The following is a 260,016-nucleotide window of genomic DNA, read 5'->3' on the forward strand; positions in this document are numbered from 1 at the left end:
CTGTAACATACACTCCTGGAAATGGAAAAAAGAACACATTGACACCGGTGTGTCAGACCCACCATACTTGCTCCGGACACTGCGAGAGGGCTGTACAAGCAATGAACACACGCACGGCACAGCGGACACACCAGGAACTGCGGTGTTGGCCGTCGAATGGCGCTAGCTGCGCAGCATTTGTGCACCGCCGCCGTCAGTGTCAGCCAGTTTGCGTGGCATACGGAGCTCCATCGCAGTCTTTAACACTGGTAGCATGCCGCGACAGCGTGGACGTGAACCGTATGTGCAGTTGACGGACTTTGAGCGAGGTCGTATAGTGGGCATGCGGGAGGCCGGGTGGACGTACTGCCGAATTGCTCAACACGTGGGGCGTGAGGTCTCCACAGTACATCGATGTTGTCGCCAGTGGTCGGCGGAAGGTGCACGTGCCCGTCGACCTGGGACCGGACCGCAGCGACGCACGGATGCACGCCAAGACCGTAGGATCCTACGCAGTGCCGTAGGGGACCGCACCGCCACTTCCCAGCAAATTAGGGACACTGTTGCTCCTGGGGTATCGGCGAGGACCATTCGCAACTGTCTCCATGAAGCTGGGCTACGGTCCCGCACACCGTTAGGCCGTCTTCCGTTCACGCCCCAACATCGTGCAGCCCGCCTCCAGTGGTGTCGCGACAGGCGTGAATGGAGGGACGAATGGAGACGTGTCGTCTTCAGCGATGAGAGTCGCTTCTGCCTTGGTGCCAATGATGGTCGTATGCGTGTTTTGCGCCGTGCAGGTGAGCGCCACAATCAGGACTGCATACGACCGAGGCACACAGGGCCAACACCCGGCATCATGGTGTGGGGAGGGATCTCCTACACTGGCCGTACACCTCTGGTGATCGTCGAGGGGACACTGAATAGTGCACGGTACATCCAAACCGTCATCGAACCCAACGTTCTACCATTCCTAGACCGGCAAGGGAACTTGCTGTTCCAACAGGGCAATGCACGTCCGCATGTAACCCGTGCCACCCAACGTGCTCTAGAAGGTGTAAGTCAACTACCCTGGCCAGCAAGATCTCCGGATCTGTCCCCCATTGAGCATGTTTGGGACTGGATGAAGCGTCGTCTCACGCGGTCTGCACGTCCAGCACGAACGCTGGTCCAACTGAGGCGCCAGGTGGAAATGGCATGGCAAGCCGTTCCACAGGACTACATCCAGCATCTCTACGATCGTCTCCATGGGAGAATAGCAGCCTGCATTGCTGCGAAAGATGGATATACACTGTACTAGTGCCGACATTGTGCATGCTCTGTTGCCTGTGCTATGTGCCTGTGGTTCTGTCAGTGTGATCATGTGATGTATCTGACCCCAGGAATGTGTCAATAAAGTTTCCCCTTCCTGGGACAATGAATTCACGGTGCTCTTATTTCAATTTCCAGGAGTGTATTTAGAAAAACTTTTTTTATTGTACAGACTTCTTATTTTCGTGAATGCTCTTTTCACTTTTTATGTTTATATTTTCACCAAGAAATTTAAAGTTTTATTTTGTTGATGTTGCCATACTTCGTTTTTAAAGCTTCTGGTGAATTACCTTGAATGGTCATTTATTTTGTGTTTTCAAAAGATGTATGTAGACCTGCCTGTTCAGCTGTCTCCTTCAGAAGCTCTAGTTTTCTCTTTGTATTCTCTAGGGTTTCATCTACGATTACGAGATCATCTGGAAAGGCCGAACAATTTATTTCCTTCCTCTAGTTTCCATTCTATTATAACTTTTCCCAACACACATTTGAATAATAGTGGTGACAATCCGTCTCTCGTACAATTTGGAAGAGTCTAGAAGTTTTTCCAAGAAATTTAAATTTAGATAGTTTGTTTTAAGAATTGCCTTACTATTCTCGGAATTTCTACGGAGCAGTCGCTACACTAGAATTTAATTACTGCCGTAAACAACCAGCCCAATAATTTGGATCTGAAATTATTGACCTACAAAGACGCAGCAGTAAGTACGGACTCGCATGTAGCAGTCTTTAATAGAGACGCTCCTATGCCAATTCCCTAAATCGAAACATTATTGCTCAGTCAGCCGCGATCTCGTAAATCGGATAGAGGCACTCAATAATACACGTCTCGATGTCATACAGATTTTAACTTCAAGAAGCATAGAGAGCCAATGTAAATCAGTGAAGGGCTTACGTCAGCAGGAGCATTTGCAAAATAAGCTTCTACTATTCACTACCGTAAAAACTAAGAACTAGATTGTACGGTGGAGAACTGTACAATCCTTTAGTTTTGTGTGTTATATTTGGGGCACACTTTTAGCAAAGACAGAATTTTACTTATGTTACGCCATGCGGAAGCAATAAATAAATGTCCTCTGTTCACAAACTAATACAGGAAAAAACTGCATGCTGTCCTCGGAAAGGCAAAAAACTAGTTCAATCACATTCTTTCGTTGCCCAATCTATACATTCTATAATCTAAGAAAGTAGGATAGGAATCCCATTTCCTTTGGCCAAGAAATGCGAGTACTCCTTCGACAAGACTTTTGGTGCAGTCCAGAATCGGCAAAGCTCCCGTTCATAAAAATGCATGTAGCTTGCAAGGCAGTTTAAATTTCAGGGCGAGGCTGTTTCGCTCCTCTGTTAACGATTTTGTAACCTATCTCAGGCAAACGAAAACAGTTACACCATTGAGCACAGTTTCTATATTTATCAAGCTTTGTGACGTAGATCGTCATATTACTGCTATTAAATGAGTAAATCTCCATTCCTTCCAGAAATGATGTCCATCAGTATAAGATGTCACCCATACAGGAACGAATACACTCTTGTATTCGTTATAGTATGGAATCAGTCTCCGGATTTCTTGCCGCTTCTGAAACACATCCCATGACATTTTATGAAGACTTGTCTATATACCTCGGTACATGCTCTTATCTTTCTGTTGTACTCTCACCAAACGCACTCGAGATGAGCGATGTAGGCAGTAAACATGTTGAACGACTCTCGTAAGAATCCCTGTTCTACGAATTTATCCAACACGCTTTCCCGAGGACAATGTCGCCTTTCTTCCAAAGATTTGCATCGAAGCTGATACAGCATTGCTCTTTTACTTTCCTATAGGCTATATTGACCTGTTACAATTGTAACAGTGAGTCTCTGAATTTGTCCGATGTCTGTTGTTCTCCATACACTGATGCAGTATTCCACAGTCACAGTTGCGTCTTGTATGCGGGTTTCTTTACTGATGCACTGCACTTTCCCAGATATCTTCCAATAAATCTGTAGGGGTGCACAGCAGAGATACCTCTATGGTGTTGAGGAAACTATACAGCGTCTTTCAGCGATAATAAAACATGATCAGCAAGTTAACATTTATTCGTTCAGATTTACAGTTCCGTGACTTCTCGTCAGCCTCGGCTGATGTCTCATGCCGGTGACACGAGGGAATTCCACTGTCTCCTGTTATCAGCTTGGCTGGCTGTCATAGAGGTTGCTGCTCCAAGAATTTAGCCGAAGGCTTGGCTCCCGCCATTTGGCAGTCTGCAGGCGAAGCTGTAGCTTGAGAATATGCCCCACACTGTGTTAGAGCGTCCTCAGTCCCAGACAGGAAGACGACGATGACCTACAGCGACCCATCGCGATGTACGTCGCTGTCGGAAATCATATAGTTGGCTGATCCTGGCGTCAGCTGATGGTTACACCCTTGTCACCTGGAAGTGCCTACAACGGCGATTAGCAACAGAGGCACCAGATGGTTCTCTTACCCAGCGGTGACGACGATGTTAGTGCTATAATCACTGTGAGATGTCTGGTGTTGGAGGACCCTAGCCTTCAGCGATGTGGTTGACAGTGGCCAGTGCGAAGTTCCACAAGTCTAACATGCTGATGTCGCTGCACTGTAATAATCACTGAACCGAGCGCTTTGGTATGAATGCTATCAGTCCTAATGACCAACTGAATTCAGAGCTGGAGAACTGCGGTATTTATGGAGACGAGCAGGCAGTAATGATGTGCTTCTTTGGCGGTGGTCAACAGGACAAATTCTGCTGTGTTTGCCTAACAGTTTGTTACGGGCTCTTAACTGTAGTGTCAAGTGTCTGAAACGTGTTACAGCGTCCAAGGTAAAACTTGTTATTTCACGTAACAAGAGCTAACGGATATATCTCTGTGTGTCTTTCTCTTGCAATGGACATTTCGCTGAATGTGTAACTTGTGCTTGGAAACTGGCATCGATGTAGCAATGTGTGATCGATTATGTAGACGGCTTAGAGTGTTGATTGTTTCCTTCTGCTGTCTAGCTATGTCACCACCTCTGCCTCGTGTCGATTGTGGGTGTGCTAACATGAACTTATGAAAAATTTTAATTTCTGCATTTTTTAACTCTGTAATGTAACAAATCTACGTCACCCCTTCAAGTCACCCCTATAACTTTCACTTGTTCATTTGCCGTCTCTCGGCCAAGGGTGTGTGTATTGCCCTCAGGATAATTTAGGTTAAGTACTGTGTCAGCGTAGGGACTGATGACATTAGCAGTTAAGTCCCATAAGATTTCACACACATCTGAACATTTTGAACATTCAGAAATCGCATTTGAATGTTGTTTGTTTGTGAGAAGATCGTGTTATGCCTCGTGTAAGATGGAGTGCCACGTACGAGCATGTCTCGGAAAACAACAAAACTATACATTGTGATGTAATTCATCATGTTATGGGTATTAAATCAGTAAACTTCCTTTCAGAACTGATGTCGATCAGTGTAAAATGTCACCCATGCTCATGTTAGTCGAGATCGCATGACTGTCATTTGAATATTGAATCAACGGTTTTAGGAGCGCCATAATCAATGCCATACAGCCTCTTAAAGACCCAAACGTGCCTAGCGCCTGAGAGGATACACATATTTTTCACTTGATCATGCAGGATTGTACAGTCACGTTACTTACCTTAAATCAGGATATGAGATCGTATACAGTGAGACAATTGTACCCATATGGACTGTGTGACCATGCCTTCAGTACCACAGACTATCAGAATGCGATCATTTCTTGTGGCTTCTCATAAAGCCACAGCAGAGAGATATGCGCCAACAATGATGGACCCACCTACAACACACATGAGTCCCAGTTCTGATTACAGCATAGCGCCGGATGTATACAGGTACATGTGTGGAGAGTACGACGAAAGCGGAAGTTACTGGATTGAATTATTCATCATCAAAAGACCACTGCAGCAGGCGTGACTGTATTTGGTGCAGATAGTACTATTACCTCTAACGCGCGTAGCCAGTAATTTGGACAGTGTCGGTTATATTTTTGTTAAGCGCAGTGGCTGTCTACTTTCTTCCACGTCTCTCTGAGGTTGTCTTTCCACAAAACGCAAGATCACATGTTGCCCCTGCTGTCTTGACTTACAGTTCTGTTCTATGTCCAGCCAGTTTAGAGCCATTTCTGGTGCTAGCAATGAAAGCTCTTTGTGGTAAATTTCGCACTCCATATTCCCTCAAATTACAAACAAATTTAATCATGTATTCTTCCTTCTACGCTGTGTATGTATGCAAGGTGTTAGAGGTATAAATACACATACTGTGATCATTAGTACCTTAATATGTACCCACTTCACTGTGTTAGTTGTTTTTAGCAATCTTCCTACAAGTATGTCTCATAATTTAATACCTGATGTTTACTGCCGTTAACTGCCGTTAACTGCACCATGAAGTGAACTACCCCTCTCTGTATAAATGAACGGTTTTGCGTCCATATGTTCACATCTCAACACCTGACCTGCTACCCAGGGGAAAATAAGCTTTATAGGATTGCTCTTGCCACATGTACTTGAAGGTACTAATCAATCTAAAGACATACTGCTCTCAATAACTATTAGCCTGCAAATGAAATAAATACTGATGAAATGTTGTTAAGTACATTGTCCTGTCACCAATAATATTATCTGCACATATACCACTAATACCTTGTACATACAACAAGTAAAATTTCGTAAATCTCGCTACTCCGTAGCCACAGTGCAGCAACCACGATACATTTTCAGCAGGAAAAAATAGTCTAGGTTGCAGTGACAGCAGAAGCTTTACTGTCGCATTTCGCCTTTTTGAGGCATCTTCAGAATTTCTACATGGGAAACATACACAAATATTTAAAATTCTTCTACTTTCGCATACTACTGGGTGACGATTAGTGAACTATGTGAAATAAAAGCGTCATAACTTCTGAACAGCTTGCGTTAGGGCGTTTAAACTGTATGTTGGCCGCAGATCATGATGGAAATTAGTATGGTTTGTTTTAGCGACGAAGCCCACTTTCATTTGGATGGGTTCATCAACAAGCAAAATTGGCGACTGAGAATCCGCATTTCGCAACTGAGAAGTCTCTTTACCCTCAACAGGTGACTCTGGGGTGTCACGGAATAATCGGTGCGATATTTCTTTATGGCACGGTAACTACCACGCGACACGTCAGTTTTTTGGAAGGTGATTTCATCTCCGTTATTCAAAGTGACCCAAATTTCGACAAGATGTGATTCATGCAAGACGGAGGTCGACTCCATCGAAGCAGGAGAGTGTTTGATGTCCTGGAGGAGCACTCTGGAAGCCACCAGTGACCTCTGGGGCACCCTGGCGTGCGCCTCGATTAGCCACCATGTTCTCCGGATCTCAAGACATGCAACTTCGTTTTGAGAGGCTGAGCCATTCGGGAGGCCATCGACAGCATCGATGCTCCGACACTTCAGTGGGTCAAGCAGAATTTGGCTATTCGTCTGCTCCACATCATCGCCAATGATGGCAGGCATTCCTAACATATCGTTAACCTAAATCCGAATATCTTTAGTGACGTTTAAATGTTGAATAAAGTGGATACACGCCCTAGTTTGCAACTAATTTACGTTTTTTCATGTAGTCCAATAATTGTCATCCTGTCGGTGCTCACCAAAAATTTTGGCTACTTACGACTAATGTGTTACCTGCAGTTCCTGTTCCTAAACGTAAGTCCCCCTTCACTCTTGTGTTTTTGTGGTATTTTAAAAAGTGTTACCATGCTAGATAGGACCATATCCCTAAACTGTTGCCGGCCGCGGTGGCCGAGCGGTTCTAGGCGCGCAGTCCGGAACCGCGCGACTGCTACGGTCGCAGGTTCGAATCCTGCCTCGGACATGGATGTGTGTGATGTCGTTAGGTTACTTAGGTTTAAGTAGTTCTAAGTTCTAGGGGACTGATGATCACAGCTGTTAAGTCCCATAGTGCTCAGGGCCATTTTTGAAACTAAACTGTTTCTACGTATTTTTCCCATGTATAAATTCTGCCGATGCCTCAAAAAGGCGCAACGCGTCAATAAAGCTTCTACTGTCACTGCAACCTAGACTGTTTTTCTCCTGCTGAAAGTAAATTCCGTTATTTTATGCCTTTCCTGGTGTCGCAATTTGAATGTCATCAGTGTAGTAAGCGTAAGTATTTACACGATATGACCGATTCTAGAAGTTCACCGCTATTTTTATAATTGGATACTATCAATGTATTCCTTTTGTTATGAGCTTTGTCTTGTTATTAATAGAAAATCTGTGATAACCCAGTGTCTTGATTTCTATGAGATGTCTCTGGACAGTCAGTTACATTCGCATCAAAAACGTTTCTGGTAGTATGAAAGAATTACGCGCAAATCGAGATTGAGACTTTCTAACTTGCGCATTCAGTAAAGGAATTTCACGTGTTTCTTTTCCGGTGCAACTTACACTTCATTACGGTTCACAAATTGTTTGTACCACCTGCGCAATGAACCTGTCGATGATTACAACGTTATATATTGTTTCTCGTCCTGCACCACTCCTTGTAATTCATGTTTCCCAATATTTCCAAGAAATAAGCAGTCAAACATCTAGACAGGCCATTTAGTGGAGTTCCAGTCTATTCCATTCACCTTCGAAGCTGAATTCGTATCTCATCGCCGCTAATCTTTTAACAAGGCTTTAATCAACCGTAGGGCACAGCACGGTCTAAATTTGTAATTAGTTCATTTTATAATGACATGGGATTAAGAAAATCTATGTTACAATTCGAGAAATCAATATACAGCGGGGGCTAAAAGCAAAATAAAACATGTAATCAGTGCAAGATTTTAAGATTTTCCGAGAGAATTATTTCAGCTGTTCCAACAGTGATTGATGGGCTCAGATAAACACAGACAACGGGCCGCGACTGAACCGGATGATAAATTGATTGTGCGAGTGCAAACAGTATGAGCAGATAACACGAACGAGTATCTCACAAAAATAACATCCTAAAACTGGCAGTTATCTGTACAAGCCGTTTGTGTTGAGGTGCATACTTTGACGGTGTGATGCTCATACCTCATTCTAAACATTCTTTGGATAGCGAAATGTTTGGGGAAAAGGGTATAGTGATCGAGAATCTAACACCAACTTGACATACGATGTTCACAAAATTGAAGGAACGATGAATCAAAGGACTTATATTGTTCGCCAATGATGTCAATTGGAGGTCTAAATGAAACTCTTGAATTAAGTTCTTACTCAAAAACCATCACCAGCTTAGTGTCAGCAACTTTTGTCACAGATACTACAGTGCAACCATTTTATTCTCCTTATTTGATATAGCATTTTTAAATTTAAAAAGTCAATTTGTGTCATTTTTATTTGCAGCGGAGGTATTTATACGTCTCTGATTTAGTAAGGTTGCCTGTCATCGTGAAGCTGAGTTCCGACGCAGTATAAAAGAAACATATAAAGTCAACACAAAATTAGCAGAATTATAGTACTTTATGCACATCTTCCAATGATTTCCGTCGTGGATGATATACTTACTGTGATATAACATTAGTTATCGTATACTTTCATTGTTTTATTTGGGTCTACGACGTTCAAGGGTACCGTTACTAGTATCCTTAATAAAATTGTAGTAGACGAATACGGATACAGCATTTTATGTTGAAAGAAGAGTAACTTGTAATCTCAGTAAACCCACAAATTTTCTCGCATTTGCAGAGTCACGTTCGATCATGCACAAACTACAATTGGGAACAACGTTTGCATGTAATAATATAACAAAAGCTAAAATAACAACTCAAGAGGGTGAGTCTAGCTGATCATGATATGAGTCGGTCACCTACACTAAGCATTAAAATATTCTCCATGCTAAGTTAGAAAGTACACAATGGTTTCACAAAACCTCAAAAGTCGTGCCACATTCGTCTTGTCGTCAGTGGAAATAGAGGGCACATCAAATGGCAAACTAGTCTGGTTTGAATATCAAATATAATTGTTGCTGTTTTGAAACCTGGATAGACAGTGCACAATAGACGTTTTCTCGCCGGAGCAAATCTCATGCACTCTCTACTGCCTGATCAACAGTATCCAGATGCCTGTTGGCGGGCGTTAACAGCGTGTCCACCTTTAGCCTTCACGGCTTGAACCCTGCTGGGGCCACTTTCACTGAGGCTTTTGTATAAGAATGTTTGTAGAAGATGGTGGTTAGGACGACGGCAGGTCAATCTGAAGTAAAGAGAAACACGCATTCAACCGTAAGTGTTGAACTCTTTCGATAGCGATAGCTTAGTAAAGAGTTCAAAATTTGCTGCTGAAGGTGTACTGCTGTTTACTTCTTTTAATGAGATGTCTGATTTTCTGTGGAGTTCATTCTTCCTCAAGATCCGAAACCAGAGGAAGTAGTGACGTTAGAGCCTGGGGTTTGGAGCCAAGTCGAGTTCTGACTAATCCTAAGTGGTTCCAAAGTATTCCAGTCGGGACTGTGGACAGGCGGGAATTAACAATGGCAGTTGGCGCTGACGGTCGGGTTTGAGTGTGGCGCAGACCCAGCGAAACCACGGGCCCAAGTTGTCAAAAAGGCACTGTGCAAGCTGTTCGTGGCGCTATAATGGTGTGAGCTGCGTTTACATGGAACAGACTGGGTGCTCTGCTCCAACTAAACCGATCATTGATTGGAAATGGTTATTTTCGGCTACTTGGAGAGCATCTGGAACCACTGATGGACTTCATGTTCCCAAACAACGATGGATTTTTTATTGGTAACAATGCGGCATGTCATTGGGTCACAAATGTTCGCGATTGGTTTGAAGAACGTTCTCAATAATTCGAGCGAATGGTCTGATCACTCTTCGAACATTTCTGGGACATAATCGAGAGGTCAATTCGCGCACGAAATCCTGCACTGGCAACGCGATTATGGAAGGCTGTAGAGGCAACATGGCTCAACATTTCTGCAGGTGACTACCAATGACTTGTGGAGTTCCTGCCATGTCGAGTTGCTGCAGTATGCCAGAAAAAAAGAGGTCCAATGCGTTGTTAGGAGGTAACCGAAGACTTTTGTCATCTCGGAGTAAGATCCTTCAGAATGGCTTACAAAGATTAAACATTTCCCAACACGAATGTCTCATGTGTTGCAAAAGCCTCCAGATTGCTACGCGTAAAGTAATGATAATTCCTGTCCATGGATTCTTACATCATCACTTACCAAAGCAATTTTACATTTATCCGTACAAACACAACTGTGTATGTTCTTCGCTATTAATTCATTGCGTGAACCTATTTTCGTATTACAAATTCGTCTTCAGACAGTAACTAGCTATCGCACCAAAGAGAATAGAATACTGTTTATCAACTTCAAACAGCAATAACATGAGGGCAATATCATGTACAAAAAGAGTAAAAGTAATTTTTGACACTGTAATTACAATATACGAAGGTTGGAACTTTGATAGTGGCAAATATTTATTTACAGCTTGTGCAAAATAGATAGGTGTTTCAAAGTTTTACTGCATATACGAGCATTGTGTATAACCAGTTGCCAGCGATGTGGAAGTCGTAAGATACTCTCAGCAGTGCCAGTTGTGTTGACATGACTGGGTGTTGTGTGATGTCCTTAGTTTAGTTAGGTTTAAGTAGTTCTAAGTTCTAGGGGACTGATGACCATACATGTTAAGTCCCATAGTGCTCAGAGCCATTTTCTTTTAGTTGTGTTGACAGTTCGAGCGGCACGGTCCATTGCCCGACGAATTTGTAGCAGTTCTGAAGCGAATGACGTGAAGTGTTTCCTTCAGCTTCGAAATCGAGTTGAACTTACGAGGGCTTAATTCAGGGGAGTACAGTAGATGGTATAGCACTTAGCAGCCCCATCAGTCAAAGAAATCAGTAATAGCTTGCACTGAACGTGCTTGAGCATTGTCCTGCAAAATGGTGGTCAGGTCCTGCAGAAAGTGTCATCACTTCTGTCTCTAGAGACAGAAGTGATGACACTTTCTGCAGGACCTAACCGTCAGTTTGCAGGACAATGGCCGAGCGGGATTAGCCGAGCGGTCTTGGGCGCTGCAGTCATAGACTATGCGGCTGGTCTCGGAGGAGGTTCGAGTCCTCCCTCGGGCATTGGTGTGTGTGTTTGTTCTTAGGATAATTTAAATTAAGTAGTGTGTAAGCTTAGGGACTGATGACCTTAGCATTTAAGTCCCATAAGATTTCACACTCATTCGAACTTTTTTGCAGGACAATGCTCAAGCACGTACAGTGCAAGCTGTTACTGATTTGTTTGACTGATGGACCCGCTAAGTGCTATACTCCCCTGACTTAAGCCCTCGTGAGTTCAACTCGATTTCTAAACTGAAGGAAACACTTCAAGGCATTCGCTTCAGGACTGCTACAAATTCGTCGGGCAATAGACCGCGCCGCTCGAACTGTCAACACAAGTGGCACTGCTAAGAGTCTCCTACGTCTTTCACAGCGCTGGCAACGGGAAATACACAATGCTGGTGACTACTTTGAAGGTCTGTAAAACTTTGAGACACGTATCTATTTTGCACAAGCTGTAAATAAATAGTTGCTATTATTAAAGTACCAACCCTCGTAGTTTACAATAAATCAGCCAAAAAGCAAATAAAAGTAAACGTAACCTAACATGCGCGCACCTTCGAAGTGGTCAGTGCGTCTGACGGCTATGTGAAGGACCCTGTTTCAATTGCCGGTAGTGCCAGGGGTTTTTCCTTTATGGAGGACTTGACGGGGATGCACTCGCTCTCGTGATGCCAATTGAGGGGCTAGCTGAGTGAGAAGTAGCGGCTCCGAGGTCTCGGAAACTGACAACGAGCGGGGCAGCGGTGTGCTGACAACATGCACCTTCTGTGTATCTTAAAACTACGTGTAACAATCTATGAGCAGGAGAGAGCTTAGATGTGTGACATACAGAAGTTCGGGTAGGTCCGGCGAGCGTCTTCGTACAGCCCAAGTGGAAAGGAGAGCGCCCACGATAAGCGGGAAATCCGGTTTCGAGTCCCAATCCGCCACAAATTTACATATTTCGCTATAGGTAGTACATCTACATCTATTACAGTTAAGTCGAATTTCAGGAACAAATTTCAGTACGTGTAAAGCGTTCTTAACGGCAGAGATTGTGTTGCTACGTATTACCAAAACTGTGAACCCACGAACCGTTATCCAACTTAAACTCGTATGCTAACCTTTGACTAAATAGAACCTAATTTGAATTCAAGTGTAACTGGCCTGAATACAAATTGTCTCTATATTAAATAGACAAATGAAGTAAAATAATTATCTGGTCCTAATCACAATTTCCACTTACCTCGCGTCCTAACATCATTGTTGCAGATTTCTCGGAAGCACAATAGCAAACAGGCAACGGCTAGGCTAGATTTCTATTTTTAAATAAAGTTTCGAAACAATACTCAAACTGTTACGTACCATATCGTGCAATGTGGTAATTCATAATGATAAACCTTTAAATAGTAGGATAGGGGAGCGACCATTGCTATACTCCAAGACAACAATTTTAGAATGAAATCTTTGTTCAAAAAGCTAGAGTAAAACTTCGCGTGATGTTCACACATAACATTGGTCTGAACAATAGTGTGCTTAACAAGGTGAACAATAATTTTAAAACGGCACAATGTTAACACCGAACTTCTATAAAAACCAAATAACTTAATCAGTTAATATGTTAATCCATGACTCGGAGAAGTGAGGTGATATTTCTTTCAGCTCTGTGTAAGTAAATAAAGTTAACTAGCTGACAACAATCACTTCTACAAATTAGAAACTCAGTGCTGCAGTCTTACCTCAAACTTGTCCGCCCACGGTAGCTGAGTGGTTCGCAGGCACGGTAGCTCAGCGTGTTCGGTCAGAGGGTAAGCTGCCCTTTGCAATAAAAAAACTGAGTTCATGGACCAACGACGCACTTGAACAAATGTCAAGGGACACGCCGCCCTGAACAAATACAACGAACATTAACGAACAAAATGAGATTTTTAAAAAAAAAGTGGTCAGCGTAACAGAATGTCAATCCTAAGGGCCCGGGTTCGATTCCCGGCTGGGTCGGAGATTTTCATCGCTCAGGGACTGGGTGTTGTGTTGTCCTAATCATCATCATTTCATCCCCATCGACGAGCAAGTCGCCGAAGTGGAGTGAAAACGAAAGACTTGCACTCGGCGAACGGTCTACCCGACGTGAGACCCTAGTCACACGACATTTACCTCAAACTTCTTCTCTAAAATTTATATTCCTTTCGCCTTTCAATATACACCTCGTATTCATCCTTGCTGTCCCTTACAAGAAATCTTTCTTCGTCTAACAGACACAATCACAAGTCAACACAGCACTACTAAAGACGCCCATCACCTACTACAGTTCAACTGAGAATGTATCTGACTGCATAGAGGCAAAGACTGAGCCGCAACAATAACAAATATTGTTTAACAGTAACATAACTTGCTCTCTCTCTCTCTCTCTCTCTCTCTCTCTCTCTCTCTCTCTCTGACATACACATCGATAACTTACAAAAGTCAAAACGACATGCCCACCTTACAGTGTTTTTCGCGAGTACCACAAGATGATGTTCAATGATATATATATAATGGGTAGGCCAGAATATGGTGGATTTTATGTCCTTTTTTTCCTTATTTATTTCTTTCAATATGAAATATTTTCTCTGCAACTTCACTCTCTTTCGACTAGTACTGGCTATCTCATTTCGAATCTTCATCGGCTCACCTCTAACAGATGTTTTCCGTAGTAAGGAGAACCATCTTTGAAACCCGAGATCCACTGCGCATAAGAACTAGAAATTGTCTATTATACTTCAAAGCCAACTAAAGTAATGTTTTGGAAGTCTAGTTCTGTAACCTCAGCGTGTTCCAGCCAATTATAAACCCATTATATCAATTTTAACTCCTTTTTCCAGTGTTTATATTGCACGTTTGCTGCATTCATTGTGAGCGGCCACAGTAGTTCATTCTAGTTGCCCCAAAAGCATTTTAGCCAACTTAAAGTCCCGTTCTTCATATTATGTTATATAAAAAGTTCACCTTTTCCTTTATACTAAGCTTCCTTCGCACTACGTTGTATACCACCAGACTGGTGTTAATATCGACTGAGCCGCGCTTTGTTTCATACATGTTAGTCAATATTTGCACCAAATTTTAGAAAGCCTGTATACTGCTAAATGGTCTCAAGCCCTTAGCGCATATTTCCACAAATTTGCCAGCAACTGAGTCTCTGCGTTCTTTCAAGACATTAATGGAGTGAGGAAGTCAAAAAAATAGTTCAAATGGCACAGAGCACTATGGGACTTAACTTCTGAGGTCATCGGTCCCCTAGAACGTAGAACTACTTAAACCTAACTAACCTAAGGACATCACACACATCCACGCCAGAGGCAGGATTCGAACCTGCGGCCGTATCGGTCGCGAGCTTCCACACTGTAGCACCTAGAACCGCTCGGCTACCCCGGCCGGTGAGGAAGTCGCTGGTCAAATATACAAACATGTCGTAAGACACTCGAGATTCTTGAATGAATGTTTAGTAAATTTTTACACAGTTTGCATCGCAACATACCTACCGATTTATTGAAGCTGCCTCATAAACACACGACATCTTTCCCCTGCTGGGCCTGGGCTCTGTTTCGTGGCTGGTATGAATTTCCCAATTCTTAATTTCTCTTCAGTCTCCTTTAAGGTTGGTTTCTTCATTTTGCTAATCCAAGTGTTATGATAAATGAGCTGAAGTAACACTAGCTATGCAAACATATACCTGGCTCGTCACTTTGGACTGATATCGCAACTTGTTGTCAGGTTCCTCGTAAAACGGAGTGGTTTAGTGCTGACTTTTAATTCATTTTGTCACTCTCAGCCAAGAGAGTAGCCCCGTTCAGATGATGTGGTGGCTCTGGAATGATGAATGAGAGATATGGTGATTCATATTACAAGTCTAGGATCAATTCCATTGGTTCAGAAGATGGAACTACGGAATACAAGGCTCTTGACCCTCTAAATATCAAGTACAGCCACATCCAAGGGAACAAGTAAGTGAGTCCACTCTCTGGTCAGAACATGATATTAAGTCACCAGCACAGGAGACATTAGTCACTTCATCTGCACCTTCATGTCTTCGTGGTTGCCTACAATATCGTCTTGATGTTTGGAATTGTTTACTCCCTGTACTTGTATGGTTTATTCTCATGGAAGGAAGTTTCTTGACGATCACTGCTTGTGGTGTCCCTGGAACTGAGTGTGGACATGTTTTCGGACTTGATTGTTCTCTGACGACAATGGTGTTGCTTACTTGATACTTGTAAACTGAGTGGCTAAAAGCCAATGGAGTGTTTCGCCCATTTAAAGGTCAGCAGTGACTGGTATGGATCTTAAATATCGTAGAGACCACAATACTTTTGGCCATTCACTTTATATTCGTGAAAATTAGTGTTGTAATAAATTGATTTCTTGCAACATACACATAATACCCAGCCCTTGACGACAAAAAAATGTTGACCGCGTGAATAGCATCGTATCGGTTCCGCTGAGAGACTTCATTTCGGGAACTGCACCGTCCAGTTGATCGATCCAAAGTAAGCAGGGGAGGCTTAATGTCTCGTGAAGGTGAAAGTCATTAAAGACTGACAAGGCAGGGTGTAGGCCACATCCGTGTTAAAGGAGTTAGAAGAATAACTGATGATGGTCGAAGTAGAGAGGATATGAAATACAGACTGGGTATCGCAAGGAAAGCGGTTCTGAAGAAGATAAATTTAACGTCTCGCAAGGAAAGCGGTTCTGAAGAAGATAAATTTAACGTCGAGTATAGATTTAAGTATCGAAGCAAAACATGGACGATAAGTAGCCTAGACAAGAAGAGAATAGAAGCTTTCGAAACGTGGTGCTACAGGAGAATGCTGAAGATTAGATGGATAGATCACGTAATTAATGATGAGGTACTGAATAGAATTGGGGAGAAGAAGATTTTGTGGCACAACTTGAATAGAAGAAGGGATCGGTTGGTAGGACACGTTCTGAGGCATCAAGGAATCACCAATTTAGTTCAGATTTCTCTGAACACTGTAGGACTTAACATCAGAGGTCATCAGTCCCCTACCAATTTAGTATTGGAGAGAAACGTGAACGGTAAAAATCGTAGTGGGAGACCAAGAGATGAATACACTAATCAGATTCGTAAGGATGTAGCTTGCAGTAGTTACTCCGAGACGAAGAGGCTTGTACAGGACAGAGTAGCATGGAGATCTGCATCAAACCAGTCTCTGGACTGAAGACCACAATAAAGACAATCCTGGCATTCGCCTCAACTTCCTTAGGTATTTTTGGATGGTCAAGAGCAGAAAGGATGAGACTCGTTGCGCTGGAATGCTGTGCAATGATTAAACGAAATGGTAGTGGATATTGCTCATCTTGTACAACATCTCACCGTTACGGATTATCACGGAATATCATCAGAATGTGCCATTGTGACGACGCCTGGTAAGCAGTTTTTGAAAGTGGGTAACACTTTGCCGAAGCATTCCGGAGTGCATTTTACGAGCTATTCTCTGAAATTTCATAGCCATGATGCTCTCTTCCTCCACACTAATTTTCACTCTATTTATCAATCAGTAAACGCAGCATACTGGGGTATTTCGATAAAATATCACTGTTGAATGCAGCATAAAGGCTAGTTGTTCTGATTGCTACTTGGAGACATTTTGTTATAGTGGAAACCCAGACCGTTTTTGAAAGAATTTTTTTTAAATGTTTGTCTATTGGCTCCACCACAGTGTTTTTCACATAGAAAAATCGCTTCCGCCATCAGACACCTTTAAATCATGATACGAAGCAGTAGAAAGCTTCAGTATTGCGTATAGTAAGCAACATTCGCGTTCGCAGACTGTAGCAGCCGTGAATCTTGATTAGGGACATAGCTTCCGAAATATTTCATGTGGATATCATTCCCTTCCCATTCTCGTCCCCATTTCACTCCTTACGTGAATACAGCAATTCCTCAACAAACCTTTTTGAATTTAATGTATTGTTGCAAAGAGGAATAAAGGCGTTTGCTAATACAGACAAGCTAACATTTCAACTTTTTTTACTTCAAACAAATCTAAAATTTGATTTTTAGATTTTACTTTGGACAGAAGTATCAATCATGAAGGACCATGGAAAAGGTTTGTATATTTAATAGTGAAAATTGCATCAAAGAGCAGTTATGGCATCAGGAACTTGAGTGCTGAATGAAATAGTATACATTTGTTGATTTCAAAACTGAACCAGTAATGTCTTACATATACATCTGTAAATTGCTGGCAAACTAGTTTGTAGTCACAAATGGTCATCCAGTGCAAATACTTCGTGCCTCAAACCACGAGTACGAAATGAAAAGAAGTAGCTACGTCTCTTTCAAAACTGCGCTGTCTTATGTGTTTATTTGTAAAATGGAGTTCCGCAAACAGCTATATCCCTGTCGATGCTAGAAAGACGATGATAACGTTAGAACTTAATTTTTTCCAGTTTTTTTTTTTCTAGGCAGTAAGTTTATTTCTTGCTGCGTGTACGACGACCGAATTAACAGTGTCTTACAAATGGTTTTAATTTCCGGAATTCACGCTCTCTGAAATCAGATAAGAAATATCTGCAGTCTTGAGGGAAACAACTGACGTGGCACAGAATATTCTTTTGGTGCTGGAGATATCTACCACAGATCTGTTTGCTGTCAGCCACAAAGTAAACATGACAGCCCCAGGGACAAATTTGCCAATGTTATTCTTTAATTGATGTATTACCTGATACGTACGTAACTGCCTCAAAACTATTGGTCTTGGTAATCGAAGGCAAGGTTACATCAGAAACGGAACTGCTTTACCATATGTTTTAAAACAAGTGGAAATCACCAAAACACATGGCAAAAATGCTCAATTAAACTCCGAAACTTTTTACTCGAAAGATATGTATTTATCATTTGCCAGAACATTTGCCGACCGCTGTGGCCGAGCGGTTCTAGGCGTTTCAGTCCGGAACCGCGCGACTGCTACGGTCGCAGGTTCGAATCCTGCCTCGGGCATGGTTGTGTGTAATGCCCTTAGGTTAGTTAGGTTTAAGTAGTTCTAAGTTATAGGGAACTGATGACCTCAGATGTTAAGTCCCATAGTTCTCAGAGCCATTTGAACTATTTCAACCAGAACATTAATAGAGATAAGTGTAAACTCACAGACTTAATATTTCAAAGAAAGTTCTGAAATTTCATCCAAGAAAGTAAGTTTGCTCCACATTTCTTTGTAGAGAGGCCCAGTCACATACATGATGGAAATATATGTATAAATCTCCAATCTCTGCGTCTCCATAGAACCGACAAAGAAGTTTCGAGAGTCTGTGGTTGCTCATCCTTCCTCAATGTAGCATGGCGGCTAGGTTGCATCCTAGACCCGTGGTCTAGTGATAGCATATTTGATAAGTAATGAAAACGTCATCGGTCCAGGGTTCGAAACCCACCACCACTCAAACTTTGATTAATAACCATCATTGGCAGGGTAAGACTTCCAGTGTAAGAAGCCACTCTCACTCTGCAAAAAAAGAAAAAAAAATAAGGCGGAGAAGGTTCAGGGCACTCCCTTTTTTTTTGGGGAGGGAAGCTGTCCATAAAGGCGGAAGAATCAGCAATCACCAACGATTTAAGGATGCTGTGCATTAAAGACACATAACGTGTATCCACGGGAATTTGGCCTGAATTGAAAAAGTATCATGATGATCTCTCAGCAAAAGACATCCGATTAGTCTCCCGTTCGGATCTCCAGGAGGCGACAGTCAAAGGGGAGTTGACCTTGAGAAAAAGACAAAATAACCAAAGCAAGGATAACCTTCTACGATCCGGGGCGTGGAATGTCAGAAACTTGAACTTAGTAGGGAAGCCAGAAAATCTGAAAAGGGAATTGCAAAGGCTCAATTTACATATACACTACTGGCTATTAAAATTGCTACACGAAGAAGAAATGCTGATGATAAACGGGTATTCATTGGACAAATATATTATACTAGAACTGACATGTGATTACATTTTCACGCAATTTAGGTGCATAGATCCTGAGAAATCAGTATCCAGAACAATCACCTCTTGCCATAATAACGGCCTTGATACGCCTGGGCATTGAGTCAAACAGAGCTTGGATGGCGTGTACAGGTACAGCTGCTCATGCAGCTTCGACATGATACCACAGTTCATCAAGAGTAGTGACTGGCGTATTGTGACGAGCCAGATGCTCGGCCAACATTGAGCAGATGCTTTCAGTTGGTGAGAGATCTGGGGAATGTGCTGGCCAGGGCAGCAGTCGAACATTTTCTGTATCCAGAAAGGCCTGTACAGGAGCTGCAACATGCGGTCGTGCATTATCCTACTGAAATGTAGGGTTTCGCAGGGATCGAATGAAGGGTAGAGCCACGGGTCGTAACACGTCAGAAATGTAACATCCACTGTTCAAAGTGCAGTCATTGAGAACAAGAAGTGACCGAGACGTGTCTACCATGACGCTGGGTGATAAGCCAGTATGGCGATGACGAATACACGTTTCCCATGTGCGTTCACCGCGATGTCGCCAAACACGGATGCGACCATCATGATGCTGTAAACAGAACCTGGATTCATCCGAAAAATGACGTTTTGCCATTCGTGCACCCAGGTTCGTCGTTGAGTACACCATCGCAGGCGGTCCTGACTGTGATTCAGCGTCAAGGATAACCGCAGCCATGGTCTCCGAGTTGATAGTCCATGCTGCTGCAAACGTCGAACTGTTCGTGCAGATGGTTGTTGTCTTGTAAATGTCCCCATCTGTTGACTCAGGGATCGAGACGTGGCTACACGATCCGTTACAGCCATGCGGATAAGATGCCTGTCATCTCGACTGCTAGTGATACGAGGCCGTTGGGATCCACCACGGCATTCCGTATTACCCTCCTGAACCTACCGATTCCATATTCTTCTAACAGTCATTGGATATCGACCAACGCGAGCAGCAATGTCGCGATACGATAAACCACAATCGCGAGAGCCTACAATCCGACCTTCATCAAAGTGGGAAACGTGATGGTACGCATTTCTCCTCCTGAACACGAGGCATCACAACAACGTTTCACCAGGAAACGCCGGTCAGCTGCTGTTTGTGTATGAGAAATCGGTTGGAAACTTTCCTCATGCCAGCACGTTGTAGTTGTCGCCACCGCTGCCAACTTTGTGTGAATGCTCTGAAAAGCTAATCATTTGCATATCACAGCATCTTATTCCTATCGGTTAAATTTCGCGTCTGTAGCACGTCATCTTTGTGATGTAGCAATTTTAATGGCCAGTAGTGTAGTAGGTGTTAGTGAAGTGAAATGGACAGAAAACAGGGATTTCTGGTCAGATGAATATGGGATAATATCAACAGCAGCAGAAAATGGTACAACGGGAGTAGGATTCGTTACGAATAGAAAGGTAGGGCATAGAGTCTTTTATTGTGAACAGTCCAATGATAGGGTTGTTCTTATCAGAGTCGACAGCAAACCAACACCGACAACGATGGTTCAGTTATACATGCCGACGTTTCAAGTTGTAGATGAAGAGATAGAAAAAGTATATCAGGATTTTGAAAGGGTAATACTACCCGTAAAGGGAGTTGAAAATCTAATAGTCATGGGCGACAGGAATGCGGTTGTAGGGAAATACGTAGAAGAAAATGTTACAGGGGAATATGGGCTTGGGACAAGGAATGAGGGAGGAGAAAGACTAATTGAATTCTGTATTAAACTTCAGCTAGTAATACCGAATACTCTGTTCAAGAATCACAAGAGGAGGAGGTACACTTGGAAAAGGCCGAGTGATATAGGAAGTCTTCAGTTAGATTACATCATGGTGAGACAGAGATTCCGAATCAGATACTGGATTTTAAGGTCTACCGAGGAGCAAATATAGACCCATATCACAATGTTGTAGTGATGAAGAGTACGCTGAAGGTTAATAAATTATGCAGGAAGAATCAATACGCGAAGAAGTGGGATACGGAACTACTAAGCAATGACGAGATATGCTTGACGTTCCGTAAGGTCGTACATACAGAAATAGAGAACAGCTCAGTAGGCAGTACAGTTGTAGAGGAATGGAAATCTCAATTAAGGACAATCACAGAAGTTGGAAAGAAAGACATAGGTACAAAAAAGTAACTGCGAAAATAGTATGGGTAACAGAAGAAATGCTGGAGTTGGTTGATGAAAGAAGGAAGTACAAAAATTTGCAGGGAAATTTTTGAATACAGAACTGCAAGTCACTGATTAATTAAATAAATAGGAAGTGCAGGAGTGCTAAGGTGAAATGGCTGCATGAAAAATGTGAAGAGATCGAAGAATGAATTATTTTCGGAGGGACTGACTCACCTTATAGGAAAGTCAAAACAACCTTCTGTGATATTAAAAACAAGGGAGTTAACATTGGGAGTGGAACGGGAATTCCACACTTAAATGCACAGAAGAGAGAGGATAGGTGGAAAGAGTACACTGAAGGCCTTTACTAGGGGAAGATTTGTCTGTGGGGATTTTGAGAGAGCTTCGGAGGACTCTAAGATCAAATAAGGCAATAGGGGTAGATAGCTTTCCATCAGAATTTCTAAAATTATTGGGGGAAGTGGCAAAAACGACTATTCACGTTGGTGGGTAGAATGTATGAGTGTGGAAAGATACCAGCTGACTTTCGAAAAAATATCGTCTACAGAATTCCGAAGACTGCAGGAGCTTATAAGTGCGAGAATTATCGCACAGTCAGCTTAACAGCTCATGCATCCACGTTACTGACTAGAGTAATACACAGAAGAATGGAAAAGAAAATTGAGGATGTGCTAAATGGCGATTAGTTTGGCTTTAGAAAAGATAGAGCCATGAGAGTGGAAATTCTGACGTTGCGGTTGACAAGGGAAGCACGACTAAAGAAAAATCAAGACTCATAGGATTTGTCGACCCGGAAACAGCGTTCGACAATGTAAAATGGAGAAAGGTATTCGACATTATGATAAAAATAAGTGTAAGATATGAGAGACGGGTAATACACAATATGGACAAGAGCCAAAAGGAAATAAAAAGAGTGGACGACCAAGAACGAAGTGGTTGGATTAAAAAGGGTGTAAGACAGGGATGCAGTCTTTCGCCCCTGCTGTTCAATCTGTATATCGAAGAAGCAATGATGGAAATAAAAGAAGGGTTCAGGAATGGAATTAAAATTCAAGATGAAAGAATATGAATGATACGATTCGCTAATGACATTGCTATCCTGAGTGAAAGTGAAGAAGAATTAACTGATCTGCTGAGTGGAGTACTAAATGAGTACAGAATATGGATTGAGAGCAAATCGAAGAAAGACGAAAGTAATGAGAAGTAGCACAAATGAGAACAGCAAGAAGCTTAACATCGGGATTGATGGTCACGAAGCAGATGAAGTTGAATTCTGCTACCTAGGCAGCAAAATAAGCAATGGCGGATGGAGCAAGGAGGACATCAAAAGCAGACTAGCAAATGCAAAAGTACATTCCTGACGAAGAGAAGTGCACTGGTATCATACATATGCCTTAATTAGAGGAAGAAATTTCTGAGAATTCTTCTTCTTTTGCTACTGCCTTTGTCCCGTATCGTGCGAAGGGTCGGCAGGGTTAAGTACGGATTTTGCATGGTTAATTTTAAGGGGTGGCCAGATGGCCTTCCTGCCGCCACCTCATACCCCCCGGAATGGGAATAGTGTACCCCTGCTGTCTACGTCTAAGGGCAATCATGAAATAGTGCGAACGTGTTTCAAATGTCTGCAAGTCGTGTAACTGACGCGGGACATAGGGACCAGCCGGGTATTCACCTAGTGGGATGTGGAAAACCGCCTAAAAACCACATCCAGGTTGGCTGGCACAGCGGACCTCGTCGTTAATCCGCTGGGCGCCTACCCGAGTCCAGGAAGCAGTGCATTAGCGCTCTCGGCTAACCTGGCAGGTAAAATTCTGAGAATGTACGATTGGAAAAATCTGGAAATCTGTGGTAAGATCTTATGGGACCAAACTGCTGAGGTGATCGGTCCCTAAGCTTTCGCACTACTTAATACAACTTAAACTAACTTACGCTAGGGACAACACACACATGCATGCCCGAGGGAGGACTCGAACCTCCGACGGGTGCAGTCGCGCGAACCGTGACAAGGAACAAGACCGCGCGGCTACTCCGAGCGGCATTGTATGGTAATGAAACATGGAGTGTGGGAACGCCGGAACAGAAGAGAATCGAAGCATTTGAGGTGTTGTGCTACTGACCAATGTTGAAAACTAGGTGGAGTGCTAAGGTAATGAATTAGGGGGTTCTGTGCAGAGTCGGAGAGGAAACGAATACTTGGAAAACATTGACAAGAAGAAGGGACATCTGTTAAGACATCAGGGAATGACTTCCATGATACTACAGGGAGCTGTAGAGGGCAAAAAGTGTAAAGGGAGACAGAGCCTGGAATACATTCAGCAAATAATTGAGGACGTAGGTTACAAGTGCTGTTCTGAGATAAAGAGGTTGGCAGAGGAGAGGAATTCGTGGCGGGATGTATCAAACCAGTCAGAAGACTGATGACTCAAAAAAAAAAGGTGTTATATCATTTTTACCTTCTTTACCACTTTCGTATTAATCACTACAGAGACAGCAAGTTGCAGAGTAATATTGTTATAATTTTGATAACTGCGTGGCGGCCGCTGTGGACGAACGGTTCTAGGCGCTTCAGTCCAGAACTGCGCTGCTGCTACGGTCGCAGGTTCGAATCCTGCCTCGGGCATGGATGTGTGTGATGTCCTTAGGTGAACTAGTTTTAAGTAGTTCTAAGTCTAGGCCACTGATGACCTCAGATGTTAAATCCCGTAGTGCTTAGAGCCATTTGAACCATTTTTTCATAACTGCGTTCTCCTATGTTAGTCTTAATACAGCTTGCCATTTTAACAACAAGCAAATCAAATCAATACTTCACAATCCGAAAACAAGTTCATAGAATGTTGAGAAAATTACGGATTTCAAAATTGGCAGCATTGTCTCTTTTCAACCAAAGTTTTTGATGCAACATCGACAAGAGCTATTTTTAAGGCTCAATGCATAATAGTTACAACGAAAAATGATTCTGTAAGGAAATTACATGCTCTGTTAAGCAAAACAAGAAACTTTTTTTCTCTGAACTAAGCGAATGAGAAGGTTAAATACATTTTTAAGTTAACAAAAATCATCTGCCTCAAGTGGGAAGCAAAACCATCGATAAATACCAGTCAACACGCAACAGCGCTGAAAACTCTCAAGAGACATTGCTGAATGCCTTCAGTGTGCGATACAAACGGTGGCGGCGCTATTAGTTTGTTCAAAAAAAGAGAGCAAATTTGTTTTGAAAAAGCGGTAAAGCTGTTTCAGATGGCAAAGTTGTCCCAGTTACATACTGTCAGCTCTGAGGCGACGGCTGGGCGGTGGAAGCGCGGTACAGATCATTTCTCACCACGCCAGTAGAGCGCGTTGCTTTCCACAGCCCTCAGGAGTCGAGGGTCATGCGGCGACGGCGGCGGCGACAGCGGCAGCGGGAGACGCCAGCGAAGGACGCGCATGCGCCCTAGCGCCGATAGCGACGGTCAACTGAAGCGTCGGCCCTTCGAAGGCACTCAGTTGCGTTATCCGCACCAGGCATGCAGCATCTTACTGTCAGTGCAGGTAAGCTAGTGCCAGCCGCACTCTAGAATACTGTCGGTGACTCTGTTCGCGATACTGTGCTGGGATAAAGGCAAACGCTCGATTCGTTCATTCATTCGTTGAGTCATACACCGTGTTCCGTCTTCAGGAATACGGAAAGAGTCAAGTTACACATTAAAAGGCAAAAGCAGCCACTGCCGGCTACTTCTGTATACTAACAAATTATTACTAGATCTGATCCAGCCACAGTACCTCCACATCTACACCTACACTCCGCAAACAATCCGATGTTGTGTGGCAGGGGTACTTTGTGTATCATTATCACTCTCCTTTCATGTTTCAGTGGCGAGTGTTCCGCGGGAAGAAAGTTGTGAGACTATGATATTTGTGGCAATTAATTCTAGACCACTCTATACATGTATACACATTTTAGGAGAAAAAGAACAACTTTATCTACTGAAGCAACAGTAAAGTCTACCTTGGTCCCCACGCTCATTACCTCATCACATCCTTATTTTCAACCAGATGTTCCTCGTTTCACAATATTCTTAACTGGTGTAGTCTACCTAATTTTTTTTTCCCTCAGAACTCTCTACGTGAAAAAATAGCCTTTGTATACCCACAAGTCAATTTTGTATCTGCCAATACCACTATTATTACTGTTCGTCTAGTTGTTATTGTAGGTGCAGCAGAAGAAGGAGCAATAGTAGTACCGTTAGACTTAGTTATTAGTTCTTTTCAATGCTATTTATTCACATGCTTCCTACATACTTTCAGATCATCTTTAATTGCATTAATACCATGTTATTAGTAATTGTCATATTAAAATTATCGGTTTTCTTAGGTAACTGTGATGAAAAACTGTACCGCGTGTGTGAAACCCTGGTCCGATGTGAGAGAGGGCCTGAAGTCTGTAATCTGATCAGGTTAAATAAGTAAATACTTCCAAGGAAAACGCACGCTGCTCCACCTCCTACATTGCTCCGCTGCTGTTTCCTTGCCGGCCGGAGTGGCCGAGCGGTTCTAGGCGCTACAGTCTGGAACCGCGCGACCGCTACGGTCGCAGGTTCGAATCCTGCTTCGGGCATGGATCTGTGTGGTGTCGTTAGGTTAGTTAGGTTTAAGTAGTTCTAAGTTCTAGGGGACTGATGACCTCAGAAGTTAAGTCCCATAGTGCTCAGAGCCATTTGAACCATTTGCCGTTTCCTTAATACTTCAAACCACACATTTCTACAGGGTGGTCGCAGACAATCTGTAAATCTTGTAAGAGTGTTGCAGGGTAGGCTACACCGAGAAATAATTGATAAGAAAAAAATTCGATACGTTACATTAAAATTATCCAATTATGTCGGTGCGCGCCCAAAACGCGCCCTAAGTCATCAGACACACCAGACATAATATTAGTGTCTGTTGTTATCGTAGCGTAGATGACGACGCACCATAGCTCAGCCTTTGGCTCGGGTTCGATCCTTATTACCGCACAATGTCCATTTTTTTATCTCTCTCTTGTTCGGTTTTACGAAACGAAACGAAGAACACATTTGGTGATGTCATATTTGGCGGACAACCTGAATTTCCACGCGCTACGGTCTGACATGCTAACACCAATGCTAATTAACTTGGAAACAGCGCAACGCAACTAACTTTTTTCTTAAAAATTATTTTTGCACAACCTTCCCTCCAACATTTTTACGAACTATTCAGACTGTTTCTGACAACCCTGCATATTTTTTCACACAGCATTAGCTGTCTACGTACTGTATATACACGCGAAGTCAACGACTGTTTAATACAAACATAGGAGTTATAAAGGATTTGTCTCCTTGAGTCTCAGTGATCAGAAAAAATGCAGAAGGAGTAGTTATTGAGCCATTCTTTTACATCGCACATGGATAGTAATGACTTTTCCACACGAGTTATGTTGATGAAAATATATGGCTCATAATCTGTGAAACGTCGCCTTAGAAAAATTATGAATGACTGTGGTAGTAAACTTCTACGTTCTTTCATACAAAGACAGCTGAGTGAAACTGAACGTACTCAGATAGTTCTCTCTTTACCAATTCTGATCATCACTAAACTGACACACTCTGACTTTCAATAACCCCTACAAAAGAATGGTCGTGACTAACAATAACCTATACCTTTCATGAATCACTTACTTCACAAAAATCTTGGTAACTCGAACTACTGCAATACAGAGAGCGCCAATACTGCCAGTTCAATTCATGACATCTATCTTTACAAATTTCCTTTTTTTGGCGGACACACGTCCAGATCGTCCGCTTATAGCAATCTCTCAGAACTCTGGCATCTCTCTCTCCACATCCACCACTGCTGGCGGCTCACCTCCAACGCTACGTGCTGTTCACATCCAACTGCGCAACACTACACAAGCGAATGTTCCAACAATGAGTCCAACCAGCCACAGACTGCACACAGCACAGTCAGTGATTTTCATATGGAGCGCTACGTGGCGTTGCCAACATAAAAACCTAAACAGCCTACTTACAGCTGTTGGAAATTTTCATGTGTTGTTTTACGTGTACTGTATTTTAAAGAATATATGAAAGTCTCAACAAGAGGCTCCATGAAGGGATCTTGTAATAGCCACTGGTGTGTAAAACTTAATGACGAAAGTAACTTCTGCATGGTGTGGCTCTGCCAAGAAACATAGTTCGATGAAATTTGGACCATGAAAGAAAGAATACTGGTCACAGTGTAGTACAGAAAACAGCTGAAGGAATGTGCAGTAAGAAGAACGGAAATGACTTATTCGAAAACAATAACTACATGGTTTCACCGCGATTTATGATGATCCCTTGGACATTTCAAATAGCGGGACATGTTTACTCGGCACGGGATACTTGTAGCAGGGTATTTCATTCCTCTGTCAGAGCTCTTAGCCAGCGCTGGATGGTCGTTTGTGCGTGTAGATGTGCTGCATGCAATACGTCTCCATAACGCATCCCACACGTGCTCGATGGGATTTAAATGGCGGGGGGGTGGGTGGGGGGGGGGGGGGGACGTGCAGGCCAGTCGATTTGTCGAATGTTCTCTTAGTCCAAGAACTCCTCCACATACGCTATTTGATGTGGGCTCGCGTTGTCATCAATAAAAATGAAATCAGGGCTCAATGCAGGCCTGAAAAAAACACGTGGAGAAGAACTACAGCGTCACAATAACGGTTCAAAGACTTACAGAGTTCAGTAAGCTCATGCAACATTATTTCTCCCACCTGTATCACCCTAGCGATCATAATCGATACTGTTCCTCGGTGCATTACGTGTTCCAGCCTCTTGCCATATGAGATTGCGTCTAGGATCACTACTCATATTGACTCTGCTCTCATCCGATAAGTGCACGCGACCCAGATATTCCTTGATCGAGTCTCTACGCTATAGAACATAGCGTAGTGGTCTTCGGGTAAAGAAACCATCCCATCGACCGTCGTGCCATGGTGGAGCGTGGCATTGGTGTCTTACACTCTTGTTTGTATTTGTAATTGTATCCGATATTTGACGTTGGACGCTTCTTGCCTGTTGCACAATGCAGCGGGTCGGGCATCACTGGCACGGGTTCGGAACGATCCCCATGCTAGTGAAATACTTCTGTGATCAGTAATAAACTTCTGGGTTACACGCGTTACACTTCGTCCTTCTTCCAGTGTCCCGACGTTTACTTTCCCATGAAAAGTCACCCAGATGTGATCTCCGGGCAACATTGTGATGAAGAACACCACCACAGTGCACCGTAACTGCTCACTGATCGACAGACTCGTATCACTTCCCGTTCCTTCAACCGCCTCGTGGAGCGGTGTCAGCCTTAATTGGCACTGTAGTTACGCTGACCTCACCCTATGTAACCTCCCTCTCACTTATCGACCTTAATGACAGTAAAAACAAAACCGCGAGTACCTAATGGAAATTTGGGAAAAGCAATAGTCACTGAAGTTAATCTGTCGGTAAAGAGGGAGGAAAGGGTTACATCTGAATGAAAGGAAAAATGCAAATGAAACTGGTGTAAATTAATTTTGGAAAGGGGTAAAGTTAACAAAGAAAGCAAATGTGTGATCGTTACGTTAACAATTAACTGGCGTTAATTAGATATTTGAGATTTGGGGAAAATTATGGTCGCCAGTCCTATGGACAACTACTATAATAACTGAAAATGAAAGGTTATTGCACAATAATTAGCACTAAAAGCGTGGCAACTGCAGGTTGACACGTGCTGTGTGAAAACTGAATGTTTGTCAGAAGCGATAAATTTCGCTACACTCTGACTTAATTTAGCAAAAGAATTAATAAAACTGGAAAATTGAAAGTTAATTTAGTGACTGAAATTAATAGTGAACTTTGTTTCTGAAGCACTTCGAAGGTCAATAAAATAAGGTTAGTCTTGAGCTACCTCAACAATCATTTCAAAAGCTGCTTGAATCTACACACTTTATAAATAAGAGATTTAAATTTGAACTTGAATTAAATGATTCTGAATAATTAACAAGAGTAAAATTTAGTACGTACCAAGCTGAGCTGCAGTCACAGGTAAGCTAAAATATGGTAACGAAACTTGCACTCTTAATTTGTGCTTGTGTAATCTAAATATTGTAGCCAGCTAAGAAATACATTAACTGAACTTTGAAATTAAAGCATTGAAATAGAATGATATTACTTTAATGCTGGCGTTTGAATTTCAACGACACTCGAGTTCATATCGGAAAAGGAAGGGACCCTGCTTGGTAATGCAATTGGGACAATGAGCAACAAATGTTCATGCTAAGTTGCTGAATTTTAGGATGCTAATGGAACAGTTTGAAAAGCTGAGGTCTGCCATACAGTTCTAAAATAAAACTTTACGTGATTTCAGTCTTCCTTGTTGGTTGATTGAAGGTTTGAAGTCGTCGATCGAGTAGGTGGCGACAATCACTCATTGTCGGCCGTAGCTGTTGCAGAAGCTGGATGTTGGCGCGCCTTCTTCTCGACACAGTCACCAAGCGAAACGGGCTCTTGATGTGTGCCAGCTAATGTTTCCCGTCCGCGACACCGTACCAGAAACTATCATAGCAAGTCGAGTGCAATTACATGCTGCCAAACCCCGGAAGCGCGGCAACTAGCGCGAGCGTCACTCAACACACCTGCTCCGCTGACCTACTCCGCTCTCCACACGACCTATCGATGTAATCGTTCGATAGTATAGTTTTCCCTAGGCAAGACCCAGCGTAAAAATACAAATAATATTTACAAAACAAACCAATTATATATATATATATATATATATATATATATATATATATATATATATATATATAATTTTCCTGGAAATGGAAAAAAGAACATATTGACACCGGTGTGTCAGACCCACCATACTTGCTCCGGACACTGCGAGAGGGCTGTACAAGCTATGATCACACGCACGGCACAGCGGACACACCAGGAACCGCGGTGTTGGCCGTCGAATGGCGCTAGCTGCGCAGCATTTGTGCACCGCCGCCGTCAGTGTCAGCCAGTTTGCCGTGGCATACGGAGCTCCATCGCAATCTTTAACACTGGTAGCATGCCGCGACAGCGTGGACGTGAACCGTATGTGCAGTTGACGGACTTTGAGCGAGGGCATATAATGGGCATGTGGGAGGCCGGGTGGACGTACAGCCGAATTGCTCAACACGTGGGGCGTGAGGTCTCCACAGTACATCGATGTTGTCGCCAGTGGACGGCGGAAGGTGCATGTGCCCGTCGACCTGGGACCGGACCGCAGCGACGCACGGATGCACGCCAAGACCGTGGGATCCTACGCAGTGCCATAGGGGACCGCACCGCCACTTCCCAGCAAATTAGGGACACTGTTGCTCCTGGGGTATCGGCGAGGACCATTCGCAACCGTCTCCATGAAGCTGGGCTACGGTCCCGCACACCGTTAGGCCGTCTTTCGCTCACGCCCAAACATCGTGCAGCCCGCCTCCAGTGGTGTCGCGACAGGCGTGAATGGAGGGACGAATGGAGACGTGTCGTCTTCAGCGATGAGAGTCGCTTCTGCCTTGGTGCCAATGATGATCGTATGCGTGTTTGGCGCCGTGCAGGTGAGCGCCACAATCAAGACTGCATACGACCGAGGCACACAGGGCCAACACCCGGCATCATGGTGTGGGGAGCGATCTCCTACACTGGCCGTACACATCTGGTGATCGTCGAGGGGACACTGAATAGTGCATGGTACATCCAAACCGTCATCGAACCCATCGTTCTACCATTCCTAGACCGGCAAGGGAACTTGCTGTTCCAACAGGACAATGCACGTCCGCATGTATCCCGTGCCACCCAACGTGCTCTAGAAGGTGTAAGTCAACTACCCTGGCCAGCAAGATCTCCGGATCTGTCCCCCATTGAGCATGTTTGGGACTGGATGAAGCGCCGTCTCACGCGGTCTGCACGTCCAGCACGAATGCTGGTCCAACTGAGGCGCCAGGTGGAAATGGCATTGCAAGCCGTTCCACAGGACTACATCCAGCATCTCTACGATCGTCTCCATGGGAGAATAGCAGCCTGCATTGCTGCGAAAGGTGGATATACACTGTACTAGTGCCGACATTGTCACATTGTGCATGCTCTGTTGCCTGTGTGTGTGTGTGTGTGTGTGTGTGTGTGTGTGTGTGTGTGTGTGTGTGTGTGTAGTAAAACAATTACAACATATAAAGACACAGAAATGTCATATCTTCAGGTAACAAAATAAGGAAAAAATTTATAGTACAATAGATGGAAATAGGAGGATATGCATTTCCAACGTTACACCTGTCACGTCCAGCTTCCTGTGTAAGAGTGGGCGAGCTCTGGCATCATACTCCTGCACTTTCATTCATTTCCACCGAGTTGTTAATACATTATGTTACTTGCTCTATCTCAATCTTAAGTTTTCAGGAGCAGTGTAGTTGGTCTTAATTTGTGCATTCTTTGTTTCGTCCGAAAGAACTGATACCACCTTCATATCTATATATATATATAGATAAGTCTCACCGCCCATTTGACCATCTTCTGTGCGGATGCAAAAATAGTGCCCGAACTCTTATGCAACTAAGGGTATTCATTTCATTGTAATTTCATTACTTTATTTCTCACTCATCACTCACTTCTTCCTGCGAAGTAGTGGCAAGCCCAGGAACTATTAGACAGCGACCACGCACCATTCACTTCAATATAGACCACAAAAGTTCAGCAATATTGAGATCTCGTAATTGTGATTGCTATGGGAGATGTGACAATTCAGCTCTGTGCTCAGAAAAGCCAGTCCTGAACATTGTGAGTTGTGTGTGTGTGTGTCTGCAGGACCCCTTTCGTCTTGGAACACAGCCTCAGCGTTGGCCAACAAACATTACATCGTTGAATGGTCCTCATCAGCAAAAGTGATCACACAATCCTTGGCACTAATGCGATTTTCCAGTATCGCTCATGGAATACCGTGATACGGCTGCGCAAATCTCACCGAACCCCAGCCATGTTTCACTCCCGGGACGTTAACTTGGCCGGAAACCGGAAACAGTGTGAACCAAGACTTATCAAACCAAATAACTTTCTTCCATTACTCCACAGTACAGCTTTTATGGCTTCGGTACTACGTTTTTCTGTTATAGGCATTTGCATCACTGATGAATAGGTTTTGAATTCTAGCGCGCCCTGAAATTCCCTGTTTCTAGAGCTCCCTTCGTGTTCAGTACAACGAAAAACCAGTCCAAGTTTCAAATTTTCACTTTTTATTCATTCGATGACTAGTTTCGGGCTGAGACCGATTTTCAAATCATCATAACAAAGTCGAAATAGCATTTCCGAAGATGTCAAAAATGTTCAGTGAACATTTAAAATGCGTATGGATAACTGACAGGGTTCTCGGGTGTGGCATTCAGTTCCTCAGTGACTTCTGCACCTCTCGTCCACTTACATTTCCTCACAATCCTCTTCAATCACAGTCTGTCACGAAAACTCAGCACACACTTTCGTCTTCGCTGTGACTTAGCGGACGCTCTTATTCCGCTTTCCCTGAATGCGGTGTAAATTTTCGAGGCGGAGCCTCTCGAATCACGAAATACGAGGGTAACCCCAAAAGTAAGGTCTACTATTCTTTTATATTTACATAACTCTGTTTGTTTGGCAGTTGGTCACACTTTTATGAAGAATGCTTCACGCGTTGTGTGTAAACATGCTCACGCCGCGCTGAGACGCTCGGTCTTGGCTTGCCAGCCGTTGAGAGTGGAGCTCCCGTTGGATGTTGCCGCCAAGTGCGAATTGCAAGCAGTTATTCGGTTTTAGAACGCAGAGGGCACTGCGCCACCGCCAGTTGACAGAAGTGTATGGTGAGTCATGCGTGGATGTCAAAAATGTTCGCCGGCCACGGTGGTCTCGCGGTTCTAAGAGCGCAGTCCGGAACTGTGCGACTGCTACGGTCGCAGGTTCGAATCCTGCCTCGGTCATGGATGTGTGTGACGTCCTTACGTTAGTTAGGTTTAAGTAGTTCTAAGTTCTAGGGGTCTAATGACCACAGCAGTTGAGTCTTATAGTGCTCAGAGCTATTGGAACCATTTTTTTTTTTTTTCAATAATGTTCGTAAGTGGGTTACAGAGTTTGCAGCTGGTCGGACCGAAATTCACGACGAACAAAGAAGCGGGAGACCGTTTGTTTCTGAGAAGACAGTGTTGAAGCTTGAGCAAAGCATGCGTGAAAATTGGCGGTTCACCCTGGATGATCTCTGGACGATGGTTCCTGAGGTTTCCCGAAGCACCGCTCACTGAACTTTAACGGAAACATTGAACTTCCGGAAGGTGTGCGCGAAATGGGTGCCACGCATTCTGACTGAGGACCACATGCGGCAACGAGTTGATGTTTCCCGCGCATTTCTTCAGCGCCTTGCAGCCGAACAGGAGAACTTCCTGGACTCAATTGTCACGGGTGACGAAACGAGGGCATACCACTTTACACCTGAGACCAAGCAACAATCACGCTAGTGGCGGCATCCTTCTTCGCCAAAGCCGCGGAAATTCAAACAAAAAAGTCATGACAACCGTTTTTTGGGATCGCAAAGGGGTATTGTTGGTCGACTTCATGCCCACTAGGACAACAATTAACGCTGACAGGTACTGTGAGACTCTGAAAAAACTCAAACGGGTAATTCAGAACCCAAGAACAGGAATGTTGTGCAAGGTCTTACACATTCTCCATGACGACGATCGCCCACACATCGCTCGGCAAACTGTTGCTCTCCTGCAGCAGTTCTGCATCTGCATCTACATCCATACTCCGCAAGCCACCTGACAGTGTGTGGCGGAGGGCACCCTGAGTACCTCTATCGGTTCTCCTTTCTATTCCAGTCTCGTATTGTTCGTGGAAAGAAGGATTGTCGGTATGCTTCTGTGTGGGCTCTAATCTTTCTGATTTTATCCTCATGGTCTCTTCTCGAGATATACGTAGGAGGGAGCAATATACTGCTTGACTCTTCGGTGAAGGTATGTTCTCGAAACTTTAACAAAAGCCCGTACCGAGCTACTGAGTGTCTCTCCTGTAGAGTCTCCCACTGGAGTTTATCTGTCATCTCCGTAACGCTTTCGCGATTACTAAATGATCCTGTAACGAAGCGCGCTGCTCTCCGTTGGATCTCCTCCATCTCTTCTATCAACCCTATCTGGTACGGATTCCAGTTTCAGTGGAACATAATCGCCCACCCACCCTATAGTCCTGACTTGGCGCCCAGTGACTATCACCTGTTCCCTATGTTAAAATAACATTTGGCCGGAAAGCGATTCAGCTCCGACGACGAGGTGAAAGGAGAGGTTCACAACTTTCTGAACAACATGGCGGCGAACTGGTTTGACATGGGCATAAAAAACCGCCACAGCGTCTACAAAAATGCATCGACAGAAATGGTGATTATGTCGAAAAATAGCTAAATGTTCAAGCTGTAAACTGATGTAAACCACTGTAGAAATAAACGGGTCTATGTACTTATAAAAAAATAGGAGACCTTACTTTTGGGTTTACCCTCGTACTTCGGCTTCCTTTGTTACGTAAGCACCCAGCAAAAGAGCGCCATTTAAACTCTAAATAATGCACTCACAATTACAAAGAAGACAGTTCCTACCACAACTGTCTCTCGCAAAGTGTTGAGTGCAACTGCACAGAGGCCGTTCATGGTCAAATACGACAGCCCAACATACAGGCTTGGCTAGCATATGAATATATGTTCAAACATCCATCTCTCGCGGTGTTTCTTAATCCCGTACTTTCATGTAGTTATCCATTCAGAGTCTGAGGCGTTTCTCCGTTACGAGCGGCACGTGCTCCTCTCGGCATACTTCGCCACCTGTCGTTACAGCGTTTACGCTGTCGGCCTGAACGCTATCTCGAAATACACCGTCACTGGCAGCGCGTCCTTTACGAGACTTTTTAATAAACCACTTGCACTGAAGGAGACTTGTTCCAGTGTAAAAGCCTTTAATATAGATGTCTGGGGAAGAAAGTGTTAGTTCTGACCGAAACGTCACAATTCCACGTGCAAGTTTATTCGAACGACCCACCGTTGTGGCCAAGAATTAATACAGATTGTTTTCGATGAGCTCAAAAATGCTTCAAATGGCTCTAAGCACTATGGGACTTGACATCTGAGGTCATCAGTCTCCTAGACGTAGAACTACGAAACATAACTAACCTAAGGACACCATACACATCCAGGCCCGAGACGGCATTCGAACCTGCGACCGTAGCAGCCGGACTGAAGCGCCTAGAACCGCTCGGTCACAGCGGCCGGCCTCGGTGAGCTGTAAAAACAAAATTTCATCTTCACAAACAAAAACTCATTCCCACGAGGCCCCAGCTGTATGAAAACAAATCTACATGAGGTTGACGAATAGTGTCTTGTCTACGAATACGACGAATGATGTGTGTCAACTGTCATAAAATTGTTAGCAATGAATGTCTAACACAGTCTGCTCAGGGAAATGTACATGCACATTTCAGTATGATCTTATTAGCTGGATCCGTGTCTATTTGTTAGTCTTGTTAGTGCCGTTAAACTTCGATTTGTGTCACGCTTTCCTTCATGTTCTGTTTGTAACAATTTATTCGTGTTTGAATACCCGCACACAATAGATTCTGCAACATATTCCAGAGAAATCTGTCCCCTAGAATTTTCTGCTCTGATGCTTCTCTAATTGTCATATTAATTATTAAAGTTATGCTGCCAGAAATCACAGTAATAGAAAGAAGGACAGAAGATTAAGGTTTAGCGGTCAGTGAGGTTGTTAGACACGAAGCACAATTTCGGATTGGAATAAGGCGAAGAAACAGACCATCCGTGCATTCGCAGTAAGTGGTTTAAGCATGGCATGGAAAACAAGCTGTAACGCCAGAAGATGATTTGAGCACAGGCCAAGTTTAGTGTGATAACCACTGTGCCGAATCGCTAAATGCCGCTAACAGGATTACCCGGATGTAGTTTTTGAGATGACAACATTCTGTTTCGTTTTAAACCCGGAAAATTATCAGGTAATATTTGTTTGTCCACTAAATTAACACAAGCCCACGATGGATACTGCGGTTTCGGCTGACTGTCGCACGGTCACCTCAACATGGCGCTTTTCCGTATAAACGATGGGAACAAATAGTCTATCCACATAACCTCAATTGCTAAGTGATGTCACATAGTAATTGACTCGCATGTGCAAGACTTACCATCTTGATTTACTCATATGTTTCCCGCTGTTCATGTATATACACTCCTGGAAATGGAAAAAAGAACACATTGACACCAGTGTGTCAGACCCACCATACTTGCTCCGGACACTGCGAGAGGGCTGTACAAGCAATGATCACACGCACGGCACAGCGGACACACCTGGAACCGCGATGTTGGCCGTCGAATGGCGCTAGCTGCGCAGCATTTGTGCACCGCCGCCGTCAGTGTCAGCCAGTTTGCCGTGGCATACGGAGCTCCATCGCAGTCTTTAACACTGGTAGCATGCCGCGACAGCGTGGACGTGAACCGTATGTGCAGTTGACGGACTTTGAGCGAGGGCGTATAGTGGGCATGCGGGAGGCTAGGTGGACGTACCGCCGAATTGCTCAACACGTGGGGCGTGAGGTCTCCACAGTACATCGATGTTGTCGCCAGTGGTCGGCGGAAGATGCACGTGCCCGCCGACCTGGGACCGGACCGCAGCGACGCACGGATGCACGCCAAGACCGTAGGATCCTACGCAGTGCCGTAGGGGACCGCACCGCCACTTTCCAGCAAATTAGGGACACTGTTGCTCCTGGGGTATCGGCGAGGACCATTCGCAATCGTCTCCATGAAGCTGGGCTACGGTCCCGCACACCGTTAGGCCGTCTTCCGCTCACGCCCCAACATCGTGCAGCCCGCCTCCAGTGGTGTCGCGACAGGCGTGAATGGAGGGACGAATGGAGACGTGTCGTCTTCAGCGATGAGAGTCGCTTCTGCCTTGGTGCCAATGATGGTCGTATGCGTGTTTGGCGCCGTGCAGGTGAGCGCCACAATCAGGACTGCATACGACCGAGGCACACAGGGCCAACACCCGGCATCATGGTGTGGGGATCGATCTCCTACACTGGCCGTACACCTCTGGTGATCGTCGAGGGGACACTGAATAGTGCACGGTACATCCAAACCGTCATCGAACCCATCGTTCTACCATTCCTAGACCGGCAAGGGAACTTGCTGTTCCAACAGGACAATGCACGTCCGCAAGTATCCCGTGCCACCCAACGTGCTCTAGAAGGTGTAAGTCAACTACCCTGGCCAGCAAGATCTCCGGAACTGTCCCCCATTGATCATGTTTGGGACTGGATGAAGCGTCGTCTCACGCGGTCTGCACGTCCAGCACGAACGCTGGTCCAACTGAGGCGCCAGGTGGAAATGGCATGGCAAACCGTTCCACAGGACTACATCCAGCATCTCTACGATCGTCTCCATGGGAGAATAGCAGCCTGCATTGCTGCGAAAGGTGGATATACACTGTACTAGTGCCGACATTGTGCATGCTCTGTTGCCTGTGTCTATGTGCCTGTGGTTCTGTCAGTGTGATGATGTGATGTATCTGACCCCAGGAATGTGTCAATAAAGTTTCCCCTTCCTGGGACAATGAATTCACGGTGTTCTTATTTCAATTTCCAGGAGTGTATTTTAAGAGGAATGCAGATATATTCAAGGCCGATTTCATTTTCAGCCCTTCTCCAACTTACTGCAGTGGCTCTAATGGACTTAACGTAGACGGGACTTTAAACTGTATGATTCCTTCTTCACTTCTTTAATTTCGCAAATAATACACACAAAAGATTTTTAATATGACTGATTAACGACTAGTGCAGTTTGGTTCTTGCGGTTTCTTGACTGATTTCAGAATATTTGTAGAGCTCCACAATGGCGATCTCAATGATTATGTGGTCATTATCTCGCATAGATCCACAAGAAAACCACGAAAATCTTATTTCATGCAGTCAAAGGGTATGGATGTTAAAGTCCACAGTCGTGAGCAAGTTGAGACTCGACCACACGAACCTTTGATGAGGACATAATGGTATAACTAGCTCAGCTAAGCGTTACATGATAATTCTAAGTTAACATCTGGCAGCGGCAGACTTCTTTCTGCTCGTAGAGTACAACTGTCTTCATGTATCAAAGTCTGTCCTTCATGCACCTCTCTGTGATCTCGCTTCTACATACTCTTGCTCTAACTCAGCTTCATCCTCAGCACTTTCAATATTTAGATATGATTCCGATGTAGTGTAATATTTAGAATCGCAGCCATCTACTGAGTTAGTTACGATTACTTTCTTTGTACCCTACAAGCAGTCTTCTAGCATGACAGTGAACCGACCTTGTAATGCTAACTACTCGTACGAGGGCTTACGGGAAAAAGTAATGCCTCCGAATGTTTTATTCTGCTCTCAGTATTTGTTGAGGTATTGCTCGTTCTGCATGTTATGCGATGGACTTCCCGCTTCTCTCACCCAATCTGCATCCCTCTGCCGTGGGAGGCCTCGAATTGTAACGTGTAACACGGCGGTGTGCAACTCAACTACAGAGTCATAATTACTGAACTATACTCACGCTCATAAATTAAGGACAATTGCAGAACGTGGTGTCACACAACGTGGCACTACACAAAACTGGTGCTAATAGCATAGGCACATAGGGAACACACACGACACAGATCTGTAAGTCCTCAGTACTGGTGATAAGTTGACAAAACCGTCCCGAAACACATGTGCTACAAAACGCCACTGTTTGCTGCGCATGTACCCGACATCAATATGGGATATGATCACCATGCACACGTACACAGGCCGCACAAAGGGTTGGCATACTCTGTATTAGGTGGTCGAGCAGCTGCTGGGTTATAGCCTCCCATTCTTGCACCAGTGCCAGTCGGAGCTCTTGAAGTGTCGTAGAGGTTTGAAGACACGCAACGATACATAGACTGAGAGCATCCCAGACGTCCTCGATCGGGTTTAGGTCTGGAGAACAGGCAGGCCACTCCATTCGCCTAATGTCTTCTGTTTCAATGTATCTTCTCCACGATGGTTTCTCGGTGGAGCCGTGCATTATCTCCCATCAGGAGGAAGGTAGGGCCCACTGCAACCCTCAAGAGGAGGACATATTGGTGCAAAATGACGTCCCGATACACCTGACCTGTTACAGTTCCTCTGTCAAAGGCATTCGAGAGTGTACATGCACCAATCATAATCCCACCCCACATCATCAAACCACGACCTCCATACAGGTCCCTTCCAAGGACATTAAGCGATTGGTATCTGGTTCCTGGTTCATGCTAGATGAGAAACACTGTTCAGACTATACCTGGACTCGTCCGTGAACATAAATTGGGACCACTGTTCCATTGACCGTGTACTGTGTTCTTGAGACCAGGCAGTACGGACTCTCCTGTGACCAGGTATCACTGGAATGTACCTTGCAGATCTCCGGACTTAAAACCCATATCTGTTCAGTCCTCTGTTGACTGTGTGTCTGGAGACAACTGTTCCAGTGACTGCAGTAAGGTCCCGAGCAAGGCTACCTGCAGTACTCCCTGACCGTCTGCGGGCCCTGATGGTGAGATATCGGTCTTATTGTTGTGTTGTACACTGTGGACGTCATTTACTGTAGCCGCTGGACATGTCTCCCGTCTGCTGGAATTGTTATCATAATCTTGAGATCACACTTTTGTGGCACACAGTGGGCCCATGCTACGACCTGCTGTGTGTGACCAGCCTCCAGTCGCCCTAGTATTCTACCCTTCATAACGTCATCAATGTGTGTTCTTTGAACCATTTTCAACACACAGTCACCATTAGCACGCCTTGAAACGTACGAACACTTACTCGGTGCACCGTACTCTGACATACACCGACACACCTCTAGGTATGTGGACTGCTTCCAACGCTACCGTCCGACGACCGCAGGTCAGATGCACCGCATGGTCATACCCCAAGGTGACGTAAACTGCAAACCGCCCACCAGAGCGTTGTTTCACCATGTATTACCCTTAATTTATGAACATGAGTGCATATCAAATAAAATCGTCTTGGCTTCTGAACGGTTTGCGCTAGGACGTTCAAACTGCACGGTTGGCCACGCGACATGATAGGCATTCGTAAGTGCATGCGGGAGTGCATTGTTGTTGTCGGCCATTTGTACGTGAAAAAGCCACAAATTGACTCTGAATCCGCATTTCGCGATCGAGAAGTCTCTTCACACTCAACGGGGGACTGTGTGGTGTGCAACGTCCAGTCACGGAATAATCGGTGTGATATTCCTTGCTGCCACTGTGACTAACGAACGGTACGTGAAAGATTTCGAAGATACCTTCACCCCCATTATACAAAGAGATCCTGATTTCGACAAGATGTGGTTCATGCAAGACGGAGATCGACCCCATCGAAGCAGGAGGGTCTTTGATGTCCTTGGAGGAACACTTTGGGGATCGCATTCTGGCTCTGGGGTACCCAGAGTCCACTGGCATGTGCCTCGATTGGGCGGCATATTTGCCGGATGTGAACACATGGGACTCCTTTTTGTGGGGCTATATTACAGACAAGGTGTACAGCATCAACCACAAAACCACTGCTGAGCTGAAAACAGCTGTCCATTAGGTCATCGACAGCATCGATGTTCCGACAGTTTAGCGGGTCATGCAGAATTTCGCTAATCGTCTGCGCCTCATCATCGACAATGATGGGAGGCATATCGAACGTGTCATAACCTAAATCCCAATATCTGCAGTGACGTTTACATGTTGAATCAAGTGTGTGCACGACGTAGTTTGTAACAAATCTACGTTTTTTTCATGTTGTGTTGTTGTGGTCTTCAGTCCTGAGACTGGTTTGATGCAGCTCTCCATGCTACTCTATCCTGTGCAAGTTGCTTCATCTAGCAGTACCTACTGCAGCCTACATCCTTCTGAATCTGCTTAGTGTATTCATCTCTTGGTCTCCCTCTACGATTTTTACCCTCCACGGTGCCCTCCAATATTAAATTGGTGGTCCCTTGATGCCTCAGAACATGTCCTAGCAACCGATCCCTTCTTCTTGTCAAGTTGTGCCAAAAACTTCTCTTCTCCCCAGTCCTATTCAATACTTCCTCATTAGTTATGCGATCTACCCATCTAATCTTCAGCATTCTTCTGTAGCACCACGTTTCGAAAGCTTCTACTCTTTTCTTGTCCAAACTATTTATCGTCCATGTTTCACTTCCATACATGGCTACACTCCATACAAATACTTTCAGAAAAGACTTCCTGGCACTTACATCTATGTTCGATGTTAACAAACTTCTCTTCTTCAAAAACGCTTTCCTTGCCATTGCCAGTCTACATTTTATATCCTCTCTACTTCGACCATCATCAGTTATTTTTCTCCCCAAATAGCAAAACTCCTTTACTACTTTAAGTGTCTCATTTCCTAATCTAATTCCCTCAGCATCACCCGACTTAATTCGACTACATTCCATTATCCTCGTTTTGCTTTTGTTGATGTTCATCTTATATACTCCTCTCAAGACACTGTCCATTCCATTCAACTGCTCTTCCAAGTCCCTTGCTGTCTCTGACAGAATGACAATGTCATCGCAAACCTCAAAGTTTTTTATTTCTTCTCCATGGATTTTAATACCTACTCCGAATTTTTCTTTTGTTTCCTTTACTGCTTGCTCAATATACAGATTGAATAACATCGGGGAGAGGCTAAAACTCTGTCTTACTCCCTTCCCAAACACTGCTACCCTTTCATGTCCCTCGACTCTTATAACTGCCATCTGGTTTCTATACAAAATGTTAATAGCCTTTCGCTCCCTGTATTTTACCCCTGCCACCTTTAGAATTTGGAAGAGAGTGTTCCAGTCAACATTGTCAAAAGCTTTCTCTAAGTCTACAAATGCTAGAAACGTAGGTTTGCCTTTCCTTAATCTTTCTTCTAACATAAGTCGTAAGGTCAGTATTGCCTCACGTGTTTCAGTATTTCTACGTAATCCAAACTGATCTTCCCCGAGGTCGGCTTCTACTAGTTTTTCCAATCGTCTGTAAAGAATTCGTGTTAGTATTTTGTAGCTATGGCTTATTAAACTGATTGTTCGGTAATTTTCACATCTGTCAACACCTGCTTTCTTTGCGATTGGAATTATTATATTCTTCTTGAAGTCTGAGGGTATTTCGCCTGTTTCATACATCTTGCTCACCAGATGGTAGAGTTTTGCCAGGACTGGCTCTCCCAAGGCCGTCAGTAGTTCCGATGGAATGTTGTCTATTCCGGGGGCCTTGTTTCGACTCAGGTCTTTCAGTGCCCTGTCAAACTCTTCACGCAGTATCGTATCTCCCATTTCATCTTCATCTACATCCTCTTCCATTTCCATAATATTGTCCTCAAGTACATCGCCCTTGTATAGACCCTCTGTATACTACTTTCACCTTTCTGCTTTCCCTTCTTTGCTTAGAACTGGGTTTCCATATGAGCTCTTGATGTTCATACAAGTGGTACTCTTATCTCCAAAGGTCTGTTTAATTTTCCTGTAGGCAGTATCTATCTTACCCCTAGTGAGATAAGCTTCTACATCCTTACATTTGTCCTGTAGCCATCCCTGCTTAGCCATTTTGCACTTCCTGTCGATCTCATTTTTGAGACGTTTGTATTCCTTTTTGCCTGCTTCATTTATTGCATTTTTATATTTTCTCCTTTCATCAATTAAATGCAGTATTTCTTCTGTTACCCAAGGATTTCTACTAGCCCTCGTTTTTTTACCTACTTGATCCTCTGCTGCCTTCACTGCCTCATTCCTCAAAGCTACCCATTCTTCTTCTACTGTATTTATTTCCTCCATTACCCCCATTTTCATATAGTTAAATAATTATCACCCCGTATGTCGGTAAACCATCCGGACCACTATGCGCTGTTCCCAGTTTTCGGGCTGCACTCAGCCTCGTGATGCCAATTGAGGAGCTACTCGACCGAATAGAAGCGCCTCCGGTCAAAGAACACCATCGTTACGACCGGGAGAGCGATGTGCCGACCACACGCCCCTCCTATCCACATTCTTAGCTGAGGCTGTCGGATGGTACCGATGGGCCACTTGTGGCCTGTAGACGGAGTGAAAGAAACGGTGGTACTAACCGCAGAGTGTGTGACAAAGCGCGGAATGGACGACCTCGTACGGCAACCGACGAGACTCATCGGAATCGAGTTGATGAGCTGGTCGGATAACTCATGCCACACTTACCTGAGAGCTGTGTCTATCACGAGCGTGTGTACAGGGTATCATTGCAGAACTGCGGTACAGAAAACTATGTGGACGGTAGGTCCTCGAATTCTCACTCCTGAAGTGAAACAGACGAGATTGGAAGTCTACATCTACACCTACATGGAGACTCTGCAAATCGCATTTACGTTTCTGGCAGAGGATTCATCGAACCACATTCACAAATCCCTATTATTCTAATCTCGTACATCGCGCGGAAAGAACGAACACCTATGTCTTTACGTAAGAGGTCTGATTTCCCTTATTTTATCGTGGTGATTGCTCCGCCCTATGTAGGTCGGCGTCAAGAAAATATCTTTGCATTCGGAAGAGAAAGTTGGTGATTGGAATTTCGTGAGAAGATTCCGTCGCAACGAAAAACGCCTTTCTTGTAATGATGTCCATCCCAAATCCTGTATCATTTCTGTGACACACTCTCTCCTATATTTCGCTATAATACAAAACGTGCTGCCCTTCTTTGAACTTTTTCGATATTTTCCGTCAGTCCTATCTGGTAAGGATCCCACACGGCGCAGCGATATTCAAAAAGAGGACGGACAAGGGTAGTGTAGGCAGTCTCCTTGTAGGTCTGTTGCATTTTCTAAGTGTCCTGTGAATAAAACGCAGTCTTCGGTTAGCCTTCCTCACGAAATTTTCTATGTATTCCTTCCAATTTAAGTTGTTCGTAATTGTATTACCTAGGTATTTAGTTGAATTTAGGGCCTCTAGATTAGACTGATTTATCGTGTAGCCGACGTTTAACGGATTCCTTTTAACATTCATGTGGACACCTCACACTTTTCGTTTTTTAGGGTCAACTGACAATTTTCGCACCATTCATATATCTTTTCTAAATAGTCTTGCAATTTGTTTTGGTCTTCTGATGGCTTTATTAGTCGATAAACGATAGCGTCATCTGCAAACAACCGAAGAAGGCTGCTCAAATTGTCTCCCAAATTGTTTATATAGATAAGGAACAGCAAAGGGCCTGTAACACTACCTTATGGAACGCCATAAATCACTTCTGTTTTACTCGATGACTTTTCGTCAATTACTACGAACTGTGACCTCTCTGACAGGAAACCACAAATCCAGACACATAACTGAGACGATATTCCATAAGCACGCAATTTCACTACGAGCCACTTGTGTGGTACAGTGTCAAAAGCCTTCCGGAAATCCAGAAATATGGAATCGATCTGAAATCTCTTCCCAATAGTACTCAACGCTTCATGTGAATAAAGAGCTTGTTGCGTTTCACCCAACGATGTTTTCTAAACCCATGTTGACTGTCTGTCAATAGACAGTTTTCTTCGAGGTAATTCATAATGTTCGAACACAATATATGTTCCAGAATCCTGCTGCATATCGACGTTAACGATATGGGCCTGTAATTAAGTGGATTACTCCTACTACCTTTCTTGAATATTGGTGTGACCTGTGCAACTTTCCAGTCTTTGGGTACGGATGTTTCGTCGAGCGAACGTTTGTATACGATTGTTAAGTATGGAGCTAATGCATCAGCATATTCCGAAAGGAACCTAATTGGTATACAGTCTGGACCAGAAGACTGGGTGTTATTAAGTGATTTAAGCTGCTTCACTACTCCGAGAATATTTACTTCTACGTTACTCACGTTGGCAGCTGTTCTCGATTCGAATTCTGGAATATTTACTTCGTCTTCTTTTGTGAAGGCATTTCGAATGGCTGTATTTAGTAACTCTGCACTGTATTCGATAGTATCTTCATTGCTATCACGTAGAGAAGGCATTGATTGTTTCTTGCCATTAACATACTTTACATATGACGAGAATCTCTTTGGATTTTCTGCAAGGCTTCGAGACAAAGTTTCGTTGTGAAAACTGTTATAAGCATCTCGCATTGAAGTCCGCGCTAAATTTCGAGCTTTTGAAAAGATCGCCAATCTTGGGGATTTTGCGTCTGTTTGAATTTGGCATGTTTGTATCGTTGTTTTTGCAACAGTGTTCTGATCCGTTTAGTGTACCAGGAAGGATCAGCTCCGTCGTTTGTTAATTTATTTGGTATAAATCTCTCAATTGCTGCCGATGCTATTTCTTTGCATTTAAGCCACATCTGGTCTACACTTATATTATTAATTTGGAATGAGTGGATATTGTCTCTCAGGAAGGCGTCAAGTGAATTTTTATCTGCTTTTTGGAATAGGTATATTTTTCGCTTATTTTTGGCTGATTTGGCGGCTACAATATTCAATCTCGCTACGACAACCCTGTGTTCACTAATCCCTGTATCGCTTTTGACGCTCGTTATTACTATTCGTGTGCGCTCGAAATAATTTTCAGAGCATGCGCTTAGCACATCTCCCAACAATTGCTGTTGCGTTTTGAGCGTGAGGGTGACTGTTTTCGTAACAACGTCGTGACATGTAATGAACTGTGGGTTCACCATTTTGACCCCGAAAACGTCAAAGGAGTTCTGTTACAGAGGGTCACCGACGGGAAGAAAGTTCACTTCATTGCCATCAGCGGACAAATTGATAATCACAATGTTCTTCGATGTTCAAGGTGACGTTCATTTGGAATTCATGTGTTAAGACACCACCATAAACTCTGTTAGGTATTGCAAGATCCTGAGAAAACTGAAAGCACCAACTGAACACTTCGTTTGGAGCACCCTCTTCTTCAGGATGACCTCCCAAAACACACACAAGCGCTGCGACATCTGCTACGATTTGACGCCTTGAGTTCACTGACATTGACCAGCCGCCATTCAGTCCCGACATGGCCCATTCGATTTCATCTCTTAAAGAACACCTTCGAGGACTTCGCTTTGATACTGATGAAACAGTGCGAACAGACGTAAGGTTGTGGCTCCGTCAAAACAAAATTACACATTCTACAGTAACGGTATCGACAAATTCGCCTCTCGTTGGGAGCAATGTGTTAGTCGTCAGGCTGTTAATGTTAAGAAATATATATACAGAGGGGTCCAAAAAAATGTATGCACTGTTCAAAAGTCCATAACTTGCAAACTAATTGACGGAGTCGTCTCATTTTTGGTGAAAGAGCAGCTTAAAGTCCAACTTAAATATATCACTGTAGGTGTTCGAAATGGTCACCAACAACATCCACACACAAACGATGCCGCCGAACTGCAGCGCGAACTGCTGACTGCAACGTGTTCAGTTGGATATTTGCACATGAATGTACGATGGATTCTCGAATTTCATCCAATGTGCGTGGCTTTTGTCGATAAACGACGTCCTTTAGTGTTCCCCTTAGGTAAAAGTCCAGAGGAGTTAGGTCTGGAAAACGTGGTGGACACTCCACAGCACCTCTACGACCTATTCATCTTCCTGGTAGATTTTCGTCGAGATACGCCCCAACACGATTTTGATAGTGGGCTGGGGCACCATCGTGTTGAAAGTAAACCCTTCCGTCTCCACACAAGTCTCGGATGGCAGGTAAAATGGGTATTTGAAGCTTCTGAAGGTACACCTCACCGGTAACTGTGCCGTCAAAGAAGAATGGCCCAATCAAGCCCCGGTAAGACAACCCACACCACAAATTTATTCCTGGCAAATTCACAGCTTTGTTTACATAGACGTTCGGATATTCGGCGGCCCAGTAGATGCAATTGTGGCGATTTACTGTACCATTGAGTTTCAACTGTGCCTCATCAAGCTACACAATCATCTCTGCAAACTCTTCATCGTCGAGCACCATATTAGTAAACCACTCACAGTACTCCATTCTACGATCTGGGTCGTCCTCGTTCATTGCGTGTAGCAATCGTGGGTTGTAGCACTTCCACTTCGCTGTCTTCAAAACACTAAAGGATGTCGTTTATCAACGAAAGCCACGCACATCGGATGAACTTCGAGAACCCATCGCACATTCATGTGCAAATATCCAACTGAACACGTTGCAGTCAGTAGTTCGTGCTACATTTCGGCGGCATAGTTTGTGTGTGGATGTTAATGGTGATTATTTCGAACACCTACAGTGATATCTTTAAGTTGGACTTCAAGCTACACTTTCACCAAAAAGGAGACAGCTCCGTCAATTACTTTGCAAGTTATGAACTTTTAAACAGTGGATACATTTTTTTGGGCCCCTCTGTATAGACATCGAGAACAAAGACGTAGAATGTTAATAACATTTGCTTGATTTAAAAAGCCTAACGAGTTCTCAGAAAAAAAATCAGAGGCATTACTTTTCAGCATGCCCTCGCATTGCGACACCCCACAGGTCACTACAGCATCTGCAACTACCTTAACTGTAAAGTACATAAAATATTTAGAAAAAAGTTGAAGAAAATAATATAATCACTGTTGAAGGCCTTTGAAACAGTACTGCTCAGGAATTTGAATATGCTGGAGGAATGTCATTTTTTATCTATAAGGGGAGTCAAATGACACGAGACAGATGAAAGAAAGTAAGTAAACTGTTTATTATTACAAAAGTAATCGTCGTAACTGTTGATACATTTATTCCGTCCGAAGCAAGTCGACGGCCATGAACGTCTTTCGCCAGGGCTCCAAAACTTGGGAAATCGGATGGGGAGAGATCACGACATTACGGAGGATCCCGTAAGGGCTTCCCAGCGAAACTTCTGCAACGTAGTCAAAACAGGCACGTCAGCTGCGGGAAGGTCATGACGAACCTTGTCCTTACTGCAAGGGCCCGCTGCTCTATGGCTATCCGCAATGCGGTGTCACTATTGTAGCACATCGGTACGTGGCAAAAACTGAAGCGCGTCATCAAGTCATCAGGTCCAGGAACGTTGACGGACAACATCACTCTGTTGTAGAATAATGCCAGTCCATATGTTACCTCCCCCCCAAGCGAGTTCCATATTTTCGGAGCGCTGAATGAAGACATTCGTGACCGTCTGTTTGCTTCGGACGAAGAGGTGCACGCCTGGGTATAGTCACGGTTCCGCAGGAAAAGGCAAACAATTTTCTATGAAGGCACTGATCGTCTTATCTCATAGTCGGACAAACGTATTAATACAGGGTGTTTCAAAAATGATCGGTATAATTGAAACGGCAATAAAAACTAAACGAGCAGCGATAGAAATACACCGTTTGTTGCAATATGCTTGGAACAACAGTACATTTTCAGGCGGACAAACTTTCGATATTACAGTAGTTACAATTTTCAACAACAGATGGCGCTGCAAGTGATGTGAAAGATATAGAAGACAACGCAGTCTGTGGGTGCGCCATTCTGTACGTCGTCTTTCTGCTGTAAGCGTGTGCTGTTCACAACGTGCAAGTGTGCTGTGGACAACATGGTTTATTCCTTAGAACAGAGGATTTTTCTGGTGTTGGAATTCCACCCCCTAGAACACAGTGTTGTTGCAACAAGAAGAAGTTTTCAACGGAGGTTTAATGTAACCAAAGGACCGAAAAGCGATACAATAAAGGATCTGTTTGAAAAATTTTAACGGACTGGGAACGTGACGGATGAACGTGCTGGAAAGGTAGGGCGACCGCGTACGGCAACCACAGTGGGCAACGCGCAGCTAGTGAAGCAGGTGATCCAACAGCGGCCTCGGGTTTCCGTTCGCCGTGTTGCAACTGCGGTCCAAATGACGCCAACGTCCACGTATCGTCTCATGCGCCAGAGTTTACACCTCTATCCATACAAAATTCAAACGTGGCAACCCCTCAGCGCCGCTACCCTTGCTGCACGAGAGACATTCGCTAACGATATAGTGCACAGGATTGATGAGGGCGATATGCATGTGGCAGCATTTGGTTTACTGACGAAGCTTATTTTTACCTGGACGGCTTCGTCAATAAACAGAACTGGCGCATATGCGGAACCTAAAAGCCCCATGTTGCAGTCCCATCGTCCCTGCATCCTCAAAAAGTACTGGTCTGGGCCGCCATTTCTTCCAAAGGAATCATTGGCCCATTTTTCAGATCCGAAACGATTACTGCATCAAGCTATCTGGACATTCTTCATGAATTTGTGGCGGTACAAACTGCCTTAGACGACACTGCGAACACCTCGTGGTTTATGCAAGATGGTGCCCGGCCACATCGCACGGCCGATGTCTTTAATTTCCTGAATGAATATTTCGATGATCGTGTGATTGCTTTGGGCTATCCGAAACATACAGGAGGCGGCGTGGATTGGCCTCCTATTCGACAGACATGAACCCCTGTGACTTCTTTCTGTGGGGACACTTGAAAGACCAGGTGTACCGCCAGAATCCAGAAACAATTGAACAGCTGAAGCAGTACATCTCATCTGCATGTGAAGCCATTCCGCCAGACACGTTGTCAAAGGTTTCGGGTAATTTCATTCAGAGACTACGCCATATTATTGCTACGCATGGTGGATATGTGGAAAATTTCGTACTATAGAGTTTCCCAGACCGCAGCGCCATCTGTTGTTGACAATTGTAACTACTGTAATTTCGAAAGTTTGTCTGCCTGAAAATGTACTGTTGTCCCAAGCATATTGCAACAAACGGTGTATTTCTATCGCTGCTCGTTTAGTTTGTATTGCCGTTTCAAATATACCGGTCATTTTTGAAACACCCTGTAGTTATGGAGATTACTTTCGAAATAATGAGCAGTTTATTCTTATTCGCCTGCCCTTTATAATATTATCGACTGAAGCTGCGTGTAACACCAATGGCCTTAACGCAGTGATAACACCGGTTTCCGTCAGATCACCATAGTGCTGTCGGGCGTGGCTGTCACTTGGATGGGTGACGGTCCGGGTCTGCTGTTGGCAGACGGGGTTCACACAGTCCTATTGAGACCAAGAGAGTAGTTACTTGAATATGAAGTAGAGGCTCCAGTAACGAAAGCGGACAACGGAATGGAGAACGGTGTACGACCACATACCCCTCCCTATCAGCATCCAGTGACGCTTAAGGGCTAAAGAGGACACGGCGGTCGATCGGTACGTTGGGCCTTCCGAAGCCTGTTCAGAGAGATATTGAGAGAGAAGCTGCGTAATATGAAAATTTATTTACAGCCTTGCCGAACTGGATCTGTTTCAAATGGCTCAAATGGCTCTGAGCACTATGCGACTTAACTTCTGAGGTCATCAGTCGCCGCCTAGAACTTAGAACTAATTAAATCTAACTAACAAAGGACATCACACACATCCATGTCCGAGGCAGGATTCGAAACTGCGACCGTAGCGGTCAATCGTCTCCAGACTGTAGCGCCTAGAACCGCACGGCCAGCGACCTACATCTGAACTTGTAATCCATCTTCAGCGGGAAAACTAAAAATGTTGACACGTCTTTACGTGGATCACAAGTACGTACTTTTTTATTTTATTTGTTGTTATGCTTTCCAGTCCAAAGAATGGTTTCATGCTGCTGTCTTTAACAGTCTATACTGAGTATATCTCTTTATATCTGCATACCTACTGTATCTGCATCCACTCGAATGTGCTTACTGTATTTAAGCCCTGATCTTCCTGTGCAATTTTTAGACCCCGTGCATCCGTCCATTGTCTAATTAACTATTTCTTATAGGGTCGGGATGCATATTATCAAGACATCCCCTCTTTTCTTTTGATCAAGTTGTGCCATAAACCATGAAGTACTTGCTGTCCCGTTCGAGTCAGTATCTACTTGTTATTTTTCGCATCTGTCCATCTAATCTTCAGCATTTCACTGTAGCACCACATTTGAAAAGCGTCTTGTTTGAGCTGCTTGTCATTCATGTTTCGCCTCCATGCTAGGCTACACACCATACAAATGCATTCATAAAGAATTTGCTAACACTTAAATCTGTCTTAAATCTAAACAAGTTTCATGATTTAAGAAACGCTTTCCCAGCTATTACCAGTTTGCAATTTGTATTCTAGGTCCAGCCATAGAGGACCAGCGACCAGCATCAGCAATAGTTGTTTGTATTAATACTCGGCGTTTAATTTAGTGCTTTGCTGGCGGGCTCCTGTTAAAACGTGAATATTATCTGAAGTTTTGTCTGGGTTCAACAGTATTTATTTACATTTTCCAAGAGCTCGCTTTGAGTGTGTGTGTGTGTGTGTGTGTGTGTGTGTGTGTGTGTGTGTGTGTGTGTGCACTAGCCTTTGAGCGAGTTGACTTCCCAGCGGAAAATAACTAAAAAATGGTTCAACTGGTTCTGAGCACTATGGGACTCAACATCTGAGGTCATCAGTCCCCTAGAATTTCGAACTACTTAAACCTAACTAACCTAACGACACTACACACATCCATGCCCGAGGCAGGATTCGAACCTGCGACCGTAGCGGTCGCGCGGTTCCAGACTGAACCGCCTAGAACCGCTCGGTCACACAGGCCGGCGGAAAGTAACTGTTGATACATCTGTTTTCAGTAGTCTGATTTATTTTTGTTTTAAGAACTTACAGATTTTGTGATTTTAGTGAAGAGTGACAGCTTATTTTAGTTTTTTGTTCGTCTCGTTCGTATTTTATGTTCATCTCAACTTCAGTAGCGCAACAGTCGGATAATTTTATTTATTGCTGAGGTCTGGTTGTTATTTTTCAATTAGTCCAAACTGCTTTTTTAGTCAGTTTATTTTGGATAAATGACAGCACCGGTCGAAAATATTGAAAGCCTTTACTTTACAGATCAGTTATCTTGTACTTTACGTCAGAAGGCGTAAAATTATTGTATTTTGTATTATGCCTGTACTGCGTTTTTAAAGTTTCGCTATGACTTCTGATGATGAAAAATCATGTGGTCTTAAAGGTTATTTATTACGCAAGCTTTGGTTGCTGTTGATGGTATTTGTTGTATTTTGTGTCGCCGTGTTGCACGCTTTTGGATACAGAGGGCTCTATAGTGCTTGCTTTTGCAATACTGTCTTAGCAAGTTGGCTGTGTATGTAAGTTCAGTGTACGATGGATCGGCAACTACTAAGATTAACTGCTAAAGTTACAAGATAGATTCCTCTGTGATTTTAAAAATTATTGTATGCACTAAACGTAAAGATATCTGTTAGTAGTAATCCACACAATATTGTTACACCACACAGAAAATGTTGTGCTGTTATGGTTTGGGTCTACGTTCGAATAGTTTTCTATGTACGAGAATCTGTGTAAGTAGAGCGTCTATTAACCGAACGTCGGTCAACCGAACGACCGCTTAACCTAAGTGTGTACTCACTCGCACCTATTACTCTCCCACCCTACCGTCCATCATTCCTATCACTCCCAAACCAAGCAATAGATTGCCACGAATGTGATGAAGAAGACGTTCATGAATGGATGAATATCGATGATGCAGATTCAGGACACCAAATCATGCTGGACAGCGAGATTGCAAACTGATAAAGATGACGCCGCCAGCATCTCATCAATCAGTGCTCCAGAAAGTGAAGATGAAAGTATACCAACAGCTTCTGAGGCGTTGACTTGTTTAGATACTGCCTTGCGATGGTTTGAAGCCCAAGATGAAAGTGACCAGTTTCAGGTATCTGTAATGAAGAAAGTACGTGACTTAGCTGATCGTAAGCGTGTAGGCTTGCTTAGACAGACCAAAATAAAGGATTTTTTTAAACGTTAATTTTGTATACTGTGTGTATTGTTCATGCGAAATGCGTATGTAATAAGTATATATTTTTGTGCCACATACTATATATTCCTACTGAAGTTGCCTTTGCATGTTACTTTGTAACACTAAAAGAGATGCCTGTTTTTATGAATAAATTTACTGTACAGTACTTCCTTTTGGCAAATAAACATGTACAGTTCGATTATCCGAACAAACCAGTATTCCGAACACCCATGTCCCCCCATTACTTTGGATAATCGACGCTCTACTGTATTTGTATTTTTTGAGGGTGGCTATAAATAAGGTCACATTTGTGTTAAGATCCTCATGTCTTATGGTTGTTACGTACTTTTAGTACTGAAACTGCTTATACAGTGACTGAAATTGATCTGTAAAATAAAGGATTTCAATATTTACGTCCGGTGCTGCCATCTATCCAAAATGTGTTGACAGAAATACGGTTGTCGTGCACGTGGTTCCCAATGGAATTAGACATCAAGATGCTTTTTTTAGCATTTCGTGATTCTTTTACACATTCGGATATAAATAAGTACTGTGCTTATGGTATGCTGTTGCTGTTGTTGTTGTTGTTGTTGTGGCCTTCAGTCCTGAGACTGGTTTGATGCAGCTCTCCATGCTACTCTAACGTGTGCAAGCTTCTACGTCTCCCAGTACCTTCTGCAACCTACATCCTTCTGAATCTGTGTAGTGTATTCTTCTCTTGGTCTCCCTCCTACGATTTTTACCCTTCACGCTGCCCTTCAGTTCTAAACTGGTGATCCCTTTATGCCTCAGAATATGTCCTACCAAGCGATCTCGTCTTCTAGTCAAGTTGTCATACAAATTTTTTTCTCCCCAATTATATTCAACACCTCCTCATTAGTTATGTGATCTACCCATCTAATCTTCAGCATTCTTCTGTAGCATCACATTTTGAAAGCTTCTATTCTGTATACTGGTATGAGGAGAATTTTCCGCTGTCCTAGAACAGCTGGGAGCTGCGTTGGCCACAGTCGACAGACTTCGGGCTACTGCTCAAAGTTGCAGCGCCAGAGGGGCGCCGGTGACGAGACCTGCGACATCTTTTCGACCGTTGGAATTCCTTAGTGACTTGGCTGTCACTGTGTCTTCAGTTGCGCAGCATCTGGCCGGTTCGTCTTCCCTCGAGAGCCAGAGGTGAACAGAGGTGGTTCGCGTGTTACTGGGCAGAAGGCGAAAGATGGAACGGGCTGCACGGCTGTTCCTATGCCCTTAGCAACATGTACGAAGTCTTATCCGATGTTGATATCGTTTTGACCAGAAAACAAGCCGCATTTTTTATCGAGGTTTTACTCTCGAAAAATCAGGGTGCGGTTCATATTCGCTACGTTGTCTTTTTTTTTTTAAAAAAAAACTCATTTACAGAATAAAATTTTCACTCTGCAGCGGAGTGTGCGCTGATATGAAACTTCCTGGCAGATTAAAACTGTGTGCCGCACCGAGCACTTGTCCGCGAAAGGCAAAGGTCCCGAGTTCGAGTTTTGGTCCGGCACACAGTTTTAATCTGCCAGGAAGTTTCATGGTCATTTACAACAATACAACTAGCGTCTTTAGTAGCAACTAGCCACAAGGCATTTTATTACTCAACAATGCAAACTTTTTCCGGTGTTTTATTAGCGTTAACATTTCGTATTTCTACTAGTATTGCTGCGTTGGCTTACAATTCAGTATCAGTTGGATACTGGTAAAAAAACTCTGATTTACGACGATGTGAACAAATATTTAGAGCGAAAAACATCATCAAGACAAGGAATTCCGTGCCGTTACGATGCAGGCTCCAAACGTACTAGACGAGTCTAATGAACGGCATTGGGCTGCTTTAGAAGAAAAAGGGAAGAAGGCAGTTTCAACGAGAATATCTTCCAGGGGATCGAAATGTGGCAAGTATCTGGAACTTGAAGCTAAGATTCTTTCCTATGTGCAAGAAAAATGGAAGATTGGATGCCTATCTCACGAGAAATTATTAATCTGAAGACCTTGGAAATCGCAAAAGTCTTGAACAACGAGAATTTGGAGTGAGTATTGGTTCGCGTCGCCGGTTTTTGCGGAGAAATAGCCTTGCTCTTCAAGGTTGTACTACAGTATCACAAATATTGCCAGCAGATTTCGGGAAGCTGGTCAGCTCCCAGCCCTACGTCATCCATTCATAAGATGCCGCTCATACCTTTTTCATCAGACTAGCAATGCTGGCGAATTGCCAGTATTTTTGTCATGCCATGCAATACCACAGTATACATGAAAGGGGCAAAAATACCTCATTAGGAGGAACTGACAATGAAAAGACAGAGTAACTACGATGGTAGTTGTTACAGCCGATGGTGAAAAGTTACCTCCTTACACCATTCTGAAGAGAAAAACCACTCCCTAATTAAACTTTCCTATAGGCTTTGTGATTCGCTACCATGAAAAGGGCTGGATGACAATGCAGTTGATGGCTGACTGGAATCGCATACCTGGGGCACGGCTGGCTAAGCGAGCCACGCTAGTTTTGGACGCTGTTAAGGGACATCTAACTGCTGAAGTAAAAGATGAACTTGCTGCACAAAAGACAGATAATGCGTGGAGGGATGACTTCCAGACTACAGGTATTGGATGTGGCAATAAACAAACCGTTCAAGGACAACCTCTGAAACATGTATCAGATGGGCTGCTGGAAGAAGACCATGTCCTTACACAGTCTAGCAAGATTAAGAAGCCACAATCACCATTTTGTGCGAGTGGAGTCTTGATTCATAGTGTCAGTATCATCAGATTCCACCATCAAGGGGTTCAAGAAATGCTGCACATCGAATGCACATGGCGGCAGTGAGGATGGCGTACTGTAGGAAGAGAATGATGAAAATAATAGGAGGGAAAGTAAGAGTGATGAAATGAATAAGTTACTGATAGTGATGAGAGTTAATAAGTCAAAACATGTTGCCATTGTGTGGTAACAAATACCAGGAAAAATATTTAGGTACTTACATCTTACATGTAAGTGCAAATAAATTTTGGTGATTTTTCTCCTCTCAATCAATGTGCGCCTCATTTTCGAGCAAAATCTTTTTTCTTAATTTCTTCCTCGAAATTTAGGCGTGTGGCTTATATGGGGCTGGCGTCTTATTTCGGGCCAATGCGGTAATACATCTGAAGCAGCACGGAATGTCTTTCCTGCTGGCCCAGTGGCCGATTTTACTCTCAAGTCCTAACAAGCACAAAGGGCACACTCGGACCCACCAAGTGTTGAGGCGCAGTGGTTGGGACCCTGGACTCGCATTCAGGAGGACGACGGTTCAAATCCCAGACCGGTCATCGACATTTAAGTCGAAACTTCCTCGCAGATTAAAACTTTGTGCCGGACCGAGACTCGAACTCGGGACCTTTGCCTTTCGCGAGCAAGCGCTCTACCAACTGAGCTACCCAAGCACAACTCACGCCCCGTCCTCACAGCTTTACTCCCGTCTCCGTCTTCCGTCTCCGCAATATCCTTTCTTTCAGGAGTGCTAGTCCTGCATGGTTCGCAGGACAGCTTCTGTAAAGTTTGGAAGGTAGGAGACGAGGTACTGGCGGATGTAAAGCTGTGAGGACAGGGCGTGAGTCGTGCTTGGGTAGCTCAGTTGGTCTAGGGCTTGCCCGCGAAAGACAAAGGTCCCGAGTTCGAGTCTCTGTCCGGCACACAGTTTTAATCTGCCAGGAAGTTTCATATCAGCGCACACTCCGCTGCAGAGTGAAAATCTCATTCTGGACATTTAAGTTTTCCTTGATATCCCAAATTGACAACCAATTTCTGAGATGCCTCCTTTCAAAAGGATCCGGCAAATTCCTTCTCCATCCTTTCGTAATCCGAGCTTATGCTCAGTCTGTAATGACGGCACTGTCGACGGGACGTTAAACTTGAATCTTGATTTCTTTCTTCACTGGGAGCTCCAACGTTAGAAGGGAAATGAAGCCTTTCAGGTAAATAACTGGCAGGTCAGGAAAGGATGCCAGCGTGCACTTGGCATGCCGCCGGGGTGTCTCGTTCGATACATGGAGCAGGCCCTGCGGGCGGCTATGGAGTGCACTGGATGGAACCGCCTGCAAACCGTGGAGTGTGTCAGCTCCAATGGCGCCTGCTGCTTGGGTTCCGAGTCGGTCTTCGATTCCTTGGTGATAGCAGTTAGCATCACTATTTACAACTCCGTACCCAGCGTCGACCGCAGTTCTCTGGTTTGAAGCAGAGTGGAAGGTCTGACCCAAAGGCTCAGATTGTTCCGTAATGGTAAGGGATGCGAAATTCTCGACCATTGATGAACTGCCTGCCGAAATCGAAGCCAGATCAGCGACATTATTCTCAGAGAACGTTCGTCCTCACTGATCGGCAACAGGAAAGATTAATACACTCCTGGAAATTGAAATAAGAACACCGTGAATTCATTGTCCCAGGAAGGGGAAACTTTATTGACACATTCCTGGGGTCAGATACATCACATGATCACACTGACAGAACCACAGGCACATAGACACAGGCAACAGAGCATGCACAATGTCGGCACTAGTACAGTGTATATCCACCTTTCGCAGCAATGCAGGCTGCTATTCTCCCATGGAGACGATCGTAGAGATGCTGGATGTAGTCCTGTGGAACGGCTTGCCATGCCATTTCCACCTGGCGCCTCAGTTGGACCAGCGTTCGTGCTGGACGTGCAGACCGCGTGAGACGACGCTTCATCCAGTCCCAAACATGCTCAATGGGGGACAGATTCAGAGATCTTGCTGGCCAGGGTAGTTGACTTACACCTTCTAGAGCCCGTTGGGTGGCACGGGATACATGCGGACGTGCATTATCCTGTTGGAACAGCAAGTTCCCTTGCCGGTCTAGGAATGGTAGAACGATGGGTTCGATGACGGTTTGGATGTACCGTGCACTATTCAGTGCCCCTCGACGATCACCAGAGGTGTACGGCCAGTGTAGGAGATCGCTCCCCACACCATGATGCCGGGTGTTGGCCCTGTGTGCCTCGGTCGTATGCAGTCCTGATTGTGGCGCTCACCTGCACGGCGCCAAACACGCATACGACCATCATTGGCACCAAGGCAGAAGCGACTCTCATCGCTGAAGACGACACGTCTCCATTCGTCCCTCCATTCACGCCTGTCGCGACACCACTGGAGGCGGGCTGCACGATGTTGGGGCGTGAGCGGAAGACGGCCTAACGGTGTGCGGGACCGTAGTCCAGCTTCATGGAGACGGTTGCGAATTGTCCTCGCCGATACCCCAGGAGCAACAGTGTCCCTAATTTGCTGGGAAGTGGCGGTGCGGTCCCCTACGGCACTGCGTAGGATCCTACGGTCTTGGCGTGCATCCGTGCGTCGCTGCGGTCCGGTCCCAGGTCGACGGGTACGTGCACTTTCCGCCGACCACTGGCGACAACATCGATGTACTGTGGAGACCTCACGCCCCACGTGTTGAGCAATTCGGCGGTACGTCCACCAGGAATCCCGCATGCCCACTATACGCCCTCGCTCAAAGTCCGTCAACTGCACATACGGTTCACGTCCACGCTGTCGCGGCATGCTACCAGTGTTAAAGATTGCTATGGAGGTCCGTATGCCATGGTAAATTGGCTGACACTGACGGCGGCGGTGCACAAATGCTGCGCAGCTAGCGCCATTCGACGGCCAACACCGCGGTTCCTGGTGTGTCCGCTGTGCCGTGTGTGTGATTATTGCTTGTACAGCCCTCTCGCAGTGTCCAGAGCAAGTATGGTGGGTCTGACACACCGGTGTCAATGTTTTCTTTTTTCCATTTCCAGGAGTGTATGATAATGGCAAACTGCAGAAGCATCCAATATTGTCCAGATAGTATTAGAGATAGAAAATTGGCTGAAGCTGGAAGTGAATAGCAATGAAATCATAACTACAAATTGGGATACACATAACAGGAATAGATTAGCCGCTAGTGGTGGCGGCGTATCGATAATGTCTAGTGAGGCTATAACGGATTCCAATAGCGAAATTATCTGGATGAAGTTAAGCAGCAAATGGTAATCGGATTCTTTAATAGACTGCCTGCGTCAGGAACTATAGCATCAGAATTCTTCAGAGAGTACCTTCAGAATTTTTTTGCTAACTTTCCTGATAATACTGTTGTAATGGGGTGGGGGGTCAGGCGGCCAGAGTTTTCCCGCTATAGAATGGGAGAGTCATGCGATCAAAACTCGTCCAAAGACAGTGATTCCTGTGAAAGTAGTCTAATGTTTCGCCCTAAAATTATTTCCTATAGATGGAAAACTAACTCTTTACAGAAACGCCGTAGACCTCCTAGCAACAAAGAGAGCTGAACTTTTCGAATCATTTAACGTAAGGAGGGCATTACTGGACACTATGCTGTGATAATATCAATGATTACGGGCGTTATAATGACTCTTATGAAAATATTTTTGCTTAGCAAGAGTGACAGGATGCAAATTGTAGGGTATCTGAGAAGTCAACATTAAATATTCAGTGCCGAGGACGAAGACGTAGAGCAAAAGTGCATAAAATTCAACAACATTGTTTCAACACACCTTAGATAACTGTGTTCTGGGCAAGGATTTAAGGGATGGGAAAAGACACATCGTGGTTTAAAAGCTGTGTTAGCTGGCTGCTACGTAAACAAAGAGACTTTCATCACAAATTTAATAGAAGTCAAAACCAAGTTGAAAAGCAGAAGCTAGAAAAGGCGAAGAGGAGATTAAGGAGAGCAATGAGAGTAGCTTTCAGTGACTCTGACAGTAAAACTTTGCCAACTGACGTCTCTAAGAACCCTAAAGTTTAGGTGTTACGTAAAAACAATAAGCGGATCAAAACCACCTATTCAGTCAGTCGGTTACCATAGAGGGCCGTAACGGAAGATGACAGAGACAAATACTGAATTCGGTTTTACAAAACTGTTTCACCGCCGAAGATCGCAATACGGTCCCTTACCAGCCATCGCACGACCGCCAAAGTGGCAGATACTGAGATAACCGATCGCGGAATGGGAAAGCCACCACAATCGCTTAATAGTGGCAAGGCATCTGTATCAGATGAGATAGCTTAAGATTTTCCAGAGATTATGCGAAATAACTTGATCCCCTTCTAGCAGCAGTTTATCGCATATCGCTGGGTATAATATAATAAAATGATAATATAATAGGATAGGGAATGAATGATAATAAAATGTTGGAATGTGTGGCTTTTTTAAAATGGATGAATGAAAGAGATTAATTCTTTGGCATGAAGGACAAGCACAATAAGGTAGGCATTGCCTGTAACGGGAAAGGAATCATTTTAGTTTATATTTATATAAATAAATCGTCTTCATAGTATTTTATGCGTACCAATTATTAATATTATGTCCGATCGCCGTCTCCTTGACTGTGGCCGTGTTGTTATATTCGGATCTTCGTAAATTTTCCGAAGTACACAGGTGGGCTTCCGTTCTTCTTATTGCATTACTACTTGAGATAACTATTCTGTTAATAAAACACTACTATATTTATGTTCGATGCACATAGAAAATACACACAATGGCGGTCTGCAATTACTCGCTAAAAAATGGCGGTTCTCACTCGTTCACTCACTGAGCGAAACCTTCCTCCCAACAACTCGTACAAAAACAAAAACTCCTCTTTTTAACATCTGAAAGTCAAAAATACCTGACGGTAGGCACAGGCTCTACGCTGGGCTACTACCACCTCATCTTTTCTCTTTGCTTTTAAAGAGGATGAAAACATAAAAGTAAGAAATGCAAAAGGTATATCACACGGGGCAATAAAGGATACCTAGCGACTGGAAATGAGTGGAGGTCATTCTCTTCCTGAAGAAGGGTCGTAGAACGTATACAGGAATTAACAGACTTCGAACGCGGAATGGTTGTTTGAGCTAGACGCATGGGACATTCCATTTCGGAAATCATTAGGGAGTTCAAAATTCCGAGATGCACAGAGTCAAGAGTGTGCCGAGAATACCAAATGTCAGGCATTACCTCTCACCGCGGACAACTTCACTTAACGGAGTGTAGCGACTTACGTGTACATTCAACCTATGTTGGTCCATTATGGCCAGGGGATATCGGCCGGTTAAGTAATTGTCAGTTCACGATATCCAGTGATTTATGGCGCTATACGACAATTTTGTTTGGATAGAAGCGTTTGGGGCCTGAAGATGGCATAATGAAATTCCGAAACTGGTAGCCTTCAGAATAAAACTAAAATAATATCTTGAAGTACACGGATGTTGGTGAATTCTATTGACATCGACAATTATGCGTAGGTTAGTCGGTGCTAGCAGACAAGCAATACTGCGTGAAATAACCGCAGAAATCAATGTGAGACGTACGACGAAGGTATACATTAGACAGTGCGGCGAAATTTGACGTTCATAGGCTATGGTAAGAGTCGACCGACGTGAGTGCCTTTGCTAACAGCACATCGTCTGCAGCGCGTCTCTTGGGCTCTTGACCATAATGGTTGGACCCTGTAGAGGGCTGGAAAACCCTGGCGTGCTCATATCATTTGCTTAGAGCTGGTGGTAAGGTTCGAGTATGGCGCAGACCACACGAAGCCATGGAACCAAGCTGTCAACATTGCGTAAGCTGGTGGTGGCTCCATAATGGTGTGGGATGTGTTTACACGGCATGAACTGGGTCCTCTGGTCCAACTGAATCGATCATTTACCGGAAACGGTTACTAGATCATCTGAAAGCATTCATGGACTTCATGTACCCAAACAACGATGGAATTTTTATGAATGACGATGCGCCATGTCACTGGGCTCAGCTGTTCGCTGTTGATTTGAAGAATATCGTAGACACTTTGAGTGAATGATTTGACCAGCCAGATCACCCGACGTGAATCCCAACGAACATTTTTGGAACATAATCGAGGGATCAGTTCGTGCAAAACATACTGCACCGGTAACACTTTCGCAACTATGGATGTCTATAGAGGCAGCATGGTTCGATATTTCTGTAGGGGACTTCCAACGACTTGTTAACTCAGTGCCACGTCGAGTTCCTACACGACGCCGGACAAAAGAAGATCTGACACGTTATTAGGAGGTATCCCACGACTTCTGTGACCTCAGTGTACTGTGAATGTGCAAATTATCAGTATTTAAAGATTATATTATTAGCCTGGAAAAAGGATATATAAGAACTTCCATAAAATCATTATACAGGGTGATTCAAAAAGAATACCGCAACTATAAAAATGTGTATTTAATGAAAGAAACACAATATAACCTTCTGTTATACATCATTACAAAGAGTATTTAAAAAGGTTTGTTTTCACTCAAAAACAAGTTCAGAGATGTTCAATATGGCCCCCTCCAGACACTCGAGCAATATCAACCCGATACTCCAACTCGTTCCACACTCTCTGTAGCATATCAGGCGTAAAAGTTTGGATAGCTGCTGTTATTTCTCGTTTCAAATCATCAATGGTGGCTGGGAGAGGTGGCCGAAACACCATATCCTTAACATACCCCCATAAGAAAAAATCGCAGGGGGTAAGATCAGGGCTTCTTGGAGGCCAGTGATGAAGTGCTCTGTCACGGGCTGCCTGGCGGCCGATCCATCGCCTCTGGTAGTTGACGTTCAGACGATAAGGTTTCATAACTAACCTTTTTCGTAGGACTCTCCATACAGCTGATTGTGGAATTTGCAGCTCTCTGCTAGCTCTGCGAGTCGATTTTCCTGGGTTGCGAACAAATGCTTGCTGGATGCGTGCTACATTTTCATCACTCGTTCTCGGCCGTTCTCAACTTTTCCCTTTGCACAAACACCCATACTCGGTAAACTGTTTATACCAACGTTTAATACACCACCTATCAGGAGGTTTAACACCATACTTCGTTCGAAATGCACGCTGAACAACTGTCGTCGATTCACTTCTGCCGTACCCAATAACACAAAAAGCTTTCTGTGGAGTGGTCGCCATCTTAGCATCAACTGACGCTGACGCCTAGTCAACAGCGCCTCAAGCGAACAAATGTACAACTAAATGAAACTTTATAGCTCCCTTAATTCGCCGACAGATAGTGCTTAGCTCTGCCTTTTGTCGTTGCAGAGTTTTAAATTCCTAAAGTTGTGGTATTCTTTTTGAATCACCCCCTATTTAGATCTTTAGATGCTGAACTACGCCCGGCAGAAGCAGGTCCGATGTCTGATACCAATAGACTTCTTTCAGCCAGAAATGCTCTCTCTGACTGTGCTAGTTTGTTTTTTATGTTCTTAGCATCTTTAACTTCTTGTTATGTTTGTCATGACGTAGGGGTACTGTTAAAAATATGAAAAACACGGGGGCCTCACACCACCACCTCCGAATAGTGGCTTTCAATTCCCCTGTGGAAGCCTCAGAACACATTTTCAACCTCGACAGAATAAAATCTTCAATAGGTTGAAAGTGCCTTATTTTAACCAGTTATGTGATACGTCACAACTGTCATGCAAGTAATGTATGATATACACTACAAAATAGCCGATATCGAAGTAAGCGACCGAGGGATAGGAAAGGAGCTGACATTGCTCAACAGAGGAAAGGTCGCTGGACCTGATGGGATACCAGTTCGATTCTACACAAAGCGAAAGAACTTGTCCGTCATACAGCAGTAGTGTACCCTAGGTCTCTCGAAGAGAGAAGCGTTCCCAATGATTGGCAAAAGTACAAGTAATTTCCGTTTTCAAGAAGGGTCGCAAACAGACGTTCAAAACTGTATCCAATACCTCTGTATTTGGTCTGTTGTAAAATTTTGGAAGATGTTACACGCTTGGGTATTATGACAGTCTGGAAGACCGAAAACTTCCTCTGCAGGGACCAAGACAGGTTCCGAAAATAAATATCGTGTAAAACCCAACTCACTCTGTTCGCCCACTACACACAGAAAGTAGTGGATACAGGCGCCCAGGTAGATATTGTGTTCCGAAAGTCATTCGTACTGTTCTGTACGGCCGCCTAGTGAACAAAATGCGAAATTATGGAATATCAGTAACAGTGAAACTGGACTGAAGGATTCCTAGCAAAAAGAACGCAGCATGTCATTTGGAAAAGAGAGAAGTCTTCGGACGTAAAAGTGAATTCGGGCGTGCCCCAGGGTAGCGTTACACGATTATTACCTTTCATACTGTATACATTGAAGAGCCAAAGAAACTGGCACACCTGCCTAATTACGTGTAGGGTACTCACGAACACGTAGAAGTGCCGCAACACGAACGTGGCATGGACTTGACTAATGTATGGAGTAGTGCTGGAGGTATTTGACACCATGAATCCTGCGGGGCTGTCGTAATCTGTAAGAGTACGAGAGGATGGAGATCTCTCCTGAACAGCACGTTGCAAGCCATCCCAGATATGCTCAATAATGTCTGGGATGTTTGCTGGCCAGGAGAAGTGTTTAAACACAGAAGAGTGTTTCTGGAGGCACTCCGTAGCAATTCTGGACGAGTGTGGTGTCGCACTGGCCTGCTGCAGTTGCCCAAGTCCGTCGAAATGCACAATGGACATTAATGGATGCAGGCGATCACACCTGTCAGAGTCGTATCTACACGTATCAGGTGTCCCATGTCACTCCAACTGCAAATGCCTCACTCCATTACAGAGCCTCCACCAATTTGAACAGTCCCCTGTTGACATGCAGGGTCCATGGGTTCATGGGGTTGTCTCCATACCCGTACACGTCCACCCGCTCGATACAATTTGAGACGAGACTCGTCCGACCAGCAACATGTTTCCAGTCATCAACAGTCCAATGTCGGTGTTGACAGGCCCAGGCGAGGCGTAAATCTTTGGGTCGTGCAGTCATCTAGGGTACACGAGTGGACCATCGGCTCCGAAGACTCATATCGATGATGTTTCGTTGATGGTTCGCACGCTGACACTTCTTGATGGCCCAACATTGAAATACGCAGCAATTTGCGGAAGAGTTGCACTTCTCTCACGTTGAACAATTCTCGTTGGTCCCGTTCTTGCAGCATCTTTTCCCGGCCGCAGCGATATCGGAGGTTTGAAATTTCACCGGATTCCTGATATTAACAGCACAATCGTGAAATGGTGGTACGGGAAAATCCACACTTTATCGCTATCTAGGAGATACTGTGTCTCATCACTCGTGCGCTGCCTATAACACTACGTTCAAATTGACTCAGATCTTGATAAGCTGCCATTGTAGCAGCAGTAACCGATCTAACAATTGCGCAAGACGCTTGTTGTTTTATATAGGCGTTGCCGACCGCAGCGCCGTATTCTGCCTGTTTACATATCTCAGTATTTGAATATGCATGCCTATACCAGTTTCTTTGGTGCTTCAGTGTATAAATGAACTAGCAGATAACGTAGCCAACGACCTTGCCGGTAGTGGTAACAATGGTATCCTTCAGATCACCTAAGTAAAGCTCTGTCGTGCTTGACTAGTATTTCGATGGTTGACTGTCCGAGCGCTGTTGGCAAGAAGCGTACACTCAGCCCTTGCGAAGCTAATTGAGTAGCTACTTGAATGAGATGTAGCGGCTCCGATTACGAATACTGACAACGGCCAGTAGGACGGTGTGCTGATCGCGTGCTCCTCCATATCCATATCCAGTGACGCCTACCGCTGACGATGACGCGACGGCCGGTACAGTTGGACCTTCCGAGGTCTGTTAGGATGGAGGAGATAATGTCCGAAGTTAATCGGGCTTTTTGCCGATGATGCTGTTGTGTACAGAGAAACCGGACGCTAGAAAATTGTAGCGAAATGCAGAAGACCTGCAGACGGTCGACGATTGGAACATGGGGTGGCAACTGACCCTCCACATCAACAAATGTAACAAGCTGCGAATAAATGGACAGAAATAGCCTTTACTGTTTGATTACAAAATTGCAGAACAATCATTGGAAGCTGTTACTTCCATACAATATCTAGGAGGGTGAGGACGGAGCGATTTGAAATGGAACGACCACATAAAAGTAATAACGAGTAAGGCGGATGCCAGATTGACTTTGGTTGGGAGAATCAACAAAGGAAATAGCTTACAAAATGCTCGTCGACCAATACTTGAATATCATTCACCACCCAGATAGGACTGATAGAGCAAACAGAGAAGAGCCAAAGAAGACAGCACGTTTCGTTACAGGTTCATTTAGTTAGAGTGAAAGCGTCACGGAGATTGTCAGCCAACTCCAGTGGCAGGCGCTGCAAGAGAGGCGTTCTTCGTCACGTTATGACCTACTGTTAAAATTTGGAGAGAGTACTATCCTAAACTAAAGAGCCAAAGAAACTGGTACACCTGCCTAATATCGTGTAGGGCCCGCGCGAGCGCTCAGAAGTGCCGCAACACAACGTGGCATGGACTCGACTAATGTCTGAAGTAGTGCTGTAGGAATCCTGCAGGGCTGTCCATAAATTCGTAAAAGTACGAGGTGGTGGAGATCTCTCCTGAACAGCACATTGCAAGGCATCCCAGATCTGCTCAATAATGTTCATGTCTGGGGAATCTGGCGGCTAGTGGAAGGGGTTTAAACTCAGAAGAGTGTCCCTGGAGCCACTGTGTAGCAATTCTGGATGTGTGAGGTGCCACATTGTCCTGCTGGAATTTCCCAAGTCCGTCGGAATGCACTATGGACGTGAATGGATCCAGGTGAACAGACAGGGTGCTTACCTACGTGTCACCTATCAGAGTCGTATCTATACAAATCGAGGGTCCAATATCACTCCAACTACACACACCCCATGCGATTACAGAGTCTCCATCAGATTGACTGTCCCTGTTGACATGCAGGTTGTCTCCATGCCCGTACACGTCCATCCGCACAATACAATTTGAAACGAGACGCGTCCGACCACGCAACATGTTTCCAGACATCAACAGACCAATGTCGGTGTTGACGGGCCCAGGTGTAGCATAATGCTGTGTGTAGTGCAGTCTTCAAGGTAACAGCAGTGGGCCTTTGGCACCGATGATGTTTCGTTGAATGGTTCGCACGCTGACACTTGTTGATGGTCCAACATTGAAATCTGCAGCAATTAGCGGAAGGGTTTCACTTTTGTCATGATGAACGATTCTCTTCAGTCGTCGCTGGCCCCGTTCTTGCAGGATCTTTATCCGGCCGCAGTGCTGTCAGACTTTGATGTTTTACCGGATTCCTTATATCCACGGTACATTCAAGTGGTTGTACGGGAAAATACGCACTTCATCGCTACCTCGGAGATGCTGCGTCCCATCGCTCGTGCGCTCACTGTAACACCACGTTCAAACTCACTTAAATCTTGATAGCCTGCCATTGTAGCAGCAGTGACCGATCTAACAACTGCGACAGACACTTGTTGCCTTATTTAGGCGTTGACGACTGCAGTGACGTATTCTGCCAGTGTACATATCTCCTACACTGGCCGTACACCTCTGGTGATCGTCGAGGGGACACTGAATAGTGCACGGTACATCCAAACCGTCATCGAACCCATCGTTCTACCGTTCATAGACCGGCAAGGGAACTTGCTGATCCAACAGGACAATGCACGTCCGCATGTATCCCGTGCCACCCAACGTGCTCTAGAAGGTGTAAGTCAACTACCCTGGCCAGCAAGATCTCCGGATATGTCCCCCATTGAGCATGTTTGGGACTGGATGAAGCGTCGTCTCACGCGGTCTGCACGTCCAGCACGAACGTTGGTCCAACTGAGGCGCCAGGTGGAAATGGCATGGCAAGCCGTTCCACAGGACTACATCCAGCATCTCTACGATCGTCTCCATGGGAGAATAGCAGCCTGCATTGCTGCGAAAGGTGGATATACACTGTACTAGTGCCGACATTGTGCATGCTCTGCTGCCTGTGTCTATGTGCCTGTGGTTCTGTCAGTGTGATCATGTGATGTATCTGACCCCAGGAATGTGTCAATAAAGTTTCCCCTTCCTGGGACAATGAATTCACGGTGTTCTTATTTCAATTTCCAGGAGTGTATATTGGTGTAATCACCCCAACAAGAATACGATGGTTCGACATACACATTTGGAAGGCGTCTTCTCACAATATTTGGGGAGCGGCGTCGATCGCCAGTCGCATTGTTTTGTACTTTTTCTTCACTGTTTACCCGCAGACACAAACGGAGGAGCGGCGGGCAGCGAGCCTGCGGTGAGTGGCAACCAGCCGTCGGCGAACCTGGCTGTCTGCGAGCCGCGTCACCGCAAGGTGAGCATCGCGTCGGAGCCGGCGTCTGTGGCGGGCAGCGCCGGTGGCGGCGGAGGCGGCGAGGGCAGGCGGCCCCTGCGCGCCAGCACCGCGTCCGAGCCGCGGGAGCACCGCAAGTCCATCCTGGTCAACGCCGACGGCCACCTCCACCAGGCCAACGGCCGCGCCGGCGCCGGCGCCGCAGCCGACGGTGAGGCGCTCCGTAAAAAGCATCTGCTGTGCTCATGTTACTTTCGTAGAATCCGACGTGTTCTTGTTGTGGTCTTCAGTCCAGAGACAGAGATGCAGCTCTCCATGCTACTCTATACTCTGCAAGCTTCTTCATCTCCCAGTACCTACTGCAACCTAAATCCTTCTGAATCTGTTTAGTGTATTCATCTCTTGGTCTCCCTCTACGATTTTTACCCTCCACGCTGCCCTCCAGTATTAATTGGTGATCCCTTGATGCCTCAGAACAAGGCCTAGCATCCGATCCCTTCTTCTAGTCAAGTTGAGCCACAAATTTCTCTTCTCTCCAATTCTGTTCAATACCTCCTCATTAGTTATGTGATCTACCCATCTAATCTTCAGCATTCTTCTGTAGCACCACATTTCGAAAGCTTCTATTCTATTGTTGTCCAAACTATTATCGTCCACGTTTCACTTCCATACATGGCTACACTCCATGCAAATACTTTCAGAAACGACTTCCTGACAAATCTATACTCGAAGTAATCAACTTTCTCTTCTTCAGAAATGCTTTCCTTGCCATTGCCAGTCCACATTTTATATCCTCTCTACTTCGACCATCATCACTTATTTTGCTCCCCAAATAGCAAAACTCATTTACTTCATCAAGCGTCTCATTTCCTAATTTAATTCCCTCAGCATCACCCGACTTAATTCGACTACATGCCATTATTCTCGTTTTGATTTTATTGCTGTTCATCTTATATCCTCCTTCCAAGACACTGTTCATTCCGTTCAGTTGCTCTTCCAAGTCCTTTGCTGTTTGTGACAGAGTTACAATGGCATCGGCGAACCTCAAAATTTTCCTTTCTTCTCCATGGATTTTAATTCCTACTCCGAATGTTTCTTTTGTTTCCTTTACTGCTAGCTCAATATACAGATTGAATAACATCGGGGAGAGGCTACAACCCTGTCTCACTCCCTACCCAACCACTGATTCCCTTCCGTACCACTCGACTCTTACAACTGCCATCTGGTTTCTGTACAATTTGTAAATAGCCTTTCGCTCCCTGTATTTTACCCCTACCACCTTCAGAATTTGAAAGAGAGTATTCCAGTCAACATTGTCAAAAGCTTTCTCTAAGTCTACAAATGCTAGAAACGTAGGTTTGCCTTTCCTTAATCTAGCTTCTAAGATACGCCGTAGGGTCAGTATTGTCTCACCTGTTCCAATATTTCTACGGAATCCAAACTGATCTTCCCCAAGGTCGGCTTCTACTAGTTTTTCCATTCGTCTGTAAACAATTCGTGTCAGTATTTTGCAGCTGTAGCTTATTAAACTGATAGTTCAGTAATTTTCACATCTGTCAACAGCTGCTTTTTTTGGAACTGAAATTATTATAGTTTTCTTAAAGTCTGAGGGTATTTCGCCTGTCTCATACATCTTGATCACCAGATGGTAGAGTTTTGTCAGGACTGGCTCTCCGAAGGCCGTCAGTAGTTCCAAAGGAATGTTGTCCACTCCCGTGGCATTGTTTTGACTCAGGGCTTTCAGTGCTCTGTCAAACTCTCCACGCAGTATCATATCTCCCGTTTCATCTTCATCTACATTCTCTTCCATTTCTATAATATTGTCCTCAAGAACATCGGTCTTGTATAGACCGTCTATATACTCCTTCCACCTTTCTGCTTTCCATTCTTTGCTTAGAACTAGACCTAGGAAGAACTAAAGTCACTAATTTTCCACAAATATAGTCTATTGGAAAAAATTGGTCTCTCTGCTGCTCCGACGGACCAATCACAATTACCGCTCTAAAATGACTGACAGGCTGTAGACCTTTGTTCAACATCTCAGAGTCCCGTCCTTGGTCGAGTTTTCCACAAACCAATAATTACGAAGTTCTACTGCTGCACACGGAAACCCAGCTCCACAAGAGTTTAATTTTAGTACGTGCACTGTGATGCAGATCGTTGGAGGAACAGAACACGGTCAGTGTTCTACCAGAGTTTAAGTACCAGCGACGCCGTAGTGGAGCGGATGTCAGTCTGTACCTCTGACTCGACATGAACTCACTGTGCACGGCGGTGCTCGGGCATAAATACTGTCATGAGGCAGGATATCACAGGAACTACTTTAGGTGACATCGGCCAGCCCCCCCTCCCCTCCCCAGTCCACGACCACTGATGGCGCTGCTAGGGTCGCCGAGTTAGTGTTGTGTAGAAGTTTTAAGTAGAATAATGCGTCAGTGCTGTGCTTCTGGCTCTTCGTTTCGAGGCTAAAAGGGAGGAAAACTGTAAAGAATTCCTTATGATGGGAGAGATGCAAAAAGAAGGAGAATATGGCTGATGCAAATCAGCAGAGCCGTAGGCCTGCTATATCGCAGTCCTAGTTTTATTCGAACTTATTTTTAAAATATTGTATTCTTTTGTACAAGGTGTACAAATTTTCTTCCGCCTATTTTTCCCCAACATTTGAGGCTTTAATGAAATAAATTGGTTACACATGTACCATTCAAAGTAGTTTCGATCGCTGGCCATTACTTTCACCCATCTTTCGGGCAGTGTACGAATCCCGTGTCAATACATGAATTGAAAAATTGAACCCATGTAGGGGGCCAACCATAGCGCCATCTGGTTTCCCCCTTCAAGCCAGACAAGTTCCGTTCTTCGTAGTTTTTTCATTTGACACTTATTTCGTGAGATATTTGGTCCGGTCACGATCAATGGACCACCCTGTATATTTGAATCCAATGCTTGATTTCACATAACCAAAGGGACATTGGGAGAATTTTCGTATTACCGAGTAGCAGGGACAAGATATAAGTCGATATAGAGCTTTAAATTAGCGATGGTTTTTTCCTTGCCCTTGCGAACTAATATTTATTCTCATTTGTCCTGCTGACTATTGGATGGGACCAATTTAAAGCAAATTACGGAAACAGGTGTTCAAACTCGATGCTGCAACAAGAACTGCGAACTCTGCTTTAGCTGTTAATAAAGGATAGGAGGGAAAAACTGTTTCATGCTTTCCACAACAAATGCTTTTCGACTTATTTAGCTTAAATTTGTAAAAAAATTTATGTTTAAATATCCGAGATGTTCCGTGTGAAGCCACTGATCAGTTTTAACAGTGCATTAGCCGGTTGAGTGCACTTCTTTAACATACATACCTAAATATGCTGCAGAAGTCAATGTGTCACAAGCGGCGCAGTACCCCCAAAATGGCGGTCTCTGACAAGTTGGCCGTACTTTCCCTATACGGCATTTTACGCCTAGTGGAACTGCTGCAGCACTGCTTTCTGGTGCAGAGCGGTTGCGTGGCATGTAAGCAACCCGTGACGTTGGTGCGTCATATGGGTTGCCGGCCGTACAGGCGGAAAGCCGCAACATGCCAGTCTACGCCGATAATTTTTGTTACAAAGAACGTGAATGACGTTCAGCGATAACAAGGGAAAGAGTTCAGGCACGGACAATCCATTCGGTTCATGTTTGGTCTGTTCCTTGTGTCTCACTTGGCGCCGTTAATATTCTGGGCGATTCAGCTGCCCCTACCGATGTTGTTTAATGCAGCCCGCTGTGTTATATCTGGCCTTCAAACACCACGCGCGTGATTTTCATAATCTCTCACTCACTGTGCACGAACTATAAGTCCTATAGAAAAAATGAACAGAAGCTTCTTGTACTTATGTACAGGGATACGTTTTCGCTAGACACCTAGATTTAGAGTTATTCAAGGAAAACGTGAGTCTCAGACGCTTCCCCACACCCACACTCAGTCCCCGCTGGTCAGAATGTGTAGTATACTTTTCAAGGCACTCCTTCTTACCACTGTATAAAAATTTGCGACTGCACGAATTATTCCGCACATTAGACCTATTTACATCTTCGTTGACCAGAATTATTACGCCACCGGCTCAATAGAGCACTCACAAATTGAAAATTGACGTTTATGTAAATTTTACCTAACAATTTTATGAACTTTAACAGCATAAATTAAACATTTACATCGTTGTATTCGTCAGGGCTTCTCACCAACAGACTATTGAGGCTGTAAAGGTTAAGCATGAATCAAATTGCCAACGTAATTAGTTTTATTTTAAAGTTTAAAAAAGTCGTTTTCCTTTTATTAGATTTAAATGAATAATGTTAACGAAGTAGCCGACTATGCTGGTGGCTTCAAAGCCGAGTCAATAAAGACCAAAGGAATAGTTCATGCACTCGGAAATTTTTGTACAGTGGCAGGAGGGAATTCCACGAACAACATACTAGAATACTGACAGATGAGGGATGAGTGTGAGGGGTGAAGGCACGTTTGAAGATCATTTTTGTACATTTTTCTTCAATAACTCGAAAACCCTGGCGTCCAGCGAAAACGTGCCCCAGTAAAAAATTGAACAACTTTAAATTGCCTACAAAAAGCTCCAGTTAATTTTTTGTGTAGGATTGATAGTTTGCGAGTAGCGAGAGAGACAATTTTAAAATCTCACGCATGGTTTTGAAGGCCAGGTATAACATTGTGGGTTGCATAAGACGATGTCGGTAGGAACAGCTGAATCGTCCTGTATTTGCTTCGAATGTTTTTAACTTTCATCCGTCTAGTTGTCCAGCTGAATGTATCATAATTGAAATGTGCTCGATATCGCTCTCCTGGATCAGGGTCGAAATGAAATGTACGTGACGTTTGGTTCTGTCTGCTGTACGTAGTATGCTATCCGTCTTTAACTACATCATCAAAACTGTGCTAACCATGCGAGGGCAGTTCTCCTTATACATCAGTTAAATAACAGATGACAATATCTGCGTATAAGCTGAGTGATCAGAAGGTTTGCACACTGTATTGCAAATGGAACACCGTCAAAATAAGAAAACACACTAGAAATGCAGATAAACTGGATATATTTATTTTTGAGGGTCACCCAAGCAGTAAAAGTTGTAGGTCAATATTGTGGTTCTGAGATTCAAATGAAGTCTCAGTTTAATAAGTTATTTATTTATTCTAATGTCTCAACACATACCTCATTAAAATACCAGAGAATAAGTTTCCAACCGAGTGAAAATAAAGTCCCGTAAAATAGACTGAGAAAATAGAGATGGGGCCCCTCCACGCCCGCACCCACGTGATGATCAGACCAAAAGTTCTACTGTCACCTCCGTCAACATGTTAGTTATCTAGTATGTGGATCACAGGATGCTGGGCTGTAATGTTATCCGTGCGTCTGGGTAAGAGTATGCATTAACACGGTCCATCAGATGATAAGACAGTGTGCGAAACGTGAATGAGGGTAGCAATTTGAAGAGCAGAGGGCAAAAAGTGCCAAGGCTCGTGCCTTGGAAAAAAAAAACCTCTGCGACAGTGGGATGGGTAGTAGGAGCAGTATTGGCTTACTAGCTGCGATAGTTCATGCAAGGTTGGGTTTGTTAGTGTGGGTATCATGCATCATTACCGTGGCAAGCGATGGCGATGTGTCCCAGTTGCTGCATTCCTGGAACAATCAAGATTGTTATATAGTAGTGGGAGATCGGCCATAGATCATTTCACTGTGTGTGTGTGGGGGGGGGGGGGGGGTTGTGTGTGGAGCTTGCCTGCATGCATTGTACGGTACGGCTTCCCTGTGTGGTGCCAGTTATTCGGCAGTGTGTTCCAGCTGGATAGCCAGTAATGGCGTCTGATTAACAGGGGCTCACTTGTACCGTTGTGTTTGCGTGTGCTTGGCGATAGATGTCAGGTCCTTACAAGTATGTCTTTTGGTCTTTTACGTTTCCATCTATGGCTGTGGTCGTAGTTTCCCAGATTCAGAATAAACAGGTTTTGCGAATGTCTGGAGTTTTGATATAGTCTTGGGGTGAGTTTGTGGATTACCTCCGTGAGAGTCTCAAGTCGGTATTCCGGGTGAAGGTCCGCGATGCATGTGTATCGTGGAGAATTGCTTATGATTTTGAGTACTTTGTTTTGTATGAGCTCCAGACGGCGCAGGCATGTGGGCGCATCGTATCCCCAGACAGGAGTTGCGTACGTCATCAGGGGTCCAATAAGTGTCATGTACATGGACCTCGACACCCTTCTGGTCAGTGTGCTACGCCTGTTGAGCATATGAAAGAGCTGTTTGAGCCTCGCGCGTGCTCGGTTGGTCATGTGTTATATGTGCCCCCCCACCCACCCCACCCCCACCCGAGTAATTTGCGGTCCAGCTGGACACAGAGGTATTTGACTTTCTCACGGAAACGTATTGGGCGTGCATGTAGAGTTATTGGTTTGCAGTAGCGGTGTTTGCGCAGTTGCGTCGGTCTTCTAGTGAACAGAACGGCTTCGCACTTGCGACGTTTACTCTAACACGCCATTTCTCCAATCAAGGCACAGCCACTCTGAGTGCAGTCTGTAAGAGTGACCTAATGTTTGATGGTTTCCAATCTTGCAAGAGGATAGCTGTGTCATCCGCGTAGATTGCCATCATTGTGTTGTGTGTGGTTGGGAGATCGTTTATGTAGAGGTTAAATAGTAGGGGCCCTAGGATGCTTCCGTGGGGTACTCCCGCGTGTATACCGTGTCGTGTTGATTGTTTTCCCTGCACGTCAGTGCTGAAACTCCTGTCTGTGAGGAATGAGTGTATTAGACGCACCAGCCCGTCGGGAAATCCCGCGTGGCTGAGTTTGCGAATGAGGCCGTTGTGCCGTAGACGGTCGAAAGCCTTTTCGATGTCCAGGAACACCGCCCCTGTTGCTTTGTTTGTGCTCAAGCCATGTGTTACATGTTCAACGACCCGTAAGAGTTGTTGTGTTGTTGAGTGGTGATTCCTGAAGCCGAATTGCTCGGGTCTCAGGATGCCATTTGTTATGCAGCGCCTAGTGATGCGTTTGAGAATCACCTTCTCAACAATCTTACTGAGCGAGCTCAGAAGGCTGATGGGTCGGTAATTTTGTGGGAGGCTGTGGTCTTTCCCCGGCCTCCTGAACGTCAGGACCTTGGCCGTCTTCCAAAAGGCGGAGAAGTATTGGTGTTTTAGTATGGCATTCGTTATGTGTGTTAGGTATTCAGTGGCTTTACCCCGTGAACTCCTGGAGGACAAGGTTTTGAATGCCATCATGACCAGGGGCTTTCCTAGCAGCGGAATGCATTATAGCCCAGGAGACTTCGGCTGTGCTATCGTGTCGAATGTCGTCGCGCGATGGTTGGGCTAAAATGCGTGAAACCTCCTGGTCAGTAGCAAGTGTGAACACTCACTGGATCTGATGGTACCAGGTTCGGTGTGAATGACGCTGCGAGTGTGCGGGCCATTAGTTCTGCTTTCTCCTCCGCTGAGTATGCAGGTCCGTCAGACCCTGGAAGCATTGAGGTGTACATTTTCTCCTTGGTGAAGTGTCGGGCTAGCTGCCGCAAGCCAGGTCGCGCGGTGTCCAGCCCTTCGAGTTTTTGGTTCCACTGTTGTGTTCTATGTGTCTGTATTTTATCGTGTGTGATGCCCTGTAGCCCGTTAATGTGCCGTTTGAAGTACTGACGCCTGGTGCGCCGCCATTGTCTCCTAAGGCGATTCCTAATTGAGATTAAAACACGAAGCTCTCTAGAATCTTGGTTTCAACAAGAATGTCAGGCTAACACTGTAAGGAAGTACCTTATTTATGTGAAAGATTTCTCTGGAAACGCTACAAGCTTTGGTGACTGTAGTTCGCAAGAGCAAAGTAAACGAGTCCAAGAGCCACGAAACAATATAATTAATCCTTCAACACAAGTTGCATTGCAAATCCTACAAATTATGAGCTGCTCAGGAAGTAGGTACAGCTAATGCAAAATGCAAAAAACCGGGTAAACGTGCGCGAGACCCCGCCGATCGCCACTTGATAAAGGTCTTCGCAATTGGCGGCAACAAGAGTGCGCCCCGATCGGCGCCAGAACCAGAATTCTTCCTTCCTCCGTAACAGAGGCGCAAATGGATGTAGTTAAACAAATTCACGATTGCCGGGCCTAATTGAAGCAGAAACGCGAGTTGTCCGATCTAACGAAAGGGATTGATCAGCCACTGTAGAGTTATGAATTGTTTTAACTGTGTACTTCTTTTTGATTGTTCTTTACCAAACCCCATTCAATTTTGAGTGTCTTCATTGTGTATTGTAGCGCAACTGATATCTCTGGCCACAACTGTATTTAATTTTTTTGTATTTTTACGACCCCTTGACACGGTCATCAACCATCTTACCATTAAAGAACCTGATAATAGATAGGAAACTCGCTTCACAGTTGTGAAAACCCAGTATCTATATTTCACCCTCCTGTACGTAATTTTGATAACATTGCTATGCCATGAAGCCATACTCAGCATAAAAATAAATTTTAATAACGAAATACTTTTTTTTTTTTTTTTTTTTTTTTTTTTTTGCTAACATATAGTTGCGCCTGAACCCTTACACCAGTGTCTGTTAGCCATAACGTTTCCGTTAAGGGAGTGGAACACTGCATATGTGCGATGGTATCTTTCTACTTTGCAGGCCGTAGTTCAACACCAAATTCCCAAAACACTCACAGAGCGTCCTTGTGCAACTGTGGGAGGAATATAGGTGAGAACCAGTCCCACACGTGTTAGACGGTATCCTTTCGTTGATTATTCAGTCTTTTTCTCATGATTACCTCCCACATGGCAGTTTCATACCGAAGATCCGAATGGGGGCTATTCCGGTATCTTTTGCCAGTGAAGAGATCATCATGACATCTTTTCAATTACGGGCCACATGTCCTGTGGATACACGCTATGTGTCTTTCATGTAGTGATTTCCATTGCCTTCTGCATAGTCATGTCGTTTATCATTGCTGATTCTTACGCTCTTAGGGGCAGTTTCCCACCCCAAGGAAAAGACAGGGCCCTTCGTTTCTATTCGCTCCACAGGTCCTGTATGACAAGGCCGGTTTGCTGAATGCGGAGTGACTTCTTATGCCGGAAGTCTTAGATAACCACTTCTGATGACTATCATTCAAGGTCTAAACGAAGGAGGAGTACGAACCCGCGACTGAGTATGTTTAGATTACTAATCAAAGACGCTACCGCTTCCCCATGGCTGAAACTGTTGTTAAGAGTTATCTTACAACCCTTCTTCAAGTCATATATTCCGTTCCACTGATCTAGATTCTTCGACGTCTCTGACAGAATTAGAAAGTCATCGGTGCACTCAAAGTTTTTATGAAACCTTGACATGATGTCAAGTGAAAATACAAGCCACATATACAGGGTGGTCCACAGATCGTGACCGGGCCAAATATCTCGCGAAATTAGCGTCAAACGGAACACTACAAAGAACGAAACTTGTCTAGCTTGAAGGGGGAAATCAGATGGCGCTATGGTTGGCCCGCTAGATGGCGCTGCCATAGATCGAACGGATATCAGCTGCGTTTTTTTTTTTTTTTTTAATAGGAACCCCATGTTTTACTACATATTCGTGTAGTGCGTAAAGAAATATGAATGTTTTAGTTGGACCACGTTTTGCGCTTTATGACAGATGGCGCAGTAATAGTCACAAACAGATGGCTCACAATTTTAGACGAACAGTTGGTAACAGGTAGGTTTTTTAAATTAAAATACAGAACATAGGTACGTTTGAACATTTTATTTCGGTTGTTCCAATGTGATACATGTACCTTTATGAACTCATCATTTCTGAGACCGCATACTGTTACAGCGTGATCACCTGTAAATACCACATTAATGCAGTAAATGCTCAAAATGAAGTCCGTCAACCTCAATGCATTTAGCAACACGTGTAACAACAATTCTCTCCCGTAATGTTCGCAAGTACATTGACAATGCGCTGACGCATGTTGTCAGTCGTTGTCGGTGGATCACGATAGCAAATATCCTTCAACTTTCCCCACAGAAAGAAATCCGGGGACGTCAGATCCGGTGAACATGCGGGCCATGGTATGGCGCTTCGATGACCAATCCACGTGTCATGAAATACCGCTTCAGCCACACGCGAGCTATGTGCCGGACATCCATCATGTTGGATGTAGTGAAACATCTTGTAGAAACATCGGTAGAACATTACGTAGGAAATCATCATACATTGCACCATTTAGATTGCCATCGATAAAATGAGGGCCAATTATCCTTCCTCCCATAATGCCACACCATACATTAACCCGCCAAGGTCGCTAATGTTCCACTTGTCGCAGCCATCGTGGATTTTCCGTTGCCCAATAGTGCATATTATGCCGGTTTACGTTACCGCTGTTGGTGAATGACGCTTCGTCGCTAAATAGAACGCGTGCAAAAAAAACTGTCATCGTCCCGTACTTTCTCTTTTGCCCAGTGGCAGAACTGTACACTACGTTCAAAGTCATCGCCATCCAATTCCTGGTGCATAGAAATATGGTACGGGTGCAATCGATGTTGATGTAGCATCCTCAACACCGATGTTTTTGAGATTCCCGATTCTCGCGCAGTTTGTCTGCTACTGATGTGCGGATTAGCCGCGACAGCAGCTAAAACACCTACTTGGGCATCATCATTTGTTGCAGGTCGTGGTTGACGTTTCACATGTGGCTGAATACTTCCTGTTTCCTTAACTAACGTAACTATCTGGCGAACGGTCCGGACACTTGGACGATGTCGTCCAGGATACCTAGCAGCATACATAGCACACGACCGCTGGGCATTTTGATCACAAACCGCAAAAAGTGGTCCAACTAAAACATTCATATTTCTTTACGCACTACACGAATATGTAATAAAAAATGGGGGTTCCTGTTTAAAAAAAACAGTTGATGTCCGTTTGGCCTATGGCAGCGCCATCTAGCGGACCAACAATAGCGCCATCTGGTTTCCCCCTTCAAGCTGGACGAGTTTCATTCTTTGTAGGTTTTTCGTTTGACGCTTATTTCGTGAGATATTTGGCCCGGTTACTATCAATGGACCACCCTGTATATACAGGGTGTTTCAAAAATGACCGGTATATTTGAAACGGCAATACAAACTAAACGAGCAGCGATAGAAATACACCGTTTGTTGCAATATGCTTGGGACAACAGTACACTTTCAGGCAGACAAACTTTCGAAATTACAGTAGTTACAATTGTCAACAACAGATGGCGCTGCGGTCTGGGAAACTCTATAGTACGATATTTTCCACATATCCACCGTGCGTGGAAATTACCCGAAACCAATGACAACGTGTCTGGCGGAATGGCTTCACATGCAGATGAGATGTACTGCTTCAGCTGTTCAATTGTTTCTGGATTCTGGCGGTACACCTGGTCTTTCAAGTGTCCCCACAGAAAGAAGTCACAGGGGTTCATGTCTGGCGAATAGGGAGGCCAATCCACGCCGCCACCTGTATGTTTCGGATAGCCCAAAGCAATCACACGATCATCGAAATATTCATTCAGGAAATTAAAGACGTCGGCCTTGCGATGTGGCCGGGCACCATCTTTCATAAACCACGAGGTGTTCGCAGTGTCGTCTAAGGCAGTTTGTACCGCCACAAATTCACGAAGAATGTCCAGATAGCGTGATGCAGTAATCGTTTCGGATCTGAAAAATGGGCCACTGATCCCTTTGGAAGAAATGGCGGCACAGACCAGTACTTTTTGAGGACGCAGGGACGATGGGACTGCAACATGGGGCTTTTCGGTTCCCCATATGCGCCAGTTCTGTTTATTGACGAAGCCGTCCAGGTAAAAATAAGCTTCGTCAGTAAACCAAATGCTGCCACATGCATATCGCCGTCATCAATCCTGTGCACTATATCGTTAGCGAATGTCTCTCATGCAGCAATGGTAGCGGCGCTGAGGGGTTGCCACGTTTGAATTTTGTATGGATAGAGGTGTAAACTCTGGTGCATGAGACGATACGTGGACGTTGGCGTCATTTGGACCGCAGCTGCAACACGGCGAACGGAAACCCGAGGCCGCTGTTGGATCACCTGCTGCACTAGCTGCGCGTTGCCCTCTGTGGTTGCCGTACGCGGTCGCCCTACCTTTCCAGCACGTTCATCCATCACGTTCCCAGTCCGTTGAAATTTTTCAAACAGATCCTTTATTGTATCGCTTTTCGGTCCTTTGGTTACATTAAACCTCCGTTGAGAACTTCGTCTTGTTGCAACAACACTGTGTTCTAGGCGGTGGAATTCCAACACCAGAAAAATCCTCTGTTCTAAGGAATAAACCATGTTGTCCACAGCACACTTGCACGTTCTGAACAGCACACGCTTACAGCAGAAAGACGACGTACAGAATGGCGCACCCACTGACTGCGTTATCTTCTACATCTTTCACATCACTTGCAGCGCCATCTGTTGTTGAAAATTGTAACTATTGTAATTTCGAAAGTATGTCCGCCTGAAAATGTACTGTTGTCCCAAGCATATTGCAACAAACAGTGTATTTCTATCACTGCTCGTTTAGTTTTTATTGCCGTTTCAAATATACCGGTCACTTTTGAAACACCCTGTATGTAGCACATTGCAGTGAATCGAAGGACATGAAAGGGAAGGAGAAGTTAACAGTCTGTATTTTGAGCAAGCAACAAAGGAAAATAGTGGCATATACAGGTGCAGCACATATATCTGACGGGTTGCTATGCAACTACAACGTATCCGAATACACACACACACGCACACACACACACACCACGAAGGAATCATCTGAACTGGACGTAAATCGGTAGATGTGACATTTAAATGTACAGACAAACACATGATTACAATTTCGAAATAAAATAGATAATTAATTCCCGAGAAAGAGCTTCACAAATTAAGCAAGTGAATAACGCGCTGGTCCACCTATGGCCTCATTTAAAAAGTTATTCGTTTTGGAATTGATTGACAGATTTGGTGTATATCCTCTTGGGGGCTATCGTGCCAAATTTTGTCCAATTGGTGCGCTATATCGTCAAAATACGGAGCTGGTTGGAGGGCCCTACCCACAATGCTCCAAATGTTCTCAACTGGGGAGAGATCCGGGGAGCTTGCTGGCCAAGGTGGGTTTTGCAAAGCGCGAAGACAAGCAGTAGAACCTCTATCATGTGCGAGTGGGCATTACCTTGCTGCAATGTAAGACCGGGATGGCTTGCCATGAAAGAAGACAAAACGGAGTGTAGAGTATCGTCGATATAGGGCTCCACTGTAATGGTGCCAGTTATGACGACAAAAGGTCAAAAATGGCTTTGAGCACTATGGGACTTAACATCTGAGGTCATCAGTCCCCTAGAATGTAGAACTACTTAAACCTAACTAACCTAAGGACATCACACACATCCATGCCCGAGGCAGGATTCGAACCTGCGACTGTAGCAGTCCCGCGGTTCCGTACTGAAGCGCCTAGAACCGCACGGCCACTGCTGCCGGCCCGTATGGCGGGATACAGTCAGGTTGGTATCCCACCACTGCCTGGGGCGTCTCCAGTCACGGCTTGGCTATTCATCGGGACTCAGTTGGACGCCGGACTTATCACTGTACACAATTACACTCCAGTCAGTGAGATTCCAGGCCCAGTGACCAGCAAAGACGTGTCTGGAGAGGCGCCACTCATGTGATCCGACAACCAGGACTAATGGACTGGTGTCTGTTCTGTTGCCCTTCATGGCAAGCCATCCTGGGCTTACATTCCAGCAAGATAATGTCTGCCAGCACACGACGAGGGTTTCTCCTGCTTGTCGTCGCGCTTACCAAACCCTACCTTGGCCAGCAATATCGCCAGACCTCTCCCCAGCTGAAAATGTTGCGAGCTTTATGGGCAGGACCCTGCAAACATCTCAAGATTTTGATGGACTAACGCGCCAGTCGGACTGAATTTGGCTCTAAATACCTCAGGAGGACACAGAACAACTCTGACAATCAATGCTAAGCTAAATAATTGCTTGTATGTAGGCCTGAGATTGAGCAACCGTTATTGACTTGTCCATTTGTGAATCTCTTTCTCTTGAATAAATCAGTCAATTCTCCTGAGATTGTTATAATTTGCTTGTCTGCACATCTACCGACTACCGTCCCATTTGGATAATTCCTTCGTGCTGCGTCATCTCTTTTCTTTTTTTTTTTTCTTGTCTAGGATTGTATATTCTAAAACCGAACGAAATCGGTAATCGTCATAAGCACAAATGCGACTACAGGCCAGAAAAAGTATTAAAACTCGAAGATTTCAACTCTTCGCCCCTATCTTTAATAATCGTTCCAGATTCCTCCTTGGTTTCTTTTGCGCTTTCTTATCATACAGACTGTGTAATATCTGGAACGAGCTACACCCTTCTCTCAGTCCCTCGTTAAATTCTGCTACCCTTTCACATCCTTCGACTCGTAAAACCATTCCGGTTTGTGTACAAGTTGTGTGATGTCCTTAGGTTAGTTAGGTTTAAGTAGTTCTAAGTTCTGGGGGATTGATGACCATAGATGTTAAGTCCCATAGTGCTCAGAGCCATTTGAACCATTTGGTGTACAAGTTGCACATGATCTTTTAGTCACTGTGTCTTATACCTACAACCATTAGTATTTCAAAAAGTGTATTCCAGTCGGCAGTGTACATAAGTCGTTCGAAATGTGGGGACTGAACCTCTCAGGTGGATTTTGAATATGAAATCTTAAAAGAGACAGCTTTGTCATTATGTTCTGCTTCTTTTCTATCCCTATCGGTCTTGCTTCCAACTAGGCAAAATATTGCCAATAACAAAGGATACATAAGGTAACACATTCTAAGAAAGCCTAATATAAAGCATGTTACGGTATTTCTTTGCGTAATTTATACTCTGCTTTGAACTGAAATAATAAAAAATTGCTCGCTTGCAACAAATATTGAATGGCGTTGCTTGAGACTTCAGTTGTTGTGCCTTGTAACACTGCTCCACCTCCAGCTGCACAGTATGGTCCTTGCGTCAGTAAGATCTTCAAAAGAAAAATTAAAACATGCAAAAAATACCATAATCATATAATAGCATCTACACTCCTGGAAATGGAAAAAAGAACACATTCACACCGGTGTGTCAGACCCACCATACTTGCTCCGGACACTGCGAGAGGGATGTACAAGCAATGATCACACGCACGGCACAGCGGACACACCAGGAACCGCGGTGTTGGCCGTCGAATGGCGCTAGCTGCGCAGCATTTGTGCACCGCCGCCGTCATTGTCAGCCAGTTTGCCGTGGCATACGGAGCTCCATCGCAGTCTTTAACACTGGTAGCATGCCGCGACAGCGTGGACGTGAACCGTTTGTGCAGTTGACGGACTTCGAGCGAGGGCGTATAGTGGGCATGCGGGAGGACGGGTGGACGTACCGCCGAATTGCTCAACACGTGGGGCGTGAGGTCTCCACAGTACATCGATGTTGTCGCCAGTGGTCGGCGGAAGGTGCACGTGCCCGTCGACCTGGGACCGGACCGCAGCGACGCACGGATGCACGCCAAGACCGTAGGATCCTACGTAGTGCCGTAGGGGACCGCACCGCCACTTCCCAGCAAATTAGGGACACTGTTGCTCCTGGGGTATCGGCGAGGACCATTCGCAACTGTCTCCATGAAGCTGGACTACGGTCCCGCACAACGTTAGGCCGTCTTCCGCTCACGCCCCAACATCGTGCAGCCCGCCTCCAGTGGTGTCGCGACAGGCGTGAATGGAGGGACGAATGGAGACGTGTCGTCTTCAGCGATGAGAGTCGCTTCTGCCTTGGTGCCAATGATGGTCGTATGCGTGTTTGGCGACGTGCAGGTGAGCGCCAGAATCAGGACTGCATACGACCGAGGCACACCGGGCCAACACCCGGCATCATGGTGTGGGGAGCGATCTCCTACACTGGCCGTACACCTCTGGTGATCGTCGAGGGGACACTGAATAGTGCACGGTACATCCAAACCGTCATCGAACCCATCGTTCTACCATTCCTAGACCGGCAAGGGAACTTGCTGTTCCAACAGGACAATGCACGTCCGCATGTATCCCGTGCCACCCAACGTGCTCTAGAAGGTGTAAGTCAACTACCCTGGCCAGCAAGATCTCCGGATCTGTCCCCCATTGAGCATGTTTGGGACTGGATGAAGCGTCGTCTCACGCGGTCTGCACGTCCAGCACGAACGCTGGTCCAACTGAGGCGCCAGGTGGAAATGGCATGGCAAGCCGTTCCACAGAACTACATCCAGCATCTCTACGATCGTCTCCATGGGAGAATAGCAGCCTGCATTGCTGCGAAAGGTGGATATACACTGTACTAGTGCCGACATTGTGCATGCTCTGTTGCCTGTGTCTATGTGCCTGTGGTTCTGTCAGTGTGACCATGTGATGCATCTGACCCCAGGAATGTGTCAATAAAGTTTCCCCTTCCTGGGACAATGAATTCACGGTGTTCTTATTTCAATTTCCAGGAGTGTAGTTTCTTGCGAAATCTATACCCATGTCTTCAATGCCAAATAGCTGACTGCTCTACAATTGCTACTTTCTGTTCACCCTGGCCGGCCGCGGTGGTCTCGCGGTTGAAGGCGCGCAGTCCGGAACCGTGCAACTGCTATGGTCGCAGGTTCGAATCCTGCCTCGGGCATGGATGTGTGTGATGTCCTTAGGTTAGTTAGGTTTAAGTAGTTCTAAATTCTAGGGGACTAATGACCACAGCAGTTGAGTCCCATAGTGCTCAGAGCCATTTGAACCATTTTTTGTTCACCCTGACAGTTAACACAAGGGTAAACACTATGATTTTGTATCCCGGAGAAACAGGATTTCAATTCTCGTTCAACAATCATAACTGAAACTTTGTGGCATGCTTAAATCACTTGAAACAAATTCCAGAATGGTTCCGCCACTAAAATCGCTGCGGTTTTTCGCTCCGTCCTCGCCTAACCGAGCCACAGCGCAGTCACTACTGACCTTGATGTCGACGAGACCCGGAAACGTTAACCTCCCTCGGCCACAGGATGAGCGCGTGCGCAGCGAGACCTATCAGTGTCACACGCATCTACGAAAACATGTTTGTTCCCAATGAACAGCGTTTCATCATTTCCGACCTGTTCAGTCTTGGTACATTATTTAGCGGAGTCACGTCCGTGTTTACAAACAGCTGACGTGTCCGCAGAACCATCTGAAAACGTGGATCACAGAGAGTTACCGATCTGATTACTAAATGCACACACTGAGAAAGGGAAAAAAGTATTTTAGTTACGATGGGGTCCACAGCAGGATTACATTTTTTTAATGACAGAACTATGTCATACTGATTTTCGTAATTTACATTAAAATATCCTTTTATTCTGCAGTCTTCACTACTGTGCAGTTGCGACTGAGTAAAATTAAAAAAATTAAAGACAAGTTATGCTGTACGTAGTAGACCGTCAAAAAAGCATATTTCGCTTACAACCGAATCTTACGTTGGTCGTACATATCACTACGTTCAAAATAAACAACATAGTTTGTACCGTAAATGAGAATAAACGGAGACTGCATCTTATTTGTCTTGCACGTGTTATAGCATAGCTCAAATCAAAAATGGTTCAAGTGGTCCTAAGCATTATGGGACTCAACTGCAATGGTCATCAGTCCCATAGACTTAGAACTACTTAAACCTAACTAACCTAAGGACATCACACACATCCATGCCCGAGGCAGCATTCGAACCTGCGACCGAAGAAGCCGCGTGGTTTCGGACTGAAGCCCCTAGAACCGCTCGGTCACAGCGGCCGGCTGCAGCATACCATGTAAAATAATAATGTGATGTTAAAATGCTACATTTTATTAATACTGTTCAGTATTGAATCCAAATGTTTCATCATTGTTGGTAATTGTGAGGAGGAAGATGGAAAGCTGTGTACGAGCTTGTCTTCATTGTTATACTGACTTAAGTAAAACAAATTATCAAATAAATTTAATCAGATTTTACTAATATAATAGCAGAGATACTCATCTTTCTTTCCCTTCTCTCCGTTCAGTCGTGTATATGAACAAATATTACTTATATTTATGTTACAAATAGAGTATATCCTACCCCTCAGGTATGACCAGGTGGCCACGAGATGTTATCTTTATGTTCCATGTAGCATTTGTAAGATTAATCCAAATGATGTGGGAGGAGTCATTTTACATCGATATTACACATTCATATGAAAATATGGCAACGTCTTTATTTTTTAATATAGGTGTGAATTAGTAATGCCTGTCAACAAACGTATATATGGATAACAGAAATTCTACTTTCAGTTTGTTTCCAAATGTAATTTAACTTTCGCCAGACATTTTGTACTTTGAAGTTAATGATTGAAAATGTTGGTAGCAGCAGTGTGCACCCCTTTTTTGTGCTAAACACAATCATAACGTGAACTAATGGATATGGTTTTTTCTTCTGGTATTGTAATTATGTACATAATTGTTCCTTTTGAATTGTAGAAGGATTATTTACAACAAACTCATGAGGGAATGAATATTCTATGAAGCAGTTGTCAAAATGCCTAACTTCATAAGCAGATATCTACAAGGGGATTGGGGGTGAGAACCACTTATTATTCTTACAGCACAGTTTTGAGCAATGAAATCTTTCTGTCTTAAAGATGAGCTACCTCAGACTATTATTCCATACAGCATTATTGAAAGAAAATAGGCAGAATATGTCAACTTACTGCTTTGTCCCTTCGCAAGATTTTCAATGATCTGAAGTGCAAATCTGACTGAAGTGAGTTGCTTTGGTAGTTTTAGTTTACATCTACATCTACGTGATTACTCTGCTACTCAAAATAAAGTGCCTGGCAGAGGGTTCAATGAACCACCTTCAAGCTGTCTCTCTACCGTTCCACTCTCGAACGGCACTCGGGAAAAACGAGCACCTAAATTGCCACTTAACATTTTTAAAGTTTCCACCTTTTCTATTATTTCCTCGCCGTGTGTCACATTTATCACTGTCGTAGTGCTTCTAGGTGTGCAGTACTGTACTGAACATGTTTTGTCTTTTTAAGACAGAGTGAGAGCATCTGCCGAAAGTTACTCAATAATATTTTAAGAATATTATTTACCATTTCTTCCCTTGTGTATATATGTTTGGACTGATTACAATGCTAGTATCACCTGCTGGAAGAACTACTTTTACTTGTTATATATCTGTTGGAAGGTCGTTTATACATCTGAGAAAATCTAAGACTGTGCCTTGTACAACCTTATAAGTGATCTCTCTCCAATCAGAAGAATCTTCCCTACTTACGTTGGTTTCAATGTTAAGTACAACTTTCAGCATTATTTTGGTTAGATATGACGTCTGTTGGTTGACTGTACCATCACTTCCGAAAAGTTGGTTGGTTGGTTGGTTGGTTGTTTTGGGGAAGGAGACCAGACAGCGAGGTCATCGGTCTCATCGGATTAGGGAAGGACAGGAAAGGAGGTCGGCCGTGCCCTTTGAAAGGAACCATCCCGGCATTTGCCTGGAGCGATTCAGGGAAATCACGGAAAACCTAAATCAGGATGGCCAGACGCGGGATTGAACCGTCGTCCTCCCGAATGCGAGTCCAGTGTCTAACCACTGCGCCACCTCGCTCGGTATTTCCGAAAAGTCTGAATTTATCTGAGAGGATATTTTGATTCGACATACGAATGCCTAAGAGAGGGTACAGAAAACGTCGGCAGACGCTATTTTCTCAACTAATAAAATAATCCGGGCTATTATGCCGTGGTCTAAGGGATTTCACTTCGAAACCCGAAGTTTCGTTCCATCTGCGGAGGACATTTTCAAGGGGGACCGTGGCTTTGTTGAACGTCCGATTCACACCCTAGCTCGCTACTGACTACAGCAAGCTTCTGCGCAGTGGCGCGACATCACATGTTTTGAATACGAGAGCGCAACTGGCCGTTGTCGTCTGCCGTCATTCGCTGTTATCATCATCTTACGGTGGAAGTCTGGTACGCATCTTTTTCAGCATCAGAATACAAATTTCATTCAGTTTCACGCCCTCCTTCTTCCTATTAAAATTCCTGGGGTGTTTCACAATCTCTATTGCCTCCCTGTACAGCGATTCGTTGTATGTGTTAGTGGCTGCCAGTACCTGAGTCCGGTCTAAATGAATATGATGGTCTCCTGGCTGTAAAGCACATTCCGCAACAGCTGATCTGTCAATCTCCCCTCTTCTTCTCAGTGTCCTGTGCTCTTCATTTTTTTTTTTTTACCGTACCCACGTACACCTCGCCCCAGTCGCACGGAATCTTATAAATTGCAGTTTTTTTTTCCAGACGTTAGCATCCTCTTGCGTTAACTTATTTGAAGATAACACCACAGAAACCTCGAAAATTCGTTCGAGCCGGCCGTGCGGGATTAGCCGAGCGGTCTTAGGCGTTGCAGTCGTGGACAGTGCGGCTGGTCCAGGCATGAGGTTCGAGTCCTCCCTCGGGTATGGGTGTGTGTCTTTGTGCTTCGGATAATTTAGGTTAAGTAGTGTGTAAGCTTAAGGACTGATGACCTTAGCAGTCAAGTCCCATGAGACTTCACACACATTTGAACATTTGAACAATTCGCTCTAGCCGTCGGCCTAAAGCTTGCTGTCAAATTACCGGCTACGCGTTCCAGAGGTGCCTATGTACCCAATGACACCACATAACATCTCCCCAGTATCAGGGCCCGATGACGATGACGTTCCGTTCACACGTGGTCTACAGGTAACATCTTTGACGTAACCAAGACGTCCTGGGTCCCGTATTAGAATCCAGCCAATGGTTAAATTTGAATAAAAATCATCAGCAATGGCTGCTGAGGACTTCCGGCTTAAGAAGTCACCCTCGCTCTGCCAACGTCCTTGCCAAAGAGGGCGGAGGAACTGACGGAGATTCAGGGTACTATCTTGCCCTTGTGATGGAAAACTGCGCCTAAAGGCGGAAACATCAACAATAGTTAGTATGGCGATGCAGAAGGCTACGGAAACCTTTGCATTGAAGCAGGGCCGGCCAAACGTTGCACAGTGTACAGACGTGCTGCACATGTGCGCACGTGTGCGACAGCGACATCTGCTGTTAGACATGTGTCCTAAATGAACGGCGGCGGCTCCTCTTCCCCGTTTATGTGGTACAAGTAAGAGCGCAACATACCCAGTCTCGTTTACCCCTGGTGACCGTAACCTGAACAGAGAAGTACTGAGAAATGACAGGTAATGTGAAAAAGCAAAGGACGGCAGATCTATGTTCTCGGTCGTTTCGATCAAGCATCAGTGATGAAAATCTCCCGCAATTGCTTGCGCTTGCCAATGAGCCGTGCTTTTGTGCCCGATATTAACTATATCATTTCGCATGACCAGTGATAAACGTGTTTGGATTTATTCCTTTCATAATTAAAAATTAGTGTTTGCCAACTGTTCATTATTGCCTCATTCTGCTCCATGCTACATTATTATCAGGAAAATTGGTCATTAAACCGATTGTTGTATACTTACATTTAGTTTTTTTTAATGTGTGAAGGGCTACGCTCAGTTGAAGTCGATAAAACGTAACATTCATCTAATTGTCGGTTATTACGCAGATTTCAGGCGGAACTGATGAAAGATATAGCAGTAATGGTACAGGTGATCATCGAGAGGTCTGCGGTTGTCTTTCTGTTCAGAGGTCAGTGAGACAGAAATTATGTGGGTGTAACTGACGGCACCGAGAATTAGTTATGGGAAACCTTGCATTGGGTTAATGTTATTTGAAATCATGACTAAGGTTCGTTGGAAGTCGCTAAGTGTTCTCTTTCTTAAATACTAGATCAAAAACATTACGCGTATTTACGTGCCGTCAGTCAAGCTGCCTTAATAAAAACCCACGGTTGTTAACTGTACTACATGTCTTACTGGGTTAAACTGTTAACATAACAGTAGACGTCTCAATGAGTATACTGTGACAGTATTTTAAATGTTTAATACGCGAAATACCTTCCCATGGTTGGCTTGCAAGCTGCGGAAAGAGCACTAGAATGCGCCTGTACAGAGTATCTCAGCAAGTGGATAGAGCGACATCTGTGCGTGGAAACAATGCACTGTGTGAACGCTGACGGCTGCGGCGTGCACGCTGTGACCCGGAAGTTGCACATGTGCAGGAGCACCGCACGCGTGCAGAATTTCTGGCCGGCCATGCATTAAAGATACCCAATGTGTTTCCACAGGACATGTGGCCTGTAATTGAAAAAGCGTCTTGATGATCTCTTCATTGGCAAAAGGTTTTGAATTAATCTCCCATTCGGATCTCCGTGAGGGGACTGACGAAGGAAAAGTGGCAATGAGGAAAAGATGGAATGGCGAATAACGGGATGACGTTCTACCAGTCGGAGCTTGGAATGTCAGACGTTTGAACATAATAGGAAAACTACACTCCTGGAAATAGAAATAAGAACACCGTGAATTCATTGCCCCAGGAAGGGGAAACTTTATTGATACATTCCTGGGGTCAGATACATCACATGATCACACTGACAGAACCACAGGCACATAGACACAGGCAACAGAGCATGCACAATGTCGGCACTAGTACAGTGTATATCCACCTTTCGCAGCAATGCAGGCTGCTTTTTTCCCATGGAGACGATCGTAGAGATGCTGGATGTAGTCCTGTGGAACGGCTTGCTATGCCATTTCCAACTGGCGCCTCAGTTGGACCAGCGTTCGTGCTGGACATGCAGACCGCGTGAGACGACGCTTCATCCAGTCCCAAACATGCTCAATGGGTGACAGATCCGGAGATCTTGCTGGCCAGGGTAGTTGACTTACACCTTCTAGAGTACGTTGGGTGGCACGTGATACATGCGGACGTGCATTGTCCTGTTGGAACAGCAAGTTCCCTTGCCGGTCTAGGAATGGTAGAACGTTGGGTTCGATGACGGTTTGGATGTACCGTGCACTATTCAGTGTCCCCTCGACGATCACCAGAGGTGTACGGCCAGTGTAGGAGATCGCTCCCCACACCATGATGCCGGGTGTTGGCCCTGTGTGCCTCGGTCGTATGCAGTTCTGATTGTGGCGCTTACCTGCACGTCGCCAAACACGCATACGACCATCATTGGCACCAAGGCAGAAGCGACTCTCATCGCTGAAGACGATACGTCTCCATTCGTCCCTCCATTCACACCTGTCGCGACACCACTGGAGGCGGGCTGCACTATGTTGGGGCGTGAGCGGAAGACGGCCTAACGGTGTGCGGGACCGTAGCCCAGCTTCATGGAGACGGTTGCGAATGGTCCTCGCCGATACCCCAGCAGCAACAGTGTCCCTAATTTGCTGGGAAGTGACGGTGCGGTCCCCTACGGCACTGCGTAGGATCCTACGGTCTTGGCGTGCATCCGTGCGTCGCTGCGGTCCGGTCCCAGGTCGACGGGCACGTGCACGTGCACCTTCCGCCGACCACTGGCGACAACATCGATGTTCTGTGGAGACCTCACGCCCCACGTGTTGAGCAATTCGGCGGTACGTCCACCCGTCCTCCCGCATGCCCACTATACGCCCTCGCTCAAAGTCCGTCAACTGCACATACGGTTCACGTCCACGCTGTCGCGGCATGCTACCAGTGTTAAAGACAGCGATGGAGCTCCGTATGCCACGGCAAACTGGCTGACACTGACGGCGGCGGTGCACAAATGCTGCGCAGCTAGCGCCATTCGACGTCCAACACCGCGGTTCCTGGTGTGTCCGCTGTGCCGTGCATGTGATCATTGCTTGTACAGCCCTCTCGCAGTGTCCGGAGCAAGTATGGTGGGTCTGACACACCGGTGTCAATGTGTTCTTTTTTCCATTTCCAGGAGTGTAGAATATCTGTAAAAGGATATACAAAGGCTGAATCTAGATACAGTGGAGGTCAGTGAAGTGAAATGGAAATAAGACAAGGATTTCTGGTCAGATGAGTACAGGGTAATACCAACAGCACTAAAAAACAGTATAACGCGAGTAGGTTTCGTTATGAATAGGAAGGTAGGGCAGAGAGTGAGTTACTGTCAACAGTTCAGTGATAGGGTTGTTCTCATCAGAATCGAAAGCAAACCAACATCGATAACGATTGTTCAGGTATAATGCCACCGCCGAAAGACGAAGGTGAAGAGATGGAGAAAGTATCTAAGGATGTTGAACTGGTAATTCAGTATGTAAAAGACTATGAAAATCTAATAGTCATGGGGAATTCGAATGCGGTTGTATGGGAAGGAATAGCAGAAAGGGTTACGCGAGAATATGGTCTTGCTACTAGGAATAAAAAAGGAAAAAGACTAACTGATTTCTGCAATAAATTTCAGCTAGTAATAGCGAATGCTCTATCCAAGAACTGCAAAAGCAGGAGATATACTTGGAAAAGGCCGGGAGATAACGGGGAGATTTCAGATAGATTACGTCATGGTCAGGAAGAGATTCCGAAATCAGATATTGGACTGTAAGATATAGACAAATGGTTCTGAGCAGTATGGGACTTAACATCTGTGGTCATCAGTCCCGTAGAACTTAGAACTACTTAAACCTAACTAACCTAAGGACATCACACACATCCATGCCCGAGGCAGGATTCGAACCTGCGACCGTAGCGGTCGCGCGGTTCCAGACTGAAGCGCCTAGAACCGCACGGCAACACCGGCCGGCGCTATAGACTCGTATTACAATTTAGTAATGAAGAGTACACTGGAAACGAGAACTTCCCGGAAAAATCGGTGTAGTAGGAGGTGGGTTACTGAAGTACTGAGGAATGATGAGACGCGTTTGAAGCTCGCTAAGGATGTGAATAGTGCGACAAGGAACACCAAAGTAGACAGTCCAGCTGAAGACAAATCGACATCTCTAAAAAGGGCCGTCACAGTTGTTAGACACTCATAGATAGGTACAACATTACCTCAATTGGTCGTCGAAAGAAGGAGGCAGCAAAATGTTCACGGAAAGACAATAAATCAGCAACATAAATCCATTAGTTATGAGATTAATAGCAAGTGCGGCCAAGGCAAGGCTAGATGTGTGCAGGGAGGATGTGAAGAAACGAAAAAGAAATTCTCGTCGCAAGGACTGACTCAGCATATAGAAATGTTAAAATAACCTTCGGTAAAATTAAAACCAAGGATGGTAACATTAACTATGTGATCAGTGAAAGCAGAGGAGAGAGCGGATAGGTCGCAAAAGGACATTGAAGACGTCTATGTGGAGGAGGACTTGTCCAATGAAGTGACAGAAAAAACAGGAGTCGATATGAAAGACATAGAGGATTCAGTATTAGAGTCAGAATTTAAAAGTGCTCTGGAAGACTTGAGACCAAATAAGGCAGAAGGGATACACAATATTCCATCGGAATTTCTAAAATCGTTGAGAGAAGTGGCAACAAAACGGCTGTTGAAGCTGATATGTAGAATCTATGAGACTGGCGACGTACTATCAGACTTTCGGAAAAAATATCATCCACACAACTTCCTAGATAGCAAGAGCAGATAAGTGAAAGAACTATCGTACAATGAGTTTATCATCTCATGCATCCAGGCTGCTGACAAGGATAATATTCAGAAGAATAGAAAAGAAACTGAGTATGTGTTGGAGGACGATCAGTGTGGCTTTATGAAAGCTAAAGGCACCAGAGAGGAAATTCTGACGTTGCAGTAGATAATAGAAGCAAGACTGAAGAAAAATCAAGACACTTTCATTGGCTATTTCGACCTACAAAAAGCGTTCGACAGTATAAAATAATGCAAGATGTTCGAAATTCTGAGAAAAATAGAATTAAGCTATAGGGCAATACGGGTAATATACAATATGTTGAACAACCAAGAGGGAGCAATAAGAATGAAAGGCCAAAAACAAAGTGTTCGGATTAAAAAGGGTGTAAGAAAGGTATGATGACTTTCACTATTAAATCTGTACATCAAGGAAGAAATGATGGAAATAGAAGAAAGGTTCAAGAGTGGGATTAAAATTCAGGGTGAAAGGATACCCAGGATAAGATTTTCTGATGAAAGTAAAGAAGAATTACAGGATATGCTGAATGGAATGAAAAGCCTAATGAGTACGGTATATGGATTGAGAGTAAATCGAAGCAAGTCCAAAGTAATGAGAAGTTGCAGAAATGAGAACGGCGAGAAACTTAACATCAGGTTTGGTGATCACTAAGTAGATGAAGTTAAGGAACCCTGTTACCTCGCTGCAAAATAACCGAGACGGAAGAAGCAAGGAGAACGTAAAAAGCATAGTGAAAAGGACATTCCTGGCCAAGATAAGTCTCCTAGTATCAAACACAGGCCTTAATTTGAGGAAGAAATTTCTGAGAATGTACGTTGAGAGCCCACAATTCTATGGTAGTGAAACATGGGCTGGGGGAAAACCAGAACAGAAGAGAATCGAAGCATTTGAGATGTGGTGCTACAGAAGAATGTTGAAAATTAGGTGGACTGGTAAAGTAAGGAATAAGGAGGTCTGCGGAGAATCGGTGAAGAAAGGAATATATGGAAATCATTGACAAGAAGAGACAGGATGGCAGGACATCCTTTGCGATACCAGGGAATGGTTTCCGCAGTACTAGACTGAGCTGTAGAGCGTAAAACCTGTAGGAGAAAACAGAGATTGGAATACACGCAACAAGTAATTGGGGACAGAGGGTGGCAGGCACGGATGAAGAATTCAGGGCACGACAGCAATTCGTGGCGGGCTGCATCAAGCCAGTCACAAGACTATCGACTGAATAAATAAATAAATAAGAATCGTTACGAATGAAATCCAACAACGTTTGTTCTCCTCAGAGTCTGCACACAGAGGTATGTCCATCTTGATGCAGTATGCAGTACCGGGGAGAAGACGATGTGGTGCCATTCGTGTTACCTTTAGAACACCACTGTCGACGCACGTCTCTCTGATGCCACGTCAGAAGAATCTACAACAATTGTCGCCACGGTGAGGGTACTCTACGCTTCGGACGCCGTCCCGCTGTCCGTGTGGATACTTATCTTACTTCAAACAAACCCGTTTATTGACTCAAGGTATATGGGGTGGCTGTACAATCGAGCAGTCAAGACGGGCATGTGTGTGCTCTTGGGCGCATGTCACGTTTGCCGTTGAGGTCGTGGTTGTTGATGTGGGAAGAAGGGGAGGGGGCGGAAGGCTCCTGACTCGATACATTCGTATCCGCATGACAGTCGTGGAAGCCCACCAACGTGGGCAGCAATATCGAGGAGCGACAAATCGCAGTGTCAATAGGATACGATCCTACCTCTGCTGAATCATGACACGTAGAGGCACAGGTTTCTCCCTAAGCGAGACATGACACGACCTATTCACAAACAATCAACGTTGAAACGAGATTTCTGAGTGAGAAACCTGGAGCGTTGTCTTTCATTACTTATTGAATATAGATGGTGTTACTTAAATCCATTTTGTGCGCTGAGAACCTACACTACTGGCCATTAAAATTGCTACACCAAGAAGAAATTCAGATGATAAACGGGTATTCATTGAACAAATATATTATACTCCAACTGACATATGATTACATTTTCACGCTCTTTGGGTGCATAGTGTAGTGTAACGACGTAAGTTTTGTATAAATGATTTTCTTGTGACATATGACTATGTGCAGACTTCGTCACCAACGTCAGTCACAAAACACTTCAGAATTATTTAAACTCTTTTTATAAGTGGTCGCTGAATGGTTCTTGAACGAAACTGTAATTAAAACATCATTATTTGAGTCGTATTTGCAGAATTACGTCACTCAGTCCAATTGGTTTGCGCAATTTTTTTTCAATTTAGATGTCATTTGTTTTTTCTCATACATTATATTAACGCAAGAATCTGCTTTAATAAATATTAAAACCACATTGAATAAACATTTAAGACTCAAACTCGCGATGAACGTTGTCAAAATTAATAATCTTGTCAAATAAATCAATAATTCTTCATAAATAAATTCTCAGAACACCTCTTTAAACTTTTGTAGTATACACTAGTTTATTCTCTTCCTATATACTACATATAGACGTGAACCTGAGCCTTGACAAGATAGGACTGAACATTTACAACATGATTAAACTTTCTATGAAGTCATTATTGTAGAAACATCACAAATTCTCATTTTTTCAGGTTTTAGAAGCACGACGCAACAACTCGGTTTCAGGATCTTCTGTTGCTGTTTGGCTGTCGACCCGCGACGTATAGTGGCCACCAATTTTCTCTCTGGTCCGGCAGCGAAGATGCTGTCTCCGTTCGTTGCGCCGCCCTCTCCGTATATGAAACATAAAAATAAATACAAAACTTTAGATAATTCACAACAATTATAAATATTACAAAATACCTAAACAAAACACTAAATTAAACTTCCATTCACCTGCAAACTGGGCTGACACTGGTGCATGGGTGACGCTTCGATTTCACGCCCCACCACAATAGCACCTGAGAAATCAGTACCCAGAACAATAACCTCTGGCTGTAATAACGGCCTTGATACGCTTGGGCATTAAGTCAAACAGAGCTTGGATGGCATCTACAGGTACAGCGGACCATGCAGGTTCAACACGATACAACAGTTCATCAAGAGCAGTGACTGGCGTATTGTGACGAGCCAGTTGCTCGGCCACCATTGACCAAACGTTTTCAATTGGTGAGAGATCTGAAAAATGTGCTGGCCAGGGCAGCAGTCGAACATTTTCTATATCCAGAAAGGCCCGCATAATACCTGTAACAAGCGGTCGTGCATTCCCCTGCTGAAATGTAGGGTTTCGCAGAGATCGAATGACGGGTAGAGCCACGTGTCGTAACACATCTGAAATGTAAAGTCCACTGTTCAAAGTGCCGTCAATGCGAATAAGAGGTGACCGAGACGTGTAACCAATGACACCCCATACCATCACGCCAGGTGATATGCCAGTATGGCGATGACGAATACACGCTTCCAATGCGTGTGCGCCGCGATGTCGCCAAACACGGGTGCGACCATCATGATGCTGTAAACAGAACCTGGATTCGTCCAAAAAAATGACGTTTTGCCATTCGTGCGCCCAGGTTCGTCGTTGAGTACACCAACGCAGGCGCTCCTGTCTGTGATGCACCGTCAAGGGTAACCGCAGCCATGGTCTCCGAGCTGATAGTCCACGCTGCTGCAAACGTCGTCGAACTGTTCGTGCAGATGGTTGGTGTCTTGCAAACGTCCCGATCTGTTGACTCAGGGATCGAGACGTGGCTGCACGATCCGTTACAGCCATGCGGATAAGATGCCTGTCATCTCGGCTGCTAGTGATACGAGGCCGTTGGGATCCAGCACGGCGTTCCGTATTACCCTCCTGAACCCACCGATTCCATATTCTGCTAACAGTCATCGGATCTCGACCAACGCGGACAGTAATGTCACGATACGATAAACCGCAATCGCGATAGGCTACAATCCGACCTCTATCAAAGTCGGAACGTGATGGTATGACTTTCTCGTCCTTACACGAGGCATCACAACAACGTTTCACCAGGGAACGCCTGTCAACTGCTCGCTGTGTATGAGAAATCGGTTGGAAACTTTTCTCATGTCAGCACGTTGTAGGTGTCGCCACTGGCGCTAACCTTGTGTGAATGCTCTGAAAAGCTAATCATTTGCATATCACAGCATCTTCTTCCTATCGGTTAAATTTCGCGTCTGTAGCACGTCATCTTTGTGATGTAGCAATTTTAATGGCAAGTAGTGCGTGTACTTATTTCCATACAAAAGCATGCAGTACATTAACTTCTACTGTTTCTTAAATGCAACAGAAGTACTCTTTCGTGAATGTTCAACCTTTTAATCATGCGCAAGTACTGCCAACTTTGGGCATCACTATGAAAATATTAGCACGTCAACGAAGCGGCGTGCAGCTGCCCGTGGCCAACAAAATACACCTCCGTGGTTGGTTTGCTATATTCCCCTATATAATTGAATACTGTTATTGTTATTTTGCATGAGCCAACTGTCTTACAACAGTGTTACATCTAGATCTACATTTACATTTATACACCGCAAGCCACCCAACGGTGTGTGGCGGAGACACTTCACATGCCACTGTCATTACCTCCCTTTCCTGTTCCAGTCGTGTATGATTCGCGGGAAGAACGACTGCCGGAAAGCCTCCGTGCGTGCTCGAATCTCTCTAATTTTACATTAGTGATCTCCTCGGGAGGTATAAGTAGGGGGAAGCAATATATTCGATACCTCATCCAGAAACGCACCCTCTCGAAACCTGGCGAGCAAGCTACACCGCGATGCAGAGCGCCTCTCTTGCAGAGTCTGCCACTTAAGTTTGCTAAATATCTCCGTAACGCTATCATGCTTAGCAAATAACCGTGTGACGAAACGCGCCGCTCTTCTTTGGATCTTATCTAACTCCTCCGTCAACCCGACCTGGCACGGATCCCACACTGATGAGCAATACTCAAGTATAGGTCGAACGAGTGTTTTGTAAGCCACCTCCTTTGTTGATGGACTACATTTTCTAAGGACTCTCCCAATGAATCTCAACCACGCACCCGACTTACCAACAATTAATTTAAATGATCATTCCCCTTCAAATCCTTCTGTACGCATACTCCCAGATATTTTACAGAAGTAGCTGCTACCAGTCTTTGATCTGCTATCATATAATCATACAATAAAGGATCCTTCTTTCTATGTATTCGTAATACATTACATTTGTCTATGTTAAGGTTCAGTTGCCACTCCCTGCACAAAGTGCCTATCTGCTGCAGATCTTCCAGCATTTCACTGCAATTTTCTAATGCTGCAACTTCTCTGTATACTACAGCATCATCCGCGAAAAGCCGCAAGAAACTTCCGACACTATCTACTAAGTCATTAATAACTCCGGTTCCCGTCAGATCACCAGAGTTAAGCGCTGTTGGGCTGGGCTAGCATTTGGAAAGTTTACCGTTATGGTCTGCCGAGTGCTGTTGGCAGGCGGGGTGCACAAAACGCTTGTGAGGCCAACTTAGGAACTATATGACTGAGAAATAGCGGCACCGGCCACGAAAACTGACAACGGCTGGAAGAGCGGTGTGCTGACCACTTGCCTCTCCGGTTCCACATCCGGTGACTCCTAAGCTATGAGGATGACACGGCGGCCGGTCTGTACCGTTGAGTTTTCAAGGTCTGGCCGAACGGCGTTTGTTTTTGTTATTTTCCATGATCATTACGAAATGATCATTTTACTATTTATTACAACAGAGAGTATTTCGTAATTGATTATTTTAGTCCATAAAATGAAGCCAAGTGTACAAAGTATGTTTTGAAAACGGGCAGATATTTTTGTGTAAATCTTGCATCTAAAATCATTATTAAAAAAGTACCTAAAAGCATTACTACACAAAGAAAAACTTTCTTCAGTCTAGAAGAGATTCAGGACAAAAAATCTTAACGCCAGTGTGACCTTAGTTGTGTGCCGCCCTCATGGTGTAGCAGTTTAAATACCAGTGGTGTATTCGTCATACGCCGTGGCAAGAATCCTAAAACAAACTTCTTACCTTTCAGCAGACGGAGAAAAGCAGATCTACGTTCCCAGCTATGCTGTACCCACGCCTACGAAGAAATATTCAACGACAACGTCGTGCTCTATCCCGGAGAAGGCGGACTACTTATTCGAGGATCTCGAGAAGTGAGTACAGCGCTATTCTCTGCAGCGGCGATCATTATTCACGAAGGTCACATTTTCAGTACTGGGCTAGTAAAACTAATTAAATTTTCTTTTTCCGAGCGCATAAGATATTCTTAGAGTTTTAGTCATTTCAGTCATATTTCGTATGATGCATGTAGTTCTAATATAACTGTGTAAATAAAAGCACCGTGTGACAACTTATCGAATCACTCTACGTTCTTAAGTTACGAGATCTTCCATAAGGATAATCATTACATTATTTTAACACTTTGAGGAGTATACTGTGGCAGGGAAACGCGAGAACACAGGACGCCATGTCTGTTCCTTCAAGAAGCGTTGTGGGCAGAGGTTTCCGTTAGGCGTTTCTGACTTTGTCCGGCTCACAATTTGATAGTTGTAGGGGATCAGTATGGTTCAGCGGACCATGTCATGACACTGCCGGGTGCTGTTTGTCGTCGGGATTCGACGTGCCAATATTACGTGGCGATTGACCATCGGCAGTTTAGAGGCCGCCCACAGCTAGGACGAGGCTCACCAATAATGTCCTCTGACAGCTGTAGAGGACAGAGAAACATTTCACCAGCGTTGTGGGCAAGATTGGCCACTTGCAACGACCCAGACGCAGTACCATCATATTGCTTAAATGACTGGAGAGATCCAACGGTCACATCATCTGCTCTGCGCTCTAGACGGCACATCTCCTGTGAGACTCTTCATCGTCGGCTTTGCGATGCTGCTCTATATGCTCGCTGACGTGCCAGATGCCTACACGTTACACAAAAGCACCTTGTAACTCGGTAAATCAGGTGTCTTACCCGCCGTAATTCGACATAGGAACCGCAGTGTAGAACGAGTCGCCTATTTACACTACTGGCCATTAAAATTGCTACACCAAGAAGAAATGCAGATGATAAACGGGTATTCATTGGACAAATATATTATACTAGAACTGACATGAGATTACATTTTCACGAAATTTGGGTGCATACATCCTGAGAAATCAGTACCCAGAACAACCACCTCTGGCCGTAATAATGCCTGGGCATTGAGTCAAACACAGTTTGGATGCTGTGTACAGGTACAGCTGCCCATGCAGCTTCAACAACATACCACAGTTCACCAAGAGTAGTGACTGGCGTATTGTAACGAGCCAGTTGCTCGGCCACCATTGACCAGACGTTTTCAATTGGTGAGAGATGTGCAGAATGTCCTGCCAGGGCAGCAGTCCAACATTTTCTGTATCCAGAAAGGCCCGTACAGACCCTGCAAAATGGGGTCGTGCATTGTCCTGCTGAAATTTGAAATATAGGGTTCCGCAGGGATCGAATGAAGGGTAGAGCCACGGGTCGTAACACATCTGAAATGTAACGTCCACTAGTCATAGTACCGTCATTGCGAACAATAGGTGACTGAGATGTGTAACCAGTGGCATCCCATATCATCGCTCCGGGTGATATGCCAGTATGGTGATGATGGATACACGCTTCCAATGTGCGTTCACGACGATGTCGCCAAACACGGATCCGACCATCATGATATGCTGTAAACAGAACCAGGATTCATCCAAAAAAAAAATGACGTTTTGCCATTCGTGCACCCAGGTTCGTCTTTGAGTAAACCATGGCAGGCGCTCCTGTCTGTGATGCAGCGTCAAGGGTAACCGCAGCCATGGTCTCCGAGTTGATAGTCCGTGCTGCTGCAAACGTCGTCGAACTGTTCGTCAGATGATTGTTGTCTTGCAAACGTCCCCACCTGCTGACTCAGGGATTGAGACGTGGCTGCACAATCCGTTACAGCCACGCGGATAAGATGCCTGTCATCTCGACTGCTAGTGATACGAGGCCGTTGGGATCCAGCACGGTGTTCCGTATTATTCTTCTGATCCCATCGATTCCATATTCTGCTAACAGTCATTGGATCTCGACCAACGCAAGCACCAATGTCGCGATACGATAAACCGCGATTGCGGTAGGCAAAAATCCGACCTTTATCAAAGTGGGAAACGTGTTGGTACGCATTTATCCTCCTTTCACGAGGCATCACAACAACGTTTCACCAGGCAACGTCGGTCAACTGCTGTTAGTGTATGAGAAATCGGTTGGAAACTTTCCTCACGTCAGCACGTTGTAGGTGTCGCCACCGGCGCCAACCTTGTATGAATGCTCTGAAAACCTAATCATTTGTATATCACAGCATCTTCTTCCTGTCGGTTAAATTTCGCGTCTGTAGCACGTCATCTTCGTGGTGCAGCAATTTTAATGGCAAGTAGTGTATATGCCGGATACTCAGGCACATTAGAATCCTATCGATAACGCTTAAATGGGTCAATGTAGCAGCATCGCTGTTCTCTGGGGTAACGGGCGGAGGGAGGCATCATGCCAGAAGCAAGCATGGCAATGTATGTGTTTCCTTCGAGTGCTACAGTGCTTGGCAGTTGCTAATAACAGAGACGTTGTTGGACAGGAACAATCAGAGGCAATGATGGAGGACATGAAACACAGTACGCACGTCAGAGAAGTATATTTATAACGAAAAACTGTACAGAATGCACCACAGGGGAAAGCAGGATAACGTTCATATTTGACGCAGTCACACTCCAAACATAAAATTCGATATCGGACTCTCAGTAAGGAACATGCCCTCCTCGGGCGCTAATATACATTTTGCACCTCTTAGTCATGCTTTTCCACCTTAAGCTGCTTTTTTTAAATTGCGAGATAGTTTTGGTGATACCCACTACTGTGGCCACAGTCGCGACAATCTAACCGGCTTCGAGCCATCCAGATGCTCGTCCACGTTCGTTGACACTCAAACTATGTCTTGCAGACATGTTGCCGTACAACACGGAATGTCGTAATAATCGGTTCCACAACCATCTTCGTCAAACACCGTACTGCATGATCTGTCGAATGCATACAGTGCGTTGGTGCATAGTCATCACTACAGTTAACATTTTGCCAAGTAAGAGTGACAACAGAAATCTAACGCATTCAGAGACGTATCGTTAGGACAGGTACCGGTCGATGCAGCCCATACAAAAGTGTAACAGAAATGCTTAGGGAACGTAGTGAGAATCCGTGGAAAAAAGACAAGTTGGTTCTCACGAAAGTTTGCTGGGTAAAATTAGAGAACGTGTGAACCGTAAAATTACTACTGGTTCACCCAAAGGTTATTAATCTCAGTCAGTACACAAAATGTAAAGTGAAAGTAGGTGCCAAGGAATAACTGTTGAAATTGCACGCAATTTTCAACAACACTCTTTATTCAAATTTGGTGCAAGACTTAACGATATTTAAAAAAACCATCAATCATTTAACAAATAGGTCACAATTTACGATAGGAAAGCACTTTTAAATTATTAAATTATTATAAAAAATTTCACGACAGCAAATGGCAAGTACAGGCAAGCAATTTAACGTTTTCAACGCGACGTTGTATAATGTTTCAAGCTCAGCTAAATTAAAGGTGAATTTCACTCAATTCATTAAATGGCGCAGAATCTAACATGTCTGCAACATATAAAGACAATCCGGTTTACAAAAGTTCTCAAAATAGAAAAAACCAAAAAGCATGAGTCATGCACACGGGGGACATTCACAGTTAATAACATTAATATTTCCAAAATATATAAAAAACAAATTTTACAAATTTCTGCCAGTTAACTTACGGCAAACACACACACTCACCAGGTTGGACTTGCGAACTTTTACAACATTCTTCTTTCAAGACAACAATTTCTACCTGTAATGAAATGGCAAACTTCTGCATGGCAAGAAAACACACTAATAACCAACTACCTGTAAATAACACATAAGCACATTGAGTAAAAACCTTAAAAGGTATTGAATTGGAAAAACACACAAGAGATTTTGCTAACTAGAAACAATATAAAAAATCCACTACGGCGTACATTAACATTGCTTGATTATATCCAAATATTCATAAACAAAAATTTACGTAAGTTACAGCTTCCAGATGAGCAGGAATTCGTTATGCAATCGACTAGTTCTTAAACGAGGCAGAAGGAATTTTTCTTCTTTCTTAGAGTGCCTCTTACACGTGAGTCTAGTAATATTAGTTTGGGAGGCGAGAGAGTGGATCAGGTCTTAGTGCACTTTAAACAATGCAGTCATTGGTGCCTTAGACTTTCACAGACATGGTAGAGGCTAACAGTTGAATAAACCAGTAGATAAGCTGGGAGGGGAAAGAAGCAATCCGAACCAGAGATTTAATCTGACTCCCCCCGCCCCCCCTTTCGTCCTAAAAAGGGGACAAACGGACCACCCTTTCTAATATTACCACTTTCCCGCGAGTAGGGCAGACGAGAATAAATGGCGGGAACTCCCCCCCCCCCAAAAAAATACGGCTGGTATAACGAACAAGAATAAGTATATTGAATTCAATTGAACTTCATAAAATCAGTTAACAATCAATACTCAACGTCTAGTGCTTTACGACTCTCAGGACTGGACCAACGAAACACCTTGAAATGCTCTGCCAAGCCGCCTGCAGCCAGCCGTTTCAACGGACGCAGGAAGGCGCGCCTATTTCCAGAACCTCCTCGCCGGTCGACAGCATACGGCCGAGCTGCACATTAGACCCCTTGCGGATCCACGCTCAGGAAGATTCCTTTCGCGACGAGCAGTTAACGCCTCATACCACGGAGCCGCTGCTCGCGTCGCTTACGCTGATGCCGCGGTCTGCGTGCTGTCCCTCTAGCACCGGCAGAGAAGTCGCATCTTGATGCCCCGACTGCCAACTCTCCACCAGAGCCCACACAGCCACTTCTTGAACCCACGCGAACAGCTCACTTTTTCCCTTTCCCGCTAGAGAGACACACCGAAGCTTTCAATTGCGACAACGGCGCCACCGCCAGAAAACGGAGGGCGACTGCTTCACGCTACGCACTGCGGCGCGCTTTTCAAAACTAACTTTACTACAGCTCAACTTGCACTCTAAGAAGACTGCGTGCCCTCATGCTGCCACCATCATATATCTCGTGCAGGTATTACAACAATAAAATAAGAACGGTTAGGGCACATACAAAGGCATACAGGCAGTCATTTTCCTCCTCTCAGTACGTGAATACAAAAGGAAACAAGGTTGATGGTACTGGTGCTGCGTACACTCCTCCTGGCACTGTAGAGTGGCTTATGGAGTCTGTATGTACATGTGGAAGTGTGTGTACGTGCCTCTAAGTATGTTCATGTGTGCATGTGAGCCATGTACATGAGGAGTATTACATGAAGGCGCATAAGAACCTAGTATTCACTTGAAACTTCCAGGCAGATTGAAAAAGTGCGACGGGCTGGTATTCGAACATGGAACCTTTTTCTGTCGCGGACAACTGCTCTAACAAGAGAGCCATCCAAGCACGTCTCATGATCTTCCCTAAATGTTCTACTTCCGTTGGTATATCTCCTATCTCATAGGTTAGAGTTGCAGCCCGGCACACAGTTTTAACCTTCCAGGAAGTTTCAGATCAGAGATCAGCTCACACTCAGCCGCAGAGTGAAAGTACGTTCTGGAGGCAACCACTTACACTACTGGCCATTAAAATTGCTACACCAAGAAGAAATGCTGATAATCGGGTTTTCATTGGAGATTATATATATATATATATATATATATATATATATATATATATATATATATATATTACTAGAACTGACATGTGATTACAGTTTCACGCAAGTTGGGTGCCGAGAACATCCACCTCTGGTGTACTAATGGCCTTGATACGAATGGGAATTGAGTCAAACATAGTTTGGATGGCGTGTACAGGTACAGCTGCCCATGCAGCTTCAACAAGATACCACAGTTCATCAAGGGTAGTGACTGGCATATTGTGATGGGCCAGTTGCTCGGACACCATTGACAGACGTTTTAGATTGGTGAGAGATCTGGAGAATGTGCTGGCCAGGGCAGCAGTCGAACATTTTCTGTATCCAGAAAGGCCCGTACAGGACCTGCAACATGAAGTGGTGCATTATCCTGCTGAAATGTAGGTTTTTGCAGGGATCGAATGAAGGGTAGAGCCACGGCTCGTAACACATCTGAAATGTAACGTCCACTGTTCAAAGTGTCGTCAATGTGAACAAGACGTGATCGAGACGTGTAACCAATGGCACCCCTTACCATCACGCCGGGTGATATGCCAGTATGGCAATGACGAATACACGCTTCCAATATGCGTTCACCGCGATGTCGCCAAACACGGTTGCGACCATCATGATGCTGTAAACAGAACCGGGATTCATCCGAAAAAATGACGTTTTGCCATTCGTGCACCCAGGTTCGTCGTTGAGTACACCATCGCAGGCGCTCCTGCAGGGTAACCGCAGTTATGGTTTCCGAGCTCATAGTCCATGCTGCTGCTAACGTCGTCAAACTGTTCGTGCAGACGGTTGTTGTCTTGCAAACGTCCCCATCTGTTGAGTCAGAGATCGAGACATGGCTGCACGATCCGTTATAGCCATACGGATAAGATGCCTGTCATCTTGACTGCTAGTGATACGAGGTCGTTGGGATCCAGCACGGCGTTCCATACCACCCTCCTGAATCCATATTCTCCATATTCTGTTAACAGTCATTGTAAGACTGACCTTCATTGCTTACATATTCCGCCCTCACAATCATATTCCGCACATCAAGACGCTTCATTCGAACCTGAACTCGATAAGATAAAGTCAATGCTGTATAAATTCATGTAAACGATATGCAAATAAAAAGTGCGCACTAGGGTTGAAATACTCGAGGCTGGCGTACACACATACATTCCAGACACGACGATCACAGGAGCTTTTAGTTCACGAGAGGCAGACCACACACCGGGAGGCCAGTCCCTTCAGAGGACGAGTCAATCTTCGCCGTCCGAGGAGCAGACAGTGTGTGCCCGAGTGAAAGGGGGATCGACCCCGCATTTGCCTTAAAAGCAAATCCAGTTACATTGTGTGGTAGCTTCCAACCTACACATTCTTTAGATATAGCACGCAGTTTCAGAGATTTTCACAGGGAGACAGCAAACGCCAAAAGCTGATACTACAGATTTCCGGATTGGTCGCCTTAAACGAAACGTCATTCTCCCGTTTTAGAAGAGCAATGCTGATTGGCAGACGATATTTCTGACGCGTTGAGCTGAAGGAGTAATGAAAGAGACCGAAAGATATACCCCTTCATGTCTGGCGTGGAGAGGTGCCATTCCGTTGTCGCTCTTGGAGCGAGAACACTTAACGAGAGCGTGCGCGCTCGTACGTGTACTCAGAGCGAGGAACAAGTTTCTCCTCAGTACTTCATTGGGAGACCACCTCTGTCGAGAGCGAATCGAAGTGCGACTCTATATTGAGTCCTTGCGATTAAGCTTTGTTCACTGGATTGGCCTACACACTTATTGTGCGGTGTGAACGGACACAGTTATAGTTTAACGCCTGTGAGCGAATTTTTGAGTGGCATCACGGTGGACTGGTTATCTGACCAGTGTACCACGCCAGTAGTTAGACTAGGGGCGAATAGGAATCCTTGACTTCATCAAGGCATAGGGAGAGTTTGATTGGCGAAGGTCAATCCAGATAGAACGAGAGTTATCTTATTTGTCAGCAGCGAGCGGCGCAGACAGCAGTCATCGCAGCTTACGCTATTGTGCGCTACAGCTATTGCGAGCCCCATATTTCGTGCACAACAGTACACTTCACTGCATTTCGCTCGCAATAGCCTCGACCGTACCTAGCAGCATTCTAAAGGATAATTATTCACATTGAGTAGGCGCGCCTCTCAGCCATTCTGCCAAGTCAGTAACAATCTTAAACTTTGTATGGAAATTTCATTAGCGAATCCTATCCTTGAGAGGTAACTTCACATTCCGAAAATAACCAGTATATAAATTGTTCAATTCATAACTAAAAGTTCCATTGTGATTTCTCAGAATTTTGCAAAATAAATAATAATTTTCGTTATTTTCGTGTTTTTCTTACACTAAGTAGCACTACTCCAGTACCCAAGTATCTCACTAGTTGCGTAAGAAATTTTGTGAATTTTTGTGTCATTTCCTTACAGCGGACGACTCCAGAAGATATTTATTGCTGAAATTATTTCAGGCATTTCTCTTTAGAACGTTAGGAGCGTCTGTCTGACTTCTGTAGTAGTGTGGGTGTGGAAATTGCATCTTGCAGGAGCCACAGGGTAAAGAGTACATCTGAGATTAATCCGTTGCGCAGAATAACAGAATAGCAGATCAAACCCATGCTCACATCATTGGATCTCGACCAATGCGACCAGCAATGTCGCGATACGATAAACCGCAGTCGCGATAGGCTACAATCCGACCTTTATCGAAGTCGGAAACGTGATGGTGCGCATTTCTCCTCCTTACAAGAGCCATCACAACAACGTTTCACCAGGCAACGCCGGTCAACTGCTGTTTGTGTATGAGAAAACGGTTGGAAACTTTCCTCATGCCAGCACGTTGTAGGTGTCACCACCTTGTGTGAATGCTCTGAAAATCTAATAATTTGTATATCACAGCATCTGCTTCCTGTTGGTTAAATTTCGCGTGTGTTGCACGCCGTCTGGGTGGTGTAGCAATTTGAATGGTCTGTAGTGCAGTTGTGAGACCCGCACCGGAGTTGTCCCCTTCGTGGAGGCTGGCGCACGCTCGGGCTTGCCGCAGGTCGTGGTGGCTGTCGCTGCTGCGCCGCTGCCACCAGCCCGAGGCGCCGCCGTCGTGGCAGCCCGGCTTCTGGCCCCGCCTCTGCCCGCCGCCGCTGTGCCCCTCCTACCGGAGGGTGGCGCGCCTGCTCGCTCTCGCCATCATCCTGCTACTCTGCTGGGCCGTCGCCTTCACCGTCATAGGCCGCGACGCCGCTCCAGGTAACCCCCTACTCGTTGGGGCGTAATATTTTCTGGCACTGCACTGCGTACAAGACTACAACATACAATTAACGTCGCTCTTCCTACAAGCTTGAAACCTCCTCTTACAAGGGAACCTCCCCATCGCACCCCTCCCCCCCCCCCCCCCCCTCAGATTTAGTTATAAGTTGGCACGGTGGGTAGGCCTTTAAAATCTGAACACAGACAGATCAGTCGAGTCCGCTGCTCGTGGTCGTTCGTTCTCGCTTCCCACGCCCGGGTTCCCGGGTTCGATTCCCGGCGGGGTCAGGGATTTACTCTGCCTCGTGATGACTGGGTGTTGTGTGATGTCTTTAGGTTGGTTAGGTTTAAGTAGTTCTAAGTTCTAGGGGACTGATGACCATAGATGTTAAAACCCATAGTGATCAGAGCCATTTGAGCCAGATCAGTCGAGAAAACAGGAAGAAGTTGTGTGTAATTATGAAAAAAATAACCAAAATATACAAACTGAGTAGTCCATGCGCAAGATAGGCAACATAAAGGATAATTTGAGCTCAGAAACGCCGTGGTCCCGTGGTTAGCGTGAGCAGCTGCGGACCGAAAGGTCCTTAGTTCAAGTCTTCCCTCGCGTGAAAAGTTTACTTCCTTCGTTTTCGCAAAGTTATGATCTGTCCGTTCGTTCATTGACGTCTCTGTTCCCTGTAATAAGTTTCGTGTCTGTGTTTTGCGACCGCACCGCAATACCGTGCGATTAGTAGACGAAAGGACGTGCCTCTCCAATGGGAACCGAAAGCGTTTGATCGCAAGGTCATAGGTCAACCGATTCCTCCACAGCAAAACACGTTTGATATATTCTACACGACACTGGTGACGGCATGTGCGTCACATGACAGGAATATGTTGTCAACCCACCTAACTTGTACACTTGGCGAATGGGTAAAAAGATTCTTCTACCTTGCCCGATTTAGGTTTTCTTGTGGATGTGATAATCACTCCCAAAACATAAGAGTTTGTCACATAAACTGCAACAAATGAATGCAACAGTTTCACAGTCGCACAATTTCGCTGTGCTCTGTCAAAACATATGTTTTTAACGTTTTCAAATTTTTCCGTGTGTAGACCGCCAGATCCTGCATATGTCCTAGCAAATCTGAACATATCCTGGAATTTTGGACAGCGAAGTTGATTATGCGTGAGTGCTTGAACTTTGATAATTGTCTGAAAATAAAAAATTAAACTTTTCACTTGATGGAAGATTTGAACCAAGGACATCTCATTCCGCAGCTGCTCACGCTAACCACGGGACCACGGCGCTCCTGAGCTCGCACTCTCCTTGATGTTGCCTAATTTGCGCGTGGACTACTCAGTTTGTATATTTTGCTTATTTTTTTCATGGTTCCACACAACTTCTTCCTGTTTTCTTGATTGATCTGTGTCAGTTTTTCAAAGCCTTTGCACTGTGCCAACTTATAACTAAATCTGAGGGGGGTGCGATGGGGAGGTTCCCTTGTTAGAAAAATTTATGAATTACTCTGCTGGTAAACCCCTTACGTTATTTGATTTTCAAACAGCTGAGCAAAACTGAACGTGCTCAGACATTTCCTCTTTACTTATTCTGATCATCAATAAACCGACACACGATATTTTTAGCGCAACGCAATCTGACTTTCAATAATGCCTACAAAATAATGGCCCTGACTAACAATAACCTATACCTTTCATGAATCACTTACCTTACAAAAATCTTCGTTACTCGAACTACTACAATACAGCGAGCGCCAATAATGCCAGCTAAATAAAAGATTCTAACTACTGAAGGCCCTAACTACTGATAGGGATAGTTAGCATATGAAAGATTCTGATAGAGAAAAGAACGCCTCCTTTCTTACAGAGCCTCCCACCCGATTTCCTGAAGCATTTCCATAACACTCGCGTGATGATCAAACCTACCAGTAACAAATCTAGCAGCCCGCCTCTGAATTGCTTCTATGTCCTCCCTCAATCCGACCTGATAGGGATCCCAAACGCTCGAGCAGTACTCAAGAATAGGTCGTATTAGTGTTTTATAAGCGGTCTCCTTTACAGATGAACCATATCTTCCCAAAATTCGACCAATGAGCATAAGACGACTATCTGCCTTCCCCACAACTGCCATTACATACTTGTCCCACTTCACATCGCTCTGCAATGTTACGCCCAAATATTTAATAGACGTGACTGTGTCAAGCGCTACACTACTAATGGAGTATTCAAACATTGCGGGATTCTTTTTCCTATTCATCTGCAATAATTTACATTTATCTATATTTAGAGTTAGCTGCCATTCTTTACACTAATCACAAATCCTGTCCAAGTCATCTTGTATCCTTCTACAGTCACTCAACGGTGACACCTTCCTGTGCACCACAGCATCTTCAGCAAACAGCCGCACATTGCTATCCACCCTACCCAAAAGATCATTTATGTAGATAGAAAACAACAGTGGACCTACCACACTTCCCTGGGGCACTCCAAATGATACCCTCACCTCCGATGAACACTCACCATCAAGGACAACGTACTGGGTTCTATTACTTAAGAAGTCTTCGAGCCACTTACATATTTGGGAACCAATCCCATATGCTCGTACCTTAGTTAGGAGTGTCACCGAGTTAAACGCTTTCCGGAAGTCAAGGAATATGGCATGGAATAAAATGTAATTTATGAATAAAATTTTCAAAAATCGGTTGCTAACGAGAATCAAACCAGTGACTTCGCAAATAAGCTACACATCCAGCTACTAAGGATTCTTTTAAAACGGTGCAAGAGCTTTGTACTTGACTGTCCGCGAAAATATTTTTAAAGGCTATTTTTTTCGAGTTAGAATTGTGTCGTACCGTATTAAGAAAATACTCGCTGCTCTTCAAATCCTACAGGCATGAAAAAAATAGAAAATGACACTCCGTAAGGTCCGCTCGTTAGACGTATACCCACAATCCCACGTTCTTTTACGGGGAAGTTTTATGAGAACATCGCTCGCAGCCTCTTAAATTCTGAGCTAAATGGTGTAATAACCAGTAAAAATACACTGTAGTCTGATTTAAATTATTTGGTACCTGCAGTTGAAGCTCTAAAGTGGCGACGTTGTCAGCAGACAGCTGCCACAGTGCTCTGCTATCCGTGGCGATATGAAATTTCTTCATAACCTCAATCTCCTACATAAAACACGTATTACAGCTGAAATTCACGTACTGTGCAGATAAACATAGTGCCTCTAAGGATGTGAAAAATCTGTTCTTAATTTTAATTAAGGGTGAAGCTTCTTTTTTCCCCTTGAAACAGACGAATTTCTCGCGCCCAGGAAATGTCGTTTCATACTTGAGAATTGGTAGGCCTAATTATTTGCGCAGCGGAATGGCAACAAAGTAGGAAGCGACATTCACAGTTTCCTATTGGTGAAATGCAGTGCATTTTGGGACTTTGGGCAACAGGGTATAACTTTTTGATACTATTCGTGTTAGCTTTTCGTTGTTGCGGATCGCGGGAATGGTAATTACGAGTCAGGTCTAGCTTAAATTTTTCTATTATTTTATTATTGTTATTTTGTACTGATCACGGTTTAGGCAAGACTGCTTGTTTCAACATCTGTCCTCTTCTGGCCCAACCTCTACCTGTACAGACTGTGACTTGGCTTCTACCTCCGCTCACTAAAACATTTCAAAAAATCTTTACCAGAATTAACTCTGTAAGTGTCTCAGATTGATGTGGGAAGCGGCACAAAGCAGGAGGACGAAATTTAGAAAACGAAAATTGCATACTGCGATTTGATAACCGCTCTATGCTGTATACGCTTGGTTAAAAAAATCTCGGACTTATTCTGCGAATGACTACAGGTTCAGGTCGTACGATATGCAAAAATGAACATTTTAAATTAGCAATGAAATCACGCCAACGGCGAAACAGTGCCACATCGAAGTGTTGAGTCTTACTCGCGAGAAAATCTGACAGATAGAACTTTTAACACAATAACTTTTTATACAAATATGTGATCTGATGGATGAATAAAGATACAACAAGTTGGTAACTCAAAATCGGTTACTTATATTAGAAATCATTAATAGCCACGGCTCACGATGCTTGCATCTTGACGACTGGAACAAGAAAGACAAAAGCGAACAGCCAGACTTCTCCTAGCTGCTCTAAAAATTTAAAAAAATAAAAATTGAAGGTCGCGCATTGTTTTATTACACAAGTATTTTCACATGAAATCTCTGACTCTTAATTGACACATCAAATTTTTACACACACAAAAATTCACTGGAAGGAAGGCCTATGAGACGCTTGACTGACACTTCATCGTGGTTTTTGTTAATCTACAGATACTCGTGAATTTGATATGACAGCCTCGTTCTCATTTATAGCGTGTTCTTGTCTTGTGCAGCTCTTAACTTATCACAGGAACAGTATTTTTAGTTGCTACATTTTATTTCGTCTTTCCTCTCAGACGAGTACTCCTCAGATGCATATGGCAGTATTATAACTTCCAATTCTCTATACCGTTTTAACCTTGTATCTTTACCTGATCTTAGTTGTACGTTTGTATTTTTAGACTTCGTCGTCATCATCATCATCCTCAACGTCATCATCAAAATCATCATCACCATTATCAATATCATCATCATCGTTGTCAGTAACAGTAACAAACTGATATCCACAACTGGACAATGGCCTCCTGTAGACTCTTCCATAAATTATGTTTCTAATACTACTGTAGTCTATTCACGAACAGAGTGTTTCGAAAAGAATGACTTGATTTCAAAACTGCATATTTATTGATAAAATATACTACAAACATAAGATAAATTGTAAAATACTCACAAAATCTTATAGTTTTAGTTATGCTTTTGCAAATACTCTGTGTCCACCAACAGCAGCATGAACAACAACATCTAGACGATAGTTAATTCATCATAAACGTTTTACAATAAATCTACTTTTACAGAAGTTATGACGTCTGTTATTCAATTCTTCATTTCTTCTATGTCACGAGGTAAAAGGGAGATGAACACACTTACCTTCACCTATCCCCACAAGAAAAAATCGCATTGGGTCATGTCTGGCGACGTTGGAAGCCAAGATTGCAGGGCAGTGTCTCGGGGTCCTGTGCACTTCATGGCGCTATGCAGCGTTGAGGCAGAGGGGCATGATGATGATGATGGTGATGTTTGGTTTGTGGGGCATTCAACTGCACGATCATCAGCGCCCATACAAATTCCTAATTTTTACACAGTCCAATTTTTTTCACAGTCCAATTCAGCCACTTGTTACGAATGATGATGAAATGATGATGACAACACAAACACCCAGTGCCTGGGCAGAGAAAATTCTCAACCCGGCTGAGAATCGAAACCAGGACTCCGTGATCCAGAGGCAGCAATGCTAACCACTATATCAAGAGCTGCGGACCTTGTGGCAGAGGGTTACCGAGAAACGCCGTTGTGCCAGTGTGATGGAGCTCCATCCTGTTGGAAAATGAAGTCATCAGAAACGGCCTGAAGTTGTGGAAAGAGCCAATGCATTTGAAGGCAGCACATTCCAGTCACTGTGTTTTCCTAAAACAAAGGGATCATACACTTTTCACAAGAAATGGCACAGAAAATATTCACTTTAAGTTAGTCTCTTTCGTGTTCAATAATGCCGTGAGGATTCTGGTGCCCGCCATATGCACACTGACTCAGTCTTTTCAAACTGCAGCACACAAAATCCCTTGGGTTGAGCGGAAACCATTTTATTTCTGACTGACTGCAAATTTAGAAGACTCTCTGACTGAAATTTAACGGCGATTTTCTGAAACTGTAGGCCACGCCCATTCAAACAACGCAAATTTCTTTGCCGGCACGTTCTATGTTTCGTAATTGATACAGTTCAAGATCAGGTAATTCTCTTCCAAACACCCTGACTAATGAACCGTTAGTGTGTCATCAGTGTTTCTCATCAAATTAGACTACCGGACATTAAAATTGCTGCACCACGAAGATGACGTGCTACAGACGCGAAATTTAACCGATAGGTAGAAGATCATGTGATATGCAAATGATTCGCTTTTCAGAGCATTCACACAAGGTTTGCGCCGGTGGCGACATCTGCTACGTGCTGACACGACGAAAGTTTCCGACCGATTTCTCATACACAAACAGCAGTTGACCGGCGTTGCCAGGTCAAACGTTGTTGTGATGCCTCGTGTAAGGAAGAGAAATGCGTACCATCACGTTTCCGACTTTGATAAAGGTCGGATTGTAGCCTATCGCGATAGCGGTTTATTGTATCGTGACACTGCTGCTCGCGTTGGTCGAGATCCAATGACTGTTAGCAGAATATGGAATCGGTGGGTTCAGGAATGTAATACGAAACGCGGTGCTCGATCCCAGCGGCCTCGTATCACCAGCAGTCGAGATGACAGGCATCTTATCCGCATGGCTGTAACGGATCGTGCAGCCACGTCTGGATTCCTGAGTCAACAGATGAGAACGTTTGCAAGACAACAACCATCTGCAAGTTCAGTTCGACGACGTTTGCAGCAGCATGGACTATCTACTCGGAGACCATGGCCTCGGACGCCCTTGACGCTACATCAAGGACAGGAGCGCCTGCGATGGTGTACTCAACGACGAACCTGGGTGCACGAATGGCAAAACGTCATTTTTTTGGATGAATCCAAGTTCTGTTTACAGCATCATGATGATAGCATCCGTGTTTGGCGACATCACGGTGAACGCACATTGGAAGCGTGTATTCGTCACTGTCATAGTGGCGTATCACCCAGCGTGATGGTATGGGATGCCATTGATTACACGTCTCGGTCACCTCTGGTTCGCATAGACGGCACTTTGAACAGTGGACGTTACATTTCAGGTGTTACTACCAGTGGCTCTTCCCTTCATTCGGTCCCTGCGAAACCCTACATTTCGGTAGGATAATGCACGACCGCACGTTGCAGGTCCTGTACGGGCCTTGCTGGATACAGAAAATGTTCGACTGCTGCCCTGGCCAGCGCATTCTCCAGATCTCTCACCAATTGAAAACGTCTGGTAAATGGTGGCCGAGCTACTGGCTCGTCACAATACGCCACTCCTGATGAACTGTGGTATCGTGTTGAAGCCGCATGAGCTGCTGTACCTGTACACGCCATCCAAGCTCTGTTTGACTCACTGCCCAGGCGTATCAAGGCCGTTATTACGGCCAGAGGTGGTTGTTTCGCGTACTGGTTTCTCAGGATCTATGCACCCAAATTGCATGAAAATATAATCACATGTCAGTTCTAGTATAATATATCTGTCCAATGAATCTGCATTTCTTCTTGGTTTAGCAATTTTAATGGCCAGTAGTGTAACAAGCTTTCGCCAATCACGACATTGCGACCAAAAACACTTGATGTGCTAGTATTATAGTCTTTGAAATCGATCAACAAGCGCTACGCGGGACAGGTGCACCTCGTAACAGAAGAGCCTGTTCCTGCCGCAGGGGGCCAGCTGTTCCAGTTGGCGGTGCTGGCGCTGGCGGCGCACGTGGGCGGCTGGCTGGCGGCGCTTGTGCGCCTGCCCGCGCTCGTCGGCATGTTGGTGGTGGGCATCGCCTGCCAGAACCTCGGCCTCTTCCACCTCGAGGACGCCTACGAGGAGGTCTGCTCCGTGCTCAGGTGAGCGCCCGCGCGCAACAGCGAGCCGACACACACCTGCGCCTACCTGTCACACGTCACGTGTGTAGGTTTCAATGGGGGACGCAGTCGAATAATTCGACGAGGTTCGGACGCAATATTTCGTGACCGCAATGCGGGGCTATCGTGAAAGCCAGAGCCAGTTGCCTCTGTGTCCGAGCGGTTCTAGGCGCTTGAGTCCGGAACCGCGCGACCGCTACGGTCGCAGGTTCGAATTTTGCCTCGGGCATGGATGTCTGATGTCCTTATGTTTAAGTAGTTCTTAGTCTAGGGGACTGGTGGCCTCAGATGTTAGGTCCCACAGTGCTTAGAGCCATTTAAACCATTTGAACAGAGCCAGTTTCTGATACCTAGGGGAAGGAGGCTATTGTCCATCTTGGAGACATCCTAAACGGGTTGTGATCTCGGCATAGTAGTGTGGCCTAAGTACTTGCAACGGCAGGAGATTTCTACCTTCTGAAAACTTGTGGAATGTTATTAGAAACAGGATGTGGCGAATGAAATTACGTGCTTCCTGCTGACAGATCTCGACGTGGAACATTTTCACAGAACGGTTTTAGAGCTCGTGAAATGGGGATTCGTCCGACGGCCATCGCAGGCTGTAAGGGGCAAGTTTTATGCCCTGTGAAACAGGGGTGGTAATTATAAGAGTAATTCTGAGGTAGGGGGGAAGCCCTCAGGGGTGCAGGAATCATGCCGTAGACTCTGTGGTGTGCAGGTGATGTTTCAAGATCATTCAGTGGATCGAGCAGAGAGCGACTGATCGTCATCGGTCATTTAAGGTGTTCTGCTTGAGTGAAGAGCTACAAATGATCTCGCTAGACAAGTTCCGTGCTTGTGTGTCGAAAGTGGCTTGGTCAGTTACTGATTTTCTAGGCATGTTGCAGTTTAGTGGGGGTACATGCATTAGTTAGAAAGAAGCCGCATAGCACATAGCCACTGTCAGCCAAAATTCCTAGCCTGTTTGTAAAATGCAACGTCACAACCGTGTGCCAACCACCGTCTAACGCAAAAAAGTTCCTTGGCTCTGCGAAAGATCCACCAAAACTTAACGGATCAGGTATATACCGTACAGAAGTTATAGTCAACCTGATGCTTACCACGGACAAGTGGGCGGTCGGTATGAATCATACAAACTCTTTCATTAGGTTTTCATAAAATTTTGAAATGTTCAAATGTGTGTGAAATCTTATGGGACTTAACTACTAAGGTCATCAGTCCCTAAGCTTACACACTACTTAACCTAAATTATCCTAACGACAAACACACACACCCATGTCCGAGGGAGGACTAAACCTCCGCCGGGACCAGCCGCACAGTCCATGACTGCAGCGCGTCAGACCGCTCGGCTAATCCTGCGCGTCTAAAATCTTGACATGAAGTATTTGATAAGTATTTATTACTATTGGCTTTAACTTACGGTAACTCTGTTGCATCAGTTTTATACAGCAAAATTAATTGTCAACTTTATAAGTTACCATTACTTTGGAACCGGTGGGCAGTTACAAAATTTTGTTACTAACAGAGATACAAAAGTGGGTGGTAGGTAAAAAACATGGACTACACCTGCTGTACAGAATCACAGTGAATGTGGCCGGCAATAAATGGGCAAAAGGCACCGCTATATGTCGATTTGTTTCCAGGAAAACATAAGGTTTACAACTGAGACTCTATAGAAAAATCAGCAGGCAGAGAGCATAACGTAAACGAAGATCACACTTTTGAAAATACGAAGTTCCTCCGCCGAGCAACCACTAATTCGCACAGCAATATAGAGGAATCCATAGAAATACAGATCCACGAGAACCTTGGTAATAGGAACGAAGGTTAGCAACGTAGTTCGGCATGGCATGCCACGTCAGCGGTAATATGACTGAAGCATGCACAGCACCATTCAGCAAGCAAGACTTATCCAGAATTAAGACACAAAGGAATTACAGACATTGGCTGCGAGTGATCATTGATTGAAATCAATGGGGAACGTTTAGAATTTCTGCCAGACCTGGATTCGAACCCGGGTCTCATGCTTCCTAGGCAGATACTCTGGCCACTGAACCATCCGGACACATTAGGCATCGCAACCACACTGACTCCCCTAGCACCCACACACTACGAATGTAGTTGCCCTTTGTCCTCATTACTCGCGGCATTCCGTCGATTCCTGTAAGAGTTCGAGCCTGGTGTGTCTTAATTCATAGCGGTTGCTGCATCAAAATGGTGTCTGTTCTTTCGGACATACATATACGTATCCAGAATGCCCGTGCAGAGAGTCGTCTGCAGTCTCGGGCCTACGTGCCGCTCCTACCACCGCGCTCTCACCACCCAGGACCCAGCTGCCCGCAGTCAGATGGAGGGGGCACACCGCTAGAATGAATGCGGCGACATCTGCGATATCTCGCTAATTCACCAGAAGATGACGAGTATGATATTCATAAAAAGTGTTACAGTATCTTAACACTTCATTTCACCTAGAACCCCGAGAGCTTTTCATCAGTACTGGGCTATATGCCAGGAAAGTCTCTCCTCAAATTTACTTTTATAGGTCCTTCTGATGTTGCTTCTCTATTGGGGTTGATTATGATGCTGCATCATCTGCAAAGAATACTATTACTGATTTTTGTGCTTAAAATGTAAAGTCGGTTGCATACAAGAAGAAGAGGCATAGTTCCAACATTGAAACCAGTGGAATACCGTTAGTAACTTGCAGAGTCAGAACAAGATTCGTCACTAAAACACTAAGAGCTACCTTAAGACAGCAACCAGCCAGTACTGATAACGCTATTTATTTACGTAAACGGCGTCGTAACTGGTTTAGAACAGACAGGCTCATTTTCAGATGGCTGTACACATCTAGATGGGCATTTACTGTAGTTTACTTAAATTTTTGGCTCTTTATTTCCCCATCTGGTGAAAGATTCTTTGGATGGTGATGCTCTACAGTAAAAAAACCACGATAGAAACAACCTACTTAAACGTAACTATCCTTCATAACGGTCGAATACAATGCAAATAATATTTAAGACTGAGCACTCGATGAGAAACAACATGCAAACAGTAACCCAATATAAGCACCACAGCCGGCCGTGGTGGTTTAGCGGTTCTAGGCGCTTCAGTCCGCGACTGCTACGGTCGCAGGTTCGAGTCCTACCTCGGGCATGCATGTGTGTGGTGTTAGGTTTAAGTAGTTATACGCGACGGATAACCTCAGATGTTAAGTCCCATAGTGCTAAGAGCCATTTTTAAGCACCACACTAATGACAGAAGTCTGTTCAGTCACACAGTAACAGAACTTTTAAATTAATTTAAACTTTTAGCTAGCCATCGTACATCAATATAATTTCAATTCTCGTAATGTTTATTTCTCAACACTTATTTTGTTCTCTGTGTATTTACATAATATCATTTAAGTAACACTTTCTAACAAACTGGTTGCTACATCTGTTGACATTATTTGTAATTAATGGTCATTGAATGTTAAACGCATACAATGCAACGTTTGTGCATCTTCATATTTTCGCGGTGCAAAGACTGATCCTTGTGTTCTGGCGCCTTGTGTATCTGTGTCCGCATGTGCAGTGGTACGGTCCACGGGCTTAAAAGGACGGAGCAAGTGCTGGGGCGTCAGTAACCTTGGCTCACTCTGATGATGGATGGACGGTTCTCAGCCGAAATATTAGAAGAAGTCGAATTTATCTACTGTATTTCTTTCCCCCATTCCTGTCAATTGTTCCCTTATGTTCTCCCTGAAACTCTGTACAACCTCTGGTTCTTTCAGTTTATCCAGGTCCCATCTCCTTAAGTTCCCTTCTTTTTGCAGTTTCTTCAGTTTTAATCTACAGGTCATAACCAATAGATTGTGGTCAGAGGCCACATCTGCCCCTGGAAATGTCTTACAATTTAAAACCTGGTTCCTAAATCTCTGTCTTACCATTACATAATCTGTCTGATACCTTTTAGTATCTCCAGGGTTCTTCCATGTATACAACCTTCTTTCATGATTCTTAAACCAAGTGTTAGCTATGATTAAACTGTGCTCTGTGCAAAATTCTACCAGGCGGCTTCCTCTTTCATTTCTTAGCCCCAGTCCATATTCACCTACTACGTTTCCTTCTTTCCATTTTCCTACTACCGAATTCCAGTCACCCATGACTATTAAATTTTCGTCACCCTTCACTATCTGAATAATTTCTTTTATTTCATCATACATTTCTTCAATTTCTTCGTCATCTGCAGAACTAGTTGGTATATAAACTTCACTAATTCCCACTATATCTAACTTTAACCTATCCATCTCCGTTTTTAAATTTTCTAACCTACCTACCCGATTAAGTGATCTGACATTCCACGCTCCGATCCGTATAATGCCAGTTTTCTTTCTCCTGATAACGACATCCTCTTGAGTAGTCCCCGCCAGGAGATCCGAATGGGGAACTATTTTACCTCCAGAATATTTTACCCAAGAGGACGCCATCATCATTTAATCATACAGCAAAGCTGCATGCCCTCGGGAAAAATTACGGCCGTAGTTTCAGCCGTTCGCAGTACCAGCACAGCAAGGCAGTTTTGGTTATTGTTACAAGGCCAGATCAGTCAATCATCCAGACTGTTGCCCTTGAAACTACTGAAAAGGCTGCTGCCCGTCTTCAGAAACCACGCGTTTGTCTGGCCTCTCAACAGATACTCCTCCGTTGTGGTTGTACCTACGGTACGGCTATCTGAATCGCTGAGGCACGCAAGCCTCCCCACCAATGGCAAGGTCCATGGTTCATGGGGGGAGGTGTATGTCGATACAGCCTGAAAACATTTAAAGATCGCAGCGGAATATGAATAAAAAGTAGTCGTGGCTAAGTGCCGCTAAAACTATATTCTGCTTTGGCGCTCCTTGAGTCACAACAACTTAAGAAAAAATGAAATCAGCGATTATTAAAGGCCCCCAACAAACATTAGCCCTATCCAGCAAATATAGGCAATAGATCATCACTCACAACAACATTTAAATAATATACATGGACACAAGGTAAGATATTAGCAGTAGCTAGCAGAAAAAATTTCAGTGCCAGTTTTTGGCTGAGATCCGAAGCAATGACAGTAACATGTTTAACGTAAGATTTCACCTAATTATTTTCCTCTACGACTGTCCTGGAGTAATGGATTCATAGCCTTCGATGACGTGCGTGAGACTTAATCCACTCAAGCTAACTTCCTTCTCAAGGCGTTTCACCAAGTTCGCACACGGACCTGCAGGAAATGCACTCGATGTGCGAGAGCGTGTTGAAAAGTAATGGCTCCGACATTTTTTCTGGGAAAACTCTTAAAATTTTTCTTAAAATAAAACACACTTTGTTAACACTCCTTAACACATTTATCCCGACGAGATCAGTTTGTCGATACCGTCGCCGTAGATTGTTTGACGACGTCACTACAGTTTGGACCGCTTCTATGCTATCAAAATTAAGTCCTCGAAGATGTTCTTTAAGTTTTGGAAACAGATGAAAATAGGATGCGGCGAAGTCGGGATAGTATTGGAGAATGATCGATGACAGTGAACCCAAGGTGTCGGACCGACATACTTACATTACAAACCTTCATATTACACGCTACAATTTGTAGCCCTCTTGCGTCATTGAAGCGGGAAAGCCGATCGAGTAGCATCAACGACATGTAATATCTCAACCGCCATTGAGAAGAGAATAAAACGTTCGGAGGCATTACTTTTCATAACGAGCCAAGAAGAACTTTCCCACTCGGCCACAACATAGAAAAATATGGCAATGTATCACGCCTATCCCATCACTCCAGGATACAACTCCTCCAGTATGGTCGGCCGGTCCGCTTATGTCGGCCTGTTAAGGGAGCAGAAAGTCACTGAATACTGATTCATAAAAAGAATCCCACTCAATCACACAGTAACGGCAGGGTTGCATGAAGCAGCATAATAGGAGCGCAGAAGTTCTAAATAAACGTAAGTATTGGTAAAACAAGATGAGCATCTGATGACCTCAACCCATAGGAACAATAATTATCAAAATCTGAACTGTGAAGTCATCCAAAACTCTAGTTGGTAAACCACACTCTTTGTTATACTTCTCAATTGGTCACGATCCCACTTTGTTTATGAACTGAAAACTCTAAGATTCAAGAGAAATTGCTTTGAAATTAACATGAACCGAAAAAGTTGTGTATATATTCTCCGAAACTTCAAAGACATCTAAGACAATATCTAAAAGGAAATAGAAAAAATGACAAAATTTCGTGAATCACACACAATACTGTTAACAATCGCATAAACACTGGGGGGTTTCACCATACATCTACCTACTTTTGAGTATAACCAGTGTCTCTTTATCCTACGACTCGTGGCAATACAATATCAAAAACTTTTATTACTGGGTAAACAGTTACTACGTGATTTGACAGCTGATATTTATAATTCCCGATCACGTCAGGAAAAGCACCAATAGGGGAATAGCAGCTTCTACGTTATTGGTCAGAACGCAAGCAATTATGGCGGTCGCCGTAATTTTCGCTCGAAGCCATATTTCGCGACAAAATACTCTTATAGTCACTGTCATATATCTAGTCTCATAACAATACATAAAACTACATAAAATAACTACAATAATTTTGACATGCAAGGAGAATTAGTCCTAATTAGAGGAAGAAATTTAAATTTACTGGTGTTTCAACAATGACTACCAGGCAACTTTTAATTCACTGATTGTAATTTTATTTTCGTTAGCAGAAGGCAAACAAACTAAACAAAGAATGTAATTAAACAGAGTCTGTAATTCTTATACTTTAATGGAGAAAGAAAGTTTGTAGGTCAGGAGATAGCGTTCGGCGAAATCCCTTAAATGTTTGTTGCATACGAAGCGTTGCGTTAGGCAGCACGATGTCGGCGGGTTACGATGATGAGAGCAGGATACAGGCAGTTCCGCTGGTTAATCTTCTCCGGCGAAACGCAAATAAAGTGCCGTCACAGCTGTATCATTAACCACAAGATGCCAGTACACGAACGTTGTTGACAAGTCCTCTCTTTCAAAGTACATGACGTAGACATCGCTCGTTTTTACACTTTACGCACTGTCCGTGACGCTATCGTCCATAATTACACGGTTCGTCACATCATATAGTCTTAGCCACAAATACACAGTTCATAGAACTGTTCTTGTGTGTGAAGCACACCGTAAACAATGTCCACTCTGTTCTCACATTTCAAACTTCGACAACGTCACTGAAAGCCATTTATTTTGCACAGTTAATTAGTCTTCACATTCGCGGCTTCATAGAATGTGATATACAACAGTTCCACCAACCAAAACCAATACCAGCAAAGTTCATTCGCATAAAAGCACAGTTCGTGTCGCCCATAACAAAGTAATGTTAGCGGCACTTTCACAGTCCGGTTTATTTCCTCTTTAAGTTCGCTGGCGATGGCATTACATACCGCAGTGGTAAAGAGAATTAACAATCTGATAGTTCGGTATCACTGCCCATACAATTACGTATGCTTTTCATGAAACACTGTACTATTTTTCCCGCGCACGCTTCACAGACACGCCATCCACCATCCCCTCTACTACGCAACAACCTTTCGACTCTCGATATCACTATCGCTGTCCCTTGTCTATAGATGTTATATCGTTATCGTAAATTATATAAACCTTTATAAATGTTATTGACTGCATTTTTAAAAATTTAATAATATTCCAAAACAGAAATTTACAAACTTTACCACAGGTACAAAGCAAGAAACATATTTATCCATTGGCAAACGAAATAATCGCAATTACATCTTTACATTTAAAAACCACAGTATAATGTTACATAGTCACAATTAGAAATGCCCATATGAACAAAAGAAAAAGAATAGAAATATAAAGAAAATCACGAAAAAAATTTTATATGCGTAATTAGCAATGCCTTCACATATGCCCCCCATTTTATCATGAGATGTTCCCAGGAACCTCTCAAGATAAAATGTCATTGACTCATGTCAGACATCCAACATCATAAAGCTAGGTCGTGTCATGGGTATATATATTGCCCTAAAGTATTCTAACTTCTATTCAGACTATTTGACGTGAATAATTGGATACATCATATAACAGTACAAATAAACTTAACAACAATGAAACAGCATTTTACACAATTCTTTGAGAATGCTGGCGCAAAGCAAGCAAATCAAATTAACAAATTAATATTTCATGTAGTAAAGACTAAAACTAAGACAGGTGTTAGTTACAGCACAAACAGAATTCTAGGATGAACCAATAATTACAGTAAACCTATACAATGCTGCTGCAGACAAATCTTGCTAGATTCTTGACAATTGCACATACTACATATCATCACACACTCGGGAGTGTCTTTGGAAGATTTTGTAAGTAAAGCCACAGTCTACTATAACTACTCACATTTCATTGCTTGAATCTGATAAGTACTTGATTCTTCACATCATCAAACACATAAAAAGAAAACTATCTGGTTTCAAATAGAAATTTATAAAATGGTATACAAGAAATTATTCTTAAACCACTTCTTATATAGATCATAATCAAATCTTTACACTGTTTACACTGAAATTTATTTCCTCTGAAAACTGCAAGTGGGCAAATGTCTTAGTGTGTTGTTCTTGCGTTATATGGTTTTAAATCCACCACATTCTTAAGGGCAAATTTCTTCTTGAACTTGGGATAAATCACATAGAATGCATTCGGGTGGGGTATACCAGCCACCTCAAATGGTCCTTTGCATACATAAAAAAATTTAGAAATCTCACTATTTATCTCTTTTGACTTCTCATATGTCTTGACCAAAACCAAATCTCCTATCCTTATATCAGTACCCTTCACCTTATCATCATATCTTTTTTTTCTTTCCAATAGCTTCTCCTCTACCAGTTCTCTTACCCTTTTCTTCTTTTCACCCCAACTCAATTCCTCCTTGGCAGGGAAAGATAAATTTTCCTCCACCAGACTTTTTTGTGTCTCACCTTTCATAATCTCCTGAGGAGTAAACCCCCTTACCTCATGAACAACAGTATTCATTACATCCTCAATGTCTCCTATTATGTCTCCCCATGAACTGTGATTATTGCTACAAAAAGTACGACAGAATCTGCTAATCTCCCTCATATAACGTTCTACTGGATTCCCTTGTGGATGATACGTTGATGTGTAAATTACTGTAACTCCTTGATTGGTAAGGCTTTCTTTCCACTTCTTACATGCAAACTGTGACCCATTGTCGGATAATATGGCCTTAGGTTTCCCAAACTTCACAAAATAATCATCTTCCAATTTACTCAAAACGGCTTTCTAGTAGCTCTACGTAGCGGATAAAGTTTTATAAATTTAGAAAACACCTCCAAAACTACAAAAATGTATGCAAAACCTCCCTTGGTTTTTGGTAACTTACCATAAAGATCCACCGATAACAGTTCCACTACATCATTTGGTTTAATATTTTGCATAGGGAGCCTACATATTTGGTTAGTAACTTTGGCTCTTTGACATTTGTCACGTCTTAATACGGTTATTCACTCTCTTTACCATAGTGTCAAAAGATACACATTTCCTTAATTTCTGTATACACTTCTTAGCACGGACATGTGCAAAACTCAAATGAATGTAGTCTATTATGTCATCTATATATCCATGGGGCCAACATACTTGCCAATCTTCTGAATTTTCATCAGTTCGTCTAAACAACACTCCATCATGAATTTTGTAATACTTTGGCAACTTATTGTTACTATCTTTCCTTTCCATTTCATGCTTCACCATTTTCCACACTTCATCCTGATTCTGATACCTTCTCATGTTTTTGCAAATACCTTCAATTTTCTTCTCTCCTTGAAGACCTTTTATATAAAACAACTTTACATGCTCTTCATCAACATCATACCCTGTATCATTACCTTCACTCAATGGTAACCTAAATAAAGCATCTGCTACTTTGTTCTGTGTACCTTTAATATACTTTACCTCAAAAGGAAACTGTTGTAAGAACAAAGTCCATCTTGTGAACCGTCTATGTAGTAGCCGAAACTTTTTGAAAAATATAACGGTTCTGTGATAAGTATATATGATAGTTTTATTCCCCCATAGGTAATCTCTGAACTTTTGAAATCACCAAACTATTGCCAATGCCTCACACTCAGTCACAGCATAATTTCTCTCATACCTGGTCAATGACCTACTTGCAAAGATTATGGTCCTATGATCTTCATTTTCCTTATCCCCAAAATTTTGAAACAATTCCACTCCAATACTGTACCCACTCGAATCAGTCCCCAAACAGAATGGTTTACTAAGATCCGGACGGATGGTGTAAAATCTTTTCCTCTTTCAAAGCTCTCTTAAGTTCATTAAAGGCTCTCTGACACTCCTCTGTCCAAACATAGTTCACTTTAGGACTCAATAATTTGTTCAGACATGGGACATTAAAAGCTTGCCCTGGCAGAAAATTCCGGTAAAAATTACACATACCCAAAAATGATTTCAACTCTTTTCTATTTCTTGGGAATGGACATTCTTTGATTGCTTTCATTTTGTCTGGATCCATCTTAATACCAGTAGTTGACAAATCCTACTCAAACACTTTATCTCTTTGCAAACAAATTCACACTTTTTGAGTCTCAGCGTCATGCCCCCTTTTCTTAAGGCTTGAAAAAATTCATTTAATAAACAACAATGTTCTTCCCATAACTCAGTGGCAACTAATAGGTCATCCACATAAATTGTCAGTTTTGAACTTAGCTCTGGTCCTAATACTTAATCAAGGGCTCGTATAAAAATAGACACACTAATATTCCGCCCCGAATGGGACAACAGTGTATTGATAACAGTTCTCGTTTACCAAAACTGCTGTATACTTCCTATATTCCTTAGCAAGTGGCACCTGTCAGTATCCGCAGGTCAGATCGAGACTACTAAGATAGCTTACTTTGTGATACCTCTGTAACATCCCCTCCATACTCTCTGGCCTATCAGTTTCTCTCCTTACCACTTCGTTTAACATCCTGGCATCAATAACTAGTCTCACACTACCATCTTTGTTGCCCACAATGACCAGAGGTGAATTATATGCACTCTTCCCTCGCTCATAACACCACAATTCAACATCCTCTCAATTTCTTTATTTACCGTCTTTCTCTGGGTAAATGGTATGGAATAAGGTTTTTTCGAAAAAGGTTCATGCTGTTTGATATCCAGCTTACATTCATAATTCTTTACTCTTCCTGGCCTGTCAGAAAAAAAACTTCCCTATTCATCCACAAAACTTCTCTCAGTTCTTCTATCTGGCATTCATTTAACCCTTCAACTTTAGACATTTGGTTCTTCAATTCGTCCATAAGGCCACTTGCATCCTCCTCACTCCTATACCCCAAGTTCAGCTTATCATCACCCAAATTTGTTACTACAGGCATCATTTTCACTGTTAAATATCATGACAATCGGTACTTATCTATCACCAGTCCATCAAACTTCACACTGATCCTTGACCCATCACCCTCAAAATTAACAAAACTCTCTCCACAATTTATCTCTGCCTTGCACTCTGTCAACCAATCCATGTCCAATATAATATTCACTGTTAACCCAGGTACTACAAAAAAATTATGCACTAAACCTATGCCCCCAATCTCAAATTCCAAAATTATTTGGTGTTTAATTACCTTGCTTAATTTCCCTGTAGCACCCACTATCTTCAAACCTACTACTGGTACATGCATCACTTCATTATGCTCCTTTATGTAACTAAACAAACTTCCAGCAATTTCACTACCTGTATCCAAAAGAGCTTTTTCTTCCCTACCATACATTCCAATTCTCATAAAAGGTTGCTTAATCCTATCACCATCATCACTACTTTCTTCACATAACAAATCCTGCTCAATTTCATTATGAGCCCAATCATCACAATTCAACTTTGAACTTTCCTTTCCTTCTAAACATTTTTGAAGAGCACAAACACCTACTTCCTTGTCATCATCAGCTGCTATTCCTACATCGCTGTGAATAATAAAAACATTGACATCTTCTTCATTACTTACTTTCTCTTTATGGTTCAAGGCATACGTACTCATCACCCTTCCATTGACCTCAGAAATTGACTTTTCTCTTGGCTTAGCATCTTTCCTTGAATCCTCACACGCATGGAAAGCACCCCATTCACTACTTTCTTTCTCTCCTCCAATACTGCAACCATTACTCATACTCTCCGTTTCATTATTACCACTTGCATTTTGAAATAATTTCTTTTCATTTATCACTCCCTTTGGCTGCCTTTCATATTCTTTGACTCCCTCATACATCAGGGAAAATCTCTCCATACATGAGTCTCCTAATTCCTTACCACCTTCACCATTAATCTCAGGCCAATTACTTCCTTCACCAGACCATAATCATTACTAGTACTATTACCCATCACTGTATCCCTTACATTACCATGGTGATTTGAAAATTCAATAGGCCCTAACCTTTGATCCAACCCAGCACAGGTCATCAGGGTCCCGTTTCTCTCTCATGATTCCCCTACTGTCTGATAACCTTGGCTATTTCCTCTAAAACCTCCTCGGCCTCTTCCCCTACCTCTAACATTTACTTGGTTCATTCTTCCTACTCTATCCTGATTATCATAATGACCATCCACATGTCTATTTTCATTAAATGAACTGCCCACTTTCACCTATCCACATCCCTCACTCTGTTCAGAAAGTCTTTGATAGTACTAAAATTTCCTATCAACCCACACCTTCTATTAGGAGGCAACTTCCCTAACAATACTTCTATAGTATCCTTGTCACTCCATGGGCTGTCCAAATGTTTTAGTTTACTTATCCATTTCTCACAATATTCTCTCATATTCTTCCTACTACTCCTACCACACCATGGGGCCTTCTTAAAAGCTTCTATGACATCACTTTGCTTTTCTTTCGACCAGTATTCTTTCAAAAACGCTGACACAAAATCCTCAAATGTTTAATATTTTTCTGGTGCATCAGCTCCCCAATCTAAACCTTCTCCTTTTAAACAATTACTTGCCCTCCTTAGTTTGTCCTTTTCTGTCCAATCTGTAGTAAACTGACTTCTCAAACTATTCACAAAAGACATGGGATGTACATCTCCACTAGGATCAAAAACTATATTATTGAAACTACTACCATCCCTTATCTGCACTATTACTGGTGATGCAGTAAACTACTTACCCTGTACTGTCTTTTCTAAACTCCCTACCCTTTTCTCGATCTTAGCAGTGGTCTCTCTAATATCTTCCACTCCTGTCTTAGTCTCTTGTCTATATTCACGGAACATTTCTTTGCATTAATCTTTAATTTCATGCTTCCCCTTCATACATTCAGTAGCTTCAGTTTTAATGTTTTAATCCAAGCATTCTAAGCTTTCCTTTATGATGTTTCCAAACTTCTCTTGCTTCTTATTTAACTCATACTCTGTCTATTTAAAAGTCTCTTTAACGTCATCTTTGAACTTCTCAAAATCTTTATCAACCTCTGACTTAAAGCACAAGATTTTCTTTTCCAACCCATCTTCTGGTCGAGCTAACGTCCCAAGAGTGAAACGTGACCAGGGTTCGGTGATGATCTGGGCAGCTGTGTCGTGGTATTCCACAGGTCCCATGGTTACTCTGCAAGGCCGCACTACTGACAAGGATCATATGACCACTCTGGCTGAGCCGGCCGCTGTGGTCAAGCGGTTCTAGGCGCTTCAGTCCGGAACCACGAGGCTGCTATGGTCGCAGGTTCGAGTCCTGCCTCGGGCATGGATGTGTGTGATGTCCTTAGGTTAGTTAGGTTTAAGTAGTTCTAAGTCTAGGGGACTGATGACCTCAGATGTTAAGTCCCATAGTGCTTAGAGCCATTCGAACCATTCTGGCTGCGCAGGTCCAACCCATGGTACAATGTCTGTTGGGCCGGCCGGTGTGGCCGTGCGGTTCTAGGCGCTTCAGTCTGGAACCGCGTGACCGCTACGGTTGCAGGTTCGAATCCTGCCTCGGGCATGGATGTGTGTGATGTCCTTAGGTTAGTTAGGTTTAAGTAGTTCTAAGTTCTAGAGGACTGATGACCACATATGTTAAGTCCCATAGTGCTCAGAGCCATTTTATTATGTTTGTTCTCCAATAGTAACGTTTTATTCGAAGACGACAGGGCCACCGTTCACACAGCTCACATCGTCCAGGTTTCGTGAGCACGAGGATGAATTGTCACACTTCCCCTAGTAACCACAGTCACCAGCTCTCAATATTATTGAGCCTGTGAAGAGCAGGGTCCCTGGTCACTACCCATCCCCATCATCTGTACCTGAACTTCCCACTATTTTGCATGAAGAGTGGTATAAGATAATCTTGAAAACCGTACAGGACCTGTGTCTATCCTTTCCGACACGAATGGAAGCTGTTTTGAATACCAACCATTTAGCCATACCACATTAGCATGACCATGTATTGCGTTTTTGGCGTTCCATACTTTTGTCCACCCCCTGCAAATGATGGTGTAGACGCAGATGTGTGCGCCACATGCCGGAAGCTTGTTTTGTCTTTTTTTTAATCTTTATATTACAAACCATAATAATTATACAATATTAACCTTATCTGATTAGTGGGTCATAATAATTATACAACTGGTACTTATATTGCAGCTAGTTACAATTTTCAGGTGAGCTACAGTTAGTATTACATACAATGAGCATTTCATGTCTAGTACCTAGGACTTATATCTATTTCTTATAACTAATCCCTATCGCCTGCAGCGTCACATGCGTGCCAGTGAGAGGTATAAACCTACTTTGATAGCCTTGCGCATCGAGCTAAACCCTAAGAGCTTGCCCCTGGCACTGGGAAGGCCACGATGTTAATTCGCTGCAGTTCCTTAGTATAATTTCCTTAAACTAAGTCCTATAGACTAACTTATCCTACGTCATTTCCGGTGCATGTTCTTATTGGTAGCATTGACCCCCCAATCCCCCTAATCCTACACGTGGCGAATTTCAACTATGGTAGAAAGTCAGCCAGTCCACGCACAGGCGGTATGGGAATAGGGCTCTGGAGGCAATCAGTTAGTCAGTTCATGTCCTTCAAGTACTGTGTTAAAACTTTCCGTGATACCTCGTTGGCCAATGTATTTAGCAATTGGAAAGTGTCCTCACGTCTAAGCAGTTTATATGTGTCGTGGTTTGGAACTCTGTCTTGAAGAGGGGGCACTCGTAAACTACATGGTCGGGAGTACCCTCTGACACGCGACAGTCACACGTGGGTGTAGCGCTCTTCCCAAATCGACATAAGTATGTCGGGTAGGGTCCATGGCCAGTGATAAAGTGGATCAGTCCTCCTGTTGGCTCAAAATATTTCAAGTTCAAGCACTTGCTCACATCTGATATGAACAGGAAAGTTCTACGTCCAGTTTCTTCTACGTCCCAAGACTCCAGCCATAGTTCCTCCCCTCTTTCCCTTATTTTCCTTTTGTCCTCCACCCTTACACCAATGATGTCTACAATTTTCTCATAATTTCCCTTTTTTTCTCAGTACCAAGCCGCTTGTTCCCTTATTTTGATGTCCAGAGGACAGAGCCCCATTATGACTAATAGGGCTCCCCATGGAGATGTTCTGTAGGCCACCACAGATCTCAATATCATGCTTCTCTGGACCCTTCTCACTGTCATGGCGGGCACAACCCTCGTGATCCTGTGCGCCCAGACTCTCGAGCCGTAACCCACTATTGAGATTAGGATGCTGTTATGGTAAAGTTTAATAAGGTGTCGGGGGAGATGGAATTTTTTGTGGCCTATCGAGATGAGATTGTTTAATATCTCGATAGCTTTCTGGGTTACGGTGTCAATGTGTTTCCCGAAGTTCCACCTCTCATCAATGATGACTCCTAGGTAGCGTGTCTCACGTCGCCGGAGAACTGGTGAGCAGTTAATTCTGACAGTGGGATTTCTAATCAGATGTCCTTTTAACAGCAGGTATGTGGATTTGCTGGGCGAGATTGTCATTTTAGTCATGTGGTACCATTTTTGGAGTTTCTCTATGGCTCTCTCAATTTTCGGTTCTATGTCTTCCCGGCTACGGCCGCCGACCAACAGGAGGAGCTCATCTGCGTAGACTACCACCTCTAGCACTTCTTCGCTTTGTTGTAAACTGTGTAGTAGTGGCTCCGTGTGGATGTCCCAGAAGATGGGTCCTAAAACGGATCCTTGGGGGCATTCTCTAGTTATTGCTTTTCCAACTCTCTCGCTACGAGATGATAGCCAGACCTCCCGATCCTTACAATAGCTCCTCAGGCAGCCGTATAGCGGCCCCGGACACTTTTTCTCCCGCAAGCAGGAGAAAAGCGAAGGCTACCACAGGTTGTCGAAGGCGCCACTGATATCCACCATGATGCCAACCACGTACTCATGCGGGGTCGAGCCACAGACCTCGGCCGCCAGGGCGATTGCATCAGATGCCGACCGCCCCGGCCTGAAGCCGAACTGTCTGCTGCTCATCCCGCACAACACTCGGTGTGCTGCCAGTCTGTCAGCTAGGAATTTCTGCAGAATCTTTCCAAACAGATGACAAGCAAATCGGCCTGTATGACTTTACTTCTGCAGGGTCCTTGCCCGGTCCTTTCTTTGTTATGAGTACATTTGCTGCTTTCCATTTCCTCGGAAGCTTCCTTCGCCTTAGGCATTCATTGTGGAGAGGAGTAAGTGGCAGACTGTCTGCACGTAGCGGGATGCCGGCAGGCACGTGGCGCTGGTGATAATCCTGACGCGCGCGGGCCTCGACCTCGACCCTCCATCGCTGCGGCGGCTGGCGGTGCACGTGCTCAAGCTGGGGCTGCTGCCCTGGCTGGCCGAGTGCGCCGTCGTCACCGTCGCCACCGCCCTGCTGCTCGGCCTGCCCTGGGTCTGGGCCTTCCTGCTCGGGTGAGTCAACGGGGGCGCCCTGCTGCTTGCAGTCGTAGCCGCCTGGCCAGCAGGCGAGCGCAAAAAGCTGGCTCACAAGCATCATCAGCATCTAAAAGAAGATAACTCACTATATGCACTTAATAGCACACAGAAACATAACGTAATATAGCTGTAGCTTCGTGGTGGTGAGTTACACTACTGGCCCTTAAAACTGCTACACCAAGAAGAAATGCAGATGATAAACGGGCATTCATTGCGCAAATATATTATACTAGAACTGACATGTGATTACCTTTTTGAAGCAATTTGGGCGCATACATCCTGAGGAATCAGTACCCAGAACAACCACCTCTGGCCGCAACAACGGCCTTGATACGCCTGGGCATTGAGTCAAGCAGAGCTTGGGTGGCGTGTACAGGTACAGCTGACCATGCATCTTCAACACGATACCATAGTTCATCAAGAGTACTGATTGGATTATTGTGACGACACAGTTGCTCGGCCACCATTAACTACACGTTTTCAGTTAGTGAGAGATCTGGAGAATGTGCTGGCCAGGGCAGCAGTCGAACATTTTCTGTATCCAGAAAGGCCCGTTCAAGACCTGTAACATGCGGTTGTGCATTATCCTGCTGAAATGTAGGGTTTCGCGGGGATCAAATGAAGGGTTGAACCACAGGTCTTAACACATCTGAAATGTAACGTCTACTGTTCCAAGTGCCGTCAATGCGAACAAGAGTTGATCGAGACGTGTAACCAATGGCACTCCATACCATCACGCCGGGTGATACGCCAGTATGGCGATGACGAATACACGCTTCCAATGTGCGTTCACCGCGATGTCGCCAAACACGGACGTGACCATCATGATGCTGTAAACTGAACCTGGATCATCCGAAAAAATAACGTTTTGCCATTCGTGCACCCAAGTTCGTCGTTGAGTACACCATCGCAGGAGCTCCTGTCTGTGATACAGCGTCAAGGGTAACCGCAGCCATGGTCTCCAAGCTGATAGTCCATGCTGCTGCAAACGTCGTGGAGCTGTCCCTGCAGATGGTTGTTGTCTTGCAAACGTCCCCATCTGTTGACTCGGGGACCGAAACGTGGCTGCACGATCCGTTACAGCCATGCGGACGAGATGCCTGTCATCTCGACTGCTACTGATGCGAGGCCGTTGGGATCCAGCACGGCGTTCCGTATTACCCTCCTGAACCCACCGATTCCGTATTCTGCTAACAGCCATTGGATCTCGACCAACGCGAGCAGCAATGTCGCGCTACGATAAACCGCAATCGCGATAGTCTACAATCCGACCTTTATCAAAGTCGGTAACGTGATGGTACGCATTTCTGCTCCTTACACGAGGCATCACAACAACGTTTGACCAAGCAACGCCGGTCAACTCCTATTTGTGTATGAGAAATCGGTTGGAAACTTTCCTAATGTCAGCACGTTGTAGGTGTCGCCACCGGCGCCAACCTTGTGTGAATGCTCTGAAAAGCGAATCGTTTGTATACCAAAGCATCTTCTTCGTGTCGGTTAAATTTCGCGTCTGTAGCACGTCATCTTCGTGGTGTAGCAATTTTAATGGCCTGTAGTGTATATGCAATGAGAGTAGTGTCCTCGATAGACACAAATACTCTTCACCGCTGATGCGTTTTGATAGTCTCTGAATGTTAGCAATGTCAGTAGCGTCATGCTATCTTGATTTGTTGTCTTCCGTACCTGTGTTGATCAAGTGTATAAATGTACTGAATCTGATGCGAAGCTCTGAGTACGGCTGCAGAAAAGATGTGCTGGTCAGTGAGTCACAAGCTGTGATGTCGTGTGAATTTAGCATCTTCTGGTGGCGTGAATGTGTGGCACTCCCCATCAGAGACAGCGAGTGATGAAAGAGCGAGCTCGCCCGGCAGCACGCTGGTGTGAGGTTTAAAAGTGTTGTCTCGCTTGTGAGCAGCGCACGGTCCGCCTGGTGATGTGGAGAAAGAGGCCTTCGACACCAACTTCGACGAAATCAAGCTGAAACCGTGAACTGTGGCGATGGATTTACTCGTTCTTCATACATAGATCCTTAAGTGTGACAGATTTTTCCCAACGATAGATGGCTTGACTGAGGCTTTGGTTCTAGAAGTCACCATTTTGGCTGTTTGGGAACGTTCAAACTCGAAGGTCGCTTCGCCGTCTTTCTGGAAGTGCCTGACACACAACGGCTTCTTCATATGAGGAAAGAAGAAGTCACTGGGTGCAATGTAAAGAGAATACAGGGGGCAGATCAACATTTCGTAGTCCAAAGAAGCAGCAGGTGTGGCTGTTGCCTATATAAAATACGCTGGAATGTCAAGAATGAAGGACAAACAACCAGTTGAAAAAACTGGTGGTTTTCAAATAACCTCGACCACGGTTACGATGGATCTAAACCCGTCTTCCTCAGAACAACAGACAAACTTCACATTAACAATTCACCCAGTAAAAGGTGTCTCCATATGACATTAATTGGCAACGGTCTATATGTCCATCTGTAAAAATTAAGGCCCCTAGAATCAAGGACCTTTAGCATCAGGGGCCTTAATTTTGCCATATTGACCGTTGCCGATAAATGTCATATGGAGACTGCTTTTACTGAGTGAACTGTTAATGTGAAGTTTGTCTGTCGTCATGAAGAAGACGGTTTTAGATCCGTCGAAACCGTGGTCAAGATTATTTGAAAACCACCATTTGTTCGGAACTGGTTGGCTGGCCTTTATTCCTGACGTTGTTGTAGTGCAGCCTTGAGTGAAAATATTGACACTGGAATTTTCTCGTGGAGAAAAGACATTCCTATGGATTGCCTGCCGCTATGCTTCGTCTTGACAGCCTTCTATAACCTTGTCAAGATATTACAGTCGAATCGTATTACAATAGTTTGCACTTTACCAGCGGATACATCTTGCCCGTCCCTAAAAGCACTCAGGATCACTTTGACCGCTAATGGTTGCGTTTTCGCCTTATTTGATGGAGGTTCACACTGTTTGCTTTGCTTCTTTGTCTCGCGGTCATAACGATGCAACCAGCTTTCGTCCGTGAGAATTACGTAGCTATGGACTGACCTGACACCGCTTCATCTCGGCTGTTGCCTCGATTCGACGGCCGTTTTGAATCTGTGTGATTGGTCGCGCTACCCAGCTTGTTCAAAATGTCATACAAACTGTTGAAAATTGCTCCATGACTCATCCCCACTTTTCCCATATCGCCTCGATCGTATGATGTATCGCTGTTGTGCAATTTCAGAAAATCAACACGAATTAATGTTCTCCTTAAAATACAGAAAATTAATTGCCGCACGGTGCTCCATTTTCTCGCCCTCCTCCGTAGACGACATCGCTAACCCACGCCGGTGCTGTGTCATTCAACTCGGAGGAAAGCCAGTTCGAATTATGGGAGTGAATGAAATTTTCACTGTCAGTATTTCGCAGGAGAGGAGAGGAGATGTGACGCCGTAAAGTTTCCAATTACCAGTCATTATACCAATAAATATCCTGGATTAAACTGCCCTCTTCACAGTGCCTCATGAAGTGAGGCCATTGGGACATCAATGGAAGAAAGTGCCTGTGCGCTTTCACAACACGAATGGCGAAGTCCTAGCACGTAACATCACCCGTCTCAGTGTGAGTGTGGTACGTATACGAGGGTTGGCAGTTCAGGCTGTAGCGTCCGCGCCTACTGAGATGCCCGCTAATTGCATACTTCAGAATGGCACTCGACGGTTCGCTGATGGTAGTAGCAGAGCCGACAAAAGTCGCAAGTCGGTGGACGTTTTAGATGTCTTCGTTGTGTCGAGTTTTCTTTCCTCAGACGTTATCTCGGCGTGCAACGTCTTCTTTCATATACAAAGACAGATGACGCGCTAAGCTCACAGCTGCGTGCTAACGAAGTGAGTCTAGGGTTGAAGCGACGGAAAGCTGTCAGAGCCGGTCGAGTATCTTCGATTTGTAGCGGTATAGCTAGACCCCACCACCTAACATCACAAGTGTCTTCAAGAAGTGCGAGAATAGTAGAAGCTGCTGCAACGTCTCCTAGCGCACGTGTAATAGTTACAATTGTGTCAAATTAGTGATGATCACGGTGCAGATTTTCCGCAGGCCGAGCTTTCGTGCCTTTTCAGTTGTATTGTGGTTAGACAGGGAACGAGGGCGGCGTCGCTTCTTCGGATCCCAGAGGGATACTGTTTGATACACCAGAAATACTAATGATATATTTTGCATTGACGGATAGTCACGCTGGCCTCATAACACAGTGAACAGCGTGCTTTCGTAAACAATTAACCACCAAGACGCAAATCTTAATTTCGTTTTTTGAAATCAAATGATGCAGTCTTTTCGTTCCACAGCAGTAGTTCTACGAGGTGCATTCAAGTTCTAAGGCCTCCGATTTTTTTTCTAATTAACTACTCACCCGAAATTGATGAAACTGGCGTTACGTCTCGACGTAATCGCCCTGCAGACGTACACATTTTTCACAACGCTGACGCCATGATTCCATGGCAGCGGCGAAGGCTTCTTTAGGAGCCTGTTTTGACCACTGGAAAATCGCTGAGGCAATAGCAGCACGGCTGGTGAATGTGCGGCCACGGAGAGTGTCTTTCATTTTTGGAAAAAGCCAAAAGTCACTAGGAGCCAGGTCAGGTGAGTAGGTAGCATAAGGAACCACTTCAAAGTGGTTATCACGAAGAAACTGTTGCGTAACGTTAGCTCGATGTGCGGGTGCGTTGTCTTGGTGAAACAGCACACGCGCAGACCTTCCCGGATGTTTTTGTTGCAGTGCAGGAAGGAATTTGTTCTTCAAAACATTTTCGTAGAATGCACCTGTTACCGTAGTGCCCTTTGGAACGCAATGGGTCAGGATTACGATCTCGCATTTTTTCAGCACTGGCGGTTACCCGAAATTTTTTTGGTGGCGATGAATCTGTGTGCTTCCATTGAGCTGACTGGCGCTTTTTTTCTGGATCGAAAAATGGCATCCACGTCTCATCCATTGTCACAACCGACGAAAAGAAAGTCCCATTCGTGCTGTCGTTGTGCGTCAACACTGCTTGGCAACATGCCACACGGGCAGCCGTGTGGTCGTCCGTCAACATTCGTGGCACCCACCTGCATGATACTTTTCGCATTTTCAGGTCGTCATGCAGGATTGTGTGCACAGAACCCATAGAAATGCCAACTCTGGAGGCGATCTGTTCAACAGTCATTCGGCGATCCCCCAAAACAATTCTCTCCACTTTCTCGATCGTGTCGTCAGACCGCCATTTTAAGTATTTAAAACAGTTATTATCGCCGCTGGCGGTAAAATTCCATCTGCCGTACGGTGCTGCCATCTCTAGGACGTATTGACAATGAAAGCGGCCTCATTTTGAAACAATGTGCATGTTTCTATCTCTTTCCAGTCCGGAGAAAAAAAATCGGAGGCCTTAGAACTTGAATGCACCTCGTACATGAATTCGGCGTCCTTTCATGCTTGACTCATAAAGAAGTACATTGTCAGTGAACTTTTCACCAATAAAAAAATATCGTAGATCTAAAAAGAATGTTTTAGGAGCAGCATAAATTTAAAGCACACCAGGAAGAAAGAAAGAAGATTAGAGTTTAACGTCCCGTCGACATGGAGGTCATTAGAGACGGAAAGAACATCATATGTCTCAAAACACCTTGAGAACTTCAGGAAAAAACTAATTTTAAACATTTATACTATCTAATTTTTCCCTAAATCGACAAAGGTGATGTGTTCAGCAAGGCAACATCATACAGGATCTCGAGGCCCACATGCGACTATTGTCTGAGTGACATATTGTTCACTCGATTCATCAAGACAGTACAGCAACAATACGTATGAGATGTGATCAAAAAAACTGTGAATAATTTTGTTAGAAACGAAGTAATAAGATTACAAGAAATTTGCTGTAATCTCCTTAAAAGTACTGTCCTTAGCTAACAGTGCACTTATCTCTTCCAACGTTGAATCCATGGCTGGAAGCATTCCTGGAAGGCTCCTTTTGGAACAACGTTCAGCTGCTATGTCGTGGCCCTCTCAGTGTCAGGAATGGTGTCAACATTTTTTTCTTTAAGCACGGTTTTAATTTTTGGGAAGAGCCAGAAGTCGCACGGTGTCTAATCTGGTGAGTAGGACACATGTGCTAGACAGGGACACTTTTTCCGCTCAAAATCTCGCGAATCAAAAGTGAGGTGTGGCACGGCACGTTGTTGTGATGAAGAAGGAAGCCACTGGCCCATTTTTGTGGCCTCTTTCTTCGAACATCGTTTCCCAATAATTGCAGTTCGCCCTTGTAAAATTCGGTATTTACAGTTGTTCCACTTCGGCACTCTGAATTTTCGTTACAGGTTCATATCCACAGATCCAACTTCCATCTCCAGCTACAAATTTTGACATGAAGTCCGGATCTGAATGAAGACGAATTCTTCAACACCGGGCTGACTAACTCCAGTATTCGTCTTCTATACTACACTCAAAAATATGGGAACAAATTTGGCACTGACTCGTCTCGTACGCAAGTTATCAGTTAAAACGCTTTGAATGGACCTATATGAGATGTTAAGTTCTCCGGTAAGCTCTCGAATAGATACTCGCCTGTTTGAACGATCAGTTTTTACCTCTTCTTGCCTCTTCTTGCACTTTTTTCTCTGTGCTGGAGGTTAACGGACGTCCCGAAAGCTGTTCGTCTTCTACAGCCTTACTTCTGCTTTAAAAATCGCTCTTACACTTGTAAACTGTCTTCAGAGTTACAGTATTATCGCTATATACCAATTTTGGCATTCCATGAGTGTCTTTGACGCTTTTTTGCCACTTGGAACAGAATGTCCACTCGTTGTTCGAAATCCATGATGCGCGACAGACACGGTGAACACAGCCTCTCTCTAGCGTCGCTGGTTGGACAGACAGTTCAAAACGTGTTCCAACTTGACGCTGCTTGTATCAGCAGATCAGGCTGTGGGGCAACTGCTACTACAGAAATTCATTTACTGTATTTTTTTTATCACACCTCGTATCTTGAGTAAGTAAACGCGCTAGTTTGAAGCAAGACAAGTATTCATACAGACTTTGTGTATATCGATGGTCTATCACCTAGCTGACTGAATGTGCCAGTACTTGCGCATACGAGGACACACATACACATTTTTGTTGTTATTTAATAGAGTACCTAACATATCGTTATCCGCCGGCCGATGGCCATTACGGCAGTGTCTATTTCGCTGCACTTGTTTTTTCCAAGAACTAGCTATAAATTATTTCTAATTGATTGTTTGGTTAAAAATACCCATAAATTACTATGCGCTTAATATTATAAAAAACTAATAATAATAATGAGAGAGAACTAGTAGCAAAGAGGAATGAAAGAGAAGTAATAGAAAGAGGAATAAACACGAGAAGGGATGCAAGAAATACTTTACAAAAATTCGTATGTGGAGGAGGCGACAAGTGCTATAATAGTTTCGGAGTTATGTTAAGTAGTTTCAGTGGGTAACGTAATCTATATCAAGTTTTGTTTTTACGCCATCAATAGGAGTCTCGTGGATCCGAAAGCTAGTCGACAATGTACTGGAGTATTTCCCATTTCACCACCTGCATTGTTGCTTAGATTCTGGAAATCCAGTCTTTATTTCATACTTCACTTGTGATATGAAGACAGCTCGCTTCAGAAACAACGACAGTTTGTCAGTCTGCCGAAGCTTGTTTCTCCATTCCTGTCGTGGCAGTGAGCCATAACTCTCCTCCATGGCATGTCACATCCTTCTGTACTGGGCATGCAGCACTTGGGCTTCACGCTCTCTTCTGGCTGTCTTTGAGAAGATATCCGTATCTGTCATCCTAGCTCAGTTCGACACGATGCCTAGCCAGGCTAGAGCCATTGTTTTTAGCTGGACCTAATAGCTCTGTATACCAAACTTCACGACCCGTAAACCCCCATTTCATCTACAAATTTTATCGTGCATTTTTCTAGTACACTGTAAAGCACATTAAGTAAATTTTCGTTATTTGACGCCATGTTGTGTTTCTAATTACTAGCAAAGTGTGTGTGTGTGTGTGTGTGTGTGTGTGTGTGTGTGTGTGTTTGTGTGTGTGTTTGTAAAACACATCCTAATGAAGGACACTACCAATAGTGCCGAAACTTTGATACATTTCACAATATGAGGCTGTCTACAAGCCATAATTTCTTCGACTCTGCTTCGAAGTTGGCAAATGTTGTGCTTCTTTTATCTGCTTACCTGTTGGAATCATCCATAAAAATGTTTGGTTCCAAAAGCGTATATTCAAGTATAAGATGATGATCAATAATATAGTAAGTTATTGTAAAATGTATGACAACAGCTTCTGTAATATAGCAAAGAAGAAAAAGATAAAAGCAAGACCTTGTAGGAAGAATTACACGGAACTAAAGGGCTGTCTATTCGTATAAAAAGAAACAAGGTGCTAACGTCCAAAAATATAGACCTTGATACAATAAGCGCACCCACGAAAAAAAAATTTTTGCAGCACAGTTCTGTATGTGTGAGAAACATGGACAATACGGAAGAAAGAAATATAGCGAAGCCTTTGACATGTGATGTTACAGGATATTGTTGTTGAATATCAATTAGTGTGACAGGATAACAAATTAAGACACCCCAGAACGAACTATCGAAAGAGATTACTTCATAAAGAACAAAATGATTCGCAAAGATAGAATGGTTGTACACAGTCTAAGTTATAAGCCGTTGGTGAAACATGTAGTTTAAGGGATGGTGGAAGGAAAGAATGACATGGACAGACGGTTTACATGGCTTATACAATGTATAAGGCATATCATGACAAAGAAGTGTTTAATCAATATTGTTGCACCGGATGAAGAAACACTCGTCGACACTGTGAAAGTTCTGAGATTTACGTCTGAAGGAGACAGAGATGATACTACAAGGGACACTAAATATTATATGACTTTATTACAACTAGAACAAGATGAAATACTGAATTCTGTAATAATCCGTGTCCACAGGAATGTCATGTATATTTGCCACTGTCACTGGACACTGACTTATCACTTGATACAATACAGAGAAAATAGTCTCTTCCCTGAGAGTACAACTGACTATCAACTTTTCTTTATAATTTTGTCTAATATAACTCTGGCGCTGCTGGCTCTGTAGTGAGTTTATGCTGTACTCTTCAGCGGTGATTGCTGAGCGGTACTCCGCTGTGACCTAAGTAAGCATTGTAAAGGCCGCGGCGCGTACGTTAAAGAGGTGAGGCCTCAGCTCGCTCGGTTGCTCGGCTCAGCAGAGAAAATGCCTTTTTAAACCTGCTAACTTCTAAACGGGTGTTTGTATAGTAGCGAGAAATACATCTTCTATCAGCAGTGTTATAGAGTCTTACTAATTATTTGTAGCACAATAAAATCACAAATTCGCAGTATGCCGTAATTTACGATCTACACTGGACATAAGAGTAATAACGGCTTGTTTATGGCATTTAGTCTCTTTTCTTTAACAGTCCTCGTTTCATAGAAGATAATCATTATGGAATGATTTTAATTTTATTGTGCCCAGTACAGTCGTAATAAGTTATTTGTAGGCCAATGGACTTCCGATCGGTTTAGTACTACTAATCAGTGAGACTTCATATTAGTGGATTTCCGTAGAAAATGTAGTTCTCTGTTGTACGTAAATACCCGGTTACTAGTTAACAGCCGCGCAGGGTAGCCATGCGGGCTAGGCGCTTGCCACGGTTCAAGCGGCTCCCCCCGTCGGAGGTTCGAGTCCTCCCTCGGGAGTGTGTGTGTGTGTGTGTGTGTGTGTGTGTGTGTGTGTGTGTGTGTTAGTTTAAGTTAGATTAAGTAGTGTGTAAGCCTAGGGACCGATGACCTCAGAAGTTTGATCCCATAGGAACTTACCACAAATTTCCACCGTTAGTTAGCAGGTACAGAAACGCAGTTTGCCTGCTGAGCTGAGCGAGAGAGCGATCTTAGGCCTATCTTCGCGACGTTCATGCCGCGGGCTGTCTTTCTCGTGGGCGTCGGCTTTCTGCAGCGCTGGCGTGTGGAACTCTTGAGGGCGTGTCTGCGCCGACGTATCTCATTCGTCGCTGCATATGGCAGCGACTGACCTTACTCCCAAAAGTAAGGTCTCCTATTTTTTTAAAAGTACATAGACCTGTTTATTTCTACAATGGTTTCTACATCAGTTTACAGCTTGAACATTTAGCTATTTTTCGACATAATAACCATTCCTGTCGATGCATTTTTGTAGACACTGTGGCAGTTTTCGTATTCCCATGTCATACCAGCTCGCCACCATGCTGTTCAGAAAGTTATGAACCTCTTCTTTCACCTCGTCGTCGCAGCTGAATTGCTTTCCGGCCAAATGTTCTTTTAACCTAGGGAACAGGTGGTACTCAGTGGGTGCCAAGTCAGGACTATAGGGTGAGTAGGTGATTATGTTCCACTGAAACTGCTGAAGGAGAGCAACGGTTTGCAGAGCGATGTGTGGGCGAGCGCTGCCATGGAGAATGTGTACGCCCTGGCTCAACATTCCAGTTCTCCGGTTCTGAAATGCCCGTTTGAGTTTTTTCAGAGTCTCTCAGTACCTGCCAGCGTTAATTATTGTCCCAGTGGGCATGAAGTCGACCAACAATACCCCTTTCCGATCCCAAAAAACGGTTGTCATGACTTTACCGGCAGACTGTATTTGTTTTAATTTCCGTGGCTTTCGAGAAGAAGATGCTGCCGCTGACGTGACTGTTGCTTGGTCTACGGTGTAAAGTGGTACGCCCAGGTTTCGTCATCCGTGAGAATTGAGTCTAGAAAGTTGTCCTGTTCGGCTGCAAGGCGGTGAAGAAATGGGCGGGAAGCATCAAATCGTTGCCGCATGTGATCCTCAGTCAGAATGCGTGGCACCCATCATGCCCACACCTTCCGATAATTCAATGTTTCCGTTAAAATTCTGTGAGCGGTGCTTCGGGAAACCTCAGGAACCAACGTGCAGAGATCATCTAGGGTGATCCGCGGATCTTCACGCATACTTTGGTCAACCTTCAACACTGTCTCCTCAGAAATTGACGGTCTCCCGTTCCTTTGTTCGTCGTGAATTTCTGTCCGACCAGCTGCAAACTCTACACCGCTTACGAACTTTTTTGACATCCATGCACGACTCACCATACACTTCCGTCAATTGGCGATGGATTTCAATCGGCTCAGTGCCCTTTGCCTTCAAAAACCGAATGTTGTTGTTGTTGTTGTCTTCAGTCCTGAGACTGGTTTGATGCAGCTCTCCATGCTACTCTATCCTGTGCAAGCTGCTTCATCTCCCAGTACCTACTGCAACCTACATCCTTATGAATCTGCTTAGTGTACTCATCTCTCGGTCTCCCTCTACGATTTTTACCCTCCACGCTGCCCTCCAATGCTAAATTTGTGATCCCTTGATGCCTCAAAACATGTCCTACCAACCGATCCCTTCTTCTAGTCAAGTTGTGCCACAAACTTCTCTTCTCCCCAATCCTATTCAATACCTCCTCATTAGTTACGTGATCTATCCACCTTATCTTCAGTATTCTTCTGTAGCACCACATTTCGAAAGCTTCTATTCTCTTCTTGTCCAAACTAGTTATCGTCCATGTTTCACTTCCATACATGGCTACACTCCAAACAAATACTTTCAGAAACGACTTCCTGATACATAAGTCTATATTCGATGTTAACAAATTTCTCTTCTTCAGAAACGCTTTCCTTGCCATTGCCAGTCTACATTTTATATCCTCTCTACTTCGACCATCATCAGTTATTTTACTTCCTAAATAGCAAAACTCCTTTACTACTTTAAGTGTCTCATTTCCTAATCTAATTCCCTCAGCATCACCCGATTTAATTTGACTACATTCCATTATCCTCGTTTTGCTTTTGTTAATGTTCATCTTATATCCTCCTTTCAAGACACTGTCCATTCCGTTCAACTGCTCTTCCAAGTCCTTTGCCGTCTCTGACAGAATTACAATGTCATCGGCGAATCTCAAAGTTTTTACTTCGTCTCCATGAATTTTAATACCTACTCCAAATTTTTCTTTTGTTTCCTTTACTGCTTGCTCAATATACAGATTGAATAACATCGGGGAGAGGCTACAACCCTGTCTCACTCCTTTCCCAACCACTGCTTCCCTTTCATGCCCCTCGACTCTTATAACTGCCATCTGGTTTCTGTACAAATTGTAAATAGCCTTTCGCTCCTTGTATTTTACCCCTGCCACCTTTAGAATTTGAAAAAGAGTATTCCAGTCAACATTGTCAAAAGCTTTCTCTAAGTCTACAAATGCTAGAAACGTAGGTTTGCCTTTTCTTAATCTTTCTTCTAAGATAAGTCGTAAGGTCAGTATTGCCTCACGTGTTCCAACATTTCGACGGAATCCAAACTGATCCTCCCCGAGGTCTGCATCAACCAGTTTTTCCATTCGTCTGTAAAGAATTCGCGTTAGTATTTTGCAGCCGTGGCTTATTAAACTGATAGTTCGGTAATTTTCACATCTGTCAGCACCTGCTTTCTTTGGGATTGGAATTATTATATTCTTCTTGAAGTCTGAGGGTATTTCGCCTGTCTCATACATCTTGCTCACCAGCTGGTAGAGTTTTCTCAGGACTGGTTGTCCCAAGGCCGTCAGTAGTTCTAATGGAATGTTGTCTACTCCGGGGGCCTTGTTTCGACTCAGGTCTTTCAGTGCTCTGTCAAACTCTTCACGCAGTATCGTATCTCCCATTTCGTCTTCACCTACATCCTCTTCCATTTCCATAATATTGTCCTCAAGTACATCGCCCTTGTATAAACCTTCTATATACTCCTTCCACCTTTCTGCCTTCCCTTCTTTGCTTAGAACTGGGCTGCCATCTGAGCTCTTGATATTCATACACGTGGTTCTCTTCTCTCCAAAGGTCTCTTTAATTTTCCTGTAGGCAGTATCTATCTTACCCCTAGTGAGATAAGCTTCTACATCCTTACATTTGTCCTCTAGCCATCCCTGTTTAGCCATTTTGCACTTCCTGTCGATCTCATTTTTGAGACGTTTGTATTCCTTTTTGCCTGCTTCATTTACTGCATTTTTATATTTTCTCCTTTCATCAATTAAATCAATATTTCTTCTGTTACCCAAGGATTTCTAGCAGCCCTCGTCTTTGTACCTACTTTATCCTCTGCTGCCTTCACTACTACATCCCTCAGAGCTACCCATTCTTCTTCTACTGTATTTCTTTCCCCTATTCCTGTCAATTGTTCCCTTATGCTCTCTCTGAAACTCTGTACAACCTCTGGTTCTTTCAGTTTATCCAGGTCCCATCTCCTTAATTTCTCACATTTTTGCAGTTTCTTCAGTTTTAATCTACAGGTCATAACCAATAGATTGTGGTCAGAGTCCACATCTGCCCCTAACTTGGTTCCTAAATCTCTGTCTTACCATTATATAATCTATCTGATACCTTTTAGTATCTCCAGGGTTCTTCCACGTATACAACCTTCTTTCATGATTCTTAAACCAAGTGTTAGCTATGATTAAGTTGTGCTCTGTGCAAAATTCTACTAGGCGGCTTCCTCTTTCATTTCTTAGCCCCAATCCATATTCACCTACTATGTTTCCTTCTCTCCCTTTTCCTACAGTCGAATTCCAGTCACCCATTACTATTAAATTTTCGTCTCCCTTCACTATCTGAATAATTTCTTTTATTTCATCGTACATTTCTTCAATTTCTTCCTCATCTGCAGAGCTAGTTTGCATATAAACTTGTACTACTGTAGTAGGTGTGGGCTTCGTATCTATCTTGGCCACAATAATGCGTTCACTATACTGTTTGTAGTAGCTTACCCGCATTCCTATTTTCCTATTCATTATTAAACCTACTCCTGCATTACCCCTATTTGATTTTGTGTTTATAACCCTGTAGTCACCTGACCAGAAGTCTTGTTCCTCCTGCCACCGAACTTCACTAATTCCCACTATATCTAACTTTAACCTATCCATTTCCCTTTTTAAATTTTCTAACCTACCTGCCCGATTAAGGGATCTGACATTCCACGCTCCGATCCGTAAAACGCCAGTTTTCTTTCTCCTGATAACGACATCCTCCTGAGTAGTCCCCGCCCGGAGATCCGAATGGGGGACTATTTTACCTCCGGAATATTTTACCCAAGAGGATGCCATCATCATTTAATCATACAGTAAAGCTGCATGTCCTCGGGAAAAATTACGGCTGTAGTTTCCCCTTGCTTTCAGCCGTTCGCAGTACCAGCACAGCAAGGCTGTTTTGGTTAATGTTGCAAGGCCAGATCAGTCAATCATCCAGACTGTTGCCCCTGCAACTACTGAAAAGGCTGCTGCCCCTCTTCAGGAACCACACGTTTGTCTAGCCTCTCAACAGATACCCCTCCGTTGTGGTTGCACATACGGTACGGCCATCTGTATCGCTGAGGCACGCAAGCCTCCCCACCAACGGCAAGGTCCATGGTTCATGGGGGAATAGCTGCGCGCAATTCACACTGGGCGGTAACAACCAACGGAAGCTCCATTCTTTACGGCTGTCAAGCCAAGACTGAGCGCCTCTGCGCGGTGTGCGCATATTTACACACAGCGCGTGAAGCACTCTGCATAACAATGTGACCAACTGCCACACAAACAAAGTTCTGTACTTATAAAAAAATAGGAGTCCGTACTTTTGGGATTACCCTCGTGAAATGGAACATCAACAGCCGTCCATATGATGTTATTTATTGTATGGCTTCCAATTTCGGTGCTTCAGTACACCATCTACAAGCTTTAATTATCCCTGAGGGGATTAACTCTAATCGTATACACGATTCTATCAGTGGCTAGCGTCGATGAACCGGTTTTATTGCAGACTACCTGTAAGAACGATGTTCTGTCGCCAACCAATATTGATGGTTGGAGACACAACAACGTTTCCACAGGTAGTCTGGCCACTGACAGAATCATTTAAGGCCTGAAGATGGTGTACTGAAGCACCGAAACCATATAATAAATAACATCGTAAGGACGGCTAAATATGTTCCATTTTATTACATAAGTGAACGACTGAAGTCCCTCACACCTCCGATTAGACGGATGAACATATAAAAGAGCTTATTTGTAGTTCTCTCACGAGGTACCAACCTCACCATGCGACCTGGTTCTTCGGATGACACCACAAATGTGCAGACAGGCAGACGAATAATCTTTTAACACCTCTTCAAAACTCAGAAGTTTATCACGGAACGCTTTTCCTTGCTGTGCATGTCTAAAATGGGAATGGGCAATGCCTTCAGTGGGAAACCATCTATTTTTCTGACATTCGGTCATTGAAAACTGGTAGTAAGGCGGATAGCAACCGAGGACGACGTCACTTCCTTTTGACGAGCTGCTTTCAGGGTCCCGACTCGGGGCAGGACAAGGCAGCAGACTGAGTGCAGTCACGGGCGCTGACGGTTCCTCGCTCGTGTCTTCCGCCAGGTCTGTGGTGGCGGCGGTTTCGCCAGCGGTGGTGGTCCCCTGCCTCTTCAGGCTGCGGGTGAAGGGCTACGGCGTGGCCAAGGGCATCCCCACACTCATCATCGCCATCTCCGGAATTGACGACGCCGCATCCGTGGCAGTCTTTGGGGTCGTGCTCAGCGTCATGTTTTCCCAAGGTAAGCAACTGCACGTAAAACAAGGAGAAATAAGGGTAAGTCGGTATTAGGCGAAATAAGAAACTAGTTTTTCGAAAGGTAACATTCTTCCTAGAGTAAGGAGTCGACTGACGACTTATTTCTAAATCTTGGCATTGCAAGTTTGCAAAGCTGAGTGATCCTCACACTTTTTTACTTCCTGATGTACTTAATATTCCACTTATATTCCGCGACGTCCCACGCAGCGACGTGTCCCGTTGATGCGGCCAGGTTATCTCAAAAATAAAAGGTGAACCCCAACTCCACTGGCAAAATTTCGGAGGTTCTTCAAAAATACTTCCTGACTATTTTAGTAAATGGAGCCTGTGGTCTTCGGTGTTTGCAATTCTTAATGAATGTTGTAGCATGGTGGTGGCCGGATGCCCTTCTTGTCGCCACCCAATAATCCCCCGGGACAGAAAACGTTTACCGCAACTGTCTACGTTTAGTGCTATTTATGTGAAAGTGAAAGAAAGTTCTCAAAATTTTTGTGAATCGTGGAACGAAGGCAGGCTTGTGTAGCAGCCCAGTATTAGCCTAGGAGGAGACGCCCTAAGAACCACATCCACGTGGACTGGCACTCCGGCCCTCGTCTTTAATCCACCAGGCGGATTCGATCTGGGACTGGTAATGATGTTTGTGAGGCACTCAACTGTGCGGTCATCAGCGCCCGTACAAAGTCCCAATTTTTACACAATCCATTTTTTTTTCAAAATCCAATCCAGGCACTGTCACGAATGATGATGATGCTGCTGCTGATTATGATGATGATGATTATTATTAGTACAACACAAACGTCCAGTCTCGTCAGAGAAAATCCCCAACCCGATCGGGAATCGAACCCGGAATTCCGTGATCCAGAGGCAGCTCCGGGGCCGGTGTTTCTCCCCCTCCTGGAATCAGCGCTTTAACACGCACGGGTATCCGGACGGATAAAAGACTAACTGGCCATACAGTTGTATTAATACTTCGGTGACAGATCTGAAAGGCTAATCCGCGAAGTGCACATATCTTACACAATGAGCGATGAAAAGGCTTCAAAATAGCCGTGGTCAGATTTACACTTGACTGATAGCCTGTACTTCTGAAGCACTTAAATGCTACGCAGAAATCGTGGTATTTCCTCGATGTGACTTCGGCATTTCGCCGAATGAGGTCACGCGGCTGGAAAACATGCAATTCACTTTTGGGAGGGATGCGTCACAAATCCACGTCGACCAAATGATATATTACACCTACGTTTTCCCTACGTCACTTCAGCCGATATCGTAATTAGATCTTTCAAGCAATATAAGAGCTGTGATCCATCAGGTTTTCTCGTCCTGGTGGTTGGCTTACAAGGTTTATGATGGGCAGCCGAGTTGTCATTCTTAGCAATGTGAGGACTGTTTCTGTCAATCATCGTTGTTCAGATGAAACTACATTTCTCTTCTCATGTACTCTGTACCCACAATTCAACATTTTAATCCGTAAAACCAATTATCTACAGAAGAACTGAATAATTTGTATAAGCCGACCAGGCAAGAATATCAGTTTGGGTTCAGAGAAATTTAAAAATATGGTAGGCACTATCGACCCTACGTCTTACCTTAGATGGAAGACTGAACAAAGACAAACGAGCACTTAGAGCTTTTGCGAATTTATACAATATTTGTACAGTTCTGACTGAAAGCTCTGAAGGTTTCAGGAGTAAAATACAGAGAGCGAATGCACAAAAACCAGACAGCACTTATGAGAGTCAAAGAACACAACACGGAAGCAGCAACGAAGAGTGAGTCAGAGTTGAGAACTGTGCCCAATATTACTCAATTCGTGCATTGAGGAACCAGTAAAGGAAGTTAAGGAGAGATTTGGAAAGGGGTAAAAGTTCAAAGAGTATAAATATAAACTCTGCGGTTTGCCAATGACATTGCGCGTGTGTCAGACAAGGCAAAGGGTTTGGAAGATTATTTTGAACGGAATGCATAGTGTATTGAAAAGAGCTGATAAGATGAATATCAAGAAAAGTAAAGCAAGGGTAATGGAAAGCCAACACATTAAATCAGGCGATGGAGGGGAGCGGGAGGTGGAAATATACTGGGAAATGGTACACTTAAAATAGAAGAGGAGCAAAATAACTGAATGTGTCACAAGCAAAGAAGGTATAAAATTCGGCCCGTTTATAACAGTAAAAGCTTTTCTGAAAAGATAAACACGTTAACATTCAACATAAGTGTTGCGAAGTACTTGTATGGAATATAACGTATCGAAGTGAAATCAAAACGAGCATAGAAACTTTTGCAATCTGGTATTACAGAAAAAAGCTGAACTTAGGACAGGCGGATCGGGTAGTTAATAATGAGCTACTGAATCGAGTCCGAGAGAAAAGATCTTTGTGACGTAATGTGACTTAAAGAGAAATATGTTGATAGGATCCGTCTTGAGTTATTAAGTTATAATTAATGTCGTATTAGACGGAAATGTGGGATTTAAGATGGCGAAATATGGGGAAGGAACTATCCGGCAAATCACCTTAAGCGGTTTATGGAAATAATGGAAAAACTAAATCTGAATGTCCAAATGGGTTTTAACCACCATCCTCCCGAATACGTGTCTAGTGCCTTCTCAGAGTGCCATATCGCTCGGCTGTATTTTTGTCAGTGTAATGTTACCTGTGATGGTTACATTCCTGAGAAGTAGTTTCTAGTAACGCAGTCTTCTTTTCGTTGTGAAATTTCAACTCTTATACTTTTGTGTGAGTAGAGAGAGTTAGAGGGGAGAATAGATTCAAGTATTAGTGGCGATGATAGAGGAAAAACATTTCTAAGCCTCTAACTTTGTTCACTGATTCTGCCATCGAGGCAGAGACTCAGTTCACCGCAGACAGTGCATCACGATATTGATGAACTGGCAGCTCACTTGCCATCAAAAGGGCAAGGATGAACCCTTGGTGGTTTTCGCTATCGTGTGAGTCATGCTTACTGTATATTTCTTATTTAGCATACACTGAAGAACCTCAGAAACCACGCAGAAGTGCCGCAACACGATGTTGCAACGACTCGACTAATGTCTGAGGTAGTGCTGGAGGGAACTCACACCATGAATGCTGCAGGGCTGTCCATAAATCCGTAAGAGTGCGACGGGTCGGAGATCTCTTCTGAACAGCATGTTGCAAGGCATGCCAGATATGCTTAATAATGTTGATGCCTGGGGTGTTTGGTGTCCAGCGGAAGTGTTCAAACTTAGAGGAGTGTTCCTGGAGCCACTCTGTAGCAATTCTAGACGTGTAGGGTGTCGCATTGTCGTGCTAGAATTGCCAAAGTTCGTCGGAGTGCCCAATGGACACGAATGGATGCAGGTGATTAGACAGGATCCTTACGTATTAGTCTCTTTTAAGAGTCGTATGTAGACGGATCAGTGGTCCCATATCACTTCAACTGCACACGCCCCACTCAATTACTGAGCCTCTACCAGCTTGAACAGTCCCTTGCTGTGTCCACGGATTCATGAGGTTGTCTCCATACCCGTACAGGTCCATTCGCTCGATATAATTTGCAAAGAGAGTCGCCCGACCAGGCAACATGTTTTCAGTCACCAACAGCCCAATGACGGAGTTGACGGGCCCAGGTGAGGCGTAAAGTTTTGTGTTGTGCGGTCATCAAGGGTACACGAGTGAACCTTCGACTCCGAAAGCCCATATCGATGATGTTTCGTTAATGATTCGCACGCTGACACTTGTTGACGGTCCAGCACTGAGATCTGCGGCAATCTGCAGAAAAGTTGCACTTCTGTCACATCGAACCATTCTCTTCAGTCGTCGTTGGTTCTGTACTTGCAGGATCCTTTTTACGTCCACAGCGGTGCCGGAGTTCTGATGTTCTACCGGATTCATGATATGCACGGTACATTCGTGAAATGATCGCACGGGAAATCCCCACTTCATCACTACATCGTAAATGCTGTGTTCCATCGCTCGTGTGCCGACTACAACACCACATTCAGACTTACGTAACTGTTGATAACCTTCGATTGTAAGAGCAGCAACCGACCTAACACGTGTACCAGACACTTTCCGATCGCAGCGCCGTATTCTGCCTGTTCAAATATCTGTGCATTTGAATACGAATGCCTATACTATTTTCTTTGGCACTTCAGTGTACACCGTGAATGAAAATGTTGCACGGTAATTCACCGATCAGAATTCAGTACATTTTCCATTTATGCACATGGCCTGTCCATATTCGTTAAAGATTAAATATTATTATTTCAGTCTGTTTTCCTGAATTGGGAAAGAACTATCACGCCAGTTATTAACTGCGACTGAGATATCTTTTCCATCAAATTTTACTTTTTATGTCACATCCCTGTTGTATGTCTATATACGATTGTTGTTGACCCTTTTAAAGCAATTACAAAGTTTTTTCTTCTTCGTCTCATTTAATATATTGCTCAGTTCCTGTCACGAAAATCACAGGAGGAAGTTTAACAATAAATTTTACTGTAATCATGCGAAGCAAATTTCTTGCGTTGTTGCGATTGCTTTATTAATCTGTTTTATAAGACAGACTCAATGTTTGTGCAAAGATGCAGCAACTTTTTGAAAGTTATAGCTGATTAATTATTTCAGTCATGGTTGCGATTTAAAAACAGGTGATTATACGTTTCGACCGTTATTGATCATCTTCAGGTCTACAAAAATTAGAAATATGAAGAAAGAACCAAGCTGTCCTTCTATTTCATAAATAGACAGTAGTTTAAAGCATTTGTATATGTACATATGTTTTAAACTATTTTTAGATATCACATTTTCTGAGTGGTTTCTTTAACCGTTCTTGTTACCCTTCATGAAAAAACGTGCCTCAATGCAACATACACAAGCGAAAGGCAACTTCATGCGCATACCCCTCTCAATTGTTCCCTCACCGCTCTCAACTATCCGTCTACACTCCACTGAGATGCCAGGTACCTTTCTGAATGTTTACCACAAGTATTTTAGAGTGCGGCACCCATGTATGGCAACGAAATTGACACGTTATACTATAACAAAGCTGAAAAATTATGGTTAACTGTATCTAAGTAAATGATTCCAATCAGGCAAAATCGCCATGAGCATTGAGACCATCGTCCCACCGATGCACCAGGTTGAAAATACCCCTTTGGTAAAACATTGTGTCCTGCTGCGTGAAGAAGTCCGTAACTACCTGCTGCACAATCTCGTCCAATAGGAATCATTGACCCTTCAAGTCCTTTTTTAAAGGACCGAAGTCATGGTAGCCACATGGGGAGAAATCACGACTATGGGGCGAGTGCTCGAGGTTCTCCCACTTGCGATGGCGTAACTTCAGCGCTGCAACATTTGCAATGTGGGACGTGCGTTATCATGTAGTAGTATCATCCCTTGGCACATCATTCCACTACGGTGGTTTTCGACAGACCTGCTGCCCCACCAACATTCTTCATTCTCTGATGTATGTCTACTGGTGTTCGTCCTACGGCAGCCAAGAAAAGAATAACAGCACGTTCATCCTGTTTGGACATATTTGTTAATAACGTCGCCGTAGTGCACGGTTCCTCATTTATCAAACGCACGTCGGAAGTACGAATACCACACTAATCCCTTGCCTTCTTGTCGGTACTTATGCAACCAGCATCTTCGCATCGTAGTCGCGATACGTCACATACACGTTGCGACAACGCCCTTAAACGGAAAAGTTTTGATCGCCTCTCATACGCTACTAGCCATTAAAATTGCTACACCAAGAAGAAATGCAGATGATAAACGGGTATTCATTGGACAAATATATTATACTAGAACTGACATGTGATTACATTTTCACGCAGTTTGGGTGCATAGATCATGAGAAATCAGTACCCCCAACAACCAACTCTGGTCGTAATAACGGCCTTGATACGCCTGGGCATTGAGTCAAACAGAGCTTGGATGGCGTGTACAGGTACAGCTGCCCATGCAGCTTCAACACGATACCACAGTTCGTTAAGAGTGGTGACTGGCGTATTGTGACGAGCCAGTTGCTCGGCCACCATTCACCAGACGTTTTCAATTGGTGAGAGATCTGGAGAATGTGCTGGTCAGGGCAGCACTCGAACATTTTCTGTATCCACAAAGGCCTGTACAGGACCTATAACATGCAGTCGTGCATTATCCTGCTGAAATGTAGGGTTTCGCAGGGATCGAATGAAGGTTAGAGCCACGAGCCGTAACACATCTGAAATGTAACGTCCACTGTTCAAAGTGCCGTCAATGCGAACAAGAGGTGACCAACACGCATAACCAATGGCACCCCATACCATCATGCCGGGTGATACGCCTGTATGGCGATGACGAATACACGCTTCCAATGTGCGTTCATGGGTGCGACCTTCATGATGCTGCAAACAGAACCTGGATTCATCCGAAAAAAATGACGTTTAGCCATTCGTGCACCCAGGTTCGTCGTTGAGTACACCATCGCAGGCACTCCTGCGACAAGGGCAACCGCAGCAATGGTCTCCGAGCTGATAGCGCGTGCTGCTGCAAACGTCGTCGAACTGTTCGTGCAGATGGTTTTTATCTTGCAAATGTCCCCATCTTTTGAATCAGGGATCGAGACGTGCCTGCACGATCCGGTACAGCCATGCGGATAAGATGCCTGTCATCTCGACTGCTAGTGATACGAGGCCGTTGGGTTCCAGCCCGGCTTTCCGCATTACCCTCCTGAACCCACCGATTCCATATTCTGCTAACAGTCATTGGATCTCGATCAACGCGAGCAGCAATGTCTCGATACGATAAACCGCAATCGCGATAGGCTACAATCCGACCTTTATCATAGTCGGAAACGTGATGGTACGCATTTATCCTACTTAAACGAGGCATCATAACAACGTTTCACCAGGCAACGCCGGTCAACCGCTGTTTGTGTATGAGAAATCTGTTCGAAACTTTCCTCATGTCAGCACGTTGTAGGTGTCACCACCGGAGCCAACCTTGTGTGAAAGCTCTGAAAAGCTAATCATTTGCATATCACAGCATCTTCTTCCCGTCGGTTAAATTTCGCATCTGTAGCACGTCATGTTCGTGGTGTAGCGATTTTAATGGCCAGTAGTGTAGATTTAAAGGCAGTCGATACTGGCTGAAAATACTAATCGCCTCTATTATATCGCAGTTATGACTTTAACATATAATCAGCTTTAATAAAGGGTGTGTGTAAAACAATCATCTTATTTTAAAAAATCATAACTATTACGTTATTTGAAAGATATGGTTGAACGAGGTACTGTTGGAAACAGCAAACTCTCGAGTTTTACATGGTTGCCGCTAGATAGTAGCAGTGTGCGCCCACTTATGTCTAGTAAAAATGGCGTCGGAACAACAGAAACCGTTGTGTGTTCTACGTTTTGAGTGGGTAGTGCGGGTCAGTGATAACTCTTCAGGGTGACTTTTGTACTAGGTATGGAGTAGATCCTGCTACAGCACAGATCATTAGACGACAGCACGTCCGAGAAACAGGTTGTTTGTGTAAAGGTAAAGTGCTGGGTCGTCCCCGAGTGTCCGACACAGACGTTGCACGTATCCGCCATAGTTTCTTAAGAAGTCCGCAGAAATCCGTTCGCCGTGCAGCTCGACAGCTCAACATGCCCTCGATGTCCGTCTGGCGTGTGTTGCGTCGACGTTTACACACGAAACCATACAAAATTCCCTGCAAGTTCTTCGTGAAGGAGACAAACACAACGAGTGGAGTTCTGCAACTTCGTTCTTGGCAAAATGGAGGATGACAGTTTTCTTCCACGCTTAGTGTTTAGTGACGGTCACCTTTCCATTTAAATGGAAAGGTGACCGTCATAATATGAGAATATGGGGTACAGAACAACCACATCAAGTTATACTACATGAGAGGAACTCTCTAAAATTTAATGTGTTTTGTGCAGTTTCACGGGAAAAGGTGTATGGTCCATTTTTCTTTGCCAAGAACACAGTTACAAGAAGCGCATATCTCGATATGCTTGACAGCTTTCTTTTCCCACAGTTGGAGACCGATTGGAAAGACTTCATTTACCAACAGGACGGGGCACCACCACACTGGCATCTGAAAGTGCAGGAATTTTTAGACCAAACGATTACTGAACGATGGATCCGTCGCACGGGACCAAATGATTCAGCCTTACATTTCTGACCTCACAGGTCACCGGACCTGACTGTATGTGTTTATTCCTTGTGCGAGTTTATAAAAGACTCTGTTTATGTGCCTCCGCTACTAACAACAATGAATGAACTGAGATATCGCATAAGAGAAGCTGTGGAAGCTGCAACTCAAAACTTGCTCGCTACAGTGTGGGAATAATTTCAATACCGCATTAACATGTGTCGTCTATCTCAAATGGGGGCGTATTTAGCAGCTACGAAAAGGTATAAAATAACTTTTTGAGTTCCCCATTTATAAAAAAAAACAAAATTATTTGCATATGTTTATTGGTTTCAAAAATATAAACGTGCCACATCGGATGTTTCTTTTTGATACACCTGTATTTTTGTGATTTTATGTTTTGAGTCTGTGTGATATTCCATATTGCTTCTACCCTACTTACTAGTAGTCATTTCAAGTTTATTTTTGAATTGTGGCGTTTCAAAAAAGGGTTGCATGAAAACTCATTTTGAGGGGACAGCAAAGTCGATCAGACGCTGCGACTGTTCCTGTCACACGGCATAACACCAGCTCGCGCTCTTCCTTTCCCAGGCAGCTTGGCGTACCAGATCGCTCAGTGCCCCGTCTCCGTCATCGGTGGCATCGGCTATGGCATCGCTTGGGGCTTCCTCGCCAAGTACATCCCCGAGAAGGCCGACGTGAGTATGCAAAGAGATTTACTTCGATATGATGTTTAATGATACTGCTTTTTTCAATTATCCTTTTCTTAATGTACTTACTGCTGTCGCACCCCATAAAAAACAACGTTGTAAGAATAACCAAACAGCACAAAAGCACATAAGTCTACGGCCTTTCTGCATTACGCAGGTAGCATTTCCAACAGGATCGGTCGCATTCTACGGAAACACGGGATGAAGTGCCTTTTTTCTTTCACCATCTTAGATTAGGGCCTTTTTTAGGGTCTGTAGACTATGAACTTGTTTTTGTGACATATCGTACATTGGTCAGACCATTAGGACCGCGAAAGACCGCTATAATGAGGATAAGAGCACACACGATAACCTAGAAAATCTGTTATTGTAGACCATTGTCCTGGTACCGGTCTTCCTGTGGTATATAACATGGCAATTCTGGCACGTACTCCCAGCTTTTGAGATATTATTATTAAGGAAGTAGTTGACATGGAATTAGCAGCTGACCTTAAACATACATATAAATGGAGGTAACTGCTTTAACTCTGCTTAGAATCCTGTTCCGGCCGGCCGGTGTGGCCGTGCGGTTCTAGGCGCTTCACTCTGGAACCGCGTGACAGTTACGGTCGCAGGTTCGAATCCTGCCTCGGGCATGGATGTGTGTGATGTCCTTAGGTTAGTTAGGTTTAAGTAGTTCTAAGTTCTAGGGGACTGATGACCACGGATGTTAAGTCCCATGGTGCTCAGAGCCATTTGAATCCTGTTCCTCCCTGTCAATCGGCAGAGATACAGCGTTAGTGTTTTGCGTGACACATTGGTAATTAACATTCACTGTTGATAACTTCTGACGTTAGTCATCTCTGGTTGTGTGGTGACGCGTTCTCTCTCTGCATATGCCTTTCACGGTCAGCGCAGACCCGCCTATAGAGGATTTAAATTTCATTTCATATCGCTATCTCGGCGCAGTTTTGCCTTGAAAGCGACTGAACGTGCGCCTCTCGCATCAGCGGCGGCTGAGGACTTCATAAGTCATTTGAACATTTTAAATTCCGCGAGAAGATAAGGTTCCACATTAGCAAAAGGCTTTCTTTGAGTTCCATTCATTCTCCGAGGGAAGCACACTTTCAGACTCTTTATTGCTCTTCTAGCTGCTTCTCCAACTCATTGACCTCATAAGGAGTTCGTAATTTTCGCTCTTAGTCCTCAAATGATTTATAAGACTTTTTTCTGTCTCGAGGAATTTTAATTTACAGAGTGATTCTTACTAAGGTTTAAAAACCTCCAAAGTGACGTATGTGACGCTGAGACAAGTAATGTAACGAAAGACACATGGCGTCACGGATGTCGGGAAATCCCCAAGCGTGGATGAGAAATGTGGAACATGTGATGTCAGTAGATGACGTACCTTGATTCTATCGGTCTTTCACCACTGATCATTCCAACTCTAGTCAAATAGTCCCGTCCGTCTGGCCCCTGACCCACGTACACGACTTTTGACCGTGGGCTCAGGATTCAAATCTGGCGTCCAGCAGGTGTTAGACAATTATTTGTTTAAATTTCCTTTACTTTACGGCTATGGTCACAAAGCTTTTGTCAACCGATTACCGGTTTCGGACTATAATGACCATCTTCAAAACTGTTTTATAAAAACAATGTCCTAATGTACTACAGCAACAGTGGCATCGTCATATGTTAAAAGCAAAATCAGCACCAGCATCGTCAAATACATATAAATCACAGCACATGCAAGAGTCATCTTGTCAGCAGCACTACTGTTCAAAACGAACTGCCGTACAGTAGCCATAAGGTAAGATTTATTATTTTACTGATCGGTCTCGCCATTTGTCGTAGTTTATTGCGAAGTACAGTACAACAGAAACCTACAGTACTGAGTCACAGGTAAATAAGTATAGTCTTCCAAATTGCGTTCAGTAAATGACCTACGTTTTCTTTACCAAATAATGTCTGTAAAAAAAAGGAGACACAAAAGAAAAGAAACACAAAATACGAACAACTTTTCCTTTGTTACACCTATGGCTATAATTTTACAACTTCTACACTTTATGGATTTTGAAAATCTAAAACTTCAGTAGTTTTGTTTTCGTTAAGTAGGGATATGAAACGTGTACGGCAGCCAATTCAGACAAGAAGAAAGCAGAATCTTTTGAACCGTGTTGTTGCAGAAGAAAGCTAATGGTTAGTTGAGTAGATCGAAAAACCAACGAATAGATCTGAATCGAAATCTGTAGCACGACTTGACTAAAAGAAGGGATCGATTGATAGGACCCATCCTGGTGCATCAAGGAATAATTAAATTGGTAATAGAAGGAAGTACCAAGTACGTATAATTAAATTGCAGCTGCTCACAGAGGTCCAGTGTGAGCTGTGTTTATCGTATGGCAGCGAAACATAGTAGGTATTCCAATGCGTTAATGCGGAACCGATTTACACTGGAAGTAATTACTTCCAATTTTGGTCACCAGATGCATACCTAGCACTGTATAGTATCTCGACGACGTCTCCGATGCTCATACTGAATAAATTTTGTAAGCGGTGGTTAGTACTAAAATCAACGTTATGCAACTTCACTTGTTTGACATTTTCTGCCCACGTCCCGTTCCTAATCAACCACATATAGAAACATATCTATACACGGCCAGATTTGCAACTGGTAGCCAAGATTGGAATTAACCTTTTTCCAGCATAAATCGGTACCACATTAACGCTTTGGAACATCAACCAAGTTTCTCTGCCATACGATATTTGCAGCCTACACCGTGCCTCTGTGAGTAGCTGCACTGTAATTGTAACCACGTGGTATGAGGAGAAAAAAATGTAGAGAAACAGCAAGGGCTGACTACAGAAAACAGGTTCAGATGGCTGTAGGTTGCAGCACACAGACCACAACAAGTAGCCTACTTTATGTGAAGCTTACTATTATTGAATTTTCAGCATCATCTGCATCTTGCAGCCTCTTTCAGGCAGATCACTTGCATATATTCAATTCTAGAAGCCAACAACACCTCACAGAATACACAGTCATAGCGTATAAAGGAACGAAACACAACTGAAATTCAAAAAACTATTCTCCAAGGCACCAAATTTAATATTTGTTCCCGACGGAATTTAACTGTTGTAAATTTTATTAAAGTTAAAATTGTAAGTCATACCACATTTTCTAACGATTAATTCCAGATTACCGATGCAACATATTTCATGTAATTATCTTTGAATGAGCGATACCTAATTTAATATCTGTGAAAATGAGAGCGTTCTTAATGTCTACAACCTACTTACCTTTGCAAGAAAGCTATTACCTGAACCATTGCTTGAAATGCTGTTGCAATACTCCCGTTGGAAACGGTATTATTAATGTTCAAGAATACAGGTGACAGAAGTTTAATAGGACAAATCCATTTCACGTTCAGTTAAGAACCAGATTCTCGAAAAAACGAACAAATTATAACTAAAACTGGGACTACGATAAACATAGGAGAAGTAACGGTCAGCTAGGAGTTAAAAAAAATCAAGATTGCAATGTAAATCTCTCACATCACTATCTGAACTTTCCCACGATGTCCATTCCTTTGCGGAGGAGATTAAATACATCAGATCTTTGGGATATTGGTTGTAGGAGTATAAGATTATCTTAGCTGATTGATGCGTGTTCCGTTAAGTCGTTGTATGAGCTACGATCGCTTCGTGTCATTGCAGGCTTATCATTTGCACTCTTGCTAAGAACGGTGTTGAACCAGAAATGGTCGTTAATATAAATGAGCACCTTTCACTACATTATATCTCTAGATCACCGGAGGAAAAAATGACACGAATTCCTAACGTGCAATCAGATATTTGTATGACGTCGATAAAAACTGAATTATCTGAAATTCCTTAATAATAATTGTTTTGACACTCATTAAATCTGTACTTACGTGTAACGTGTATAAATCATTGTCAGATGAAAGGGCAATCAGTTTGTGATGCTGTATTCTTTTATTTAACTTGATATTTCTATTGTCCTATAGGTACGTCTGCGCTCTACCAAATCGAGGGTTCGATAGTTTGGTTGCTTTGGTACAGTACATAAATGATGTAAATCGTAGGATTACCGGTGATCTTGGTAGCACTGGTAGGGAAAGAAGTATAAACGAATGTTTAAGAGAGAAACTGAGAGCAGGCAACTTCTTTTTGTTTGTTTATTTGTTTCGCACGTAACTACAACCGCACATCGCTCAGTGTTAGTTCTTTGTGTATTTTATATCTTTACAAAATATGATTTCCATTTTATAAGCAATAAAAATTACGTAATCGCGTAATTTCTGCGCTTTTATGTAACCAAGACAATTACTTTTAATGCAAGTGCAGTTTACATGCACAAACATAAAGAAATCTATGTAATTATTATTGTTATTTTGTTTTCAGTGTAGCTTCTTCATCGTGATCAGAGGCAACGGTTTTCTGTTATTATTGACAAGTGCGAAAGGTGTTTATGAAGACCAGAAATATAACACGATGAAGTATTAAAGGAATGTTTGATATGATTTTGTTCTGTGGTTTCTTCGAGCAGACTGCCTAGAGTGGCATCCGGTTCTTATCATGGGGATGAAATAACCTTTCATCATCCGTATTTATCTGACAGGGTATTATAAGGCGCCAGATACTTTTACTAATAGGCCCAGCTAATTTTATTAATGAGAAATCTGGATTAACAGTTTAGCCATCAGATGATGCAACTGTGTTATAGTTAATAATCAGTAATGTCACTCAACGATTAGTATAGTCATCATCGCAGGAAATACTCGTTGTCGAAATGCAGCAGCTTTTATTATTCGTCTCAGAATTCATTTTCTTTTCTGCACTGTCTCTTATCAATCGCTGTTCGTCGGCTGTGATTAGCAGAGCCTTATAGCTGTTAAATATATGAAAAGGGACGCAGAATGTCGCGAATATAAACTGGTAATCTGACACAGCAGTTCTACCTCACGAGACAGAGAGTAACTGGCAGCCGCAATGTCTGCCCTACAGGTAAACGGGGAGGAGGTGGAGGTGGGGGAGATTGCGGGTACCTAACAGTATTGTTCTGTAGACACACTTAATCTTGCACTCATACATAGATACAAACATAAGTAATTAAAGAACATCAAAACATACGAACAGTTCAGAACAAGTGATGAAAATATTCTGCGTGGATGGTTACTATGGATTAACTTTTTTAATATTGATAAAGGAAAACATAGAAATCTAAACCAGTTGTCTCGTAAATGTCTTCTCTATCTGTGTCCCGTAAAATTAGCTGCATTATCAGACAATAAAACCCGGGGGTGGATGATGGACTGCGCAGTACATACCTTGATTGGATGTAATTTTACATATTTAAGGAATAGATCGTAGAATCCAACAATGTATTTTATATTCCCTGTAGCACGTGCCAGGGGTCCCATTACATCCACTCTCATATCATGTAGTGATTCTACAATAGTAATTGGGTGTAATGTTCCTCTGGCACCGTGATTTGAAAGTTTTGCCTTCTGACATATTTGACACTTCTTCATCATGCTTTGCACAATTCTTCTTAGATTGGATCTAGGGCTATATAGTCCAATCTTTTCTGAGCATCTATAAACACCACAGTGTACACAAACTACTTGTGTATATCATATTAATTTCTGAACATCGTCTTGTCGAATTCACACCAAATCCTTGATGAAGGATGTCTCCTGTGAAATAAGACGTTACCATGCAATTGATATAGCCCATTTATCCTTGGTGATTTTTCAGGCTGAATCTTCTGAATGACATGATTCCAACGAGGATCTGTTCGTTGTAGTTGTGCCATGTTCCTGCAGTTCTAAGACACGCTCTTCGATTTTCCACATTCTTCATTAGCAAGACTTTAAATTCCGTTGTTTTCTATTTCCATAGCTTCGATTAGTCCTTCCGGTATCTGCAGTAATGTTCTCTCTACCTTGGACATACATAATTTCAAAACGGTATTCTTGTAGAATAAGGGTCTATTTAGCAGACTGAGGACGTAAAAGCTTGCAGTTATTCAGAAAGCTTAGTGCCTGGTGATCACAATTTACTCTAGGATATCCTCCAGCTAGATAGTTACGAAATTTTCGAAATGCCCATGTAACTGCCAATGCTTCCAGTTCACGAGCTGTATAAGCTCGTTCACAGTTAGTGAGCGTTCTACTTGCAAAAGACATGGCAAAAAAAGTATGTACACCGTCAATTAAATAGACAAGCACCTAATACACAGGACAAGGCATCTGTCGGCAACCCAAAATCTAATGTTATTCTGCATTATGTAAGATAGGTGCACTGACAAGAGTGATTTTAATATTGTTAAATGCTATCTCACACTTATGATTCCATTGCCATGGCACATTCTTCTTTAATAAACACGACAATGCTTCTTAATTTTAGACTTCATTTCGTATGAAATGATGATAAAATGAAGCTAATCCTAAGAATACCTTTAATTTGGTTCTATTACATGGTAGTGACGCATTTTCTATTTGCACTAACCTTCTTTTACGTAGGTAAAATTCCATGTGACGAAATCAGATGTCCTACAAAGTTGATATCGACTATCGCAAATTTTGAGTTCTTGAGGCTGGCAGTCAGCCCTGGTAGTCGGAAATTCTCCAGCATTCGTCTTAAAATATACACGTTTTGCTCCCAAATAGATATCGTAATTAACATTTTATCCATAAATGGTGTGACCAAGTCACGTACTTCAGGTCCTAAGACAGTATCTAGTGTAGAAACTCATATTAAGATTCAATGATAGTACAGTAAATTGGTAACTGCGCCCCAAGTAAAGGAAGGCGGTATACTTTCTTGATTCCAAGTATAATGGGACTTGCAAAAACGGGCATCTTAAATATATTGTGGGAAAAAATCTTGAAACCAGGAATTTTTTTGATTAATTCCTCTATATTGGGAGACTGTGTTCCCATAGGAGGAATAATTTTATTTATTTCTCTGGCAACCAGAACCAGGCGAACACTCCCACCTGACTTGGTACCACGTGTAATGGGCTACAGTAAGTATTGGATGGCTCAATAACGCCTCAGCTAAGTATTCACTTTATTTCTCTGTCGGTGGTAGATCTTATTGCCCAAGGAATGGAGAAACACCTGTGACAGTATGTTTTATGGGATCTCGCATTTAAATGACAGGCATATCATCTTCTGATGCCTGGTTTCTCTTTAAACACCATAGCATAATCCTGTAGTAATTATTTCAGTTCACGCATTTGTTGAAGCATTAGGGCATTAGTTCAGTTACTTTTGTGTTAATCTGCTTTACTATGCTTATGCTAGAATCACTAGTCATTGGGTTAGCGATCTTCCTGCTATTATCCCGAATAATGAATCCTTTGACAATAGGACCCATGCAGTTCCTGCATCTGTACCAGATTAACTGTCAGAAGTACTCTGTCTATAGTTAACATGAGCTTACTGGAGGCGAAGTCTATTACTGCATTCATCTCTCTCAGTAATTCATGCCCCAAAATTAAGCCGACAACAAGATTAGGTACCAGTAGGTACGTGCGACCTACAGCTCCATTACGGAGGTCTACTTTGATTCTTCTCTGCAGTTTAATCGAACGAGAGCGTCCACCTACAGCACCAAGTATTTTGCATTTCGCCACAGGTAAGGTTAGCAAATTTGCTCGTTCCTGTAATCTCTTCATAAGAGCTGTGGAGACAACATTTACACTTGCACCTGTGTCTAAGATTGCTATAACACTGCATCACACAATGTTCGTTTGTGGCATGCTTTACGGTTTAAAGTTGAGGGATTTGTCACCACGCAATAATTCGTCCATAATATCAGCACCAAGGTTGAACCTTATCTTAATATTACTGTCACGCCCCCATTCACTAACTCCGACCAGCCTTTCGGGGATAAAGTTGGTCGCGTCTAGTTTTCCTGGCGCCTATGGTTTGGTGATGCTTGTTCATCTGTAGCGGCAGTAATAATTTGTAACTGTTTCCGCCTATCATTGCTGGTTTCATTTTGAGTTGGTGGCATATTACTATCCTGATCCCAGTGTGACGTTCCTGTGTTCTGTTATAACCGGGATTAAATCGCCTAAAATGTTTCTTGTTCTTGTATTTGTATCCATGGGTATACTTTTTCCATTTCTTTGATTATTGGTATTGTTAAATCTTGTGTTGGTCGAACCTGTTTCTTGGTTTGCATAAGCATTCGCATGTTGCAAATAGTTTTTCGTATGTCCGTTTCCATAATTTTTTCTATTTGACTCGTTATATCCATTGCCGTTGTTCCCCCTGGCTGTAGTGTTTTCCATTAGCGTATCTACGGCATCTACAGCAGTCAAAAACCAATCAATTTCTTTCGCTGACATGCAATAATACAGTTTGTATGTCCAGTGGCAATTTTGCTTTCAGTATTCTAAGCATACGTAGGTTACTGCTGTTACTGATGCTTCAACTACCAATAGAGTTCCATTTCCTAAAATATGCCCACTCACATAACTAATCCTCTGGTTTTTCGTCCATATTCCAGGTAAAACTCCTTTAAATGATCTAACAAAAACAACTGTATATATAGACTTCTTTTCCGGATTATAAGATGGAAACTGTCTGTACTTAATTAATTTCTTCTGTATATGTAACGCCGCGTTATCAGTAACATGATTTGTCATTACATTCGCTTGTGTTAAAGTTTGTGTATGGACCTGTTCATTAGTTCCAAAAGCTTGCTGCGTTATGAGTGGACTACATCTTTCATTAAGAGATTCACTGTCCGTGACAACTGAATAATTATCCTGGTAAGCATGACGTAAATCACCTACTTGCTTGCGCTTACATCTTCGACTTGCTTGCAAAGTTCTAGCAGATTCCTGATTGGCTACATTTCTGTCTGACATCGATATCCATTACCACAGACTGAATATTTTGTTCAAGGGTATTAGCCAGCTATGTGTCTTGTACACGGTGACACTCCAAAATACGTAGGAATAACACTCGACAGGTCTTTAAGGTTCATAAAAAACTGCATGAATTTCAAATCAAAAGTCTCCACCACGGACAACCTACTGAGAAAACTGGTCGGATCACAGTGGGGCAGTCTAGCTGAAACCATTCAAATTTCTGCACTGGCATTATGCTACTCCGCTGCAGGGTATACCTGTCCTCTTTGGCATAAGTCAACACACGTCAAAAAGGTGGATATTACGTATGTTTTTGGATGGGGTCCGCCTTTAGCAAAACACAGTTTTGTTTTTTAACCCAAACATGTTTCACTGCAGTTGCAGCATCTTCAGTGAGCTTTTATTTTTCATGTGTTATAGATAAAGAGTGTTCTTTGCTGTTTGTATACATGTAGCAATTAGTTTTTAAATCGTAATTACAGATATTTAAAAAAACACATAAATTACGAATTCGTACCTTTTTAGCACGTGGTGTGTTTTTTCTGATGTGTTGTGTTTCTACAGTGACCGTTTTGTTGCATAGTTTGTCATCTGCAACCACTTATGCCATAAGTAGATAAATTGTTTAGGCCAAAATTACGTTTTGAAAAACATGTAATTTCTATGCCTGAAATTATTTAATTTTATGTGTGTGTCTATTTACATAATGTTTCACTTACATTTTCCTATTAATCATCGTCATCAGTGTCAAACACTATGTATTGAGTTGTCACTGTCACTGTTTCACTGCTTTACCAGCTGTAAAAACAAACATGGCGGGCAGCGGAACAATTGAAGGTGTAAAAACAAGATGACTGACAGTGGAACAGTTGAAGGTGTTCCTGGCGGTTGTTCTGAATCTTTCATAGGGGTCTGATTTTTTTCCTTTGTTTGTGTGTGTGTGTGTGTGTGTGTGTGTGTGTGTGTGTGTGTGTGTGAAAAGGAGGATGTTGCCCTAAGCGACACGTGCAGTATTATAACAGGCTGCTTGAAGTCAACTCCAGTCGAATTACACTCACCTTCTGTTCGAAGAGAAGTAGCAGCGAACACGGAAACAACGAAACTGGAACAGGAGAAAACGCATCCCACGCATAGGCAACAACCCTACCCACACAACGGGTAAGGTCAAAGAAAAGTTTCCTCGGCTCATCGGAGAAACTAACAACCATTGATGGAGAAGCCAGGCTGCAACTATGGAGGGCTGAGACATCCCACCGTCCTGGTTGGGAGATATTTTCAGAATATTTACCACCTGGTCATGATGAGAATTAGCCAATCCGGAAGTAATTGAATAGGCTGGACTCAGGAGTGAGCAGATCATGGGTTAACCTGGCAAAATGGAGTACATTAAAGAAAACAAAACCCAATGTGACTGCGGGGAAGAACAGACTGTTCATCATATGCTTCAGTGTCGACTGTATACAGCTACGTGCACAGAAGGTGACCTTCACCAGGCAACGAAAAATGCACTGGAAATCGCCAAAATTTGGTCGAAGATATGTTCCTGACACAAGAAAACCTACCTACTGCTGGAAAAAGTCTGTATTGTTGCGTGATTTGCGCTTTTATAACGTCGCGCAGACCCCGAGTCACATTACCTATACCGTATTGGCCTAATTTGACATTTTCAGATTCCGATTTTAAATTATTAAACGAGTCTGGCAAATGCTTACATCGATCTTGCATTAGCAATCTGTTGAATTGCACAGCTGAGTACGGTATGCGTCCCTATGACTTTATTCTACAATGTAGTTTTAGTTACCTGCAATTCGGTTTATAATTCAAAGTGACAGTTTTGAAATTAACGCTGTACGACTATTCTGCAATTCAGTTCTTAGTGCTGTTAGACTATTTTGAAATTCTGTTCATAATTTGGTTTTTGTTCGATACCCACTAACAGTAACGTAATCGAATCAGCAATCTCTTGCACTTCGCCTGCGGAACACTTTGTTGGTTCTGTTCTGGTATTTTAGCTTACTGTCTTGTTCTGACCTTAAAATTATTAATATCTGACACAGATCGTGTGACACAGTTTATATTACTTAAATTAACTGCAATTGGGTCCTCAACAATATTATACTGCAAAAACGTGTTTGCCTGTTACGGAACTGCACACCAGAAACAATCTAATATCGCTTACGTAGCGATAACGTCATACGGGTAGCTGATACAAATAATGTTTGGTACTAACTGCTTCTAATCTACAAAAAAGGAAAGTGCCTATCTCTCACTAATTCTTCCCTACAACACCCGTAGAAAAGTCAGCAGAGATAGAGATGAAAATGTACACCTACTTTTCGTACATTGCCGCATAGTGGACTGCTGTAACAATTCTTTGCTGTCCAGCTTTCTCTTATGTACACCTCTCCGTCAGTAACATTCGAGAGTTATACAAGAAAAAATATTATATTAGTTCCTTATAACAATAGTACATACAATGTATGTAAAATACAATACTTTATAATAACAGTGTTTCCGTGAAATACCCAAGTCAGTGTCCTGTCTGTGGACGATAATAGTTATTGAATTTTGTTTGTTGTGGTGCTTTATGTTATAGTGAATTTTGTTTGTTGTGGTGCTTTATGTTATAGTGGAATATTATTTCGACGATATTGTACTTTATACCATTTGCTGTCGGACGAAATGAGAGTCCTTCAGTCTTCCGTACGATTGCAGGTTCGTTCACCACGTCTCCAGCATCTCTTCAAATGCATGTCAACGGAGATATGTGGAACTCTCTAGATACTTATGAGAATGTAATTGTAGAAGAATAATTAATAGTCTCACCTATCAATCAGTTGAAATGAGTTTTTTTTTATTTCTTCTGGTACAATACAGTATATCTATAAAGCTGTAGTAGTTTCAAGATAATCTTAACGAGAACAATAGTCCGAAAAACAATATTCAGAATAATTAAAATCCAGAGAACAACAAAAATTATATATAAATCACAGATGATAATATTGTTCATATCTTTCTGCAATATTGTAGCGTCTTTGATTCCTACACACATCACAGAATGTCAAGCAGTGATATCACTAATAAAATTGCTGATATTAAATTGTGACATTACAAAGTAACGAAAATATTTTGCGTGGATGGTTAGTATCGATCAACATTTTTAATATTGATAAAGGAAAAAATAGAAAGCAACTAAGTGATTCGGCTTTTAGTAATTAATGGCCAGGCATTATTTCGGCACTTGTTATGTGCGCATTTAGAGCAGTTACGCTAGAATTTAAGGAACACTGTTCACTAGTTATCACTTTGCTTGAAGAGCCAGTTTTATTTAAGACAAATTGTTACCTGCCCTTTTACTTGTGAGTGACACCCTACAGAATGTTTCTAGGCAAGCTCACTGTACAAACTTCCAAAGTTGCATTCGCACCCTACTGCAGTGCACGAGTGTATTGCATGTACTGTGAGTGAAGTAATGAATTATTGGGCACAGAATGAGCTATGGAATTTTAAGTTAGTCATTAGCACTGAGAATCGTTAAATTACTTGTGTACAAAATTAAATACTGTATTCAAATAACATTTTGATCAACATTTTGTGTGAAGTTGTAAGAGAGACGGCAATGCAGTGTAAAATTAAAATAACTTCTTGTCTGTTTATACCATATCTCCTGTACAAATAAAATGCACATTTTACCGTCATTCAGTATTATCTATCTTAGCGCACCGAGAACAACTTTAATCCGACACGCAGAATTTCTTTAGTAGTCTACTGCAATTTTTCCTCTGGTTCCCCCTGCACTTTATACTCCGAGACTACTTCAGAAGTCAACAAGCGTCGTGATATATTGAAGGAACTTATCACAGATTGTCCTTACACGGACCAACTTTGACCGAAAACCAGCGAATACAGTTTATATTTTACGATACTTTGGTCTTAAAAAGATGTGTACGTCATCGGACATGCTTTTAAGTCAAAAACCAAATAAGTCGTAAGATGTTGGTCGGCTGGTTGATTTGGGGGAGGGGACCAAACAGCGAGGTTAGCGAAGGATAGGGAAGGAAGTCGACCATTCCCTTTCAAAGGAACCATCCCGACATTTGCCTGAAGCGATTTAAGCAAATCGCGGAAAAACTAAATCAGGATAGCCAGACGCGGGTTTGAAACGTACATTATTCTCCGAGATTGGTAATGTGCAGAAGCAGGAGCTCTTTTGGCTATATTAAGTACTCGAATATTTCGTGAGTTTTCTTTAACGTATTCCCTTAAATAGATTTTCCGTATGGAAACTGATACTTTATTTTGTCAGTTGGCTTCAGAAGTGTCGTATCGAAAACGTAATTTTATTGACTTCTCTTCCAATGCGATACTACACCTGCAAAAAACATGATTGCATTCTCTTTATATGAAGTCAAAGATTCTTTCGGTAGCTCAGATGGTAGAGCACTTACCCGCGAAAGGCAAAGGTCCCGAGTTCGAGTCTCGGTCGGGCACACAGTTTTAATCTGCCATGAAGTTTCATTCTTGACAATGTTTAAATCATAAGACGTAGAGAGCAAGTTAACTTTAATAGCACAGTGAAAATTTATTTCAACCTATGAAACTGAAATTTCAACCCAATATACCGTTCTCCTATCAGCAGAAATTACTAAATATATTTTAAAAAATTAAACATAGATTCTAAGCGCTTCTGTCACTCACCTGCTAATGAAAACTAAAGAAACTTTTCCCGTTATTTTACATTCCTGTACATTTAAAACAACTTGTCAGTCTTAGTACAACTTTAAAATCTGATTAAGGTATGACTGAATGCTACTGAAGTTTGCATCACACGTTATTCTCTTGACAGTTAAACAGGTTTCAATCAGCATCTCACTATCTATAGCCCTGTTTACAGCTGTTATCCAGGAGACGCTATTTCTTTAAGAGTTTCTATACAGTGACTGTGTACCACAGAGAGACGTTCTTATCATGATTTGTTCTATTAGGTTCATATTATCTAATGATTGTCAGCTGTTCCTTTAATCTTGAGCCACAATTCCTGCACATTCTCCTGCGTAGATATAAACGTTTGGAGTTCATCTTTGTGAAGTGACACAATTGCCTCTTTTTGAGATTTAATCTCAAAGTTACTATCTTTTCTTCTAAAGTCAAAGTTACTGAATACAGATCAAATTTACGATTGAAAACGATATTCTTGCCACTTTAGTTACAAGATGTTACACATTTTTGCATACGCAAAACTACTTCCAGTCACTGTTTCAAATAAAAAGGCTGTTCAACGCAAGTCTCGACTTTGAACTATTGTCAAAAAGAATATCATCTTCTTTCCTGGCATTAGAAGTCATTATTAACACTATAACCGACATGAAGGTCAAGAGAGAATTCAGCTACTTTGTTGAATCAAAAAAAATGTTTTTCAGTCTCAGTTGCACAATATTTTACATAATTTTACTTTGCAGATTTTTATCACCATCCTCTACCATATTTTCCCTTTCCCAATCGCCCACGCTCCACTTTTTCTCCTCCCCCACCCCCCACCCCCCACTTCCAGCCTTCACCCTCTCTCCCCTCCGTCCACCATTTACCTGTTTAAAACAGGCCACAACTGCAATCTACGGTGTTCTGATATGTAGTTCTGACACAGACACGACCAGCTGCTTACGCAACAATGTAAGTAACTTCAAGAGTTACGTACAACACTATTCCTCACTTTGCAAATAGTAGAAAATAAATATATTGCTTTGTTTTTACCTCCGACGATGATCCAGAAAGATCGAAATTTGTCACACCGAAAAAATGTGCAACTGAGTATGAAGAAATAAATCTTTTTTAAATTATCATTAATCATAGGTACCAGCTCTTGCCAGCAATTTCTCGATATAAAAAAATTGTATGAAGGTTCTTTGCATGAGACTCTGCGGTTGCTTTTAACTTCAGCGCGCTTATAAATGGTCGCTTCCGCCGTCGCCCAAGAGATGTCTCTAACAACGTGTACTCTTTGTAGACGGCGACGTTAAATAGTGAGCGATGAAAACTTTATTCTGTTTCATGTCTAATGCGACAGTTGGAAGAGAAGTATTAATGAAGAAGTTTTATAAAAATATACGCTATCGCTCTTTGTTTTTCGTTATAAAAACGATTTCTATACCAACGATAATGCGAGCATGAGTTCATGAGGTCCTTTTTAATTTAGAACGTTATACCACGCTACAACTAATCTCTGACAAATTTCGTAATCTCTCCTCTATACCACAGTCTAACATAGCTCCAGTAAAAAGTTCTACAGTAGACCTATGTCATAACTATAAATGCCTATAGTTGTGTGCTTCTGTTCGACGTCCTTCCTGAAAATAGGTACCAGTCACTTGGAAAGCTTCTTTACTCCAGACTGAAGTTAAAAGAGGAGCAAGTTCTTCCCATACGTATAAGTATGTCATCAGTTCACTGAAAGGAGAAACCGCAGGCCTCGGTAAAACAATTCTGGAAAATGAATTTAGTATTTTGACCTTCTCTTTGCCAACCTCCGCTTGGATGCCATTATGGTCATAGCGTGTTAAGATTGCTGATTTAAGTAAAACCATACTTAATAGGATTTTATGTCACATCGATATAACCTGTCAATTTCCATTTGATTATCCGTACAAGAAAACCGTGACTGATCTTTTGTTAACTGGATGAAGTGCCATTCCACTAGGGCTGATCGTCTGTGTAACTCAACTGGTAATCACAATTATGCACCCTTACAGTCTTTTCTACTTTCAGAAACAACTTCCTAACACTTAAATCTACACTCGATGTTAACAAATCTCTGTTCTTCAGTAACGCTTTCCTTGCCATTGCCAGTCTACATTTTATATCCTCTCTACTTCGACCATCAACAATTATTTTGCTCCCCAAATAGTAAATGTCCTTTACTACTTTAAGCGTCTGATTTCCTAATCTAATTCCCTGAGCGTCACCCGACTTAATTCGACTACATTCCATTATCCTCGTTTTGCTTCTGTTGATGTTCATCTTATATCCTCCTTTCAAGACACTGTCCATTCCGTTCAGCTGCTCTTGCGGGTCATTTACTATCTCTGACATCGGCGAACCTCAAAGTTTTTATTTCTTCTCCATAGAGTTTAATACCTACTCCGAATTTTTCTTTTTTTTTCCTTTACTGCTTGCTCAATATACGAAAGATCTCTCTCTCTCTCTCTCTCTCGTTATGTCATTCAGAAGTATAATAGGTTGAAAATAAGTAAACTGTTTATGTATCTGTCATTTGCGACAGTTGAAAGGTGGAACCACAGAGAAGTAATGATAAAAATGTCCAGCCGGAGGTATCTACTTTTCTTGTCTTGTTTGGTTGTCGGTGTGAGGTACCCCTGGCACAGTGTGACGCAGCTGAGTGAGTGTGTCGCCTCCGCAGCCGTTCGTGGTGCCTCTGCGAGTGCTGATGCTGCTGGGGGGCGGCTTGCTGGCCGTGTTCGGCAGCGAGGCCGTCGGCTTCGACGGCGCCGGGCCGCTGGGCTGCGTCGCCGCCGCCTTCGTGTCCTGCGCCTCGTGGACCAGCCAGGGCGTCGACGTCGAAGACGTGAGTCGCCAGCCCAGCTCCATGATGTCACGTCTCCACTATGCGCGGAACACTTGCACGAGAAGTTGGAGGGACCTCTCTGCGGTAGCACTCACCGCTGTTTTATGGGATGCCGCATTTACAAAATCTAAATGTTAAAGTGCTACACAAGAATGCTGGACATTAGATGGGTAGATCACATAACTAATGAGGAGATATTGAATAGAATTGGGGAGAAGAGGGGTTTGTGGCACAAACTGATAAGAAGAAGGGACCGGTTGGTAGGACATGTTCTGAGGCATCAAGGGATCACCAATTTAGCGTTGGAGGGCAGCGTGGAGGGTAAAAATCGTAGAGGGAGACCAAGAGATGAATACACTAAGCAGATTCACAAGGATGTAGGTTGCAGTAAGTACTGGGAGATGAAGAAGCTTGCACAGGGGAGAGTAGCATGGAGAGCTGCATCAAACCAGTCTCAGCACTGAAGACAACAACAACGTTAAAGAGAGTGAGGTGATAAGGATAAACGATTCTGCAATTACGAAAGATCTCTCTCTCTCTCTCTCTCTCTCTCTCTCTCTCTCTCTCTCTCTCTGTCTCTCTTTCTCACAGGTTCCTCCCTGCATCGTCGCTAGAAATACTGCTTCTTTTATTTACATGTCTTTTAATATTGCAATTACAGTGCTAGAAAACAGGTAGATTTAGTCTCAGTTTAATAAGTCACGGCTGCAAAATACTAACACGAATTCTTTACAGACGAACGGAAAAAATGGTAGAAGGCGACCTCTGGGAAGATCAGTTTGCATTCCGTAGAAATATGGGAACACGTGAGGCAATACTGACCCTATGACTTATTCTAGAAGCTAGATTAAGAAAAGGCAAACCTACATTTCTAGTGGTTGTAGACTTAGAGAAAGCTTTTGACAACGTTGACTGGAATACTCTCTTTCAAATTCTGGAGGTGGCAGGGGTAAAATACAGGGAGCGAAAGGCTATTTACAATTTGTATAGAAACCAGATGGCAGTTATAAGAGTCGAGGGACATGAAAGGGAAGTAGTGGATGGCAAGGGTGCGAGACAGGCTTGTAGCCTCTCCGCGATGCTATTCAATCTGTATATTGAGCAAGCAGTAAAAGGAAAAAAAAAGAAAAATTCGGAGTAGGTATTAAAATCTATGGAGAAGAAATAAAAAATTTTAGGTTCGCCGATGACATTGTAATTCTGTCAGAGACAGCAAAGGACTTGGAAGAGCAGTTGAACGGAATGGACAGTGTCTTGAAAGGAGGATATAAGATGAACATCAACAAAAGCAAAACGAGGATAATGGAATGTAGTCGAATTAAGTCGGGTGATGCTGAGGGAATTAGATTAGGAAATGAGACACTTAAAGTAGTAAAGGAGTTTTGCTATTTGGGGAGCAAAACAACTGATGATGGTCGAAGTAGAGAGGATATAAAATGTAGACTGCCAATGGCAAGGAAAGCGATTCAGAAGAAGAGAAATTTGTTAACATCGAGTATAGATTTAAGTGTCAGGAAGTCTTTTCTGAAAGTATTTGTATGGAGTGTAGCCATGTATGGAAGTGAAACATGGACGATAAATAGTTTGGACAAGAAGAGAATAGAAGCTTTCGAAATGTGGTGCTACAGAAGAATGCTGAAGGTTAGATGGGTAGATCACATAACTAATGAGGAAGTATTAAATAAGATTGGGGAGAAGAGAAGTTTGTGGCACAACTTGACCAGAAGAAGGGATCGGTTGGTAGGACATGTTCTGAGGCATCAAGGGATCACCAGTTTAGTATTGGACGGCAGCGTGGAGGGTAAAAATCGTAGAGGGAGACCAAGAGATGGCTACACTAACCATATTCAGAAGGATGTAGGCTGCAGTACGTACTGGGAGATGAAGACGCTTGCACAGGATAGAGTAGCATGGAGAGCTGCATCAAACCAGTCTCAGGACTGAAGACCACAGCAACAACAACGTTTCCGAAAAGCGTTGGGCACTACAGCATTGTTCACTATTAACCCCTTTGTCATACTTAGAGAGTTCGCTAGTGGAGACAAATGCGTACCAATTGTAAACATCATGAGTCACACTGGTGGGAACGAAAGTCAAGCCATACTTTTTTTATGTGTCAGGTACGGCTGTATTTAGTATGTACATTATCCAAAAAACAATAGCAGGTCATGGAAAGGAAACACATGCTTATTACTGAATAAATGTAGCGGTGGTAATATTAAAAAATGTCCAAGTGATGGCAACTAAAAGTGTGGAAAACCACCACGTGAAACACCTCTACGACTGCAAGTGCAATATTGGGCCCATGTTTGAAAACATATCAATCTGACGAGTAAGGAAAATAAGACAACAAGGATGTGCTACGTGTACATGGAACACAAAGTACGAAGCGAAACGATGACGTGGGAATACTTGCATTGTATAGTGGCGTTACATATACCACAATGCCTTCGAAACTACCACTCCTTGCAGGATTACTACTTTTTAGAGCTGTAGCTGTTTTCCTATTACAAATGCGTTCAAGCGGAGCATTTCTTACTTTAATTACACTTCTTGTTGACGATACTTACGTTTAGGCATCGTGTTATTACATTCCTTCTGAAGAAATCAGGTTTGAACATCTACGGAGATTACAATTTCTGTTGAAGTACTCCTGTGTAAAAAATCATTTTTACACCTTGAAATATCGTTTGATATACATAAAGGAACAAGAATTAAATTAGTGTTAATGTCTACAAGAGTAGAGAGACGCCTCAACATGCCTCTGCAAGAAAGGACAGGGAAGGCATGGGCGAATGGGGCTCAACTTTGTACATTACTGCACATTTGAATTATTATTTAGAAAGACTGCAAAAATTTTCTTTACTTCAGTGAGCACTTGAGGGTAAAATAATATAACCTTAACGGTACAGGCTTTAAATGAAATCAGACAACTCTTAAAAGCTTTTAGTTGTGCGTGAAATAATGCACATAAACTCACAGTAACACCCAGGTTGTGGGGCGGGCCGGCCGCGGTGGTCTCGCGGTTCTAGGCGCGCAGTCCGGAACCGTGCGACTGCTACGGTCGCAGGTTCGAATCCTGCCTCGGGCATGGATGTGTGTGATGTCCTTAGGTTAGTTAGGTTTAAGTAGTTCTAAGTTCTAGGGGACTGATGACCACAGCAGTTGAGTCCCATAGTGCTCAGAGCCATTTGAACCATTTTGTGGGGCGGCGGGTAGAATAATAGGATATATGTTTTGTAGTTATGCTGTTTGCCGTTCTCGACACTGGCTCTCTATCTACAATATTGGCAACCAGAAAGTGATTAGCAAAACGTGAAGCCTGTAATTAGACTTCCTAGTGCCCACTTCATCTGAGAAATACATTTATAGCTACAGCTTATAGCTCTGAGGAATTAGGAGATTGTCTGGGATTCATAATCAAAAACCATTCTCTCTAAAATGTTCACTATATTCTGAAAGTCACAGACCAATAAGAATCCACACAATCCAACTACCAGAGTAGTTCAGAGTCTAATGCGCTAATGCAACTATAACTGTTCAAATTAAATGTTTAAGTGAATGCTCGCCATAATTTGATGATAATGTTCATCAAATGCCACGCTAATAATGGTAGAATGTCTGTCCTGCGGCAGCACGTGAAAATACGACATACGCAAACTAAAGATAGATCATTAACGTCATCCCAAAATTAACACTTCACTCGAAAATGATTTCATGGTTACGCGTATCCCGAGTAACTTATTACTGCATCCGACGCGACGCGACTCCCGGAACAGGTGGTGCGCTATCAGCGTCTGGAGAGAACTGGGGCCTTCCTCTTTCTCGCGCAGCGTTCTTACATATAAAGCCGCGGTGCGGATGGCTAAGGGAACGCCTGATCAAATCTGCTCTTCCAACTAGCCGCTGGGCTAGTAATGCACCACTTTAAGTTATCGAATAAATCATTGCTTCCTTTGCTGATGGCCGATGAAGCTTTCAATTTAATTGTGCAATCAGCACACAAGTAAGTAATCATAATAGAAGTCTGACGTGGGTAAGTCAAATATTTTGGGCGAGAGAATTAATTTAATTACACTACACGCAGTAGACGAGCTCTGAACTTGCTCTTTGGAGATACGCAATAGCTATAGTTTTATAGTTATCTGTTGAAACGTCTCACATTTTTATTATTATAGCGGATCTTCCTTCTACTTAAATTTAAACATCCTAGCTTTATTTATTCGCCTACTTAATCTATCTTGCTTCCTTAATTTCTAAGACAAAAACCAGAAAATCATGAATTTCAACTAAAATTTTGATTTGTGAGATCCAGAATACTGTTTCTAAACTATTATGCAAAAGGAATCTAAATATAAATTTTTAAGTTTCTAGCTCTTTTCTGTTGCGCCAATGATTTTTACAGAAAAACATCCAAATTACGAAAATGGTTAAAGTTATTGAACTGATATCCAACACATATTTACTTTGTAATACTCCTGACATGCTAGAAACTTTTCAGGTCATTTGCTTCATTTTAAAGTATTGCGCCATATTTATGACGTCAGAGCTAGTTAAAGCGGACTAGGCTGGCACACAATGGAAAGACTTATGTGAATTTTATAAGGCGTGAGTATGTTGCTTCCCTACAAGCTGAACCTTAACTGGGCTCATGCTGTGAAATTTAAATCGATTCAAGGGATTTATCAATAAAAGAGCTGTACAACAAATGTATTAAGAAATCTGAAGGCGACGCTTTAAGCGTATACAACAACTGTAATAAGAAATACGAAGGTGAAATTTTTAAACAATGTTCCGAGCCACCTTTTGGTACTGCAAGCGATTCGCAAGGGGCGGTAGAACCCGTGACACTACACAAAAAAGGAGTCCAAATTAACTGGTTCCAAAACATACACAAGACTCTTACTACAAAGACAATAAAATTAACACCCACAATATGGTGTGCCAACAAATGGCTGAATCTCACACTGTGGGATTAAATATAGGGATTAGCTGCACACCTTTCGTCAACGCCACTCTGTTTTAGAATATAAAAAGGACAAGTAAAAAAATCCTGGTATTAGGTGATATAACAGAGAGCTACAGTAAGTTAATATAATTTTTCTTCATTCGCAAGATGCAGAATTTGGTTGGAAGACCCGAACTACCGGTCTTAAATGGACAGTTCCGTTAACACTAAGAGAGCCCAGGCTCGGACAACTCCACAAGGCTGGCAACATGAACAAAGATGGAGCGTTAAAAAACACACCAAGCTTCAACTGTTCTCAATGCCAAAATTTACCGAATGTCATGTTGTATGCCCCTATCCACTTGTCTCACCAAGGACCAACGCAACAAACAGGAAGCATCTAATCAGAAGGAAGTTTCGCCACGGGAGGCTGAACCATGTCAAACAAATCAAATGGTTTAAATAGCAAGCTGATAGTTAACGGGTATCGGCTTCTCTCAGAGGTCCACCCAGTTAAAGAGCATTAACGAAGTTCGCGCACCTTGCAAGACACTGGCTAGTATAATCTGTCGTAACTGCAGTTACAACAGCATTGCTGCACTGCTAAATGTAAACAACAACTTCAAGCTCGTCACCGGATATTAAAGGAGATACGTAAACACGCAGCTGGCGGTCCAGTGGAGCGCATAGAGTAGCACTCTGGCACAGGCGGTTGTTTGCATCATCAGTTCTTAGACCGCGGTGGAAAAAGCCCCTCTTCCCGCTATACCACGAACTACGGCGGATCGTGGCCCACACGCCCGTCGTAGTAAACACAGCCGCCAAAATCGGACATCCAGGTGCTCCGCACGCCTCACGAGCCTTCCAGCTAAGAACCAACTGTCTCCTCAGCGGACTATGTAAGAGAGAGAGCCAGCTCGACATAGACCTCATAGAAGCCGCCCGTAGACGCCCTCTCGGCAAAGATAAGCGCACACGAAAGCTGGTGCGATAGATTGATTCGCGACACAGCTCAAACAGTATCACGTGAAACAAATAAACGAGTATCTACATAATGGGTCCACGTATAAACGAGTATCTAGATAAGAGATCCGCATGTCGGCTCGGCTCGTATTTCGATAGTCTCGCGCGTCACTATGGCTTGTTTCGGAAGCGTCGTCTCTAATCGGTTAGGCAGCGATACGGTACGGTAGGGAGTTAATCTTTTATCAGGGAAACCTGTCGTACGGCGGACCAACAAGAGCATTCGTTCGCTACTGGACTCGTCGTATGACGAACCGATGAAAGCATGTCCTCACAGAGCAAGAGCACGAAACAATTTTTTAAAGAACTTCACTATTTTCAACATAGAAATATAAAATTTAATACAACCAAATAAGTTTCAATTCCTTCCGCTTCTATCTTATCATTTCGTGACTATGTGTTTTGAGTGAATATACACGATACTTTCACCAGATGGGGACAAACTACAGGAAACGATCCCTGAGCGAAGAAGGAGCAGAGTAGGTCAAATGGACATATGGCCGGAAATGCGTCCCAGGCCATCCATCGGAGTTGGAGATAAAACATCTTTGACAGTGAACACCCCCACACAGTTATAGACAGCTAAATGGAAGGGGCCAGTTGTCACGCTAGCTGCACACATTTAACAGAAGCACTAACTGCAGCTCATGCGTACAATAATAATCGTTTATTAACAGGAATGTACGTCAGTATCATAATATATTAAATTTTGGTTTGTGGGAAGACGTGGTGGCACTGATGAACTTAATCTAACATAGCACACTGAATGATTTCGAACTACTGTAGCTGAAATTGGCCAACAGCCATACCCCAGTGGTAATACCTGTTCCCGTCAGATCACCGAAGTTTAGCGCTGTTGGGCTTGGCTAGTACTTCGATGGATCGCCATCCTGGTCGTCAGCAGCGTTGCTGCCTCTGGATCAAGTAGTCCCGGGTTCGATTCCCGGCTGAGCTGGAGATTTTCTCTGCCCGCGGACTGGATGTTTGTGTTCTCTTTATCATTTCACCGTCATCATCATCATTCGTGACAGTGGCTACATTATATTGTGAAAAAATTGCACTGTGTAAAAATTGGGACTTTGAAAGGGTGCTGATGACCGAGCAGTTGAGCGCCCAACAAGCCAAACATCATCATTATCACCGTCCAGACTCGGCAATCGGGATGCCCTTGTGAGGCAAAATGAGGAGCTACTTTATTGAGAAGTACCGGCACCGGTCACGGAAACTGACAACGGCTGGGGGAGTGGTATGCTGACCATCTACCTACCCCTCCGTATCCGCATCCGATGATTCCTAGGGGCTGAGGATGACACGGCGGCCGGTCGGTATTGTTGGGCCTTCAAGGCGTTTTCGGACGGTGTTTGTTTGTACTTGAAATTAAGAGAGTGAGCGTTCTGTCTCTCAATAGGTAAGCACTTGATCCACTAATGAAGTAAGCGTCTGACAGTCCCGCTGACTAAACTGTCAGCAGTGCAGACAACTGTAAGGAACTATGACGCTGACTGCTGGCGACTGCTGGACGGTAAATGAATGACGACTGTCCGGGAACTGCTGGAAATGGCCGAGGGTCGGCGTGCGGTTGCTTGAATCGTGTGCTCGGCGTATGAATGTCATCCCGTGAACTTTTTAGTGGATGCATCGAATACATAGCCGAAAAAAAATGCGACACCCTTGAGGACAATGTCATTTTATTAACAAGTTTTATGACAAGTAGTTCATCATTGTAGGATCATGAGGTGACAAATTCAGACCAAATGACACACACATGTCACAGTAAACAGTACACAAACAGTCACGTTGCCTCGCAGAAACCGTATGTGGACGGGCACTGCTCTGCTGAAAAAGTAGAGCATCTTCCTATCGAAGAAATGGCAGTAGGACGGAGATAACTGCCTGCGAAGTGTGGCAAGCGCGGCTTATTTTACGTCGCAGAAACACCAAATGTGACCGTGAGTTGTAATTGATGGCCCCCACACCAAGACGCCTGGAATAGGACTTGTTTGGCGTGGCCGAATGCACTCTGGAATACGCAGCTCACCAGCTCTACGCCATACACGTGTATGTCCACATTTCACATACAGACAGAACCTATTCTCGTCACTGAAGACAACAGAACAGCATTCCACTCTCCAGTCAATTCTTCCACGAGCCTAGAGTAGCCATGCCTGGCAGCATCATGGTGTCAGTGGTAGCTCGACAGAAGCTTACGTGACCTGAATCATTCTGCAAGCAGACGGTTCCCAACAGTCGTTGACAGCAAAGCAGGTGAAACATGTGAACGGATTTCGTCCCTGCATGATGTTCGGTCGGCAACTACTGTTTGCACAATGTGTCGCTGTTGAAGCGCATCTCTACTACATGGGCGTCCAAAACCAGATCTCTGGGTGTGTGAATGTTCCACAGACCACTGTTCAAAACTGCTACACAGAACCGAAACTTTGTATCCAGTACGTCCAGCTATCGCGAGACCTGCAACCAGGTTCCGGCAGGCCCATAGTGCGATTCCGTTCAAATGGCTGAAGCTGTTCAATAGGAGTAGGTATTTCGTTGCTGTGGCTAACACTGTTCACCTCTCAAAACTCAGCACGTTTACTGCATGCTGAGTCAAAACAAGTAGTGCACAGACAGGCTCCATCTGATCGTCGATTTCCGTGACAGATGATTCACAAACACTGCACTCATTTAGTATGCTTGTATTACACCCTGGTGCCACTGACCACAGTCCATGAAGGTGTTATTGTTTTTTTTTTTCAGTGTAGTTCCAGATTTTAGTGCTCTCTGTAGTCGCTGACGTAACTATTGGCGGATGCCTGGCCTATTCGAAAGTCTTGGAGCGGAATCACAAAATAGTGCTTAGTATGAGCACCATCTGGAGGCGACTGCCCATACTATGTGTGCCTGTCTCGAGATGACAGGGTGTTTGTGTTGTTCTCATCATTTCATCTTCATTCATGAAAGTGGCGAGATTGGGCAGATCAAAAATTGGGCATTTGTGCGGGCGCTGATAAACGCACAATTGAGCGCTCCACAAACCAAGCATCATCAACATCATCATCATCATACTATGTGTGAGGGGCAACACTGCCGCTTCAGTGTATAAGTAGTGTTCTTGTAAATCACTGAGTTTTCAATCAAATGAAAATTAATAATTAACTACATTGTTTTTATGTTTCAGAACCCTGTTGCCACAGCGTTTGAGATATTTTGGATGATTTTTGAACCGATCCTATTCGGCATAACAGGCACACAGATAAAGTTCAGTGAACTGGAGGGAGACGTTGTGTCATTGTGCATTGCTTGCCTCGTAACTGCTTTCGTGGTAAGTGTGAATAATCTACTATCTGCCTAACCAGCAGGGTAAATGTTAACGGCTTGTCTAGATTATGTTGCACGTGGATATACAGGGTGACGCACTGCTCTAATTCACGAAAAACTTGACACACACGCCTGAAATGTGGTGCGGTTTCATTGAAGTCAAAAGCCAGTGTAAATACTGATCAACAGAGGGCGCTTGACAGCAACACGTCAATGACGCCTCATGAGAATCATGTATCAAACGAGCTGTAGTGAGAGAGGTAGTCGGATCATCCCTAGCCTGGCTGATAAACACCTGCTGGAAAGTACGATGAGGCATAGCGCTTCACACCATATTGCTAAACGTGTGAAAGATCTCTTGTGCATGTCGTTTAGTGAGGATCTCGTTCTGAACCAACAGGCCATCATGCTTGGCTTCCCAGGACCCAAGACCTCAGTCCGTACGACTATTGGTTGTGAGGTTATCTGATGTCGCAAGTTTACCGAGATCGTCCGATGTTAAAAAGCAACATCCGACTGCAGTATGATGTACAGTACTGTCCACAACGTTGTCCGTGGACCACAGGCATCTTTAATGGATGATGGCCAATATCTTGAACATTCCTTACAAAGAACGTCCCCTTTGCTAAAAATCAATTCTTATGCTTATTACTACTTTTGCATCATACGAAGCGCCGTACGTTGATCATATACTGCATTTTTTGGTTTCACTGAAAAACAATGTCATTTCAAGTATTTATGTCAACTTTTATCTCTCTACCTACATTATTCCGTGAAGTACCGAGTTTTCAAATATTAACGGACTTTTGGGTCACCCTGCACATCGCCCGTCCGAAAAGATCCGAGACTGGTTTTATTCCTGAAGCGTAAGCGACGTCAGCGCACTAATTGTGGTGACAGCTTGAACTAACCACTGTAAACAACTGATGTGGACAGTTTGAACTCACCACTGTAAACAACTGATGTGCATTCGACCCGTCAGTTCTGTGCAGGCAATGGTAAGTAGCAGACATGAGGTTGTAGTGTGTCAACGTTGCTTTGTCATAAATGGCAATGGAACAACATATATAAATCAAGTGCTCAAAACATTCTGGAGAATGTTTTGAGGAAGAGATATGTGTGTGCAAAGCTTGTCCAGTACATGTTGACTCCCGAATAATGTCGCGTGGACCCCTGCTGCCACTTATGCAAAACCCAGACACGTCTTTTTTGGAAGCGATCTTCACAGACTTGGTGTTATCAGTAGGAACCTACCACAAAATTATAAATCGCAAAAATTCTTATGGAGGGTCAATGCGTTGCTGACATATTCATCATAGAAGCCAATGTGACACGCCAGTTGAATAAAGCCTCCAAAGAAGGAATTTTCTGACAGTTTCAGATGGTTGTATGAACGTTTTGTACATCGTATTCAAGTGAGGGGAGACTATGTATAGGGTGTTTCAAATTCATGATACACGCTTCTAGAGGCTGTAGAGGGGACTTAGCAAATCAAGTTTTACATAGGAACCCATGTCCGGAAATGTCATCCAACGGCGCTACAGAGCATCAAAGATATAGGCCCCGACACCAGTAAATGAATGTACATGCAGGGCGAGCCCGTGATTACGTTAAAAACTTTCAAGGATGAAGGAGAAGGATAAATGTATCAATTTATCTCGGTATCGGAAACGGACGAGTCGAAAGTTATAAGTGTAAACCGTCTTATACCTTTTACAGTGGAATGCATGTACAGGAACTGTTCTTGCTAAGATTGTAGGGTAGAGAAGTTTCAGTAGTGGTGGTATGGAGCTAAAGAAGAAAAAAATGTCTAGTAATCATGAACACTTCTTCAGTAGAGAAAATGTGTTTCACACTAGCGAAGATAAACAAGTGCTCTTAACTCCTCAACGTTACGGTCGCAGGTTCGAATCCTGCCTAGGACATGGATTTGTGTGATGTACTTAGGTTAGTTAGGTTTAAGGAGTTCTAAGAAGTTAAGTCCCATAGTGCTCAGAGCCATTTGAACCATTTTGAACTCCTCAGTTACGCATTTTGAAGCCCATGTTATGTAGGTATTTTTCCTGTCTTGGTCCGTACTACGACCTCTCAAACTTCCATACCCTACATTATTAGCAACAAGAGTATCTGTACATGTGTTTCACAGTGAGAGGTATCAGAATGATTTCCGCTTGTAACTTCCTATTCGTTTGTTTCAGGACCAGGGAACCTTACCCAAAAATTGTATACTGAACCGTCTCCATCATCCTTGAAAGTTTGTAACATATCAGGGAATCACCCCATGTATACACACATTTACAAATATAGCCTTGACGCTCTGTAGCGTCGTTGGATGACGTTTCCGGACATGGGTTCCCAGGTAAAATCTGATGTACTAAGTCCCCTGAAAACCTCTAGAAGTATGTAACATCTAGAGGTAACATGTGTAGAACACTTGAAGCAGCAAAACCACCGTACTAGTTTTTCACTATTTTTTACTGCTGAAACCTCGAAACTTTTTGGGATGGGTATCTTAGCAATGTACTAACAAATTTACCTTTTCAACTTATCTGAGAGTGTTATTCGAGCGAAAAGTGGACTCAATCGTGGAATTTCAATGAAGTGATGAAAACGCAGCAGAATAGAGCAATATGGACGCTTCACAAAGGCATCATGTGCACATATTACATAATTTTCAGTGCGTTCTTACTGCAGTAGTCCAAATCAAAAGCCACGGTGATCACTTTACCCAGATCTTTGCCACAAGCCGTTCCATTCAGCTGTCCTTTAATCACTTCCTTGAAATTTGAGGAGTGACATCATTCCACTGGCCTGTATAAATAAAGATCGAAATAAATTCGCTGAATGAGAATAATTTTGCATCAGCTGCAGTAGGTACAAGTGTTATACCTGTTGGTGAGATATGAAAATTGGTGCCGGACCGAGACTAGAACCCGGATTTACCGTGTATGACGAGCGGTGTCCGGAGCAAGTATGGTGGGACTGACACACCGGTGTCAATGTGTTCTTTTTTCCATTTCCAGGAGTGTATTAACTCAGTTTTTTTTTTTTATTACAGAGGGCAGATAACCCTCTGACCGAACACGCTGAGCTACCGTCCCGGCGTGTTAGGCTATCTGTGCATGCCTCCCGGACCGACCTAACGTCCATAAGCACACTGTCTACAGCCCTATAAATACAACTCAGTGGAATGATGTGCCCCCCCCCCCCCCAAATTTATGGTGGTGGTGGTAAGTTCCTATGGGACCAAACTGCTGAGGTTATCAGTCCGTAGCTTTACACACTACTTAATCTAAGCTGGTCGCTGTGGCCGAGCGCCTCTAGGCACTTCAGTCCGAAACCACGCGGCTGCTATGGTCGCAGGTTCGAATCCTGCCTCGGGCATGGATGTGTGTGATGTCATTAGGTTACTTAGGTTTAAGTAGTTCTAAGTCTAGAGGATTGATGACCTCAGATGTTAAGTCCCATAGTGCTCGGAGCCATTTGAATCTAATTCAAATATCTGCAACATTTCGCGGCCCTATCAGCAACTGTATAAATTTTAATTTTAATAATCAACAACCTCAGTTACACCGTTCACCTAGAATTTACCTAGGTTTCAGTCGGGATAACCAAACCTTCTTCAGAATAACAGTAACTACCGTTTGTCCGTAGTGGACATCGTCCAGTACAGCACTCGTGGCTGCCGCAACGTGGTCGCGAAGTGGGGCCGGGGCAGTTCCAGATACGTTTTATAGTCTGACGATAATTTATGGATTTGTAGTTTTAGCTTGACGATGTCCACTATGGACAAACAGTAGTTTCTGTTATTCTGAAGAAGGTTGGGTTATCCCGACTGACACCTAGGTAAATTCTAGGTAAACGGCGCAACTGAGGCTGTTGATTATTAAAATTAAAGTTAATCTAGTCTAAACCAATTGACGATAAAGACAACAAACACACCCATGCCAGAGGGAGTACTCGATCCTCCGGCGGAGGGAGCCGCGCGAACCGTGGCACAGCGCCTGAGACCACGCTGCTATCCAGCACGGCTCAAATTTACGGAGACTGGTGCTCACCCAGAAGAAAATGAACTTTCTTGAAACCCACATTTGCACTTCGGTTTCGAATAAGGGAAGAACGTACAACAACACACGAATTTCTATTTTGTGAAATACGTCTCTGGAGGTACAGCTTTTGTAGACATACAGGATGTCCGATTTATCTCGACCACACCTTTTTGTCCAGTGAAAAAATAAAAAATGTATCAAGCAGGATATCTTAAGCCATCAGGGAGGAATTAACTTTATGACCCCCTTTATTCTCATTTTCTTCGTTACGAAGATATGAACGGCAATACGACTTTTTCAAGCAGAGCCCTACGTTTTTTTAAGTCCCACCTTTTTTTCAAGACCTGTGCAATATACAGAGTGATTATAGTTAAACTTTCAAAACGCTGTATAAATAACACCACTGGTCAGAATGACGTCAAATTGCAAAGGAATATTATCGGAGAAGGGGGAAAACGTATGGCAGAAGAAAATAGTTGCAAAATGTAGCAATAGATGGCGCTGTAAGCATCACGATTTAATAATGGTCGACTACAAACGACAAATGAATCATACAACAATGCCTAACGTGTACGTTTAACGTTAAACAAACTGTACTACTCAGTGTGCATGGGTGTACAGCTGTGATACTATTAGTTGCGTAAGCTCATCTGCCACGGCAAGGTCATATCACATCGGATGGGAAAAATCGGCTTTTAATTCTCCTGAGGCCAAAAACCTTTCTGTTTTGTACTCGGCTCCCCTAGGCATCTTCAGTCCCCAGGACTGCCAGGTCCTTCTCAAGGTCGTCGATCCAACGCTGCCTTGGTCGTCCAATGGGGCGTCTGGTGTTTGGTTTTCCCTCGAGTGCTTTCTTCCCCTGTCTTTCTTTTGTCATATGGGCTGCATCATCAGTCCACTGTTTTCTTTTGCTCTTCAGCTTCTGCAGTATTGTTGGTTGTTGCATCAACAGGTAGATTTCTTCACTCTTCCATTCTCCTTTATTTACGACCGGTCCCCATATCTTCCTCATTCCTCTTATTTCAAATATTAATCGTTTTCCCTTTTTGCGTTTTGGCATACTCCATGTTTCTGAACCGTACATGACTGCTTGTCGTATCATTGTGTTGTATATTCTCATTGCATTTTCGTACACATGACGTGATTAGAAAGGTAACATGAAACTGAGTCTGACTTTTCTCTATCAGAATAGGGGAAAAGGTAACTCGCCAAGTTGCCGGAGTTGTCAGTAAACAAATGGAAACAAGGGAAATGCATACCTTCATTTACGCTGATAACATCGGCGTTGAGCGCCCTTAACCTCCTTCAACCGGTCATTCGGTAAATTATTTTCAGTTGAAGGCTTGGGTGAGTACGATGTACAATAACGAAGAAAATGTACTGAGCCTACTTCTCTTTACTTTTTCTTAGCATGTCAACACTGAACCACAATATTCTACCGCAACGCAATCTGACGACTCAAAAAAATTACAACCTGACTTCAAATAATTAATTCAAAAGAATGGCCCTAACTAAAAAGAAATCTTAACAGTAACCTATACATTTCATTGAGCACTTACCTCACAAAAATCTTCATTGCGCGAACTACTGCAATACAGAGAGCGTCAGTACTGCTAGCTAAATAAAATATTCCAACTAGTAAAGCCACTACCTACTAATAAGCATGTGATTAGCAAAGGAAAGATTGTGTTGCAAACCAAGTACTGTATCTTTTACCTTAATAGTGTGACATCCAGTTCCTGACTTCGTAACGAAGAAAGTTACAAGAAAAATCATGGTTGGTTTTTGTCCCCACCCATTTCGTCATTGACATCCAGTACAAAGATATATAATCATGAATAATTGTCAATCTCCAACTGTCAATCTCCAAGTCGGATATTTCCAGATCGTTAGCCTACGCTAACACTTCAGACCTCTACCCTCCATAAATGATAACTTCTCACATTTAACATCCATCACTACAAGCTGTTCACCTCTAACTGCCCAACAGTACTTCCATTACTACTGGCGACTAACTTCCAACTGCCTAATACTACTGGTGATCAACTTCCAACGAGTCCGACCAGCCACAGAGTCTCTTACAAAGAAAGCGCAGTCAGAGATCCAATGCAAAGCGCTAAACAGCGCTGCCAACACAGATGCAGCCCACTTAGAACTGGAAGCCTGCTTTAAGTTTTTAAAAGAGTGATGATTACTGAGTGGTACACCGTGTCACGTTTTTTAACTGGTCTTAAAGGGAGGAAATTGATTTCTGAATAAAAAATATAGGGCGCTTCTTAACAAACAGGTACGGCTGTTCCTGTCTTCGTAACGAAGAAAGTTACAAGAAAAATCATGGTTGGTTTTTGTCCCACCCCTTTGGTACCTAAACAACATTTCCTTCACATTTTTTTTATTTTGGTTTTGGATAAAAAGTTTTTTGGGGTGCTCGAGATAAATGTGACACCTTATATATTGTTTAGAGCAATGTTTAGGGGATTTTTTGTCGCATAATACCTCAATTATGATTCTTGCGGATCTGACAGTCATAACTGTTTGTTACAAGATATTGTTTCTTCAGTGATTTGTGTTTAGTTAGCCTTCAAACAAAGACTGTTCACAAATACAGAGTTTTACGACTAAGCGACCTTCATGGCTGGTAGGATAGATCTTCCTATTTTACAATTATTCTCGGGTGGTTTTAGCCTCTTGTAGTGTCGTATTCCTCTTGTCAGATTAATTATAAGAACGCTTCTCTCCGTGATTCCACAGATTTGTCTACATTTTCTGATGATTCCTTAGCTACTGCACTTAGTATTTAAAAATTTGTAACGCGCTGAGTGGCCGCGCGGCTAGAGGCGCCATGTCACGGATTGCGCTGCCCCTCCCGCCGGAGGTTCGAGTCCTCCCTCAGGCATGCGTGTGTGTGGTGTTGTTAGCATAAGTTAGTTTATGTAGTGAGTAAGTCTAGCGACCGATGACCTCAGCAGTTTGGTCCCTTAGGAATTCACACACACTTGAACATTTTTAAAATTTAGTGCAACCTGTGGAAAAATTAGATCGTACAACAATTTAAAAGAGGTATGCACGAGAAACAATAATATAATAAATCATACATATGATAGTGATTTACTCACAGTGTGGTATGTGTTTAAGTTCACCACATTTATAGTGATGTACTTTTATTCTGTTTCAGTTACGTATTTTGGTGACGATTCTCGTGGGATTCGGTAGCAAGCTCAACAACAAAGAAAAGATTTTTGTCGCTCTGGCCTGCATGGCTAAAGCCACAGTGCAGGTTGGTAGTACTGCTGCGTATACAACTGCTAACATTCATCCAGAGTGTAGCTAAGGATATTGATTTATGGCGTGGAAATAGCTCTAAGAATAGAAATATGATGTACAGCATGATGCTTAAAATAAAAGGCTCCTGCCAGTCACATTGTAGCTTAAGTAGCTGCGTAGTCATACTGCCTATGGGTCATGTATATTTACACTATTTGGCTTCCTAATATGTCGTTTCGATGAAATACCAAACCTATGCCTATTTTAGATTCCACATAGGAATACACAGAACTTCTAGGGTGCTTACTTTTGACTGTAGCGGACTTTTGTTTGTTTGTTTTAGTCATCATACTCAACGGCTTTGATGCTGTCCTTCGTATGTTCATAATTTGTGCTAACCTCTTCATCCTTGCATTTCTACTATACCCAACATCCTCGAATGTTTTACATTATTATCTTGTGTTCACTCGTGGAGTATCTCCCTTCTACTATTTCTTGCATAGCCTATTCCTGGAAGCCTTAACACATACGCCACAAACCTGACTCATCTTCTGATAATGGTTTTGAAAAGAATTCTTCCCTCATCAGTTCCTTTTAGTGCCTCTTTTTGTCGTACTTCATCCACTCGTAGATTTTTTTAGCATCTTAATCGATTATCTCATTCCAGATGTTTCCAATTTCTTCTTCTCTTGTACTGTAACAATTTCAGAAGCGTTCAAAATTCCACGTCACAATTTGGTACCAGTGGAACACTTTTACTAACGAAATTTTCTTCGCCCTTTCCAATATATCTGTCATGTAGTTCATGCTTCGGCCATTTAACGTAATGTCGTTTCCTGGATAGCATAGTTCATTCATATCTGTTACTATTCCTTTACCAGTTTTAAGAGTTACCAAGTTCCTATTCTCCTTACTATAATATTTATCACTGTCATCTTCTATATTTGTGTGTCTTCAAAAAAATAGTTCAAATGGCTCTGAGCACTATGGGACTGAGGTCATCAGTCCCCTAGAACTTAGAACTAGTTAAACCTAGCTAACCTAAGGACATCACACACATCCATGCCCGAAGCAGGATTCGAACCTGCGACCGTAGCGGTCGCGTGGTTCCAGACTGAAGTGCCTAGAACCGCTCGGCCACTCTTGCCGGCTGTGTGTCTTCAGCAATGTTTTGTGTTAACCAGCGTGTCCTCTCCGTTCAAGTCCTTCTTTTGGGCACGAGGGTAATAGTGTTTGTTTCCGTTCCCCTTGCACCTGTATCCCTAGTCCGCACTCTTTTTTCCACTTCCTTCGCCTTGCATTCGCCGTGGAAATCAGGAAACAGTGGCGCCAAGATAAATCTTCCTTAAAAAGAACTTGTCCTTTTTTCACTGTTTTTATGCCCACGTGTTTTACTTGGGTGTTGTAAATTACACGTGTGGCTCTGTATTTTCTTGGGGAAACTTTTAAAATCTTATCCTGCGCAATATTTTTGATGGGTCCCATTAGGTCCACAAATGCCGCGAATTTGTCTTAATTTTTCTTTTTCTTTTCATTACTAAGCACAATACCGTAACTGCTTCTCTTGGCCCTTTATCTGTCAAATTCAACTCACTGTACTTCCTTAGTCTTTATTTATACGCTTCTGCGGCACGTCATATTGGTCTTCCGTTAGTCTGACACTTTATTCGTTCGTGTTTTATTTGGACTCCCCGAAAGCCAGTGGGCTCCCCGAAAGCCAGATGTATTCAGTTTTGAAAATGAACGTTCCCAGACAACCCAGAATTAGCCACACAAGACAAATGTCACCCACTATACGCTTCTTGGAGCACACTCAGTAACCTAAGAATTGGGTTTTCTAGATGAAGGAGCAACATGGTGAAACGGTGTTAACGTTGAGGACCACAAATGCGCAACTGTGGACAAATCTAGACGAAGCCAAGATAAACCAGCGGAATATGAAAACTAAGGTTTAGTGCAATCAGAATTCGAAAAATTAGTACGTGATTAAAATACTCGTTTTATAGATTTAAAGGTCTCTCTATCTTGCTGCAGCGTATTTTATTTCCTCCAGACGCGTTTCGTCTTTTACGTTAGGCATCTTCAGGAGATTTAATTTGGAATGATACAGTTTTGTTTTTATAAATGATATTTGTAAATTAGAAAACGATTCCCGTGGTAATTTTTACATAAATGGGTTGCTGCTTACAATTATTCAATTTTATGGCTGAAGTCTGTGTTTTCTCCCACTCGGTCGCAGGTGAGAGATCGCTCTGCCACATCATTTGTGAAACACGGACACATTTTAACGTTACGACCTTTTTGTTCCGTAGTTTCTATATTTTGAATACTAATTATTGTGGAACACAATTACCAGTCTAGCACTACCAGCAGATTTCCTCACGAGGACTGTGATTTTTGTTCGTAACTGAAACTTCCTGGAAGATTAAAACTGTGTGCCGGACCGAGACTCGAACTTGGGACCTTTGCCTTTCGCGGGCAAGTGCTCTACCATCTGAGCTACCCAAGCACGACTCACGCCCCGTCCTCACAGCTTTACTTCTGCCAGTATCTCGTCTCCTACCTTCCAAACTGTACAGAAGCAAGGTTCGCAGGAGAGCTTCTGTAAAGTAGGAGACGAGATACTGGCAGAAGTAAAGCTGTGAGGACGGGGCATGAGTCGTGCTTGGGTAGCTCAGATGGTAGAGCACTTGCCCGCGAAAGGCAAATGTCCCAAGTTCGAGTCTCGGTCTCCGGCACACAGATTTAATCTGCCAGGAAGTTTCATATCAGCGCGCACTTCTTCACTTTATTTCTCTCGTCTTATCTGATTTGCTTACGTTAGTGTTGCCAACCTAACAAATTATCTGATGAAACGTAAGACAGTTCATCTCTGTTCTCATTCTACCAATCTATCTGTCTACAGTACCTATCTATCTATCAAAGAGAACGAAATCAGAAATGAACAGTCGTTAGGTTTCAATACTTGCTTCGTTAGGCTGGCAACACTTACGTAAGCCAATCTCCACGTACTCCACACGCCACCATACAGTGTGTCATAGAGGGTACGCTGAACCACTACTAGCCTTTTCCTTTCCTATTCGAGTCGCAGACAGAGCGAGGGAAAAACGACTATCTATATGCCTCCATATCAGCCCTAATTTCTAGTATCTTATCTTCGTGGCCCGCACGCGAATTGTATGTTGGCGGCAGTAGGATCGTTCTGCAGTCAGCTTCAAATACCTGTTCTCTGTAAATTTTCTCAAAAGTTTTGCTAGAAAAGAACGTCGCATTTCCCCCAAAGGTTCGCATTTTAGTTCCCAAAGCATCTCCGTAACACTTGGATGTTGTTCGCACCTACCGGTAACAAATCTTGCCGCCCGCCTCTCAAACGTTTGTGTGTCTTCTTTTAACCCGACTTGGCGCGGGTCCCAAACAGAACACATCGCACTAGTGTCCTACATGTGGTGCCCTTTACAAAGAACCACAGTTTCCTAAAATGCTTCCAATAAACCGAGGCCGACCATTTGCCTTCGGTGCCATAATCCTTACATGTTCGTTCCATCTCATTCGTAACGCTAGCCAGTATATTTAAAATACGTGACTGTGTCAAGCAGGACACTATTAATGCTGTATCCGAACATTACGGGTTCGTTCTTCCTGTTTATGCGCATTAACTTACACCTTTCCAAATTTACAGCTAGCTACTATTCATCGCACCAAATGTAAATTTTGCCTAAATCGTCTTGTACTTTCCTACTCTCAAAAAATGATTCAAATAGCTCTAAGCACTATGGGACTTAACATCTGAGGTCCTCAGTCCCCTATACTTAGAACTAGTTAAACCTAACTAACCTAAGGACATCACACACATCCAAGCCCGAGGCAGGATTCGAATCTGCGACGATTGCAGTAGCGCTGTGCCGGACTGAAGCGCCTGGAACCTCTCTGCCACAGAGGCCGGCTTTTCTACTGTCACTCAACATTGGCACCTTATCGTACACCACGGCATCATCAGCAAATAACGGAAGATCCCTACCCATACTGTCCGTCAGATCATTTAAGTATGTAGAGAAAATCAGCGGTCTTCCTGGGCACTAGAATCGATGCCCTTGTCTGTGATGAACACTTGCCGTAGAGGATAACGTACTGGGTTCTATTGCTTAAGTAGTCTTCAAGTCACTCACATTTCTGGGAACCTGTTCCATATGCTCGTACCTTTGTTAGCAATCTGCAGTGGGATACCGTGTCAACCTATTTTCGGAAATCTAGAAATATGGAATCTGATTGTTGCCCTTCATCCGTAGTTCAGAGTATATCATTTGAGAAAAGGACAAAGTGAGTTTCACATGAGCGACGCACTCTAAAACCACAAAAAAATGTTCAAATGTGTGTGAAATCTTATGGGACTTAACTGCTAAGGTCATCAGTTCCTAAGCTTACACACTACTTAAGATAAATTATCCAGAGGACAAACACACACACCCAAGCCCAAGGGAGGACTCGAGCCTCCGCCGGGACCAGCTGCAAAGCGATTTAGAAAAGATTGCTGTATGGTGTGGCAGATGGCAGTTGACGCTAAATAACGAAAAGTGTGAGATGATCCACGTGAGTTCCAAAAGAAATCCGTTTGAATTCGATTACTCGATAAATAGTACAATTCTCAAGGCTGTCAATTCAACTAAGTACCTGGGTGTTAAAATTACGAACAACTTCAGTTGGAAAGACCACATAGATAATATTGTGGGGAAGGGGAGCCAAAGGTTGCGTTTCATTGGCAGGACACTTAGATGATGCAACAAGTCCACTAAAGAGACAGCTTACACTACACTCGTTCGTCCTCTGTTAAAAATATTGCTGCGCGGTGTGAGATCCTAACCAGGTGGGATTGACGGAGGACATCGAAAGGGTGCAAAAAATGGCAGCTCGTTTTGTATTATTACGTAATATGGGAGAGAGTGTGGCAGATATTATACGCGAGTTGGGATGGAAGTCATTAAAGCAAAGACGTTTTTCGTCGCAGCGAGATCTATTTACGAAATTTCAGTCACCAATTTCTCTTCCGAATGCGAAAATATTTTGTTGAGCCCAACCTACATAGGTAGGAATGATCATCAAAATAAAATAAGAGAAATCAGAGCTCGAACATAAAGGTTTAGCTGTTCGTTTTTCCCGCGCGCTGTTCGGGAGTGGAATGGTAGAGGGATAGTATGATTGTGGTTCGACGAACCCTCTGCCAAGCACTTAAATGTGAATTGCAGAGTAGTCATGTAGATGTTGATGTAGATGAAGAAAAGAAATCGTGTTGTCACTGCAGTTGAAAGTTCAAGGTGTGTTGCTTCTGCAGCAAAGGAAACGTTTCATTCCTGTTGATGACTCTTTGCTGCAAAACTTTTATTTTCTGCTTATTTTGATGTTTTTTTCACTTTTTTAATATACAAAAAAGGTTTGTTCTAGACCGCTCGGCTAATCATGTGCGGCTCTCAAAAAACACACTAATTCGTGGTCATAAGCTTTTCGGCCTCTAGGGAATTAACTACGCTCGAACTCAGAATATATTCTACAATTCTGCAGCAAACTGATGTTACAGATATAGATTTGTAATTTTTTGGGTCCGTTCTTTTACCCGTCTTATATAGAGTAGTCACCTTTGCTTTTTTCCAGTAAGTTGGGACTTGGCGCTGGGCGAGAGATTCACGATAAACGCAAGCTAAGAAGGGGCCCATGCCGTAGAGTACTCATCGTAAAATCGAACTGGGATTCCATCCGAACCTAACGACTTATTCATTTCGAACTCTTTCAATTGTTTCTCTACGCCAGGGGCACTTACTACTATCATACATGTGAGCCGAACGACGGTATAAGAAGAGAGAAATCAAGTGAACACGCAGTTATTAATAAAAATCACAGTTCTCGTTAGGAAATCTCCTGATAGTGTCAGACTGGTTGTAGTGTTCCACAAGAATTAGCATTCAAAATATGGAAACTGTGGTATAACAAGATCGTAACGTGAAAATGTATCCATGTTTCGTAAGTGAAGTGACAGGGCGGCCCCTAACCTGTGACCAGATGAGAGCAAACGTAGATTTCAGCCAGAAAAACGAATAACTGCAAGTAGTAACTCATTTATGTAAAAATTAGCATGTAAACCGTTAATCCACAAATATCTCATATAAACACAAAACTGTATCATCCCAGAATAAGTCCAATGAAGATACCTTAAGATAAAAGGCGAAACAAGTTGGGGGGGTGGGGGTGGGGGGGGGGGGGGGGGGAAGAAAAAAAATCCGCAGCTGCGCAATGGAATTTAAATCTATAAAAAGAATATTCATATACTTGCTGCAGATGGTCTCACAAACAAATTGATTAAAGTACTTTTCTGAAAATACACTGAACTACCAAACGTCAAGGAAAGGCCCTAAATGTGAGGTCAGTCCACGCCTGCTGCAGCTATGCGGAGTATTTGGCCCCATACAGTTCCGGTAGAAATGGGTTCCTAACGATCCACATTCAAATCGGCTGCGGTCTGGCTGACAGTGGAACGACGACCATCCTGTATGGCTCTGCTGGGGCGTCGTGACGTCCATTTACCCGTTTACGAGGTTTACACGTGTGGAAACATTGCTTCCGCGATACGGCTGATCCATTCCAGACACTGCAGACCATGCGTAATCGCTGATATGTTGTGACCCCTGCGTGTTTATCAATTAGTTATGCAAAAGTAACCTTTAATTGTGAAAAAGGTAAATAACTTATAGAACAGTTTGATACAGCGTCGAATGCGGTATATCTTGAAGTTTTATTTATAAACGTTCAATGTGTCTTATCTTTTGTAGTACTACAGATGTCACATCTGTAATCGGTTTCCTGACAGTGATCCTACGAAGTAAGTCTTGAAGTATGATGCCACGTGCTTGTGTTATCTGTTGTCGCAGCTCATCCAAGTTTGCCGGAAGCTGACAAACAAACACTCGACGACATACAGAGAAGTCCATTGGGGTTAAAGCAGATGGCCGAGTTAGCCAGGATATTGTTCCATCATATCCACTCCAAGTCGGCACGTTCTTATGGAGATACGCACACTGCGAATGGAAGCTGGCGAACTGGTTCAATTTTTGCATTACAGGCTGCTGGCTGACCCTGAGTCGGTGCACCACCACCTACAAGTGGCGGTGGTCGGTGTCCTTTGTCATATACAGTCAGTTTCGGCGAAGCCATTGTACCGATTAGTAATAGTTTGTCTTTGAGGTAGCGGCTTGCGACATTCAGTCCTGAGTTGTCTCTGTAGTGTAGTAGAGGATCTGGATTCATGAAACCGTGAACAACACAGCAGATACTCTGTGCCGCAATACGAATCGATGATGCCTGTTGGAATAACAAATACGCGCATACACCCAACGGGAACGTCGGAAACTAACTGTGTCAGGCGGGAATAAAACCTGATGATGTACTACATTCAGCGCTGCATTAGACATTTCTGTAAGTTATTTATCTTTTCACAAGGTTACTTGTCTGTAACTAATGTAGAAAGACCCTGCTTATTAACTGGTGACGGCCGGCCGCGGTGGTCTCGCGGTTAAGGCGCTCAGTCCGGAACCGCGCAACTGCTACGGTCGCAGGTTCGAATCCTGCCTAGGGCAGGGATGTGTGTGACGTCCTTAGGTTAGTTAGGTTTAAGTAGTTCTAAGTTCCAGGGGACTGATGACCAAAGATGATAAGTCCCATAGTGCTCAGAGCCATTTGAACCATTTAACTCGTGACGTGCTACCATATTTCATTACACACTTGTCTGACGGACAGGTATCGTGTCAACATTTATTAGTCACACACGGCGTATCTTTAAATGAGACAACCCTTCCCGTGACTTCCTGCTACTCAGTCTGTAATGGCAAGTTAACAGCTTGAAGCTTTTGGTAGCTGGAAAGGCGTATCGCCTACTGTCAGCAACTTGTTCATGATTAGATCTCTCGTTCTTATATATATGAAGATAGTAACAGTTCTCGAAAGAACAGACACCTTTCATGACCGTGCAGCTTCTCTAGAATAAAAGATAATTAATTGAAACCCTCAGCTGCCGACAGCTGTTATTGGTATACGTCGATGGCGCGAGTAATGAGAGGATGGGCAAATATCTACTAGGGACATTACGTATGTAGATTGTGGACAGTTGGGAATATGGGTCTCAAGGGAAGCGTGCAAGGGATAAGTCCCTGCAGTCGCGCTGTTCATCTGTGTCCTCGGTGGCTCAGATGGATAGAGCGTCTGCCATGTAAGTAGGAGATCCCGGGTTCGGGGCGTGGTCGGGGCGCACATTTTCAGCTGTCCCGCTCGATGTATATCAATAACACCCGTCGGCAGCTGAGGGTTTCAATTAATTATCATTCTCTCGTTCTCTCGTTCTTTATCAACATTTGAGCTAATATTACTCTAAACTGTTTTCTTGGGCATAACAATCGACAAGTAATATTTTGTTAGTTATTAAGCTGATTGCGGACATGTAGCCACGATCAGACTTACTTTCTTAGTCTAGAGGAGTAATATCTTGTCATTTAAGGCATTGTGGAGGAAGCTGAACGAGACAGTAGAAACCTAATCGGATACACTCCATTTCGTAAGATCAGTTCCTGAATTCCAGTGGTTTGCCATGATATTTTTACATTAAAATTCGCGAATAATTCCTCGAGAAAGAAATGACATCTAATATTCAATTTCGATGAGTTAAATTAAATTGGATTACGCGTCTTGGTAACGAAACTGGAGTTACTATAGGAGTTTATGACTTCCCTTGGTCACATTTACAAGTAAAGTAATGCAGCTCGATCAACAAAAACCCAATTAAAATTATTTGACAATACAGAGACGTGTCTGTTCTAACTCTCACAAGGTCATTAATTTGTGAAACCTTGCATTTTTTTACAATTGTCGCTTAAAGGTTATCAGATATAAAGGCTACAGAAACAGTATGGCGTATTAGGTAATTATGACCAGCAAATTCATAAGGATCATAAGTGGGGTACTATTTAGTACTGTTGGAATTACACTCCTCGAAATGGAAAAAAGGACACATTGACACCGGTATGTCAGACCCACCATACTTGCTCCGGACACTGCGAGAGGACTGTACAAGCAATGATCACACGCACGGCACAGCGGACACACCAGGAACCGCGGTGTTGGCCGTCGAATGGCGCTAGCTCCGCAGCATTTGTGCACAGCCGCCGTTAGTGTCAGCCAGTTTGCCGTGGCATACGGAGCTCCATCGCAGTCTTTAACACTGGTAGCATGCCGCGACAGCGTGGTCGTGAACCGTATGTGCGGACTTTGAGCGAGGGCGTATAGTGGGCATGCGGGAGACCGGGTGGACGTACCGCCGAATTGCTCAACACGTGGGGCGTGAGGTCTCCACAGTACATCGAGGTTGTCGCCAGTGGTCGGCGGAAGGTGCACGTGCCCGTCGACCTGGGACCGGACCGCAGCGACGCACGGATGCACGCCAAGACCGTAGGATCCTACGCAGTGCCGTAGGGGACCGCACCGCCACTTCCCAGCAAATTAGGGACACTGTTGCTCCTGGGGTATCGGCGAGGACCATTCGCAACCGTCTCCATCAAGCTGGGCTACGGTCCCGCACACCGTTAGGCCGACTTCCGCTCACGCCCCAACATCGTGCATCCCGCCTCCAGTGGTGTCGCGACATGCGTGAGTGGAGAGACGAATGGAGACGTGTCGTCTTCAGCGATGAGAGTCGCTTCTGCCTTGGTGCCAATGATGGTCGTATGAGTGTTTGGCACCGTGCAGGTGAGCGCCACAATCAGGACTGCATACGACTGAGGCACACAGCGCCAACACCCGGCGTCATGGTGTGGGGAGCGATCTCCTACACTGGCCGTACACCTCTGGTGATCGTCGAGAGGGACACTGAATAGTACACGGTACATCCAAACCGTCATCGAACCCATCGTTCTACCATTCCTAGACCGGCAAGGGAACTTGCTGTTCCAACAGGACATTGCACGTCCGCATGTATCCCGTGCCACCCAACGTGCTCTAGAAAGTGTAAGTCAACTACCCTGGCCAGCAAGATCTCCGGATCTGGACCCCATTGAGCATGTTTGGGACTGGATGAAGCGTCGTCTCACGCGGTCTGCACATCCAGCACGAACGCTGGTCCAACTGAGGCGCCAGGTGGAAATGGCATGGCAAGCCGTTCCACAGGACTACATCCAGCATCTCTACGATCATCTCCATGGGAGAATAGCAGCCTGCATTGCTGCGAAAGGTGGATATACACTGTACTAGTGCCGACATTGTGCATGCTCTGTTGCCTGTGTCTATGTGCCTGTGGTTCTGTCAGTGTGATCATGTGATGTATCTGACCCCAGGAATGTGTCAATAAAGTTTCCCCTTCCAGGGACAATGAATTCACGGTGTTCTTATTTCAATTTCCAGGAGTGTATGTATGATAACACAGTCAGTACTTATAGAGTAAAACTTCCCAAAATTACATAATCCAGAACCTTCCGTTAACTTGTACTATTCGCTGTGATTAAACCACGTCAATAAAACTGCACATTTGTTCTTCGATGATGAGTAGATTCCCACGCTGGTCTGTCTCGTGCAAGCATCTTCATCTTTGAAAAAGTACTGTAGCCGATATCCATTTGAACCTTCTTACTGTAGTGAACTCTTGGTTTCGCTATAAATTTTTTACTCCCTCCCCCACATTTCTGTCATTACCAAACTGATGATACCCTGATGCCTCGGCATGTTTCCTATCAACCGATCTCTTGTTTTAGTCCAAGTGTGCCTCAATTTTTCTCCAATTCAGTTCAGTACAGTAGTTATTCGATCTACCTGTCTAATCTACGGTATCCTTCTGTGGCACCACATTTCAAAGGCTTCTATTTTCTTCTCGTCTGAACTATTTATCGTCTTGGTTTTACTTCTGTAGAAAAGTACAATCTTTCAGAAAACTTTTAGACACTTGATTCTATATTCCACATTAACAAACTTCCCTTTTTCAGAAAGGCTTTTCTTGAGTCCGCTTCTCTGCATACTATAACCTTTCTAGTCCGTCATTGTCAGTTATTTTACTATCCAAACAGGATAACTCATCGCCTATTTTTAATGAGTTATTTCCCATTCTGCTCCATAAGCATCACCATATTTAATTAATTCGACAACATCCCGTTATCCTTTTTTGCTTCTCTTGATGTTCATCATGTAGCACATTTTCAAGAACTACCCATTCCGTTCAACTGATCTTCCAAGTCAGTTGCCATCTCAGAAAGTATCACAATGTCACCGGCAAACCTCAAAGCTTTTAACTCCTCACCCCAAACTGTAATTCACGTTCCAAATTTTTTCTTTGTTTCCTTTACTACTGACTCACTGTATAGATTAAATAATACTGGTGATACCCTAGAGTCCCTTCTTACTCCTTTTTCAAGTGGTTACTGCTTCGCTTCATGTCCTTTGTCTCCCGTAACTGTAGGCTGGCTTCTGTAAAAGTTGCAGATACGCTTTGACTCCATGTGTTTCATTGCTGGTACGAGTGTTTCAACGAGTCTGTTCAATTTAACATCGTCAAAATCTTTTTCTGAGTGTACAGATGCTATAAATGTAGGTTTGCCTTTCTTCAGTCTGTCTTATAAGATAAATCGTGGAATCAGTATTGTCTCGTGTGTTTCTGCAATCCCCAAACTGCAGAGTGTTCTTCTCTGACGTCTGTGCCTACCAGTTTTTCCATTCTTTTGTAAGTAAAGTGACGGAAGAAATCACAGCACCAAACCATAATTAATGTAGAGTACTGAAATTTCGGCAATGCACTTGTCTAGGTGACATATTTAAGTGATTAACATTGCAAGGTCACAGAGTAAGAGTGAGATAAGCCATTGCAAATGTGAAATGCTCTTACATTAACAACCAGTTTAACCACCAGAATGTCGAATGCAAGCATGCGAATGAGTATGCATTGCGTTGCACAGCTACCGGATATCAGTTTGTGGCATGGAGTTTCATGCCTGTTGCACTTGGTCGGTCAATACAGAGATGGTTAATTCTGTTTGTGGGTAATACTGAAGTTGTCGTCCGATTATGTCCCATATGTGCTCAATTGGAGACAGATCTGCTGATCTAGCACGCCAGAGCAACATGTTGACATTCTGTAGAGCACGTTGGGTTACAACAGAGGTATGTGGGAGTGCGTCATACTGTTGGAAAACATCCCCAGGAATGCTGTTAATGAATGACAGCACGACACGTCGAATCACCAGACCGACGTACAAATTTACAGTTGGGTTCTGTGGGGTAATCACGAGAGTGTTCCTGCTGTTAGGCAATCACACCGCAGACCAGAAATCTTGGTGTAGGTCCAGTGTGTCTAGTACACAGACGCCGGCCGCTGTGGCCGAGTGGGTCTAGGCGCTTCAGTCCGGAACCAAGCTGCTGCTACGGTTGCAGGTTCGAATTCTGCCTCGGGCATGGGTGTGTGTGGTGTCCTTAGGTTAGATAGGTTTAAGTAGTTCTAAGTCTAGGAGACTCATGGCCCCAGATGTTAAGTCGCATAGTGGTTAGAGGCATTTGAACCATTTAGCACACAGACAGCCTTCAACTGGCTCCCCTCTAACCAACACATGGCCATCGCTGGCACCGAGGCAGAATCAGCTTTCATAATACACTCCTGGAAATGGAAAAAAGAACACATTGACACCGGTGTGTCAGACTCACCATACTTGCTCCGGACACTGCGAGAGGGCTGTACAAGCAATGATCACACGCACGGCACAGCAGACACACCAGGAACCGCGGTGTTGGCCGTCGAATGGCGCTAGCTGCGCAGCATTTGTGCACCGCCGCCGTCAGTGTCAGCCAGTTTTCCGTGGCATACGGAGCTCCATCGCAGTCTTTAACACTGGTGGCATGACGCGACAGCGTGGACGTGAACCGTATGTGCAGTTGACGGACTTTGAGCGAGGGCGTATAGTGGGCATGCGGGAGGCCAGGTGGACGTACCGCCGAATTGCTCAACACGTGGGGCGTGAGGTCTCCACAGTACATCGATGTTGTTGCCAGTGGTCGGCGGAAGGTGCACGTGCCCGTCGACCTGGGACCGGACCGCAGCGACGCACGGATGCTCGCCAAGACCGTAGGATCCTACACAGTGCCGTAGGGGACTGCACCGCCACTTCCCAGCAAATTAGGGACACTGTTGCTCCTGGGGTATCGGCGAGGACCATTCGCAACCGTCTCCATGAAGCAGGGCTACGGTCCCGCACACCGTTAGGCCGTCTTCCGCTCACGCCCCAACATCGTGCAGCCCGCCTCCAGTGGTGTCGCGACAGGCGTGAATGGAGGGACGAATGGAGACGTGTCGTCTTCAGCGATGAGAGTCGCTTCTGCCTTGGTGCCAATGATGGTCGTATGCGTGTTTGGCACCGTGCAGGTGAGCGCCACAATCGGGACTGCATACGACCAAGGCACACAGGGCCAACACCCAGCATCATGGTGTGGGGAGCGATGTCCTACACTGGCTGTACACCTCTGGTGATTGTCTAGGGGACACTGAATAGTGCACGGTACATCCAAACCGTCATCGAACCCATCGTTCTACCATTCCTAGAACGCCAAGGGAACTTTCTGTTCCAACAGGACAATGCACGTCCGCATGTATCCCGTGCCACCCAACGTGCTCTAGAAGGTGTAAGTCAACTACCCTGGCCAGCAAGATCTCCGGATCTGTCCCCCATTGAGCATGTTTGGGAGTGGACGAAGCGTCGTCTCACGCGGTCTGCACATCCAGCACGAACGCTGGTCCAACTGAGGCGCCAGGTGGAAATGGCATGGCAAGCCGTTCCACAGGACTACATCCAGCATCTCTACGATCGTCTCCATGGGAGAATAGCAGGCTGAATTGCTGCGAAAGGTGGATATACACTGTACTAGTGCCGACATTGTGCATGCTCTGTTGCCTGTGTCTATGTGCCTGTGGTTCTGTCAGTGTGATCATGTGATGTATCTGACCCCAGGAATGTGTCAATAAAGTTTCCCCTTCCTGGGACAATGAATTCACGGTGTTCTTATTTCAATTTCCAGGAGTGTAGAACACAACAACCTCCACCCTGCCCTCCAATGATATCTCGCTTGACACTACTGTAGTCGAAAATGGTGGTGGTTTGGGGTCAGTGGAATGTACGCCACAGAGATCTGGCTCGGAGCTGTCCTTGAAGTAACAGATTTGCAACAGTTCGTTACGTCACAATGTGCCAACTGCTACGTAGACTGCTGCTGTGGATGCAGTGCGATGCTCCATTGCCATATGCAGAACGCTATGGTCTCTCATCAGTTACACTGCCAGAAGCAGAGTTCGTTTTGTTTGCAGATATTGCAATAAATAGTATGTCGAGTGTAGTTCTAGAAAGATCTGCTAATGATATTTTCATGGATATTAATAAATGGTTTAAAGCCAACTCACTGACATTAAACTTCGAAAAGACTCACTATATGCAATTCAGAACCTGTAAGAGGTTTCCAACCATCATATGCATTATGTATGAAGAAGAGCAGATAAAAGAGGCTGACAGTCTTAAATACCTAGGATTACAACTTGATAATAAATTCAGTTGAGAGGAGCACACCCCAGAAATGCAGAAACGGCTTAATCAATCTGTATTTGCAATTCGAGTGTTAGCAGACATAGGCGACATAAAAATGAAAAAGCTTGCATACTTTGCCCACTTTCATTCCATAATGTCATATGGTATAATATTTTGGGTAACTCTTCAAGTCAAACTAAAGTTTTCAGAGTCCAAAAGCGTGTAATACGTATTATTTGTGGAGTAAATTCACGGACGTCCTGTAGAAACCTCTTCAAAGAACTGGGTATACTAACTACTGCCTCTCAATATATTTACTCCTTAATGAAATTTGTCCTAAATAATATATCTCATTTTTCCAACAAACATCTCAGTTCATACATACAATACATACATACCAAAATGATCTGCAGAAGGACTTAAAAGCACTTACTTTAGTTCAAAAAGGGGTCCACTACTCATAACACTCATCTTCAATAATTTCCCAGCAAACATAAAAAATTTAGTTACCAAGTAAAGATCAGTTTAAAAGGAGCCTGAAAAACTTACTAGTGGCTAACTCCTTCTACTCCATCTCCGAATTTTTAATAGAAACAAATGATGTATTGTATATATTCATACTATTGGTATTGTTATTTCAGCTTAAAAAAATCCACATGTTCCACATCCACGAGGATCTCCTCAGCACGGATCTATGGAAAGAAAAACTAATCTAATCTAATCTAATCTATGGTCGCCCCTCTCGGTAGTGCTACGTGGCCGTTCGGTGACTGTCTTCTTGTGATCGTACATTCTCGTGAGCACCGCTGCCAGCAGTCATGTTCGTGTACAGTGGCTACATTCCTGCTGAATCTTTCCGCAGTATCGCAGAAGGAACATCCATCGTCCCATAGCCCTATTACGCGACCTCATTCAAGCTCAGTGAGGTGTTGATAATGGCATCTTTGTCGCTTTAAAGGCATTGTTGAACAACCACGTCCAGTCTTAGAGCTAACCAACGCTCAAGACCGTTACAGCGTGTATTTAAAACAAACCTGATCTGCATCCTCATAGTGGCGCTACTAACTCCACTTATGCGACTGGCGCGAAATTTGAAAATCATCATTCGGATGTAGAAACACCCCTACCAACTTCCGTTTACGCCGAACATCTCCTTCTTGCTTTTACGATTTTTTTTCCATTAGTTTAATTCTTGTCGATATGTAACAGCCTTGGCTTATTATATTGATGGATCTGTTACATACAGTACTGTCAGCACCTGATTTCTTTGCAAGGAAGGAAGAAATAAAGATTACGGTTTAGTGTCCTGTCTACACTGAAGGCATTAGAGATGGACCACAAGCTCGGAATGTTTCGTCTGGGGAAGCAAATCGATCATGCCGTTTCAAAGGAACCTTTCCGGCATTTGCCACGAATGATTTAGCGAAGTTTGGATGGCTGGGCGCGGATTCGAACCGTCATCCTCTGAATGGGAGTCCATTATGCGGTTCTAGGCGCTTCACTCCGGAATCGCGCTGCCCCTACGGTCGCAGCTTCGAATTCTGCTTCGGGCAGGGATGTGTGTGATGTACTTAGGTTAGTTAGGTTTAAGTAGTTCTAGGTCTACGGGACTAATGACCTCAGATGTTCAGTCCCATAGTGCTCAGAGCCATTTGAACATTTTTGCTAACCACTGCACAACCTCGGATTCTGAAAATCACTGAAAATAACACTTTCTAATAAAAGCTGGCATATGCAAGGGGATGGGAAAACATGAAGCACTCAGAGTAAGAGGAAACTGCTGGGTTTAAAAGAGGTCAGAAGCACTCAGATTAAGAGGAAACTGCTGGATATAAAAGAGGTTAGCATCAATTGTTGTTTAAGTTTCATAAGAGAGCCCATGATTGGCTCACCGAAATTATTTTTTGTAGCGGGGATGAGAACTTGCGTGTGTCTATGTGCAGTCATTATCGAGAAGCAACTTCACAGTCAGAGAATTTCTGCTTTCTGCCCCACTTAAGCGGTGAATCATAGCAGACTCTTAAGAGGAGGAAGATTGCTCGTATTTTTATGAGTTTTTTCACAGGATGGAACTCAGAAGGTCTACAGAGGTTGGCTAGTAAGAATCCAGTGTTGGCAAAACCAGCAAGATTTTGGTAGGTGTGGATGAGGGGACTTCGTTCTAGAGCTCCAGAGTGGGAGGATTTCGCCTTCATCTCCACTTCCAGCAGAGAACACTTTGGATGGTGGTCGTTTTGAGACTGTCTCAGAGCCGATCATAAATAGTGAGGCCAAACTTGTAATTTTCACGTACCACTGAAACCATTCTCTGCATTTGGGTTTTAGAACAACGGCAAGCACATGGGACATTTATGCTTGACGTGACGACGTGGACTTGAGGTCATTTGTTACGAGCTAGAGTTTTGCTCTTCTGAATAAATTCGTGCACTTAGCTAGTGAACTCGGCATGCGCTTAGGGAAGGGATTTAGTGCTCATATTCACTTCTCAGGATCTTTTCTGTGTTAGCTAATTCTGAGTCATTAGCAATTTATGTGGAATACAGGTAACTGCACATCGTCATTATCATTTCCTTTGCAATTCCGCGCAGCTGTGGCAAGGTATTGCCCTGTACATTTAATAATCCATTTGAACCATTGTGACCTTAATAATTTCTTGTATTATCTACTCAGCGTTCGGAGCTAGGTCCATACATTTTTGCAATAAACAGGACTTTATTGTGAGCTTTAGTGTCATTCCATAGTCAGATGAAACCCTTTCTCATGACATCTATGGGAGGTACGTTACCTATATTTCACTGTTTAATTTGGCGACACCTGTTCAAATACAGATGTTAAATAGCATATGTTGTATTGAAACGTCCCCTTAGAAAAATTATTACAAGACTGTGCTTAAACTGACACACAATATTTTTTAGCGCAACGCAATCTGACTTTCAAAAATCCCTACGAAAGAATGGCCCTGACTAACAATAACCTATACGTTTCACAAATAACTTACCTCACAAAAATCTTCGTTACTCAAGCTACTGCAATACAGCGAGCGCCACTACTGCCAGCTAAATAAAAGATTCAAACTACTGAAGGCACTAACTACTGATAGGCATAGTTAGCAAATGAAAGATTTTAATAGAGAACAAACAATGTATTTACCTCACTAGTCATAATATATATAGCAGTTCATGACACCAATTCTTACAAATTTCAAAACTCCGCCATCTCTCTCCCCACGTCCACGATTGCTGGCGGCTGACCTCCAACTGCGCAACGCTACGCGCTGTTAGCATCCAGCTGCCGCTGCCCGACACTACAATGGCAGACAACAATGCAAACTAGCCACAGACTGCACACGGCACAGCCAGTGATTTTTCATACAGAGCGCTATGTGGCGTTACCAGTAAGAAAACCTAAACAGCCTACTTACATAGCCCCCATGCTCCCCACAAAAAATTTTTACAAATTGTTTTGGGCAGTGGCCAATAATGATTTGATAAAATTTTTCATAATTACTATAACAAAGATATCATATGCACACACTTATTGATACAATGTTGGTCAAAAGCTAAAATTTTCTCACAGTCCATAAAGACAGTCCTGATCATTCATCAAAGTAAAATTGCAGTGTTTTTCTCAAAGTCTGAGTAGTAAAAGAAAATGCACTTGGATGTAGTGGATTTTTAAGCAGTCTTGAAGAAGTAGTGTTGTCCTTCCAACGGATAGACAGTGCTGACTCTTGACATGCAGACAGGTAATGGGCCACAGTAGAGTCAGTCAACGTTGAAGACTATCGGTAGGTAGGTCATCACAGAGCAGACCCACTGTAGTCCTGGTAGAGATAACTATTGGTGGGCCACCAGAGGTGCAGACCCACTGCAGTCCTTGTAGAAATAATGGTATTGGTGGGTCATCAAAGGTGTAGACCCACTGTAGTCCTTGTAGAGATGGCCAGCAGCCATCTGTTTGACTGTGCAGGCGCTCAATCACCATTGAAGAGTCTTGCGGATAATATAGCAAGTCCATAACCACCACTTGTGCACTCACAAAAATTGTTTTTGAAATGTCCTTACAACCAGCAATGCTGTTATTCAGTCCCTTACTGAATTATTAATACACGTGCAAACACTATCAGTCCCTACTTCTCACATATTGTCCATATACTATGACCAACAGAAACGTGTGCAGTGAAATGTAACTTACACGTTACTTAATTTGATAAACTGGTGTCATTTACAATTTTATAACATAAGAATACAATAACAAAGGTACAAAATACATCTTTAAAGAACATAACAATACAGATAACATTTGCAGTAGTACAGGCTTTACAAAAGAATCGAAATAGCAAATACATCAGTGTTACAAAAATTACGACATAAGCACATACATAAAAGATCAGAATAACTTTTGAAACATCAACTTCACACATGAGCATTAAAACAAAACACAATAAATAATGTCTGAACATATTTACAAAGAAAATAACATAGTATTTGAAAAATTCTACAACATAAATCTTATTAGCTAAACACATAAAGACAGGAAAAAGACAAATACACAAGGGTACATAAACACATAGAGGGATAATATGAAAGGAAAGGACAGGGTTTGTTTTACTGCAGTATTTTGCATAGAGATCTCCCTTATTTCATCATTATTCCCAAAAAGTCCTATCTAAACCTGCTTTCTGTATTCTGTTCACAGCCTCTTTCAAAAATAGTTTTTCTCCACTGTACACTACTTGTTTGGCCAAACCATTTCCTTATAGCTTCTCAATGCTTTTCTTCCAATTCATCATAGTTAGTTTCTTATATAGTCTACCCCTCTTAAGCTAACTTAAAGCTACTGAGATCAGATGCTAAACTAAGGGATGAGGCAATGCAGCAGCACAAAACAATAAATACAAATAGCAATGACAAAAAAATGCAAGTAAGCAAAGCAAGCAGCAATAAATGTAATAACTTATACCTAAACATGACAAAGCTGAAGCAGAAAAAATATTACAGTAAAAATGTGTAATACCTATGTCACACCTTAACACTAGAGTGATGCATGACTAGAACATACGCTGGCAGATAAGTTACCAAATCGTAAAAAAATTATTTTTGTAAGTCCTGTGAAGGGAAATGTCTATTCGTGCTCTCTTTTCTAAGGAAGTACATCATAAAATGATTCTTTACTGGATCTGTAGACAGAAAGTAGGTATATTAGTACATGTATTAAATTTTAATTTAAACAATGCTGCGTTGCAACAAGAAACTAGATATTAAACAAAATTGGCAAAGCAAGGCGTGAAACGTCATTCGCTAGCCATAAGGCATTTCATAATGCAGTAAACAATCTTCCAGCTAGCAAGACAATAGACATGAAACGTTTCTCATCATTTCATTTCAGTAAATATCATAAATTAAGAACTCTACAGTGTAATCATGTTTTTAAGTTTGAGGGTGTCGTATTTACGATGCTTTCTACAAAGGAATGTCAATAGCGAGGATAATGGCCTCTTTTTTTTTCTCCACCTGTGCCTCTGACAGGCACACACTAATAGCTTTTTTTCCAGGCGCCTGTCGCGCAGCTGGGTGCCCACGACGCATTACGTGCACGTGGTCACTTACCTTTATTACTGAAAAATTTACGACATCAGTGTCCGCTACAGTGACAGTCACATATAAAAATATTTTCACAGGTTGAGAATTTGCGTTACAAATCTGTAGAAACAAAATCCTTTAAATATAATAGTGTCCAAAAAATTTTCATCGGCATTGTAATACATTCACGCATTTACATACATTTCATAACTCTTAAAGTACGATTCTTTGTTTCCAACAACCTTTTGCACAAACCAGAGTCCCTAACCACTACTCATTATTCCTTGCTTTATTACACATATACATATTTGTCGACACTTCTTCAATATTTAATCATAAGAAATACATAGCATAATCAAATTCCTCACATAGCATCAGCCTATTGATCATAAACATACCACAACAGCGTAATACACATCGTCATCATAACATCATAAAACCTCAACCAAATCTCAAAATCGTCGTGGCTTCCTATTTCAAAACCTAAAAGAATTCTCTGCTCATGTCAAAAGTGTCATCTACCTCAAACGTACTTTAAAAATCATGATCCCATACCAAATGTGTCATTCAAAGCTCTCATAGTATCACAATTGTTCCGAAAAAGTATGAACAGTTCACAAAGTAAAGACAAAATAGAATTTCGTAAGTGTGAAGTTATCCAACTGTGTAATTACGTAAACATCTGTCACTGATGTAGTATAATAAATGTTTGTTTCTCTCAGTTAAATGATCAGATAGCTGTGTAATTTATGTGTTAGGGAAATATGGTACTGATGTGTAAAGTTGTATAAGCAAATACCATATTAGCTAGGGCTCCTTGTGCTTGCCACACACATGGTACACAAAGTAAGCGTGTACCCCCCTGAGGATTAATGTAATTATACCCTCAGGTGTTACAGATTACAGCAATGGAATGAAATGTGTCACAAAAAACTTTCTTTTTAATTCAACAATATTGATAAATAAATGGTTTAAGTACCAAATTAATCACTCAAATGCGTGCCCTGTAGTGCTAAATGTGCGTTTTGCTGTAAGATATTTATGTGGAAGTGTCGTAGTTATCGTCCTCTGTAAGCAAAGTTCTAGTGAAGTCAATGTACTTACCTCGTAATAAAGGAAGTGAATTGCTTTGTGTATAAATATCTTAGTTATTACGCTTATTGCCGTGATGAAGACAGTACTATGCTGTAACGTATTGCTGTGCTATGGAAAAAGGTGTCTAATTGTAGCTATACCACAAAAGTTACCACTAAAACATGTTTTACTTTCCAGAAAAATTCAGAAAAACTGTGCTGATATAAAACAGATAAACTGCAAAAGCAACATTGTAAATTGTCACTCATTAGTAGCGTCGTGATAAAATCGTGTAGCTGTCACATAAACTAACCACTGTGTCATCTGGTATCTCACAGAAAGTATTTTAAATCCAGAATGTATTTTCAAGTAAACCAAAATGTTGCATTAAAATCTCATTAGCAATACTGGTAAATGTTCTAAGTATGTAAGCCTTATAGTCGTTACGTAATCGTGCAACTAACAAGCAAGAATGTACACACACAATAACACTGTGACGTCTGTTCACTATAACAATGCACTCGTAAATACTGTCTAAATAAGTTCTCTAAGTTCTAGACTGGATAGTAAACTTCAAACATTGTTGCATGCTAACAGTTTCTAAGTCTGACAAAGCATACTAGTAATGTAAAGTGAAAAGTTGTATGGCAAAGACAAAGTTAAAAAGCTGATTGTCTCTTAATAAACGGTTTTACATGTAAAATGTGGTGTAAACCTTTACTCTTCCTAGTACGCAGACTGTCAACTGAAAAGCAATTATCATATGGTTACGTCGGTAAGGAACACTGGAATTTTGCTCAAGGTTAGCTTATGTTATTTTTCTCTGAGCCAGCCGGCGCACGCGGCTGCCTGAGGTGGGAGTCATTGTCTGTTTCTTTGTTGGCGCGCGTCGTTATTGGGATTAGGAGACCTAACTTCTACAAATTCACCTTGCCAAGAGGGCCCTGCTCTGTTTGAATCCAGCCAGTTCTGATGCAATTCAGGTCTGTCGTTACGATCATATCATCTGTCGTCATGTCGGTAATTTCTGTAATTAATTTCTTGTCGGCTACGTGGTGGAGAATTTCTCCCTGAATCGTAACTGCGCGCTGGACCGTTGCGTCTGAAGTTATTCTGTCTCCCTTGATAGTAATTGTTTTGGCTCCCATATTGTCTGTTTCTACGTTTGTCTCTGTTATATTCATTACTACGGAAATGGGATCTTTCTCTGTAACTATTACTCTGCCAGTGGTTGTCATACGGCTGGTGTCTGTTTTCGTCACGATTTGTATCGTGAGAATAGCCTTGTCGTGGCCAGTTTTTATTTCTGTCATCGCGGAATTGCGACGGGTGTGACCTGTAATTGTTGTGTTCCTGTTTTCGCGTTCCGCGATTGTCAGTGTCAATTTCTAATTCTTGTAAGAGCCACTGAAAAGCTTCAATGTCGTCTTTGCAACGGCCTGCCAAAATAATTTGCCGTAAATGTTCAGGCAATTTGATTAAGCAAATGCGGATGAGTTCTGACAGGCTGTATGGGTTTGACAGATACTGATTCTTATGTAACATGTCTTCAAAATATTTCACAAGACTTGAAAATTCAGATTGTTCGAAATTTTTCATCATTATGATGCCATGTTTTACTCGGTCTTGTGTGGCTTGGGACCAATATGCTGAGAGGAAGGCATGGTAAAATTCTCCATCACTGTGGCAATCGTGAATGACCGATCGCATTCTTACAGCTGGTTCATTCTCTAAGTAGCCACACATAAATTCTAATCTGTGCTCTAATGACCAGTTGGGAGGAAAACAATGAGAGAATTGATGGAGCCACGCTTATGGATGAATGTCGTTGCCAGAATTCTTAAATGTTTTGAACTTACGTGCAGTAATAAACAGCTTATAGTCAAAATCATCGTGTCGGCGGGTAGCATATCGGTCATTGTTACGTCGTGTCGGCGGTTCCATCTCAAAATTCGGTGCACCTTGCCAATTACTTTCATGATTTCCGAAATGCCCTGTGTTATTATTTTGTGGTTGTTCTGTATTGCTATGTCCCTCTTCCCATACTGGTGCGCGAGTGTCCTCTGAAATATGTAATTCTTGTATTACTTGAGCCAACTGATCTTGTACTTCCCGCATTTCTCTTTTGTACTGTGTGTTGATTTGATTTTGATTCTGTTTGAATTTCCTAATTTGTTCATACTCTTCAGTGTCAGTGAAGGCTACAGGCTTCGTGTCATTCAGATCATCATCTACCTTCGTAGATAAGTTAGTGAACTGATCTGAAAGTTCGGCTACTTTATCCGACAGTGAAATTATTTCCTCTGTGTGTCTTTCTGAACCAATTTTCAGAGTATCTACGGTGTCCTTTAAGTTCGCTTGAATTTTTGCAAGTTGCGTAACCGAATCGGTAATGCAACTGAGTCAATTTTAGCTTGCAAGGTCTCATGATTGTCATGAACAATAGTTTGCAGTTCTTTTATGGCTGCTTCGTGATTCTGTAATGTATTTTCATGCCGCGAAAAAATAGGTTGGAAATGCTCACAAATTTGTGTTTTTACGTCATTACAGCCTTTTTGACATTTCGATTCGATGTTATGTAACTCATTAGTTAAATATTCACATGTTTGTTCAAGTGTGGTGTCTAACTTTTGAAGATTCTGTCCCATTTGTTTCTGATTTTGTTCAAGCGTTGTGTCTAACTTTTGAAGATTTTGTTCCATTGTGTGTAACTTTTGAAGCTTTTGTTGTGTTTGTCTCTGATTTTGTTCCATTGTGTCTAACTTTTGAAGATTTTGTCCCATTTGTTTCTGATTTTGTTCAAGCGTTGTGTCTAACTTTTGTAGCCTTTGTCCCATTTGTTGCATTAACTGTAATAACAGTGCACTGGTGTCTGAAACATGTTTCTCAGTGCTTTTCGGCAGTGCATTTGAACCGGCAATATTCGCATTTTGAAAAGCAGAAAATATGTCTTGATTTATTTGAGAAAACGGTGAGGACGCAAAATCTGAATCTACAGTATTTGCAAGATTGTGTCCTGTCATTTCGGAATCCTGAGGCGAGCTGTTGCCGACCGATCTATCGATAATGCTTCCCTGTTCACTAATTGTTTCACTGCCTACACCATTATTTGCAGCCCGCTCCATTTCCCTATGCGCTATTACCAAATTACTACTTTGAACGTTAGTGAATTCATTACATGGTGACGCTAACACACTGCTTTCGTCGTCACTGTCATTTCTCAGATTACTTTGGAGCCTAGTGTTACGTTTTTCACACGACAACACAGAAAAACATAATTTGAAGAACAAAAATAAGAGAACACATTAACATAGCACTGAAAATAATATCTAGTTAATTGCAAGCGCAGCTATGAAATACTTGGTGCAACTCTAGATGCATGCCACAACTGTAGTACTGTACAACAATGAAAGACTACAACTACAAAGGAAATTCCTTCTATGATTACGCGCTAGCAATAAAAAAAATCTACATTAATTACACAAACTAAAAGAAAAAATCAGAAGATTCCAGTGAGGTATCCTCGGCTAAGGGTCGACATATGAAACGTCCCCTTAGAAAAATTATACACGACTGTGCTTAAACTGAAACACAATATTTTTTAGCGCAACGCAATCTGACTTTCAAAAATCCCTACGAAAGAATGGCCCTGACTAACAATAACCTATACGTTTCACAAATAACTTACCTCACAAAAATCTTCGTTACTCAAGCTACTGCAATACAGCGAGCGCCACTACTGCCAGCTAAATAAAAGATTCAAACTACTGAAGGCACTAACTACTGATAGGCATAGTTAGCAAATGAAAGATTTTAATAGAGAACAAACAATGTATTTACCTCACTAGTCATAATATATATAGCAGTTCATGACACCAATTCTTACAAATGTCAAAACTCCGCCATTTCTCTCCCCACGTCCACCACTGCTGGCGGCTGACCTCCAACTGCGCAACGCTACGCGCTGTTAGCATCCAGCTGCCGCTGCCCGACACTACAATGGCAGACAACAATGCAAACTAGCCACAGACTGCGCACAGCACAGCCAGTGATTTTTCATACAGAGCGCTATGTGGCGTTACCAGTAAGAAAACCTAAACAGCCTACTTACAGTATAACTTTATCTAAACACTAGAAATGATCTTATGAGAAGTGTTCTGTTTACTGCACAGGTCACTGGGTTCAGATCTTAATGGCATCACAGGTATATACGCAGACTGAAGCAACAAATGAAAATTTATACGAAGGTCAGGATTCGAAGGCAGGTCTGCTGCATAGTAGGCAGATGTGTTGGCCAATACGCCACCGTTGCCAATGGCTTGGCACACCTGCAAAGACTACCCTAGCACGCCTCCCCCTTCATTCCAAATTCCCATCCACGCTTCAGGACACTTTCTATTCCCCCTACACTCAAACAGCGTTGCAGGGGCTCTCCAGCTGTATTGGAATCGAATGAAATGGAGGATCGTGCCTGAAACACAGACCAGGACGGCGTACTGATGCACATCTGCCTAGTAACCAGGAGACCTGTGTTCGTATCCCAGCCTTGGTACAAATTTTAGTCCGTTATCTCAGTCTGCATATGTCCATTGTAGATGTCTGAGACTTGCAAAGGTCTCTGGAACCATATACACTTCTGGGCGTTAAAATTGCTACACCAAGAAGAAATGCAGATGAGAAACGGGCGTTCATTGGGCAAATATATTATACTAGAATTACCACGTAATTTGGGTGCATAGATCCTGATAAATCAGGGATCGAAACGTGGCTGCACGGTCCTTTATAGCCATGCGGATAGGATGCCGGTCACCTCGGCTGCTAGTGATACGAGGCCGTTCGGATCCAGCACGGCGTTCCGTATTACCCTCCTGAACCCACTGATCCCATATTCTGCTAACAGTCATTGGATCTCGACCAAAGTGAGCAGCAATGTCGCCATACGATAAACCGCAATCGCGATAGGCTACAATCCGACCTTTATAAAAGTCGGAAACGCATTTCTCCTCCTTACACGAGGCATTACAACAGGCAACGCCGGTCAAGTGCTGTTTGTGTATGAGAAATCAGTTGGAAACTTTCCTCATGTCAGCACTTTGTAGGTGTCGCCAGCGGCGCCAACCTTGTGTGAATGCTCTCAAAAGCGAATTATTTGCATATCACAGCATCTTCTTCCTGTCGGTTAAATTTCGCGCCGGTAGCACGTCATCTTCGTGGTGTACCAATTTTAATGGCCAGTAGCGTATGTTAGCTAATTATGAGTCATTAGCAAATTATGTGGATACAGCTAACTGCACATCGTCATTATCATTTCCTTTGCAAATTCCGCGCACATGTGGCAAGGTATTGTCGTGTACCTTTAATAATCTACACTTCTGGAAATGGAAAAAAGAACACATGGACACCGGTGTGTCAGACCCACCATACTTGCTCCGGACACTGCGAGAGGGCTGTACAAGCAATGATCACACGCACGGCACAGCGGACACATCAGGAACCGCGGTGTTGGCCGTCGAATGGCGCTAGCTGCGCAGCATTTGTGCACCGCCGCCGTCAGTGTCAGCCAGTTTGCCGTGGCATACGGAGCTCCATCGCAGTCTTTAACACTGGTAGCATGCCGCGACAGCGTGGACGTGAACCGTATGTGCATTTGACGGAGTTTGAGCGAGGGCGTATAGTGGGCATGCGGGAGGCCGGGTGGACGTACCGCCGAATTGCTCAACACGTGGGGCGTGAGGTCTCCACAGTACATCGATGTTGTCACCAATGGCCGGCGAGAGGTGCACGTGCCCGTCGACCTGGGACCGGACCGCAGCGACGCACGGATGCACGCCAAGACCGTAGGATCCTACGCAGTCCCGTAGGGGACCCCACCGCCACTTCCCAGCAAATTAGGGACACTGTTGCTCCTGGGGTATCGGCGAGGACCATTCGCAACCGTCTCCATGAAGCTGGGCTACGGTCCCGCACACCGTTAGGCCGTCTTCCGCTCACGCCCCAACATCGTGGATCCCGCCTCCAGTGGTGTCGCGACAGGCGTGAATGGAGGGACGAATGGAGACGTGTCGTCTTCAGCGATGAGAGTCGCTTCTGCCTTGGTGCCAATGATGGTCGTATGAGTGTTTGGCGCCGTGTAGGTGAGCGCCACAATCAGGACTGCATACGACCGAGACACACAGGGCCAACACCCGGCATCATGGTGTGGGGAGCGATCTCCTACACTGGCCGTACACCTCTGGTGATCGTCGAGGGGACACTGAATAGTGCACGGTACATCCAAACCGTCATCGAACCCATCGTTCTACCATTCCCAAACCGGCAAGGGAACTTGCTGTTCCAACAGGACAATACACGTCCGCATGTATCCCGTGCCACCCAACGTGCTCTAGAAGGTGTAAGTCAACTACCCTGGCCAGCAAGATCTCCGGATCTGTCCCCCATTGAGCATGTTTGGGACTGGATGAAGCGTCGTCTCACGCGATCTGCACGTCCAGCACGAACGCTGGTCCAACTGAGGCGCCAGGTGGAAATGGCATGGCAAGCCGTTCCACAGGACTACATCCAGCATCTCTACGATCGTCTCCATGGGAGAATAGCAGCCCGCATTGCTGCGAAAGGTGGATATACACTGTACTAGTGCCGACATTGTGCATCCTCTGTTGCCTGTGTCTATGTGCCTGTGGTTCTGTCAGTGTGATCATGTGATGTATCTGACCCCAGGAATGTGTCAATAAAGTTTCCCCTTCCTGGGACAATGAATTCACGGTGTTCTTATTTCAATTTCCAGGAGTGTATTTGAACCATTGTGACCTTAATAATTTCTTTTATTATCTATTCAACGTTTGGAGCTAAGTCCAGGTATTTTAGCAATAAACAGGACTTTACTGTGAGCTTTAGTGTCATTCCAGTGTCAGATGAATCTCTTTCTCATTATATCTATGAGAGCTTCGTATGCCAGCCTTGGTACTGATTTTCATCCGTCACCCCAGTGTACGTATATCCATTGTAGATGTCTGAGACTTGAAAAGGTCTGTGGAACCATATAGACTTGAAAAGATCTCTGGAACCATATGCTTTCATTTGATTAAAGCTCCCCAAGGGTATGCTTGAAGTTCAACTGTAGTCTTACAACATCAAGAGAAATAGCGTTGTCATGACAGCTCTCTCAAGGACCTCAATAAATCTGAGGAATGACGCCTACTAAAGGGGCCTCATTTCGACTTAAGTCTTTCAGTGCCCTGTCAAATTCTTCACGCAGTATCGTACCATTCATCTCATTTCGCTCAGCTTTGTCTTGTTTTTCGCCGACGTATTGCTTTCTGTGGGTTTAGGTCACTGAATTTGTTCCACTTGTAACGGTGCCTTCGCAGTGCTGACGGTAAGTGTGACGGCTTGCCCGCAGGCGGCGCTGTGCCTGCAGCCGCTGGAGAAGGTGCAGGCGTCCGGCGGCTCCGAGGAGGAGCTGCGGTACGCGCAGCTGGTGAAGATGACGTGCGTGCTAGCCATCCTGCTGACGGCGCCCACCGGGGCCGCGCTGATCCTGCTGACGGGCCCGCGGCTGCTGACGCGCCTCTCCAAGTCGCGGCCCGGCAGCTGCCGCCACAGTCACAGCGGCCGGCCTTCCCTGCGGGACATCTCCATCCTGGACGAGGACCGCGAGCCGGACCTGCCTCCGTCCAGAGCCGCGCTGGGGCCCCACGAGATAGCCGCTGCCTAGCCGACGCGGCAGCGCAGTCGTGTCTGCCGCACGCCACAGTGCTTCTGGGGCCAGCCGACGTCCCAACGAATCACACCCAATTACGGCACGTTTCTTACACCTGGTTCCAGTATGGTCTGGGCTTTTGGGATCCAGCCTGGACGCTTATCTCACATTTTCAACTCACTTCTGGACTTTTCCGTGTTTACTAGTGAATCGCACATTACATGTTACTGCCAAATACAAGTACAGCTCTTACTTTAGAGCCCAAAAAATTATATTGTAACCAGAATTAAAATATACAATAGGCTTACTGTCCTTCCAGTCGCATATGTCTTTCTTCCTAGACCTCAAATACACTCCTGGAAATTGAGATAAGAACACCGTGAATTCATTGTCCCAGGAAGGGGAAACTTTATTGACACATTCCTGGGGTCAGATACATCACATGATCACACTGACAGAACCACAGGCACATAGACACAGGCAACAGAGCATGCACAATGTCGGCACTAGTACAGTGTATATCCACCTTTCGCAGCAATGCAGGCTGCTTTTCTCCCATGGAGACGATCGTAGAGATGCTGGATGTAGTCCTGTGGAACGGCTTGCCATGCCATTTCCACCTGGCGCCTCAGTTGCACCAGCGTTCGTGCTGGACGTGCAGACCGCGTGAGACGACACTTCATCCAGTCCCAAACATGCTCAATGGGGGATAGATCCGGAGATCTTGCTGGCCAGGGTAGTTGACTTACACCTTCTAGAGCACGTTGGGTGGCACGGGATACATGCGGACGTGCATTGTCCTGTTGGAACAGCAAGTTCCCTTGCCGGTCTAGGAATGGTAGAACGATGGGTTCGATGACGGTTTGGATGTACCGTGCACTATTCAGTGTCCCCTCGACGATCACCAGAGGTGTACGGCCAGTGTAGGAGATCGCTCCCCACACCATGATGCCGGGTGTTGGCCCTGTGTGCCTCGGTCGTATGCAGTCCTGATTGTGGCGCTCACCTGCACGGCGCCAAACACTCATACGATCATCAGTGGAACCAAGGCAGAAGCGACTCTCATCGCTGAAGACGACACGTCTCCATTCGTCCCTCCATTCACGCCTGTCGCGACACCACTGGAGGCGGGCTGCACGATGTTGGGGCGTGAGCGGAAGACGGCCTAACGGTGTGCGGGACCGTAGCCCAGCTTCATGGAGACGGTTGCGAATGGTCCTCGCCGATACCCCAGGAGCAACAGTGTCCCTAATTTGCTGGGAAGTGGCGGTGCGGTCCCCTACGGCACTGCGTAGGATCCTACGGTCTTGGCGTGCATCCGTGCGTCGCTGCGGTCCGGTCCCAGGTCGACGGGCACGTGCACCTTCCGCCGACCACTGGCGACAACATCGATGTACTGTGGAGACCTCACGCCCCACGTGTTGAGCAATTCGGCGGTACGTCCACCCGGCCTCCCGCATGCCCACTATACGCCCTCGCTCAAAGTCCGTCAACTGCACATACGGTTCACGTCCACGCTGTCGCGGCATGCTACCAGTGTTAAAGACTGCGATGGAGCTCCGTATGCCACGGCAAACTGGCTGACACTGACGGCGGCGGTGCACAAATGCTGCGCAGCTAGCGCCATTCGACGGCCAACACCGCGGTTCCTGGTGTGTCCGCTGTGCCGTGCGTGTGATCATTGTTTGTACAGCCCTCTCGCAGTGTCCGGAGCAAGTATGGTGGGTCTGACACACCGGTGTCAATGTGTTCTTTTTCCATTTCCAGGAGTGTATTACCGCCGGCCCCTGTGGCCGAGCGGTTCTAGGCGCTTCAGTCCGGAACCGCGCTGCTGCTACGGTCGCAGGTTCGAATCCTGCCTCAGGCATGGATGTGTGTGATGTCCTTAGGTTAGTTAGGTTTAAGTAGTTCTAAGTCTAGGGGAGCACTGAAAGACCTGAGTCGAAACAAGGCTCCAGGAGTAGACAACATTCCATTAGAACTACTGACAGCGTTCGGAGAGCCAGGCCTAACAAAACTCTACCATCTGGTGAGCAAGATGTATGGGACAGGCGAAATACCCTCAGACGTCAAGAGGAATATAATGATTCCAATCCCAGAGAAAGCAGGTGTTGACAGATGTGAAATTTACCAAACTATCAGATTAATAAGTCGCAGCTGCAAAATACTAACGCGGATTCTTTACAGACGAATGGAAAAACTGGTAGAAGCCGTCCTCGGGGAAGATCAGTTTCGATTCTGTAGAAATGTTGGAGCACGTGATGCAATACTGACCATACGACTTAACTTAGAAAATAGATTAAGGAAATGCAAACTTACGTTTCTAGCATTTGTATACTTAGAGAAAGCTTTTGACAATGTTGGTTGGAATACTCTCCTAGAAATTCTGAAGATGGCAGGGGTAAAATACAGGGAGCGAAAGGATATTTACAATTTGTATTATAAGAGTCGAGGGGCATGAAAGGGAAGCATTGGTTGGGAAGGGAGTGAGACAGGGTTGTAGCCTCTCCCCGATGCTATTCAATTTGTGTATTGAGCAAGCAGTAAAGGAAACAAAAGAAAAATTTGGAGTAGGAATTAAAATCCATGGAGAAGAAGTAAAAACTTTGACATTGTAATTCTGTCAGAGACAGCAAAGGACCAGGAAGAGCAGTTGAAAGGAATGGACAGTGTCTTGAAAGAGGATATAAGATGAACATCAACAAAACCAAAACGAGAATAATGGAATGTAGTCGAATTAAATCGGGTGGTGCTGCGGGAATTAGATTAGGAAATGAGACGCTTAAAGTAGTAAATGAGTTTTGCTATTTGGGGAGCAAAATAACTAATGATGGTCGAAGTAGAGAGGATATAAAATGTAGATAGGCAATTTTAAGCAAAGCTTTTCTGAACAACAGAAATTTGTTAACATCGAGTATAGATTTAATTGTCAGGAAGTCGTTTCTGAATGTATTTGTATGGAGTGTAGTCATGTATGGAAGTGAAACATTGACGATAAATAGTTTAGATAAGAAGAGAATAGAAGCTTTCGAAATGTGGTGCTACAGTAGAATGCTGAAGATTAGATGGGTAGATCACATAACTGATGAGGAGATACTGAATAGAAATTTGAACCACAACTTGACTAGAAGAAGGGATCGGTTGGTAGGGCATATTCTGAGGCATCAAGGAATCACCAATTTAGTATTGGAGGGCAGCGTGAAGGGTAAAAATCATAGAGGGAGACCAAGAGATGAATACACTAAACAGATTCAGAAGCATGTACTGGAAGATGAAGAACCTTGCACAGGATAGAGTAGCATGGAGAGCTGCATTAAACCAGTCTCTGGACTGAAGACCACAACAACAACATGTCTAGGGGATTGATGACCTCAGATGTTAAGTCCCACAGTTCTTAGAGCCAATTGAACCATTTGAACCAAATATTACAAAAAATTGTTTTGTTAAATGAATTTAACGCATTGAAATGAATGGAAGGATCCAAATGTAATCAAGGAAGCTGCAGAGACATGAAACAGTATATCAGCAAATCATGCAGAAATTCTGCAGCAATGGAAAATAAAAAATTGTGGTGGACCTGAATTCGAACAGAATTTTCTACTTTTAACGAGCAGTTCCTTCATTTTCTTACAGCCGCCATTGTTAGTATGGAAGACATGAGAGGCAAAATCAAATGCGCGAACTGATACAGATATACAGTAAAAATTAAATGCTGTTGCTACTTGTTTTTTTTTTTCAAAATAGTGTTTAGTAGTAAATGTATAGCATTGCAACATAATATAGACATATTCACACCAAACAGCACACAAAAACATCTTTTGTTATCGTAGGAATTAGCTTGTCTTTCATTTAGAGGCTAGAGCTGCAGCATGAACACTACCAGCAGCTGGTGTGGCTCCCTCCCATTACAATTCCGCACCAGGAGCTACCCGGATGTAGAACTTATTCGTTGTCTCTGCCGTCTGTTAGCCCTGGCTATAATATTTTGGTTTTCCCTTTTTCCAAAGAATTTACGAGTCCAATAGAGGCATTCCTACCAAAGAACAACAGCCACCTCATTTTTCAGTTCAACGTTAGAGCGTAGAGGTGTTGACACATCGTAACGCCTATAGGTGACACACAGACTTTCCGGTCAAATATCTTGTCATAGGCCGTCATGTAAATAATTATTTTTTACACCAGTGCTTTTTACTTTTGAAATGTTCTTAGTTGACAGTGTTGTAATTCAAATGAACCCCTTTTTCCTTCGTTCATCGCAGTCGCACCAATTCCCTTTGCACCTGGTGTTAGTTTCGCTCCTGGGTAAATAGTATTAGTACAACTAGGTACTAATCGAATAGCTCCCTTGTCAACCCTTTCCAACGGCACAAGAATGGATACTTGTGCAGAAGCCTTCATGTTTGTGTTCACGTGTCGAAAAAACAGCATCTCAGCAGAAGTATTAACCAGTGTTTATACAGGATGTCCCAGGAGGAATCGTCAGCATTCAAAGATATGACAGGAACGATCTTTCAAAGCAACAACAAAACAAGAATAAATGTCTAGTAAAAGTGGACCCTAAAAGGTATGAGCATTTCTTCATTTTTGATACTATGTAACAAACCTCTTCTACTGCATGCCCTTTAATTACCATGTTTTGAGAGGTGGTAACATGGACCAATACACGAAAAAAGTTGTCTGATAAACATGATCTATAAACCGAGCATCGTAAAAGCTATGAGAAAATGTTCATCTTCGGTACTGTAAAACACGACTTTTCCAGTGAACAATTTCTTGTAGCTCTTACGATATGCATCTTATCTCCCACGTTTAATAGTCAATTTTTTCTTGTTTTGGTCCATACTACCTTCTCCCAAATTACGGACAGAAAAGAGCTCGCAGCAGCAGAGATTAGGATTACAGTAACAAACATGAATAACTGCTCATAGCTCTGAAACGATGCTTTTTGGAGCCCATATTTACTAGACTCTTTTGCTTCCAACGATAGTTCCAGTCATATTACATAACACAGACCATTGTTTCTAAGATAACCTGTATGTTTTCAATGCGTTTGACAATGTGGTACGTAGCCCTCTCTGGAAGGTCGAAAGCAACGTAATTATCCAGATAGGGATACTGATCGATAATCCTAGTCTGCCTTCTTTTTGCACGGATGGTTTGAGATGTAGTATCGTGCCAAACTCTCTTAATCCATAAATTTTTAAAACATACTTTGAAGCTGCAATTCTACACCACACAAACTACTTTTTTGTTGTTTATGGTATACAGGATGATTCAGCTGCCCGTACCGATGTTCTACATCTACATCTACATGGATACTCGGCAAATCACATTTAAGTGCCTGGCAGAGGGTTCATCGAACTACCTTCACAATTCTCTATTATTCCAATCTCGTATAGCGCGCGGAAAGAATGAACACCTATATCTCTCCGTACGAGCTCTGATTTACCTTACTTTATCGTGGTGATCGTCTCACCCTATGTAGGTCGGTGTCAACAAAATATTTTCGCATTCGGAGGAGAAAGTTGGTGACTGGAATTTCGTGAGAAGATTCCGTCACAACGATAAACGCCTTTCTTTTAATGATTTCCAGCCCAAAACCTGCATCATTTCTGTGACACTCTCTCCCATATTTCGCGATAATACAAAACGTGCTGCCTTTCTCTGAACTTTTTCGATGTACTCCGTCAGTCCTACCTGGTAAGAATCCCACAACGCGCAGCAGTATTCTAAAAGAGGACGGACAAGCATAGTGCAGGCAGTCTCCTTAGTAGGTCTGTTACATTTTCTAAGTGTCCTGCCAATAAAACACAGCCTTTGGTTAGCCTTCCCCACAACATTTTCTATGTGTTCTTTCCAATTTAAGTTGTTCGTAATTGTAATACCTAGGTATTTAGTTGAATTTACGGCTTTTAGATTACACAGATTTATCTTATTTTAACGAGTTCCTATTAGCACTCACGTGGATGACCTCACATTTTTCGTTATTTAGGGTCAACTGCCACTTTTCGCACCATTCAGATTGTTTCGTGCAACGCGCATTTCTACATTTGGCCTTCAAAACCCACGAGCAAGAATTTCATATTCTGTCGCTCTCTACGCGAAACCATTAGTCCTACAGAAAGAAAAAAATGAGCCTTTTGCAGGAAATTTAATGTAGTCCAGTAGGAGAGATGATCCGCGGATGTCCAACAAGCGCCAAGAATTCTAACTGCCACGATTTCTGTCATTAAGGGTGGACTGCTCGTTACAGTTCTGGGTGGAGATTTTAATTTGCCGGATATAGACTGCGAGACTAAAACGTTCATAACGGGCGGCAGGGAAAAAGAATCCAGTGAATTTTTTTTAAGTGCTTTATCTGAAAACTACCTTGAGCAGTTAAACAGAGAACCGACTCGTGGCGATAACATATTAGACCTTCTGGTGACAAACAGACCCGAATTATTTGAATCAGTTAATGCAGAACAGGGAATCAGCGATCATAAAGCGGTTACTGCACCGATGATTTCATCCGTAAATAGAAATATTAAAAAAAGGTAGGAAGATTTTTCTGTTTAGCAAAAGTGACAAAAAGCAGATTTCAGAGTACTTGATGGCTCAACACAAAAGTTTTGTCTCAAGTACAGATAGTGTTGAGGATCAGTGGACAAAGTTCAAAACCATCGTACAATTTGCGTTAGATGAGTATGTGCCAAGCAAGACCGTAAGAGATGGAAAAGAGCCACCGTGGTACAACAACCGAGTTAGAAAACTGCTGCGGAAGCAAAGGAAACATCACAGCAAACATAAACATAGCCAAAGCCTTGCAGACAAACAAAAATTACTCGAAGCGAAATGTAGTGTGAGGAGGGCTATGCGAGACACGTTCAATGAATTCGAAAGTAAAGTTCTATGTACTGACTTGGCAGAAAGTCCTAAGAAATTTTGGTCCTATGTCAAAGCGGCAGGTGGATCAAAACAAAATGTCCAGACACTCTGTGACCAAAATGGTACTGAAACAGAGGATGACAGACTAAAGTCCGAAATAATAAATGTCTTCTTCCAAAGCTGTTTCACAGAGGAAGACTGCACTGTAGTTCCTTCTCTAGATTGTCGCACAGATGACAAAATGGTAGATATCGAAATAGACGACAGAGGGATAGAGAAACAATTAAAATCGCTCAAAAGGGGAAAGGCCACTGGACCTGATGGGATACCAGTTCGATTTTACACAGAGTACGCGAAGGAACTTGCCCCCCTTCTTGCAGCGGTGTACCGTAGGTCTCCAGAAGATCGAAACGTTCCAAAGGATTGGAAAAGGGCACAGGTCATCCCCGTTTTCAAGAAGGGACGTCGAACAGATGTGCAGAACTATAGACCTAAATCTCTAACGTCGATCAGTTGTCGAATTTTGGAACACGTATTATGTTCGAGTATAATGACTTTTCCGGAGATTAGAAATCTAGTCTGTAGGAATCAGCATGGGTTTCGAAAAAGACGGTCGTGTGAAACCCAGCTCGCGCTATTCGTCCACGAGACTCAGAGGCCAATAGACACGGGTTCACAGGTAGATGTCGTGTTTCTTGACTTCCGCAAGGCGTTTGACACAGTTTCCCACAGTCGTTTAATGAACAAAGTAAGAGCATACGGACTATCAGACCAATTGTGTGATTGGATTGAGGAGTTCCTAGATAACAGAACGCAGCATGTTATTCTCAATGGTGAGAAGTCTTCCGAAGTAAAAGTGATTTCAGGTGTGCCGCAGGGGAGTGTCATAGGACCGTTGCTATTCACAATATACGTAAATGACCTGGTGGATGACATCGGAAGTTCACTGAGGCTTTTTGCAGATGATGCTGTGGTGTACCGAGAGGTTGTAACAATGGAAAATTGTACTGAAATGCAGAAGGATCTGTTGCGAATTGACGCATGGTGCCGGGAATGGCAATTGAATCTCAATGTAGACAAGTGTAATGTGCTGCGAATGCATAGAAAGATAGATCCCTTACCATTTAGCTACAAAATAGCAGGTCAGCAACTGGAAGCAGTTAATTCCATAAATTATCTGGGAGAACGCATTAGGAGTGATTTAAAATGGAATGATCATATAAAGTTGATCGTCGGTAAAGCAGATGCCAGACTGAGATTCGTTGGAAGACTCCTAAGGAAATGCAATCCGAAAACAAAGGAAGTAGGTTACAGTACGCTTGTTCGCCCACTGCTTGAATACTGCTCAGCAGTGTGGGATCCGCACCAGATAGGGTTGATAGAAGAGATAGAGAAGATCCAACGGAAAGCAGCGAGCTTCGTTACAGGATCATTTAGTAATCGCGAAATCATTACGGCGATGATAGATAAACTCCAGTGGAAGACTCAGACGCTCAGTAGCTCGGTACGGGCTTTTGTTAAAGTTTCGAGAACATACCTTCACCGAAGAGTCAAGGAGTATATTGCTCCCTCCTACCTGTATCTGGCGAAGAGACCATGAGGATAAAATCAGAGAGATTAGAGCCCACACAGAAGCATACCGACAATCCTTCTTTCCACGAACAATACGAGACTGGAATAGAAGGGAGAACCGATAGAGGTACTCAGGGTGCCCTCCGCCATACACTGTCAGGTGGCTTGCGGAGTATGGATGTAGATGTAGATGCAGACTGACGCCTTCCTTGGTGCATCCTGTGAGTACCATCACTTTAGGTAGACAACTGCAGAACGCAAGACTTACTGCATGTTGGCCATCAGTACTATTGTTCTTAATACCATAACATCAGCACAGTATACATGCAGAATGCTGTCGATAGTGGTCATGGAGCTATGCAGATTAGATCAGTTGTGTTAAGCAGTCTCGATCGACCTTTTTTCTTGGTGACGACATATGTGATTGCGTATGCAGGCAACAAATTAGTACCAACAATTTGTAACCATACACTAGACAACCTACGTGAATATGTGATTTAGTATGATGTGCGTTCAGCAACGGCTTCTATAAAAGACGTTTCCGTAACCCAAAATTACACAGATGGGGTCCTGACACAGGTTTGCCCTTTTATTCCATCCTTTCAGTATTAGATCGAGCATTCTCAAACTGAAGCCGCCATCATGTCTTGCCTCGCAACTGAGGGTACCGAGTGAATGACAGTAGTCCCCTCAAGCGATCTGCGTTCATCGGTGTATTGTGGGGTCTTACGAGATCCACAACCCCAAACATTTCCTTTCTTGTTGGCAAGCTTATGAGTGATTCGCTGCAGCCCGCCACAACTTCCTCTCGTGTTCCTACTTCTTCATCTCAGCTTAACACTTACATCTGACTCCTCAATTATTTTCTACAAATATTTCAACCTTGGCCTAAGTTTATACCCCTTCTTGCTGTCTTTAGTACCATGAAGTTATTCCCTGATGTCGAAACACATGATATATCATCCTATTCCTTTTTCTAGTGTTTTGCATATACTCCTTTCTTTGCTAATTTCTTAGATAACCGCCTCGTTTATTATCCTGTCAGTTCACTCAATTTTCAGTATGCTCCTGTAACATCAGATCTTGAACGGTTCAATTCTCTTTATTTACAGTTTTCCTTCATTTTGTGTCTCACATCCATACATCGCTGTGCCCAAAATGAACATTCCCAGAAGCTTTATCATAAAATTAATCCTGTATACGATACAAGTAAACGTCTTTTAGCAGCGATAGTCCTCTGTGCCTGTTACAGTCTATCTTTCGTATAAGGTCCAGCATCTACTCCCAAAACACTGGATTAATCTGTACCAAATTTGGCACACAACAAAAGCACTTCAGGAGTATCAGCACTGTAGGCGGTTAGAGCCTCCTAGTCGGCCATAACGATTTTGTCAGCTCCTAACATGTAGACTGTCCTGCACGACGAGCATACTGTATGGGAATAGTATAATCCTACTTTATCGACCGGTTGTGCAGGGGTTATGCGTACAGATGAGTATGGCTGGGAGAATGTTGAGATGGATAAACCAGGGGATGGACAGAGCGAGGAGGCGGAGGAGAGGATGGATAGGGAGGGAGGAGGAAGGATGAGGTGGACAGAGAAATGGTGGAGGAGGAGATGGCCAGAGACAGTGGGAGGAAGAGGTAGACAGAGGGTGGGTGAGGAAGATATGGTTGGAGAAGGGAGGTAGAAGAGATGGACAGAGGAAGGAGCAAGAAGGAGAGGAAGGGACAGAGAGCGTGGAGAGCAAGATGTGTGCAGTTTATGAGTCAAACATGTACGAAGGCGAAGCTGCGGGGAAAAGGTTACTACATTCCTCTATCCTCCTTCCTTCATCCGTCATATGTAATTTTGTGCTTCCAAGTTGGTAGGATTCCTTCACTATGTCTGCTTCGTGGCCCCCAATTCCGATGTAAGGTTTATCGCTAATCTCATTTCAGCTACTCTTCACTATTTTCTTCTTTCTTTTGTTTACTCTAAATCCATATTCTTACTCTGTAGTTTATTCCTGTCAACAGTTCCTGTAATCTTCCCCACTTTCACGGAGGAAAGTAGTGTCATCAGTGAATCTTATCATTGATGTCCACACACCCTGAAATGGAATCCTATCCCTGAACCTTTCCTTTATTTCCGTCATAGATTTTTTGGTCTACAAATCGTGCAGTGTAGGAGAAAGACTGATTCCTGTCTTAACACCATTTCTATTCCGACCACTTCGTTCTTGGGTTTCCATTCTTTTTCTTCTCTCTTATTTCTTGGGCGTATTGCGTATGTCGATATTTCCGAATAGTGTGTACCTATTTTTCTGAGAGTTTCGAATATCTTTCCCCATTTTACATTGCAAGCCTTTTTCTAGATCGACGTATCCTATGGAGGCGTCTTAATTTAAGTCTTGCTACCATCATAAACCTCAGCATCAGAACTGTCTCTTGGTGCATTTACCTTTCCTGAAGCCAAATTGATCATCCTCCAACAGACCACCAGTTTTCTTTTCTCATTCACCTGTGTATTATTCTCGCTTCATAACTGTGATGCATAAGCAATTAAGCTAACTGTGCGATAGTTCTCGCATTTATGTGTCCTCGTTATCTACGATAATGTATGGACGATATTTTTCCGAACATCTGATGATATTTCTCCAGTATCATAGATTTCATACACCTTTTTGAACAGTGGTTTGGTTGACAATTATTCAACGGTTTTAAAAAGGCCGTAGGCTCGTTAACCGTCTAATTTGATGGTAAGTCTTCCAAAGCACTGTCAAATTTTTACTCCAACGCCGAGTCACCTATCTATTCCAAATACTCTTAGACTTCTGTTTCTTCTTCTAGCGTGTCAGCAGAGAGTCCCTCCCCTCGTAGGGGCCTCCGGTGTACTCTTGAAAACTGATCCTCGTGAAGGACAGATGGAGACTGCCTGATTCGACTACACCCTCATCACAGCCAAGCTCATTAATACCAATCACGTTCAAATGACAATACAAAAAAGTGTATGAAACGTCCCCTTCGAACAATTATACAAGACTGTGCTTAAACTGACACACAATATTTTTAGCGCAACGCAATCTGATTTTCAAAAATCCCTACAAGAGAATGGCCTTGACTAACATTAACCTATACATTTCACAAATCACTTACCTCACCAAAAATCTTCGTTACTCGAACTACTGCAATACAGTGAGCGCCACTACTGCCAGCTGAATAAAAGATTCAAACTACGGAAGGCACTAACTACTGATAGGCATAGTTAGCAAATGAAAGATTTTAATAGAGAGCAAACAATGTATTTACCTTAATAGTCATAATATATATAACAGTTCATGACATCAATTCTTACAAATTTCAAAACTCCACCATCTCTCTCCCCACGTCCACGATTGCTGGCGGCTCACTTCCAACTGCGCAACGCTACGCGCTGTTAGCATCCAGCTGCCACTGCCCAATACTACAATGGCAGACAACAATGCAAACCAGACACAGACTGCACACGGCACAGTCAGTGATTTTCATATAGAGCACTACGTGGCGGCGGCGTTACCAATAAAAAAACCTAAACAGCCTACTTACAACTGTTACGCAAGTATCTGAATACGCAAATATAGTTCCTGGCCCTTCGCCAATACCACTTGAGGCAGATCAACTTCACATAAATAATTATTAGAATAACTGACTAATATTCACGAAAATATTTGACCAGGGAGTAGATATGGAAACTATGTTTCACTATTGAAATTACATAAAGCTTTTATATCACAATGAGATTTATTTAAATCAGACATATTCATGTGAACAGTGATTATACGCTTGTATATTAAATAAACGTCAATCTTAAATATGAAGTATAAGTGAGAGGAGTACAAGGGAGAGGAGAACCCTCAAGAAGATCCTCGGCCCGGTAGAAGAGGATGGGGAATTCAGAAGTCGATACAACTCGGAGCTCTACGAACATATCGAGAGACGCTCTGACTGTGCAAGAAAAAGAAGAGTAGCTTTCTATAGTCATGTTGCAAAATTTCCTTCAAACAGACTGACCAACCGTTTGTTCAGCTTCTGGCAAAGCAAGAAGGTTCACACCACTTGGCTGACAGAAACTGAAAAGGGCATTAGAGCCCTCTGAATAACTGAACTCCAGAGCAGACAGGCTGTGAGACGTACGCTGAAGGAAGTCGGAGGATTTCAGGAAAAGTCCCGAAGGAAAAGCACCCCCTGGATAGAAAAAAGGAAGGAGTTACATCGGTAGAGGATGCGGCAGTACTGGGCAAACATCAAAGCCCAACAGTTGAACAAGCGTGGTCCAAAGTAGGCCCATTCGAAACAAGAAGAAGAAGAAGAAGAAGTGCAAGTGAAATCCGACACTGTGCTGTTGGCAAGATTCACCAGGGGTCCCTAGTGCTCTCTATGAAATACCGTGACACCTTGTGTAACCGAAGGGCGACAAGATCAGACGTACTACGCACCAGTGACTGATCACTCGGGAAATACTGCCATGGAACATGCACAACTGATTCATACTGCAACCTCGGTACAATTGAGTGTGCTACAGGGGGACATTTGAACAGCTATTAATTCCCTAAATGCCAGAGCTGAGCATATTAGCACTGCTTTTGTCGTTCTGCGTGTGGTCGATGACTGCGTCCAGTGGAGATCGTTACTGCGACCATTGTGGCCGATCAGAGGACGCCGAAGCCCACGAGAACACAGCGTCCGCAAAATTTCTAAATGTTGTCCCCAGCTGACCCGATGACATTGAACTAGCCTCTCCAACAGTCCGGCAGGAACTCCCCTCTTTCCGCACAGTAACCATCCAGAAAAACCGAAGCGTTGAGTCCGCCAAAATCCCGTAGTTGACAATCCTGACCGAGTGCAATCTCCGCGCCAAATACACCTCCAAAACTAATACGCTGGACGCCCGCAATACATATAATTAATAACATCCTCCAATGAATAAGCTGCCCGCCAGAGTAAACAGTAGGGAAAACGTAAGCTGACGTCACGGCTGGGTCACCAGTCACAGAGCTCCCAAACTGCGCACGCGGGAAGCCTTAGGTTTGGGAGCGCGCCAACGGAATATGCAAAGAAGGCGGCCTTTAACCCGGGCCGCTGAAACATTGCACTTGACGTTTGCGTATGAAGTTGGCAGCGTAACAGAATAACAAGTGAAGAACGATAGGCGCTAGGCGTTCAGCGTGGGGCGCCAGCCAATCACAGCGCAGTGAGCGCTGCTGTTACTCACGTGCTGTGACGTCAAAGTTCCCACGTTGCCGGCTTTGTTTAGTGAATGTGTATACGACGTGAGTTGTGTGTTGTTTACCGCGTGTTTTCGTTGTACTGTGTGCTATATCGTTGTGACTTTTGTTACGTTGTGAGTTTATTTACTTGGAAAATGCCACCGAAAAGACTTCGTTCACCTAGTGACAATCCTTTGCGTCGAGGGGTGCCGCTAAACAGCCAGGCACTGGAGTTGCTACGCAGAACTCGTGAGTTTTACGAGCAGGAGAAAAACTACGTTAGCATTCATGGACAGCCATCAATTCCAGCCGACAAAGTGGTGGAACGTACGTCGAAAACTCTTGGTATTAGTGCAAGAACGGTAGTAAGTAAGGGAGTATTACTACAAAACTTGGAAGATACTGAAGTGAGCCGTAATGATTCCGAGCTGTCTGGATCAAATAATACATTTTTATCAACCCCGGGAAAGAAGAAAAAGCGGCGTAGTCCTATCACAGATTTAGATTCTTTCCAGACTGATGCAGTTCGTAGGCATGTTTATGCTTACTACAGCAGAAAAGAGTATCCGACTGTAGCTAAGTTATTAATCTCTTTAAAAGAAAGTGAACTCTTCAGGGGTGGTAAAACATTACTAAAAATTGTGCTAAAAATATGGGTTTCCGTTACAAAACGCTAGACGGACGCAAAGTACTGTTAGAGAGGGCACATATTGTTACCGCTCGTAGCATTTTCTTGCACAAAATTGTGGGCAGAGACATTCATTCCATAATTTGGCTAGACGAAACGTGGGTTAATGCCGGGGAAGCTGTCAGTAAATGTTGGACGGATAACACACCCAGCAGTAGCGGCCATCAGCCGACGGGAAGAGGAGCTAGATTAATTGTGGTCCACGCAGGCTCCTCCAGTGGTTTTGTCCCTGACGCACTTCTAGTTTTTAGATTAAAAAAGACTGGTGATTACCATGAAGATATGGATCACACACGATTTGTTGAGTGGTTCAGGAACCTTTTAAAACAATTTCCTGTCCCTACAACAATTGTAATGGACAATGCTCCATATCATTCGGTGATACAGAACAAAGCCCCAACTACAAATGATCGGAAAGAAGTTATGGTGCAGTGGTTACAGGCTCGAAATATTGCAGCGGATATGGGTATGACAAAGGTTCTGTTATATTCTCTTGTTAAAGAAAATAAGCCTACGACACCTACATACGTAGTAGACGAAATTGCCAAGGAGCAGGGTCATACTGTAATAAGGCTACCACCATATCACTGCCATTTCAACCCTATTGAGTTAGTATGGAGTGACGTAAAATGTATGTAAGGAACAACAACAAGTCCTTTACAATAACAGAGGTGGAAAAGCTGTTGCGTGAAGCTCTTGTGACTGGATGCAGCCTCATGGAGAAAAAAAGTAGAGCACGTCGAGAAGCTTATACGAGCAGCACAGACAATAGAAGGCATTATCGGTGGCCATGAACAATTAATGATTTGTCTTGCCGATGACGACGATGAAGACGGTTTTAGCGATGAATCGGACAACAGTGACGATGGCGAGCTGGATGTAATTGCGCCATTATCGCTGTAAATTGGTGAGTGAAAAAATTCTGGTACTGGTTATTTATTGCAATCTCGGTTATTATTTATTTTGTAAACAACGTACATTATTGATTTTAAAGTACCAGTCGTCAGATGCTTGTTTTTTGTATTTCTTTGCTCCGTTATCGAAAGGGTGCGCATTGTTATGCTTTAGCATGCATTATTATACGGTTGTTTACTTCCTGTCATTGTAGTACAACTAAAAACTAGTTTTTATATACATTGTAATTACTCAATCGCTTGCATTTATAAGAAGGGACGGAAAACTGTATCGTCTGCTGTGTATATAGAGGCTGCTGTTGCAACATCGCTATTACAGTATAGCCAACATAACTAGACAAAAAGCGAACTGTCAAGTGCAATGTTTCGCCGGCGGGGGTATACGTGTGGCGCTAGAGGGTCGCGTACACCAGGGCAGGGCTGGACGAACAGTTCTAGGAAGGCCAGCAAACAAAGCCTACCGGCTCTGCAGACAGAGCCTCGTCATTTCGCACACAGTCACTGTGAGTCCATCAGAATACGCCACGCCCTCTGTAAGACTATTAGCGAAGGCTCTATTGGCCGTTCCTCCCGCCCTTCCAAGAACCGACGCCCTCGACAGGCTAACGCACCCCTCGGCGTCGCCCCTAGGCTGGACAAAGTGGTCACGAAACAGAAGAAAGATAAAAGCAGTGAAAGGAAGAGATTCCACGAGCCAAAAATAATGGGAGTATCAAGTCATTATAGAACATAGCGCTCAATCACTGAGTCTACATGTAAAATATCAGCCCACACACAGTAAAAACTATGCATAACCGATGAAAGTCCACCCCTATAGCTGGGTGGTCAGCGCGGCGGTCTGTCACGTCAAGAAGCCCGGGTTCGATTCCCGGCTGCGTCGGATATTTTCTCCGTTCAGGGACTGGGTGTTGTGTTGTTCTCATTATCATTTCATCATCATCAGTGGAAGGCAACGGGAAACCACCACTGGAATCACTTCCCTAGACGCTCATGCGGTGGGACCTCTCTGACCAGGCTTCCCCCATGACAAAACCTGCCGTAAACCAAGTGCTTTTTTTTAACCGATAAAATTAAAGAGGGATGGATCTGAAGAGGCTTCCATCCGTGAGATGGATGGGCCAGAAGAGCCATCTTTCATTCCACCTGCCCACTCTCTCATCTGCGTTCAACAGTGGAACTCCCTTCCCGCTCCTAATGCCGACGCCTTAGCTCTTAATTCCGCTGTCGACTGTTTTGATTTTTCTATACGTTAAATCTGTCCTTCCGATGAGTATTTCCTTTTCAGTTTCCATGCGTTTTCTTCGAACCAATTTGCCCTAGACTCCCCGCAATTCCTATTTATTTCAGTTCTAAGGAAAAATACTGCTTAATTCCTGTGTATCCTTGAACATTTTTGTACTTATTTCTTTCGTCTATCACGTGAAGTATTTCTCCCATTACCCAAGATACCTTCACAGTTACCTTCACAGTATTACGTCTGTCTTTCCAACATTTTTATTTCCTTTTTACGTCCACTTCTCTTCAGCAGCTGAAGTGCCTACTCTGGTACACCTTATCGCACTAACCACATCCTTAGCGAACTACAGACGGGCTATATCGTTCCTCGTATTTCAGAATCTCGTTTCCTTCCACACTGAGTCTTACGGACGATTCTATTAACGTTTAGCCTATTCTTCATCATCCTAAATTGTGATCTGAGTCTATATCTGCGCCTGGGTACGCCTTTCAATTCATTATCTGATTTCGTAATCCCTGTCTGACCACTGTGTAAGCAGCTGTATTCTTCCCGTACTTTTCGCAACCTCCTTCTCGCGACAGCTGAGTGATAGGCGTGACGGATTGCCGTCCTGTGGGCCCAGGTTCGATTCCCGGCTGGATCGGAGATTTCCTCCGCTCAGGGACTGGGTGTTGTGCTATCTTCATCATAATTTCATTCCCACCCGGGGCGCAGGTCGCCCCGTGTGGCGTCGAATGTGATAAGACCCGCACCAAGCCGGCGGACCTGCCCCGCAAGGGTCCTTCCGGCCAATATAGCACTATCATCGCAACGCATAATGGAACCACTGAGCTAACGACACACTGGCGGCAACGGGCGGATTATAGTCATTGCGATATTGCCTGAACCTCAAAACGCGCAAACAGGTGTTACTTATGTGAAGAACGCCTCGCTTGGAGTCCAGAAATTAGATATACTTTCTAAGTGTCTCATCCTACTGTCGATTATATCGTATGAGTCTTCGATGTGAAAAACGAATGCCCAGTGAATTTAGCGAGGTAATGCCGGGCTACACCCGGAAGTAAATGCACTATCCCAATGTTGACAAATACTTGCTAAGACGCTGCCAATTCTCAGCTCTCTTACGAGACAGGTCTTTAGCGAAATGCTTGTTGTGACTGTCCGATACGGTTCTTCAGAGGGGAGACGCGCGCGTACGTTTGCTTTTTTTGCGGCGCTCTCCCCTGATAGTTTCTGACGTCGCCCTGTGGGCTATGTATACATTTGAGGCAATCAACTATCATTAATCCAGAATGTTCCACGTTTCAGCTTCCGGCATGGAAGAAGGCTGTTGACGCCGACATTGTATCATTTCAACATAGGGAAATCAAAACGGATGATTCAGTGTTTCTCATTCAGCATGAAGCACGTGAGATAATTTTCCGTAACGTTCATTATCATCTCAAAATACTGACGAAGTAAAAATACAATAAAAGCTTATTTAAATTGAATGTAATGTAAGATATCAAACGCTTTGGACGTTGATGTCGAATGTGTCCACATGTAATCTTTTGCAGCACGCATATAGAATGTCTAGATTACCACGATGAAGAACAAATATGTTGGTAGGCATGGAAGCAAGAAGACGCGCAGTCAAAAAAATGGTTCAAACGGCTCTGAGCACTATGGGACTTAACAGCTATGGTCATCAGTCCCCTACAACTTAGAACTACTTAAACCTAACCTAAGAACATCACACAACACTCAGCTATCACGAGGCAGAGAAAATCCCTGACCCAGCCGGGGATCGAACCCGGGAACCCGGGCGTGGGAAGCGAGAACGCTACCGCACGACCACGGGATGCGGGCGGCACGCAGTTAACAAATATTCGATTCCTCATGGCATTCACTCCCTTTGCGATTTGAGAAGAGGTAAAGCGGGATATTACTTTCGTTAACACGAAAGATATGCCGCACATATGGATAACGAGGAAGTCTGCGTCTTCATACGTTTCCTCCTTGAAATCTGTATTCTCTATTATACACTAAGTAGCCTGATCATTGTTTCCGTGTTGTTATCCTCTTGGCGGCTGGTCCCGGCGGAGGTTCGAGTCCTCCCTCGGGCATGGGTGTGTGTGTTTGTCCTTAGGATAATTTAGGTTAAGTAGTGTGTAAGCTTGGGGACTGATGACCTTAGTTAAGTCCCATAAGATTTCACACACATCTGAATACTTTTTTTGTTATCCTCTTGTTTGACCCCTAAACGATAAATAGATTCCAAATGCTTGTCTCTGAATGAAAGTAGTTGGTCGAACTCTTCCTGCGTTGTTTTTGTGTGTTTTTTTATTTGGAATTCATGAAGCAGACGGATATCCCTCCCCCCCCTCCCCCCCTCCGAGCGTTAGGTCTCAGAACTAAACCGTTTTTTATCCTCTGGCATAGTTTATTCAGACAGATTCAGCACAAGACTATCAAACAAATCCTTCCATTTACGGTTGCAACACTCTAACCAGCAACTGACCCAAGGGTAATTGACAATCATGGTCCGAGATTAGCAGCTCTCTGCTACTGTGGCAAATTCCGTACTACATTTTCGATCTCGCAGCACCAGTTTATCTGGTAACACTGTGTTAAATCAAGAGGAGAAGTTGCAGAGTTGAGCCGGAGTATCTGTCCTCCGATTGTCAACAATATGTATCTCACTTCTCCTGTAGCGTTGCTCACGAGGTGCCGAAGTAAATGAGTGTATTCTGCATGACGTAACATTCGGTATTCCCTTCTTTAATACCCACTCTTCATGTGCATCGATACCGAATAGGGATGTGAAAGCTCCTGCGAGTGAGGGAATGACAATAATGATCGTAACAAGAGCAAGCAAATAATGAATGAAGTTTATTGCAATGCAGAACGAGAATGGGTTTGAAAATAAAAATCTATAAAAAATAGGTTGATGGTTGAGTTGACACAATGCAAATATCTTCTTAGCATTTTGTTACTGAATTAGCACTGGATGCTTGCAGAGAAAAAGGAAAATTCGGTACTTCTCGCTAGGATAATATAATGTGAACCAACAACTACCCTTTCCTTAGAACACGACTCAAGCAGGTCCCCAAGTACCTACCAAGGCACTGCTACATTCTGTTCCCTGGCATTGCTCTGATGACGGTTAATGCAGATAGTTCCGATTATGAAATACAAAGCGTATTGCAGGTTAGTTCCTAGGATCATATGATTGCGATGTGACGACTATTCAGATTACTCGTCAATATAAAGGACAATATTATGGGAACTGAGTAAGTCCCTCTTCCATTTCCTCTTTTTCATTCTATGTTGCTCCTTTCCTGGTATTCTTTCCACCAGCGCCTAGCTGTTCTGGCCGGTACTCCACACTTTTCTCCAGCTTCTGATGCCGATTAGTTGCCGTGCTCAATGAGTGCAACCACACGAACCCTACTCCCTCGATTCCACATCGACTGCATTGAGACTGTCGCCCTTGTGATGTTGCCACGCGTTTTATAAAGAGAACCCTTTACTTCTCAGTTGAGAAACGAAGACTGACAAAATAAAAGCCGGCCGAGGTGGCCGAGCGGTTCTAGGCGCTACAGTCTGGAACAGCGCGACCGCTACGGTCGCAGGTTCGAATCCTGCCTCGGGCATGGATGTGTGTGATTCCCTCAGGTAAGTTAGGTTTAAGTAGTTCTGAGTTCTAGGGGACTGATGACCTCCGAAGTTAAGTCCCATAGTGCTCAGAGCCATTAGAACAAAATAAAAGAATATCTTTTTTCAGTTATCTGACACACAAAATATAAACTTCGTTAAAATGCTTTGTCAAGAATCACTATTACGAAAGAAACGACAATCATTGGGCAATATATTAAACGATGCTGTTCCTCATTTAGTCAGACCACAAATAAGCAATAAAAGGTAAATTAAGGTTTCTGTCCCACTTATAATATACACTCCTGGAAATGGAAAAAAGAACACATTGACACCGGTGTGTCAGACCCACCATACTTGCTCCGGACACTGCGAGAGGGCTGTACAAGCAATGATCACACGCACGGCACAGAGGACACACCAGGAACCGCGGTGTTGGCCGTCGAATGGCGCTAGCTGCGCAGCATTTGTGCACCGCCGCCGTCAGTGTCAGCCAGTTTGCCTTGGCATACGGAGCTCCATCGCAGTCTTTAACACTGGTAGCATGCCGCGACAGCGTGGACGTGAACAGTATGTGCAGTTGACGGACTTTGAGCGATGGCGTATAGTGGGCATGCGGGAGGCCGGGTGGACGTACTGCCGAATTGCTCAACACGTGGGGCGTGAGGTCTCCACAGTTAGGCCGTCTTCCGCTCACGCCCCAACATCGTGCAGCCCGCCTCCAGTGGTGTCGCGACAGGCGTGAATGGAGGGACGAATGGAGACGTGTCGTCTTCAGCGATGAGAGTCACTTTTGCCTTGGTGCCATTGATGGTCGTATGCGTGTTTGGCGCCGTGCAGGTGAGCGTCACAATCAGGACTGCATACGACCGAGGCACACAGGGCCAACACCCGGCATCATGGTGTGGGGAGCGATCTCCTACACTGGCCGTACACCTCTGGTGATCGTCGAGGGGACACTGAATAGTGCACGGTACATCCAAACCGTCATCGAACCCATCGTTCTACCATTCCTAGACCGGCAAGGGAACTTGCTGTTCCAACAGGACAATGCACGTCCGCATGTATCCCGTGCCACCCAACGTGCTCTAGAAGGTGTAAGTCAACTACCCTAACCAGCAAGATCTCCGGATCTGTCCCCCATTGAGCATGTTTGGGACTGGATGAAGCGTCGTCTCACTCGGTCTGCACGTCCAGCACGAACGCTGGTCCAACTGAGGCGCCAGGTGGAAATGGCATGGCAAGCCGTTCCACAGGACTACATCCAGCATCTCTACGATCGTCTCCATGGGAGAATAGCAGCCTGCATTGCTGCGAAAGGTGGATATACACTGTACTAGTGCCGACATTGTGCATGCTCCGTTGCCTGTGTCTATGTGCCCGTGGTTCTGTCAGTGTGATCATGTGATGTATCTGACCCCAGGAATGTGTCAATAAAGTTTCCCCTTCCTGGAGCAATGAATTCACGGTGTTCTTATTTCAATTTCCAGGAGTGTACATGTAATCCATTTGACTTATTACTTGAGTAACATATTGAAAATACATTGCGGCCTCTTGACACTGCACTCGCAGGATGTGACGTGGTGGCCGGCGTGCCCAGTCACGTGGTGTTTGTGTTGACGAAACAGGAACGCTGCGGCAGCCACTGTAATGTGGAAACAGCAGTCAGTCTTGACCATGACCACATCACTCGACTACCCAAAAATACAGATTTCAAGGAAGAAACGTATGAAGACGCAGACTTCGTCGTTATCCATATGTGTTAACGAAAGCGATATCCCGCTTTACCTCTTCTCAAATCGCAAATGAAGTGAATGCCATGAGGAATCGAATATCCGTTGACTGCGCGTCTTCTTGCTTCCATGCCTACCAACATATTTGTTCTTTCTCGTAGTAATCTAGACATTCTGTGTGTATGCTGCAAAAGATTGCACGTGGACACATTCGACATCGAGGTGCAAAGCGTTTGATATCTTACACTATATTCAATGTAAATAAGCTTTCGATATATTTTTACGTCGTGAGTATTTTGAGATGATTATGAACAGCCTGCCGGTGTGGCCGAGCAGTTCTAGGCGCTACAGTCTGGAGCCGCACGACCGCTACGGTCGCAGGTTCGAATCCTGCCTCGGGCATGGATGTGTGTGATGGCCTCAGGTAAGTTAGGTTTAAGTAGTTCTAAGTTCTAGGAGACTGATGACCTCAGAAGTTAAGTGCCATAGTGCTCAGAGCCATTTGAACGGTTTTTGACCTTAACTATCACCTCCAATAAACGTTAAATATTTCATGAATCCATCCTTGGAACTCCAAATGTGCAGTGTTCCTGCCCTGCTACAGAGCATGGATTGAAAGGTATTCACACAGTCTATCGCATAGACTTACCATAAGAATGAAACAAAAACTGTAATACACTTTACACCACAGACGCTCACCCTGCCTTCACGAAAACATCCGAATATTGGCCAAAAGTTGCACAAATAAATCACTTTAAAAGAAAAAGAAACGAGGTATGAAACATTTATGAACTCATCGAAAGTAGTGAGGTGGTTTAATTTCGTCCCAGTCTATAAAATTAATTGGGGACATTCTCAACTTTTGCTGATTAATGTAATACAGTAATCTTCGTTGCTTTCGAGCGCGATTGGAAATCGTAGAAATCTTCTGTGGAGCAACAGTTAATAATAACAAACTTTTTTAAGTTGTGAAAAGCGATGACTGGTAGCAGGCGCTTTCGATAAAGAACGGGAGAGTGGAGCGCCGCCTCTGTCGCCACGGCTGCTGCCGGTAGCCGGCAAATGGATCCCGGAGCTTTGCCGCATACGGAGTCCCGAGGACGACAGTCTGCGAGAAATGGTTACTGGATAAAATTTAGTTATCGGTGTGTCAGAAAGTGAAACAGATAGAATCTGCGCTACCACTAATTTCACGTCTTCAGCATTCCGACAGAAGAGGCTATAAAAACCTTCTGTGCTAGCTGGTCTCGATTCAAAGACATTGTAGATAGGAGCAACGCATGCTACCGCTAGACCACGGGCATAAACGGTATACGTTTTCTCTAACTAGGAACAAGCCTTGCTCCAGGATGTGCCGCAGTCTACAGTGTTGCCAGATTGTGCAGATAGCCGGACTTAGAGAAGTAGCGAGCTGGTCAGTTTATTTGTCCTATGTCGCGATCGGCGAGGACTTAGCCTCTGCAGCGGCCGGCCGCCGGTCGAGTTTTATGTCAAAGGGTATACGTGTACAGACAAATAAACAATTACAGTTTCAGAAAAGTAGGATAATTTATTTAAGAGAAAGAGCGTTGCAAATTAAGCAAGTCAATAACGCGTTGCTTCACCTCCGGCCTTTATGCAAGTAATTATTCGGCTTGGAATTGCTTGATAGCGTTGTTGGCTGTGATCCTGAGGGATATCGTGCCACATTTTGTACAACTTGAGCGTTAGATTGTCACAACCCCGAGGTATTTGAAGGGCCCTGCACTTAATGCTCCGAACTTTCTCAACTGGAGAGAACTCCGATGACCTTGCTGGACAAGATAGGGTTTCCAAGGACGATGACAAGTAATAGATACTCTCGTCGTGTGCGAGCGGTCATTATCTTTCTGAAATTTAAGCCAGGATGGCTTATCATGAAGGGCACAAAATGGAGCGTAGAATCGTCGACGTACCCCTGTACTGTAACATTGCAGCGGACGAAAAACAAAGAGGTCCTGCTCTGAAAAAAAAAAATGGCACTCCAGAACGTCACTCCTGGTTGTCGGCCGCACGGCGGGCGACAGTTGGTTTGGTATTCCACCTTGTCCAGGGAATCTCCAGACACGTCTTCGGCCTGGAATCTTATTGAATGGGGCACAACTGTCTTCAGTGATGTGTCCCGCTTCCAACTGAGTCCCAATGACCAGCGAAGAAGAGTCTGGAGACGCCCTGGACAGCGATGGGATACCGATCTCACTGTTGCCTGCCGCGGTTCTAGGCGCGCAGTCCGGAACCGTGCGACTGCTACGGTCGCAGGTTCGAATCCAGCCTCGGGCATGGATGTGTGTGATGTCCTTAGGTTAGTTAGGTTTAAGTAGTTCTAAGTTCTAGGGGACTGATGACCACAGCAGTTGAGTCCCATAGTGCTCAGAGCCATTTGAACCATTTTTTTGATCTCACTGTCTTTCGCCATACGGTCCGACGACCAGGAGTGATGGTCTGATTCGTTATTTCTTTTGACAGCGGGACTCCTTTGATTGTCTTCAACGGCATCCGTACATCACAGAGACACGTCGACGATATTCTATTGCTCTACATGGCAAGCCATCATGGCTTACATTTCAGCAAGATAATGGCCACCCCCACTCGACAAGAGTTTCTGCTGCTTGTCTTCGGGCTTGCGAGACACTACCTTGGCCAACTAGGTCGCCAGATCTCTCTACAACCGAAACGTTTGGAGCAATACGAGCAGGGACCTCCTAACACGTAGGGGTTTTGACGATCTGTTGCGTCAGTTGGTAAAATTTGGCACCATAAGTCTCAGGAGAAATCCAAGAACTATATTAATCAGTGCCAAGCCGAATTGCTTCGTGCATAATGACCAGACGTAGACCAATGCGTTACTGACTTGCTCAGTTTGTGAAGCTGTTTCTCTTGAAAAAATCATACATTTTTCTGAAATTTTAATCATTTGTTTGTCTATACATGTATATCACATCTACCGATTTCCGTCCCATTCGGATAATTCCTCCGTGGTGCGTTCTTCTTTTTATTGTCTTAGAACTTAATTGCAGAACTAAAGAGGTGTTTCTCTACTCTCATTTATAGGACCGAGCCCATATTTTCGCTTAACTCTGTCTTCTGTCCCCTCACCTACCACAGCGTTCCAAATCCCTACAATTATTATATTTCCATCGCCTTTTATACATACTGACTTACTCATTTCGCGACTGGCTGGCTGATTCGGGGTAGGGGACCAAACAGCGACGTCAACGGTCCCACCGGATTAGGGAAGGAAGTAGGCAGTGCCCTTTCAAAGGAACCATCCCAGCTTTTGCCTGGAGCGATTTAGGGAAATCACGGAAAACCTAAATCAGGATGGCCGGACGCGGGTACGAATCGTCGTCCTCCCGAATGCAGGTCCAGTGTGTTTAGCACTGCGCCACCTCGCCGAAACTCATTTATTTTGTCTACTATTTTTCCTGATTCTTCTCTCACTCTCCTCCGTAAAACGCACAAACGCAAGCGCAAATTAATATTTCAGAAAATTGTGGGTGCCTTAAGATATACTACATGCCAGCTGTAATAGTTTAATTTTACTGAAAATAAACATTCTCTAAACGTTGAAAGAAGTATAAAACTTAGGCAATTACTTAGTTTTGTAGATTATATCCAATAGTAAAGAAGTCCAACATAGCACCGTCTGCAGTACGCCATGTAAAAAAAAGAAGGCTTCTTGCTCGAAATAATCTAGCTCTGGTTGATCTGATACGAAGAATCGCCTTCAATAGCGACTTTACAGGTCTAGAATAGTAACTGGAAGTTCCTTTCCGTATATCTTGCTGATCAGTTTTTCATTCTGAAGGTATGTATTTCCCTTAAGTTCTTACGATTTCCAAAACCGCTTGTACCATCGTTTTTTGCGCATATCTCGTTATTAAAAATTATGTAGATTAACCATCCTATGATACAGCTTGACGTTTGTGGCTTTGTTTTTGGTTGCATTTGATTGTAGAGTAGTAAAGACTTGGATGCACTCTGTCGCTTATTGCACTACTGGCCATTAAAATTGCTACACCAAGAAGAAATGCAGATGATAAACGGGTATTCATTGGACAAATATATTACACTAGAACTGATATGTGATTACATTTTCACGCAATTTGGGTGCATAGATCCTAAGAAATCAGTACCCAGAACAACCACCTCTGGCCGTAATAACGGCCTTGATACACCTGGGCATTGAGTCAAACAGAGCTTGGATGGCGTGTACAGGTACACAAAGTAGTGACTGGCGTCTTGTAACGAGCCAGCTGCTCGGCCACTATTTACCAGACGTTTTCAATTGGTGAGAGATCTGGAGAATGTGCTGGCCAGGGCAGCAGTCGAACATTTTCTGTATCCAGAAAGGCCCGTACAGGACCTGCAACACGCGGTCGTGCATTATCCCGCTGAAATGAATGGTTTCACAGGGATCGAATGAAGGGTAGGGCCACGGGTCGTAACACACCTGAAATGTAACGTCCACTGTTCAAAGTGCCGTCAATGCGAACAAGAGTTGACCGAGACGTGTAACCAATGGCACTCCATACCATCACGCCGGGTGATATGCCAGTATGGCGATGACGAATACACGCTTCCAATGTGCGCTCACCGCGATGTCGCCAAAAACGGACGTGACCATCATGATGCTGTAAACTGAACCTGGATTCATCCGAAAAAATGGCGTTTTGCCATTCATGCACCCAGGTTAGTCGTTGAGTACACAATCGCAGGCGCTCCTGTCTGTGATGCAGCGTCAGGAGTAACTGCAGCTATGGTCTCCGAGCTGATAGTCCATGCTGCTGCAAACGTCGTCGAACTGTTCGTGCAGATGGTTGTTGTCTTGCAAACGTCCCCATCTGTTGACTAAGGGATCGAGACGTGGCTGCACGATCCGTTACAGCCATACGGATAAGATGCCTGTTATCTAGACTTCTAGTGATACGAGGCCGTTGGGATACAGCAATGCGTTCCGTATTACTCTCATGAACCCACCGATTCCATATTCTGCTAACAGTCATAGCTGAAATGTCGCGATAGGATAAACCGAAATCGCGGTAGGCTAAAATCCGACCATTATCAAAGTCGGAAACGTGATGGTACGCATTTCTCCTCCTTGCACGAGGCATCACAGCAACGTTTCACCAGACAACGCCGGTCAAGTGCTGTTTGTGTATGAGAAATCGGTTGGAAACTTTCCTCATGTCGGCACGTTGTAGGTGTCGCCACCGGCGCCAACCTTGTGTGAATGCCCCGAAAAGGTAATCATTTACATATCACAGCGTCCTCCTCCTGTCGGTTAAATTTCGCGTCTGTAGCACGTAATCTTTGTGGTGCAGCAATTTTAATGGCCAGTAGTGTATGGTATGGAATGGCACAATCGAGCTCTCCGAACTATGTAGGTCGACTTTACTTCCCGATATCTCGCGGTTTGCATTTAACCTTTTCTGTAGAATCGGCTTGTTAAGTAGAACTGCGGATATTAGTCAACCGGTTGTAAGCGGCTAGCTCGCGATGTGCTCTTTTGCTCTTTCTCAGCCTGGATCGACGTGGCCCTGTTGTGAACTTGTTGGTATCGGAATAGTCCTCTTGAGTTTCACAACTGAGGATTCAAACACATGTTTTAGAAGTAAATAACGTTTTATTGTGACGGTCATATTATTATCTGTGCGGAACATGTCACAGCACTTTCCTATTAAACAGTGAAACCTCACACGTTCGTGCACTTGTATAAGTCCTTACCTCGTAGACATAATGTACTTTATGTGGCCTTTCTATTTGCTGCGTTCGGTTACGAGACGGATAGTTGCGTATTTTTTACGAACATATCGTCCACGACACTTGGGGCGGTATAGAAACTTGTATAACTGTACAGTAAACGATAAAAAGATTTTCTGTAATGGTTTTGAATGTGTTCAATCTTTTCGTTGTCTATCGATAATCCTGCAACAAAGAATCGTTTCTGTATACCTTTTTTCTATCTCCGAAGAAGGTACAGCTAGGTGTAGTTGGTCATTCCTATTGAATAAAGAGAAAGCTTCTCCTAAAAAACTTATTAGATTCTATTTTTTGAATTTGTATTGGCACTTGCTTTTCTTGGATTGTCTGAAAGGCTGTTTAAGAAGTTGAATCTATTGCAAACAGTGAACCGAAACATAAGTTAATCTCACTGCGTTATTTCCAAGAAAGAATACTGATACGCCCAACCAGATTCTACTTACGTTCCCTTCAAAAATCTTAACACTTTGCTTCATACTTCTTTACTTCTCTGGAATGAAATTTGGCAAAATCTTAACTGATTTCTGGTCGTATGAAAGAAAGTCACTTGCAATCTGAAGTGTATTTTTTTTTTCTTTATGTCTTTTGGCTTACCTGTGGCAGTGAATAACGTTTGGGCAGCTGCTCTCTGGAAACTGCAGCTGCTGCTGTTACTGAAAGCTACTAAAAGGGCACGTATCATTTACTGAGCGGAAAACTAACTGCAGGTGCACTCCGTGTGCAAAGAGTACACGTGATGCGTCTGCATTTTAAATTACGACTAGATTGCGAAATGGATGATGACTTGGTAAATTACGTTAATGCTGCTTCCTTTAAAAGGTGTACTGGCAAATTTAGAAAAGTCACTTTATACAAGTATTCTTCATTACAACCAAGAATTGCAAAGAAATGACAAACTCTGAAAATGCTTTAAAGTTGTTTGTTCAACAGTGTCATCTTCAAAGAATTATTACAGAATATATGTGTACATCGAAGATAACAGAAGGTTAAATTAACTAAGTTAATCTTTCCTAAATTGTTGCTAATGTTAAGTAATTGAGAAGAGGGGGAAGTTCTGTGTTAGATACTAAATTGTTCTAATGATGTGCAGGCAGCATCTCGCGCGCTGTTAAAGCAAACGCAATTAATCATTAGCTTATTATGAAGTCTTCATCAAATCAATCAAAACATCTCTCTCTCACACAACAAAGACATCAAAAACCATATTATAAAATTAATTGCAGATGCGTTAGTCAAACTTGCTGGCAGATTAAAACTGTGTACCCGACCGAGACTCGAACTCGGGACCTTTGCCTTTCGCGGGCAAGTGCTCTACTATCTGAGCTGCCGAAGCACGACTCACGCCCGGTACTCACAGCTTTACTTCTGCCAGTATCCGTCTCCTACCTTCATTCTGGAAATATCAAATTCCTTTCCAACGGGCCGCGGGATAACACATTCTCACTGTGACATACGTCATACACACGTCAGTAGGTAAGTCTTACAAACAAACCAGGTTCTTTTACATTACCAAAATAATTTTCACTGTACGAACTACATCTCTTCATCCTCTCAGCCCACTGTTGAAACCATCTTTTTAGGTGTCTTTTGACACTTGGTCGCAATCATTGAGCCATGACAGAAGGGGGTTTTCAACCATAGAAATGATGCCTTCCAGTCACCTTGCCACTTGTGGAAGAAAAACAGTGTTACATGAAACATTGTCGGGACTACGAGATGTTTGCTCTACAGTTGTGAAGCCCACTGCCGTTCTTGAGCTTTGCGACAGAAGTTGAAAATACCGGATTTCAATCATGGACGACTGACTGTAAGAACTGCTGAGACTTGAGGCTGCATTACTTCGATATTACTGCCTAGTGATCAATATACTGATTAGTCATCACACCTCCAGTACCCTCCTGCCACCCTAAGCTAAGAAAACATTCAGTTTGGAATTTTAGGGCTCCGACAGATGTACTCGCATCTTCAAACATTATTCACTTTGTAAAATGCAAATTTTCGCTCTCGACAATGACAAATTTTCTAAAATATTCCGGGATATTACGCCCTGGAAATTAGTTTCTTGGAATACTCAGCATACCGTATATTGTGTTCGAACATTATGAATTATCTCGAAGAGTCCGGTCTATTGACACACAGTCAACAGGGATTTAGAAAACGTCGTTTTTGTGAAACACAACTAGCTCAAAACTCACGTGTTGAGTGCTATTGACAAGGGATTTCAAATTGATTCCGTATTTCTAGATTTCCGGAAGGCTTTTTACACAGTGCAACACAAGCGCCTTTAGTGAAATTGCGTGCATATCGAATATCGTCACAGTTATGTGTCTGTATTCGTAGTTTCCTGTCAGAGAGGTCACAGTTCGTAGACCTGTCGGAAAGCCATCGAGTAAAACATAAGTGATTTATGGCGTTACCGAAGGTGGTGTTATAGGCCCTCTGTTGTTTCTTATCTATATAAAGATTTAGGAGACAATCTGAGCAGCTGTCTTAGGTTGTTGCAGATGATGTTGTCGTTTATATTCTAGTGAAGCCATGAGGAGATCAAAAAAATTGCAAATTTAAAAAAAGATATCTGTAAGGTGCGAAATTGGCAATTGACCCTAAGTAATGATAAGTATGAGGTCATCCATATGAGTGCTAAAAGGAATCCGTTAAATTATGGTTACAAGTTAAATCAGTCAAATATAAAGGCCCTAAATTCATCTGCACACCTAGGAATTACAATTATGAACAACTTAAACTGGAAAGAACACATGGAAAATGTTGTGGGGAAGGCGAATCAAAGACTGCGATTTATTGGCAGAACACTCAGAAGATGCAACAGATGTACTGAAGAGACTATCTACACTACGCTTGTCCGTCCTCTTTTGGAATACTGCTGAGCGGTGTGGGATCCTTACCGGACAGGATTAACGGAGTGCATCGAGAAAGTTAAAAGAAGAGCAGCACGTTTTGTATTATTTAGTAAGAGGGGAGAGAGTGTCACACACATCATACAGGATTTGGGGTGGACATCATTCCAACAAAGGCGCTTCTAGTTGCGGCAGAATCTTTTCACGAAAGTTCAATCACCAATTTTTTGTTTCGAATGTGAAAATATTTTCTTAACGCCGAAATACATAGGAAGAAACGATCACTATAATAAAATAAGGGAAATCAGAGCTCACACGGAAAGATATACTGTTCGTCTTTTCCGCGCGCTGCTCGAGAGTGAAATAATAGAGAATTATTGTGAAGGTGGTTCGATGAACCCTCTGTCAGGCACTTGTGTGTGATTTCCCCGAGTATCCCTGTAGATGTAGATGAACCACCAAGGCGTAAGAGGGTAGCAGACTTGTTATTCATGAATTCTTCCAGCATCTTATATGCTCGCACTCAGCTGTTAGTCGTCGACTCTTGAAAATGAGTGTAACTTTTGCATCTAAATAGATGTAAAAACAATTAATTATGTCCCGGCTACATCTCCGAAGACTGACTGAACGAAAACCAAAAATGATTTGTCTTCTTGGACCATAAAGTAATCCACTCAGACATTCTGACAGCAGAAAATGCGATGTTCCCGTAATCATTCTGTGTTGTTACTTCTAATGATGGGAAACAGTACTGGTAGGGATTAGGGCTACAATGTTGAGTGTGACCTGGTGAAAATAGCCTCGGCAACGACCCATACCAATGTTGGGCTGGCGCCTGCTTTTGTGTGTCATGATCAGCCCCAGTTGAACCACTCTGTCAGGAGGGTAAATATGGAGTTGGATCAGTTGCATAGGGTGGCCACTCTGTCCGACATTGGATTGGTTCCTGTCGAGGCTATTGATAGGGGGGGGGGGGGGATTTCACAAGGCATGGCCCACACCTCAGTAGGAAAGAGAAGGGTAAACTGTCAGGGTTATTAGCGAAATCCATAAGGGGGGACACTAGTACTCATGGATGTACCTCTTTTTTAGACTAATATCAGTGTCCAATGAGAAGTTCAGGCAGGCAGGTGCTAAAGAGGTCCAAAACTCACAAAATTCTCACAACAGGAAAGTAAATAATAATGTTATCATATTTAACCAAAATATTGGTGGGTTAAAGAAAAAAGTAGATTCTCACAGAAGTAAAGTAAAAAATAATGTTACCATTTTTCACCAAACTATCCCGGGATTGAAGAATAAAGTAGATGAGCTCCTGGTTTGTTTAGATGACATTGAATCTTATAATGTAATAGATATACTATGCCTGTCTGAGCATCACATTGTGTCTGATATGGAAAAGGTAAATATCAATGGTTATAAACTAGCTGCACATATGAGTAGAGAGAATAAGGTGAGAGGAGGAGTTCCCATATATGTCAAAAGTTATCACTGTGTAGAAAGCTTAGATTCAAAAGAGTTTTGTCTAGAGCAACATATAGAAGCACGTGCTTGTCAACTTAAACTGAAGGAGGGCTCCTTTAAAATTGTAACAATATATAGGTCCCCTTCAGGAAACATTCATTTATTCCTGGAAAACTTGGATGCCTTGTTGTGCTATCTGTCAGATAGAGGAAAGCAAATTATTATTTGTGGGGACTTCAATATTGATTCACTGAAAGAGTGTAATAGGAAGAATGACCTGGAAGTCTTGCTCGGTTCTAACAATTTGACATGTGTCATTAATTTTCCTACTCGGGTAGTAAAGGACAGTAGCACATCGATAGATAACATTTTTATAGACCAAGATAGGTTTAAAAACATAAATTCTTATCCTGTTGAGAATGGCCTTTCTGATCATGATGCTCAGCTAGTTACAGAATATGACATAGCTCCATTCAGTAATTCAAAACTACCCTCCAAAGTTGTGTGTTCAATTAATGCCTCAAAAATTAGACATTTCAGAGAAAATGTTCAGCAGTTAGACCGGGATAAGGTGTACAAGGAAACTGATGCTAATTGAAAATGTAACTTATTTCATGATACACTTGTAAGACAATTTCAAAACTGTTTCCCCAACAAAGTAATTACACCTAATTATAAGAAACCATGCAAAAAAACCTTGGCTTACTAAAGGAATGAAAATATCTTGTAACCACAAAAAGGATCTGAATCTAACAACAAGAAAGAGTAATGACCCAGAAACAGCCAAATATTACAAAGACTACTGTGCTACATTACGAAAGGTTATTAAAAAGTCCAAAAGCATGGGCATCATGTCTGAGATTAATACCTCTGATAACAAAATCAAAACAATTGGGAATATTATTACAAAGGAGACAGGGCAACCAAGAGTACAGGATGGCAAAAGAGAATGGAAACTTGATAAACAACAAGCCAGAAGTCGAAAACATTTTGAATAATCATTTTTTAAATGTTATAGATAAAATAGGATCTAAATGTTCATTAGAAGACGCAAGGCAGTTAATGGAAGAGGGCGTAGCCACACCATCTGATACAATTGAAATTCCACCCCCTCTCCTCCTGAAATTAGGAAGATAATAAACCCTCTCAGGAATAAAAGCTCACTTGGAAGTGATGGCATTTCCAGCAGGATAATAAAAGCTTGTTCCCAAGAAATAAGTGGGATTCTTAGCCCCATATGTAATAGCTCTCTGAAGCAGGGTATTTTCCCAGATAGAGTGAAGTATGCTATTGTTAAACCACTGCATAAAAAAGAGGATAAGTCTTATGTCAATAACTACCGCCCAATCTCTCTTCTGACTGCCTTATACAAAATTCTTGAAAAAGTAATGTATTGTAGAGTAGCTTCACACCTTTGTAAAAATAAAGTTTTAACAAAATGTCAGTTTGGTTTCCATAAGTGTTTTTCAACGGAAAATGCTATATACACTTTCAGTAATGAAATATTAAATGCTCTGAGCAACCGGAAGTCACCCATTGGGATTTTTTGTGATCTATCAAAGGCTTTTGATTGTGTAAATCATGGAATACTTATAGATATGCTCAAGTTCTGTGGTATGAATGGGACAGTGCTCAAATGGTTTAAATCGTACCCAACTGGAAGAGTGCAGAAAGTAGAAATAAGCAGTTCAGATAATATGCAAAAAACTGGTGACTTCTCAAACTGGGGAATAATCAAGAATGGGATGCCACAAGGTTCGGTCTTGGGTCCTCTGCTGTTCTTAATGTATATTAATGACATGCCATTCTATATTCACAAAGATGCAAAGCTGGTACCTTTTGCCGATGATACATGTATAGCTATCACACCCAACAGACAAGAATTAACGGTAAAACTGTAAACGATGTTTTTCAGAAAATCATTAAGTGGTTCTGTGTAAATGGGCTCTCATTAAACATTGACAAAACATAGTATATACAGTTCCGCACAGTAAATGGAATGACACTATTAATAAATATAGACTTCGATCAGTAATCGGCAGCTAAGGTAAAATATTCAGAATTTCTAGGTGTATGCATTGATGAGGGGTTGAACTGGAAAAAAAACATTGAGGATCTGCTGAAACGTTTGTGTTCAGCTACTTATGCTATTAGGGTCATTGCAAATTTTGGCGATATACATCTGAGTAAATTAGCTTACCACGCCTATTTTCATTCTCTGATTTCGTATGGCATCACATTCTGGGGTACCTCATCATTGAGTAAAATAGTGTTCATCGCAAAAAAGCGTGTAATCAGAATAATTGCTGGAGCTCATCCAAGATCATCTTGCAGACACTTATTTAAAAAAGACCAATAAAAAGGTGTTAGCATGTGGACGTAATGTGCTGTTCCAGTCTCTTCTGTACCTAAGGTCCATCACCGTTCCCTCTGGATCCCTACGTAATTCGGTGCTCTCCGATACACACGATCGAACAGCAGAGGAGTGGTATTCAAGCGCCAACTTTAGGTTACAATATCTCCGGATGTAATTAACATTTTACAATGCAACAAACGGCACTGATTACGTATTTGTTTATATGTTCAGATGTGCTAACAGAACTAACGTTGTTCCATTTTAAAAAACGTAGGTTTGTGTTAAAAAACATACTTACGTGCATTTTTGTATGGTTTGTATTAAACAATTACACTAGCCCCTCTCCTCACGTTCGGTCTGTGGAATCGGTTCGTCAGTATTTGATGTAGTTTACGAAATATATCCAGCGGTAACGGTAGGTGACTCACCCTGTATATATTCAGTTATGAAATTTGTTATTAACAATCCGAACGAATTAAAAACTAATAGCAGTGTACATGGCTACAACACTAGGAGAAAGGATGATCTTCACTACTCAAGGTTAAATCTAACTTTGGCTCAGAAAGGGGTAAATTATGCTGCCACAGAAGTCTTTGGTCACTTACCTAATAGCATCAAAAGTCTGACAGATAGCCATACAGCATTTAAAAGGAAATTAAAAGAATTTCTGAATGGCAACTCCTTCTACTCATTAGATGAATTTTTGGATATAGTAAGTGGGTAATTTCTCCAACCCCCACAAAAAATTTAAAAAATATTAAGTGTCATGTAATATTTTGTGCAATGCATTATCTTGTATAGACACCTTTTATTAACCTGACACGTTACAATCATTACGAAGTCTCGTATTAATGATCTATGGAACAAGTACTAATCTAATCTGTTTTACTTGACTCTGTAGACCAGTTTCCAAGTACCAGACTACCATTTCAAGGTTCTAAGCCATACCATTCGCCGTTTAGTACTAACTGAAGTTTTATTTATGTGTGTGTGTTAACGCTACTTGTTGGATGATCTCGTTTACAGTTCGGAGAAAGGAGAAGATACACGTCATGCAACAGGACCGTGCTCCAAATATAATTGTTAACCACAGCATCTTTCACTTAACGCCTAATATGTTTTCCTACCATTTTATTATAACTTAACTTGTGGATCACATTTCCAGTGATATTTGCGCTTCATTTCAGCTTCAATGTTCAACCTGCGCCAGTAATGTCGTAGTTAGATGTTAAATGTCTGAGTAATCCAGTGATCAATAAATTGATCCATATATCAGGGAAATAGGGAGCGAGAGTGTGAAATTTATGATCTATTTTCGTATACCTTGTGTTTGTGGTAAACTGTACCCAGAGTGTTTGCAACAATAATTTTATTTCATAATGGATAACGAAATTAATACTGAAAGAAATCTTAGTCATATACATGAACAGATTTTGTGTCGTCACGTCGAGGATTCGTTTCGTGTTCTATGAGACGTTGCGATCCATTGTTATTATTTCTTTGATCACAATAAAAAAGCTGTTTCATTGTTTATGGGATCATGGTCTACGGCAGTGATCAAATTGATAATTCACAATAACCCAAATCTACATTAAAACCAATTATTTGAATATGTGGATTACAACAGCATCGTACCAAGATTAGTGCAATTCGTCAAAACGAATGTCGGCAGTTTCAGTTTTCACGAATTATTATGACATTCCAAACTGATAATAATATCTTACGCTATTTTTATACGCTATAATGAGCAAATTTGCCCAGCGACTTTGACGTATGCACTATACACTATTATATACTAGTGGGACATGAAAACTGAACATCTCTAAAGACATGTTGGAGAAACCCTTACAGCGTATGGTGGCTGCTGGAGTGTAGATATAAAAGTGTCTGCAGGATCTACTGACAGAGTGCAGTAAAACCGCCATAGATGGAGTGAGAACAACGAACTCAGCATTACATCGTCAAGTCCTGAAAGAATGGCCTATTGTTTCCGGCACCGTAATAGGCTACTGTACTTCGCAGATATGCCGACATGTCGAAGAGCACAATTCGTTCAATAAACAGAATTTCCGTAATACACAGAGTGTAACAAAAAGGTATGGCCTCACCTTCAGGAAAAATTCACAAGACGTAGAGGAAGGAAATATATAACAGGGTAAGGCTCCGTAAACCCTTTACTTCTGTGTTAGATCTCAATTTCTACAGCTCTTCAACATATTAAGTATGGGAATCTCGCAGGAAAAGAACATATTAGGATAGTGTGAAACACTCCTAAATGGAAATGTATGCAGATACGATGACTCTGTACATCTATCGGGTGTCCGTACATCTACATCTACATCTACATCTACATGACTACTCTGCAATTCACATTTAAGTGCTTGGCAGAGGGTTCATCGAACCACAATCATACTATCTCTCTACTATTCCACTCCCGAACAGCGAGCGGGAAAAACGAACACCTAAACCTTTCTGTTCGAGCTCTGATTTCTCTTATTTTATTTTGATGATCATTCCTACCCATGTAGGTTGGGCTCAACAAAATATTTTCGCATTCGGAAGAGAAAGTTGGTGACTGAAATTTCGTAAAAAGGTCTCGCAGCGACGAAAAACGTCTATGCTGTAATGACTTCCATCCCAACTCGTGTATCATATCTGCCTCACTCTCTCCCCTATAACGTGATAATACAAAACGAGCTGCCCTTTTTTGCACCCTTTCGATGTCCTCCGTCAATCCCACCTGGTAAGGATCCCACACCGTGCAGCAATATTCTAACAGAGGACGAACGAGTGTAGTGTAAGCTGTCTCTTTAGTGGACTTGTTGCATCTTCTAAGTGTCCTGCCAATGAAACGCAACCTTTGGCTCGCCTTCCCGACAATATTATCTGTGTGGTCCTTCCAACATCACAGCTTTCAAATGCCCCCCCCCCCCCCCCAACACACAAATAAAAGTCTAGTGGATTTAGATGTGGAGAGTGTGAGGGCCAAGGAATTGGTCGACCTCTATCCAACTGTTATTTAAAAGCTCACGAACATTAACATACCACTAAGTTAGCGTGTTCTATAAGAAATCATGGCAAGTTTCTCCGTTGAGCCTGAACGGAAGAGCATAGGGCCCTAGCAAACAGTCACCAACACTGCCGGCCCAAACTTAGAATACCTTTGTTGATGAGGTGATTGCACAATTTCGTGACGATTCTCGACAGCCAATAATAAGGAGAAGGAGTGGACCCGGAATTGAAACATATGGGATTCCCTTCATGGCTCCTCCCTTGTCACTGAAATTTTTTCTCCTTCCAAAAATGTTTTAGATTATTCAGCACAACGTTTTCCATTTCTGTTTGTTGAGTATGATTCAAACCAGATGTGTTTCCCTCGATTGGTGTGATTAAGAAAAGAGCCAGAAAATTAGCTCTAACATGGAAATAAAGTGTTTTCGAACCCGTGTCCATATAATATGTTTGATTCTTGTATGTGTGAAAAATGTTTCCTCACAGCTTGGCCATACCTCTTCGTTACCACCTGCGTTATTGGCAGGTGGTGGCTGCGTGATCCTTCCGAAGTATCCAAAGTATCACCCAACACTTCGGACTAAGATGTCAGCTGTGCATCGATTTTGATGCCGGTGCTCCACGTAAGGTGTACTTGCTCATCGTTCGGGTTGCGGAACGCACCGGTAACTGGTTATCGACGAATCGGATCAGCAGTTACAGCTGAACGCCGACGATCGCAGCACAAGTGATGACCTGCGTTGCACCTAGTGTGTTAAGAACAGTTTTTGGAAGTTGGGCTACGAGTAAGGGTGTGGTTCGTCGGTCTGTCATCACTATACAGACCGCGTCCGATGAAGTAGTAAAAGACGCAGCGTGTCGGGTGAATGATGCGCAACCTGTGCTTAGTAATGAGAACAGATTATACCTAGGAGAGCGGAAACTATTGGAGTGCATTTGACAGGACCAACGTCGGCCATAGCCTACAATGATCTCGAGTGTTTGTTGGAATACTCAACAGCGTTAGAGAATCATCCAGCCCATATTCTTGCCATCTGAGCAACGTGAGGGAGATGTGCTCTTTCAGTACGGTAACGCCTATATACCAACACTCGAATTGCTCAACACACCATACAAGATGTTAGTCATCTGACTTGCCAACACGATCATCGAAATGTCAGCCATCGAGCACGTATGGGATATGATAGCGTATAGTCCGATCTCCTCTGTCTTACCTCCAACACACCTTGGGCACTCGCAACAACATGTGAAGCTGGCGCAGAACATTACCTCCTACGTTTCTGTGAAACTTTTTATGTACAACAGCAGGAATACAGTATAGCTGCAGAGGTAGTCAGTTGTGCCATACATTCTGTCGCTAATCGTATAATCCTACGACTATTATAGAGGTAGACTGTTTGCCGTACATTCTGCCTCTAGTCGTATGAACCTGTGACTATTATCAGATGTGTGCAACTCGAATATGAATAACATGTCATGTTATACCACTGATTTTGCTATTTATTTTTAATTTACTACTGTCGCACATCATTCCTGTAAAGATTTTTTTATCAACGACAGACTGTTCTTATGTAGTGCTTCTTCCGAAAGAAGGAAACGTTGATTGACTGGTGACATTCCATTGTTTGTTTCTCGCTTTTCCATTTTTAAAACAAATATGAGAGTTGGAACTTTAATAGCGGCAACTATTTATTTACAGCTCGTACAAAATAGATATGTGTTTCAAAAGTTTTAATGACCTTCAAAGTAATCACCAGCATTGTGTATAACCCGTTGCCAGTGTGGAAGTCGTAGGATTGTCTTCGCAGTGTCAGTTAAGTTGACAGTTCGAGCGGCGCGGACTGTTGCCCGACGAATTTCTACCTCATCTGAGAACTCACGAGGGCTTAAGTCAGGGGAGTACAGTAAGGTGGTATAGCACTTAGCAGCCTCATTAGTCAAACAAATTAGTAACAACTTACATTGAACGTGCTTGAGCACTGTCCTGCAAAACGATGGTCATGTCCTGCAGAAAGTGGCACCACCTCTGTCTCTATGCTGTTTATTTTTGGAACACAACCTACGACCAGCTTAGAGACAGAAGTGATGACACTTTCTGCAGGACCTGACCATCATTTTGCAGGACAATGCTAAAGCACGTGCAGTGCAAGCTGTTACTGATTTGTTTGACTGATAGGGCTGCTACGTGCTATACCACCTACTGCTTCCCCCTGACTTAAGCCCTTGCAAGTTCAACCCGATCTCTAAACTGAAGGAAGCACTTCACGGCGTTCGCTTCAGAACTGCTACAAATTCGTCGGGCAACAGACCGCGCCGCTCGCACTGTCAACACAACTGGCACTGCTAAGAGTATCCTACGACTTCCAAATCGCTGGCAACGGGTTATACACAATGCTGGTGACCACTTTGACGGTCAATAAAACTTTGAAACACGTATCTATTTTGTACGAGCTGTAAATAAATGGTTGCCACTATTAAAGTTCCAACCCTCGTAATTTATCGGTCGCATTGTTACGTTATCCTTCAGCAGTTGATAAACGCGCTTTCATAAGACTGTCATAGATTCAGAAAACTGACTGTTTGTATCGAGATCCATAA

At 43.5% G+C, this 260,016-nt stretch overlaps 1 protein-coding gene across 1 annotated transcript; it reads left to right on the plus strand.

Moving 5' to 3' along the window:
* Positions 1-24,976: 24,976 nt before the first annotated feature.
* Positions 24,977-220,393, plus strand: LOC126336070 (sodium/hydrogen exchanger 9B2-like). Its single transcript, XM_049999551.1, has 12 exons — positions 24,977-25,001; positions 68,349-68,630; positions 99,978-100,098; positions 108,764-108,963; positions 116,443-116,617; positions 133,384-133,566; positions 149,050-149,225; positions 157,958-158,064; positions 174,384-174,548; positions 183,695-183,838; positions 191,059-191,160; positions 219,776-220,393. Exons 1-12 carry the CDS (start codon positions 24,977-24,979, stop codon positions 220,088-220,090), a joined length of 1,995 nt encoding a protein of 664 aa, XP_049855508.1. The 3' UTR covers positions 220,091-220,393.
* Positions 220,394-260,016: the final 39,623 nt, after the last annotated feature.

The sequence above is a fragment of the Schistocerca gregaria genome, chromosome 2, assembly GCF_023897955.1.
Source record: "Schistocerca gregaria isolate iqSchGreg1 chromosome 2, iqSchGreg1.2, whole genome shotgun sequence".
Lineage (NCBI taxonomy): Eukaryota > Metazoa > Arthropoda > Insecta > Orthoptera > Acrididae > Schistocerca > Schistocerca gregaria.

Coding starts and splice junctions, on each gene's coding strand:
- LOC126336070 (XM_049999551.1), top strand. CDS start 24,977: ATGCAGCATCTTACTGTCAGTGCAG. Junction 174,549..183,694: donor AGGGCGTCGACGTCGAAGAC/GTGAGTCGCCAG, acceptor TTTATGTTTCAG/AACCCTGTTGCCACAGCGTT. Junction 183,839..191,058: donor GCCTCGTAACTGCTTTCGTG/GTAAGTGTGAAT, acceptor ATTCTGTTTCAG/TTACGTATTTTGGTGACGAT.